This window comes from Chrysemys picta, chromosome 5 (genome assembly GCF_011386835.1).
Source record: "Chrysemys picta bellii isolate R12L10 chromosome 5, ASM1138683v2, whole genome shotgun sequence".
Taxonomy (NCBI): Eukaryota; Metazoa; Chordata; order Testudines; family Emydidae; genus Chrysemys; species Chrysemys picta.
The window spans coordinates 10,069,994-10,326,440 of record NC_088795.1 but is presented as its reverse complement, the minus strand read 5'-3'; the positions used below and the strand labels follow the sequence as shown (position 1 = coordinate 10,326,440).

Sequence of the window (256,447 nt, the reverse complement as noted above, 5' to 3'; positions counted from 1 at the left end):
CCCCTGTTGGTTCTCAGCTCCCAGGCTGGATTCTTGCGCCCCTTGCAAATCTGCCGCCCCAAGCAACTGCTTGCTTTGCTGGTGCCTAGAGCCGGCCCTGCTTCTTAGACATTCCCTAATTTCCTAACATATCTGGGGTTTCAGAGAAGCAATCTCTAGGTATGATCTGATGGTTTTTCATATCTGGCTTAAGCTTCTCACAAAATAACTGCTCCCTGTTCCCCTCTTTCCTGGAGAACCAGAACACACAGAGAAAGGGAAGTCCCCCCCCCCGAATTTTGAAAAGTTCTAGCCCTCCCATTGGCTCTTTTGCCCACTCCTTTCCTTTTACCTGTGGGCTTGTTAACCCTTTACAGGTAAAGCAAGTAGAGAACAACCACCAAGAGGGATTCCATAGCCAACTGGCTGGCTGCATGTCCACAAAAGGGACCCCCCCCCCCGCTCATTTATAACAATCCCTGAGGCTACTCTCACCTGTTCCAAAGTCTGAGCTGGGATCAAAGCCAGGCTAAGAGTCAGGGAAACTATAACTGGCCCCTTGAAGGCCTCTCCTTCTCTGCTGTGCTGAGCACAATTTGGCCACAGCAGATAATCTGGTCTATTGCTTTATAAAGACTCTTTTATGGACAATAAAACTTTACTCCTATAAAGTAACTGCAGATACATTTGCATGTGTGTTGATTCGGATTTCTTCTGCATCATGTAAACACCACTCCAGCTCCTATAGCAACAGCCTCCATGTGGCCAATTTTGCCAGTGCTAAACACCTTGTAGTAATCTGCAACTATTTAAATTATACATGATTGGCTTGTCAGTTTTGTCACATATGTTTATATGCAAACGGCTCTTATGCCTAGCGCTTCCAGCAGCCTCTGGGAATGTGTCAGAGCTGAACATTCAGTACCGTTTACAGGGAAAGAACTACATTTCCCAGCATTCCCTTGTCACCCCCAGCTCCGAGCCCAGCCCCTCTGAGCCGGACACCCCCCCAACCCCATCCCCCCCACAGCCCTGACCCCCAGCGCCGAGCCCAGCCCCTCTGAACTGGGCACCCCCCGACCCCATCCCCCCACAGCCCTGACCCCCAGCACCGAGCCCAGCCCCTCTGAGCCGGGCACCCCCCGACCCCATCTCCCCCCAACCCAGAGCCCAGCTCCCCACCCAGCCCTGGGCAACAGCAGCACCACCCCCAGGCAGCGACAGCCCATTGGCACCAACCATCACCATCACCCAGCGACAGCCCATTATGTAATTGCAAATGTATACATACCATTAAAGCACTGAATGTTTTTAAATAATGTATTTAGTGTATTTTCAAATTATTACAAATTAATTTTTGAATCTATTTCACTAGTTATTTTTTACATTTCCAAATACATGTTACCATAGTATTGCAACTTTTTTTTATGGAAGGTGCCCCCGAAATTGCTTTGCCCCAGGCCCCCTGAATTCTCTGGGCAGCCCTGCCCAGAGTGTGTGAGGAGCCGGGGAGGGAGGGAAGCGGGGTCCCCTGGAGCCGAGCCCGGGCTGCTGTGGCGGTGAGAGGGGCTCTCGGAGTGTGTGAAGAGATGAGCGGCCGGCTGGGCTCATCAGTGCTGAGCAGGTAGCCCCGCAGCCGGAGATCCTCGCCTTCCCGCCTGCCGGGGCTGGGCCAGGGCGCGGTGAGGCCGAAGAGCAGCAGGTCCGGGGGGCTCTCCAGGTCGTCGGCTGCCAGCATGTCAGGGGTGAGGGCGGTGAGCACAAACTGATCCACCTTGGCCACCAGCAGCGTCGCGAAGCCCAGGGAGGGGCCGTGTTCTCCACCCCGCAGCCGCACGCCACCTGGAAGTACTCCCACTCCGTGCCGCCCAGCAGCTCCACCTGCATGGGGACAGAGTCACGGCTGGGCCAGGACTTGGCCGCTGTGTGCTGGTAGCGGATCCCATGTGCTGCTGGCAGAAGTGGTACTGCAGTGCTACATAGCAGCAGCTCCTTGCCTTTGTAAGTTAGCAAAGATGGTTAGCAGCTGTATTGTACCGTCTGCTGCTGTCTCCTGGTTCCTCCTGGCCGGCCTTGGTGAGCTCGGTCGGGAGTGCCTGGACATAAATGGGAGCGACTCCAGGTCATTGCCTTCTTTAAGTTTTGTCTAATAGAGATTCAGTTCTCCTGGAATATCAGGCAAGCCTACCAAAGAACCAGAGAGGCAAACGGCCGCTCCGGGTCAGAGCCCCAGACATTCCGCTTCTATGATGAGCTGCATGCCATTCTAGGGGGTGCCCCTATAACTACCCCACCCTGTGCTTCCCTCCTTCCCCACCCCTCCTGTGCTACCTTGGCAGTTATCCCCCCATTTGTATGATGAATTAATAAAGAATGCATTAATTTGAAACAATGACTTTATTGCCTCTGCAAGCGGAAATCAAAGGGGGGAGGGAAGGGCGGTTGGCTTACAGGGAAGTAGAGTGAACCAAGGGGCAGGTTTTCATCAGGGAGAAACAAACAGAACTTTCACACCGTAGCCTGAAACTGGTTTTCAAACTTTCACACATGAAACTGGTTTTCAAAGCTTCTCTGATGCACAGTGCGCCCTGCTGCGCTCGTCTAACCGCCCTGGTGTCTGGCTGTGCTTAATCATTTTGTCTTTTGGAACAGAGTTCTGATAGCACAGATTCATCTCCCCATACAGCGATCAGATCCAGTACCTCCCGTTCGGTCCATGCTGGAGCTCTTTTGCGATTCTGGGATTCCATGGTCACCTGTGCTGATCGGCTCACCACAGTAGCCAAACAGGAAATGAAATTCAAAAGTTCGCGGGCCTTTTCCTGTCTACCTGGCCAGTGTATCTGAGCTGAGAGCACTGTCCAGAGCAGTCACAATGGAGCACTCTGGGATAGCTCCCGGAGGCCAATACTGTCGAATTGCTTCCACACTAGCCCAAATTCGACCCAGCAGGGTCGATTGCAGCGCAAATCCCCTCACTGGGGAGGAGTACAGAAATCGATTTTAAGAGCTCTTTAAGTCGACAAAAATGGCTTCGTCATGTGGACGGGTGCAGGGTTAATTCGATTTAACACTGCTAAATTCGACCTAAACTCGTAGTGTAGACCAGGGCTAAGCTAGCTAGATTGGAAGCTCTTTGGGGGCAAGGACTCTCTCCCACTGTGTGCTTGTACAGTGCCTAGCACAGTAGAGAGGAAACAAATGTGACTTCCAGATCATGTGCCTGAGTGCAAGGAGGGTGGCACTGTTGTCAAATGGCAAAAAGCAGCATCTAGGGAGAGTATATAAGCAGTTCAGATTGGGATATGTTAAATTTTTGGGGACAGCATCTCCATTGAGGTGTGGGTGTTAGAGAGACACAGAGAGATGTGGGATTGGATTGATAGAGGCAAGCCAGGTAGATTTGCGAGTCATCAGTGTAAGGATGGTAACTGAAGCCACCTGAGTGGAAAAGCTCACCTAGCAGGAGAGTCTAAAACAGAAAGAGGACAGATCCTTTTGAAACTCCCATGGTGAGTGTTAGGATATGTCCAGACTACCCGCCGTACCGGCGGGTAGCGATCGATTTATTGGGAATGGATATATCACGTCTCGTTAATATGCGATATATCGATCCCCGAACGCGTTCCCCGTCGACTCCAGAACTCCACTGGAGCGAGCGGTGGTAGCGGAGTCTACGGGGGAGCTGCGGCCATCGATCCCGCGCCGTGAGCACGGGAGGTAAGTCGGTATAAGATATCTTGACTTCAGCTACGGTATTCCCGTAGCTGAAGTTGCGTATCTTACATCGACACCCCCCCACCCAGTGTAGACCAGGCCTGAGAGAAGATGAGCTACCAAGCAAGATGCTGAGGGGATGACCAGAGAAGAAGGAGGAGAATCGAGAGAGAACAGTTTGGCAAAAGCCAAAGGAGCACAAGACACGAAGGAGGGGAGGATGATTGAGAAAGCAGCAGAATGTTCAAGGAGCATGATGGCAGAGTACAGATCCTGAGAATTTTCCTGGAGGAGGTCATTAGAAACCTTGGCAAAAGCAGCATCAGTGGAGGAAAGTGTGTGGAAGCCCGATGCAAGGAGCTCCTGGAACAGGAGGTGAGATACTTCAGGTCACAGTGGTTAAAGGTTCATTGGATGAGTATAGGGGGGAAGGAGCTGGGGCTGGAGCTAGAGAGGCAGGTAGATGGAGGGATGGCTTCTTGAGGATGGGGCGATTGCATGGGGAAGGAGATAGAAGCAGTGAGGAGATAAGGTGAAAGGAAGTGGGGACAGCAAGGAATAGTCTTACAGACACATTGTTTGCTGGTGGTTCCTTCTTTAGAGTCACTGAGTCACAGCACTGAGAGGAAAGAAAAAAGCATGTCAAATGACCTAATCCTTAATCCTGGCAGAACGGGATTGTTCCTTTCAGTTTATTTCTGAGTGTTTATTCCAGTCCAAGGCCTCAAACTGTGGGGCTCTTCCCACTTTCCTGGAAAGATTATTCCATGGAGAAATAGAGCGGAATGGAATGATGCTGATTTCTGTAAATTGCATTCGATTGCTCAGGTACCAGAGTGGATTGCACTGAAAAATTTCAAATTGGTCTCTTAGTGGATGTGCTTTGAACATATAAAGTGCTATAAAATGTGAAGAACCTGAGCGGTCGGGTCCAAGGAATCTCAAATGAGTTGACATTATTGACCTTAATGTCTCTCGGCCTCAGTTCCTAAACTAAACAACTTGTGCATATGGGTTGGTACAATTGGGACTATAATGGCAGACAGGCCCCACAGTGGCAAGGAGAAGGTTAATGTGAGATGTGGAGCCAACTGGACCTGCCCTGCTCCACGTACAACAGATGTTAGGCATGGAGAGGGGAGTTCAAAGGAGGGGGACTAAGCCCACCCTGAAGAGAACGATGGGGTCCCACTAAAGGATTGTTGACTGACCCTGTTCTGAGCTGTGGCTCCTCCTGACATTTTGGGACCAACATCCTGGAAAGGGCGGGACTGAACTGTGTCTTGCCTGGAGGGCTAACGCACTGCAACAGTGGACCCCATGAGAGACAGTGTCCAGCTAGCAGAGATTTTATGCTGGGTGAGTCATACCCTGGTGGGCAACAGGGGGCGCTGCAGAGGCAAACCTGGTCAGGGACCTATAGAATCAAGGATCTATTTCTCCTGCTTTAGCAGGTACTTGGAAAGAGGTGCAAATAAATATCCTGGTATCAAAATAACTTGTATCCAGTAACAAATTACTGTTGTGTGCTCTCTTTGGGCAATACCACCTGGGAGGTAATGCAACATCCGGGGAAAGGAGGATCGTATGATGTAGGAGAGTAACACATCAACAAAAACAACAAGGAGTCTGGTGCACCTTAAAGACTAACAGATGTATTTCGGATAAGCTTTTGTGGGTAAAAAACCCACTTCTTCAAAGTGAATTGCAGTGAATGCTTAGTCCAAGGATGCCATTGTTCAGGGAAGAAAATATTCAGAAACGAGCTTAACATAGTTATGGGTTAAAGTAAAGCAAAGGATGGGGAGATCACAGCTGTTTTCCTGCGGCCAGAGAGGAGGAGAAGGGGAAGGGAAATATGCACTTTATGCACTGTCAGTTACTCTGAAGTCCACTTTGAAGCACCTCATTGATGGATTGGCATCCCTGGAAGGAAGAAGATCGTCCGAGTGTGTCATTTGCTGGAGCCCAGAAATCTTACTGAGCTCTGGGCTCCCACAGAGCTGCTCAGGGAGATGGAAATGGCCTTTGCTCAATGGTTTATAGCAAAAAGCTGTTTTCATGAGGCGTTCTCTTTCTAAATTAATGGAATGTAGTGTCCGTTAAAGGTGCTGGCTTTATAACCCTGCTCACTCAATTCCTCTGTTTCACCACAAAACAGGTACATTGGCCCTAATTCTGTGCCCTGGCCAGGCTGAGTTCGGTTCAGCCCAGAAGGAAGGACAGGGGAAGACAGAGGTAGCTTTGATATATCTTCATCTCTGGAGAGGACTCAACATAGGCTACAGCAGCCTGGGGCTGGTCTGATCTTCATTCTCCTACTACCGCTCCTTATGACCAGCAAACAGTATCACCCGTCTGCATTTATCCTACAGTGGAATTCCCTAGGGACCATTGTGGCCCCTTTGTGCTTCAGGGGTGACATGAAGGGGGCTCCTTGGATCTGGGCCTGCTGGAGTAAGTAGAGGCCAGTCGCCTGGCACAGCCACAGATGGTGATTAGGGGATGGGTGGAGTTTTATTTCTGACCCCTGGTGGACCAGCTAACACAGCTGAGCCATTCGGAGCCATGCTGCTGGTGTGGGCCTTCCAGCTCTGAGTCACCAGGCGGGCTACTGCAGCTTACATACCGTCCCTTGCTCGAGGTTCTGCCTAATGCCACAATCTAACCCAGCATCTGAATTTGCAACTAGACTTCCTCAGACTTTGGAGATTTGGGATTTAGATTGCTGTTCTGGGCCAGCTCTGGAAAAATGTAGATGACAAAAATGAGAATCTGAGCAAAGCAAGAAATGGGGAAAGAAGGGACTCGTTCAGATGCACCCAGATATCAGGCAAGACAGATGATAAAGAAAGAGGGCTGAATTGAACAACATGCATTTATGAAACCTTATGAGGTGAGGGACCTACTTACCTTGAGGTCAATTTTCAAAAGAGCTCAGCATCGAACTCAGTGGGAGTTGCTGGTTATCAGACTTTTTTTGAAAACATGGTCTCTTCAGTTAGATGCCGATGGAGAAGCTGAGTGCAGCTGAAAATGTACCCCTTCATTTCTGTGGACCTGCACCCCACAATGGATAAATTATGATTTCTAATTTCTCACATGTTCACTTGGATTGTTTCTCTGCAGTTTATACCTCAGATTCCCGTGGTGTTTGTGATTGGCACACTAGGGACTTCTCGAGATAAAAGCATGCACCATTGTAGGTGGAACTAAAGAATCAAGGCTCTGAAGCTGAAGGCTGCAAACACTCCCATCCTCTGTGGATGAGACCAGAGGGGAACCTGTAACATTTACTACCAGTGAGTTACCACTACTCCAAAAACCTACATAGCAAATGAATATTTATGTTAATATTTTAAAGCCCGTGTCAGCCATTCATTGTCACTAACTCAAACCACTCTGCATAAGCATCAGAGCAGAAGACTTGTACTAAATACCATCCAACATATACTGATCAAAGATATCCACTAGCAACCAGAGACAAAAGGGATACACCGTTTATACAGTAAAAATCAAAATGTACAACCGTGATGAGCTATATAATTTAGGTGTGTGATACACTCGTCTCAGAGTGAAATTCACCATTCCTTTCACAATGGTGACAAAACAGTAACGCTGAAGGGAACAATTGCTCACATATGTTCTTGGGTTCTGTAACTGTGCAAGAAAATGGCCTAGGGCCCATTGTGGGTAGTTCAGTGTGCAGCAATAATCAAAAAGGCAAACAATGTAAGATTTACAACTCTCCAATACTAGACAGAGCTGATTGCATGATCTACAATGAAGATCGCCCAACATTTCCCATTAAAAGATCCTGTCTTCAGTTCCTTATAACTTGTCCAAACTTAATTGTTCAGGCTGAAATTTTCCATGCTGGGTGTCTGCCACAGAGTGAATGACAGAGGGGAAGTTTCAGCCAAAACAGTTCAGCCATTTCTAAGAAAGAGGTTAGTAAAAAAATACACTGGTTTGCCCATGTTTTAATTTAAAAAATCGGCAGCCTTTTTCTTTGAGAAGTTCTAATGCCTCCATACTTTGGAGAATAGACTTTAAATATGGCTGGAGAGAGGCAGTGTTACCCTGCTCTCAAAGATGTGTCCTTTCACTGTTTTTGTGGAAAAACCACTCACATTTGGCCAAGTTATAAGGTGTGAAAAATCTCCATTTGCATCTGCTTAGTAGAGACTACAGCTTGCAGATCAATCCTCTGAAGATCCTGTCTGCACTGAGCACGCTCCAGTTGCTCACAGCTCCTATATGCCAGCCAGACTGTGCATATGCAAACCCCCCACAGTGACTGACCACGCTAAAGTCAAGGGCAACGGGGGCGGAGCAGCACTTTCCCTGGGATTGCTTTTCCTGGCTGCTATGGGATGTTGTGGAGCCAAGCACAGGAACCAGGAGCAATGCCCTTTGCTGTGCTTTCAATTATCCTCTTGCTGGCTACCAGACAACATGGAGGAGGAAGATTCCTGACTCCAGTGAAGAAAATACAAGTGCTGCACTTAGTAGATTAGGACAAGGAGTTTGGGGTGGGGGAATAGGTCAGGGAACTGGTGGCAGGGGCAAGTCTAGGGCTTCCTGGACAAGGAGACTGGGATGAAGAACTGTGGGAGGACTTTGGGGCTCAGATGGAAGGCCTGGAGGGGAAGACTGGGGGTAGGTAGGCAAAAAGACTGTGACAAGGAGTTGGAGGGGGAAAGAAACCAAGACAGGTCAGAGGGGATGGAGCAGAATGGGTCAAGCTTGTGGGGAACTGTCAGAAGGGCCCATGCCCCTAGAGCACACTTCTCTCTACAGCGTGGAATGGAACCCATGATTCTCGAATCTCACCATTCCTCTGCAGCCCACTGGCCAAGGGTTTGTCCCATCCCCTTCTAGTTCTGGGCCACATTGAATAGGACAATCGACTAATGCTATCAATTAGACCACTAGCTCAAATGGCAGAGGTCCTTGCAATGGATATAAAGTTTCCACACCAGCTGATGAACCATGTGAGTGTCAATATGATACTACATGATAGAATTCTGGGTTTTCTTTTTCATTTGTTTGTTTTTTATTAACCCTAGACAATTACACACACGCTTTGTTAAAAGAATTTTAAGATTGCTAATTCAAGCACACTCATGTCAAGAAACGCCATAATTAAGTTGCTCCTGAAGTGAAACATGTGAAACTGATATGCTTGGCAGTATTATGTTTGCTAGTCACTGAATGGAACCCTACCTATGTTTCCCCAAAAGTTTTCTCGAATCTGCAATAGATTTGGCAAAACATTTCAGTTCAACTAAGTTTCATCAGAAAATGTCGGAAAAATTCTACTAGACATAATACCTTTATTTGGAAGGTTTTACCTGTAAAAGTGCATCCTCGGGCTTTTTATCTCCTTTCTTCATTCTCACTCCTTTATGGTTAATTTAATAAATTTTTTCCCTATGAGCACTTATTTAGGATCGTTTTTCTTTAGAAATTGGCGACAAAATTATCAGAGCACAGACAATTACCTCAGTTGCCATCAAGCACAAGGAGACACAAGGCTAAATCCTGCTCTCATAAATCTGAAGTAAGTGACTTCATTAAAGTTGTTGCATTTACACCAGCTTAACTGACAATTTGGGGTCGGGAAGGAATTTTCCTCCAGGGTAGATTGGCTGAGGCCCTGGAGGTTTTTCGCCTTCCTCCGCAGCATGGGGCAGGGATCTCTAGCAGGAGGGTTCTCTGTAAATTGAAGTCACTAAGACACAGGATTTGGGGACTTCATCAGCAGAGTCAAGGAAAGGGTAGGGACGGTTTTGTGGCCTGCAGCATGCAGGGGGTCAGACCAGATGATCATAATGGTCCCTTCTGACCTTAAAGTCTATGAGTCTATGAGTCTATGAGACAACACAAGCTGACCCCAGAGTCCCCGATATTAACTTCAGTGGGAAAGTTAGAATTTTCTGGGGCACTGAATTGAGTGATACCCTGAAGGTTTATCCCTGGGTGAACTGTAACTGTTTGCAGTATCTTAGCATTGCCCTCTCCCTTATATATATGTGTGTGTCAGCTGTGTTTGAACTGGGAATTAAGGTGACTTGCATTTAGAGTAATGAGTGAACATGCTAATATTCAGAGTAGGTTCTGAAAATAGCTTTTTCAGTTCGGGGATTTTTCTTTTTACAGATGTTGGGGGTTGTGATGGGGTGTCCCTCCTACACAGGACTGGAAGAGGCTAAGGTAGCCAGGTAGGCATATGGACTCCACAGGCCACACCTGGAGGAAGAGCCAGGGAGCAGGAATCGATTGCAAGTGGGCTGCTGCTGGGAAAGGGCAGTCACTCCCTGGGAAGGAGAAGTGTTTTAGGTGCTGCAGAGATGTATTAGCTGCAGTCACTCCTTGGGAAGAGAGTTGAGGGTTTGGAGCTGGTTCCCACAGACAGAGGAGGGGAACCAGGAGTGGTAAAGCAGTCCAGGGAAAGAGCAATGAGGGCAGAGAGAGGAAAGCCCCCAAATGCTGGGTGGAGGTTCCCTGGAGTGGACCCCAGAGTAGTGGGCAGGCCTGAGCTCTCCCCTATCAGCCACCAAGGGCATGGCTTCGACCAGTGGAGCAGGGAACAGGAAGACTGTCTGGGACCCTCTGGGAGTGACATAGGATTTGAAGGACTGAACCCCAAAAGAGGGGAACACTGAGTGACCTCCCTGGAGGGTGGAGTCACGAAGAGGACGCTGCAGTTCCAGGGCTGAAAGAGGGGCTGCAGACCAGAGAGAGAATCCGAGCGCTGATGTGCAAACCATGGAAGGGGGTGTCTTCCCCAAGACCTAGTCTCCAGAGTGACCAGGAAGTGGTGCCAGACCAGTGGTGAGTGGTACACACTATGACAGTGGTTTTCTGTGGGTTTTTTTTGGCCATTCGTGGGTTTAAAATTTTTTTAAAATATATATTTCTAGGGTGATTCTGGGTATAATTGATTGATACATATTTTGTCCTAATGAGGAGACATTGGATTCAGTGAGCTATGCAGGTGGCACATAGGTGGTGAGAAGTACCTGCATCTTCCCAATTAGCAGTTGGTGCTAACCTGACATAGCCAGTTCTGCCCCACCTGTCCTTTGCAGCCCTAGTGTAGAGGAGTGGTAGAGACATAATCTAGTGAACAGAGCACTTGATTGGGTGTCGGGAGATCAGGGCTCAGGTCCACAAAGGTATTTAGGCCCCCAGCTCTCATTGATTTCAAAGGGAGCTAGGCATCTACATACTTTTGTGGATCTCAGCCCAGAATATTAACCGTGGCTCTGCCACTACCTCACTGGGTGACCTTAATCATGTTACTTTCTATCTGTGTGCCTCTGCTTCCCATTCTACCCTTTGCCTTGTCTATGTAGACTGTGTGCTTTTTGGAGCACTGTCATTGAATATGTGGGTGTGAGTAGAGCCTACTATCTCCGACGGACCCTCTAGGCCCTATCATAATAACGACAATGAGAAACTAGAGTGCAAGGGTGAGAAATGGCCAGAGCGTGTTGTGGCTCTGGCTAGCCCTGCTGATTGATGGTGCTTTAGGGGCTGCTGCAACTGGCATATTTTATAGCAGCTCTCTCAAGGCTGATTCCCCACTCTGGCACGTCACGTGCAGAAGATGGGGGCCCACAAGGATTCTAAACATTGATACTGGCCACTCTAGGCTGCTATTAAACTCCCAAGGTCACAGTTTCTCTCTGACCTTGGAGGGATAGATGCTGCCACCCCTCAAGGGCAAAAACAAACAAACAAAAACCCTTGGGACCCCAGGAAGGCTCACTTGGGAATTCCTTCCTGTGGGGTACCCTCGAGCCCTTTCACCCCTCCTCCTCCCCATCCCCCTTGGGGGAAGAGCTGAGAAAGAAAAAGGAAATTAGTTGTTGCTCTAGCTAATTAAACAACCTGCACAAATCTCTTAGGACACCAAAAATCCAATCCTTTTCTTAAAAAAAGATAAATGTTATTAAAAACAAAAAGAATGAAATACATCTGGAATTTAGGCTTTTGCTAGATTTAGAAAACCCATTTACAAAATTTAAACCTCAAGAAAACCTTCTGAGGTCCAGCTTAAAGGTTACAAGCAAAACAAAAAGCATTTGAGGTTAGCTCAGAGGAGTCCACAAGCCAATAAGAAATAAACAGAAATAAATCTAGTCGCATCTTCTTAGCAGGGGCGGCTCTAGCTTTTTTGCTGCCCCAAGCACGGCAGTCAGGCGGCCTTCGGCAGCACGCCTGCAGGAGGTCCCCGGTCCCGTGGATTTGGCGGCATGCCGAATTACCACCGAAGCTGCGGGACTGGCGGACCTCCCGCAGGCGTGCTGCCGAAGGCTGCCTGACTGCCGCCCTCTCAGGGACCGGCAGGGCGCCCCCCGTGGCTTGCTGCCCCAGGCACAAGCTTGGAGTGCTGGTGCCTGGAGCCGCCGCTGCCCAGAGACGTGACTGGAGCAGAAGCTGCCAAGGCCAAAGCCCTGAGCCCAACGCCGGGCTGATGCAGCGCACTCACTTCTGCATTGCCTCTGCAGGTGCATCTGATATCCCCATGGAGAGGAAGTCCTGTCCCCAGCCTGGCAGACAAACAGCTAGGAGGCCCGTACTGGGTTCTCTGGCTGGGGGGATCCCAGCAGGACAGGGAGATCGGATTTCACGGGGCAGGGCTAATTCGATCTAGCCAAGAAAGGCACAACAAGAACCAAACCCTGTCAGCTGCAGCCAGAGCAATTCAAATAAGAAGCAAGGCACCCATTTTTGACAGCGAGGGAGACTAGCCACTGGAACAAATTCCCCAGGGGAGAGCTGGAGTTTCTGTTTCCTGGTGTCCTACCATCACAACTGGGTGTCATTCTGGAAGGGGCCTTTTAGTGTGTTACAAGCAATTGGGCTTAATAGGGTGCTGAGAGTGTGACATTTCATAGCCCGTGAAATAGAGGCCAGATTAAGAGATTGAATTGTTTCACAACCGATGCCTCTATGAAAACTCAGTGTGGGGTGAGGAACAGACTCTGCTGTTTTACTGGGTGGCCTGGTTGCTCTCCAGAATCAATAATGCGCAAGTGGGGAGATCCGGGGTGCAGCTCAAACATCCAACCGGGCTGCCGGGGGCAGGCATCAGGCCTGCCAGGGAATGGTGAGTGTGGCAATGACTTCACAAAGGCCTCTGGCAGGAACTCAGCCTATTGGGCAAAGATGATGAGGTGGCTGTAACCTCACAGAGCTCCCTTGACAACAGCCAGGCAGGACAGGGATGCGGGGCAGGGGAACCTCGGAGACCCTTGTAGCCTTGCTGCAGCAAGCCTCCATCTCGCGGTCTCTCCCTGAGGACCAAGAGACAGTTGGTGTTGAGATTCTTTTGGATATTTTTCCATTTCTGTGTGGATTCTTTGGAAAGAAATCGTCATCTGTGTAGAAGGTAAGAAAAAATATAGGCTCTATGTACGAGATAGGGAACTCTGTCCTAGCAGATTCTCAGGTTCTGGAAAAGAGGTTTGATATCTCTGTACTGGGCACTGGCGCAACCACTCCTGGAATATTGTGTCCATTTCTGGTGTCCACAATTTGAGACAGATGCTGATAAATCAGAGAGGGGTTCACAGAAGAGCCACAAGAATGATGAAAGGATTAGAAAACCTGCCCTGTGGTGACAGACTACAGGAGCTCAATCTAAGAGAAGGTTAAGCGGTGAGCCTATGGGAACAAATATTTACTAATGGGCTCTTCACTTTACCAGATAAAGGTTATGAGCAGTCAATGGCTGGAATTTGAAGCTAGACCAATACACACTGGAAATAAGGCGAGCATTTTTAACATCAGAGTTTGGAGCAATTCACTCAGGGTTATGCTGGATTTTCCACAACTGGCCTATTTTAAAATCAAGATTGGGTGTTTTACTAAAAAATCTGCTCTAATTCCTATGGGAATTATTTTGAGGGATGTTCTATGACCGATGTGAAACAGAAATTCAGACCAGTGTGGTTCCTTCTGGGCTTGGAATTTATGAATCTGAGACTTGCTGGGGGCATTTGGAATTTGTCCCTTTTTGCTTCCCTCTTCCTCCTTCCCTCTTGACTCTTCTTCTCTTTTCTTTCTTTCATTTCTTTCCTCTGCTCTTCTTCCTGGGGAGGGCGGGGCTGTGCTCCAGCTGTCACTGTAGGAGGCCTCACAAAGAGGTGGGGCTGGAATTGTGCACTGATGGTGATCTCCACCATAGTGATCTCCTGTTGCAACTAATGCTTTTGCCCATGTGTTGAGAATGCTCGGCCTCCAGGACTGAGAGTCTCCACACTGATCGGCCAAGTGTGGGGCTATTGCTGAGTTAATAGGGAGGAGACTCAGGCGATCTTGGCTGAGTGCAGTGAGGCCTAAGACTCAATTCAACGGCATTTGTTTGTCTGTCGCTAAATCGAGATTAAGAGATTGAATTATTTCACAACCGATGCCTCTATGAAAACTCAGTGTGCGGTGAGGAACAGACTCTGCTGTTTTACTGGGTGGCCTGGTTGCTCTCCAGAATCAGTAATGGGCAAGTGGGGAGATCCGGGGTGCAGCTCAAACATCCAACCGGGCTGGCCGGGGGCAGTCATCAGGCCTGCCAGGGAATGGTGAGTGTGGCAATGACTTCACAAAGGCCTCTGGCAGGAACTCAGCCTATTGGGCAAAGATGATGAGGTGGCTGTAACCTCACATAGCTCCCTTGACAACAGCCAGGCAGGACAGGGATGCGGGGCAGGGGGAACCTCGGAGACCCTTGTAGCCTTGCTGCAGCAAGCCTCCATCTCGCGGTCTCTCCGTGAGGACCAAGAGACGGTTGGTGTGGAGTTTCTGTTGGATTTTTTTCATTCTGTGTGGATTTTTTGGAAAGAAATCATCATCTGTGTAGAAGGTAAGAAAAAATATAGGCTCTATGTACGAGATAGGGAACTCTGTCCTAACAGATTCTCAGGTTGTGGTAAAGAGGTTTGATATCTCTGTACTGGGCACAGATTAAGAGATTGAATTGCTTCACAACCGATGCCTCTATGAAAACTCAGTGTGGGGTGAGGAACAGACTCTGTTGTTTTACTGGGTGGCCTGGTTGCTCTCCAGAATCAGTAATGAGCAAGTGGGGAGATCCGGGGTGCAGCTCAAACATCCAACCGGGCTGGCCGGGGGCAGGCATCAGGCCTGCCAGGGAATGGTGAGTGTGGCAATGACTTCACAAAGGCCTCTGGCAGGAACTCAGCCTATTGGGCAAAGATGATGAGGTGGCTGTAACCTCACAGAGCTCCCTTGACAACAGCCAGGCAGGACAGGGATGCGGGGCAGGGAGAACCTCGGAGACCCTTGTAGCCTTGCTGCAGCAAGCCTCCATCTCGTGGTCTCTCCCTGAGGACCAAGAGACAGTTGGTGTTGAGTTTCTGTTGGATTTTTTTCCATTCTGTGTGGATTTTTTGGAAAGAAATCGTCATCTGTGTAGAAGGTAAGAAAAAATATAGGCTCTATGTACGAGATAGAGGACTCTGTCCTAGCAGATTCTCAGGTTGTGGTAGAGAGGTTTGATATCTCTGTACTGGGCACTGGCGCAACCACTCCTGGAATATTCTGTCCTTTTCTGGTGTCCACAATTTGAGACAGATGCTGATAAATCAGAGAGGGGTTCACAGAAGAGCCACAAGAATGATGAAAGGATTAGAAAACCTGCCCTGTGGTGACAGACTACAGGAGGTCAATCTAAGAGAAGGTTAAGCGGTGAGCCTATGGGAACAAATATTTACTAATGGGCTCTTCACTTTACCAGATAAAGGTTATGAGGAGACAATGGCTGGAAGGAGGAGCAATGGAAGGACAGAACAAGGAGCAATGGTCTCAAGTTGCAGTGGGGGAGGTCCAGGTTGGATATCAGGAAAAATTATTTCACTAGGAGGGTGGTGAAACACTGGAATGCGTTACCTAGGGAGGTGGTGGAGTCTCCTTCCTTGGAGGTTTTTAAGGCCCGGCTTGACAAAACCCTGGCTGGGATAATTTAGCTGGGAATTGGTCCTGCTTTGAGCAGGGGGTTGGATTAGATGACCTCTTGAGCTCCCTTCCAACTCTGATATTCTATGATTCTATGATTCTATGAAGTTGAAGCTAGACCAATACACACTGGAAATAAAGCGAGCATTTTTAACATCAGAGTTTGAAGCAATTCACCGAGGGTTGTGCTGGATTTTCCACAACTGGCCTATTTTAAAATCGAGATTGGGTGTTTTACTAAAAAATCTGCTCGAATTCCTATGGGAATTATTTTGAGGGACGTTCCATGACCGATGTGAAACAGAAATTCAGACCAGTGTGGTTCCTTCTGGGCTTGGAATTTATGAATCTGAGACTTGCTGGGGGCATTTGGAATTTGTCCCTTTTTGCTTCCCTCTTCCTCTTTCCCTCTTGACTCTTCTTCTCTTTTCTTTCTTTCATTTCTTTCCTCTGCTCTTCTTCCTGGGGAGGGGAGGGCTGTGCTCCAGCTGTCACTGTAGGAGGCCTCACAAAGAGGTGGGGCTGGAATTGTGCACTGATGGTGATCTCCACCATAGTGATCTCCTGTTGCAACTAATGCTTTTGCCCGTGTGTTGAGAATGCTCCGCCTCCAGGTCTGAGAGTCTCCACACTGATCGGCCAAGTGTGGGGCTATTGCTGAGTTCATAGGGAGGAGACTCAGGCACTCTTGGCTGAATGCAGTGAGGCCTAAGACTCAATTCAATGGGATTTGTTTGTCTGTCGCTAAGGCGATAATTTTTGAAGGCTACATCCAATTGAATCCAAAATTTCAGGGAATTTCTAGGCATCAGTGGGAAGAAGCTTGTTGATTTTGGTGACATTTGGAAAATAACATCACCAGAAAAGCCTGATTTCCACCTGTGCCCCTTACCTTGGTGCTGTGAGCTGAAGGGCATTGTGACTTGAGAGTGAATTCCGCCAGTCAGTGCGAACTCTCCACAGGTGATTTGCATGAGTCAGTAAATGAACCTGCAGGTTTCCATGGAAGCGATGCCCAAGGCAGGCCTCAGGCTTAGGGTTGATGCAAAGGGTTAGTGGAGTGAGTGAGCGACAGGTGGCTGAGTTACCTCTGGTGCCACAGTGGTACTGCTAAGGTTCCTCTGCCTGCTGCACCATCTGGGCAGGGACTGTCCAGGGGACGGTTTTGTAGATTTGAAACGTAGAAACCAGGAAGCGCAGAAGAGGAATGGCTTAGACAATTTGGCAATAAAATGTAGGTTTTGTGGCAATATCCGGTGCAATTGCTACTGGTTCAGGGATGGAGACAATATTCCTGCTCCTCTTACCACTTCTCAGCAGGGGGTTGGACTAGATGACCTCCTGAGGTCCCTTCCAACCCTGATCTTCTAAGATTCTATGATTCTTAGTTTGGCCTCCATAAAAGAGACTAACTAGAGTTCCGGACACCTGTTTGCTTAAGACTGAGCAATAAGGCACAACAAATTACTGATATGAATTTTGCTGCCTCCTCTCCTTTAAGAGAATATGAGCAGTTTATGATTCTCTCGAATGAAGTAGTTCTTCTAAAATCAAGGGGAATACCAATCAATTGCTATTTCAAAACCAAAAAAACCCCAAAGGGATTTTTTTTTATTTATCCTGGATTTTTAAAATGTAAATTTAAAAACAGTTTGTTTCTTTAACAAACCTATCGGGAATCAAATTTAAAACTATGACAAGCTATGTTAAGGCCTAGAGTTGCTCTAGCCTAGTAAACTCATTTAAATAAATACATATATAAAGGAGTCCATGTTTGCTGCCAAGTTTCACAGGAAGTCAAATCACTGAACTGTTGGAAGTCATTGGCTAAGCACCTGGGGGTCCAGAAGTTGTTGAAATAGCCCGATTTTGGTAGCAATAGCTTCTTCTGCAGGTGCAGAAAGAATATTTTCTTCATTTCAGTTGATGCAGCTACTTCATTCCAATTTAAAAAACTGTTTGGGAGTTGAAAAAGGATGAAGGCTTCTATTCTTCTTGTAATATATGAATAAACACTAGAGAGAAGGAGATGTAAACCAGTACTTCGAAAATCTGGTTGGACAATTATGACCAGGAACAATCAGTTCAATGCATTAACTAGAGATACGTCTTTACCTCCGTTTGTTTGAAATGAAAAAAGAAATGTTTCAGTCAACCTTTTTGTTTTTATGTATCCTGCAAAACCAGCAAGTCAACATGTTTTAATGGCTACCTATTCATAGAATCATAGACGACTAGGGCTGGAACAGAGCTTAGGACATCATCTAGTCCACCCCCCTGCTCAAAGCAGGACCAACCACAAGTTAATCATCCCAGCCAGGGGTTTGTCAAGCTGAGCTTTAAAAACTTGTACGGATGGAGATTCCAGCACCTCCCTAGGTAATGCCCCAAACAACAACAATCACTCATTGTCCTTTAGAGCACAAGGGCTCTAACACGCCTGACATGCTCAAATCTCTCTCCTTCTAGGACTTAGAGAATTTTCTCCATCCCCATGATACAGAGGGAAAGAGAAAAGAAGTGACTTCTCTTTGGTCACACACCGAGGTCATGCTAGAGCTAGAAAGAGAAGCACAAGAAAAAAGTTGTATCCAAATGTTTTGCATTTCAAACTAACTGATTTCTTGAACAAAGGAAATTTGATGTGTGGTTAGCAGGGCCGGCTCCAGGCACCAGCTTCTCAAGCAGGTGCTTGGGGCGGCCGCTTGGGAGAGGGGCGGCAGGTCCAGGTATTCGGCGGCAATTCGGCGGACGGTCCCTCACTCCGGCTCGGAGTGAAGAACCTCCCGCCGAATTGCCGCCGCAGATCGTGATCGCGGTCGCGGCTGCGGCTTTTTTTTTTTTTTTTTTTTTGGTGTTGGCTGCTTGGGGCGGCCAAAACCCTGGAGCCGGCCCTGGTGGTTAGTGAACTGAAATGATACATTCTGGTCTCCACGTGTTTCTAGATGTTGTGGATTTGGTTGCCCTGGTAATAGCATCTTGTGTTGCTATGGCAACTGAGTTAGATTATTAGGAAAGTTTTGCCTGGTTTGGTGAGTTCAGTGTGTGTAAATAAATGGTTGCTTTTTAAGGCTTACAGTTCTCTGGTCTCCAGTAATTTCTTCCTAAACCTGCTGCCCCCAAGGATACAACACTAGATTGATGAACTAGTAGATCCATCCCCTCACACCTCGTTTTTATGCATAGATTGATGGAGGAAAACCAGTTTGCCTGTTTTGTGAACTCCCAATGGCTTTCTTGAATGTCAACGAACTAGTCAATTGAACTGAACTATTTGAATAAACTGCACTGAAGAACTGAAGGAAATATTTTCTACCCCTTTCAAGGAAGCTATTGCTGTCCAAAGCTGGGTTAGTTTTTCAGCTAACTTTGCTTCCAGGGCCTTAGCTATCACGTCAGTGGTGTGACTGCCTTAAAAACTTGGCAGTGAACATGTTCCACTTAATGTTATTTTTTCCTCTTCTATTTAAATTATTTAAGAGATTGTCATAAATTTCGCCCTTAATTTAAAATAGATGATTTTTTTCTTGTCAAGCTGGGCCTTACAAATCTCTAAGGATGAAGATTCCACCACCTCCATAGGTCACACTCAGAGCCAGGGAGACTGGGAATAGAGCAAAACCGCCAATGAAAGCCAGGAGTCCAGACTCCCAACCCCCTTCCTCAGTCACACTCAGAGCCAGGGAGACTGGGAATAGAGTCCCGCTGGCACTTCCCAGCTCTGGAAGGGAGTGTTCCTCTAGTGGCTAGTGCGGGAGCCTGGACAAAGGCTCCGTCCCCGACTCTATCCCTGACTCCCTCGGCGACCCTGAGGCAGTGGCTTCTCCTGCCAAGGCCTCTGTTTCCATCAGTGGGGCTGGGGACACTGCCCTAGAGCCCTTAGACCATCACGCTACAGGAATGTGTGTGAGGTACTAGGAGACCTGGAGATGGGAGGTGTGCTGCTGGCTGTAGGTCAGTGTTGTGAACCCCAGTTGCTAGGCTGAATTTATCCATCGCCTGGCAATAAACCATCATCTTGTTTTCACAGCCAGTTTCGATCTCCTGGCTTCTACCCCCTACCCTACTGGCAGGGCATTGGGCAGCACCCTTTCTGCCCACCTGGGTGCAGGAGATTGAGGAAGAGAGCATCTTCCATCCAACTCTTTCCCATCGAGAGCAAGTGAGTGGAGTTCTCCAGAGCCATCCCCAGTGTGGTGGGAATGGCCCAGCAATAGGGCTCCCAGCCCTTCCCTTGCAGGAGATTGTTCCCCACATTGAGAGCCTTTGGGAAGGGCAGAACCTGCCAGGTGCTGAACACCCACAACCGCAATCAGTGAAATCAGTGGGAACTGAGGGCGACTCCTGCCTCCTAGGATTGGCACCTTGTGAACGAACTTTCGTTGGGGACTCTCCGGGTTCTGCTCTTTCTCTAGCCTGGGAGGGAGCGGGGCCTACTGGGGTGGAGGGAGCTGCTTGTCCAAACTAATGGAGAGCCCCATTGCTCTGAAAGGACGAGACTCTCCCAGTATCACAGGGCCCCATTGGTGAGGGGGAACATTGGGAGCTGCCTGTGCTGTGAGTTGCTGCCACTGTGTGTGGACGGCAGCCCCATGCCCTGGGGTGGGGTGTGCGGTGTGGGGGAGTTGCCTCAGCGGAGGGGAGGTGGGCAGGGGAGCAGGCAGGCCCGTTAAGGAGAGGCTGCCTTGAGCCCAGACTCACGGCTGCTCCCCACTCGGTTCCAGAATGAAGCGGCTGAAGCGGATGCTGAGGCGGAAGGCTGGGGAGGTGGCTCCGGAGCCAGCAGGGAGCAGCGTCTGGCTTCTCCGGGAGGAGAGCGGCCCCTCTGTCTCCACGGGCGGGGAAGAGGCTTGTGGACTGGCAAACCAGAGGAGCTCCCTGACCTTCTGGAGGAAGAATAAAACACCAGCTCCCTTAGCAGACCCTGAGGCACCTTCTGGTCCCAAACGGAGGTGGCCCAGGGTCATGCTACGTCGGAGGAACCCAGGAGAGGGCGGGAGCCGGGCAAGGTGGCTCTGCGGCTTCCTTTACAGGAAGCAGAGGAGCCAGGAGTCCAGCCCCAGTGCCCAGCTGGAGGAGATGGAGGAGGAGGAGGAGGCGGAGGAGGAGACGGAGGCGGAGCAGGCGGAAGAGGAGGTGGAGGATGAGGCGGAGGATGAGGAGGAGGATGAGTCCCCTGAACAAGAGATCATGAGGGTCATCCAGGGGCACCTCCAGGGCAGAGCTGAGGTACAAAAATCCCCCAGCTGCGCTGCCCCGGAGTCTGACCTGCCCCTTGTTCCATCCCCACCCACGCAGGGGGGTCTTGTCCCAGAGAATCCCTCACCCCCAGTGGGGGGCACTTCTCCCCTGTTACCTGGCACCCCAAAGTGGGGGCATTTGTCTCACGCAGACCAAGGTGTCCGCTCCCCGCAGACACTGTCCCAGTTACAACCCCAGTCTGCGCAGGGCGACACTGGGTTCGGGAAGCGGGGCGGCTTTCCCTGTCCAACCCCATGGGGTTCCTGAGACCTGGAGCTGCTCTAGGTGGTGTGGGGAGGTCCCTACCTAACCGTCTCTCTCTCTCCCCCACCCCACTCCTAGTTGCTGCAGGACAGGGCCAAACAGCTCTGCTTCCTCAATGCTATCCCACGTCTGTGCTTCTTCGCACAGCAGCAGCGGCGGGACACCCTGGAGCCGCACTTCTCAAAGGCGGCCCTCGTGGAGAGCATTGCGGTGAGTGGAACCCCGTGCCTGGCCCCTGGGGCGAGGGACCCAGATATGGGAGGAAGAGTTAGTGGGGCTGGAGTGGGGAGCAGACGACAGTAGTTTCTGGGGCTGAGGGCTGGGGAGCAGGGAAGGGGGAAATTCTGACACCGATCGGGAGCTGGCAGTGGGGGAATTGTAAGGCCGGAGGGAAGGGGAGGGAGGAATTGGATGGGAGAGGGGGAAGGAAGTTTGATGTATGGGCAGAATGAGGGGCCCAGCTGGTTGGGGGTGGGGGTGACACTGGCTGTTTCTGCAGAGCACTTTGGTCTCCTCCCTGGAAAGCGCCTGTGGGTCTGCGGGGCCTGAGTCTCACATGCGATTTTATCTTCTTGGGGTCTCTCAGGAGCTGATTGAAAATCTGCCCCTGGTGCCAGAGCCAACCTCCGTCATCTCCAGCTCCATGGCCGCGGTTTGCAGCCTCAGGTACCAGGACCCTCCCATCCAGCTGCCCTAACCCTGGTGCTGATCGGGTCCGGAGCCGGGAGTCCCAGATCCTCTCTGTTCTAGATTACCCCCAGCTGTGGCTGTTCGCGTCCCCCAGCAGAGGAGGTGGGAACTTCCCCTCTTTCCTGGCTGGGGGGTGATTTCACTCCCATAACGTTAGAATGGCCGTAGGGAGGGGATCACTGCGGGGGAGGGGGGTCATGTCCCTGTCAGTGCTAGCGCCACTCCGGTGCTGCCAAGTATAACACGGGCTCCTCTCTCCTGCCAGCAAACTGAAGCCGCCGCTTGCCCTGGAGCTGGAGTCACGCCTCCTGCGGGCTCTTATGTATTCCATATTCACCATGACCACTGAGCGGTATAACCCCTACTTCGAGGTAGGTCATGATCCTACTTCTCCCGACCCAGGAGCAGGAGCCACCTCTGGTCCCTGCTCCCTCGGTTTGATGGAGCTGCTGAGAATAGGGGAGGGGTGAGCAGAGCTGGGAACAGGCCCAGGCAGGGCGTAGGGGGGACAACACAAACTCTCAGGGAGGGCCCCTTCCCTCCAGGGGGGATTGTGTTACCCCTCTGTGGCTGAACCCAGCCTTCCCTCTCCTCATTCTCTGCTCTGCTGCCTGGACTCTCCCGGGGATCCTACCTCCCACCCATTGCGGTTTGGCTGTTCCATAGTCTGCTGGGTGCCAGGCCCTGCGCAGAGAACTGCTAAGAGCAAGGATTGAAGAGGCAGCAGGCATCCGGCCCTGAACTCTTGCTAAGTGTCCCTGGAGAGATGGGAATGGCAGAGGCCAGGATGTGCCTTTTGGGTCTGGCCAGGGCTCCCCCGAGAACCCCCCTGGTCCCCTGACTGGTGTAGCCCCATGTCCCATGACTGACGGGTGCTCCCTCTTCTTGCAGGCTCTGCACAACACCTTTTTAGAGGGCCTAGACACCATGCTCGGGTGCCTGCTCACCGAGACCCCCACCACAGACAAATTGCAGCACCTCTTGGAGGTGAGTAGAATGGGAGGGTCTGGGGCGGAATTTCCCCTGAACCCCGTGGGAGGGCTGCAAAGGAGAGACTAGAAGAGTCACCTTTCCATTGTGTCCTCCCAGCTTGGACCCAAGCGGCCACACGTTCCCAGAGCTGTCAGTGCAGTGCCATGTTGGGACCCTTACGCCTCACGGGGCGGGGGCGCGGGGGAGCAGGGGAAGGAGCTGGGAGTGTCAGCCAGAGCTCTGCATGGCAGCATTACGCACTAACAGTGAGCACCAGGCCTGGCTGGGGACTGAGAGACTGAAACCCCTGTGAGATGCAGGACATGGGCCTCTGAGAAAAGTCTCTGGCTCCTTTCTAGGGAGACCCTGAGATACAGGAGGAGCCTCAGGGAATCAGCTCTTCTGTCCTAGGGACACTGCAGTTCCCGGAGGCATTGTCCTCACGGCCGCTCCATCCATCTTACCAAGGCCTTTGCAGCCGGGGTCTGGGGTCCAGGGCATGTGCCTTGATCCTGACGTGCTGTTCATGGATCAGGAGTTCAGAGCAAATAGACCAGCCCCAAGACCGAACATTGTCCCAGCCTGGAGAGATAATGAGCTTGTGCCCAGCAAGACGTGGGCAGTGTCATGAACCCCCACAGGAGGAGTCAGCTATTCCCCCCTGGGCACAATGTCTCAGACCCATGGGAGGGGGAGAGGCTCGTTTGTAGAGCATGTACGCCTGCCCGCTGACCCTCCCCTGCCTCCTTCTCCCGCAGCACGTCTATTTCTGGCTCCAGTCCAAAAACAGACAGGAGAGAGTTAGAGCCATACGGTGCAGCGCTGCCCTGCTCCAATTTGCCACCTCCCTGCCCGGATTTGACGTAAGTGACCTTTGACCCCAGCATCCTGCAGAGTCAGGGCTTGAGTCAAGTTCCTCATCCCCTGGCTAATTGGTCCGCCCTGGGTCCGTGAGGGACTGCGTTCCACAGGCCACGGGCTGGCAGGGTCGTGCCTGGCCTCAAGGCCCTTGTTATTCTGGAGCAGCCTGGCAGCGAGTGCTCATAGAGGGCCCTTCCCTGGTCCCTTTGCTTCAAGCTCCTTTGGGGTCAGAGAGAAAGAGGGCTCTAGTTCCTCTCCCTCAGCGCCTCCTACAGATGGATGGGAGCAGAGCTCTGGCCCGGAGGAGCTGGGGAGCTGAAGGGACACTGTTGATGGATTCCCCTCTTCTCCTCCCACCAGACCTCCTCCGATTTCCCTAAGGCGGGCAACTTTGTATTGCAGCTGGGTCTGTACATCTCGGACCCAGCCAACGACATCAGCCAGCAAGCCAGGAGCGGGCTACATTGGCTGCAGAGGCTCCTGCTGCAGAGGAGGGGTAAGAAACCCAGCTGGGCAATGGGGCCCCATAGAAGTGAGTCCCTTGGCGACTAGCTCCAGCTGGCCATTGGGACACCAATAGAACTAAGGCCTCTTCTGTTAGACCAACTGCAGCAGGGCAGAGGGACCTCAATGGAAACAAGGCCCCTGTTTTGGGCCCCCCACTTGCTGGCCAAGAGACCCTACAGAAAGAAGCCCCCTCCTCTGAGACCGACCGCAGCTTAGATGATGTCTCACACTCATCTCCCTAATTCAGGGAGAGAGGAAGGGGACGAACATGCCAGGGAAATTGGCAGCTTTACCTCAGATCCTGGCTCCGCCCCCCAGCCCAGGGAAATCAGCCCACCCAGGGGGCAGCCAGCTGGTGAGGGGACAGGAACGGAGCTATTGAGACACGTGGAGGGAAAGAGCCCACCATGAAGGCAGGGGCAGGGACCACAGGAGAAGGACCAAAGCTTGTAAGATGTCACCAGTTGGGTAGCTAGGGCCAGATCCTGACTTCAGTGGGTGGGTTCTCAGTATTAGACACCACTGTTAACAGGCGCCCACTCCCAGAGCACCATGGCCATAAGGGTCCATGATTGCTGTGATGAATGAGACAAATCCCCCTTCAGCTACTTAGCCGCCTGGTCCATTGGGTGCCCCGAGGACCCCGGCCAGTGTTCACCCAGCAAAGGGAACAGAAGGAAACAGGCACTAAAACCGGATTCCAACCCTCCCCAATGGGTGTGTCTCTCTTCCCAGGGTTGAACATCCAAGAGGCGAGCCATCTGTGGTGCCAGGACAGGCTCCAGGACACCGAGCGCCTGGCCTACAGAAATATGGCCAGGGTGGGAGAGGTAAGGACTCTCCGCTGGTGCATTGCAGCAGCTCAGGTGTGGAGCTGTCTCCCCCTGCAGTTAGTGTGTTATGGAGAGGGAGGGATAGCTCAGTGGTTTGAGCATTGTCCTGCTAAACCCAGGATTATGAATTCAATCCTAGAGGGGGCCATTTAGGGATCTGGGGCAAAAATCTGTTGGATGATTTAGTTGGTGTTGGGAATGTCAGTGGGGAGAGGAGCGGGAATGGAAGGAGATCTAAAAGGCCCTTTCCTCTAGCGGGTGAGCTGCAGGAGATATCGCTGCTGGGAGCAGTAGGGATCCTTTGTCTGTGTGAGCTGGTTCCAGAGTGCGCAGACACATTCCCAGCATGTCATGGCACCTGCGGTGAATCCTGCTCCAGAAAGAGCTATTCCTCAGTGCCTGCAACCTCTTACTGACGGGGGTTCCTTGGTCCATGGGACCCCAAAGGTTGGCTGCCCCAGGACTCTTCTTCACCTTGTGAGATACTAGAGGGATTTGGAGCCTGGTTCTGGGCAACTAACAAGGGCTGTGGTGCTGTTGGTTTTAGGTCTTTGGACAGATCTTTTCAGAAGGCCAGAGAATATCGTTCATCCAGGCGGCGCTTCTGGCAATACATGACCCCCAGATCCGTATCAGCCAGGCTGCGCTGGTGCTAACATACTCCATCCTGGGGGAAGCCGGCCAACTGATAGGGGATGAGGTAACCAAAGAAGGATCAATTCGGGAGGGAGCCCCAGGGTCTTTCACCTCCAGGCCATTGAAAGTCATTCCCATCCCATCCCCACGCGCTGACCTGGGAGCAAGGAGAGGATGAACCCAGGCAGGTGCCATTGGTCGGTGCCAGCTTGTCCCCTGAGCAGCTCAAAGCAGAGCAGACCCAGCTCTCCAGCAAGGCTATTTCCTAACATTCATCACATCAACACGACACGCTGCCATTGCTCATACTAGGGGCTGCCAATTCCCCATGTGACCACTGTGAGCCTTTCCCACCGCTCAGGGCCTCAAGCCGGTTCCTAGGGCTCTGGGATCGTGTTATCCCAGCCACCCGCTGCTCTGGGAGAACTGGAGGAGTCAGTCAGCAGAGGCTGCTCAAGTGCCCCATGCCCCAGAGCCACTGTCCATGACGTCATCTTAACAACAGGGGCGTCCCTTGGGAAAAGGTGTCCACATCCTCTCACCCCCCGGCACTACTGCCCAGAGCCTCCCAGCCCCTCAGGTGGAGGAGGCGAGGGTGGCTGAGGGGATTCTGGGGAGCGGAGCTGAACCCCCAGCTGGGTTTGGAGGTAGAACAGCTCTCATGGGGGGCCTGAGAGGAATGGGGGCAGGAGTTCATTCCACAATGGTGAGAGAGGGGTTGGAGGTCACTAGAGAGGAGACAAGATTTCGTCTCGGGGATTGGGTGCGGGAATCCGTCCCTCAGACATGGGGAGGGGTGGGATGGAAATTCTGCCGGTTCCCATTGCCGTTAATGCCCTTCGTTGCCATGGGTGTCTAGTCTCTGACTGATTCTTGTTCCCTTTCAGCAGGAGGATGTTAGCGCAACGATCATGGCGCACCTGTTCTACATCCGGTGCTTGCGCCAGGTCCCCAAAGCATTGCTGGGGCTGTGCGCAGTGGGACACCTTTGAAGTCCCCTCTCCCCCCTCGCATGACCAGAAGCTCCCACTCCCTGCCGCAGGTACTGCTCTGTCTCACTGGGCCTGGGGGAGAAGGGCTGCGGGGAGTGGACATAAACCCCACAGCACTGAGAGATACCCAGGCCGAGCACCTCGCTCTCACCACCATGCCCCTCCCCGACCCCTGGAGCTGGGGCCAGGCCAGTTACGGTCCCTGCCCCCATGCCCAGAGGCCAGTTTCGGAAGCATCAGGCTGTCAGGGCCGTGGGGCTGGCCCAGAAATGAGAGCATCCGCAGAGCCAGGGGTTATCCTCAGGAACCATTGCAGTCTGGGAGGGGTGGCCCGATGTGGAGCCCTTCCCCTGCCGTCACTGCTCAGACCTTCCCATGGCCCGTGTCACCCTGCCGCAGTGAATGTCTGACCATCCCCCACCTGGGGCCCAAGCCACCCAGCCGGTATCTGAACCCTTCCCAGCCAGGAATGAAACTCCCCCCTAGCACCTTGGGACAAGGAAAGCTCCTCCCCATCTGGCAGGTGGTGAATGAAACACAGAGGAAGGGCTGTGCTCCTGGTCACACACTCCTGGGGATAGATCTGGGAACTGGACTGGGTCCCAGGCTGGTCCCTTTCCCCCAGGGGCACCTTCGCTTTCTGCCCGTTATTCTCCCCTCCTGCTAGGGGGTCTCTGAGTGTGAAAGGAACCAGGAGGGTGATGGGGTCCTGGCACAATGCCGGGGTGGGAGCTCCCCTGGGCTTGGACCCCAGAGTAAGAGACATCTTTGTCATCTTGCTCTCTTTCTTTTATTCCTAGGAAGGGAGTCCCCCAATGTGGGGGCTCTAGAGCTCCAGCTGGGCAGTGCCTAGGAGAACCTGTAAGTCATCCTTGTTCCCGCCTGCATGCACCACCCTGCCCTGCCCTGCCCTCCCCTCCGGTTCCTCGCTGTTGACTCTGGCTTGACCCTTGGCTCCGGTCTCTGGTTATGACTTCGGCGTGACCCTTCTTGGCTTCAGATGTTGGCTACCCACCCTGGTTCCGTATTCTCCTTGCCCTTCTCTAGTCCTGCTCCAGGCACCCCACCGACCCGCTCCAGCATTGCCTTCTCCTCCTGATCTTCCCCAAGCACTCGGACTTTGACTACCCGGCTTTGACTCTCGGCCTGTATCTGGACTCTGGCTTGACATTGACTTGGCTGATCTTTGGTCTCTGACTACCTGGCTACGACCTCTGGCCTGGACTTGGACACTATCTCTGCTTCTGCTTTGTCGATGGACTCTGATCTCGGTTTTGACCCTGGTGTGTCCCTGGACCATGATTCTAGCACCACTCTTAGCCTAGGCACAATCCTGCACCTCCCTGCGACCTACGCTCCAACCACTGAGCCTAATTACCAGATGCAGCATGTAACATTAGGTGGTGCAACTTTTTGCAGAAAAGCAGGCTCTCCGCAAGTAAGTGGTCCATATACAACAGGGACACAGCAATAGTATAAGGGCCCTACCGTCAATCAAACCCTAACCCCGCCCTTTGGCCCCTTTAATCGTGCCACTGGACCCCTTGGTCCCGCCCACCTGTCACCGGAAGTCCCACCCACGGGGGTATTACTTCCGGGGTCAAGGTGCCACCTGACCGGAAGCAAGGTGGGTCATGTGACCCCTCTAAGAACTCCCCCCATCACCCTCTACCAATCAGGAGGGGTTTTGTCCTGATAGGACCGCCCCGAGAGGAGATTTTGACCAATCAGGGTGACTTCCAGGGCGGGGAATGACCAGTCCAGAAGTGTGTCGTGTGACCCCTCTAAGAACTCCCCCCATCACCCTCTACCAATCAGGAGGGGTTTCGTCCTGATAGGACTGCCCCGAGAGGAGATTTTGACCAATCAGGGTGACTTCCAGGTTGGGGGGTGACCAGTCCAGAAGTGCGTCGTGTGACCCCTCTAAGAACTCCCCCCATCACCCTCTACCAATCAGGAGGGGTTTCGTCCTGATAGGACCACCCCGAGAGGAGATTTTGACCAATCAGGGTGACTTCCAGGATAGGGGGTGACTGGTCCAGAAGTGCGTCGTGTGACCCCTCTAAGAACTCCCTCCCCCCTACCCATCAAGAGGGGTTTCGTCCCGACAGGACCTCCCTGCAAGGAGATTTTGACCAATCAGGGTGACTTCCAGGTTGGGGTGACCCCTCCGGTAGTGAGTCGTGTGACCCCACTAAGAACTCTTCCCAAGGACCTCTGCCAATCAGAGTGCAGCACCATTGCCCCGTAAGTCCCAGGGCCAGATAGAGGAGGCGGCCATCTCTTACCAAGGACACGTGTTTTCGAAATCACGGAAAGGCTGCTGAGAGGAAACATGCACTCCTTCACCACCCCCGGGAGAACTTCGGACTTGTTTTAGCCCCGAGCACCTTTGAACTTGTGTGGAGAAAGCGCTACATCAGCGACAGTTCCAAGGAGGACCTTTTGACCCAGATGTTGATGGATAAGTCGTAACCCGACCCCGCAACCCTCGTGAGGCATCACGATGAGCATGATGGCCTCTCTTTGTCCACCCCCTCAGAGGTGGAAGGCGATCGTAGCTTGGGGGAGGCACCGGCGGACAAAGCGAATGGAAAAGACGGAGCTCAGGTAAAATGAATGATTAAGAAGCAGTGGTCAAGGAGGGGTGGGTTATGGAATAGGAACCGGGGGTTGCGTAAATTAAAAAACAAGCAGTGAGGGTGTTTACACGGTTTCTTTTCTGAAAATCTCTCAACAGGTCGACGATGCCTTTTTAGAGGCCTTTAAGAACTTACACATCGGAAGCCTTGTGGGAGTAAATATATCGTGCGTCAGCTGTTTTTCCTCATGTCTGAGACACAGATCTCAAGGCAAAAAGGACAAAATGGAAGAATGAACCATCTGAGACTCCCTGATGGTAGGGGTCATGGCATCCATTTCTACAGGTGGCTGTAAAAGGTTGTGTTAAACCAGGCGATTAATAAAACTTATTTAAATGTGTCAATATGAATGTGTCCCCTTTCATACTCGTGGTAGTAAAAGACGGTACCAGTAACAGTCACGTCTACACCGATGGCTCCGTTAAAGAAAATATATTACGCCCCCGGGGAAGTTGGGAGCTTCGGTGCGGTCACCATTTTGTTACCAATAATGAAGTCAAAGCAGACCTGTGCAATAGTCCAGGACTAGATCTTTCAAACGGTTGAAGTTGATCTTTTCGCAGTTTGCTACATTTAGGGTAATACCTTTGACTTTCATACAGGCCTTTCCACCCAACAGTTTATACCCATAGGTATTCGGGCCTGCCGACACAAACTTGGTGATGTGTTGATCTGGCGGGATCTGACTCGTGAGGTCCCCTAAATAATCCCCCAAAGGGGGATTCCAGTCACCCTCCCTTTTCACAAATATCACCGAGTCAGTGTCGTGGTACAGGCACCGCTCTTGCAAACCTTCTAGGAGGCTGTATAATTCTAAGCGGGCATAAGCGGGGTGAAACAGGCTATGAAAACATTGGTATTGCCAGAGACAGAGTACCGTTCTTTTGCGTGCTTCCACGCCATGCACGCTGTTTCATCATCGATAAACTCGCAGGATGAAACCTCATAATTGGGGGAGAACAGGTACTGCAAGAGTTCGTCAGGGTCTCTCACGATGCTGGTGTTGGGTAGGTTGGATCTTTGGCCGAATTTACCCCACAGAGAATTTAAAAACAGTTTAGCGATTTGGCGTTTGGCAGGGTTTGATCTGATCTCGTGTTGGCGTAAATGCACGCCTTCTTTCTGGTAGAAATCGCTAACGTACTTATTTTGTTTCTCCTCGTCTGTGCACCAACTGGGATACCCTGAAGCCTCTTGTTTCTGGTGGAGGTGTAATTTTATGTACTCTAAAAAGAGTTTCAGATTTTTCATTAAAATTTCCAGATTTCATAGATCTTAGCCACCGCGTACCCCTTCGCTATGGCCGCGTTCAATTCCACCTTGCTCCACGTCCCCAGGATGGCCCGGTCCTCGTCAGTATGGGTGCATGTCTCCCGCTGCTCGGTTTCCGCACAGGTTCGGCATAGCGAGAACATAAGCTTGCCACCCACGCTGACAGGTAACAATAGGAAAAAGAGGCCTTGTGGGGGGTACACTAACTTTTGCAATTCCAAAATAATTTGCAAGGGGTCCAAATGTGTCAGACTATATCGGGGTGTCCGAGAGGGTATTCTTTGGTTTTGTTTACAAAAGGGTACAGGCTGGTAAAATCATCATAGTGGATTTCTTCCCCGGGGTTAGGCTTGTAATATAGGCGGATAGCGTTTGTCCTTCCCCCAAAAAGAGCATCCTAGGCACGAGAGGCTGGGGTAACTGGGCTCGGTTTAAAAAGTCTGCAAGCTCCCTGTCTGTTTCTTTCATCACCTCCCACTCGTGCTCCCAAAGAGTCCTCACTACAAAACCAAGTCGTTTCAGATAGTCGGTCTTGAGCTGCATCTTGTAATAAAGAAACCGAAAGATGTTCCCGTCATAGGATTTTGTGCTTTTTCACAATAACAAGTGACACAGCCGTGGGAAAAAAACACCCGTTAAACTCACAGGCTGTGTGTATCCCATCAACATCGGCATAACCGTCTAAAAAGTAGGGCCCTACCTGTAGTTCCCCATCCTGTAAAGCATGCCATATTTGTATATTTTCTTTGTGAGAGATATACAACAGCCACTAACTAGATGGGGTTAAATATCTCTTTTTCTGCCTGTGATAGTTGTCCGGAGGGAGAAGAGCTACCGTGTTAGGCTCCAAAAAACAAACCTGTACATAGCCATGCAGACAGATGCCAGTGTTGTGTACCGGAATGGATCTATACAGTTTTATCTCAGTGAATTTACCAGGTTCTTTCTCTACTACATCTCCCTTCTCCGTCATTTTCATAATCTCTTTTCTGTATAGGATACAGGCCTGTCTCAAAATTTTTACATCCTGCTGACAGTAATATATGAGCTCTTTCTGCAAGTCAAACGTCTCAGAGCTATGGTCTCGATACCAGTCGAGAAACTCTGCTTTTTCTCTGGGCATCGTGCTTTCTACACCACAGTGCTCCATACCGGGCATAGGCCCCACGTAATTTTGATTTTCGAACGTGTTAAACACAAGTGTGGAAAATACCCTTTGCACCCTTCAAACCCCCATCGCCTGCGGTAGCTTGCTAAGCTTCATGGGCAAGAAGTTTAAAGAGTCTATAAAACAAATGCCCAGGGCCTTATGTTCCACGCACATTAGTTTACTACCATGAGTGATCAGTTCTAGCCCATCTTTTCCTTGAGTAACTGTCTAACAACGAAGTACGCATCATAACCTTTAGAATTGTGTGCTAGGAATGTGTAGTCCCGAAACTCTTTGCCAATAAAGGTCTTAAACACAGAAAGACACTCATCGCCCTTAAATTCCCAGGATTTTTCCGGCTTTAGGGACATAGCAAAAATGTAATTGGGAGTGTGCAACCCGGTCTCCTGCGTGCATTCGAAATCATAAAAAAGATATACTTTTCTGAAGATTCGGGCTTTCTAAGGCTGTCCATAAAACAGAGGTGACCGTCTACATCACCACCGATCAAGACTGACACTTCTCACACAAAGTTTTAGACAGGCATTCAACTTGTTTTTTTGATGCACAGTCGATATGTCTGTCTAAACACTCTTTGGACCGACAATACAGTCTACAGCTAGGACACCGCTGCTGCACGCCCACGCCGTCTGAGCACGTTACGCTCAAGCAGAGGTGGCAACGATACCTGCAAGAGTGGTCATGGCTGTACACTGTGTGGCAAAACTCACAATTTCTCGCTCTGAACAACTTTTTTACATCCAGAACCCCATAGTAATGCTCATCGTGCAACAGGATAAAATAAGTCTCGGGGTACACTGTGCCCCCCGTTTTAAAAAAGCCCCAGCCGCCTTTCGCCGTATACAGCACCACCTGTATGTTAACTCCTAAATGCTGTTCACACTTTGCTACGTCGCTGAGCATAACCTTTTTTTGATCTGACCACCCCAGTTTCTCATGTAACTTTCTCGCCTCCGCTAAAAATTCCAAGTCCGTAGGTTTACCAACGGACATGACGGCCAAGAGCCCACCCGCAAAACACAAATTGGTACCGGTGTAAGTCAGGTCTACTAAACACGGTCTCTTTTAATGAATAATTTGACTATTAAAGATAGAATTAAAAAAAAACTCTACGAGCGCCCCCACCCCTGTTTTTACAGCTGTCACAATGAGGCGCAATGTCCCATCGATATGCAACTCTCTATTGCTCTGTAGCAGCTTTGAGGTCTGATTTAAGAAATCCTCAGCAGACAGCTCATCCCTAGTTCTTTTGACCGAAAACAGAGTTAGTTAAATTACGGCTCTCGAAACGTAACTGAACATAATCATCAGGGCCTACTCTACCATTAATGTCATCGCGCACTAACTGTATTCCCCGCTGTATGGCTTCAACAACCTGCTGAGCTGAATTTATTTGCTCAAGATTGACAAAACGAAATTCCTCACAATACACCGACCCCCCAAATCTGGATAATTCACATTGCCAACTTCTAACTCTCTCCATATACACCTCGGCATTTTCGGGGTTACTTGGGGGTTCCTCTAAGGGATCATTAGCGGCATCTTCTACATCAGATGCTATTTGAGAGTCAGACTCTGAGGCGCCTCCATGAGGGTCATTGGGAGTAGAATGGGACCCATCTAGAGAGCCCTCTAGGGAATTTGCTAAACCAGAGTCTGATTCCGCCTCCCCATTTTCAGACAAGCCAGTTTGAGAGCCTCCAGTCGGGGGCATCTCTTTTTGTTTTTGTTTTTTTTCCTCATTACCTCTTTAGCCCTTTTTAAAATTTTTACAACAACCCAGGCCTGGAACTTTTTGGCAGCCATCTGTTTATCCCCCAAGCGCTGTCCCCTCTTTTGTTTACACATGAGCTGATGTGTACCCTGGAGGGTGCCCCTTTTAGCCAGGCCCCTTTTCACGACTAGTCATCCCTGCTCAGAGCCACCCTTTCCAGCCCTCATGTTTTTCAGCATGGTTCTGAACAAAGCATCATATTTTTCCCATTTCTTTCTAGAATCCCGTTCTTTTAGACTACCCGAGGATACAGCCTCCATCACTTTTCTGAGGGAAGCATCAAACCCTCCCCAAATACTAGAATATGGGGAAGCTGTGACGAGCTTATGGTTTTGGGAGAATGGTTTGTCAGTTCTTGGTTTTTTAGTCACAACCCCTAGAGCGCATGCTCCGGGTTTGTGAATGTGGGCATTTTCGCTCACAGTTTCCCCAGGGCTTGGTGTGGTGGTGGCCGCTGAGGAACTAGAGTGCTGATTGTGTGATTGCGATACCTCAGCATCGCAGCAGCTTTTAGTCCTTGGTTTTTTAAAGGCAGCCCCTAGAGCGCATGCTCCGGGTTTGCGCACATTCAGAACCCCTAGAGTGCGTGCTCTGGGTTTGTGAATGTGGGTGTTTTTGCTCACAGTTTCCTCAGGGCTTGGTGTGGTAGTGGCCATTGAGGAACTGGAGTTGTGGTGGAATGGTTGTTTTTTACCAGAGTCTTTTGTTTTGTCCTTGGGTTTGACGTATATAAAGTTTGGACCGCCCGGGTGCTTCAGCTGCACTCCTATGCTGGTTTGCGTTGTTAAAGGTCTCAAAGCAGATTCCTGGTTCGTTGGTAATTCTGGAGATGTCCTTGTAGCTCTGACTACTGCATTGTCAGAAGAGTTGCCCAGGCCTATGAGGGGGAAAACAACAACAACAACAACATTTTACAAAACTGAACTTTACCATCTCTCACCCACACCTCTGTATTTACTTAAAATACAAAACCTCATAGAACAACCAAACCAATAAGCAAAATATATTTACCGGGCTTCATCCATCCATCAGTGACTGATGCTGGTGAATTTTCCTTTTCAGCTGTCTTTCCTTTTTCTTTTCACCTTGTTTTCCCTCTGGTCTAAGGATCTCATGTTTTGACTGTACTGTGGAGCAAACAACAACATTATTATAAAACACATGAAACCATCTTGTAAACATACATATACATATTACACACACACACACACACACAACAGCAGCTTTATAAAACACACCAAACCAAGTTTGCAGCCAGACACTTTTCAAAAACCCACATGCATTTAAAAGCCTGTTGCAAAAAAATAAATAAATAAAGTTACCTTCCACTATGGGATCAAGTGTTGCAGGCACATGCTTGTTCTGTTCCCCCTCGTGTCTGTTTGGGCCTTCAGGTTCAAGAACAAGGAAAAATGTTAGTTAGTATTACCCTAATCCCTATACAGCCTGTGGAGTACTTTTTTTTTTTTTTAAATTCAACAATATTAAGCACAACTATAGTTAAAATGGTTTTTACCTTGGCCTGGTGGTGAAATGCAGTTTAAAGTTACTGGTTCCACGCTAAACAGATCACACTGCAATAAACATAGGCACCATTATTTACTAAGACAGCCTGGGCAAAGAGTGGCATTATATAATATATAGTTTCAGAGTTAAAAACAGCAAGTCTTACCTCTTTTTGCAGTCCAGCAGCTATTCAAGAAAGTTTTTTTGTTGAAAAGAACAAGCTCCAGCATACCTGAGGTTTTTATACCATCTTAGCCCATTGTTTCCAACAGACTTCAACACAGTTGCTAACAGGTTAATTTAATCACCCCTCCCATAGCATTCCCTTTTGTGATCTGGGGTAGTGAAACCGTTTTGTCTGCACAACAGGGCTCCCCCCCCGCTTTAAGTTAAAATACATTTGTGTCTTTCTTACAGTATTAAACAGTACCCATTTCCAAGTGGGGGCCCTTTGCAGATATCAATGAATGTCTTGGGGGTTGGTTGTTTTTTAAAACATGTTTCTTTCATGCTTAAAGTTTGGGGTGTGGGGTTGTTGCCTAGAAAGAATGACCCATAGCATTCAACCAAGTCCTGGGCCATATTTAAACTGTCCAATAGCGTTCCACCAACCCCAGGGGTTATATTTAAACTGTCCAATAGCATCTGTGAATTCCTGAGGTTTAATTTAATTTCATATTAAGCAGAACTCACCATCCACCCCCACCCACCCCTTACTATGGGTGAACTCCCATCAAATGTAACCCTATAGCAACGAGGGTAAGTAATTGCAGTCACCCTGGCTATTCAGTGAGGGGGGTGTGTGTGGTTAAACCCATTTAGTTCAACAGACTAAGGATAGCTCTGTGGTTTAAGTATTGGCCAGCTAAGCTCAGGCTTGTGAGTTTAAGTCTTGAGAGGGCTACTTAGGGATCTGGGGCAAAATCAATATTTGGTCCTGCTAGTAAAGGCAGTTCTATGAGATAGGTATATCTCCATATTAACTCTATTGTCTGAACGAGCCTTGTTTGTTTTATTGTAAGCACATTTTTAGGATTTTTCCCCCTCCCACCACAACATACATTTCAGCTTTTTGCTATACACACACAAAAACACAAGAGCTAATTCTCACAAACAATTTATTTTTTTATTTAAAAAACTTACAGCTCCTTGAAAACAAACCAAACTGCTTCATTAAAACCTTTTAGCTCACTTAAAGGCCAAAGGCCTTCTAACAAAACACAGATAGTCACAAACCCCCTTTTCAAAAATTTACAGCTACCAAGTTTTATATCGCCTGTTTGTCCCCTCACCATTCTCTAACTTAATCCTTTTAGATTTCTTACCAATAGTTTTTTTCTTAAGCAGGGTTCTGTAACTCTTTGTGCGGACTAGACGGTCAATATAACGCTGTAAGCAGGCATCTTCCGGTTTGGTCCTATTCTTTAGAACACGGTCAGGGTCTGCACTGAATTGCACAGCATTTATCAAGGTCACCCCTTGCGCTAAATGTTCTTGGGTTAGGCACAGACATTGCATAGCAGAACCTATGGCAATAACAGTGTTTAATAAGCTTTCCAAACACAGCTCAGCACACAGGCCCCGGAGCTTGCAGTTTATATCCACTGAAGTCCAAGTCACACAGTCATGGTGCCTTTGGCCTGGCACATCTATGACACAGCCCTCACAATCTTCAGAAAGCTTTTCCCTAAGGCAGTGTTTAAGGAGAGCATAAACAGCAACGCGTACAATAGTCCGCATGACTTTTTTACGCTCACGACGTGGCACTGGCTCAGTTAGTTCTATGCCAAGCTGCCTCCTAAACTCCTCCTAGCCATCATCCTCAGAGTCCTCTTCAACAACTTGTATCGGCGTTGAGCAAAAACATGGTGGGCCCGATTCATCTTTGCTGCTTGATGCAACGCTGTCCAGGGCCTGCGGGTCCTCTAGAAAGGCATCGTCGAGCTGTTGAGAAATTTTCAAAAAAGAAAACGTGTAAGCACCCCCACTGCTTGATTTTTAAGATACGCAACCCCCGGTTCCTACCCCATTACCCACCCCTCCTCGACTGCCGCTTCTTAATCATTCATTTACCTGAGCGCCGTCTTTTCCGTTTGCCTTGTCCGCCGGTGACCCCCCGAGCTGCAATCGCCTTCCACCTCTGAGGGGGTGGACAAAGAGAGACCGTCACGCTCATCGGGGTGTCTCACGAGGGTTTCGGGGTCAGGTTCCGGCGTATCCAGCAACGGCTGGGCCAAAGGGCTCCCCTCGGTCGCTCCCGCCTCCTCCTCGGAACTGTCGCTGATGTAGCGTTTTCTCCATGGATGGTCAAAGGTGCTCGGGGCTAAAACAGAATCCGAAGTTCTCACGGGGGTGGTGAAGGAGTCCATGTTTCCTCTCAGCAGCCTTTCCGCGATTTCGAAAACACGTGTCCTTGGTAAGAGATGGCCGCCTCCTCTGTCTGGTGCTGGGACTTATGGGGTAATGGTGCTGCAGTCTGATTGGCGGAGGCCCTTGGGAGGAGTTCTTAGTGGGGTCACACGACTCACTTCCGGAGGGGTCACCCCAACCTGAAAGTCACTCTGATTGGTCAAAATCTCCTCTTGGGGAAGTCCTGTCAGGACGAAACCCCTCCTGATTGGTAGAGGCTGGTGGGGGTAGTTCTTAGAGGGATCACACAACCCACCTTGCTTCCGGTCAGGTGGCACGTTGACCCCGGAAGTAATACCCCCATGGGTGGGACTTCCGGCGACAGGTGGGATGGACCAAGGCTCCCTGGATTGCCAAGGGGACTTTGGCATGGGGAATCGGTTGCTGGTGCCTGTGTCCACAACTGGGATGTTGTCATGAGGCTACTCAATGGTCCATGAAGCGCCATGCGAGCACGGGGAGAATGGGCATTAGAGAGCGAGGCTGGGACCTCTGCGGAGCTGCTGCAGTCGAGCATCCACGGCCAGAAAAGAGACGATGGGAAACTCGCTTCGATGGCTGGCTACAGCCGCAGCAGCTGTCTCATAAAGCTCTGCTCACGCTCTAGCCAACAGAGGCAGGACAAAGAGCCACCCAGTGAGAGCCTGCGTTTCTGCTGCCCTGACTGTCTATTTCCTGTAATGTGCACATCCAGCCTCCCTGGCTGACCTCAATGGGAGTTAGGGTCTCCGTGCCCACAGGACAGGGCTGGTCTTACCATGAGGCAAACTGAGGTGGCCGCCTAAGGTGCCAGACTCTGGGGGGGCGCCACTAGGACCCAGAGTGTAGAAAATTGTATCTGCTGCGGGTGCCTATGTATTCTCTCTGCTCGAGATGCACAGAGATGGTGGAGTGCTGTGCTGGAGGAAGGAGGGCACAAGAGACAGAACAGACAGGCAGGCGAAAAGGTGAGAGGGAATAACAGAAAGCAGCAGGAGCTGCGGGGAGAGAGAGGAGGAGGAGCCTCTTGTGTACCTCTCCAGCACCCCCAGGAGCCTGGACTGATTAACACCAGTTTCTCAGGGAGCTTCCTGTTTCCTGCTGCTTCCCTGAACCCACTTGAGGAGAACAGGCAGTCAACTGAAATAGTAGGAGCCAGTTAGGCCCTTAAGACGCTGATATCTTCCCTCACTTAGACTCTGCTACCAGCCTGCTTATTTGTCCCCTTCAATTGAGTGTTGAGAACCACTATAGCTGGCACAGAACAGCCGTCCTAGTGAAAGAAGAAAACGCCCCTCTGGGGCAGCATTCAGAAAAAGAAAGAAAGCAAAGGAAGCTTTTCTATCTAAGCAGGAAGGAGCTCTCCTGAGATACACAGACACAAATGTTCACGATGAACCTTCCAGCCCCAGTGAGGATGTGAGTGGTGAGGAGATGCCTGATCGTCCAGTTAGTCAGAGTGCAGGTGACCTGGCAGCTACTGCAGCATCCATATCGTAACCACGCACATTCCTGAAGAAAAGTGTAGATCAGAGAAGAGTGTGGTGGAGGTGCAAGAAACAGCTGCTGCTGAATTTAGTTCCTTAAGTCTAGATGATCCAGGACTGTGGACCCACTTCAGCAGTAGCCTGAGGGACTTCCTTGTACTGCATGGGCCACAGCAAGTGAAAAACTTCATGTTCCCCAAAGACAATGAAAATAGAAGCTTCTATCCAACACATTACTGGTGTGAAATTTCCAATGGTGACAAAGTGAAGAGGCCTTTGTATGTACTCAAAAACCCAGAATGATGCATACTGTTTTTCTTGAAAACTCTTTCAATCTAATGTTCCAGCAAAAGAAGCTTTTCTATCTAAGCAGGAAGGAGCTCTCCTGAGATACACAGACACAAATGTTCACGGTGAACCTTCCAGCCCCAGTGAGGATGTGTGTGGTGAGGAGATGCCTGATCTTCCAGTTAGTCAGAGTGCAGGTGACCTAGCAGCTACTGCAGCATCCATATCTCCATCTCAAATGGGTGTAACCAGGCACATTCCTGAAGAAAAGTGTAGATCAGAGAAGAGTGTGGTGGAGGTGCAAGAAACAGCTGCTGCTGAGTTTAGTTCCTTAAGTCTAGATGATCCAGGACTGTGGACCCACTTGAGCAGTAGCCTGAGGGACTTCCTTGTACTGCATGGGCCACAGCAAGTGAAAAACTTCATGTTCCTCAAAGACAATGAAAATAGTAGCTTCCATCCAACACATTACTGGCTTGAAATCCCCAATGGTGACAAAGTGAAGAGGCCATGGCTTATGTACTCAAAAACCTAGAATGCTGCCTCCTGTTTTTGTTGCAAACCCTTCCAGTCTAATGTTCCAGCCACATTGGGTTCTACAGGAACAAAGGACTGGAAAAATCGGGCTAGAAATCTGGCATGCCATGAGAAGGCAGCAAATCACCAGAGAGCATTCCATAGTTGGAAAGAGCTTGAGATGAGAATAAGGTTAAAGGCCACCATAGATGATCAGCATCAAGAGAAGATTGCATCAGAGTCTCTTCACTGGCAAAATGTTCTGAAAAGGTTGGTTGCCATTGTGAGAATGCTTGCTACCCAAAACCTAGCACTGTGTGGCACTTCAGATCACCTGCATGTGCCAAACAATGGAAACTTCCTTAAAATTGTGGAGCTGATGGCTAAGGGTGATGCTGTACTCCAGGAGAATCTAAGAAGAGTCACCACCCAAGAAATGGACACACCCCACGACCTCGGAAAAACAATTCAAAATGACATCATACTGTTACTGGCAACAAAAGTCAAACAGAAGATTGTGGCAAATCTGAAGTCAGCAAGTCATTACTCTGTTATTCTGGACTGCACACCTGACATCAGCCATATGGATCAAATGACTTTCATGGTGCATGTTGTAACAACAACAGAACCTAATGAAAATGTCCTGGCAATGGTGACCGTCAGAGAGCATTTTCTAGAATTTATTGACAGGTTTCAGAGTAGCAGCCGTGTTAGTCTGTATCCGCAAAAAGAACAGGAGTACTTGTGGCACCTTAGAGACTAACACATTTATTTGAGCAGAAGCTTTCATGGACTACAGCCCATTTCATCGGATGCATAGAATGGAACACACAGAAAGAAGATATTTATACATACAGACAGGGCCGGCTCTTGGTTTTTTGCTGCCACAAGCAACAAATTTTTGGCTGCCCCCACCCCAGCCCTGGGTTCTCCCCCTCCCCTCCCAACTGCACCCTCCTGCTGCCCCAGCCCTGGGTCACTGGTAACTCGTTCCCAGGGTGGGTCATTCAGCAGGAATTTTGGATGTGCACAGAACACAGACAGGATTGGTTCCCATATGGTTACAGAACTGCAGTAAAGTGGAACAATTTTCAGCTTGTGTGACTGGAGGATATCTGGATGCATATTATAAGACTGTCCTACATAAATGAGAAAAAGTTGAGGTGCCTTTATTATTCTTTTGTTCAATTCTTTGTTTCTATGGGGAATGCACTATCACGGTCTTCCTTTTAAACAAATAAAACTAAAATTAAAAAAAAAAAAAAGCAATGGCTGTTGAAAATAGCAATTCCAGGTCTAATAACCACTGGGAAGCATTTCTTGCTCAATTTATTCTACTTTTTCTACAGCAAGTTACAGTGGATCAGTATATTTGATTTGGGGGAAATGAAGTAACAGCTGCCCAAATTGAGCTTGAGCACTCCTGAATTTTGAGGGTGTTCAAATCTGGAAGGCAGGTGCTAGATTCCCTTTCTGAATATTAGCTACATCTGGAAAGGAAAAGTCAATTTCTGTTTCCATGGCTCAGAAGTGGAAATCCTCCTAAGTGCCTGGTACTGTATCTAAAGCTGCCCAGGTCCAGAGCCTCCCCTCCCTTACTTTTCATTTTAAATTCTACTGGGATCCACATACCTCCCTTGCTAGGCTTCAGATAGAGAGGTGCACTGTCCATTTAGTCCCCCCAATTCCTTCTTTGGGGGAGAGCCCAGGGCTGGGGAGGCAGGAAGTGCGGGAAGAGCCCAGGGCTGGGGCAGCAGGAGGTGCGGGTGGGGGGAGAGCCCAGGGCTGGGAGAGCAGGAGAGTACAGGTGGGGGCCAGAGCTGGGGCGGCAGGGGGTCTGGGTGCGGGTTGGGGGAGAGCCCAGGGCTGGGGCAGCAGGGGAGTGCAGGTGGGGGCCAGAGCTGGGGCGGCAGTGGGTGTGGGCGGGGGAGAGCCCAGGGTTGGGGGGGCAGGAGGTGCAGATGGGGGCCAGAGCTGGGGCGGCTGGGGATGCGGGGGGTGGGGTAAGAGCCCACGGCTGGGGTGGCAGGGGGTGTTGGGGGGAGAGCCAGGACCTGGAGCGGCAGGAGGTGTGGGTGGGGGGAGAGCCCAGGGCTGGGGCAGCAGGGGAGTGCAGGTGGGGGCCAGAGCTGGCGCGGCAGGAGGTGCGGGTGTGTGGGGGGGGGAGAGCCCAGGGTTGGGGGGGCAGGAGGTGTGGATGGGGGCCAGAGCTGGGGCGGCAGGGGTTGTGGGTGAGGGGAGAGCCCAGGGTTGGGGGGGCAGGAGGTGTGGATTGGGGCCAGAGCTGGGGCAGCTGGGGATGCAGGGGTGGGGGGTAAGAGGCCACGGCAGGGGCGGCAGGGGGTGCGGGTGGGGGGAGAGCCCAGGGCTGGGGCAGCAGGGGAGTGCAGGTGGGGGCCGGAGCTGGGGCAGCAGGGGGTGCGGGGGGGGGGCAGAGCTGGGACAGCAGGAGGTGTGAGCGGGGGAGAGTCCAGGGCTGGGGCAATGCAGGGATGAGGCGGGGCAGAAAAATAGGGTTACCAGACGTCCGGATTTTCCTGGACATGTCCGGCTTTTGGGGCCTCAAATCCGAAAAAGCCGAACATGTCCGGGAAAATAGGGAGGTGCTGGGCTGGGGGCCGGGCCGGGGGTGTGGGACGGGGACGGGCCCGGAGGTGCGGGGCCGGCAGTGCTGGGCCGGGGGTGCTGGCCCGGGGCCGGGGGTGCTGGGCCGGGGGTGCTCGGCCGGGGGCTGGCCCGGGGCCCGGGTGTACGGGGCCGGCAGTGCTGGGCCGGGGGTGCTGGCCCTGGGCCGGGGGCCGGGGTGCTGGGCCGGGGGTGCTGGCCCTGGGCCGGGGGTCGGGGCCGGGGCCAGCAGTTTCACTAGCAAATTCTCAGAAAATTCATTCTTTAGTCAGGGTTTAGTGCTGTCAATACGAGGAGGACATGCCTTAAATAGGTCAAGAGGGAACAGCTGGACACAGATTAATAGGGGAGTACAAGGAAACAAGGAGTTAATATGGTCAGCATGAAAGGCAATGACCTCAGCACAGCACAGTGAATCTCTGCTTAAGTGGAGGCAAACTCAGCCTTATCTGTGGCACTACCTCCATACTATACAGTTACGTACATTGTACTTGGAGCCACATGGACATTTTTTTCAGTGTTGCAGAAAAGTGAGTTTGTCATTTAGTTCTGCTTTACTGGTCAGAAGTATATTGATAATTTTCATGTCAGTTGCACATATGTCTATATTTTGCACTAAATGCTGATCTTATTAAAGATAAGTGGCAAAACATCAATTGACTTCAAACTATCTGTATCGGGGGGGCAGGGGGGAGGGAGAGAGGCTTTCCCAGTGCTCCCGTTTCCCCAAAGAAGCCAACAACATAACTACACAGAATACATATGAATGATGATTCCACACATATGATAATTAGTAGCTGAAATTTGATTAAAGTCCCACATGGCATGTTTAGAAACAAGGGTTCCAAAAAAGGAGAAAGACCTTGTAAAACAGAAAATGGTGATGCTCTGGTGTATTTGTGGTTGTGTTAAAATTTAATATTGTGACTTTAAATTTTGGGCAGGGTTCCTGGACCTGCTTGCATGCTAGGGAGCTCAGTAGGGCAGCACACAATCAGGGCTTAGCAGCAGTCAGTCAGGGGGTACCCAGCGAGTTGTGCCTCTCTGTTATAGGCAGTAGCCTACGTTCTCTTCCTCTGGTTTTGGGGTTCTTATGTGCTATTGTTCTGTCTCCTAAGAAACAAATTAACGAGACATTGCGAACTTCCAGCAAGAGTAGTTTGTTTTCTCTAACTTCTCTGCTTGTGTGTCACAAAACATAAAAGACACAATCTCATGAAAAACGAAATAAAATTCTGAAGCCAAATGTCCTTTTGAAACCAAAAACTGGAACCATTTCATTCTGATCAGGTTGCTCTTATTGAAGCACTTCACTTTTCCTTTCCCTGGCACAGGGAGGAGCCTAAATTAGGTTTCCCTAAATCCATGATTGGAATAGCGAAGCAAAGCCTCACTAAAAGCCAAGCAGCTCAGCAGACTGGTGTGAGCACAATACAGTAGAACCCTGTTTATCTGACCCTCTATTACCCGGTTCTCCGTATTAACCCAACCACCAGAGCACACAGGTCCAGAAGTGGGCAATCTCTCCTATGGTCACTAGATGGCGCTGCAGCCTCGTACTTTCCCATTCATCCGATTAGCCGAAGTTTTGGTTAACCAATCTGGCCCTGGTCCCAATTCGATGGGATAAACGGGGTTCTGCTGACCTTGTGAGTGATCATTTGCTGCAGGTGATCTGCTGCTGGTGTTACGCCTCGTGGAAAAGTACAAATTGCAAAACTGATGGGAGGGGCCTGCTGAGGTGGTAGGGAGGGGTCCCGCTGTTACCTGTAACGTACACAGGCCCCGCAGCAGGGATGCACCTCGGGCTGTGCATAGAAACGGGTTAAAAGTGCATCACAACAGGGAAGCCGTTGTCAAGATGATATTCTCTGCAGAGGAGTGTAAGACAGCCCGTTCCGGATCTGCTGCCTAATGCCAGAGGGATATGCCTCTAGAGAGCACTGAGGTGTGTGAAGAGGTCACTGTAACTGAAGAGACAGAGATTATGGCTGTGCTGCAAAGTCACTGGCAGGTATGATCAAGCAGGCCAGGCCCGACTCACAAAAGTTGCCTAAGATTAACACTGTGGGATCACAACCTGCACCCAGCAAAGCACCCCACAGAACTGGTACAGTGCAGCAGCAAGTTTATAAGGAGATGGCATCCCTCCCAATAAGCCCCCTCTATTGTAGGCAGGGCCGGTTCCAGGCACCAGTCCACCAAGCATGTGTGCCCCCATTCCCACTTTCCTCCATTACCCCCTTTCCCAATGGTGGGCTCTGTCTGACCCCTCTTTCCCCCACAAGACAGTGGCACTGTGTGGCCCCCTTCTGCCATCTCCCCCGACCAGGGGCTCCGTGTGACTTCCCACACCATCAGTTCTGTATGCATGCCCATCCCCCCCAATACTCCTTCCCCATGTGCTAGGAGGGGCTCTGCTTGCTCCCCAGTTCTCCCATCCCCCAATCTCCCCTTTACCAGGAGTTGTGTGTCCTGCCTTTCCCCCTCCCATGCCAGGAGATGTGTGTATGGCCCCCTTTTCTGCATGTGCCCCATCGTTGTTTCTTTTCTTTCTGACTGGAAGATAAGTTATTCAGGGTTTCAACATGTTAAACTGTATTGGGAGGCTAGGTAGAGCTGTGGTAGGAGGACTGTAGCAGTGCCGGACTCACCCCTGTGGCACCCCCTGCTGGTTGTCTTGGGAATTAGCTCTGCCAGCCTTGGAGCGCCCTCTTCAGGCCAGTGATCCGCCTTACCACTGGCCCCGTGTCCCTTCCAGGACCCCGGTGCCCATTTATCTGGGGTGCTGCCCCTGGCAGTACCCCCACAGTTCTGGGTCTCCCCACTCCCAGGGGAATCCCCCACCCACTATCCCCACTTCGCCTCAGTCTTGGCTATTGCCCAGTCTCCCTCTAGCCCCCGTTCACTGGGCAGACTGCAGTATATAAGCCACTCATCACAGGCAAAGGGGTTTGGACCTGCTGCCCCTGGCTAGCCTACCCATGGGCTGCCCCCTGCAACCCAAGTGCCCCTTGGGCCTTACCCTAGGCCTGCAGCCTGGGGCTTTCCTAGGCTGGAGCTCCCCGGCTCCCTTGGCCTTTCCCCAGCCCTGCTCCACTCTAGGCACTTAGTTAAGCTCCCGTCAGCCAGGCCCTTCTCTCCCTGAACACGGAGAGAGACTACGCCTGCTTCTGGCTTCCCTGGCCTTTGTAGGGCCAGCTGAGGCCTGACTGGGGCATGGCCCAGCTGATGCCGCTTCCCCAGTCAGCCCAGCTTTTAGAGATGCAGCCCTCCCCAGAGCAGCTTTTATCATTCCAGCTCTTTCCGGGCTGATTTCAAGCCCTTCCGGGCAGGAGTGGGTGTCCACCCCCCTACAAGGACTATTAAACTGGAGAGTGTTAATGGTGCTATCCGCTGGTGATTTGATCCACAGACAACTGCTGAAGTTGTTCTGCTAAAGACATGCCAGGAGCTCCACGTCCCCCATTTCCCTCTTTGGTTTTCTGATTTCCCCCCAAATCAATAGGATTCTGCCTACTGATGCCTAGAACATTGCCTGATATTTTGGGATTGATTGATGTGGCATTCAATAGTAACCGTATTACAGACAGAGAAATGCTGTCAAGTTGAGTGAAAGACCTCGCTAGTTCACCCAATAAACCAAACCACAGATTAGCTCTATGAAACAGAAGCTGTGCTGGTTCTGAGATACTATAATTCCTAAATGTTTGGCAGAATTTGCAGTCATATACAGAATCTGTCTTTATGGCTGAAGTGTCTTACCAAGAACTAAGAGTCCATGGGAACAAGAAAGCTTGAGACAGAAACATCTCTTTAAATCAAGCATATGTTTGAGGTTTCCATCATAACAAATTATATGCTATGTGGGGCTTTTAACAAAAAATGACTTTGTGGTTTTATTCTAATTGAAATACCATATACTTGCAGTAACCACGCGATTTTCAAAAAACATCACTCTGTGTTCTGATGGCTATAACCCAGTATTTATCAGGATGAAATTGTGGGTATATTTACATTACAGTGATGCTTAAAAATGGTTCAGGGTTTCCCACAAGCAGTTTAGCTCCAGGTTACTCAAACTCAAGGCACACAAGGGATCTTTGATATATTGTTCAAATTAAGTGTTTCAGTCTTTTGCCAAGATTTTCAAAAATAAGAGCTTCAAAAGTTAGACTCCAAAGTCCATATTTTGAACACTTAAGTAAAGAGCTGGCTTTTCAAAACTGCAGAGAGCTCAGCTGGTTTGCCGGTATAGCTCATTCCAGTCCGTCAGAGCAAAATATTGGTAAAAGCCCATGTTTGCTGGTATAACTGCGTCTATGCTGTGGGTTTTTGCCGACACAGCTCAGTCACTTGCAGGGCCGGCTCTGGCTTTTTTGCTGCCCCAGGCAAAAAAGCCTCCCGCCGCCACCCCCACTCCCACCCCCCCCCGGCGGGGAGGGCGCCGAGCCCGGCCGCGGGCCTGCTCTCCCCGACTGGCCGGAGCGCCGGAGGGAGAGTGGCGAGCCCGCCGTGACTCCGCTGGCGGCTGGAGCGCCGGGAGGAGGGCGGCGAGCCCGGACGGGGCCCCACTCTTCCCGACCAGCCGGAGCTCTGGGAGGAGGGCGGTGAGCCGGCCGGGGCTCCGCTCTCCCTGGCGGCCGGAGCGCCGGGAGGAGGGCAGAGAGCCCAGCCGGGGCTCCGCTCTCCCCGGCGGCCCGGAGCGCCGGGGGGAGGGCGGCGAGCCTGCTGCGGCTCCACTCTCGGGCCGGAGCACCGCACCGCCCCCCTCCAGGTGCCGCCCCAAGCACATGCTTGGTAGGCTGGTGCCTGGAGCCAGCCCTGGTCACTTGGGGATCACACACCAAGCCAATATAGCTATGCCAGCAAAAGTCTGAAGTGTAGACCTGACCCAACTCTCCCTGAAGTCACCAGCTGCTTATTAATGGGAGTTGACATGGGCTCTGATTTAGGTCCCTAAACCTGGATTTAGGAATCCAATTTTAGGCTCCCATTTTTTAAAATATTGATCATAGAAATGTCGGGCTGGAAGGGACCTTGAGAAGTCACCTAATCCAGCCCCCAACGCTGAAGCAGGGCCAAGGAAACCTCAGCCATCTCTGACAGGGGGTTGTCCAACCTGTTCTTCAAAACCTTCAGTGATGGGGATTCTCCAAGCTCTGTTCCAGAGCTTAACTAGCCTTATAGTTAGGAAGATTTCCCTAATATCCAACCTCAATCTCCCTTGCTGCAACTTAATCCCATTACTTCTCTCTCCCATCAGTTTACAGCATCTTCACCAAAAGCGCTACAGTATTGCAGCTGCATTGGTGCAGCTGTGCTGCTATAGTGTAGACATAGCCTGTGTCCTCACTGGGGCTGCACTCCCCAACATGTGTTAGTAGAACTTGCAGGGGCATATCCCACCGTGCTTTGTGCTACAGTAAACTGAGCTCCTATGATTCTTTCCTAGTGAATTGTGGGAGAACTGGTCCATCCTTCTGGGCACACAGGGGGAATTGTGGGAAGGCACTAGAGGAATATCAGCATTCTCACTGCAAAGTGGACTCATTACCATCCTGAGTGAAAGCAGCACCCAAGCTCTAACCCACCCCCTAGCTGGACCAGTTAGCCCAGGTTGAAAGCACCACCACATGCAGATGAGAGGGTTTTGTGTGTGGATGGTGGGATGGACGACAGCCGAGTAGGAGCCCTGGTTAACTCTGCGGTGAAGACAGGCTCAGTAAGATCTACAGATAGAAAGTGCTATGTAAGAGCGAGGGTGGTTTGTTTTGGTTTTAAATCTGAATTAAATCTGTTCAGCTGGGCCTGTTTCAGAGCTGTGCATGAATGAAAAATGACATCTCCCCCTACTGAAAATGGTTTGGCCTTGCAGCATGGGTGCTGTGCTTCGAGGCAAAATACTGGGTCGTCACATTGTATTTTCCAACAGTCATAACTTTGCACAGTAGAAACGTTTTGTCTTTTTCTGCAAACAAGGTTTTTGAAGTGAGGACATGAAGAATTTGAATCTTATTACTTGTGTGACAGATATGGCAATTTCCTACAATATCCTTAAAAGACCTGCTCGTATTAAGTCTCTGTGTTGTTATGGGCCAGGAATTGTATGCAACCTCTTTAGGGGGAAGATGTGAGACCTGGAAGTTCAAAAGACTAAACCGAAAATGTGCCATACAGGTGTAGACTTTTGGTGCAATAAGCGTTAAGTGGATTTCCTGGGGAATCCCTAGGGTGATCTTAATGCAAATTCCCCAACTCCAATTATGCAAAACCTTAGCCTTTTGAAGTTCTGATGAGAGGGTTATTATTTGCTGATTACTTGTTACAGGAGCCCCAAGCTGTATAAAGAAACAGCTGATCTGCCCAGTCTCTCTTCTGGTCATGGACCTAAGACGGATGAACTTGTAACCACAGGGAAAGCCCAGTTGTGGGTTTTGAAGGACTAAAACCTAGGCTGAAGTTGAGGGTGACCTCTGGTCTGCTTTTTTAGCATGTGTGTAGGTTCTTTTATTGTTCTGTTTTCTCTGTAATAATTTTAGCTTAATAAATATGGTTGCTTAGAAAGGGCTGGGTGGTGATTTATAACTGGTCATAGCCCTTGGAGAGAAAGCAAAGCCCAGGACCTGGCCTTTTTAGGCAGTCTGGCTTGCTGGGGATATCACAGCATAAGGCCACTGACGGGGAGAGCCACAGGAATGTTGATCCATGCCTCCCAAAAGCCTTACTAAAATCAAGGTATATCATATCTACTGCTTCCCCCACCCCCCAATCCACTAGGTCAGTAACCCTATAGAAGGAAATTAAGGTGGTTTGGCATGATTTGTTCTTGACAAATCCATGCTGACTAGTCCTTATAACCGTACTATCCTCCAGCTGCTTATAAACTTGCTCCAGTATCTTTCCAGGTATTAAAGTTAGGCAGACTCGTCAATAATATGGCTAAATTAAATGTATACATCTGGAAACAAAGAATGTAGGCCATACTTACAGGATGGGGGACTCTATCCTGGGAAGCAGTGACTCTAAAAGAGGTTTGAGGGTTATAGTGGTTAATCAGCTGTACGTGAGCTCCCAGTGTGATGCTGTGGCCAAGAGCTAATGCAGTCGTAGGATACCTAAACAGGGGAATCTCAAGTAGGAGTAGATAGATTATTTTACCTCTGTATTTCACACTGGAGTGACTGCTGCTGGAATACTCTTTCCAGTTCTGGTGCCCACAATTCAAGAAGGATGTTCGTAAATTGGAGAGGGTTCAGAGAAGAGCCACGAGAATAATTAAAGAATTAGAAAACATTTCTTATAGCGACAGACTCAAGGAGCTCAATCTATTTATCTTAACAAAGAGAAGGTTAAGGGGTGACTTGATTACTGTCTATAAATATCTACACAGGGAACAAATATTTAATAATGGGCTCTTCACAGTCTAGTAGAGAAAGGTCTAACCAGATCCAATGGCTGGAAGTTGAAGCTAGACAAATTCAGACTGGAAATAAGGGGTACATTTTTAACAGTGACGGTAATTAACCACTGGAACAATTTAGCAATGCCTGTGTTAGATTCTCCCTGACAATTTTTAAATCAAGATTGGATTATTTTTCTAAAAGATGTGGAATTATTTTGTGACAGTTCCATGGCCTGTGTTATACAAGAAGTCAGACTAGATCAGAGGTTCTCACACTGTGGTCCGTGGACCACCAGTGATCCGCAAGCTCTATTCAGGTGGTCTGTGGATAGTTCCCTCTAAGGTGTGCGCCTGGGTGGCCGCACACAAGAGACTGAAGGGCCACCCACATAATTAGATGCCTGGACCCCAGAGAAGATGCACATGTAAGGCGAGGTGATGGCCTTGGGGGGTAGGTGGGAGGAGGCAGTGGGGTGAGAAGAGGGGGTGGGGGGAATTTGGGACGTGCAGGGCTGCGGTGGCCAGAGAAAGAGACAACTTTCCCCAGCTCCAGGGCTGTGGCTGCCAGGGAGAGATGGCCCTCCTTCCCAGCCCCAGCTCAGGGGCTGCTGTGGTGGGGGAGAGAGGGAGAGACCCCCCTCCTTCCCAGCCCCAACCCAGGGGCTGCCACGGCAGGGGAGAGCGGGCACATCCATCACATTAGAAAGGTAAGACTACTGATATTAAAATATGAGTTTAATTAAAATATAAGGTGCATCTGAAGAAGTGAGGTTTTTACCCATGAAAGCTTATGCCTAAATAAATCTGTCAGTCTTTAAGGTGCCACCAGACTCCTTGTTGTTTTTGTAGGTACAGACTAACACGGCTACCCCCTGATACTTAAAATATGAGTTGTGTGCTTTTATTTGTAGAACAAAAAAAGTTAATTACATTTTTTTATATATAGCGCTTTTATCCAAAGCACTTTACAATAGTTAGCTAACGGTACAAACAACATTTGGAAAGATCATTAAGTGGTCCACCGAGACCCTCAGCAATTTTCAAGCAGTTCACGAAAAAAAAGTTTGAGAACCACTGGACTAGGTTATCATAGAAGATTAAGGTTGGAAGTGTCAAAGTTAGACTCAGGACTCATAGTTTGTCAGACCACTCTGTTTTATTAGCACAGCGCTCTGCTAATACATTCAGATAATGTGAGCCTCCATGCAAGATTCAAACAGTCTTATTTATACAGATAAAAGGGTGTAAACTAAACAAAGGGACAGAGAGAGCAAAATTGTAAAATATGCATGGAGCACAATATGCATAACCTGCTTCCTTGTTAACTCTTATGATCTAAGACTAATGCTTCACCAATTGCCCTTAAGTGGCAAGTTAAGCAGTTAATGTCTGCTTTCCTGCCCCCCTGGCTTGCAGCATTTCTCATTTCTACTTAAAGGTACATACAGCATTTTTTAATTCATTCTATTTCTTTAATATAATTCATTTCACTTTCACAATCCCTCCTTTTGGTCAAGCTTACGCAAAGACCAACAATTACTGGGTTCCACATATTAATAGTTCTTTATCTCTTCGTTCATCAGTGATATTTAACACCATCATATTAGCACTCTGTTTTGGGGCAGTCACCTGGGTGGCATACCGTACACAATTCTGGATACAACAGGAGATTAACTGAAAACATACAAAAATCATTAGGATTCCACACAGGATAGTCAGGGCTCCCTGAAACAACCAGTTTCCTATGCCAGAGAAATTGAATAGGTTACTTAGCCACTTCCATAAATAACTTGGCTCTTCATGGGGAAGATATGCAATTTGTTCTAAGTGACTAGCACGATCTATTACCTCATTGGTGTCGTCAGGTATGAACACACAACATCCTTTTCCAATGAGAGCACAGGTCCCTCCTTTGGCTGCCAGCACTATGTCCAATGCCTGACAGTTTTGGAGGGCCATCTGTGGGATCGCCCCTGTTTCTTTGGCCAGGGTCTTTAAACTCTCTCCGGTTTCATTTGCCATTATTTCAACTACTGCTTGTAACCTTAGGAGCCTTTTTGCATGGTGTATTACTCCCCCAAGTGGGATAAGGGAACTGCCAATGGCCTCTTCCCAGGTCAAGGGGCTTATGTTATTTACATACCATTGGGCATCTGAAAAGTCCCTTCTTCTTTGCCTGAAATTACGAAGGCATTCTCGTGGGAAGGACCCAAGCACTCGGAATTGTGGGACGAGTCAGGCAGGATAACAGATACCTGACCAGTTAGCTGGTAACACAGTATAAGCTTTGGTCCCACAAACCCAATGATGGCCTATTAAGGCCGGGAAGGGTTGGTTGCACCCATTTGTCACATAGGTGCCTACAAAGGAGGAGTAATATCCTCCGAAGGGTACAGGGTAATTCTCCTTACGAGGAGTGGTGTTATTTGCATGGCATTGAAAGATTGTATTGTTTTCACTAAGGTTACTGTAGGGGGAACATGAGATTGATTTTTCTGTTTGATCCCAGGTCGAGAAAAAATTCATATCCCCATACCCAGCCCGCCACTCTTTAGTTTTGTTCGAATAATCCCATACACCATTGGCCACAATATGCTGAAGGCAATGACTTTTTCCCAGATCCAGCCCTGTCCCATTACACACCCAACACCAATGACCTTTTCCCTCCACCACTCTTATCCATTTAGATACAATTATTCCCACTGCTTCCCAAGTGTCATTATTGTTCCATGTTTTGTTAAACGGATGAAGTCCTCCAGTGAGGTCTGGGGAATTGAGTGGGATTGCCAGGACAGGAACACCAGCTTGAGAGTGGGCTGGGATGTGGCTGCAGGCCCAGCAATTAGAAATATTGAGAGTCTGAGCTATCCACACTTGCTGCTGGATAAAAGAATTGTCATTGTGGACTCCCCAGACCTTAAGACACCAGCAGCCAAGGAACAGGCGCCACCAGAGGCTCATGTTGGAGGCAAGGCCCTTCGGTTCTGACAACCTCAACTGAGGGAACCGCAGTCACGGTTTTACATCCACCAGGCAGCAGGCGCTAGGCTCACTACTGCTTCTTTTTGGGCCTTGCTTTAGGTCCTCGTCTGTTTCTGGCAACCCTTACGAGAGCGTAGATGGTAAGGTATTGCAGGCTGTTCCTCTACGTCTTCTTCTGGAGTCAAAATTGACTCTGCGTGGTCCTGAGGTGATTGGTTTGCTGGGGGGTGCCTTCTTACACTGCGAAGCATGTATGCACGCTCTGATGCCAGACAGTTTAACAGCCATCTGGATAGTAAGCAGTACCTGATGATTCTTTGATGTCCTTTAAGTCTCTTTACTTCTTCTTCCTTGACTCTGGCTATAACAATGGCCTTCACACCTTATCTTTTCCTGATGCATACATTCCTTATTCACACAGATTGAGAATACAAACAGTAGTATTTTATATGAAGCAAAAAAGGCATTGCAAATTAAACCTTGCTAAGTTTTGCAATCAATAACCAAGACAATTTACATTGAGACGCAGGCCTTCAATGTTCCTCTAATCTACTTAACATAGACACACTAGAGAATCCTGTTTCTTACTTACTAAACCTTAAAACAAAAAAATGTATATTTAACTAGAGGCCTACTCTGTAATACATATAGGAAACCATAGTAGACATTATAACTTATTCTAAAACAAAAGGGTGACCATAATCAGTCATAAGGATTGTTCTGGTCTGTCATTCCTTTCTGCTATTCAAAAAGGGTGGCTGACAGGGATGAAATCAAATCATACATTAATTCTTATGGGACATTATAAAATCCTGCTCCTACATATCCCCCTTTTGACACTAAGATTATTAATCGCCAGTGTCACTTCTTATTTAGTCCACGTAATAGAAAATACTGGGAGGTGATTTGGGCCTGTGGCTCTAGCTTGGCATACATTTGTTTTATCCAACAGCACATTTCAAACGTTACAATTAAACACACACAATTTAAAATCAAAAACAATTAGGGTTAGTAACATTAGTACGCCAGTAGTTGTGGGAGACCATTCAGAAAATATATTATACCAATGGTAAGCTGTTATGTCTTTCTGCAGTGGCAATTCTTAACATGTTGCCATTCGCATGTATAATATGAATGGTTCGGTTTCCCACATTGCCCTTTTGTTTGTTTTAGGAACTATGTTACCTTTTTACCTTTTGTAAACACATTACATTACATTTATCTATTGGAAGGTTGCTAACACTTCCATTCTTTTAAAACACTTTTCTCCCCAAGAATTAACACATGCACATAGCCCATTATACAGTACTTTGGTGTCATTATTCATTTTATCCCACATACAGGATCCTAGGGAGATGTCTTCACTACAGGGCTTTGGAGCAACAGGCATGGATAAGCATACCCACTTTTATTTGTTTCTTATTAGGTTGTCCTGTAGCTGATATTAGCTTTTTCTGAAAGACAAAAATAACATTTTTCTACCCCTTTTGGGGTGGCATTTATTATTGCTTAAAATATTCCTTTCTTTTACAAATACCCTTGCTGATTGCAGGCAAAACAAGAGGAATTACCTCCATATTTTCCTGTGTTTTTGTTCTATAGGCAGGCCAGGTTTTAATGGCTTCTATCTTTTAAGAGTTATGGGGAAATTATCCCACTGTTCAGTCATTAAATCCATGAGGTGATGTACCTCAGTTTTCCCTTTACAGCAGACCAAGGTTACAATATCTTTCCTGCTGTATTAATCTTTAAGTTTGTTCACAGGTTAACAGCTGAAAAGCATCATTACCATAAAGGATTTTTTTTCCCCAAAAATCATACACACTATACATTGTTACAGGGGTACTTATTAACATTAAATTTATTTTAATTAAAGGTATCTTGTTATACTGTGCCTTTTATTTAGGCAATTTGTTTGCTGACCAGGTATGTTCTTTATCTGCAACTTCTTTGTGCTGGCAGTTCTCTCACTTCCTTTATCAGTTAGATAATTTGCATCCACACAGGCTCGGCTTTTGGATTCAAAACCATTAGCAGAGCTCAGAGACTCTGTCTTAAAAGGAACACAATTAACTTTTACCAGAGTTTTGATTACTTTTAACTCTTGCTTCCAAAACACACACAGATCTGAAAAAGAAAACACAGTCTATTGTGGCTCCTTTGGAGCCCTAATAGGATTTTAATTAAGTAGCATGTTTTGTTTGCATTTCTTTTACCCCCTCTATAATATACACTGCACACGTCTGCACATTCCTTCTATACTTTAACTTTTAAAACATTAGCCATATTAATTTTTACATAAGGTGTAACTGTTTCTTTTGTTCTTACAGAGTTTTATTTACCCTTATCAAAGAGACAGTCTGATTACACAGAGCCATTTTAAGGCTCAGTGTTTCTAACATTTCTTCTTTTTGTTTTGTGCACCTCACCCCTGCTGTTGCTTCAGAGGGCCACTGTCTTTATTCTTTTCGTACAGCTTTCATTTGCTATTTTGTTACAAAAACAAACAAACAGAATCCAGAATCTCTCCCTATTTTTCTGATTTTTGACTGTCCTGCTGCAGTCATGACTTGGTCTTTATTTGAAAACATTTAAATTTTGTAAAGAATCAAGTTACCCCTTAAGGGTTAAATACCAAATCTCAAAGTCAACCAACACTGATTACCTGTGTCTGGCAAAAAGGTCTGTCAGTTTTGCAACTTTGAATTAAAGAGTCAAATGGATTTTTAGTGGCATTATAAACAAAACCAAACCAATTTATCTTAAACTTACAAAACAGGAGTTTTACAAACCTCACATATTCCCACAGACAGACAGATACATACACATTTTCTCTCCCTTAACATCCCTCTTACACTGCTTTGTTTTTACATAGCTGTACATAGATTACATTACCTTTATACATTTGGGGCAGTTAAGTTCCAATAGAACCCCCCTATGTTCTTTTAGCAAATTTGACTCAATTGTCCATAGTCAAATGATTTTAATTAGATAGTCTCTTTACCTGGATTATTTACAGACATTCCTCTGGAAAAGGGCCCATTTTTCCTTTAGAATGGCTGCAAAGAAACCAAGAATTCTTTTAACAAGATCCTTTTTAACATTTTCACAAAGTTTAACTGTTTAATTCTCTCCAGCCTCTGTAGAGTTAACTTTTCACTCTTTCCTTAAATCACTTGTTTATTTCCCAAAATGACACCTTTATTAACTCAGATTTCACCCTTTTAAGTATTGTTCCAGGGGTTCATACTTGCACTTACTCCTGACACTATGCCCTTAGGGCTTCCAACCTGTTTTTTTTTTTTTTTTAGTTTCTTTATCTGTTGCTTGCCTGCTTGTCTGGGCCCAATCCTGCTTTTTCCAATGAACCATTTTTGTGAGTGATATTGTGGTCATTTCACAATTTTGAAAGAAATGCTTAAGGAAATGGCCCAGGAAGGGTGGGGGCTAGTTGAGGAGCCCGCCCTCCTTGCTGAATCGGTAATGGAACACTAAAGAATCAGTTTCTGAGGCAGACAACGAAGGGGAACAGAACAAGGGGCATTTTATCCTTTTTACAATGAGAGGGGAGTATGAAGGGAGTTGGGATCGATCCGGGGTTGTTGGTTTTTTTTTGTCAGAGTACAGGGTGAAGGGGAGCGCTCAGACTGGTGGTGGGAGAGGAGGCTTTTAATAAAGCTTTTAATTTATTATTTGAATATTTGAGAGAGGTGAGTTTTGATTTTGTCCACCTACGATTTGCCTCTTCCCACCACTGCATGAAACAATTAACCTCTCCTTTAGCCAATTTAGTTTTAGGCTGGCCGAGTTTTTTTTTTTTTTTTTTTTTAAGATGTCCACTCGGTCCTTGTTCCAAGGTTTTAACAATGGCCACTGAGTTTTGGGATCTCCCTGAGTTAGCCTAGACCATTTTTCCAGAAATTTACAGGAGTCCGGACCCTTCCTAAAACTGAGCCGGCATTCCTTTAGGGAACTGTCCCGACTTAGACGTCTTGTTACCAATACAGGAGGACTTTACACACACCAATCACACAAGAAGGAAATTCGGGTTCGTCAGAGCGATGCCCGGTGCAACACACAAAAGGAGCCCACAGGCTACTGACTCAATCGCCCTTGCTTTCACACCAAGGGTTTTACCCAAGGTGCGATGCGGCTGCGATTGTGCAGATTTCACTCACTCAGACCGCGGGGACAGGAACCCCTTGGTTGGCCGATCCCCGGACGGAGATGGCACCCAGACTCAAACACTCCACAGGAGGACGGATAGACACAGAGACAGGACAGTCCTCAGTCCGGACAAAACACAGAAATAATTACCTGACCAGATTCCTGATGTCAGATCCCGGGATCCCTACCAGAACAGAGTGGGAACCAACAGGTTCGATGGCGTAGACCTCACTGCGGTCGTGCACCCTTCTGTTCAGGAGGAGGACCGCTCGGGCCAAATGCCCAGGTGCCGGCTACCACGGTCATCCTACAAAAACGGTCAGGAATCACACAGCCCCAGTGAAGACGGTTGCCATCTCGGTGGAACCTCCAAATTGTCAAAGTTAGACTCAGGACTCATAGTTTGTCAGACCACTCTGTTTTATTAGCACAGCGCTCTGCTAATACATTCAGATAATGTGAGCCTCCATGCAAGATTCAAACAGTCTTATTTATACAGATAAAAGGGTGTAAACTAAACAAAGGGACAGAGAGAGCAAAATTGTAAAATATGCATGGAGCACAATATGCATAACCTGCTTCCTTGTTAACTCTTATCGATCTAAGACTAATGCTTCACCAATTGCCCTTAAGTGGCAAGTTAAGCAGTTAATGTCTGCTTTCCTGCCCCCCTGGCTTGCAGCATTTCTCATTTCTACTTAAAGGTACATACAGCATTTTTTAATTCATTCTATTTCTTTAATATAATTCATTTCACTTTCACAGAAGAGACCTCAGGAGGTCATCTAGTCTAACCCCCTGCTCAAAGCAGGACCAACCCCAACTAAATCATCCCAGCCAGCGCTTTGTCAAGCCGGGCCTTAAAAACCTCTAAGGATGGAGATTCCACCACCTCCCTAGGTAACCCATTCCAGTGCTTCACCACCCTCCTAGTGAAATAGTGTTTCCTAATATCCAACCTAGACCTCCCTCACTGCAACTTGAGACCATTTCTCCTTGTTCTGTCATCTGTCACCACTGAGAACAGCCTAGCTCCATCGTCTCTGGAACACCCCTTCAGGTAGTTGAAGGCTGCTATCAAATCCCCCCTCACTCTTCTCTTCTGCAGACTAAACAAGCCCAGTTCCCTCAGCCTCTCCTCGTAAGTCATGTACCCCAGCCCTCTAATCATTTTTCTTGCCCTCTACTGGACTCTCTCCAATTTGTCCACATCCCTTCTGTAGTGGGGGGACCAAAACTGGATGCAATACTCCTGTTGTGGCCTCACCAGTGCCGAATAGAGGGGAATAATCACTTCCCTCGATCTGCTGGCAATGCTCCTACTAATGCAGCCCAATATGCCGTTAGCCTTCTTGGCAACAAGGGCACACTGCTGACTCATATTGTTATACCAATAAAAACCAGCAGGATCTTATTAAAGGGGACAAGATAAAGATGCCACATTTATTATGATGATAATTTGATTTATGACCAATAACTAATATCTTAATCCTTATACACACACACACACTCATTATACCTAATACCTATACACACACACATTTACACACCCACACATCCATCAGATGTTCTGCAGCTGCTGCATAGTTACCAGTCCTGCTTGAGTCTGTGGCTTGAGTTGGCAGCTTGGGTTTGTAGCTTGTGGCGGCTAACTGGCCAGGAAAGCCGGGCACAAGGACGAGCTGGGTCTCTGTTGGGCATGCACCGATGCCCTTCCATGTTGGCAGCAGAATGTTACCCTCCTCCAAAGTTTTCCATCTCACCCATCCTTTTTGTAGGCTTTAGTTTGAATCCAGAGTCTATAGGTCTTGCTGTGTCACGCTGCCTTCAGGTTTGGTGATTGATCACCCGTCAATTGCAGACATGACTTTTAGCCTGGGACCAGGCTTTGACCTTCCTTCTATTGTACCTTTTCTTTTTAGGGTGGATTTTTCTTACTTTGTTAGGGCTCTTGTTTGCATTTTCAGCCCTTGGTGTTTGAACTCTATTTAATCAGGACAGGCTGGGGCTGGAGGTTGATTCCATCATCCATACATACCTCATTTACACATCTAAACTAAACTAATAAGATTACAGCAGGGTTTGCAAAAATGAAGGTTGCAGCAAGCCCTTACAAAATGGAGTAAGCGTTTTAAAATGGGGTTTGAATTACAACATGGCAAACAGTGAACAGAAGTTACAATATAGACAAGTATAATGGATGGCAAACAGTGAACAGAAGTTCCACTGTAGGCAAGTGTAATAAATGGTGAACAGAAGTTACAATACTGAAACAGTGCAAGTCTCAGTGATTTAAGCAGGAATTGGATTGATAGTGAAACTTACAAAGGCAGCTGACTGAACAGCTATGGCTCTTAACAAGCATCTTAACGGTTAATTAGCCAGTTATTGGGGTATGAATATTGTTTCATTCATAAAACTTTACATATGAAGTTACATTAATAAAGTAAACAATTAAAAACAATTTTATTCATCAGTCCGACAATATCCAGCTTCTCATCCACTGTAATCACAATAGTTCCTTCTTCTCTTGAATCTATACTGAAGGAATTCCCTGGGCCAGCTAAGTTGGTTTTGTAGTCTCTTCATAGCAGTCGAGCTGCTATAAAGAGGCTGCAGCAGGCCCCAGAGTCAGGGCTTACCCCTCCAAAACCCCTGTGGGGAGAGCCCTGTGGGGGGAAACAGCTCCCATTTGGCAGGTTCCATGTTGTCTCACTGAAGGAGAGTTGTGCCACATGCTGCAGGTCTGGGAAGACGGCTTTCTGAGGATAGGTCTACACCATAAAGAAAAACCCACATGTCTAGGGTCCCAGAGCTCTGGCTCCAGCCTGAGCCCGGAAGTTTACACAGCAATACAACAGCCCCTCAGCCCAAGCCCTGCGAGCTCAAGTTGGCTGAGACGGGCCAGCCGTGGGTTTTTCTTTGCTGTGTAGACAAGAGTTAAGCAAACCACTGATTTTAGATGCCCCTTTCCTGCCACCAAAAGCAACATATAATGCTACTAATCACAAAACTGTGTGTGTGTGAGGGAGAGAGAAGGGGGAGATAGAATCCTGCTTTTTTGGCTGCAGGAGGGGTGTAGAAACAGGCCCTTAAAGATAATCAGTGTTACATGTAATTAATTCAAACCAAAAAACAGTACACTGAGAAGCAGTGTAGACCAGTGGCTAGGGTACAGGACTGGGAGTTGAGACCTGAGTAATATTTCCAGCTCCGCCACAGACCTGTCTAACGTTGTGTCAGTCACTTCACCTCTCTATGCTTGTTTCACCTCCTGCCTTTGTCTTGTCTATTTAGCCTGTAAAGCCCAGATCCTCAGAGGAAATCAATGGGACAGGCACCTAAAACTCTTTGTGACAGGGACTGTCTCTTACCATGTGTTTGTCAATACCTAGCACAATGGAGCCCCGATCTCAATGAGGGCCTATAGGAATTAGTGAAACACAAATGACAACAACAAAATCGAGGGAGCAAAAACTGTTCTTTTTATTCCTTTTATCTCCCTTTACAGATCACAAGAATCTTGTCTTGGCAGGCTATATTAAGCCAGTTAGCAGGAGATTTCAACAAGTTGGTAAAAAGAAAACAAGACCCCCTAGATCACTGCAATTCAGTGAGAAACTGTTTAAATTTCCTGTGAACCGGTGTTTAATTAAGTGTTCTAAATAAAGTTGGCTAGATGATAAACTCCCCTTAGGACTTTACACAGCAGTCTAACTGGATGCTATTTCGCTTTAATGAAATGTAATTATGTCTAACTGGTGTTCTTTAGCTCTTGTTCCCCATGCTATGTGGGGAATATCACTCTTCCCATGAAGCGGATACCAGTCTCTATTTCTTTTGTATAATAGCAAGCGTTGTAATTTTTATTCTGAGATGTGGTAGTTTTAACTTGTCTCAGGTTCAGAGCCTACTGATTCAGTAGAAAGCTTTTGAAACAGGCAGGGGAGGCAGAGGGAGTCTTAACTTTTCACTGAAAAGTAAACATGTGCTTACTTAAGATGAATTTAAGTGCATGCTTAAGTGTTTTCCAAAATGCGGTCCTGGATAGAGATCGTGCCATAATCACCCAAGTCTTTGTCAGCTCCAGGCTGGATTACTGCCACGTATCCTTCTTGGTGCAAAATGCAGCAGCCCACTGATAGCCTGATCTTGTGCCCACTGAAGTCAACAGCAAGGCTTCCATTGAGTTTAATGGAGCAGGCTCAGACAATGGCTTAGTTGTGCTTTATGCCAGGACCATATTACCCCAGTGCTCCCTGTTTTCTAATTCACTTCCAGTTCTAACTGAGGCCTTGGCTACACTCGGGAATTCACAGCGCTGCCGCGACAGCGCTGTGAAGCACGGGTGTAGTTGCGTTCTCTCGCACCTCTCCGAGGGGAGTAGCTTCCAGCGCTGCGAGCGAGCGTGCAGCGCTGCAGGCTCTGATTACACTGGCGCTTTACAATGCTGCACCCGCTGCGCTCGGGGGGGGTGCGTTTTCACACCCCTGAGTGCAGCAAGTTGCAGCGCTGTACAGCGCCAGTGTAGCCAAGGCCTTAGAGAGTGAAAGCATTTAAGTGTTGGAATTTAGGTAGCTTTCTCTCTTAGTGTTTTACTCAGGCAACTGAGATGAGCTGGGATACTCGTACTAGTAAATCTGAGCCGTGTACTCTTGCCTGTTCTTGGCAGAGGCCGTATGGCTCCAGAACCTGCTTGGTCTGATACAGCACAGGTTGGCTGACTTTCCAGGAATGCTAGAGCCTTTCTGGTCAGGCAGGCTTCTTCCAAATGGATGGGTGGAGAGCTCTCTGGCTGTCTTGCTCTGCCATGAATCTGGGCTGCATTTCACATAGTTACTCCTGTATTGCGCTCAAGAGCTTGTATTTAGCTAAACCATATATTTCAGAAAGGCATCAAGTCTTGACTTGAAGATATGGAGAATCTGCTACTTCCAATGGTTAATCACATCTCACCATTAACACTTTCTGCTTTATTTCTAATGTGAATTTGTCTTGCTTCAGCTTCCAGCCATTGTTTCTTGTTCTGCCTTTCTCTACTAGATTAAAGAGCCCCTTTGTACCTGGTATTTTCTCCCTGTGAAGATATTTATACACTGTAATTAAATCATCTGTCAATCTTTTGAATGAGCTAAACTGATTTGGTTCTTTAAGTCTCTTACTGTAAGGTCTGTTCTCTAGCTCTCAAATCATTTGTGGGGCTCTTTTCTGTGCTCTCTCCAATTTTTCAACAGCTTTTTTAAAATGTGCACACCAGAACTGGACGTATTTCAATATCTGGCTCACCCATGCTATATACATAAGTAAAAGCTCCTCCCGACTCCCCATTTATATGTCCATGTATCACATTAGCTGTTTTTGCCACAGCATTGCACTGGGAGCTCATGTTGTTGCTTGTCCAGTATGACCCCTAATTTTTGTAGAATTACTGTTTTCCAGAGTTTATTCCTCCATTTTGTAAGTATGACCTTGTATTTGGTTGTACTAAAATATCCTCATCATATGTTACCATTCCACCAATCTGTGTCATTCTGCAAATATTATTAGCAGTGATTTTATATTTACTTCCAAATAATTGATACAAGTGTTGCATAGTCAGTCCTAGAACCAATACCAATGGAACCATTCTAGAAACACACCCATTCAATGGTGATTCTCCATTGACTACTTTGAGATCTGTCAGTTAGTTCTTAAACCATTTAACATGTGCTTTATTGTTGTTGTATAGTTCTAATTTTTAATGAGAATGCCATGCAGTACTAAGTCAAATGCCTTACAGAAGTTTAAGTAGTTTACATCTATGCATTTACCTTTATCTATGTCAACCAAACTTGTAATCTCATGAAAGAATGAAATCGGGTTTGTTTGACCAGACCTATCTTCTATTTTTTTCCTTGTGAGGCTATAATTTACTGTTTAGATAGTATTTAAAACACTATTTAAAAAACACTTAATAAAATTTAGGTTTCAAAATGCTGTAAAAAGGACACAAAAATTGCAGCGATCAATAACATAAGCTAACAGCATTACACAACGTGTATTTTACACCAGAGCACTGAAGTTAAGAAGGTTTAAATTCCATGTGAACCAATGTTAATTAAATGTTTGCTAAGTGGTAAATCCCCTCCGTGGTTACACAACATCCTAACTGCATGCTATTATGTTTCAATGAAATATAATTATGCCTCACTGCCTGGGGTTCTTTAACTCTTGTTTCCCGTGCTATGTGGTGGAGCTATTCAGTCCCATGCGGCAAAGGCCAAAATGTATGTTTTTTTATTATGATTGGGTTTGTAATTTTTATTCTGATACAGCAAAGTCTGCTATGTGTGATACTCTTCAGGAGCGACATTCCTGCTGACTCACAATTTTTGGAGTTTAAGGCCCCAGGTCCTGGAGGCCTGTGATAATCATAAAAATGTTAGGCAGGAAGGACCACAAGAAACCGTCGAATGCAGCCCCCATGCTGAGGCAGGACGAGCTATACCGTCCCAGCCCGCCCCTAGCAGGGGTTGCTCTGGCAGAACCGGCTCTTCACAACCTCTCCTAGGGACGCCCCTGCCCAGGCCTAGCGCGGTCTGACGGGGGTCCGGGAAAGTCAGGCGCCGAACCCCCCCCCGCAGGAGCTGGGCCCGGGGAGCCCGTTCCGCGGCTGAGCGAGCCCAGGGCTGCTCCCCAGCGCCAACCGCGAGCTCCCCGGCGGCCGGAGCGGGTCTGCCCGCCCCCCAGCCCGGCCTAGGCGGGGCTCACGGGCCTGGGCGGGGCCGCCGTGGACCCCACCTTCCCCGCCCCCGGAAGTGACCTCAGAACCGTGTGACCTCACGTCCGGCGTGCCGTGTGGTGCGTCCCCGGACAGCTTTCCGCCCCGGCGCTTTATGGCCGCGGCGGGCGGGGGCGAGGGCGCGGCGGGGCCCGGCGTCATGAGCGACAGCGACGCCCTCGACTACTCGGTGCACGAGGCCTGGAACGAGGCCACCAACGTCTACCTGCTGGTGGTGCTGGCCAGCCTGGCGCTGCTGGTCTACGCCCGCCGGTGAGGGGCCCCGCGCGGAGCCGCGCCTGGCCTGCCGAGCTGGGCCGCTCCGCCCCCGGGCACCTGGTCCTCCTCGGGGCGGCCTGGGCCAGCCCCCGGGCACCTGGTCCTCCTCGGGGCGGCCTGGGCCAACCCCCGCACATCTGGTCCTCCTCGGGGCGGCCTGGGCCAAAACAACATTTACAATTGTGCCTGATTTATTTGTCAAACAACCCCCCGTAGTCACGCCCCCAGATTTAACGAGTTGGGTCCATGGCTGTCAGAATACGGCCTGCGAGTGTGTTGTGCCACACGACAGACAGCAACAGAGTCAGGACATTGCTTGGCAAAGCGAGTCCTGCCTAGGCATATTAATGCGGCACTGTCAGTAATAATTCATTGAGTCTGCAATAGGGAAATCTATTTCCTGCCCCCCTCAAGCAGGGCAAAGTCTGTGGGGAGCCGGGGTAATGGAGCAGCTCGGGGAGAGGAAAGGAGCCAGGGAGTAAACCTGGAGGGTTGTTGGGTGTGGGTGGGAGAAGCATGGAATAGGTTTTTTTTTAAGAGGGGGAAGGATTGTTGGGGAGCATCCACCATGTAGACCCTGGCTGACCCCTAGCCTCTCCCATTCAGTCATGCATATCTGCCCCTTTCCCCATATGTCCCTGCAGCCCTTCCCCCTCCCTTGCAGCCCCCAGCTCGATGCTGTCACCTCTCTAGCTCCTGTGCCCCAGTCTGTCCCCCCACCCTCCCACTAGCCCTTCTGAACCTACGTGCGCTGTAAACTGCGTGGCTGCGTAGCAGGCTCTCAAGGGCCACACAGGCAGGTGGGGAGAGGTGCCCCTCCCCCAGCCCAGGCCCCCCAGAGCTGCGGGGGAGAAGAACCCCGGCCCAGGCCCGCCAGAGCTGCTGCGGAGAGGAGCCCCTCACCTGGTCCTGAGCTGCTGCGGCAAGAGAGGGCTGGGAGGGAGTACTCTCTCCCCACTGCAGCCCCAGGGCAGTTTGCACCCCAAACCCCTCATCCCTGGCCTCATCCTAGAACCTGCACCCCAACCCTCTGCTCCAGCCCTGAGTCCCCTCCCCCTGCATCCCAACCCTCTGCCCCAGTCCTGAGCCCCATCCCACACTATGAGCCCCTCGGCCCCATTCCCACCACATGAAATTTGTTGTGCTCAAGGTAGTTTTTTAATACTTAGCTTGTAAATAAAGACCTGGGAAGATACTCTTTTTTAAATACTTGGAAATGTTGTGTTGCAGGTTATTTAATATTCCTTTCTATATTTTAGGAATAAAAGGAAGATCATGCGAATATTCACAGTGCCTCCTACAGCAGAGGCACCGTCAGAGCCAAACTTTTACGACAGTATGAAAAAAATCCGCTTACGACAACAATTAGAGATGTATTCTCTCGGTAAGATTGTGCTCTCACCTCTGCGATGTTCAGATTCCTGAACAGTCAAAGAAAGATGCATGTTTTAAAATAGAGCAAATATTTGGACACTGTAGCTCTTTGTATCACAAGTAGAACAAAATTTTACACTGAGGGCGCCCTGAGCTATTTTGTGCAAGGTTCTACGTTGTCGGAAACTAACAATTATGGAAAATCTAAGGGCCTAGTTCTGTCCTCACACGTGCAACTCTCATGTAAGGCTTTGATCCTGAAATATGGTAACTTCAATAGGGCTCTATGCAAATTCACCATGTGCAGCACATTGCAGAATCAGGCCCCTACTGTATGGGGTATTTTAGTTGTCAACAATTAATCTAATATGGCAACTAGAAATAGCTCTTAAGGCCAGAAGGGACCATTATGATCATCTAGTCTGACCTCCAAATACTAACGTGCAGCAGAAGTATTTATAACTGCAAAGAGCTCAAGGTGGGATTTTCATAGGCTCTCAGCATTGGCCTAACTTTGCTTCCATGGAAGTTTTATTATTGTATGTGTGTTATTTATGTGTACCAACAGTTCCCAATTCTTTATCACAATACCAACTGTATCTGGTGTTGGGCAACTCTTCATTGGCATGTAGCTGTCAGAGCTGCACCAGCCACCCCCGCCTTGGCATAGGAGGCAGTGTGGCAGAGCAGAGCTCCAAGGCCCATCTCAGGCATACCCTCAGAATCTCAACAAGCTCCCTGATGGCATCCCCGTACCCCAATGAACAATAACCATACACAGTTGTGGAAGGGTAGATGACCAAGAAAAATCTAGTGTTTTTGAGTCCTGGTGTCTAAAAGGTGGTTTCAATTCTAAAATCAGGCCACCATCTAATCTATGAATGAGCATGGAAGGACAGGATCACATCTCCCATACCCTACTGTCCTTCTGGTGTGGGAATTTTTAGTGTCCCACAAACTAAGAATACAAGAATGGCCATACTAGGTGAGACCAATGGCCCATCTAGCCCAGTATCCTGTGGCCAATACCAGATGCTTCAGAGGAAATGAACAGACCAGGGCAGTTATCGCGTGATCCATCCCTTGTTATTCACTCCCAGCTTCTGGCAGTTAGAGGCTTAGGACACCCAGAGTATGTGTTTGCAAGCCTGATCATCTTGGCTAATGGCCATTGATGGGCCTACGTGATGAGTTACTTTCTTGGCAAGGAACAACAAGATTGCAGACTGGCTTAACTGATCTTTGTGGAGAACTCACTCACTGACAGATGGCTCCTAAACTGAGTGGGTGGGTCAGTATCTGTCATGTTCTCTGGTTAATGGGTTCCTATGCTCCTCTGAGTACTTACCTTTTAGAAGTTTTTGGTTTCTAGAAAACTCTTCAGCACTTTCTGGTGGTGGTATACCTTTACTTACATACTGCAGGGTTGATACTGCTCCCCTTCCTTCCCCCGCTTAGCTGGAGAATGATGGGCTATTTCCACAGCAGATGTGGGATATTTATGAAGATGGTTCTAGGAGTGGTTTATGTACTCCAAATTGGTGCTGGAAAACTGCAATTGGCAGTTTTAACTTTTTTGTTCATTGATCCTTGGGGTGCTATTTTTCTCTTTCTGTGGAGACCTCTTTGAACTTTGTAGCCTCCAAGAGGGGGATTATTTTACAACTGTTGCTATAGGTGGGGTGGGTGGAATTCTTTTCATAAGGTACAAGTTGTAATAGATCCTTGTCACCTTCCAGCTGCTTTCCCTGCAGAGTTGGAGATATGTTTGATATGTTGATACTCCAAACTTCCATGGCAGCTAGAAGCGTCAGGGAGCCCACTACACTGGGAGCTAGCATCCTTCAAAACTCTTCAGGTACGGGAGTTTTCAGCTGGTTTTAGACTGGAAGCACAAAACCCAAATGTGTGCATCTATTACAGTTTATACCTTCTGAAAAGGATTGTTAGAAGAAAGTAAGTTTCTTTTAGGTTCTTCTCACCAGGCCCACAATGGCCATATAGCGCTTATGCATTAATTTATATTTTTAAATACCATCTGTAATAATAAAATATACCATATGTATGCAAGAGTATAGCTAGAGTTGCTGGGGGAGCCATAACTTTGCATTGTTTCCTTACAACTTCTAAGTATATATAAATTAGCAGCATAGGTTTTGCCAGGACTGTCTCAGTGGGTCAATGGCAGTAAGTCTGAGCAATGTCATCACAGGAGGCGGTCCCTGAAAGGCGTATCCATTTGGGGAGAAGTCTTAGGGGAGAAATGTGACTAAAGGTATTGAGCCATTGCGGATCTGCACTCACCTATTGGAGTAGTTCAGAAGCAGCCTTCATTCTGCTGTGTACAGCTGATGCTAACTTCTGCTTTCAAATCACTGCCAAATAATGCGACTTCTGCTCACTGGCAACTGGATACCTCAGCGGAGTGGAATAGATACAGTTTCTTACCACTATGAGTTTTGCTAGTACTTTCATTGCCTTTGAAGATATAGAGGTAATTGTTTAGAAAAATTTAGGGAGATCCTCTCCCCTTTCTGTCCACATTTCTGACTGAAAGATTTCAGGATATATCCCAGATGTTTCCCTTCCCATCTAGGATGACCACTCTCCTTTCCATCTCCCCTGTCTTTCATTAGGATGTCTTAAGTCTACCCTCTGGGTTTCCAGAACATGTGAGCTGGATTGAGTGCCCAACTCTCCCACCCCTTCTGAAGTTATGAGCTGTCTTTATAAATAGTTTATCTCAGGCTGAGGTACTTAGCTTCATGGTCACAATTGGCATATTAGAAGCTGCCTAATGCATTAAGTACTTGGTCCTGCTAGTGAAGGCAGGAGGCTGGACTTGATGACCTTTCAAGGTCCCTTCCAGTTCTAGGAGATAGGATATCTCCATAAATTTAATTTAAATTTTTTTAAATTTAAATCAAGTTTATTACCCAGGTAGTTTCCACTGGGTAATAAACTTGGCTAATCCTTTTTTTCTTAGTAGTCTCTAGAGCTTTTTAGCCAGAGAGAGTGGGACGATATTCTAACTAATTAGAATCTTTTACAAGTTGTAATAGATTCATTCATGCCCACACAACCTTCCCAGCAGTGTTGTGTATATATATTTGCATCCTTTACTGTTGTCTTCAATTAAAAAATAACAAATGGTGGCATTAAGGGTTATTACATCCTGTCAGTTTAAGTAGAACATAACATCTGATTTTTGTTGAGTAGTTACTGCCTCTAAATTTAATGAATTGTACATTTTGTGAAATCAGTGGTTTTTCTTCAATGAAACATTTATTTAAATTACAGACCAAGACTGGTCTCATACCAGAGCTACTCTTCCTATTAAACCCACCTTCCCAGTGATCACCATGCCTTTATGGAGTATAAGGGATTACATAATTTAATTATGTTTTAACTCTTTTCCAGCAAGGAAGTATGACCAGCAGCCGCCACCGAAACAGACTGACAGCGTACAGCTCTCAATGGAATGAAGTCTCAAATTGTGGGAACTCAAGCAATTTTTACAGTGCTGATAATGACAGGAGAGTTGGTATGGAGTCATTTTCAAAGGAACTTTAATGGCGTATGTTTTTTAAAAAAACCTCTCCTATATATTTCTTGGAAACGTTTCTTTGGGGCTGTTTAGGTACTTACTGAACATCTATTGATTCTTTAAAAATGAAAGCACCTAATACATTCCAGTCTTGCTCAAAGAAACACTTGAGGGAAGATGGCTGTAGTCCATACTAAAGAGATGTTCAAAATGTTCCAGTGGTTTCCACTGTTGCCAATACTTTGGTGATCAGCTCCTTTGCTGAACAGAGGTATTTTTGCAACATGGCAATAGAGGACATTGGAGTTATTGGGTAAGTTTCTACTGTCTGTCTCCTCTGAGGATGGTTTCTTAGGGGAACACATGGAAAAGTCATGCAGTGCCTATGTGCCTGAACGTTGCCAAGTTTTATGTCTCATTTGAACATCATTGGTTTCTGCTGTCAGGGACCACAGAACATTTACAATACATGTAATTGTGCTGCTGTAAATTCACAGCTGAAGTGAATAGCTCTTGAGAGCCAGAAATGTATATCATTGGCCTTATTGGAGGAAAAAAATGAAATTTTCATCTGTACAGAGAGAATAATTATAGTACTGTACCTTCCATGCTGAAGCTTTAATGAAAGCTAAGATCAGGAGGGTAGTACATAAGTCTTGTTTGCTAAAGGACTGTATATTGTAATGCTGTAGCAAAGATTATTAAAATTAGAGAGGACTCCAATAAACCAGCCAACTAAGTGAGGTCTCTCCCTGGCTAGCTGGAGCACTTGATTGCCTGTTCTTTTCATTCCCTCTGAAGCACCTGGGATTGGCTACTGTTGGAAGATGGACCATTGGTCTGATCCAGTATGGCCATTCTTATGTCCTCCCCCAGTCCCAGGGGCAATTATCAGCCAGTGCAAACTGGTGAGTCTCTTAGGATCAGATTAGGACAGAAAATCTGACTTGTATCCTTTAAAATGCCACAGTAGAGCTGTGCAGATGGAGAAATAATACATATGGAGCAAGAGAGGAAGTAAATGCTGATTCTGACAGGAAAAATGCAGCCTAATACATCTGTAAAATAATATTCAGTGGGAGGGGAAGTTAAACTTGTAAACATGTTGGATATCAGAGAAATTAGAGATTGAAGAAACCTATTAGGTTATTTATATCTGTCCTGCTAGTGAAGGATTGTATTTATACTAAAGTTTCTACTTGTAAATTTCAAGTGGTGAATCTTCCTTTGGAAGATTAATCAATAGTAGATCTCAAGTTGGGAAGTTGCCCCTGATTTTCAGCCTTAATTTCCCCTTAAAGTGCTCTTGGGTATGTGAAATGCTGTTTTTTTTTGTATTGTATTTTAATGTGTTTAATGGCATTTAATAGTAAAATACATATTGAACTGAGGTTGACTGAAGAGCTTTTCTGAGAAATGATCTTGGCTACAGTGGGCGGGGGGGGGAACACGAGCCTGGCGTTTACAGGCGGCTCCCGAGACACACTGAAGTGAGGGACGCGTACTTGCCCCCGGTGACCAGAGCAGATCTCCACGATCGTGGTGGACGAGTGAGGAAAGAGCTCCAGGCCCTGGCGGATCCACACCTTCCCCGCGGCGGCCGGGAGTGTCGTGCTGGGACGCCGGGCAGCGGGGCTGGGAGCTCGGTACGGGGGGCGAGAGGGGTCAGTCCGGGAAGGGCGAAAAGGAAACGTCCCCGCGGGGGGGGTGGCCTCCCCAGGCCCGCGCGGCGGCCGCGGCATCGCTAGCCGGCGCGCGCACTCCTCGGCCACTGGGCCCCGCCGGTGGCCCCCAGCAGTGACGCTGGGCCCGTGTTCTCACGTCCGTCCGCGCTTCCGTATCCGGGTTGCGCGCGCTGCGGGCGGCTGCTGTCCCTGCGCCGAGCGCGAGGCTGGAAGGCGCCGGCTGGGCGGTAAGTAGGAGCTGCCGCGCGCGCGGCCCGGCCCAGCCCCTCCCCCCCGGTGTGTGTCCGGCCCTGGGCCGAGGAATGCCCCGAGCCAGCGCGTCCCGCGGCCGGGTTGGAGTCCGGCTCCCTGGGCGGAGGTTACCGCCGCTCCTCAGCCGGTGCCCGCTAGGCTCGGGGGAGCGATGGGCTGCCCCAGCCCGGCCCTCACGGGGCGGCGGGGCCCCGCCTGGCGCCACAACCCCCCCTCAGATCCCCCGGCGCCAGGCCCCCGCCCGTGGCGAGAGCAGGAGGCGGGGGGGGGAGCGAAGGAGACCCGCTGTTGGGGGTGGGGGGGTGCGGGGCCCCCCCAGGGACAAGGCCCCAATGCACTAGCTGGGTTATGCGCCAGCTCCCCGGCCAAGACAACGTGCCCCGGGGGCGGCGGGGCCGGGCTGGCCCCGGAGCGGGGCTTTGAAGACGCCCTTACAGCCGAGCAACCCGAGGGCGCGTTTTCCTGTTCAGACCCGCGAGCCCCAGCGAACGCAGCTCGCCGCAGGACTCAGTGCGTGCCCGAGAGCCGAGACACACTCCCACGGGGCGCCCCAAACGCAGACCCCTCTAGAGCTTTGCTTTCTGTAACGTGAAGAATGGAGTTCAAACAATGCATGCCGGCAGGATTAGGGAAACTAAACCTTTTACCCTGAGGATGGAGACGATTCACTTTAGGGCAGGTCTGCGGAACAAAGGTCAGCCCAAGTACATGGCTCAGGGCTGTGAAACACTTCATGCCCTGTGTAAGCCAGTAGGGAGAAGAATTCTTTTGATCTATCGCAGGGGTGGGCACACTTTTTGGCCTGAGGGCCACATCTGGGAATAGAAATTGTAGGGCGGGCTGTGAATGCTGACAAAACGGGTTGGGGGGTGAGGGGTGTGGTTGGGGAAGCGGGCTCTGGAGTGGGGCTGGGGATGAGGAGTTTGGGGTGTAGGGCAGTGCTCTGGGCTGGGACCGAGGGGTTTGGAGGGCCAGAGGGGGATCAGGGCAGGGGGTTGGGGTGCAGGAAGGGGTACACGCTCCAGCTGGGGGTGCGGGCTCTGGCGTGGGGCTGGGGATGAGAGGTTTGGGGTGCAGGAGGGTGCTCTGGGCTGGGATCAAGGGGTTCAGAGGGCAGGAGGGGGATCAGGGCTGGGGCAGAGGGTTGGGGTGTGGGGAGAGGCTCAGGGGTGAAGGCTCCGGGTGGTGCTTATCACAGACAGCTCCAGGAAGCAGCAGCATGTCCTTTCTCCGGCTCCTACGCGGAGGCGCGGCCAGGCAGCTTCCGCACGCTGCCCCATCCACAGGCACCACCTGTGCAGCTCCCATTGGAGCACTGGAGGGGGCCATTGGAGTTCATAGGAGCCAGAGTGGGGCCATGTCACTGCTTCTGGGACCCACGTGGAGCGGTCCCCGACCCTGCTTCCCAGCTGGAGTGCCGGAGCGGGGCTATGCGGCTGCTTCTGGGAGCCGCGTGGAGTGGCCCCGACCCTGCTCCCTGGCTGCAGCGCCAGCAAGCCCCAGACCCCACTCCGCAGCGGGAGCTTGAGGGCAGGCTTAAAACGGCCGTGGGCAATAGTTTACCCACCCCTGATCTATCGCCTCTCCATTGCTATAGTAAATGATCTAACCCCTTCCATTGCTATAGTAAATGTCTATGCTACAGCGGCACAGCTGCAGGGTTTCTTGTGTAGATTTACCCTTAGTCCGTGTGACACCAATAGAAAAGAACAAATGCGAGTAAAATATAAATGGAAATTAGGAGGACTAAGAGGAAGCTTGAAGGGCAAGGATCCAAAGAGATACAAACAAATAAGAAATTATTTAATAAGCAAGAGCTTCTAGAAGCAAGAAGCCTTTGAGAATTATGTTCATGAGCTACCAAAGAGCAAAGGGAGCAATTAAGAGGAAATGGATATTGTGGAAAACTAATGATTATTTGCATGAGGCTTCATCACAGACTTACCCCAGACCTATGATTTTTAGGCATTAAAGTTGAGATACTGTCAGAGACTGACATGTCAAAAGAGGAGATACTGGAAAAATAGCAACAAGTTACTAGTACTGGATGATATATACTCAATAGTTCTGAAGGAATTTAAGAATGAAGTGCTTAGCTATTAACGAAAATGTGCAATCTCATTAAAATCAGTCCCTGTATCAGAAGACTGGAGGGGTAGGAAACGCTGTCTCTCTCTAAAACAAATCTAGGGATGATCACAGGAATTAAAGTTTCTTTAATGGACAGTTCATTCCATAATTTTCCAATTCGGGGATTCTTGCGCCTTCCTTTGCAGTATCTGATACTATGAGGCAGGATATCAATCTGACCCATTATTTACAGTTCTTGTGTTTGTAAAATGGTGGTCAAAGCTATCTGCACTTTATAAGTCTTTGGCTAAGTCAGTGTGTAGTGTGATTGGCTGTGCATAAACCTCGTCTGCCTTCACACTGAATCTGTGTTAGTAAGATCAGGCTATCCACTAGTTCGGGCATTCCCAAACAGATGTGTGTATACCATTGGTGGTATGTGAATTTGATGTTCTATCAGCTCACTTCACAACAATTTTTAAGAAGGTAGTATATGAACCAATAAAGTTTGGGAACAGCTGCTAGTTGATTACCATGGCTTTATAATACAGTTGATGGAAATATGGCAGTCTTGGTATAACTTTTAAAATATAATCTTACTAGAAACTTAAATCTCATCTAAAATATTGTACCTATTAGTATTACTAGTAAAATGTCCATTACCTTAACTGAAATAAATCAGAGGAAAATATTTTTTTCCACTTTGTACACTCTTATTTCCCATGAAGTCTGTCAATTTCTCCTGTTTTGGGTTTTTCCACATAACAGGAGATGCAAGTTTTAAATAATCAAAAACGTTGTTGTTGGGAGGGTTTTTTTCTTGTTTTTTTTTTGGGGGGGGGGGGAGAAGGGTTGCCAGGGAGCATGGGCAGAGCAGAGTTAACCAAAATGATTTTTGCTTTTTGTGAAATTGACTAGTTTCAATGTGTCCCTTTAAAGATGGCTCTTGCAAAGTCCCTAGTTCCAGCATCAGTGTGGACAGGCTAGTAGAGAAGTTGCTTTCTTTCCTAGTTGGGGAAAAGGGACAAAGAGATGCATTGGTCCCTGTGTGGGAAGGGATTGAGAAATGTGGTCTCGCAAAATTAAATGTAGTGGAAACAACCAAAATGACAATCCTTTAGTTGGTAGTAATGTTACATGGGCAGGCAATAGTTAAGTGTCCAACATACTGTGTACAATACAGTAAATGAATCCAAATACTGTATCCACTGGGTCCGTGGATGGTTCTTTTTAATACCCTTCCGGAAGATGACTCAACTTCACACAAGCAGAGAGTTCTGAATATTCCTTTTCTGTACAATACATATCTCACAATAATGGAAATTGGAAAAGGTCCTGATGGTTCATGACTGGATTTCAGAAGTTTCACAGTGTCATCAATGAAAAGAACTGGCTTACAGACTGAGAAATAAGATGTTGAATCCTTGAGTAAATACTTCCATTTTTAGTATTTGTTTAAAATTATAAAAAATACTGTTTGGAAAACTGGTACACACTAGTCTGTAAAATGGAAGTGCGGCTATGTCTTTCAACTATCTCTAATACTCCTTGTTTATTCGTTTTAATAAAACATTTAAAAAAATCTTTCCAATTTATTAATCAAAATTATCTTTCTATGTACAGTAGCTAAGAATTTTCCAGGTTTCTGCTAAACCGAGCTGGAAGCAATTGTGAAATGTTCAGAAATTCTGAAATAGTATGAAGCTGTGTTTGTTTTCATGGAATCAGGGTACAGATATTAAAGGAGATTAGGTTTAGTTCTTATGACCTTTACTTTGAAGAGCCAAGATAGTTTGGTTATTTTAAGATGGAGCAAGAAGAGAGAAATCTTGTTGTCCAGAATACATATATTTTACAGTAAAGAAATCACTACTTGTAGTGGCTTGTGAAGAATGGTGCTTGAACCATGAATGAGAGAGAAGTGGTGTGAGGAAGTGCGAATGTTCCTGATGTGTTCTTTGAATACTGAGTTAGGAGTATTCACCTGGGAAGGTTGCAGAGGAGTTTTGCTGGGACTGTCTGCATGGGGGATGGGAGACTTTCCTTGAGGGAAGTTACCTGAGCATGTAACATGAGAACCCAGGAAAGGGGTTGGGGGCCAGGTGACACCTCTGCCACTGGACAAAGGCTGGGGGAGGAGCTGGGGGAAGGCTGAGTAAGAGGGCTGGAGAGGGTTTGAGTTGGAAGCTGGCTGGGGAAATGGAGAGGAGCCCCGATGGGGCTCTGGTCTCCCAACGGGGTTCTGGCCTCCCTCTGGCCTCCCCCCCAGATGGACCTAACTGAGGGGGTCCTGTTGTCAGTACCTGCAAGACCTGTCTTGGACTGTGGTCCTGTCGTCTAAATAAACCTTCTGTTTTACTGGCTGGCTGAGAGTCGTGGTGAATCGCAGGAAGCCGGGGGTGTAGGGCCTTGTCCTTCCCCCCCACTCCGTGACAAGTGGTTATATTTTTTCCCCTCTGTTGGGTAATACTACATTAAATTTCAGCAAATCATTCACTACATCATTTGGTTCCTGTATGAGCTGAGGGGTGCAAACATTTACTATTTAATGTTGCGTGATAGTTTGGGGTAGATGTGAGGGAGAGTACTGTTGTTCTGAGCTTAACAATGTAGACAAAGTAGCTAGCAAGCAACTTTTAAACATGTACAATTTAGATTGTACGTTTGTAAGATGTCTTTAACGTTTACCAGTTAATTGTCAATATTGACTATGTGAAAAAAGTAGTTACTTTCATGGTAATAAAGACCTATAACAAAGGGACATACGTAAGTTTGTAGCGCTTGGTGTTGAAATGATAAATCAAATTTCCTGCATCAATTCATAATAGCTTGACTAATAAGAACATACAGGATGTCTCATTACTAATTTTCCTGTTGACTTTATTCTTACTAGATTATTGGATCTCATTGGACAGGACATATTTGTGATCGTTTAAAAACGATGTGCCAGGTTTTACGTAAGCTGCATTTGTTTTGGAGAATGTTCCATAGAGATGGATCATTACATTTCCTGTTCGATTGCTCAGCCATATATAAAAAGATGTTATGGAACCTAGATACAAGGTAGTGCTGTATAATCACAGAAAGTCTGTAAAGGAGAGCTTTCATAGTCTGGTTTTGTTCAGCTGTAACATTGATGTTCCAGGATTATGGCTGCAAATGTTTTGAACTTTGCTTTTTGCACACAACTCAAGGGTTTTTTAAGTAGTGATACCGTCAGTCTGAGAATATTGAATTAAATCTAAAAGTAACAGAGCTAAGGTAAATGATGCAATACTTAACAAGTGTAGTGCTTTCCGTCTTCAAAGTACTTTATAAACATTAACTAGATTCTGTAAATTACAGGTTAGATTTTTAAAATGGCTCAGCGTCTGGCAGCTCTCGCTGCTCTCCAGGGGAGTTGTTAGGTGCTGAGGCTCTTGAAAATATGGCCACTTAATTAGATGTCTAAATAGGAGCTGTTAGGTGCCAGGTTTTTTTGAAAATGAGGTCCTATAATCTTAACTAATCTTAACTATCCTAATTTAAGCACTTCTGTTGTTTGGTAAAAAATAATCTTTTGGTCATAACGAAAATATAGGGAGGCTTTGCTTAGTATTGTGCATACCTAAATTCTGCTGGCAGAGCTTATAAATTTAATGAAGCTGCAAATGTGGTTCTTATGAGTCACACATTTGTATTGTTTGTGAGCACAATCATATAGGAGCTCTTAAGTTTTCTAATGAACTCTGCCGGTTACAATAATTGACATATGCCCCCACCGACACACACAGACATATTTCAGGCTTTGCTAAAATTAATAGGGTCACATCCTCAACCTGGTGTAAATTGGCCTATCGCCATTGAAATCAGTGGAGCTATGTCAGTTGACACCTGATGAGAAATGTAGGACTTCAAGGGACTTCAAGAGGTCATTGAGTCTAACCCCCTGTGTTGAGACAGGGCCAAGTAACCTAGAGCACCACTGACAGGAGTTTGTCCAATCTGTTCTTTAAGCCTCCCATCATGGGGATTCCACAACCTCCTTTGGAAGAGCTTAACTACCCTTATAGTTAGAAAGTTTTCCTAATATCCAACCAAAATCTCCCTTCCTGTAGATCAAGCTTTTTACTTCTTGTTCTGCCTTCAGTGGATGTGGAGAACAATTGATCACTATCTTCTTTATAACAGCCCTTAACATATTTGAAGTTTGTGGTAAGGTGACTGGTTCCCCCCTTAGTCATCTTTTCACAAGACTAAACATGCCCAGTTGTTGTTTTTACTTTTCCTCATAGGTGAGATTTTCTAAATCTTGTTGCTCTCCTCTGGACTCTCCAGTTTGTCCACATGTTTGCTGAAGGGTGGTGCCCAGAATTGGAGACAGCTGAAGCCTCACCAGTGCTGAGTAGAGTGGGGCAATTACCTTCCAAGTCTGACGTATGACCTTTGTATTAATACACCCCAGAGCCTTTTTCTCAGCTACCTCACATGGTTGACTCATATTCTATTTGTGATCCACTATGACCCCCAAATCCTTTTCAGCAGAACTACCATTTAGCTGGTTATTCCCCATTTCATAGTTATGCATTTGATTGTTTCCTTCCTAATTGTAGTACTTTGCACATACTGGATTTCATCTTGTTGGTTTCAGATCCACTTTCTAATTTGTTCAATTCAATTGTTTTGAATTCTAATCCTGTTCTCCAAAGTGCTTGCAGTCTCACCCAGGTTGGTGTCATCCACAGATTTTATAACTGTACTCTCCACTCCATTATCCAAGCCAATAGTACCAGACCCACGACTGACCCCTGCAGGACCCCATAGATATGCTTTCCCAGTTTGACAGTGAACCATTCCTAACTATTCCTTGAGTACAGTCTTTCAAGCAGATGCGCACCCACTGTATAATAATTTATACAGACCACGCTTCTTTAGTTTGGTTATGAGAATGTCATGTGGGACTGTGTCAAAAGCCTTACAGAAATCATGGTATGGCCCAGGAGCTCCAGGGCATGGTGCTTATCAGATGTTAAACTCTTGTCAGAACTTGGTTTTAAGGCTCCATGTGATACATTGTAAGAACCACAGAAGAAACCTCTGCATGACTTACACTGCCCAACAACACTAGGAGCTCTGAAAGTGGGAAGACAATCCTGATAAAATCACGGCCTATCATGCTGAATAGTACTGTCTCATGGTTTACTTGTACTCCCCTGTCTGCATCCAGCTATTGTCTCTTGTTTTATACTTGGATTGTAAGCTCTTTGGGACAGGGATTGTTTTTATTCTGTGTTTGTACAGCACCTAGCACAGTGGGGTCCTGGTCCATGAGTAAGGCTCCTAGGCACTAAGAAATACAAATAAATAATATTAGTGATGCTTTCACCCCAGGATGCCTTGCGTGGAAGTCTCTTTTGTAACCTTAAATCATTAGTCATGGTGATTCCTTTTGACACTGTTATGAATCTTTTTGTAACTCGATAATTTTACTTACATGTATATATGAATGGGCAGGATTGACCAGAAGCCTCCAGTGTGCTCCCCTTCTAAAGCAGCCTAATTTTGTGTGATCAGTAGGGAGGCTTGTCATGGTCTCATGATTCGCTGCTTCCTGAAGCATGACCAGGGCCAGCTCCAGGCACCAGCGTAGCAAGCAGGTGCCTGGGGCGGCCAATGAAGAGGGGGGCGGCACGTCCGGCTGTTCGGCGGCAATTCGGTGGTGGGGCTGTCACTCCCTCTCGGAGCGAAGGACCTGCCGCCGTAGAATGAAGTGGCAGTAGAGCTGCCGCCGATCGCGATCGCGGCTTTTCCTTTCTTTTCTTTTCTTTTTTTTTTGCTGCTTGGGGCAGCAAAAATGCTAGAGCCGGCCCTGAGCATGACTCCCTCTTTTAAAATTTCTCTGAGGTCAGGAGTGCTATAGCCATGGGGAAAGATGCAATTGCATGCCCCACTCAGGTGAATATGCTGTTGCTCAACCCCTGTGCAGGGGAGAGTTGAAGAGTTTGCCACTACTTACCTTCCTCATGTGAGAGACAGAAGACTCTATCGCTACATGCCTTTCACGGGGGGGGGGGGGGGGGGAGGAGAAGAAGTAACTTTTGTTGGAGGGAAACACAGCAGTATTAGCTCCCTTCTGTCTTTGGCCCAATGCACTGCAAGAACAGTAGTGTGAGAAGACCTGGCTACAAGATTGACCACTCCAGGTCTCAGTTTGGTCATGCCCATAGTTTGAGGAAATGAGTAAAAGACTATTCTGTCCACATTGCATGATTGGACTGTGTTTTAACCATGGTAGGAGGTGCTCTTATGTTGTAACCTGGTTCACTGACATGGTGGTTCTTTGACTGAAGATGCAGCCTTTGATGTGGACATGAGACAGCTGCTGCTTAGGAAGAGAAGGCTTAGTGCCTCAGACTCATGAGAGTGGAGGTAAGATCATCTGCTTTCCAGTCCTACTCTACAAGTGGTATAAGGGCTGGGGTGGGAGGGAGGAAGGGAGGGGTGTTTCCTGGAGTCACCTTCAGATGCTGAATGCAGCACAAACACTCCTTCCTACCTTCCTGGGGACTCCCTCTCATTTGGGAGGGATGGTGAAGGGGAAGGCACTGAAAGCTTAATGGCACTGCCGGCAGAGTTACTGAAGCCTATGGCAGGTGTCTGATGGAGGTTGTGAAAGGAGGAAGATTTTGCTGCTGTTTCAGCAGAGGGTGTAAGGAAGGCAAAGATCCTGATACCAAGAGCAGAAAAGAATGAAGGGCTTTGGCTGCTGTGAGATGGGGGAATCAAAAATGCTGCTTCCCCCAGTGGGTAGAAAGTGCGGGGAGCATTTAGCCAGCCAGTAGGGAGTGTTACCAATCTATGAAGGGTTTTAGGCAAGGCAAAGGGCTAGGAGCTAGGTATTTTTTAAAGAATGAAAGCTTAGCTCTTCATCTGACCTTTGTGTGGAATGTCTAAAATTGAGGGTGTTACTAAAGCTTAATAAAAATAATTCCAAACTCCAAGACTAACAGACTTGACAAATAGTCAAAGGAACCAATCTTGAATTAGAAAAACAATAGACCAAATTGTACATTTCTGAGCCAAGCCCATTTTATTAATTTAAGATACGCAGTGGCAAAACCTGGTAACCTTTTCATAACTGAAAAATCTCCCCATTTTCCAAATACTTATCCAGCATTCTTGTCAATTACACCCACACTTCCCTTTTAAAAAAAACAACTCCTCCCTGGCAGAGGTCTATGAATGACACATTTTAGGAGGCTTCGTTTAACAGTGGTGAAATCTGAAGAGGATTGATTTAAACTAGGAGGATTTAGTGAAATCGGAGCAGTAGAAGCAAAATCAACTTTGTATATATAACTACAAACTTAGATTCTGCATAAACTTATGCCTAACTATACACATGGGTCGTCTCATTAAGGTGCTGACTAGGGCCCCAGTCCTACACTCACAGATGTGCCTAACTGTACATGTGGGCCTACATTCACGTGTAAAATAAAGCATGTGCATAAGTGTTGGCAAGGTCGGGATCCTAGTCTGCAACTATATAGATTGATTCCCCCTTTCCACAGGTCATTAGTTAGGGTTTTTAAAATACAGCACTCAACCTTTATTATCCTAGAGACATTTTTTTTGGTAATGCAAAATAGAAAGTTACCTTTAGAGAGAACTGAACACTAAGTGGATGTACTGCTTACTAAAATATTGCCTGTATCATCTGGAAAGAATAGCCTGTAATATGCTTTTGACTGACATGGTGGGGTGTGAAGTCTAAATTCCTGGGTAGAAAGATGTACACTGGTTGTGTAAGGGGGCTCCATGTGATCATTTTATTTATGGCATGTTTCTCAGATGGCATGTTCCATGAATAGAGCAGCTGTTATGAACTTTAACCAGCGTGGAGCTGTGAGTGCATTTAACCTACTCCCTTTTACTATATTAAGATATTGCTGTAGGCCAGGATGAGCAATATCAGAATTAGTTTGAGACACTAGTTTTATAAAATCAAGCAATAGCTTAGTAAATACATTTTATTGACAGCAGGTAGAAAACTTAAGCATAAAAAGGGCATATTTTTTGTAGCTCAACTTCAATGGAAAATTTAGATTAGGAATGCAAATTGGAAGCTGATATAAGCCTCCCACATCCACTTCTTTAGTGTTTAAGATGAAGAAAGGACGGGGCTGGAAGAAGAGGAGGGCCTGGAAGAAGAGGAGGGCCTGGATTGTTTTCGGAGGTGGGAAGAGATGGGATGGAGAGAAGGGGTTCTTGACTGTCTTTACCTATCCTCTTTACCCATGTCTATTGTGTTAAACAGCAGTGGGGCCATTAAATGAACTTGCAGAGATTTTCCTTCTTTTTGGTGATGAGCTGTGCATTGATAGAAGTTGGTGCATGGGCAAGACTTGGAAAAATGTATGTCCGTAACTATTCTAATTGATACATTTACATGACCTGTATGTGGAAGATGGATTTTTTTTTCTGGCTTTAGGTAAATATAGAGTGTAAAAAATACAACTTTTTGTCTATTTCTAGCACAACTTATTGAAAATTGTAGCAGCTAAAGCTCTCTCTCCTATGTGTTGTAACAGATTTCCTTATCCTGACTCTGTTTCTGCAGATCTCAAAGCTTTAGCATTCTAAGTCCATTAATGACTTAAAACTGATGAACCAGTGTTGCTCTTACTGCTTCTAAGAGTATCTCTGCCACAGCTGAAGGCGGCAGAGCTCTCCATCAATACTGCTATTGTGCTTGGACAGTAGCAATGTCGTGAGGGCCCAACACTGAACTTCTCTGCTTGAATTTCAGCTATTGTTGATGAGGTTATGGGGTCTGGGAGCAGCACTATGCTACAACATGTGATTTGGACCTTTGTTCCTCTTGGTTCGTGAAGGGCAGTGGGGAAGGGCCAGGACCATTATTGATTATTCCTTGCAATCTGTTGGTCTCCCCTGCAGGAGGGGAAGGAGGACAAGGGGCAAGTGCTTTTAAGGAAAGTATTTTAAGGTCATTTCTCTAGAAATCAACTCTTGATACTGATACACAAAGTGGGGGGAGCAGGAAGGTGAACTTATGAGTGGATCCAGAGGGAAAAGCAATTGGTTGAATAAATGCCAACCTTCTCATAACCTCATCAATTTGGGCATCAGGTTCTTCTGGATTGAGAGTGAGAGGAATTAGATTTCACTTTATCCCAGTTTGAGTTACTAGTCCTTAATAGAGCTTAGTGGTTTAGAATGATTTGTTACTTGGTTAAAGATGTTGGAAAAGAAGGGAAATGGGCCTATGTCCAGTGCCCTCTGTTAAAGTTTGAGTGGGCTGTTTATGTATAAACCAATGGCTCACGCTCACCTGGAAGATGGTTTTCAGTCATGGTCACCCCATCCAAAAATATATACAGCAGAAATATGGGGCTTCAGTGGTGGATGATGGAAAATTATTAGAGGCATGGAGAGACTTTGAATGAAGAATGGAATAGAGAAGGTAAATAGCGTCACTCGTTCTCCCACTACAAGAACAAGAGGACATTCAACTAAATTGAAAAGCAGTACATTAAAAATCTTGATACACAGTGCATACTCATGCCACATGATGTTATTGAAGCCGAAAGCTTAGTGCGTTTCCAAGGAGGATTAGACATTTATATAGATAATGAGAACACTCAGAGTTATATTAAATAGGATTAAAAATAAATTAGGGATATAAACCTTCATACTAACTGATGAGGTTGGGAAGGAATTTCTCCTGTGGGAAAATTACATCATTGTCCACTATAGAATTTCTTGCATCTTCCTCTGAAGCTGGTACTGGTCACCGTAAAAGCCAGGATTATAGACTAGACAGACCACAGACTTGATCTGATATGGCAGTTCTTGTGATCAGCTATGATGTCCTATCTGGATAGAGTTCCCATGAGAAGGATTGAGAGGGTCCTTTGAAGTTTTACAAGGCAAACTACTGCACACTATGGGCTCAGTTTTCTATATTTTTTTAAATGAAAAATGACAACTTTTGTTGAAGTGGTATTAAAAGAAAGGGTCCAGAGGACTATCTACCTTCTTGGTAATACTAACATCTTACATAATTATGGAGCCCAGGATCGGCAACCTTTGGCACGCTGCTCGCCAGGGTAAGCACCCTGGCGGGCCGGGCCGGATTGTTTACCTGCCGCGTCAGCAGGTTCGGCCAATCGCGGCTCCCACTGGCCGCGGCTCGCCGCTCCAGGCCAATGGGGGCTGCGGGAAGCGGCAGTCAGCACATCCCTCGGCCTGCACCACTTTCTGCAGCCCCCATTGGCCTGGAGCGGCGAACCGCAGCTGGTTTCCAATGTCTGAACTTCAAGGTAGTGGACAGAGTTTGATTTTTCTGGTATATTTGGGCTCAGCTATTCCAAGATCCTTAGATACTTCCCACGGGTGTCTTTCCACATATAATGTTCAAAAAATGTACTTAGATATCCTGTACTCTCTATACATGCATGTGTGTGCGTGCACACACAGAGACCTGTGTCCATTGAGATTCTTGGATTCAGACAGACATACCTGTGTCCACTGAGACAGGTGAAGACGGCAATTTAAAACGGAGAGATATCAGTTTCTCCCTTTATGCAAATTATGTAGCGTGGTGGAAGATCCATGTTTTAAGGTATACCCTGATGCAGGAAGACTGGCTGGTGAGGTAGGAACTGAGGAAAGTGTACCTCTCAGTCCAGTGGTGAAAATTCGTAACGTTCTGCTAGGTGGAGGACTTTTGCAGTTTAGTCCACTCTTTGTCTGTCTCACTCCTGAACTCTGTGGTATCCCCCTTCTCTGTCAGCATGTTACTTGTTAGATGGCATGCTGGTCGAGGCACAGAACTTGCGGGCTGGTTGTATCACAGTTCTGTTTGAAGAAAACAACTCTAGAAAGCCTGGGATTCTTGAGAAATTCACAAAAATGATGCAAATATATTTCTACGTGGGTACTTATATGGCCCTCAACGCTGTAATACCCAAGCATTTGGGATTTATTGTGGTTTCCCTCTAGCAGATTCTCAAATGCCCCCTGGAAAGGACACTGAGGACAGATCATAAGGTTTCTTTCTGTATCCATCCAAGCTTTAGTCCCGAGCCACGTCATCTACTGTAATCTACAAGGCTCAAAGCACAAGCCCTCTGGCGATAGAGAGTGAGAACCCATCTGTATGCTCATCCCTTCTTGCTAGAGGTGTAAGAGGAACTGGCATGATTGCTCTGTCATTTGGAGCAGGTTGAGGGATGTTAATTATGCAGTCTATTGTGGGGCAAAGTGTCCCTGTGTGGCTAGAATGCTATCATTAAATAGATTAAAGAGGGAAGGAGGGATTTGTATTTAATCTCAGGAGGTTAAACTCATGGGAATTGGAATTTAAGGAATTTGGGATGGCAGCTGATAAAGAGGAATGTGTTGTGGTTCTCCTGGGAAGGGATTTTGGTGCTGGTGTGTGTTTAAAGATGGCCTTGCCCCTAGTAGGGACGGATGGAATTGCTTTAGTTTCTGTTCTCTGTGAAAGAATTAGAGAGCAGTTTTGGGTAACTGCTCCCCTGTCTAGAGGGGTTTGTGACTGTTGCAGAGTTCCGTTCCGTCTATGTCAGACCGTGAGGCACTTTGGGTTAGGGTGTCTCCAGTCTCTGGGTGACTCTCATTGCTATGATTTCCTCTCATTTGACTTGGAAATGGTTGGTCTCAGGACTCGGATGGGAGTAAACCAGCTGAGGTAAAACTGAGGGTTATGTTGGTAGATTGGGGGAACTACTAGCAAAAAGACCAGAAGCCTGCAACACTTATTTTGGGATGTGGACTTCACCAGAGTAATACAACCCTTTGTAACCTCTCATGGTTAGATTACTCTAAGGTCAGTGGAGCATATGGCAGTTACGTATTTGTTTTGCACCTGTGTTTTACAAGATACAATTATCAGAATGTCTGTGCCCTGGAACTCTTCCCCCCTAGAAGACAGGTGGGGAAACCTAGAGGAAAGATTTGCATTTTGGGGGGGGGTGTAATATGTTTTCCACCATTATTGTGGCATAGAACTCTAGATCTCCTAGGGAGTCCTGCAGATGGAACCTGGATAGAAAGAACTTAAATCTCATTCAGCAGTGGATGAGTCAGCAATTTCGTTTAGCTGAACTGGCTGCTGGAGATTAGATCCAGCGGCTTTGGCAATAGATCCCATCCTCCAGGACATGTAAGGGTAGCATAAGCTTTCCTCCCATTCACCAAATTATCATGGACAGAGGCTCAAATGAAGCCCAATGCTGGCAGTATTGGAACTCGCTGGTCTTGAAATAAAATTCCTTTTTCCTAAAAGGACCTCAAATCAAAGTTAGGGTTTTATTAAAGACACAGAGGAAAGTTGTTGTGCATCCTTCTTTTTTTCACCCCTGTGATGTTTCCTGTTTTGCTTCTTGAGATACAGGTCTCATGATGAGGAGCTTCTTGGAAATGGAAGTCTGTTGGATGAGTCGGAATGAAGAAGAGTCACAAATTTAAGAAGTTGGCTCAAGTTTTCATTGCAGGCATTGGATGTTTGTGAGACCAAGCCCTGTGAGAAGAGCATGGGCAAAGAAGAGGGAAATGTAGATCCAGTCTTTATAGGAGGAAGCAGGGACTGCAGGATCTGAGAGAGGACGTTCCACATACAGCACATAACTTTTTTTTTGTTCTTCTCCTTCATCCATGAACTATAACACTTCCTGTTTCTCTGTTCTGGAAATTTAAAAAAATAGAACTCATATCTGTGTCTTTAATACAATCCTGACTTTCCTTTGAATTCACCCTCAGAAAAAGCATGAGTTCACTGCACTTAAATTTTTCTTGATGATTGGATAGCTGCTTCTTTGTATTTTGGAAACAGATTTTCTTTTTATAGGAACATATTGAGTTCCTAGAGAAGTATTCAGCATGTACCAGTTACAGAACGTGGCATAGCTGGGCTTTGCTTATATTTAACAAAGCAACTTGTAATACAAAATATTATAAATGGGCATTTAAATCTGAGGAAGAACTCCAGTCCCCTCTCATTCTATTTGCCCCATGGTATATGTACTTTATAAAATGTTCCTGTCTTGTACTCTAGGTGCATGTCAATATCAAATAGACTTCGAAAAATCGAACTGGTTATCAATCGTCCCAAAATGTTCAGCCCAAAAGAACTTGGAACTTTTACTTCCCAACTTCTCTTCTCCTCAAATCCCTGCTCCTCTTCAAGCTCCTGGGGAAACAGGATAAGCTTGTTCGTGTTCTGTGTAGGCCAATGGACATTGGCTTTGCGTGACCAAAGGTTGAAGGCACGTTCCAGAGTTGAGTGTAATTCACTGAGCAGAGCTTGTGATCAGCTTCTTCCCGTCTAAGCCAAGGGACTGTTTGCTGAGGCACTCAAACTGATTCCAGTGGCCTCCGTATGAGGCAGGGTGAGAGGTGATCTAAAGTAGCCAGGGCCCAAATCATATAGGGATTTAGAAGTTGAAACCATCACCTTGAATTGCACCTCAAAATGAATTGGGAAGCCCTTGGAGATCATGGTGCACAAGTATGATGTGAAGTAATGCTAAATACTTTGGCCAAGCTGTTCAAAAATCACCTAAAGTTTGGGTCTTGAATAAATAGTGATTTTTCAAAAGTCAGAATGGCCAGCAACTCCCATTGATGTTAGTGGGGAGCTGTTGGGTGTTCAGGACTTCTGAAAGTCGGGTTACTTATTCAGAAGCATAACTTTAGGTTCTTATTTTTTAACATGTTGGCCCCTGTATGAAGCATCTCCAAATAACAGCTAGCCATGTTCTGCACTACCTGAATGATTTTCAAGCTACACATGATATTGCTTAATGCAGTGGTTCTTAAAGCCGGTCCGCCGCTTGTTCAGGGAAAGCCCCTGGTGGGCCGGGCCAGTTTGTTTACCTGCCGCGTCCGCAGGTTCGGCCGATCGCGGCTCCCACTGGTTGCGGTTCGCTGCTCCAGGCCATTGGGGACTGCGGGAAGGGTGGCCAGCACGTCCCTCGACCCGCGCCGTTTCCTGCAGCCCCCATTGGCCTGGAACGGCGAACCGCGGCCAGTGGGAGCCGCGATCGGCTGAACCTGCGGACGCGGCAGGTAAACAAACCGGCCCAGCCTGCCAGGGGCTTTCCCTGAACAAGCGGCGGACCAGCTTTGAGAACCACTGGCCTAATGTGTTATGATCATGTAATTATACCTCATTGTTTATAATCAGTATGTGCAAGGGGGCCTTTAAAGTTTGCCTGACATGTACATTTCAAATCTTAACGTTTAATATAGTTTTCTGTATTTAATAGTGTTTCTGATGAAGGTGGATAAGAAATCTGCTGGTCTTTCTAATCTGAAGAAAACAATGTAACTGTAATGGTGTTCTACCCTTAATAAAATGTTAGTTATTTTTTGCATCATGACTAAATGCTTGGCTTTGGGGGTTGGGATTTTTATATATCGAAAATTTATAAGATTAGTTGTTGATAGGTATAGTTCTTTAACGAATAATTCGTATAATTTCACTTCCAAGTAAATAAATGTAATTAGATGAATTTATTAGTGTGTTGGAAATGGTTTAAAGTTTATGATAAGGGAACAGACATTTTAGACACCATAATGGACAGTATATCCTGACTCACCTCCCTAGCCAACAACTGTACTGTATTCTAAACCAGTATTATTTTGCTAGGTAAAGAAACAATGAAAATCCCCATATAACTGAACTACTAAACTATAATTGGATTCAAAGTGTCTGCTTTTAGAGATTTTATCAGTGATATCCATTTTAAAAAATGCACTGTATTACTGTATATGGCATACTGATCTATTAGTAGCTCCCAAGTAATGTGAGACACTACAGTACTACAGTGATGGGACCATATAAACACGTGGATAGACCGTCCATTCTGAGAAGATATTCCTGATGCAATACTAAAACCTTTTTAGGATTCTTCAGCTGCTGATGCACAAACCAGTACATTTAAAAAAAAAAAACCCAGCTACCATCCATTAGATTGGAACATGAAAACCTGAACGTTTATCGGTGTCTATGTATGGTTCTACCCATTGCTGATGTTTCTCCCAGCTTCACTTGTTTCATGATACTTACCTTGTTCAACTAGGCATTCCTTCGAGGCACTCTTGTTACTGGTGTTCTTTTAAGATCTCTATTAAAGCTTTACTGGTTATAGAGAGCTGTAAAAGTGAGGGACTTTGTGTGATTTTACTTCTCTCCTATCTTGAGATGCAGCTACAGGTATCGGAAGAGAAAATCCCTATGAATATAGGTGAAAACATCCCTCTAGAAACCCAAATATTAGAATCACAGGATTAGCAGATTAGGAGAGGGTGCAGTCAGCAGCTTCTTTCTTATTTTAAATGTTTCTTATTAGTCCATGAAGAGGAGTGTGGCTTGAATTTGATAAAGTTCTCCTCCGTACAGCCCAATGCCCCAGAATTGAGCATGAATTGCAGCAACAGTTTTCACAATTCTGGGTTATTTTGGGATGGTGGAAATATATTTTTGTTGATTTTGAATAAATTACAGGGTAATTTAGATGCCATGGTTTAATCTTGTCTAGAACAAAGAGCTGTTAGAGGAACTTGTAAAAGATGGATTTGATGAAGACTGTACCAAAACCTTTTATATTTCAGTGGGCTAGATATTTGAGTTTTGATGGGAATTAGGTTGGTTTTCCATACTCAAATCTGTTCCTCATAATTTTTTGTTTTTATTCTTTGCTTTACTTGTTTCTTCAGTGGCATGCTATATTACATACTCATATTTTAAATGTGATGGAAAACCTTTCTGGGATTATGAGTTTTCCCATGACTGAGGTCCATGATGTTGATCAAACAGAACAGAAACTTTAAAGATGTTTCCTTTTATTATGTTTACTTTTCTTTGATTTAAAAGTTTAGATATTTTTGTCTATGCAGTTTAAAATGAAGGATAAAATAACCTCTGTGACAGGGCCAACAACCACTTGAAAAACAACCATAGACAACTGCGCTCTTGGGCTTGAGTTACTACATGGGGTTGGAAGTCCTGTTTTTTTGATTAGCAGTAAATATATCTGTTAAACCAGACATAGGAAATTCTTTTAATCTGGGTGCATTCATTCATTTTTACTGAGTGGGAGTTTGTGGGAATTAGGGTTGGGTTTGGGGTTTCGTTCTTGGAAATTCTCACTTCACAGCTGGAACAGAAGAGACGGATAACACTTCAAGATGGATATATATACTGGAGTTTTACCAAGCCAGATGCAAAAGGCCAGCAGTGACAAACAGAAGGAATATATTTTAAATCCACCTCTGTCTTTACATGCTAAAGACTGTTCCAAAAAGTGGATATTTTGCATTCCCTCCCCCCATCAAACCTGGGGCCCAATCCTACAAACATTGATAGTGTATATTCAACCATGAGTAGTCCCTTCATTAGGGCTACTTGAGAGTACCTTTAATCAGATGTGTAAGAATCTGCAGGATTGAACCCTGGTCTGTATTATTAAAACAATGTCACTGAATAGGTATGGAAAGGCCAATAGGAAAGTGCCAGGTGCTTCAGGCTTTCTCACGCCTGAAACTTGTGAGCATAGTCATCAGTTATTCTAGAATCAAAAGGAAAGACTCTACAACCAAACACAGCGATGTGATTTCTTAACTAAATTATCAAGTATAATGCAAGCTTAATAGCATTTTGGATCTTGAACATAATTAAAGGCAATGTTGTCTATGAGGGATTGTTGACTGGAAGAGAGGACTGAATTTTATCTTTGACTTTAGGCAGCTATGCATTGTTGTTTTGTAACTGGAATTTTGCCCTACTGATTCTTTATGTGGAAGACAATGTAGACTTGCTAGAATGTCTGAGACTCCTTGTAAAGAACCGAGTCACCTTTCAGATTCACTAAAAGTTACACGTGGATGACTATGATCCCCAACTTAATTTGGGAACAGACAACTAGTTTAGACATCTCTAAACACTCCTTACTAGGAAAGATACTTTATTCAGTAATTTTAAGGGTGGGATTTTCAGAACTGGCTGCATAGTTAGCCTCCTAAATCCATATGTAGGCACCGAAATCAATGGCCTGATTTTCCCAAATGTTCACCACCCAGCAAGTCCCATTGCTTTCAGCACTTTTTAAAATCAGGCCACTTTTTAGACACCTAAATATGGGCTAGAACTAGGATCATAACTATGCATCAAGTTCTACATGTTTTGGTCAAAATGTTCAATTTAGAACATAATTTATTGGTAAACCCGAAAACTCAAGTTTACTGAAATCTGAAACATTATGATGGAAATTTTACAGTAAATATTTTTTCATATAAATCAGTTTTTCAATTGTATGCTAAACTTAAAATAGTAACGTAAATATCTTTTATAAAGCTAACCCAGGTGCTTTTTTTGGGGGGGGGGATTAAATCTTTGCTAATGTATATTAATAAGAATGTTTTTAATTTGTAGGAAAATGGATCAAGGAATTTTGATTGGGTATTTTAATGTGAAGTTTTATAACAAAGTTTTGTGTGCTTGGGCCTCAGTCCTGTAAACATTCATGCATATGCTTAACTTTATGCACTCTGAGTTGTCCCATAGAAGCCAATGGAAATACTACTCACATAAGCAAAGTTACACACAAGCAAACATCTCTTTAGTACTGTTAATGCAGTTTTCATACTGTGAAATACATAGATACTTGGTCCTGCTTTTGAATAGCAGACTTGTAATTTTTCAAAACTACTTGATCGTGCTAAAAATCCAAGCAGTGACTTCTGAAAATGAGATTTCCCCCCTATCTGTGCCAGTGCTTTGAAAGGGATGGAGGTGGAAGAGAACATTGTTTCTTTTAAGATGAGCTTTATTGGATTGGTTTGTATGGTTAATATAATCATGACGCTATGTTATGTTTGATCAGTGCCCGCCCCCGGCAGAATAACTTGTTAAGAGGAGGCAGATTTTCACATAGTGAATAAATCCCTGGACACACATTGCTTGTCGGTGTTGTCTTGGCTGTCTCATGTATTGGAGTTAACTTTATCCAGGAGCTGCTGTGTAAGTTGTAGAACTGCTTACCCAATGTAAGTTTGTATGTTCAGTTGTGGCTCTGCCGAATGTGATAAGATATCTATTTTAGATTTCAGACTCTGTATACAATCAGGAGGGAAGTCACTTGAAGAATTAATTTAGCTCCTCTTTCTCTTTGAAACAGCCTGTAAATATTAGGTGAATTTTTAAGATTTGTATGTCTTTGCAAAATCTATTTTTGGTATCCTTCAATACTTATTGTTTGGTTTCTAGTCCAGGAACTAAAGTCTGTAGTGTCAAACAATAAAAAGGTTTGATTGATTAGAAAGTTTCTACTCATTTGCTGCAAGACAAAATCTCAGTTCTTCCAGCAACAGTTTTTAATTTAAAACCGAATGAGCAACAAGGACTTGTAGCTGCTTGCATTTGTTTTCCCAGCCTATTTCTTTGATTTCTTTATATGGTGAATTGAACCTCTTTAAATAACTAGTTAAACATAATTGCTGTTTGTATTTTCAGTGACTCTTTTCTGCAAACGTTCTGAATTCATTTCACCAACAGAACAAAATGCCCATGTTTAATATTTTGTATGGGTTGAACAGGAACAGTAAAGAGAAGCTTGATCTTAAAAATATGCGTAAAGGAATTTTTTAGCTGAGATGGGGGCAAGTATTTTTAACCTTTCAGTGGGAGAGAGAGGGAGAATAGGAACTAATAAATGAAAGTATCCTCTGGAAATTTTAGTAGCAGAAGCTGAGACCCTCCCCCACCCATGTTAAACTTGATCTGAGTCCTTAAAAAACTATGAATAGCAGTACTGCCGCCCTGTAAAGTAATTGCTTAAAACCTTCTTAAACTTTAACAGGAGGGCTGTAGCTGAAATAGGAATTGGCTGATATATTGACTGCTTCTATGTGTACAGTGATTTCTTTTCTTTTCTTTTTTTTAAAGAAGTCAGGGCACCTCTGGTGTCCTGGAGCATAAAACTTGTATCATAGTTGGCCCTATGACAAATGCTATGCCTGTAATTTAGAGCCATATAGGGATGTTCTTTGCCTAGAACCACTTGAATTACACCACCTTTCATGTCACGGATGTAATATCTGCAGCTTAAATAGATAATGTGTGAGTGTTGTGGCCTGTGGAGGAGAAGGGAAGATAAGAACTATTAATGTGAATTTTAATTTGCTTGTATCTTCAGTTACAAGATGTATTTGATGGTAATAGGATGAAGTGCAAGATCTGTGGGATGCTGTAAAGTCCATAGATCTATAGATAAGGAAGGAAAACTTGACACTCTTTTTGAATGAAAAACACGATTACATGAGAGTTTGAGGGGTGTGGAATAACCTACCAAGTGCTCCAGTATACTAAGTTTTTAGACAGACTTCTCAATTAGTGGTAACTAGAAGTGAACTTGCTTTTCATTACGATCAAATGTGATTACTTCAAGAGAAATGTCTATTGTTTTGAACCGTGCAGGGGGAAAATCCTGTTGTCTTGTATGTTTTATCATCTAAACTTTTCTAAAGGGTACTGTTTGTTACCTAGAAAATGGTAAATTTACCCTTTAATGTTTGCTAATATTCAAGCAGCAAAAAGGGCCTTTTAAACTGAATCTCCCTGAAAAGAGGAATTGTAATTCACCTTTTCTCTTGCAGAATAGATTAAAACATGTTAGCCTAAATCAATTGTTGTGGGGGGAAGAGGTAATGCACAGCAAGGTTCACGTCAGTTTAATTTTTGCCATTGCCTGAATAGATGGTGTCCTAGTTTTCATCAGAGGGAAGATTAAAAGACACCCTGTGGGTTCTCTCTCTCTGGTTGCTTGTTTCCTTCATGCAGCATATTTGTTTTGTGTCACTGGTTGGTAATGTATTCTAGTTGGACTTGGACTCTGAACTTGGCTTTGTGAGTGTCCCTTTCACCCTTCACCACTGTTGTCTGATGGTTCCTGGCCCTCAGGGATTTCTCTCTTTGATAGCAATTCGTTTGGCCAGAAGAGTAAAAAAAAATATGCTCTAAATTTCTCACTAGTTTTTCACTAAGGGCTTTTCTGTCTATAGTTGAAAATTTACCAAAATAGCTATTTCAGCATAGTTATTTTGGTATAAGCCCCTGTGTAGACACTCTTACTCCCCAACAGGTATTTTGGTAAATTTCCAAATGTAGACAAGCACTAAGATGAAGTATTTGTGTAACATCCCAAGTTCATTCCAAAGGTCCCCTCTGAATTCCACATAAATCGGGTATGCACCTACCTGTTTTCTACTCCAACCCATACACCACTGTAAAAAACAGAAGCTCCATTCCCTGGATATCCATCAAGCTTTCGCTTTCCACCTGCAAAGGGCCAGACCCTTCAGGAAATCTCTGAGACTCTTTGTTACCATTGCTGCGCAGATGAAAGGGGAAGAAATCTCACAGAGACTCTAAATGGATCTCAGATTGCATCCTGCTTTGCTGTGAGCCGGTGGAGACTTTTCACCCAAAATGTAAGGCCACACTCAACCAGAGCCCTGGCTACCTTGGTGGCTTCTCTTTAGGGTCTCCTCCTCCTGAAGATCTGTTGAGTGGCAACATGGGGTTCTGTGCATAACTTTAATAGACATGATGCCCTAATACAACTGTCTTCAGCAGACGCATCCTTCAGTACAGTGGTCCTGTAGTCTGTGGTGTAGCATGGTTCCTCAATGAGACGCCCAGAGCGAATACCTACAGGGACCACAACTTGAAGAAGGAAAGAAGGTGACTTACCTTACGATAATTGGAGTTGTTTAAGATGTTTGGTCCCTATGAATATTCCACTACCCAGCCTACTTCAAATCCCTTACTAGGTATTCGCAATAGAGTAGGAACTGGAGAGGCAGTCAATCCACACCACCCCTTATGCCCTTGCTTCAGAGCATAAGAACTCAGGGTGCAGGAATGGATCAACAGACGACGATAGTAAAAATCTTCCAGTTTCAGGTGCATGAAACGCATGCACACTCCCAATGGAATGCCCATAGGGACCACACATCTCCGAGAGCTCCAGTTATTGGAAGGTAGGTAAGTCATGTTTCTTTTTGCCTGGCTCCCAGTCTTCATCTCCCCTTCACGGTGATCATTCGAGAGGGGAAAAATCTGCTGGGGGCTTACATAGATGATGATCAAGCTTTTTAATTTTTTTCCCCTAAAAATATATATATTGGCTCCTGTTGAGACTATCAAAGTTTAAGGGCTTGAGAGGACTGAGATAAGGTTTGCGTAATTGTGTATGTGAAGAAATAAACCAGGCTTTTTCTCTCTTGAAATCCATTCTTTTCTGTAAATATTTTGTTTGGAAAATCTGAAGAAGTAGCACAAGATAAAACTTTAGCCAAAGGATATCAGAACTCTGTCTGAAAGCTACACAAGAACCATTGAAAAATGTATATTTGAGTATAATAGATCCAGTAGTGCATCATACTGTTCAATGAACTAACTAGTTTTCCCTAGGAGGAAAAGAAGCTTACATTTATTGTTGTTTAACTTTTTCGTTAAAGATCTGTTCTGTGACCTGGATACATATAGATGCATATAGGTACACTGAAATAAACGCTGTGAAAAATCACAGTTTGTTCCAGTGATTGGAAGGCCATAAGGCTAAAAGGCTCTAATATTCCTACTACCCAAAAGCGGCAATAGATAAATATTTGGAGACATCTGGATGCCTTCTCCTGTGATGTTTAATGTTTATGGGGGGAGGGATAGCTCAGTGGTTTGAGCATTGGCCTGCTAAACCCAGGATTGTGAGTTCAGTCTTTGAGGGGGGCCATTTAGGGATCTGGGGCAAAATCGGTACTTGGTCCTGCTAGTGAAGGCAGGGGGCTGGACTCAATGATCTTTCAGGGTCCCTTCCAGCTCTATGAGATAGGTATATCTCCATAGATTAATAAATATGTTTTCAAAATTAAGGGCCAAGTCCTCACCTGCAGCTGATGTAAATTCACATAGTCCCATTGAAGTCAATGGGGAAAGGTCAATTTACATCAGCTGAGGATCCGGTTCTAGTTAAGTCATTCACTTACTGCAAGAAAAAAAAAAAAGTCATCTCGTTTTTCCGCGAGGACCAGTCACATTGTTTGCTTAGAATTTAAAACAAAACAAACTTTAAAAATATATCCTTTCAAAGTGACCCGGTACATTTTTCAGTCACTGATAACGCTAAAAACCTGTATTGCTTTTGAGTTGACCTAATTTTAATCTTGTCTGAATTGCTTTATGGTTGGCACTGTCACGTGCCAAAAATAGATCCCATTAGTGGATTTAAATAATTTATTTACTTCTGAAAGGACACACTGTTACAAGCTTTGCAGACTGTTTCACTTTTTCAATCTTTCTTCTGTTCCAGGACAGGACACTGCAGTTGTACCAGTTTTGAAGCAAAATATGGAATGTGTTTCACTGCTGACTGAACCCAGCCAAATGAACAGTATTGACAGTAGTTTGAAAATCAGCAGTTAGCAGTTTGTTCACTACCCAGCCCTTTCCAGAGAGAACTAATTGTTTGCAAGAAATCTGCTTTACAAATCCGTTACAATAACCCTCCAACTTTGTCTATTTAAATATTTGCAAAGGGGAAGCATTTACCTACAAGCACACTCTGGGAAAAATGGCAATGGATGAGTACCTGTGGATGGTCATTGTGGGTTTTATTGTCGCTTTTGTTTTGGCATTTTCAGTTGGTGCAAATGATGTTGCCAATTCTTTTGGGACTGCTGTGGGCTCTGGTGTGGTCACTTTGCGCCAAGCCTGCATTTTGGCTTCAGTTTTTGAAACCGCTGGCTCAGTATTATTGGGAGCAAAAGTAGGAGAAACGATTCGGAAAGGTATCATTGATGTTAATCTGTACAACAGCACTGTGGATCTGCTGATGGCAGGAGAAGTTAGTGCAATGGTTGGTAAGTAACCATCTTTCATTTTTGAGTAATAATCTAGTTATAATCCCGTTCATCATGCATTTTTCTATGCCATTTAGACATTCCAGCTTTCAGTACTTACATGTCTGGTTTTTCTTTCTCTTTTAAAAGGAGACCTGGACTACTTTTATGAGTCTCTTGGTTTTTTTATTGCTTACATTCTAATCACTGATTTTTCTTTAATGTTCATAACTTTTAATTTTTAAAAAAGAACACTCGTTTTGTAAAATGGATTGAATAAATGGTCTAAAGAGGTACTGAACAAGTGACTTTTAATTTGGAAAAGGTATTAATAGGATAATACACCATTTATGGCCACACAAAAAATCTTGAAGAAATGGCAGTTTATGGTGAATACCTATTCTGAGGATTTAATGAAACTGTTAATTTTACTGGAAGATTAAAATATTCACTTAGACCCTTCACTGACCACATTACTGTATACTTGTTCTAGCACCATAACATTAAAAGGAATAATAGATTAGAGCATGACCAACTTCATGTAATTTTAATCCTTCTGATTCATAGTCCCTCATCAAACTAAAAGATGTGTTTGTTTTTTCTGTCTACTGACATAGCTTTTGTTTGCTTTTAATCTAAGCCTTAGTTAGATCAAATCCTGCATTCAGAGGGAAATGACATTAGTCCCAGACCATGTTCTGGGTTTCTATGCAAGCAGTGCTGTGAACTGTGGAGATGTGTGATAAGAAGGGACAGCAATAAGCACAAATGCAACCACGTTTTAAAAAGGTCAGGGAGAGCCAGAAGGGACAATTTTCAATGTAAAAAACAATTAAAATGAGGCCAGGGTAGTCACCCCAATCTCGCCCTACATGCTCTCTACAACCACTCTACCGTCTTTCCATGTGTTCCTTAAAGGCCCCGCTGCTGGAGTCATCTGATTATGTGGAAATATCTTATTTTTAAAGGAAAGTTTCCACCCCACCCAGCACACGCAAGAGTTCCTCCCTTCAGAATCCCCCCCACCTCTAGCATCCTTCCCTTCTATAGCCACCCATGCATTTCTGTCCAATTCCTCTAATCTCTCTACAGTTTGCATACAGTGCTTGTCAGCAAAGATCTGCTGCACAAAGCCTAACACACACAGCTGTTTTCTCTGTCCTTTCCTCCAGAACACACTGTGTGGGGCTTCAGTCTGAGCATCGAGTGCTGGTTTCTCTAATACTGTTAGGAGGTTGTGTGCTCTGGGGTTGGGAGTCAGGATACCTCTTCAAAAGGGGAGATGGCATTCTGTTAGCAGGGCTCCCAGAAGATCTTTGCTTTCTTTCACTAGCCAAGAGGGATAGGAGTCAGTCATATGGGATGCACCCTCTCCCTCCCCCTTCTCTCTTTCCATGACTACTCTTGTGGAGATAATGCCAAGTTCTGGGAAGAAGAGTATAATAATCATATCTCTGGCCCAGTGCCTGACTTATTGTCTGGTAAATCCTCAGACACCAAGCTCTGGTCTACATTGCCGGGGGGGAGAATCGATCTAAGTTACGCAACTTCAGCTACGTGAATAACTTAGTTGAAGTCGACATACTTAGATCGATTTACCGCGGTGTCTTCACTGCGGTGAGTCGACTGCTGCCGCTCCCCCGTCAACTCTGCTTGCGCCTCTCGCGGTGCTGGAGTACAGGAGTTGACGGGAGAGGGCTCGGGGCCTAGACTAGACACGATAAATTGATCCCCACTGGATCGATCGCTGCCCGCCGATCCGGTGGGTAGTGTAGACATACCCTAGGTCTCTCTAGATCTAGGATAGTGCCTTTTTCTAGGTTTGCTAGTACCACTATACTGTATACTTAGACTTGCCAACACGGGGGTGGGGGGGGCTTTTAGCACAGACATAGCTGCATAAATTTAAACTGCCACTTGCTCTGGTGCAGCATACCCTGCTTTGAAGTTGAAGTGACACATGTCTGCTGACCGTACATGCTTAATAACCATGATCTCTTTTAGCAGGAAGGCTTCATTTTCCTCATTTGTATCTATTTGACACCCCAGTCCTGGAAACCCCCAGTCCAGGCAAAGGTGACCCCATTTGTAAGCATTGAATACTGCCTGCAAAGGCAACTGGCCAGGAGCTCAAAGAACACAGCTCATTTGCAAAGACATTTATATAAGCCAGTCTGAACTTTGTGACCTGTTGCATTCCTGTCCTCCAGTGATGGCTTTAAAAAATAAATTCCACATTTTAAATCTCTGAGTTAATGAAATAAAGTTCACTAACCACAAATGCTCTTTTTCTTTGCCTTGATTCCTTCTCCCAATTTCCTTCCTTTCTTTTTTCCCTTTGTGTTTTTCTCTCTCCCTTTTAATCAGGTTGTTTTTCTCCTTTTCTTTTTCTCCCTTTTCTTTGGGCTTGGGAAACAATTTTTCTCCCCCTCTCTACATGGAATGGACTCTTACCCACCATGATCACACTATTGTGCACAGGGTCTGCTTTAGTAATTTGGGGAGGGCCAACGAAATGATTCTTCAGGGCACACCTAAATGTAACTCTCTTTATATAAAGAGCAGCGGCAGCGGTGGAGCTTCGCTACTTAGTCGGGGGCTGTGCATAGTTCCCAACATTTACAATGTTTCATTGAATTGGTTTCCCAGCAAGCTGGAGGTTTGGGGACCATTAAGATTTGGGGGGCATTTTGGTGAATTTTACCACTTGTAGAGCATCAACCAATCGTCACACTGTCCCGATGCAGTGGGTAACTATTACCCCAGTGTTACTGATAGGAAACTGAGGCAGACAGTTTAGGTGACCTGACTAAGGCAGCAGAGGGAGACAGTGTCACAGCTGGGATTAGAAAGCCTGGAGTCCCTTGCTCTCAGTCCTGTGCTTGGTCCACTCTTCCCAGCTGCCTCTTGCACTACGGCCACGTGCTCAGCACCAGGCGGCGGACTAGGAGGGGGAGCTCGCAGCAGCCACGCTCATAGCATTTACTCACAGTTGCAGATTGGTCTGAGGTCCCCCCAAAATCAAAAACCCTGGACTTCCCAAGTCTCAAAGGCCAGCCCTAGGTGGTCACAGTGGGAGCAGTGCAAAGCCTGTGGTCTTTATAAAATAATGACAAAGATGGAGAATGTTTGTAGTGGTGTTCTAGCCGTGTTGATCCCAGGATCTAAAAGAGACACGGTGAGTGAGGTAATGTCTTTTATTGGACCAACTTCTGTTGGTGAGAGAGATAAGCTTTTGAGCTGCACAGGTCCAGACCATCAGGGGCCTCCGTGACTTTGGGCTTTGCAGGCTCCAAAAGCTAATTCTGCTCTCACCCAAATTGTATTTCCCTCTGGTCCCCAATCTCCAGCCTTAAGTATAGCCAGGTCACCTTTATTCCTTGGGTCTTACCATCTAATAGTGCTCCAATTACTTTCTCTCTAGCACTCCAACCTTCTGCTGGCTGGGGATGATAAAATAAGGGATAGTATCAGACCTTGCATATTCACTAGCAATCTTGTCACAATTCCAGCACGGCTTTGGTTTTGTTGCACATATTTTTGTGACCTATCAGGAACGGAACCAAGTATATTCTATTTATAAAAAAAAAAGATTGCTACAGAATTTACAATTTTATATCTGGTTGACCTATCTGATCTTTTTACAGACTCTACCACGTCTTCTCATTCACAGCACATCCCACGTGCTGGCCTCAAAAGTTTATAAGTTCATCTATGCTTATTTTAGAGTAGGACAACAGAAAGCTATAAATTACAGAGCAGGTGCTCCTTGTTTCAGCTAGGGCTTCCAATAGGGGTAGAAGTGCCAGTTGTTTTGGGACGGAGGCCCGGGAGAGATTAGTTTTACTAGTTGACTTCCATATTGAGCTATATGCAGTGCCAAGATTGAATAGCTCCATCTCTGTCAGAGGGAAATTTGATCATGAAATAGCTGATTTAAAATGATAAATCCTTGTTCAAACCTGTCTAAAGCATTTGCATAAGTGTACCTTGAGTTCTACCATCATGTTCATTGATCGGAGTTCAATGTGTCAGGTTGGACAGTCTCAGCCAGAGTTTCCTAATAAAGGTAGTATTGACCAGCTGGTGCTTACTCAGGTGATAGTTGTCCTAGCAGTGGGCATTGGTATCATAAAATTTCCATCCCCATCCTCAGAAGGGCTTGTATGGTTTAGGTCCCCCATTTGGAGTCATTCCCAGAAATCACATTAGGAGTATTGGGCTTCTCTTCTCCTGCTCCTTTCACTTCCAGCCCCTGCCTTCCTCTTTTTGAGCAACGCTCAGTCGGACTTGTCTCACCTCTCCCATTCTGTTACTATTATCTGCTGCCCACACAGCCCCTCCATCCACCTTCCTTTGTGACTCCTGTCTCTCCCTCTCCTCACAGTCCTTCCACTTGTCTCCCCTTGCCTTCCACTTCCATGTTGATAGCCTTTGCCTGCCACTGGCTGCCCACCTCTTTCCTCTTTCTGCCTTGTTTGATCTTGAACCCTAGATCAACTCGTCTACTTGCCAAAACAGTCTTCACAAAGCACTGCTCCCTCTGGTCTTCCGATTCTGGTCATCACCTTGTCTCCTCAGCATCACCCACCTGTCCCTTATCCGTTGCCGCTCCACCCAGCGTTTCTGTAGTTTTCAATCCCCCAATGTTTTCTCTGCCACATCACGTCTTCCCTCTCTCTCCTCGCTCTCGTCCATTGAGTCACTTGTGGTGCTCCTGAACCTTCTCACAATGCTCTGTTTCAGCACTTCAGGGGCCTCGTCTGGTGCATAATCTTTTCAGCATGTTACCCTGTGAACTCTGAAGGCCCGAGAGCTCTCTTGTGAGGCACCCTAGAGAGGCTCCTGTAAATCCTCAGAGTAGGAAATTTGAATCAGCCAAGACCTCAGAGTGTCAGGACTGGGACGCATCAGTACACGCCCATTGGCCCTCTGTCAAGCCCAGCAGGGCAGCTTCCCCTCCAGAGCATCTGGCACTGTCGCCCTGGAAGCAGAGGACTCCTTCAAGCACTGGCTTCTCTACACAGTTGCAGCCTTGGTGCTGAGCTCCAACGAGAGACTGAGGCAGGAGGCAGCAGCTTCCTGTCTGCTTCTGTCACAGCCCCCAACTCCCAGGAGGCTCCATGCCAAGGCCTCCAGAGTTTCCCTGCTACTAGGAGCAGAGAGGGGACAGGGATTCTGGGTAACAATATATGCTAAGAGACCTTGCTCAGTCATTGAGGGTCTCTGCAAGGCAATCAGTACTGGCTGCAGTGTATTGGGAGAGGTAGGATCTCTCAGGGCAGCAGGGGTGCTGTGACTGGTGATCCCTGGCACAGGAAGGTTTGGTCTGGATGCAGAGTTCCGACCTCTAGTGCAGCCCGTGTCAGAGCCCTATGAACTTCTGTCAATGCACCAACCCTCACCCATCACAGAGACAATTCAAGCCACTTGAAGCCTCTACCTGAGCCAGTCTGTCCTCACTTTGAGCTGAAGGACCTTGCCTGTTAGCGGGAAGGGAAAGCAAAGGACCTCTGCTTTCCACAGGTGACAGAGCATCCATCCTGGGACCAGAAGTTCCTTGATCTGCCAGAAAAAGTCAGGGAACTTCCTGTTTGTCCGTATGGCCTGCCTAAGGGGTTCCCCAGCTCCTGCAAGTGACAAGTAGCAAAGGGCACAGCAAGGCACCCTGGTCTCTATGCTATTGAGCAGTAGGTCTCTTGACCACTTCGACTAGGGTGAGCTGCCTGGTCCAAGAGACAACCACCCACTTAGGAAGATTTATTTCATCCTATAGCCACCAGAGAAAACACAAATTTAGTTCTGGGTGTAAAATCTGTGTCCAGTGCCTGAAAAGCCAAAGTTAGTAGGGACTTGTGAGAAACTGAGCCAAAGGGATTGCAGCCATAAGGAGACTGTTGAGCCCAGCATTTGGAGATATGCCCAGATTGTGACCTCAATTGCCTGCATCAGGCCAATCAATCTGACTCTTTAGCGTCAATAATTATGGTTTTGAGAGAAGTAACCTGCCTGACCCCATGTGTCAAACCCGTGAGATCGGTGTATTTTACAGTCTCACCATTTACCTCCAGGAAGAGTTGACCTTTATTTTCTGCACAGATTGTGGCTTTGCTCTGATTCTGACTCAACAGGGCCTCCTGGAGTGCGCAGCCTAGGCCACCATCGCCTTGTGAAAGAGACAGGATGCTGTGGCAGGACTGAAAAACTGCATTTTGACCCGCTAGTGGCATCCTAGATGCATAAGGAATTCAGTCAGCTGGGGATTTGGGGGGAGGCATCCTGCAAGGTCACTGTCCAGTGGCCCCGCCTAGTATTCTTTCTGCTCTAATCCCACTCTTGAACTCTGGGGTATCTCCTACTGTCACAGTATAACCTGTTGATGTGTCCTCTTGACCCTATTCTAACTCCTTTTCTTATCCCCACCCTCTGTCATCTCTCTTGGCATGCTCTGGTTTTCCAAAACCTAAAAATCCTCTCCCTCAGCCCCATCTGTCTCTTCAACTTCCTTCCTTTTCTCTGGAATATGCATTCTGTTCCCACTGCCTTCCTCCTCTAATTCTCTGTCGCAGGGGTTCTCAACCTTTCCCATACCTGAACTGCCCTCAGACTCTGTGGTAGCCACTCTCTCCGACACCTGTCTGACCCCCACGTTGAGAACCAGTGTCGCCCTTTGCCCCTAGACAGAAGCATTCAGAGAAAACCACTGCTGGTCAGTAAGGTATTCAGCGAGGGCAGAGCCACATTCAGCAAGGAAAATCTTGTGTCTTCTCTGAGCAATATTCAGCGATTCTAAACTTTGCCATGTGAAAGCCAACGAACGTCAGTGTAGAAGAGGAGCAGCCAGTGTTGAATGCCCTTTTCGTCACATAAAGTAGCAGAGAGGGGTGTACTGGTGGGCTTACCTTTGTTAAAGTTCACAACTTTTCCAACCTCAACTACCTTTTTTCAGTTCCGCTGACACTGTCTTTGTTCAATTCACCAGGAAGCTTTGGTGGCAATGTGTCCAAACGAATGGGATGTACTCATTGCCTTTGAATGGAGCAGGCCGAGTTCCCAGTCCAGACAGCAATGGCACTGGAATATTGCCTGGATTTTAAGACCTTGAGCTTGACAAACTAGCATTAGCGTTCTCTTGATGCACTGCTCTAGTTATTTGCTCACACTGTGTCTGTCCCTTAATTGTGAATCTAGTTCTTTCTCTGATTTTTCTTTTCCTTGCCTTACCACTCGTTCCTCAGCAAAAGCATTGCTGTTCCTACCTAGGCTGGGATACTCAGCCCCTTTGGAGCATCTCTGTGTTGCTTCATGCACCCCTGGTAGTCAGAGTTGTTGAAAGGGCATTGCACCATCCAGGAGTCACCTTCGCAAAGCACCCAAAATGCACTACAATGTTCTGCTGTCAAGTAACTGGACTTGCTCCAGCAACATTTGAGACTAAGAACCTCCACAGCTTATTGGTCAAACCTTTCATGTCTCTTTGGGCTTTGCTGGAATATTCATGTCTCATAGGGGTATGGCATGGCTTCCGTATGAGGAGAGATTAGTAAGACTGGGACTTTTCAGCTTGGAAAAGAGGCGACTAAGAGGGGGATATGATAGAGTTTTATAAAATCATGACCGATGTGGAGAAAGTAAATAAGGAGTGTTATTTACTCCTTCTCATAACACAAGAACTAGGGGTCACCAAATGAAATTAATAGACAGCAGGTTTAAAACAAACAAAAGGAAGTATTTTTTCCACACAATGCACAGTCAACCTGTGGAACTCCTTGCCAGAGGATGTTGTGAAGGCCAAGACTATAACAGGGTTCAAAAAAGAACTAGATAAATTCATGGAGGATAGGTCCATCAATGGCTATTAGCTAGGATGGGCAGGGATGGTGTCCCTAGCCTCTGTTTGCCAGAAGCTGGGAATGGGCGGCAGGGGCTGGATCACTTGGTGATTACCTGTTCTGTTCCTTTCCTCTGGGGCACCTAGCATTGGCCACTGTTGGAAGACAGGACACTGGGCTAGATGGACCTTTGGTCTGACCCAGTATGGCCGTTCTTATGTTTGCCCTGTATGCATGAGGGTATCAGCAGTCTTTATCGAAAGTGAGTGTTTTCCCCAGCAGCCACTCTTATGCTTATTAGCTCTGACTCTATGCACAAACTGATTAAATGGGTTATAAGGTTAAAAGCTACACAAAAGCAGCACTTCTGTGCCACCCCAATGTCCCGTTAGCCTGAACTAGACAACAGGAGAGATGTGAACTAAAGATAAACCTGGTCCGTAAATATTGGAGTGATCAGGAAGTGCTGTTTGTAAGACAGAATCTCAAGGAGATTTGAAGTTCACAGCTCGGTTATGTCAATGTGTCCTTCTAGCGGCTGACGGAACATCATAAAGAATGTTTTGTTCTAGTTTCTATTGTGGGTGCAGGGAGTAGGCAGCTCTGGGAGAGGAATGTGAGCATGTGGTTGAGAGAGCCATGCAGTACACTGTTATTGTTGGTGCTATTATCATTGTTTATATCTGATATTTTCCTCCCCTTTCAATTTCTAGGTTCTGCTGTTTGGCAGCTGATTGCCTCTTTCTTGAAACTCCCAGTATCTGGGACCCACTGCATAGTGGGTGCTACCATTGGATTCTCACTTGTTGCGATCGGTACGCAGGGTGTTCAGTGGATGCAGCTTGTCAAGATTGGTAATTGACATTTCCTTTTATGCGTGAGGGTATGTGGAAAATCATGTACTGACTGCAAACGTTTTTACAGAAATACTCTCTCATGATTTTAATGTGCTGCATTTAACTTCCATCCCCCTCAAATCCTGTTGTTCAGAAGGCATGTGTGTGTCATGTTCACTAAGGGCTAGATAGTGGCTTGAGGCACCGCCCCGAGCAAGGGGTGGTGTGCAAACTGCATCACCCCAGGAGTAGCTCTGGGAGACTTTGTTCCTCAGGGCTGACAGATCCTCCCCTGCTCACTCCCAAGGGGTAGTACTTTTGGTGGTGGCTGATACCAGCAGCAAATTATGACATTTCTCTTCTCTTCTCTTCTCTTCTCTTCTCTTCTCTTCTCTTCTCTTCTCTTCTCTTCTCTTCTCTTCTCTTCTCTTCTCTTCTCTTCTCTTCTCTTCTCTTCTCTTCTCTTCTCTTCTCTTCTCTTCTCTCACACACACAGGCTCAGCTGTGCTGGTCAGCTAATGAGGGGTGAAGCCAAGGTGCCCCTCATCCTCCACCCCACACACACACACCCCTGCTCGGAGGAGGGAATAAGCATTCACATAGCACCCACCTACGCTTGAGCACCTGGTCCCAAGATCTAGGGTAGCCCCTGTAGGAGTTTAAGGGGGTTCTTCCCACTCTGCATGGGCACGTAGTCCAAGTCACGCTCTAGCCCTATGTTTGTTTTGATGGAGAAGGTACTAGCGTACCGCAGGGGCATTTGACTAATTGAAACTACAATTTTTTAAAAATTCTGTTCTTATATTTTTGTTGAAGGTAAAATAGCCAGGTAAAATAGCCGAAAGGCAAGCGTAAAATATCAGTGTGTGCAAAACTTTTAAACTGATCAGTCTGTTCTTAAAACCACGCGTCGCAAACCATCAGCACTCTTGGGTGGGATTTTCAGAAGCGTTCAGCGCTGGCTTAGCTCTGCTTCCAGGGAAAGCAGTGTGAGTTTTATCCCTGACTGCAGGGGGAGAAGAGCGAGGTCAGCTCTGAGTACTTTTGTCAATTGTAAAAAGTTATTTGCCTTGTCAAAACTCAGATCACAATAAGAACAGGAGTACTTGTGGCACCTTAGAGACTAACACATTTATTAGAGCATAAGCTTTCGTGGACTTCGGATGCATCCGAAGAAGTGGGCTGTAGTCCACGAAAGCTTATGCTCTAATAAATGTGTTAGTCTCTAAGGTGCCACAAGTACTCCTGTTCTTTTTGCGGATACAGACTAACACGGCTGCTACTCTGAAACAGATCACAATAGTATATTCTGTAACTTGTTGCTATAAATCTTGGCCCTGATCCTGTGAGTTGCCCCTAACAGGCAGATCCCTGTGCCTGCACTGAGTCCCACTGAATTCAGTAGGGCTCTAAACGGGAACGGGTCCGCTCACCCAGAGCAGCTTTCAGGATTCAGGGCCATAAAGATTAACCAAAGATCAGAATTCTTATTCCGATAGCATTCAGCCATGGGAAAATTCTTGTGAGTGGTGCAGTTGCTGTAATTGCAATGTTATTCTGGAAACCTCTTGCGTGAGATTTTCAAAAGTGCTTAACATTAGTGGGAGTTGACGTAAGCCAGTGCTGAATGCTTTTGGAAATCCTAGGAGAGCACCCAAGCTATATAATTGCAATGCCAGCTGTGCGAGAAGAATAAACATTGTCCATTGGTTATTCTCCTATTTGATAAATACAGGAACTTCCTCAATTACATGGGATGTTACCACTTATTGTTTATTATATCTTTTTTTCCTCAGTTGCCTCTTGGTTTATTTCCCCACTGTTATCTGGTCTGATGTCTGGACTGCTGTTTCTGCTGATTAGATTCTTAATTTTAAAGAAGGTAAGGGGCTAGCAACTCTCCACTCCAGTGCATGGAGGTCATGACGGCTGTGCACCATTTGGTTGTTGACATTTCCAAGGAATTAAAAGGGTGCTATGTAAATCTAAAGCATTTATTTTAATATACACTACTTCACTGGGACATGACATATTGGGATGGCTGCTTTATCAGCATATCTCCTTGAAAATGGCTTTGCACAATGATGATAAATGATAATGAATGCTGCTTAACCAGGACAGTGCTAGCGTAACCTTTATTTAATAGGAGTGAATTAGCTAGTGCCAAGTAACAAAACAGAGTTTAACAGGTGTGAAATTCTAAGCTCTGGTTTTCTGGTACACCAGAAGTCAAAAAAAGATTGAGGTGTACGTTATCCTGGATGCTCAGGAAGCCGCAATCGGTGGCGGCTGGGTTTCAGTGGCTTCAGTTGAGGGGAGGGCAGCAGCATCCAGGAAGCAATAAACCAAATAGTTCCACATTGTGGAATTTACAAGCGCTGTCTGCATTTGTTTGCAAACCAGCAGTGCTTGAAGTCAGATGCTCCTTTATTATCATTTTTTGCCTCCCTCAGACCTCCCAATCTGCTGTGGCCCAAATGTGGGATGCAGTGTCACGGAGACCCAAAACAAGGAGAACAAAAAAAGCCATACAGGAAATTTTAAATAGATGCAGTATTAATTCCTTTGGCATAAGTAACTCTTCAGTAACCTCAGCTTCATTCTTTATTTCTAATATAAATAAATGTCAACAATAAAAGTGGAGGGATGCCACATTTGTGTGGGATATGAAGAACTTTGGGATTATAATGCATCATGTCCTACCTTTCATGTGGGACATTTCAGTGAGATGATCTCCCTCACCCCCTCTCTTTTTAAACCTGTGAAATGAAATGCAAAAAACATACATAGAACAACAATCAAGCTATATATCTAAGCACTCAAAACTCAGGAAAAGTCATAGTTTAGGCTGAAAATGCAACTTAAAACTCAGCCCACTTGTGTGTATGAATTACATGATGGCATATTTCACAAAAAACATATACAATTTTTTGTACAATGTTAGATACACATGGGTAGCAACTTGTACAACTGTGTATGTAACACAGTAGTTCTTCGAATGTGTGTCAGTGTGGATCCCACTGTTCGGTGAGAGGTGCCTCATGTGAGACCAGAGTGTTTTTGTATAGCGGTGTCTGTCCGGGCTGTGCATGCCTCCTCCTGCTCCCATATAAGGGGGGTAAAAAGGATGGGATGGTCATGACCCTCCTCTCAGTTCCCTCGCATTTGGCAGTGAGATAGACCCTGATGAGTGTCCAATCCACTAATTCTAAGCTTTGGCTAAACCTTCTACAAACAGTCAGAACTCTTCTGATTCTTCTACATACAACCGCCATGATCTATATCAACTCATCTGGACTGAGTATTATTGGTTAGGCCCCATCCTTCCTGCCCCCACATTACATTCCCGCCCTCTTCCATACAAGGTTACTTAGCATGGTGGACTCAAAACCTGCGGGCTTCAAACCCTGTCCATCCTGGAATGGTCTAATTCCACAGAAAGATGTACACGGTAAGTGTTTCTTCTGCCTAGGAGAGTCACATACACTGGGCAGACGTTTGTGCCTATCCTTCAGTGGTCACCGCCATGGAAAGACCTTCCAGCTTCACCTACAAGGCTCAGCTGCCACCAGCCATGTCTGGGTACTGACCAGTCCAATGCCTGTCCTAAGAGCCAGCCGTATTCATGTGGTATGCTGCCACTGCCCTGTTGGGGTTACTGGGGTCCACCATCCATGTATTGAGAAGGTCAATTGGTGACCAGAGTGGCCTTGAAAACAGTTATGGATGTCTTTGACACCATGGCCAGGTCTGTGGCCACTGTAGTAACAATGTGTGGAACACTGTGGCTCCAGGTACTGGGAATCCCCAGAGAGGTACAGGCCACGATCGAGGACTCACAGAGCTGTTTAGCAAGCAGATAGTACTCTATGCTCATTAAGACTTGTGATGCTGCACAAGATGCCAGCAGACAAGAAGCTACATGCTTTGGATGTGTCCAGAATTTTGCTCTATTTTCTTAATAGGCCCAACCCTTTCTGGCTGTCTCTCTCCTTGTTTGTGGCCAGTTCTGGCACCCATCAGAAGGCCAAGCCATCTAGTGATAGAGAACCTCCAAATGGATCACAATGTGTGTTTCCACCTTCTTTCAGATAGGTGGCGAGTCTCTCCCTCTGAACATCAATGCATACTCCACCAGGGCACAGGCAGCCTCTTCCGCCTGCTACAGGAACATTCCAGTCTCTGAGATCTGCAAGGCTGTAGGCAAGCCACTGACTCCTTTTAAACATTATGCCTTTGACAGGACAGCCAGGTCAAGTGCCAAGCTAAGGAGAGCAGTACTGCTACCACTGTTTGACTGATACAGTTGAAACGCCTCACACCTACCGTCCAGAGTAGATGCTGCTTGCCAGTCACTGTAGTGGGATCTACAATGACACATACTCAAAGAAGAGAGAATGGTTACTTGGCCTAGAGTAACTGTGGATCTTTGAGATGTGGTCCGTGTGGAACCTGTGACTCCTCCTCAGCTGCCAATGGAACCGTGAGGGAACAGAGAATCATAGAATGTCAGGGTTTGAAGTTACCTCAGGAGGTCATCTAGTCCAAGCCCCTGCTCAAAGCAGGACCAACACCAACTAAATCATCCCAGCCAGGGCTTTGTCAAGCCGGGCCTTAAAAACCTCTAAGGATGGAGATTCCACCACCTCCCTAGATAACCCATTCCAGTGCTTCACCACCCTCCTAGTGAAATAGTGTTTCCTAATATCCAACCAAGACCTCCCCCACTGTAACTTGAGACCATTTCTCCTTGTTCTGTCATCACTGAGAACAGCCTAGCTCCATCCTCTTTGGAATCCCCCTTCAGGTAGTTGAAGGCTGTTATCAAATCCCCCCTCATTCTTCTCTTCTGCAGACTAAACAAGCCCAGTTCCCTCAGCCTCTCCTCATAAGGAATGTGCCCCAGCCCTCTAATCATTTTCATTGCCCTCCACTGGACACTCTCCAATTTGTCCACATCCTTTCTGTAGTGGGGGGCCCAAAACTGGACGCAGTACTCCAGTTGTGGCCTCACCAGTACCGAATAGAGGGGAATAATCACTACCCTCGATCTGCTGGCAATGCTCCTACTAATGCAGCCCAATATGCCGTTAGCGTTCTTGGCAACAAGGGCACACTGCTGACTCAATCCAGCTTCTCATCCACTGTAATCCCTAGGTCCTTTTCTGCAGAACTGCTGCTTAGCCAGTCAGTCCCCGGCCTGTAGCAGTGCGTGGGATTCTTCTGTCCTAAGTGCAGGACTCTGCATTTGTCCTTGTTGAACCTCATCAGATTTCTTTTGGCCCAATCCTCCAAATTGTCTAGGTCACTCTGGACCCTATCCCAACCCTCCAGCATATCTACCACTCCTCCCACTTTAGTGTCATCTGCGAACTTGCTGAGGGTGCAATCCACACCATCCTCCAGATCATTAATAATGTTGAACAAAACCAGCCCCAGGACGGACCCCTGGGGCACTCCGCTTGATACTGGCTGCCAACTAGACATCGAGTTGTTGATCACCACCCGTTGAGCCTGACAGTCTAGCCAGCTTTCTATCCACCTTATAGTCCATTCATCCAGCCCATACTTCTTGAACTTGCTCGCAAGAATACTGTGGGAGACCGTATCAGAAGCTTTGCTAAAGGGAGAGGGAGAGTCCTTGCTGACCTACCCGTAGTGCCCTGGCATGAGGAGGCATGGGGTACATGCACAGCCCCAACAGATCCTGCTATTCAAAAAAACTCAGCTCTTGTGCACATGAGGTAGATGCAAAACTACAGTGAGACCCCCATGACTACAACATCTTAAAGACCTGTAACTATTGGGTAATAGCAGTTTTTTACACTTAACAGCCTTACTTGTGAGGCACAAAAGGATTTATGTGAATTTCCACTGTTACACTCATCTGCTACATTTATACATGTGACTGTCAATATGCTACACCGCTTTAATACAATTACCTATTTAGCACATGCAGAAACCTTTGTCAGCAGATGGAAACATTCAGTGTTTTAAACAGAGGCTAGAAATAGGTTTTTAGAAATCACTGACTAGGTCACTGCAGTAATACCTAGAGCCCTAGCAAGATCAGGGCCCCATGGAACTGGGTTCTGTACAAACACACAGTGAGAGAGTCCTTGCCCCAAAGAGCTTAAAGTCTAAATTGACAAGACAGATAAATGGGTGGGTGGGTAAATAGAGACACAGAGAGATGAAGTGACCTGCCCAAGGCCATTCAACAGGTCAGTTGCAGAGCCAGGGACAGAACCTACGTCTCCTGACTGGAGTCCAGCGCCCCATCCACGAGACAATGCTGCCGCCCATATTTTTAAATTACTTGCCATTGAACTGCTATGCTGACCTTCTTCCCCAAGCTGCTATCCTATTTGTGACTGGAGGCACCATTGCTATGAAAGTAGGTTTTATGAATAATCATACAAACCCAAATCTTTTCCTCACCATCTACCCAGGGTAACTGGGTTGGAGAGTAGGGAACACAGTGGTTGGAAGTAGGGGGGGGAAGCCAAAAAATCCATCCACCTGACGGTGGGGATGGGTGGTTTTTTTTCTCAACCTTTGCTAGTCCTGGTTCTTGTGTACACAACAAACCCATGTGACTTTTCCTCTTTTCTCATTATTATGCAGGAAGACCCTGTACCCAATGGTCTTCGTGCACTTCCAGCGTTCTATGCTGCTACAGTAGCCATTAATGTGTTTTCCGTCATGTACGCAGGGGCACCAGGTGAGTGCAAACTCTTGCATGTGAAGTCCAGAAGGAAAGCTTTGTTCTGCCACGCATTAGTATTCATTCATTTTGTATTTGCTAACAGGTCCTGATGTGCACCGTTGAATAATAATAAAAACTTAATGCATGTTAAATTCTTATATTAACAAATAATACAGGCAAAGGATTAGTAGATCTCGCTCCATTAGTCTCCCAGAACCTTAATGGTTGTCTTGATTTTTTTAAATACAAATGTATGACAATCTGAAGATCAAGCAGTCTGTTCAGTGGAGGGTTTGATCTTTTTACTCTTAGCTCCATTGCTGCCCTCTTCTCTGTCACTCATGGCTTCCTAGGAGGCGCAGGACCAGCCCACTTGGATTCTTTCGGGATGTTTTGCCATAGAGGACATAGTGCTGCAGTCCCGCTAGTGCTGCTTGGGTGTTGTGAGAGTGGTCAAGCTTTTTAAAACTGCAGTTAGCAGCCCAGATCCTCAGTGGGTGTAAATTGGCATACCCAATTGAGCTACACTGTTGAGGGCCTAGCCCAGTGTATCTAAATTCATTTCCTTTATTTTCCCCTCATTACAAGAAACTGTCCATAGCCAGTGTAGCATTAAGGCAACGCCTCTGAGGTGATGTGTGTATTACGGAGACACTATTAGCAGCGCTACGTCGCCGTAGCTGTGCTGGCATAAGCCGGAAGCGTAGAGGCAGCTTACTCCGACAGAAGGAGTTTTTCCGTTAGTGTAGGAACAGCACCTCCGTGAACGATGGTAGCTACATATGATGGAAGCGTTTGTCCCTCGACATAGCTGCATCTACATAGGGGGTTAGAGCAGCGTAGTCAGAGGTGTGGTTTTTCACAGCCCTGACCAACGTAGCAATGTTGACTGACTTTTAAGTGTAGACCAAGCCTCATATAGTACCTGGAAGGGACTGAGGATTCTGAGGGGGATGTTGATGGATAGTACTGTAACTATTCCCTTCTCTTAATTGGATTGGTGCACACGCTGTTTAAGGGTAACCAGAAATGTTCCTTTCTAGTTCTGTTCACAGCGTGTTAGCCAGGCATTCTGCAGTGGCTTAATAAATAACATAAACAAAAGAGTAATTTTAACATCCTTCCTTTCTCATCACACTTTCTGAAATATATAAATGAAGAGAGAAGTCTGTTTTAGACACAGCAAAATAAGTGGTCAGACTCTGAGGCCCCTGTTCTGTAAGCTCTTACACAGGTGCTTAAGTTAAGCATGTGAGTATTCCCATGGTTTTCAAGATAAACACAAAGGTAAGTGTTTGCAAAATCAAGGCCCAAGTTCTTTCTTCCTTGAGGGCCTGATCCTGCAACTCCTAAATACATAATCAAATTCAACTTGCACAAGGCGCTCTATTGACTTCAGTGAGGCTACTATGTGAGTATGAGTTACTCACATGATTGAGGATTGCAGATCGAGACACGGTGAGCAAGGCACTCAGGTGGCCTATTAAGCAGATGTTGAGGTGAGCATCAGGGTTTACTGTCCAAAGCAAAGGTTTACCGTAGTGGACAATATGTCTTGATGTATGCTAAAATACTGATGTTCGCACTCATTATGGGACTGGTCCAGCAGCAGTGATGTTGATTAGAATTTTGCACTGACTTCTATGGGAGCAGGAGCAGGGCTTATGTGCATTGTTGCAGAAATCCTGAGGACCAAGTCTTCAAATCTGTGCATGCCATTTTAGCACTTCAAATATCCCATTGTGCAACCACACGAGTCAGGGTTACCTATGGATGTGTGTGTGTGGGAACCTGAGCATCCCTCTCACATGAGTTACCAGTAGGCTGTGAACTGAGGACATTTTGCATGCAGTGCAGATGAGCTGATGATGTCACTTCCTTTGCTGACCGTAACAAAAAGCTGCTGTTCTCTAGTGGACAATCCCCAGAGGGGGAGACAACATCCACTTTGCCAATGTTACCTTAACATGAACTTTCTTCTGCATCTCAGGGTATATTCATGCCTAAATAGTGCACAAGAAAATACTCGTGAAAGTATGGCCCCAAATCTCTAAGTGTTGCGGCTGACAGCAGCTGAGAATCTGTAACACTCAAGCCTATATTTTAAGAGGCTTTTCTTTATTCTTTTAGTCAGTGTAAATAAAGGAGTTGCGCTGAATATTCTCAAGTGAAATTCCTCTTCCAATGCATTTGCTTTCAGTATAGTTTGTAAATCCATTTCAAACGTTAACTTTCTAACCATACATAGTTGGTTCTTGACCTCAGTGTATGGCATTTGCCAAATAAGTGAAATTTCATTTTTGCCATAATTGAGGTCTTAATTGGCCAAACTGACCCTTTTCAAAAGCTTTATCCCTTCGCTTGTACAGGCTTGCTGCATCAAAACAGAACTCCAGCCCTGCTGAAAGAGCTTATTAGCTACCAAGATGTGGGGTTCAGTTTTGTTACGGGTGCAGCAGAAGTAGGCAGTGTGTTATCTTTTGTACTGAGGTTGTAATATTTTAAGGAACTGACATTTTTGCACATTAACCTTTAACTTTCTTCTTCTTTTCTCTTCACAGTGCTAGGACTGGTACTTCCTATATGGATAATAGTCCTAACATCACTTGGTATAGCTATAGTATTTGCTGTTCTAGTGTGGATTTTTGTGTGTCCATGGATGAAGAGAAAAATAGCAAGTAAGTATTTAGTAGACAAAATGCTAGTGGTTTAAAATCCCTTGTGAACTTGAATATATTTATTTTAGGTTTTAAAATATAGGTGTTAAAGGAAAGAAAAAGGACTTGCATAATGACTGTATTTAAACCATTTCTTTTATTTTACTGTAAAGTTAAACTAATCAAGGCTTTTTGTTTTACAATAGGTTTTTAACTTAAAACAAAACTACCTTGCGATGTCCGCTGAACAGGGTTGCACAGTTTAAAAAAATAGAAAGTTTCAGATTGCATTAGTAAATTGGAGGACTTCAATAACATCACCTAGTGAACATGTAGATAGGCACAAGGCATTTTCATGGTTCTCAGAGAGGCTAATGAAGATAAATATGCTAGTAATAAATTCCCATGAAAGAATGTATGTCTAGATTAATTAACAAAACAGAAACCAAACCACTCAAGTTGCTGTATTCAAGTTTATATTTTTAATGATACTGGCATTTTGTTAGGAATACCAGCAGTAGTATAGATAAGTTTGAATAACCGTAACCATCCTATAAAAGATTCGTTTAGAATTATAATCCTGGCATTTCTTTAGGCCGGTTAAAGAAAGAAGCCGCGTTGTCAAGGATATCGGATGAAAGTCTTGATAAAATTCAAGAGGAGGAGACACCTGTTTTTAAAGAGCTTCCTGGAGTCAAAGCAACTGATGAGAGCACAGTTCCCCTCACTGGCCCAATAACAGAAGCTGCTGGAGTGTCAGATAGCAGCATAGCAAATGGAAACCATCCCCGTGTGCCATATGGTAAGGAAACATGAACTGTCTTGTCTTTCCATTATGTTGACGGGGTATCTTTGTCGTGGGCACGTGTTACATCCATCTATATTAAGTATAATTTTCTTTGTAACTTAAAATTTCTTACAAACCCTTCCTCTCATTATGTATCCACTTGTATGTTTTCCTACAGCAGTTCATGTTAGCTATTTTTTTGCTTGCTCACAACTTAGTGAAAATATTCTCTTTTTTTGAGGTAAGTTTTCCAAAGATGATTTAAAAAACAAACAGAGGAAATGTTGTTTGGCAGTATTTGAGTTTTATATACAGCTGAAAAAGGAAATTCTTCTATTCCTAATAATACTTATTTCCTATTCTTAAAACCACATTTTAGAAGGCAGAGAGAACGAAAGTTCAAATTTAGCATGGAAATTCAGAGTATGCTGTTCTAGCTAGTTTGGGAAAATGTTGGGCTTGAGTTTACAAATTTATGACCGTTTGGAGTATATCCACTAGAAGAATCACACGTACAGGTCCACACATACAGAAAGTATCTATGCATGTAATAAAGCTCTCGTTTGAAGCCGATTCTGCAAGCTGGTTTGTGTGGCTGGATCCCTGTGCTCAGACACAGCCACATTGATTTGGATGGGGCTCTACATGGATGCAAGGGTTTGTCCATGCAGTTGGCATGGTTATGGCCTAAGTGTGCCGTGCATATAAGTAAATGCAGTTTTTCACAATTAAGAGGCACATTTGGCTGAGTGGTGCCTATTAGCTAGTCAGCTGGGAGTTTTTCTTTTTCTCATTGACACCGAAGCAGTGTCTATACTGACCTGTATAATTACTATTAATAGAGGACCATTTGATCTTGTGAGAACAAACTAATTGGATATACACCTCTACCTCGTATAACGCTGTCCTCGGGAGCCAAAAAATCTTACCGTGTTATAGGTGAAACTGCGTTATATCGAACTTGCTTTGATCCACCGGAGTGTGCAGCCCCCCTAATCCCCCAGAGCACTGCTTTACCGACTTATATCCGAATTTGTGTTATATCGGGTCGTGTTATATCAGGGTAGAGATGTATTATCTCCATAAATGTATACTACCACTACAGACCTTTTTTAAAATAAAACAACAATATTTTAATGTTGAATAGTTAAAATCCCCAAAGTTCAGAAATGGACAAGTTAAGGTGTCTTCAGCAATGTTAACTTAGCCACTCTGTGAATCCTGTAATCCACATTTAATATAAACATGTGTAGACAAGCATACGATATAGATAAAAATAGCTATGTGTCACTATGTTTATTATGTTAATAGAAGTAAAAAATATTCAATATGTTTATTAAAATTCCTTTAGCAACTTTAACTTTTCCATTTCTAAATTTTAACTGAGCAACATTAACAACTTTATTTGTAATATTTGTAGAGTGCCCACAGTAATATGCTTTTATTCATAAGCTTTGGGGTTCCGTTTATGGAGTTTGTACAGTCAGTGCTCCCAAAATCCGATGACTGACTACCAGTAAAGTCGCATGGCACTGTATTATTTATTTAGTGTAAAATTTTCAAACACACCTAAATCTCCATTTTCAAAAGTGATTTAGGCACTTTTAAAAATGGGAGTTAGGTTTCTAAGTCACCTAGGCACTTTTGAAAATTTCCCCCTTACTCTGAAGAAACCCATAGTCAGAGGATTGTTCCTGTCCAGGAATGCTTACAATCTAAATAGACAAGCCAAACAAAGGCGAGTAGGAAAGAAGTATTTACTACCATTTTAGAAATGGGTAATTCAGACAGAGAGAGATTATGCATTGAATTTTAAAAGTTGCCTTGTGTTATGCACCCAAATTCCAGTCTAAGGCACTTGCCCAAAGTCACACAGCAGATCTGTGGGAGATCTGGGACTTGAGCAAAGATGTACTGAAGCACAGATTAGTGCCTTAACCATAAAACCATCCATACTCCCAACTGTAGACATTCCCTTAAAAGTTAACCATGTTTGGTTTGAAATTGAACAATGCATTCATGTATCCGAGATGAACTTCTGTATTATAGCCTGCAGATGACTGTCCCTTCAGCCATTTACACCTTGTTTTGGTGTCTTGCTAAGCATAGAACTTTCATATTTCATATGATAGAAATAAAATCTCACCATCTGTTTTTACAGGAAGGGCTTTTTCTATGACTCAAACCACCATGAAATCTCCTGTTTCCAATGGCACTTATAATGTTGACAGCAGCCATGTGAGGAGTGATGGCCAGGTGTATCACACTGTGCATAAAGACTCAGGATTGTACAAAGACTTGTTACACAGAATACATCTGGACAGGGCAAACAACGATAGGCCCTCACAAGAAAACAATTACAAGATACTGCGTCGCAACAACAGCTACACTTGTTACACAGCTGCCATCTGTGGAATGCCAGTACATGCATCCTTCAAGGCAGTTGATCCATCAACCCCAGAAGACAGTGAAAAGTTGGTGGGAGACACAGTGGCCTATTCTAAAAAGAGAGTTCGCTATGATAGCTACTCCAGCTACTGCAATGCTGTAGCTGAGGCAGAGATCGAGGCAGACGAAGGTGGTGTGGAAATGAAGTTGGCATCGGACCTAGCAGATCCTAACCAACTCCCAGAAGATTCTGTAGAAGAGGAAAAGGAGGAGAAGGACACATCTCAGGTCCACCTACTTTTTCACTTTCTCCAGATCCTAACGGCCTGCTTTGGATCTTTTGCCCATGGCGGTAACGATGTCAGGTAAGTGTGAGAACTCACAAGCGGAGTGCTTTTTAATTAAACTCAGTGCTTGGAGAATTATTTGGCACCCAGGAGGGTGTATGTAAGCACTGGGACATCATTGCTTTGCTATAGAATCTAACTACATGGAGATAGCCAGTGTTTCTAAAGACTTGGGCTACTCAATTAATAGTTTCTTTCCCTATAGCAGGAACCTCTTTTCTATTCTATGCTAAATAGTTCACGTTTTGGTGAACTGCAGCACATGGAGGCCCCTGTCAGGGCCCTGTTGTGTGGTAGATTCTGTATGAACAAGCAAAACAAAGACAGTCCCTGCCCTCGGGAGCTATTTTTAGTCAGAGATCAGAGCCCATCAGCAAATGAGACGTTTAGACTATTTTTGTCAATGTACTTAGACTGAAGTTAATCTTTCATCATGGTGCCCAATCATTCGGTGTGTTCAAGTCATGTAGAATTTCTCTGTTCTCATTTTACTAACCAAAACAGCGTCACCAGGTCACTGTCTACTTCTTCCAAAGCTTTGGGGGGTGAGGGGAGACTTCCCAAGGTACAAATGGGGCCCACCAGGGCGTTGCTGCCTCTTGTGCCTTTGAAAATATCCCTCTTGGTAAGCAGGCTTAGTAATGCTGGTCCCAGTGCTAAACTGTGGGGCACCCTACTATTAACCTCTCTCCACTCTGAAGAGCAAACATTCTGTTAGAAACTGGCTACAGTTTGTGTTGGGGGATAAAGAGTTGACATGAAAACCAAACTTTGAGCCTGCTTCTGACACCTTTACTCATGGGGAATAGGATTTTACTCCCATTCATTTCAATGAGACCACTAGCATGATCTCCAAAGTCTGCACTTCTGTAGGAGAAAAGACATGGCTCAGACACTCGACAGTCTGACTTGGTGCACTTGATAGTTTAATCCCTTCATATAATTTTTCATTTTGACTAGATTCATACTTTGTTCTGGGATCCACTTTATTGCCCCACTTTGCCCATTTCAGAATATTTTTGTAATGTGGTTATGGGAACTAAACAAACGTTGAAGTGGTTTTAACTGGCTGCATATACCATAGTACATTATTATTATGATTATTTTGAGTCCAAGCTTCCAGAAAGGCTGTTGTTAAGCCCCCCAGCACTGCCTGCCAAGGTTAAAGCTGCTTCAGCCCCCTCAGTTCCCGTGGACAAAGTGGCCCTGTATCTTTGGTGAACTTTAGAAGGATGTGATTCAGATTCCCAGATAAGAGGCAGCCCCCTGAGTACTGAGCTGTGGAGCCACATCTCTTCAGGCTTGCGAGTTAGCCCCACAGAGGTCAGGAATTTCCACTCTAGCAAGGTAGGGGACTCATTTTTCAGGTTGTCCTCTAAAGCAATCCAGAGATTTGGAGAAAATACATCATTTAAGAGACCGTAGTCCCTGTGTCATCTGATGCCTTTTCAAGGTTATAGCCTATACAACATTTCTAAAATCTGCCTATTCCTACCACCAAACCCTTGGGGCAGGCTCTCTCTCACACTGACTTCTGCAGCCTTTTTTCTTCTGTCTTCAGCTTCTCAACTTACCTGTTTTCAGTCCTTTACAAATGCTGCTGCAAAGCTTCTCTTTCACTCTCTCCCCTTGAATCCTGTCAGCTAACTTCCCTTTTCTTCTGGCGTAAGTTTATCTCTTAATCCACATCTTGAAGGCTCTGCACAGTTCATCTCCTCCTGCTCCCTTTCCAGGCTTCTCACTCCTGTCTTGTCCTCCTTCCCCAAGACTCCCCCTATATTGGAACACCCACCCCTCATTTGCCAAGTCTCTTCTGCCAGGCCCTTTACTACGGACCCCTGAAGTGTGGGAGAGGATAAAGAGAGAGAAGAGGGGGGGAAAGTTATAAATTATCAGCTGTATGAAGTTTGATGTTCGCCCTATTTTATATTTTATTTAAGTGCATTATAGTGATGTACAGGCTGGTTGATAATTACATTTAGACTGAACAACTGATGTCTAATGTGGATTGTGTTGTAAGCTTCCTGCAGGTCAGTGTTCTCCCATGCTTCGTACATTGTTGACTGGACTTTTGGTGCACAGTAAATAATAATATGGCTATGTTCCATGTATTCCATCATACAGAAGAGACTAGGGGAAGACTTTTGATTCAGGCCTTGAAGAGGTTAAATTGGTTTATTGCCTCCCAAACCAAGTTAGCATGGACTCACTGACCAGGATAGCTGAGCCAGGAAATCTGGCCTTGACAGTCCTTCATGATGCATATTTCCACATGCTAATATCATACCAAACCGCAAATAGCTCCGATTTTTGCATCAGGATTCAGCATTTGCAGCACTCTGGGCTCCTCTTTGGGCTGACATCAACAGGGATGATAGCAATAGCGGCTGCCTGTTAAAAGAAGCAGAGAGCAATGATGATACCTTATTTGGCTGGTTGTTTGGTTCAGGCCACCTCCCTGCTGTAAGCTTAAACGTGCTGTGGCAACGACACTGGATCTGTTCCAGGCCCTGGGACTAACTGAGCCAATCCAGGAGCCATGTGACAACGTGGTGTGCATGTGCTGAACAAAAGCTAAAGAATTTTAAATCCCAGCTAAATGTGTTAGAACAGAAGCTCTGAAAAAATGTTGTTGTTAAACTTAATTGTGTGGCGTGTGCAGGTTTCACTGGCTCAGGACTCAGGCACACGGGGAGCACACGGGACCACTCAGAGGTCAACACAAGAATGAAAAGGGCAGTTCAGAAAAAAGATGTGGCCCAAGAGTGTGACTGCATGCAGAGTTGCCAGTGTTTGATACGGTTGTCTGGGGCTAATTCTCTGAACAAGTTGGAAGGGCTGGGGCCCTACTCGCCCCCACAGAGGGTTGTATGCGTCTTCCGGAGAACTATGGATTTTAATGATCAGGAGCGCAATACTGTTCCTCTTGCAGTTTTGTAAAAATACCTAACCGTCGGTGATGGGATCCAGCTAGGCATTCAGAAGTCTGAATTGATGGATGTCCCCAAGAAGCCTCTCAGTCCTGTCTCTTCACACAAAGGGGTTCCCCTGCCTGTAGCTGACTTCTGGTGGGGGATCCAGTGACCTAATAATCCACTGGCATGCTGGGCACCTTCCTAATCCTCCGACACCATCAGAGGCACGGCGCACTGCTCACCAAGGGCTTGGTCCAAAGCCCACTGAAGTTAATGGAAAGACTTCCTCCAAATTCAGCAGTCTTTGGATCAGGTCCCTAGGGATGTGATGGATTCTCCATCCCTTGGGGTCTCTAAAAGAGATGCTCTAGTTCCACCACAAATTTCTGGACTTGCTGCAGGAATTCCTGGATGAAATCTAGGGCCTGTGTTCTGCACAGAGTCAGATTACGGGATCACACCTGTGTGTGTGTTGGGAGTGGGGCGGGAGGAGACTCTCTCTTATTAGCTCATTTCCTCAGATTAGATTGGACGTTTTTCTAAAAGAGACATGCTCTGGTTCAAACAGGAATCCTATGGCCTGTGTATTACACACGAGGGCAGACTAGGTGACCAGAATGGTCCCTTCAGGCTTATATTTATGAGATAGATTTTGTTTCTTCCCACCTCATCCACAAGAACTGGGAGTGTTGGAGGGGACAGATTCCTTGCTTCACAATGGGTTTCCTGTGTCAGCTGTTGCATCTCAGTCTTCTTGTGCTTCAGTTCCCATCTGTCCAGTGGGGATAATAGTCTCCCCTATTCAGGACTCATTAGGAATCACCTCCCCTGTCTCTGCTGCTGCGAGATGAAATCAGGTTGTCCTATATCCAGTGCCCTGGTGTGTGAGGCAGAGGGGAACTGTGGGGAGTATCTCTTCCTCTCCTCAAGATACCCTATCAGACTCTGTGGCCAGATGCTGGCACAACAGTCAGATTCCCCTCCTCTCTGCCCCTGCGCAGACTCCTCCAGGGCTAAGCACTGATCAGCAGATTTTGCCTTGACTGTTTGTTGGGTTACCTGCTAGTATCACACTTTCATTGTGGACTGGGCTTGTTCAAGTCAGAGATTCCATTTGCCAGTGAAAAGTGTATAGAATTAAAACTGTATTTTAATACAAAAAAGCATCTTTGCTGTTGCAGTTTATGAAGACTTTTCTATCTTCTGACCAATTACTAGCAGGGCTTTTAAGTGTCAGTGGTGAGTCTCTTACAGATCACTATGAGCCAACAATTTACTTGTTCTAAATTTACCTGCTGTTAATTTCAGTGACACTTTGTTCCCGTATTATGTAACAATATAAAAAGGAGGGATTGATCAGTTTTCACTACATCCTTCAAGTCAGATTTTCTGCCTGGCCGCACCCCCAGTCTGTTTCTGCACCCATAAGATTGCAGGTACCGGTAAGTGCATTTAGACGTCTACTTACCTATTTGGGCCTGCAAATCTGGTACTTAAACACCTAAATAATTTAATTTGTCCCTACAAACTGTGGGCACAGCAATGAAGTCTTGGTTTAAAAATTGTAAGTGATTCAATCAAGTGACTCTTCTTCCTTCCAGGCAGAATTGTTTTTGCAATCCTACACTACAGGGCTTCTAATCATTTCCTTTGTGCTTCTGTTGACTTTATCATTCTTAGCTATATCTCAAGCATTCACAATGACTTCTTAGAAGATCCTCCTTAGAAGATATGTCAGCATATGGGAATCTTAGAATATTTTTGCTAATTGAAATTACCTTATGTTTAGCTAAAATGGATTTAATCTGCAATGGATTTAATCAGTGCAGTGCTTCTAAAAATCAGATTTTTATCTCCATTTTTCAGAGTTTTTACTAATTTGAACCATTTATTGCTGCTAGGGCCTTTCTCCAAATCCCAAAGACTCTTTTGCCCAATTAAAAGTCAAACAATAAAACCACTTTTAAAGTAATACAATTTACCATGCAATTGGAATGTCTCATTTTTTTGTCATGCATTCCTAAAAGAAACTTCCTTCCTAATCACTGCTCCAGGCCAGTTCTTGGAGTTATTTGCTTGGGATGGAAGTATTCACACTGATCTGTAAGCAAAGTCCATTAATGACAGTGTTTCTCACATCATTTTAGAGCTTGGTTTCTCATGAAATAATGAAGTGAGAGTAAGGGCCTCAGTTTAGATGGAAGAAAAGAATATAGTGAAGAGAATGGCAGGCAAGTGGAGGGTACGCAGAGTGTGCATGGAAGAAATTAGGGGAAAGATGGACTTGGGACTCTGAGCGATAGACTGGAGAGTGCACGGTTGAGGTGGGCTGGACACATGGTAAGAATGGGAAAAGAAAGACCATCAAAGAGAGCAAGAGGACTGCCAGAAAGGATGTGAAAGCCCGAGGATACGATGGAAAGACTCTGTCAAAAGAAGTTTGAAGAGAAAAAGACGAACTCCAAGACCTATGAACCCATGCCAAGGACCAGATGGAGTGGCAAACAATCATGAGCACCTCTTTCTTCCCCCATGTAAATGGGAAAAGGAGTTGTGAAGTGAAGTGAAGTGTAAGAGTCACATTTTACTTCAGTGCTTCCTAGGAGGTGCTGAGGACTCTCGACTCCCAGCGACTTGGGCAGGATCAGACACTAATACTTTATTCCAATGAAAGCTCGGACTCCAGTTTTGAAACGATACACATGATTAATTCCTAGCCACGGTGGCTTGCCTTGTACAGTATAAGACCTTAAAGCTGTCCCTTGCTCCAGCTGTGTGTTTTGGTACTGTGCCAGGAGTAAATATAGCCAGTCCGGGACCCAGCACAAGTGTAACTGTCAATCCCTGAATTCTGCGTTCTCAGAATCCCACTCGCTGTTATCAGTTTGTAAAGAGAGTAGCTGCCTATTAGATTTTAAATCTATTGAATTATGTTTGACTTTTTAAAATTATTTATCTTCCGTTTTGTAATCACTTAGATGTGATTAGAATCTGATCATTACAATGCCACCTTCCTTTTGTGCTTTCTTGGGTTGGGGTAAGGGAAGTACCGATTAACGAGTCATATTGCAACATACCATATCAAGGAAAGTCCTGTACAATCAGTAAAGTATATTTGCCTTGGGTAAGAGTTAGTATGCTTTCTTTGGTGATGTTAGCCTTGGCATTGTGACACAGCATTCATAGAACCTCACCTTAGCTGTACAACTGGGGCCAGATTTCCTAAAGCATTCCTTTTACCTTTAGGTACTTAAATGAAGCATGTGTCCTGATTTCTCAGAAATATTGAGTTTCCGCTTGACAATAACAGGAGCTTCTGCTAGATGCTGAGCTCTTTTGAAAATCTGCTGTAGTCTGCTAAAGTGGCTGCAGGTATCGATTAATCCATAGAATCATAGAAAAGTAGGGCTGGAAGGGACCTCAACAAGTCATCAAGTCAAGCCCCCTGCAATAAGGCAGGACCAGGTAAACCTTGACCATCCCTGACAACCTCTCCCAGCTTGATGTTATCTGCAGATTTTAAAGCATATTCTCCACTCCATTGTCCAAGTCATTTAATGAAACTATCAAATAGTACTGGACCCAGGACTGATCCCTGTGGAACTCTACTAGATACGCCCTCCCCGTTTGACAGCAAACCCTTGGTAACTACTCTTTCAGTATGGTCTTTCAACCTGTCGTATATGTGACTTAAAGTAATTTCATCTAGACCACATTTCCAAACACTAAAATCAGGGTGTATCATGTCAACTGCTTCTCTCCTATTTACCAGGCCAGTAACGCTGTTAAAGAAGAAAATTAGGTTGGTTTGTTCTTGACAAATTTGTGCTGGCTATTCCTTATAATCCTGTTCTAATCTAGGTGTTTACAGATTGATTGTTTAGTAATTTATTCTAGTATCTTTCCAGGTATCGAAGTTAGGCTGCCTGGTCTATAATTCCCCAGGTCCTCCTTGTTCTCCTTTGAAAGTTAACTACTGTGTTTGCCCTTCTCCAGTACTCTGAGACCTCACGTGTCCTCCATGAGTTCTCGAAGATCATTGCTACCGGTTCTGAGATTGCTTCAGCTAGTTCCTTAAGGCCTGGTTTACACGGGGGGATCAATCTAAGATATGCAACTTCAGCTACGAGAATAGTGTAGCTGAAGTCAACGTATCTTAGATCGAATTAAAATTACTTACTTTGCGTCCTCGCGGCGCTGGATCAACGACCGCGGCTTCCCTGTCGACTTTGCTTCCGCCTCTCGCACTGCTGGAGTTCAGCAGTCAACGGGAAAGCGATCGAGGATTGATTTATCGCATCTACACTATACACGATAAATCGATCCCCATAGATCAATCGCTACCCGCCAATCCGGCGGGTAGTGTAGACGTACCCTAAGACTAAGTACTTTAGGATGAATTTCATCAGGCCCTGCTGACTTGAGTACATCCAACTTATCTAAATACTCTTTAACCTGTTCTTTTCATATTTTGGCTTGTGTTTGTTTCCCCCTGGTTGTTAATGTTAGTTGTATGGAGTATCTGGTCACCATTTCACTTTTTAGGGAAGACTGAAGCAAAATATGCATTGAACACCCCAGGCTTCTTGATGTCATCAGTGATTGACTTTCCTTTCCCGCTGAGTAGAGAACCTCATGTCCCTTTGGCTTTTTCTTTCTCCTAATGTATTCATAGAACCTCTTCTTATCACCTTTTATGTAACTCATTCTGTGCCTTAGCCCTTTTGATTTTCTTCCTACATGCTTGTGCTATTCTTTGATACTCCTCCTTGGCAATTTGTCCATGTTTCCACTTTCGGAAGAATTTCTTTGTGATTTTCTGGTCACTAAAGAGCTCCCGATGGAGCCATATTGGCCTTTTCCTATTCTTCCGATCTTTCCTTCACATTGGGATAATTTGCTGTTGTGCCTTGAGAAACTGCCATTCTCCTGAACTCCTTTTTCCCTTAGATTTTCTTCCCATTGGCTCTTACCTACCACTTCCCTGTTTAAGTCTGCTCTTTTGAAGTCCATTGTCCTTATTCTGCTGCTCTCAGTCTTTCCTTTCCTCAGAATTATGATAGTCACTCTGATCAGCTTAAGCCATAAAAATGTTAAATATGTTCCCTCTACGTGTATTTGGTAAAGAAATATTTAAAAGTATTTAATGTCAGTTCCTTTATGCCTGCTTCACACATTCCTACATTTATTTTTTTCCTAATGCGAAAATCTGAAACATCAACAGAATAATGCAGATGTTAAATTTGATCCAGCCAACATAGCAGATGTAAACTCTTAACAAGGATCTCTGATGTGTTGCTAGAAACTGCAGATTTTCCCCTGAACGCTGTCACCATATTCTTCCATAATTCTGACTCTTAAGTCACTGAAAGGAATCCCTAAAGACCACAGAGTAACAGCATTGAATTTAGAGTTAGGTCTCTCCCTTTTTATGTCATTCTGACTTGATCAGCTGCAGGGCAAGACTTCTCATCAGCACTAAAGGCAGCATTAAGGTATAAGAACAGATGTTGCACATATCCGTGCTGCTGATACTTTCAGAGTGCAAGTCAGAGGTGTGTGCAAAGTTGGCTTACACGCTCTCTGTTGCCTTTCTCTGACCCTGGCACAACTTCTGTGCAGAGCTGGGTCCACTGTGTCATGTCAGAGCAGCCTGACAATTGCTTTACCTTGTAATAGCTGTAACTGGCCACAAAAGGTTGATATTGCAGCCAGAGTTTAACATGGTGCAGAGACACACCAGCCATGTCCCAGTATTGCCACCCCTGAGCATTCAAAAATGAGATTTAAAAAAAACCCAGTCACCTTCTTGTAACTGTATCAGAGGGGTAGCTGTGTTAGTCTGGATCTGTAAAAAGTGACTAAGAGTCCGGTGGCACCTTATAGATTAATAGACGTATTGGAGCATAATCTTTCGTGGGTGAATACCCACTTCGTCAGACGCATGGCATTCTTGTAACAGTTCCTCTTCGAGTGCTTGTTCACGTCCATTCCAATCAGGTGTGTGCGTGCACATGGGCACGGTAGCCGGAAGATTTTTCCCACAGCAGCATCCGTCAGGTCAGTACGGGTGCCCCCTGGAGTCGCGCCTTCATGGCGCCCAATATGGAGCCAAGACATCTGTAAGGTACCAATTTCTGGAAAATTATTTGCATAATAGAAACTTCAGTCAATTTCTGCCATAATGATCAACAGTGAAATGTAGGCAACAAGGGGCTCCCGAATTTGGATCTGATCCCATTTGTCACACACTGCAGTCTTCTTACAAATGACATTGTACAAAGTTTTAATCTATTTCATGTGGTGGGATTAGAATAATGCCACACCCAGTTTTGGAGAAAAATGAATACAACAAATGTGACTTGTTGAAAAGCACTTGCCTCTGTTTTTATAACCCCGATATATTTTATTTTCTCAGCAATGCAATTGGTCCTCTGGTAGCTCTGTGGCTTATATATGAACAAGGAGGTGTAATGCAAGAAGCTGCGACTCCAGTCTGGCTGCTGTTTTATGGAGGTGTTGGGATCTGTGTAGGTCTCTGGGTCTGGGGGAGAAGAGTTATCCAGACTATGGGTAAAGACCTCACTCCAATCACACCTTCGAGGTAGGTACAAGATGACTAATTTGATTGCCTGAATTTCTAATAGGATCTAGTTTGAGAAATTGCTGCTGTAGTTTTGCTTTTAATTGTGTGGACTGCTGGGTTTGCTTTTGATTTGATTCTAATGGTAACTTTTTTGACCCGCTACCTTGTTAAAATATCCCTGTAAATTAATGTGGTATGAGTCTGAATTGTAGAGGTCTAGTTGACCAATGTATTCTACTGCTGTCCTAATTAGCATGTGAAACTATGACATTTGGAAATCACAAAATTAGCTTTCTCCATGTGCTTCATAACATTACAAATATGAATCTGACTCTTAGTTTTGCTTTAATGCATACTAGACCTCTGCTGCCACTAACCTAATGACTAATTAAGCATGATTCACTGGACTGTAGAGTAGTAAAACAGCCTGAAGCGCTGAGCTGTGCAACCAGTTTAATGCAAATAACTAGTGTGTATTGTTTCCATTATTCAGTAGTCCATTGTTTTCCTAATGTAATTTTATGGCCAAATCAGTTGGAGATAAACAGTTGAAGAAGATACTGGTAAGACTTTGGCACACTGCATGGTGTCAGTCCAAACTGATACAAAGAGTGACTGTGAAGTGTTTTCTTATGCTTCCTGCAGTGGATTCACTATTGAGTTGGCTTCGGCGTTCACAGTTGTGGTAGCTTCCAATGTTGGACTTCCTGTCAGTACTACACACTGCAAGGTATGCTTTTGCCATGTGACTGCAGTCATGGCAGTCTGGACTGTACATCTTTAAGTTTGCTGCTCAGGTCGCTGTACAATGGCATGATTCAATGCAGGAAAAAGCTGAAATAGTTCTCTTCTGCAAGGCAAAATCCAATTGATGTTGAGGCATGGCCCAGTTCTGGTCTTTCAAAAACAAACAAACAAACGAACAAAGAGATTTACATCAATGTAGAACTGGAAATGTTCACTGTAAAAAATACATTTTTGATTTTCAGATTGATTTTCAGTAACTGGGGCATAGGAGCATACAGGGTTTGAACTCAATAGGCTCTGCCCAGAGTAACCCTTCCCAAATATGGCATCCACAGCTCTAAAGAGAGAATGATCACAAGCAAAATTAAACAGTTCCACAGTATGTTGGGAGTAGAAGCAGATGATTTGCTTTTCTTTGATTATGCCATTTGAACCTAGATCTGTAGCATTCCTCAGTGTTCAGAGGCTATGACACCTTCCATCATTCATACTTCACTGTCTTGATAAGTGCATGGCATGGGATTTCCTTCATGTAACTCTTATACTACAACATTTCCATCTATCTTTTTTTTATTTCTTCACAGTGGATTTTGCATTGAAGTAATGTGTGCGCTAACGGTACTTGTAGCCTCAAATGTGGGTATTCCAATAAGCTCCACTCATTGCAAGGTATTGGAGTTTGCAGTGATAATCTCAATCTATTACAGTCAAATTCTGAGAAATGCTGATCGTTGCAGTTTGCCTTCATTATGTTTTGCGCCAAATAGATTTTGATGACCACAAACAAACAAACAAAATTACATTCAAAAGAACTACACAGATGCAAAGTTAAGACTGAGCAATTGCACAAAAGGGTGGAAAGTTTAAGGTTCTTACCATAATGTTAATTTGGCCAGTGTGAATCTGACTAGTGTAGTTTACTGTTCACAATGTTATTGTAGACTTAGGTGGTCACGTTAACATATGTTTAGCGGTCTTATGTTGAGCATCCTCAATAAAGCATGGTGCACATGCAACATGTAGTGTTCAGACAATTAGCTTAAATTGCTAACTATGGCTAGTAGAAATGCAACATTCCTATGCCGTGAGAAGCTCTGAAATGTAAAAGGAAAAAATCTTTATTTTTGCAACAGCCAGAGCCCTGTCCCTGTGGAGAGGAGGGCACAGAGTCCCTGTGGGTTTAGTCACTAACCCCAAAACGTTCGGTATCTTTCAGCTGTTGCAAGGTATAATGTTTGTGAGCCAAGCAGGGTCCATCCACAAGGAGCCAGTTGTAGCAACAGAGCCTGGAACTTTCGGTTTTGGCCATTGGTTCACATGCCAGTTACTCTGGAACGAGGCTTTTAGTAGAGTTAGCCTGTATTTATTCTAATCCATGAAGCCTACGATTTAACACACAGGGGCTTCTGAATAGCTTGTACTGCATGTGACAAGCAGATTTGATTAGCTTGTCTATGCACTGAAATAACAATGGAAAATGGATGTTATAAACATCCTCTCTACAGAAGTGTGTATTTTAGCAGGCACCACTGTTGAATGCAGAACTACTTGTTCTATACATCTGTCGTTAAACAGAGCATATGAAGGCAAATTGCACTGGTTTGAAACCAATCTGAAGGTAGCTGTCATCGAATATCTACAAATCATTTTTGTTTTTCTCTTTTGAAGTTTTAACTGCTTTCCTAATCTTTAATTCATCAAAATCATTATTAATAAACTAAACTTTCATAGTGTTTAGAGCTGGATTTACCAATGCCGTCATTGCTGATATCTTTTTAAATTCCAAGAAAAACCAAAAATTACATCTTGCTTACACACTAAACCAGACTGAAATTTGATAGAGTAACCTTGCACAATAGATGGGAAATACAAGCTGATACAAAAATTGTGTGAAATGTATAATATACGTAGGACTTCTGATTGTCTGTTTTTGATATCGGGGTGTATTATCAGTTAAAACTTACAAACAAAACACCTGGTTTTTATCCAGTAAACACCAGACATGTTTATTTGTATCTAAGGGCTTGTTTACATAGCGCAGTAATGCATACTGTGGTGATGTGATTTCTAAAGTGCACTAATATGTTGCACATTAATTGGTCCATGCAGGCCCTGCTGGTGCGCACTAAAGGTTCACTAGAGTGCTTTAACATAGTGCTGTTTGAGAGAGTTCTACATTAAAGTGTACTAGGGAACATTACAAATATTACTCATTACGATATTTACAAAGAGAGCCTTGAAAGACCCTGATTTTTGGACACAGAAGTGTAGGACTGGAAGGGACTTCAATAGATCAACTAGTCCAGTCCTGTGCACTCCAGACAGGAATAAGTAATAACTAGACCTTTCCTGGCAGATGTTTGTCTAACCTGTTCTTAAAAACCTCCAATCATGGAGATTCCACAACCTCCCTAGGCAATTTATTCCAGTGCTTAACCATTCTGACAGTTAGGAAGTTTTTCCTAATGTCCAACCTAAACCTCCCTTGCTGCAATTTAAGCCCATTGCTTCTTGTCCTGTCCTCACAGGTTAAGGAGAACAATTTTTCTCCCTCTTCCTTGTAACAACCTTTTATGTATTTAAGTGTCATCATGTCCCCTCTCAGTCTTCTCTTCTCAATACTAAACAAACCCAATTTTTTCAATCTTCCCTCATAGGTCATGTTTTCTAGACCTTTAAATCATTTTTGTTGCTCTTCTCTGGACTTTCTCCAGTTTGTCCACATCTTTCCTGAAATGTGGATGCCCAGAACTGGACACAATACTCCAGCTGAGGACGTATCAGCGCGGAGTAGAGCAGAAGAATTACTTCTGGTGTCTTGCTTACAACACTGCTGCTAATACATCCCAGAATGACGTTCGCTTTTTTTGCAACAGTGATATATTCTTGATTCATATTTAGCTTGTGGTCCACTATAACCCACAAATCTCTTTCTGCAGTACTCCTTCCTAGGCAGTCATTTCCCATTTTGTATGGGTGCAATTGATTGTTCCTACCTAAGTGGAGTACTTTACATTTGTCCTTATTGAATTTCATCCTATTAACTTCAGACAATTTCTCCAGTTTGTCCAGATCACTTTGAATTTTAATGCTATCCTTCAAAACTCTTTGCTATCCCCTCCCAACTTGGTATCGTCCGCAAACTTTATAAATATACTCGCTATACCATTATCTACATCATTTATAAAGATATTGAACAGAACCAGGACTGATCCCTGTAGGACCCCATTCAATATGCCCTTCCAGCTTGACAATGAATCACTGATAACTACTCCCTGGAAATGGATTCCCAAGCAGTTATGCACCCACCTTATAGTATTCCATCTAGATTGTATTTCCCTAGTTTGTTTCTGAGACAGTCATGAGAGACAATATCAAAAGCCTAACTAAAGTCAAGATATACACACATCTGCCACTTCCCCCCTATCCACAAGGCTTGTTACCCTGTCAAAGAAAGCAATTAGGTTGGTTTGACATGATTTGTTCTCGACAAATCCATGCTGACTGTTACTTATCACCTTGTTACTTTTTAGGGGTTTGCAAATTGATGTGCGTGGTTATTTGTGTCATTATATTTCTGAGTACTGAAGTTAACCTGGGGGATTATACACCAGTCATTTTATCCTTATTCCCCTTTTTATAGATGGGCATTATTTGCCCTCTTCCAGTCCTCTGGAATCTCTCCCGTCTTCCATGTGTTTTCAAAGATAATTGCTAATGGGTCAGATATCTCCTCAGTCAGCTCCTTGAGTATTCTAGGATGTATTTCATCTGGCCTGCTGAACTGAAGACATCTAACTTGTCAAGCTGCCTTCCACTTTCAAATTCTCAACCAGTTCCTCCCTAGTTGTCAAAATCACATCTAGAACAGCCTCTCCCCTAGTTGTTTTCTTCACCTTCTGAAATAAAAAATTGTCTCCAATACGGTACCATTTACTGCTAGATCCCAAAAAGTCACTTTCTAACAGAGAAGAGTTTTCTGTTTCCAGTTCCCAGCTAATAAGAGCTGTGCTGCTACTAATAAATGTTTTATGTCCTCAAGTAGCCACATCGTTAATTGCGTTACTTCTCGGGCCAGAGGAACTCTATGTCCCAGTTATTAATTTGTAATCCTGCCGTAATCCTCTGGGCGATATTTCCTGATATGAATAAAACCTTCCTCTAGTCCATTGCTGCCCATAGGTGGTGGTATAGTTTGCAGGAATAAGCCACCATTGCTACAATACTTTTAAAACTCTCTCTCGTACAGTAGTACATACATAGAAGTTGATCTGCCAAACCCTTCTGCTAACTATTCCTCAAAGTGTATTTCTCTGTTAACACCTTCTTGCCTTGATGTCCACACTGATTGAATTCCCCACATCATCAGGCTGGTCTAGTCATTTTTAGGAAGGGCTATGAACATTTGATACAAGGAGAGTTGCTGTGATGAGTGGTTGGCACAGAAGCACAGGTTTTACACTAGAAAACACACTTGGCAGACTGCATAAATTTTTATTCTTTAGATTTCAGTAGCACCCAAAATGTGCAAGACGTTTGGCAAACACTAAAGACAACTCAGTCCTTGCACCAAAGAGCTCTCAGTCTAAGGCAGGGGTGGGCAAACTTTTTGGCTCTCGGGCCACATCAGGGTTGCGCAACTGTATGGAGGGCCAGGTAGGGAAGGCTGTGCCTCCCCAAACAGCCTGGCTCCCGCCCCCTCAGAACCCTCAACCCATCCAACACCCCCCCGTTCCTTGTCCTCTGACCGCCCCCTCCTGGGACCCCTGCCCCATATCCAATCCCCCTGCTCCCTGTCCCCTGGCTGCCCCCTGACAGCCCCCTGGGACTCCCATTCCCTATCCAACCGCCCTCTGCTCCTCCTCCCCTAACCATCTCCTCCCAGGACCTCCCGCCCCTAACTGCCCCCCAGGATCCCCCCTGCTCCCTGTCCCCTGACTGCCCTCCTGACCCCTATCCATATCCCCACCCCTGGGACTCCCACTCCCAACCCTCCCTGTCCCCATCCCCTGACCGCCCTCCCAGAACCTCCACCCCATCCAACCGCCCCCTCCTCACTGACTGGACCCCGCCCCCTTACCAGCAGCAGGAGCTCGCAGCCACAACACCCGGCCAGAGCCAGCTGCGCTCCCCACACTGCCCAGCGGGAGCGGCGGGCCAGAGCACGGCCCGGCTGTGGGGGAGGGGCCAGGGACTAGGCTCCCCGGCCGGGAGCTCAGGGGCCGGATGTGGCCTGTGGGCCGTAGTTTGCCCACGTCTGGGCTAAGGCTTCAATTCTGCAATGAGCCCCACACAGTATGATCCTTGTGTCCATGCAGGGCCTATTGACGTCAACAGGCTCGGGGTGGGTGCAGTGCTCTGCCTATGGAGAGCTCATTGCAGGATTGGGGCCTAAAAAGGCAGAGCACATAGACCTGCATTGACACTAGCAGAGTTAATTGCCATTTGACTGAGATACCAGAATCTAATTAAGCTGCTTGAAGTTGAGGCATATACTAGGAAAGGCATTGAAGAGTCAGCTGCTGAGGGGTTTTCTTCTTCATTTTTTAAAACCCCAGCAACCTGCAAGTGCTAAATTCCAGCCATCCTTTAACAAAGCCTCACTCTTCACTGAAGTCTGCATTACTTTAAGATCTTGGCTACTTACATGGCTGGGTATCAGCTGATTGGCATCGGGTTGGTCGTAGAAGTCTCTTAGAGGCTTGTAGATGTTAACCTTGTATCTCCTAACCCTCTTCTCAAACTCCTAAGGTTGGGTCAGTGGTGGCAGTCGGCTGGATACGTTCAAAGAAGGCTGTTGACTGGCGTCTGTTCCGCAACATCTTTCTGGCCTGGTTTGTGACGGTTCCTGTCGCTGGCTTGTTCAGTGCTGGAGTCATGGCGATCTTGATGTACGGGATTCTGCCCTATGTCTGAATTGCCACTTCCCCGCGAAACAGGCCGAGTAGCCCAAGCTACTCTCCCATGGCGGGGGAGGAGAAGAGCCCTGCTAACCTGGCCAATGGAAGTGCTAGTCGACAAGGATTCATCTTCCATATCTAACTTCATATCTACTGTATATAACAATGTGTCATATTGGTGACATGGTGATATAATGTGGTGCCGTTCTTATATATTAAAGAAATATATGCATATAGTAGGGAATAGTACCTAAGTTATAATATAAGTGGGGTGAAAATATTGCCTAGAATTGAATATTTAGTAAAGTTTGTACATAATGTAACATTTCAGTGGCGATTTTTTTAATCTTTTAAAGAAGAGTATGGATTGGGAAATATTTCTTGTCTATTTGATATAAGATAAAGCGAGGTACAGGATTGCATAACATGAATTTTTTTAAAGTTCAAAGATACTGGAACAAAACATGTGCATAAGTGCTTTTCGTAAGATAACTTTGTTCATATCAGATTGATCTTTGTGTACAATACTATATGGCAACTGCTTTTGTAAATACTGACAAACAGTAACTTTTTAATGGTGCATTTCCCGTATATATTTTGGATAAGAAAGTTTAGAAAGTACCAAAGAAGCAGGGAAATAGCTTGCTAGAGTTATGTTGTCGTCTACCCGTGTGTGTACCTGTGTGTTCCCACTGCTAATTAAAGATTGTGTTCACTAAGCTATCCCCAGCAAAGCTGGGATAGTACTGTTCATGTTTGATTGTAACTAGCAAAAAAAAGTATTTTACAGTTATGCCTGTTCTCGTTATTCTGTATGCTTAACACTACTGTTTGTGTGATTAGTCAACTAACTTAATTATATTTTGAATCTGAAATACACTAAATATTCATCTTCCATATTCCCCCACTCCTATCAAATCTGAACCCAGTCCTGCCATCAACCTGAACAGGAGCAAGATGAAGCCTTAAATATCTTCTCCTTCCCCAGTAGTTCTCCACCACAGAATCTCAGAGAAATGGGTGGGCGATTACATGGCCTGTACTCTAAAGTCACGCATAGAAATTGAGGAAGGTAGATAGGTAATAAGCGTGCCTGGCACTTGGGGATTAGAAAGTAATGAATAATAATGGGCCCTGCCCCGTGAATGAATTGCTTTCGGGAGTACAGTTGTGTCATTGAGGCTGTCGGATCAGCCTGTGTTATGGATACTAACAAACACTCTAGGGCCGGGTTTGCATGTTGAGTAGTACCCTCCTCCCTCCCTGTGTTCTTCAGTGGAATAAGATGCTGCTCGTGGTGACTAAGGGCAGGTCTACACTGCAATCTGAGGTGTGACTGCAGCACAGGGAGACATGCCTGAACCAGCATGGCTACAACTCGCAGTGCAGATGTGGTGGCACAGGCCTCAGTGCAGGCTGGGTACAAACTTGCATTCCTAGCCTACCCTGCTGTTTTTAGCCAGACCGCAATCACCCTGTAGACTGTGGTGTAGACATGACCTGTGTGGGAATGAGAGTCTGGCCATAGAGGAACTGTGGATACATATTTGGGTTGAGATTGTCACTAGCAGTGCAGGATTACATGGAACAAGCGTGGCTTAAATCTCAGCCTAGAAGTCTCGATGCCATTCATGCTGAGGTGACTGTTGTGAGGGCGGAAGACAGTGTTTGGATGGAGATGGAAACCTAGTACTGTTTAAATGCTGCTAAAATTTTGATAGACGAACATTCTTGGTACTCTGTTATGACTTTTTCCATTGATCATTCATACTAAATTTATAATAAAAAGATAAATAGCCCCTATCGTTTGTTTGCCTTGTGAATTTTTTGAATGTTATTCATCTGCCTCAGACATGAGTGGAAAAGGCACAAGTGCTAAAGATTTCTTACTGTGGGCAGCTAGAACTTACACTTTGCATTTGTTTAGATCCTGGTTGTTTTTTGTCCATTTGAGACCTTGGATAGATTTTGACAATTGCAGAATAGTAGCTCAAACAAAAGAACTCTGTGACCAGCAAACATGATTTCTGTTGGTCCGGCAATCCCAGCACACACCCACCTCTCTCCTGAATCACCCCAGCCTGGTCCAGTGATGGCTCCTGTCGCAAGTGTCATGGGCGGATGCATATTAAAGTGTCCCCTCGATACTGCCGTGTATTCAGCAACGCCTGCCCTGCTGGCTGGTTCAAACAGACAGGGCACTTTAGGGAAACTCCCCTTCAGTGGAAGCCACAAACATTTCCATCATGATGGTGTCATGCTTCAAGAGAACTGCTCCTCTAATCCTGCTCTGTGGTCCAGCAACGGCACCCACTCTGGGCTTCAGGCTCACTGGGCTCTCGAATAGAGACCTGCATCTCAATCCCTTCTGGCCTGGGTATTTCCAGGCTGCACATCCCCTGACTATCCCAAGCAAGAGACACTGCCTAAGCAGGCCTGCTTACTTTGTATTCAGAGACCAAAAGTGCAATTGCCCACCATGATAAGGTACCACACAGCACTTCCTATGCAAGCCTATCTTATTTAAAAGGTAAAAGCGCTACAGAGAAAACATTAACAATAAAAGAACCTACATGCATGCTAATAAGCTTGCCAAAGCTCACCGCAGATCTCAGGCAGGAACAGGCCTTAAAAACCCCATCCAACGGGTCTCCTTGTGGTTTCAAGTTCACCACAGCTTCAGCTCAGAACTAGCATGGTCTTTATCAGGCCTCAGTAGGCCCAGTCCTTCCAGCCACACCTTAGGATTCGGCTACTCCATGCACCAGGTGTCCTGTCCATTTGCTGGATCAGGAAGAAGGCCCTGAGCTATTTATCCCCAAACCCTTTTTATCTGTTGGTCCCTGGCGAATCCAGTGTGAACCAATCCATGCCCACCTCTCCAGGAGTGGCTTCAAAGGGCTGATCACCGGAGGAATGACATTAGCCTCCCCCGCCTCCCAGAGGAGTTACATACAATAACACATACACAATGACATGTTTAATGCAATGGACCCCAAAGGGATTAAACCTGATTCAGGAAGGGTTATGTTAATTCCACCAGGTTTGTCCAGTGACAGACAGAACAGTGGTTTTTAATTGTCAAACACTCTGAATTGATATAAAAGCTGTAGAGTTTTGGTCTTGAGGGGTGGGATTTATGGTAGGTGACTGAGTGACAAAACCGTGTAACAGCCCCATGCTAAGAGTGTGAGACTCAGGGAGCCTGCCGAAAGCTTTCTCAAAGGAGCGGGGCGGAGTGAGCACTCTTTTGGCTGTCCTGAACGAGATGTGCTTTCAGAGGGTGTGGCTGTGGTTCTGAATATACATCCACAGCAGACCTTACATTGACAGGAGCCTCTTCCCCTCCGGATGAGCACACAAGGGGCACCATTCTCAGAAAGGGCAGCCTGGAACCCAGGGGGTATCTAGACACAGAAGGCCAAGACACCAGGGTAAGATGGGAGAAGAGCATCCCAGGGGTGGGTAGGTGGGTGGGACACACACACCCCCCTCCAAGAGCCTGCAATAGGGCACAGAGACAGGTCTCAGCCCAGCTGTGCGGGAGGGGGCAGTGTGTGACACACAGCGGTTTGCTGATCCTGGATAGGCACCCACTACTCTGCTTCCCGCACTGATCAGAAACATGGGGCAAGCATAGTGCTCAGGGTTACCATACGTCCGGGTTTCCCCGGACATGTCCGGTTTTGGGGTCTTTAAATAGCCGTCCGGGGGGAAATCCCGGACATTTTTAGCTTTTTACAAATTCCCGCTCACTTGGGGCCTCTCCAGCAGCAAAAGCTCCTCCCCCCCTCCCCTGCAGCTTCAGCACGCCGGCAGCGCTGCGTGGGGCATAGGCACCCCCTGCTCCCGGCTCCACCCCGTCCCCATTCCAATCTCTTCCCCAAATCCCAGGCCCCGCCTCCTCCCCCAGGCGTGCCACTTTTCCCCTCCACCCCCCTCCCTCCCAGACTTTTGCACAGCAAAAGGGAGGGAGGAGAAGCAGAGCGCTCAGGTGAGCTGGGGGAGGGGGGCGCGGGGAGGGTCTGCCCACAGCAGGTAACCCCGGGGGGGGGCACAGGGGAACTGCTCCCCACCCCAGCTCACTTCCGCTCTGCCTCTGCCTGCTGTCTTGAGTGCACAGCCGCACCACTCCGCTTCTCGCCCCCTCCCTCCCAGGCTTGCCGCGCGGACATCTGATTCGAGGCAAGCCGGGGGGTGGGGGGGCGGAGAAGTGGGGCAGCTGCGCACTCAGGGGAGCAGGCAGAGCCCGAGCAGAAGTGAGCTGGGGTGGGGTGGGGCGGGGCAGGGAGCGCGGCGAGTCAAGAGACAGGGAGCAGGGGGGTTGGATGGGGCAGGGGTTCTGGGGGGGCCTGTGTGTGGAGAGGGGTTGGAGCAGTCAAGGGACAGGGAGCAGGGGGAGGGTTGGATGGGTTGGGGGTTCTGGGGGGGGGGCGCCTGTCACGGGGTGGGGGTGTGGAGAGGGATCAGGGCAGCCAGGGGACAGGGAGCAGGGGGAGGGTTGGATGGGTCAGGGGTTCTGGGTGGGGGCCTGTCAGGGGGCAGGGGTGTGGAGAGGGATTGTGGCAGTCAAGGGACAGGGAGGGTTAGATGAGTTGGGGGTTCGGGGGGCAGTCAGGGGACAGGCAGCGGTTGGATAGGCGTGGGAGTCCCGGGGGTGTGGATAGGAGTCAGAACAGTCAGGGGACAGGTAGGGAGTGGGGTCCTAGGGGGACAGTTAGGGTGGGGGGGGTCTCAGGAGGGGGCAGTCGGGGACAAGGATAAGGGAGGCTTAGATAGGGTGTGGGATCCCAGGGGGTGGTTAGGGGCAGGGGTCCTGGGAGGGAGCGATCAGGGGACAAGGAGCAGGGGGGGTTGGATGGGTTGGGGGTTCTGTGGGGGGCAGTCAGGGGGCGGGAAGTGGGAGGGAGTGGCTAGGGGGCGGGGCTACCCCTCCCCCCTCCCCCCACGGAGTGTCCTCTTTTTTGAAAGTTCAAATATGGTAACCCTAATAGTGTTACACACCACAGAGCAAACACTGCTCCTTTCCCAATGGCCAGAAGTGGTGACCGAATAGCTAGTACAATCAAGTCAGATGCAAAGCTGAACCAAGCACGTGGCATGTCCTGTGCGAGTCACGTCCTACTCCATCTCTGGGCAAAACTGAGATGGTGCATTGCTTCTGGGAAGGCACATGACAATCCATTTGGGCTGACAGACACACACATGGATCCATGTCAGGGACAATGAGCCCGGAACACTCCAGGAGTGGTGGCACCATCCACACCAACAAAGCAAATGACAGAAGCCTCCGTCTTCTGTATAACATGGGGTTTGCTTGACTGTTTGAGGCCCCACTGAGTGTGTATAACTCATTATCCCACACCCCAGTGCCCACAAGTGCAGTCTGTTAGACAAAGCAGGTGAGCGGCAGCACCTGCTGAGTGCTTGCAGGAAGCCACGCCATGAGCCAGGCTTATCAGTTTTAATCCCCGCGACGAAGGGCTCATCACTGAAAGCCGACACCCACGGAGTAAAAATCGGCAGAGCTGCTCTCTTTCCTAGGAGGCCTTCCCAATACAGCCAAGCCAGAGGCACAGAAATGAACAAGGACGCCCGTTTCAGTCTAATACGATATACTCTTCTTCCCAAAGGCAGAACTTCCACAGAAATGAGCCTTACCCTCATCAGCGGCGTTCTCGCTAAACCAGGATTATTTACCAGGGACTCTACATCCCATTAATACCCAAAGCGCCCATAGGATGATGCTGTATTGAACAGCATGAATGTCACCAAGGCACAGGGACATCTGCAACCACTGGGACACCATGGCTGTGTCTTGGCTGCACGGCATAACCACTTAGCAGCAACACCAAGTAAAGGGCTCCGCTTCCCCCACGCAAGCTAAAGGGGAATTCCCCTTTGGTATGACCAGTACAGGGCCTGTGGAACACAGCTGGTAAGTTCTCATTCCATCCCCAGAGAGCAGTGGTGCACACCCTCGCAAATCTGTTCTGGTACGTTCAACGCTGGCATTACAATGGATGCCCATAGCTAATGTTCTGGTTCGGGCTGCCTGCCAGGCTGCTGATGTCTGCTGCAGTTCTGCACCGAAGCCATGTGGTTAAACACTGGGGGAACAAGAACTGTGTGCTCCATACCCAATCAGCAAGAGGCTAGTTCAAAGCCAAACAGGCACCTTTGAAAGTCCTTCCTTCTCCCTGTTTGATCAGTAAAGTCGCACATCTTTGGCAATGGGCAAGTAGTTTCAAAGAAAGCCCAGTCAATGTTATGTTAAATCGGGTGGGCAAACTTTTTGGCCCGAGGGCCACATCTGGGTGGGGAAATTGCATGCAGGGCCGGGTCAGGGGTGTGGGAGGGGGTGCGGTGTGCAGGAGTGGGCTCGGCGGGGGGTTGGGATGCAGGAGGGGTGCGGTGTGCAGGAGGGGGCTCAGGGCAGGGGGTTGGGATGCAGGAGGGGGCTCGGCAGGGGGGTTGGGATGCAGGAGGGGTGCGGAGTGCAGGAGGGGGCTCAGGGCAGGGGGTTGGGATGCAGGAGGGGGCTCGGCAGGGGGGTTGGGATGCAGGAGGGGTGCGGTGTGCAGGAGGGGGCTCAGGGCAGGGGGTTGGGATGCAGGAGGGGGCTCGGCAGGGGGGTTGGGATGCAGGAGGGGTGCGGAGTGCAGGAGGGGGCTCAGGGCAGGGGGTTGGGATGCAGGAGGGGGCTCGGCAGGGGGGTTGGGATGCAGGAGGGGTGCGGAGTGCAGGAGGGGGCTCAGGGCAGGGGGTTGGGATGCAGGAGGGGGCTCGGCAGGGGGGTTGGGATGCAGGAGGGGTGCGGAGTGCAGGAGGGGGTTCAGGGCAGGGGGTTGGGATGCAGGAGGGGGCTCGGCAGGGGGGTTGGGATGCAGGAGGGGTGCGGAGTGCAGGAGGGGGCTCAGGGCAGGGGGTTGGGATGCAGGAGGGGGCTCGGCGGGGGGGTTGGTATGCAGGAGGGGGCTCGGCAGGGGGGTTGGGATGCAGGAGGGGGCTCGGCAGGGGGGTTGGGATGCAGGAGGGGGCTCAGGGCAGGGGGTTGGGATGCAGGAGGGGGTGCGGTGTGCAGGAGTGGGCTCAGGGCAGGGGGTTGGGATGCAGAGGGGTTTGGGCTCTGGGCTCCAGCCTGGCGCCACTTACCTAGAGGGGCTCCAGGGTGGCAGCGGCGTGCACTGGGGCCAGGGCAGGCTCCCTGCCTGCCTGCCCTGGCCCCGCACTGCTCCAGTCCCTGAGGCCCATGGGGGAGGAGGAGCACAGGGCTCCACGCACTGCCCGTGCCTCCAGGTACCTCCCTCAAAGCTCCCATTAGCCGCGGTTCCCCATTCCCAGCCAATGGGAGCTGCAGGGGGCGGTGCCTTGAAGCGAGGGCAACGCATGGAGCCCTCTGCTCCCCTCTCCCCTCCACCAGGGGCTGCAGGGACGTGGTGTCGGCCACTTTTGAGAGCGGTGCGGGGCCCGTGGCACCACGGGGGTGGCAATTCTGCGGGCTGGATCCAAAGCCCTGAAGGGCTGGATCCGGCCCGCGGGCCATAGTTTGCCCACCCCTGTGTTAAATCAAAGTAAATTTACATCTGAACTTCCCAATGGCAGACAGCTAGCTGGCATGGCACAGCCACTCTGAACAGCCCCATTTGTGACACTCCCCAAGGCACCCGGGCGTGAGGCCAAGCCTCACCACCACCTGCCCTTAGCACGCAGCAGTCTTCGCTGTGTCTGCTGCAGGTCAGCTCCCTGAAACCACCAGCCTCTAGCAACGCAAGCACGGCCTTCCAGGCTCCCACTGGCCTCAGACCCTCAGTACAGCTAGTGATAGGCACACATTGATCCCTGAATACTCAGAGCATTCCCTTATCCACTGAACATTACAGAATTACCAGGTCTGCTCTTCCCAAAGGAAGAGAACACATCTGCTTGTAAAAGTCAGTTCAGGACCAGGGGGGACTTTGCTTAGCACCGCAGTACTTAGATATATTGATAGTGAAAACAAGGAGAAGTTTATCATCAAAGATTAGTATCAGAGGGGTAGCCGTGTTAGTCTGAATCTGTAAAAAGCAACAGAGGGTCCTGTGGCACCTTTAAGACTAACAGAAGTATTGGAGCATAAGTTTTCGTGGGTGAATGCCCACTTCATCAGACGCAAGTAATGGAAATTTCCAGAGGCAGGTATAAATAAGTATGGAGATAACGAGGTTAGTTCAATCAGGGAGGGTGAGGTGCTCTGCTAGCAGTTGAGGTGTGAACACCAAGGGAGGAGAAACTGCTTCTGTAGTTGGATGGCCATTCACAGTCTTCGTTTAATCCCGATCTGATGGTGTCAAATTTGCAAATGAACTGGAGCTCAGCAGTTTCTCTTTGGAGTCTGGTCCTGAAGTTTTTTTGCTGTAAGATGGCTACCTTAACATCTGCTATTGTGTGGCCAGGGAGGTTGAAGTGGTCTCCTACAGGTTTTTGTAGATTGCCATTCCTGCCATCAAAGATTAGAGATTCAATTATATGAGTAAGAATATTGGAAACAGATGGTTACATAGAAAACCAACCCATAGCACCCTTCCTAGAGACTAAACTAACAGGTAAACTCCTGCCTAAAGAAGTTTGTTGCACACAAAGTTCTCTCCACCTTTTTCACCCAAGCCCACGTGAGACTGCTCTTTCATGACGCAAACACACTGTCCATTTACTTCCTAGGGGAAGGGTGCCAGGGTGTCTTCTTTGTCCCCCAAATATAAGGAAGCAACCCTTTGGTGCGCATCTCAAGATAGGGATCCCTCTTCTGCCCAGCAGTTTATTTCTTGCTGTTACTTCTCTTTCTTTGACTCCTCACAATCCTTCATTTGTATTTCAGTCAGACTGGTGAGTGGTGACCCACTGAGAATTATACAATACTTAATTTACATTTTAACAGCCAGAGAGATAAACCGTACTTTTCTAAAAGAAAACCTGTTTGTCACCTTGCCGGTGGCCAGTCCTTAGACATAGACTTCCAGAACATATTTCCAGTGTAGACACAGCTTCGTACACAGTATCTGTACGTACATTTCACTGTGATATTGATGAGTACAGTTACACAGGCTTTTACTACAGCCCTTGCATGACAGCGGTTCTCAACCTTTCCAGACGCCTGTGCCCCTTTCAGGAGTCGGATTTGTCTTGCATACCCCATGCTTCCCTTCACTTTAAAACGACTTGCTCACAGAATCAGACATAAAAATACAAAAGTGTCACAGCGCACTATTACTGGAAAATTGCTGACTTTCACATTTTTACCACAATTATAAAATAAATACATTGGACTATAAATATTGTACTTACATTTCAGTGACTAGTATTTAGAGCTGTATAAACAAGTCATTGTCTTTATGAAATTTTATTGTGTACTGACTTCACTAGTGCTTTTTATGTAGCTGTTGTAAAACTAGGCAACTATCTAGATGAGTTGACGTACCCCCTAGAAGACCTCTGTGTACCCCTGGTTGAGAACCACCGAGCTAGAATGGAAATAACAGCCTCGGGAGATTCCTGTAACTCCTAGTACGCCCTCTGTGCCCTTTGACAGTTGGTACTAAAAGGTTCTGGAGTCACACCATTAAGCTGGTTTGGGTCAGTTTTTCTAAAGAGATTTCAGAAACAAATGGGATTTGTTTTTTAATTGTATCAATTTCTAAACCTGGCAAAGAATCCTGGGCCAGACTCTCAGCTGGTGCCGATCGGCCATAGCTCCACAGAAGCCAATGGGCCACCATGACACCCTATATAAACTCAAACAGTAGATTGTTTAAACAGGTCACCCTTTGTTCCTGGCCATTCCCAGGAGATTAAGGCCAGGATTCCCAGATGGACTCAGCACATGCAATTGGGCGCAGATTTTCTGAATTGCTCAGCACGTTGGGTGCTCTTTTAAAAATCCCCTTATGTAGGCACCTAAATGGGTGCCGAGTCCTTTTGAAGCTCGGGCCTCGATTATGGGGGCAGAGCACATGAAAACCTCATCCCATGTATCCAAACTAAGCCCAATCTGCTATTACGCCTGTCTGCATTGCCATCGAAATACAATCAATGAACCCAGGATGCCAGCAACTGTATAAATAGACAATGCTCCTATCACAACAGCTGAAGCCAGGGTCACACCGAAATAAACAGTGTTGCGAGCCAAAAGGGAGCGGTCTGTTTGCTTTTTATTTACTTGTCCCTCTAACACACCTAATCCTGCCACAGGCTTTTTTCCAATACAGTGAGGTTTTTCATAGGCTATTGTGACACTCACCCAAACTACCCCCCAAAGATCACGTTTTCTGAGGCTCTCAGTAACGATCAGGCAATAGTACAAGTGTCCTATCACAGCTTCTAACAGATGGACCAAAATGGCTGGGTCAGAGTCCATGGCGCTACAGGAGAAATTTTCCAAAGTTCCTCAGAGATTTAGGAGCATACGACCCGTTGAAAGTCAATCAGATTCATCCTCCTAAATCCCACTGACATTCTGGAAATCTTCCTCTTTATTCATTTAAATCATATATTTTTAAGCAGATTATTTTCTATATCAGGAAGGAAGAAGCTAGGTCCTTACTGCAACATTATAAGCTCCCTTAAACACTCCTGGACTCTCATTTTTCTGTGCTGAATATAAAAGAATTTGTTTTTCACATGTTCCCCATGTTCGTCCCTTCTTCCTTACAAATGGGACATGACACTTTTCATCAGTACCTCTCAAAGCACTTTACCAAGGAGGGCACTATCATGATCCCCATCTTACAGAGGGGGAAACTGAGGCACAGAGCAGTGAAGAGACTTGCTTTGCTCAAGGTCATCCAGCAGGCCAGTAACAGAAGCTAATAATTCACCTAAGGGAGGCATGCTAAGTCTCTACCGAGAGCCAGTAGCCCACTGGTCATCATAATCACTGTGCAATGTACGTACGGGCAATATTTAAGGAGTTGTGTATCAATACTAGAAATGACGTTCTCAAAACCTAAGAGCCGAGACAGGGCACCAGGCGGTGACATGCCTCAGACAGATTCCGTTCAGGCAGGGGGAACAGATATTTACATCTCTGTCTGGTCACTGGGTGCCTCACAGTACAGGCCTGTTTGCAGCCTGAGTCAGATGCTGAGTGAAGAGATGGCGAAGTCTACACAAAAAGGAATATACAGGAAAAACAGCCAGCAGGGGGCGTCCTGTTTATGAATAAGGACAGATAGGGCTAGGGGTGCAGACACCATAAATCTTGCCTGAGGCAGCAAACTGACAGTGCGACTTCGCTCATGAACAGACGCTCAGAACCACGCCGGGCTGTAAAAGACTGCAAGTACTTGGGTGAACAGTGCTCTGTAAGACATGACAGTATCTACTCTAGGGTGACCAGATGTCCCGATTTTCAGGGCCGGCTCCAGGGGCGGCAGATTGTTGGAGGCGGCATTCTGCCCAATCCTAGGGCGGCACGGACGCTTTTTTTTTTTCCCCGCTCCGGCCGCCCTGTAGGGGGCGGCGGTGCGGAGAACCAGAGCGCCCTGCAGGGCAGTCCTTTTCCTTCCCTCCCCGCCGACCGGAGCGGAGCCCTCGCGGCAGGCGGCAGGAGGTGGCGCAGCAGGAGGGGCCGCGTGGCAGCACCCCTGCTGTAGCCCTGGCCGCCCCCTTCTCTCTCTCTCCCGCCCACTCCCCCTTCTCCCCCCGCCAGCCGGTCCCCCTGCACCCGCACTCCAGCTGCGCCACAGGTTTTTTGTTTTTTTTTTGCTTGGGGCGGCCAAAAAGCCAGAGCCGGCCCTGCCGATTTTATAGGGACAGACCCAATATTTGAGCCTTCATCTTTTATAGGCGCCTATTACCCCCCCACCCCCTGTCCCGATATTTCACACTTGCTGTCTGGTCACCCTAATCTACTCAATTCAGTCTAGGGTCTAGAATGCCTGTTACGATTTTATTTTATATGTGCCCATTTGTTTCCAATACTACTACTTGCTATCACGTGAATCTCTGTTCTTTGGTACATAAACATGTCCTGTTTGCACTATAGTCACATCCCAGTGCTGGCTGTTAAGCAGAGTGGGGACCTGAGGTGGAACTGGTAAGCTGGGGGCACCACTTCCTCGAAAGCAGCCAATCTGTGAATACTGCGAATGTTCAGTGGACAAGGGGCTACACACTCCAGGGAGGTGCTGGAAGGGCTCAGGGCTTGGGTGTGCCTATCGCTAATCTGTCGAGACAGAACAGGGCCTGTGAGCCTGAAGGGGAGTGCTTGTGTTGCCCGTGGCTGATGGAGTCAGGGAACTGACCCCTGGCAGGCCCAGGCAAGGATCCTAACACTAAGGGCAGGTGGTAGTGAGGTGCCTCCCAGCCCTGGGTATCTGCGGGAAGCCTCACAAGAGGTGCAGTGATTTACCCAAGGTCACACAGTGAATCAACAGCAGCACTGGCACTAGAAGCCACCTCTCCTCCCACCCAAGTCTATGCTTTGAGCAACTAGCTGTCTCTGCTGCCATTTCCTGACCTCAACCCAGAAACCCGCAGGTCACATCAAGAGCTCAGGGAGGGAAGTGGCATGAACCTGGAGGTGGGAAAGAGTTGGAAGACAGTCCAGAAGCTGAGCTAAGACAAGCAGAGATTGTGTTGGGATCTCTATGTGCTTTGGGTTGCTCTCCTTTGCATGAGATTATGGGATGAGTAGCTAGGTCTCAGCTGTTCTTTGCTGATGATGAATGAGAAGGGATTGGAGCCGCTTGTGGGGGAATTCCTGTGCCAGGCATGGAAGGCAAACATGCTATTTCTCCCTGTCCTGAGGTTCCACATGTTCTCTCAACAATGTGTATGGTGCTGCTCTGGCAGCAAGGTCCAGGGCCCTTGCCTTGGTATGCAGATTTCAAAAATGGCTGTACAGAACTGCAAGTAGTTGCTGCAGCTGTGTGCACAAATGGGTTATTTGCTTAGCCAGCCCCTCGCAAAGACTTGATTTGCACACACACTCACAGACGTTGCACATTCATTAATATTAGGCATGCAATTGCCGATGTCCTGGGGGGAAAAAAAAATCAGAAGAAGTCTTTCAGTAGAAGTATTGCTATTAAATAAATTGTTACAGGGAGTGCGGAGATCCTGATGTTCTATTCATTCGCAGGGTTCCTCTTGGTGTAGTTCGGCAACGAAACCTGCCCTGAGAACCGTAGGAAACTGAAGGTACGTCTACACTACCAGCCGGAACAGTGGGTAGCGATCGATCTATCGGGGATTGATTTATCGCGTCTAGTGTAGACACAATCAGTCGATCCCCGATCGCTCTCCCGTCGACTGCGGAAGTCCAGCTCGGCAAGAGGCGGAAGCAAAGTCGATGGGGGAGCAGCGGCCGTTGATCCCGCGCCGCGAGGACACAAAGTAAGTGATTCTAAATCGATCTAAGATACGTCGACTTCAGCTACGCTATTCTCGTAGCTGAAGTTGCGTATCTTAGATTGATCCCCCCCAGTGTAGACCAGGCCTCAGAAACAGAACACGGGAAGGAGGTTTGGTCAATTAACACATATCCCCTGCGATCTCCGGAGAGCCACAGTATGAGATACGGGTCAAGCTTTGAGGCCCAGTGTTAGGCTCCTAAATACATCTTTGGGCACCTATATTTACTGTGACTTGATCTTCAACAAGGCTAAGCACCCAGCAGCTCCCAGTGATTTCTCCAGCACCTGTAGCCCTTATGTTCCATAGCCATGTTCCGGATCCCGTCCCCCTCTGCAAACATTGATGCACAGGAAGAGTCCCATTGATTGCCATCAGAATATTCACGTGTGTAAGTGCTTGCAGGACTGGGGTCTGGGTCAGGAGCAGCAGGGGAGAGGACACTGCTTACTGCAGGAAGTATATGGAGGAAAATAATTTTAGATTGGGGTAAAATTTGCAAAAGCGCCCAGCTCCTATTGACTTTCCCTGACACGTAGGCACCTAGTGCTCCAGTCATGTCTAAAAATGGGCCTTGGCTCTTTTGAAAATGTTCCCTCCAGCATTTTTTCTACCACATTTGGCCCCAATCCTGCGTGGTCAGACACTCTACTTCAATGGGCCTCCCCTGTAAGCACACACAGAGAACACTTGCAGGAGGAGGCCCGTAAAGACTTTTCAAGAGTCCCTCACGACCTTCCTTAATAACCATGGCGCTGTCATCCACTGACAGGAGAGTCCTGCGAGGAGACAGGACCCTGCAGAACGTCACCTGGGCAGATTTTTAAAAAATGGGAGAGGATTTCTAAAGAGTCTGCCCTACTTTTGCTGTATTAGAAACCAGCAAACCTGCTTTCCTGCTGGATGGTCTATCAAGAACCATGTTAGTATGCAGAAAATGACAAACAAAATCCCAGCAGTTCGCGCCTGTCAAGTTTAGCCTGGCAGACGTGCTTGCTAAAAACAACACACGCTGTTTCACGATCTAAACTAATATTCCAGAGCTCACTGGCTGTTCCGAGAGCTCTCCGCTCTCACCATAGTTGGGTTGCTGGTTTCCAAATGTAGGTTCCCCAGAGCCTTCAGTGATTTCAATACGGTCTGCCAGCTTCTGTTTGGATTCTTTGAATTGCTGAGAGAACTCGCTAGATAAATTATTTAAGCAGATTAGCTATGGGCTGTTTTATACCTAACTCAATTAAGGATCACGTAGTTTACATTCTTAAAGTTTACATATTCAGTTATACTAATGGGCCAAATTCTCTGCTGGTTTTGCTTCACTGACTTCAGTGGAGTGACGGCAGCAGGGAATTTGGCCCTATGCATTTATAGACAGATTTTCAAGAGGGCTCAGGACCCAGCAGCTCCCACGGAGGACAGTGGAGAATCCCCCTTTCCTCCCTCACTGAGAACAACGGGAGCCGCTGAGTCATTGTCAAAGCGGGGCTCAGGATTCCCCGACTGCTGCGTGGCCATGGGTGAGTCCCGTCCCTTCTGTCTCCCCTTCCACTCTTTGGCTATGAGCTCTTTGGAGAGAGAGAGACAGAGAGAGAGTGTGTGCGCACGCGTACAGTGCCTAGCACAATGAGGAGGCGATCTCAGTTCAAGACTCGGTGCTACTGCAATACACATAATAATCAAAACATGTATATAGTGAGCTAAATCCCATGCTCTCTGCAGGTGTTAAGCTAACAGTAAGCATTATGTTGGACTTGAACTAATCTGTCCACTACAAACAATGGACAGATTAGTTCAAGAGAATTAAGCAAATGATGGTTCAATGGAAACTTGCTTAACCAGACCCACCGTGCTGACAAAATACTCCTTGACCAGTTTCATAGCATGTAACAGAGAGACTGAAACCATGGCCTGGATTCCAGAACTTGGCTTGGTAGGAAAAGTTGATGCAGGTACGAACTGGTACCTTGCACCTGGTTCTGCCCTAGGAGTAGGGTTACCATTCGTCCGGATTCCCTCGGACATGTCCGGCTTTTTGAGCTAAAAATAGCGTCCGGGGGGAATTTGTAAATGTCCGGACTTCCCCTCACCCCCCCCATGCAGAGCGCGCGCGGCTAACAGGGCAGCCGGCCGGATGGTGCCACTTACATGGGGCTCTGACAGCCAGAGAGAGCCCCTCCTCCACTTCCCCCTCCTCCCCCCTGCAGCAGAGCTCACTCCCTCCTTCCCTCCCTCCCTGCATTCGCAGATCGCCTCCAGCAGTCTGGAGCTCCTCCCCTGCTCCCCCTCCCCTGCTGCCCAGCGTGCCGGGATGAACGGCTCCGGCCGTTCCTGAGCAAGCTCACAGAGACGTTAGGCGAAGGCCAACAACAAGGGGGGCCAGGGGGTCGGAGAAGGGGCAGGGAGGTTCTGGAGGGGGCAGTCAAGAGACGGGGGGGGGGGTCGGGAGCTCAGGGGGGGGGCTTTCTGGGGTGTGTGGATAAGGTTTTGGGCAGTCAGGATACAGGTAGGGTCCTGGGGGGCAGTTAGGGTGGGGGGTCTTAGGATGGGGCAGTTAGGGGACAAGGAACAGGGAGGCTTAGGTAGGGGGGGTGGGGTTCTGGAGGGCAGTTAGAAGCAGGGGTCACAGGTGGGGGCAGTCAAGGGACAAGGAGCGGGGGGGGTTGGGAGTTCTGGGGGGGGCTGTCAGGTGGCAGGGGTGGGGAGAGGGATCGGAACAGTCAGGGGACAGGGAGCAGAGGGGTTTAGATGGGTTGGGAGTTCTGGGGGGGGGCTGTCAGGGGGTGAGGAGTGGTTGGATGGGGCGTGGGAGTCCCAGGGGTCTGTCTGGGGGTGGGGGTGTGGATAAGGGTTGGGGCAGTCAGGGTACAGGTAGGGGATAGGATCCTAGGGGGCCAGTTAGGATGGGGGGAGGGTCTCAGGAGGGGGCAGTCAGGGGACAAGAGGCAGGGAGGCTTAGGTAGGGGGTGGAGTCCTGGGGGGCAGTTAGGGGCAGGGGTCCCAGGAGGGGGCAGTCAGGGGACAAGGAGCGGGGGGAGGGTTGGAGGTTCTGAAGGTGGGAAGTGGGGGGCAGGGGCGGGGCTAGGGCAGGATGGGGCGGGGCTCCTCCCGTCCTCTTTTTTGCTTGCTGAAATATGGTAACCCTACCTAGGAGAGCAAACAGCTGCTCTGCTCTGGCATATGGACTGGGAGATACACTGGCGTGTTCATACCGCCCAAAACATTCCTCTGTCCTGACATTATATTCCAGTACTTGGAACGTCTGCCCTTCCTTGGAACACTGGCCCATATAGCCAAACACAGACGAAACGGCCAGACCCGAGGGGTTAGGGAGCTGCTGCTTGTCTGGTGGCAGCACAACTGGGGAGGTGCATGGGGGATAGTACAGTCCAGGGAAGGGGCGGGGACTTGTGCCAATGCATGAGGCCACATCTGTCAATTTCACAATAATGGTGGGGAACGACACGGCCAGGACAAAACGCTCCCTAGCGCCTGCAAAACCAGCCCTGATTGGTACAAACAGTAAAAAGCCACATGACCCTGGGCAAAAGGCCCTTCAGTTCCTGAGTGCAGGAAAAAACGGACATGGGAGGTCTCTACCCTAGGTTATCACACACGCCCTTAGGATAGATTTGGTGAGCTGCTAACTAGCGCCATGAGGTCCTTCTGTTGGATTTGGGGCCTCTAGGGGGCAGGAAGAAAGGTCATCTGAGGTCACCAGTTCTATTTGTGAGGGTTATTCACAGGGCTTTAGCCGTGAGAATAGAAGATGAACCTGCATGCTGCAGCCACTGGCAAGCTGCCTGTTGTCATCTAATATGTCTATGCAGTGTCCTACCCAGTCACACACACCCTCCGGGCACCAGCGCCTGACCTGCTTGCCAAGGGGTCTGCCTACACTTCGAGCTGGAGCTCCAAGGGACATACCCGTGCTAGCTCTGATCGAGTTAGTGTGCCAACAATAGAGTGTAGCCAGGCACCCCAAGTATGAGCCTCGCGTCTCGGACCGGTATGTACCTGGGGCAACTCCCTCCCCCCACCCTGGATAAGCTGTTATTTTTAGCGCACTAGCTCGACCCAAGCTAGTGTGGATAGGTCTACTCAAGCTGGGAATGACAGCTCCAGCTCGAAGCATAGATAAACCCGGTGTCTCTAGTCGAGGGCTTAGGGCATCACGTCATCGTTGCCTCCTCCCTGTAGCCCAGTGGCAGCGTTTGCGACTCAAACTCTGGTCGGTTCCTGTCCTGGGAGCAGCTGGCTGCAGTGATTTCTTTGAGGGGACTTTTAAGCAGACACCAGACAGCGTTTCACCTGAGCTTGCCTAGTAGAGGGGCAGTGGCTGCCACACACGTTGACATTTGCAAAGCTGCAAGCGAAGTTTCCTTTAACCCTGAAGAGAAAGGCCAGTCCAGTCATCTGCCAGCTTCACCCCATTTAGCTCAGTGCAGCATTTGGGCTGTTCCTAGATGATGGAGTTAAAAAAGCCAAACCAAACCGCGCACACACGGGAGCGGGAGGTCCTCCCTGCAAGCACTTGGCTGTTTACATTGCAGCCTCTCTCCAGAGCCCCCAGGAAGCTCCCCATATTTACAAACAGCGGTCCCGGTGCCGCCAGCTGGTGAGTGACTACTCACGTGGAGAGCCCCAGTAGCTTCACCAGGGCGTCTCCCACGAGTCAGGTTCTCACTTGCTAAAGTGCGGCAGCATGGGGCCCGCTGTCCGTCACGCGGGAAGCACAGTTGCTGGGTAGGTATTTCTGAAGCATTCCAAACTAGATTAGCCTGTTGGCACGTATCCCTGCTCTCCGATTACACGGAGAAGCTCCTGCTTTCTCCTCCACTCTGCCTTGAGTAACTACATTCTTTCCATGCACGGTGGCAATGACCTGATACCCTCTTTAGCCCTGCTGCTGGTTTTAAATATATCAGAGTACTCCATGCTCCCCAACTCAGACTTCTGGAAAGGGTCATGTCTCAGCTCTGACCCTGCCGTAGCCTTTTCTTGCTGGCTAGGGCATATCAGAGAGCCACCAACTTCCCAGTTCCAGGTGATTGCATGTAGACTTTAATGTCACAGCATTCTACAAACCCCATGGTCTCCTTTAACAGTGTAATGGGGAGAGAGAGAAAGAGAGAATGTGTGCGGTGGGGGGGGGGGGGGTCTACACACCACTGCCCTTTACCGGATGCAACAACAGCTGCTCAATTGTGCCATAAAGTCTATCCCAGAAGCAACACAAAGATTTTCTTTTGGCTCAAGCGGTAGGTGTCTGCTAGGAAAGAGAGTCGCGTGGATACAGCACTGGAGTGAGACTCAGGAAATCCGGGTTCAATGCATGGCCCTGCGATAGACTCACTGTGCTGCGTGAGCCTGGGTAATTCAATTAAAATGAGATTTTCAAAAATATCTTAGGGAGTTAGATTCACAGAGTTTAAGGCCAGAAGGGACCATTCAATCATCAAGTCTGACCCCCTGAATATCGCAGGCTATTGCATTTCACCGAGTTACCCCTGTAGTGAGCCCAAGAACTTGTCTTTTGGCTACAGCATCTCTTCCAGAAAGGTATCCAGTCCTTTATCCACCACTGCCCTTGAGACTGGGTCCCAATGGTTAATTGCCCTCTGTATTAAAAAGTTGTGACATTTCCAACTTGAATTTGTCTGGCTTGTGCTTCCAGCCATTGGTTCTTTTCTGCCTTTCTCCGCTAGATTAAAGAGCCCTTTAGTACCCGGTATTTTCTCCCCAGGAAGGTACTTCTACACTCATCAAGTCACCTCTCAATTTTCTTTTGGATACGATAAATAGAGTTTTTTAAGTCTCTCACTGTACTTTAATAGGAATCGGATGCCTGACTCCTGAAGGTGAGGCATCATCACCTTTCCTCTCGCTGTGCCTTAGGTCCCCATATATAACCTGGGGACAACAATAACCCGTTCTCCTGCATTGCATCTGTCTGGTCTGTGTAGATTGTAAGCTCTACAGGGCAAGTGGAGTCTTAAAGGTGCCACAGGACCCTCTGTTCCTTTTCTCTAACTATGTGTGCAGACAGCACCTGGCACAATGGGGCCTCTAGATGCTACTACACTACCATACAAAAATAGGTCTCTGCATCTTTCAAAAGTCCAAATGATGGGATCCGGTATAAGTATAAAGGAAACCTTCATTAAAAGGAAATACAACACTCTGAAATTCAGGACACCGTTACAGTGAGGTCTGCACACTGCCAGTCTTTGGTCAGATTTGCTGATTAACAAGTGAGCATGCTGCTCACATCCAATTTCAGAACTGCCCAGCCCTACAACCGTGTGGCAAAGCGGCTTCCAGTCCTGCTTACTGGGTTTATTGCTGGAGGTTAGCTCCATTAAAGAATGAATGCCCTTCCTTAAGACATAGAAGTGCTTCACTTCATTTTGTTATCCCTGCACTGAATCCTATACAAAGGAAGGTCACCGAGGAATAAAAATGGTTAGCCAGGTGCAGGTGACTGCTCTGTTTAATGACCAGTTATAAGTTGTTTCTGTTTTTCTCTGTGTGTCACTGAAAACTCTCCCAACTCACGGGTGAGATTTAGGTCCCAATCCTTCAATCAGATTTTTCTACCTACCCATGCACAGTTCTACTGAACTCAGTGGGGGGCTCCTTAGGCCAATCAATTTGTAAGGTCAAGGCCTGAAATCTCCCCCATACATTTCCTCATCGGTACAGTATTAAGGCCATCACATCACACCAGCTGAGGACAGAGTCTGCGAGGATGACTGCAGAGTTGGGGTGGCCAACACCTATGGATCCTGTTGTGACAGCGTACCCCATAAGGCTTTATGGGGGGGTGCTTATAAATGTATGTATGACATAACTGGAATATGTTTTGTGCTGCCTGTACCATGTAACATATCTCCGTAAAGGTTCCGGTCTACTATATCTAGTCATCCTATTTGTACATATATATCATTTGCTACTCGAGGTTAAGAATATGGGCTGTATGCTTGCTTGGTTTCTAAGTAAGCTTTGGGAGGCATTTGGTCAGCTTCTTAAGGAAGGAATTCGCCAGGTTAAGTACCTGATCAGGAAACACTTGGGGAACAATGACAGGTTTCAGAGTAGCAGCCGTGTTAGTCTGTATCCGCAAAAAGTGGGCTGTAGTCCACGAAAGCTTATGCTCTAATAAATTTGTTAGTCTCTAAGGTGCCACAAGTACTCCTGTTCTTCTTTTTTTGGGGAACAATGAATCTTGGAATGCTCCAATCCACATAAGAAGTCTTCCTGGAGACATGCAAGATACCATGTGGACAATGGCTTCGGCCTGTAAAGACTGAGTCATGCAGGGGCATGTGACTTGCCCAGGTTGACTCCAGAACTCCATCTTGGAGCTGGACTTTGCATAGGAGGGAGGAGGGGGGTCTCCACCCACAGGAGAGAGTCTATTTAAACCCGTGGGAGACCCCTCCATTTTGTCTTCAGCTGGCTAAAGGAGGAGCCTCTCCACCCCCGCAGGATACTTGAAGGAAACTGAAACAAAGGACAGTAAGTACAGAGTGATTGCTGGACCCAGGCTAAAAGGAGATTAGCCTGTAAAAGGAGCATTCTGGAACTGGTGAGGAACTTATCTGTATTTAGTTTGATTAGACATAGATTTGCGCATTTTATTTTATTTTACTTGGTGACTTACTTTGTTCTGTCTGTTACTACTTGGAACCACTTAAATCCTATTGTCTGTATTTAATAAAATCACTTTTTATTTAGTAATTTACTCAGAGTATGTATTAATACCTGGGGGAGCAAACAACTATGCATATCTCTCTATCAGTGTTATAGAGGGCAAACAATTTATGAGTTTGCCCTGCATAAGCTTTATGCAGGGTAAAACGGATTTATCTGGGTTTAGACCCCATTGGGAGTTGGGCATCTGAGTGCTAAAGACAAGCACGCTTCTGTGAGCTGTTTTCGGGTAAACTTGCAGCTCTGGGACAAGTGATTCAGACCCTGGGTCTGTGTTGGAGCAGACGGGAGTGTCTGGCTCGGCAAGACAGGGTGCTGGAGTCCTGAGCTGGCAGGGAAAACAGGAACAGAGGTAGTCTTTGCACATCAGGTGGCAGGACCCAAGGGGGTTTCTGTGATCCAACCTGTCACACCCGTCTGAAGCTGTTCTGTCTAGACAGTCTTGTTTTAGGACATGCTTTCTTTCCTGCATGCTCTTGGAGACTAATATGGCTCATACCTTCCAAAAATTTTACACAACATGACTGCAGATGCACAGCTACCTATCAGACCCTAGTATCTGTGCATTAAAAAAAGACTTTAAAGTGACCTGTGAATGGGGGGAAAATAGGGGTCATTTCCCTTATCTGATTCATTTTGATGCGTGAAAGAGGCCTTTTTCTCCTGCTTGTTTTTTACTTTAAACACGTATGCCTTGGAGAGCAGAGGGTGAGCTGAGTTACCACATGGCTGGACTGGAGAATGAAAGCTGGACATTTGGGAGGAGAAGGGATTTTTTGTCTGATTGTTCCGCTTAGCTATTTATTTAACTAGAGGAAATGCCTGACCCACACCTGGGAGGAAAGAGGTCTTTGCTGAAGATTCAACATCCCCCTCTCTTCCATAAAGGATAAAAAATATCTCATCAAGAGAAACCTTCCACCATACTCTCAGACCTCCAAGGAGTCTGCCAGCAAAATCAGGGCACATGCAGTTAACAAGAAAGAAGAAGTAGTAGAAAAGAAAACACACAGAACCCAACCAACCAGTTAGGAAGGATGGTCATATGGTCAAGGCTCTGCCACAGACTTCCTGTGACCTGGGGCAAGTCTCTTAAGCCTTGTCTACAGTAGGAGAACTTTCTAAACATTTTCCCCTGTTGCTCTCACCAACAATGGGAGCCATAGTATAGACAAAGCAAAGCCTAGACAAGCCTCTTGCAGCCACAGTAGCTTTGAACACTGGTTAGAGTTGCCCTATAATTTTTTAGAAACTGTCCCCAGTATATAGACAAGACCTTAGACTCTCTGAGCCTCAGTGACTCATCTGTAAAAATGAGGTCATAATCCTTCTTTCTTCCCCCCTTTGTCTACCTAGATTATAAACTCTCAGGAGAGGGATGTGTGTCTTCCAGTGTGTTTGTACAGCACCTAGCGCAATGGGGCCTGGAGGTGTCACAGACAAAACTAATAAATCTGTTAGGGCTTCTCTAAAGATCACAAAGGAGCCAAAGAGACCATTACAATATCATACTGGTCACCTTTTATAAACCTGTTTCCTTTGTTTATAGGCATGTCACTGTCAGTTTACAGACAGCATTTAGGGGTGAGATTTTCAAAGGCCCAAAGAGGAGTGAGGCACTTTGAGAGTCTCCCTCTTAAAGCCCCTGGGTCCAATTTTCCAAAGAGCTCAGCTCCCATTGGCCATCTACTGGAAGTGGCCAGATGTTCCAAGGGCCCAGCAGCTCCCACTGTGGCCCTAGATAGCCGCAAGGGCAGAGGCTCTGTTTTGGAATGGGAGAGCTGGCTAAAACAAGGAACCATTCCCAGCAGGCGCTCTCTTTAGTAAGAGTGCCCCTATTAAAACAAAACCAAGTCGCGAATGCGGACGGCCCCTTTCCAGAGCCCAACAATTTGTGAAGCGCGAGACACACTTAGTCTTGCCAGCTTTCCCTCATTCAGCGCAAGCCCCAGGACTTTGGCTCAGGTCTAAAAAGGTCACAGTGCTACGAGCCGCTTCAGGCAGCTAAGGAATTTCTTCCTACTGCTGGCACCCACCTCCTTTCTCCACCAGAGCTCGCTGCTGTCCCAGCTGAGCTGTACATCTCGACTCTCCTGGCCATTGAAAGGAACAGCTCCAGGGCAGATATTTTGATCGTGTCCTTTATGCACAAGTCCAGAGCATGCCATGCTGCCACCTGGCAGGACTGAGAAGCTTGTGCAGTCTAGGCAGAGAGAGCCAGGGCAAGGAGCTGGTGGGCTCACGTATCTTCTCCTGTCATTATGCCCTGAAGGGGAAGGAAACAAGGCAGGAGTCCCCGGGGGGCGAGGAGTCAAACAGTGATCCCGGGAGCACGGGCACCTCACCTCCATCTTTGTCCCACAGCAAAGCAAACTGCTACAGTGCCCCTGCCCAGGCCTTGCCATGTGCAGTCTAGACAGGGAGGGGAACTGTTCTTAGATGCTGTTCATTCACAGCTAGCTAGCAATGGGAACTAGGGGACCCCAGGGGAGATTAAGAGCTCCCCTTTGTGGGCTACCCATGCATTTCCAGAGGCCAGTCCAGGATGGCTGAGACTAGCCTGCCATCTGCAAGAAGAATCACAGAGACACACTTCCAACCCCGACAATGGTATCAATGTCCCGCTTTCAGGGCTAGCAGGAGGCAGAAAAGGGCTGGAATCTGTGCCTCTCTCTCAAGGAGATGAGATCAGCCTTTGCGTTGAGAAGTGCCCAGAAATGGGGTGTGTATGTGTGGATGGTGAGATCCCCAGCCAGCCCCAAAGGTAAGGGTGTTGTGCTCTGTGGAAAGGGAGGTTTCCAGGGAGTGGGAGACAGGGCCATGACGATGCGACTCCTGTCTGTGGTAAATCGTGATTTGGGCAAAACTTCCTCCCTTGTTGGGAGCCTTTCCCAGCCTGCTTTCTCATGTCACAGCACCCAGAGTCAGTCTGCATTAGCCAGCAGGCATCTAACCAAGGAACACAACTACAGACACAGTCAGTCAGGCAGCCTGTCCCTAGCTTTGCCTCCTGGTACCAGTCACCCAGACAGCCCCCCAACCTGAAGCAAATACTCACCAGCAACTACACACCACACAACAAAAACACTAACCCAGGAACCAAACCCTGCAACAAACCCCGGTCCTGACTCAGTCCGCATATCTATTCAAGGGACATCATAGGACCCAATCACATCAGCCACACCATTAGGGGCTTGTTCACCTGCACATCTACTAATGTGATATATGCCACCATGTACCAGCAATGCCCCTCTGCCATGTACATTGGCCAAACTGGACAGTTTCTACGCAAAAGAATAAATGGACACAAATCAGACATCAAGAATTATAACATTCAAAAAGCAGTAGGAGAACACTTCAATCTCCCTGGACCAGCGGCGGCTCAAGGCACCAGCGCAGCAAGCACGTGCCTGGGGCAGCAAGCCGCATGGGGCGCCCTGCCGGTCCCTGCGAGGGCAGTAGTTAGGCACCCTTCTGGGGCAGGTCCGCTGGTCTCGTGGATTTGGCAGCAATTCGGCGGCAGGTACGCCGAAGCCGCAGGCCCGGCGGATCTCCCTCAGGCATGCCGCCGAATCCGCGAGACCGGGGACCTCCCGCAGACATGCCACCGAATCCGCGAGACCGGGGACCTCCCGCAGGCATGCCACCGAAGGCAGCCTGCCTTCCGTGCTTGGGGCAGCAAAAAAGCTAGAGCCGCCCCTGCCCTGGACACTCTTAATAACAGACTTAAAAGTGGCAATACGACAACAAAAAAACCTTCAAAAACAGACTCCAATGAGAAACTGCAGAACTGGAATTAATTTGCAAACCGGACACCATCAAATTAGGCCTGAATAAAGACTGTGAGTGGCTGAGTCACTACAAAAACTAATTCCCTCCCGCCCCCCACCCCGGTTGATACTCACACCTTCTTGTCAACTGTTTGAAATGGGCCACCTTGATTACATTGGCCTCATTAGCACTACAAAAGTGACTTCCACCCCTTCTTGTCAACTGTTGAGAATAACCCACTTCCACCTTAATTGAATTGGCTCGTTAGCACTGACACCCCCTCCCCCCTTGGTAAAGCAACTCCCATCTTTTCATATGCTGTGTATTTATACCTCCCTACTGTATTTTCCACTCCAGGCATCAGATGAAGTGGGCTGTAGCCCACGAAAGTTTATGCCCAAATACATTTGTTACTCTCTAAGGTGCCACAAGGACTCCTTGTTGTTCCCACCATCTGGAGCTCTACTCAGCTTGCAGAGACATCTAGTGGAAATAAACAGACCATTGCGTTCTCGGGGACCTCTCTCCCCATGTTATGGGGCCCTGTTTGGGACCTCAGCAGCAGCCCGGTGCAAAGTGTTCCTGGTACAGAGTGTCCCTATAAAGGGTTTCCCTGCTCAGTGGGAACAGGCTCTTCCTACGTTCAAGAGACACTGTGGGAGGGAAGAGCTGCAGGAGGCACTCACGCCAGGTAGTGCACACCCTCTGCCTGGGTGCAATTCACCCTGGTGGAGAGGACTAGCACAAGCCACTGGAAACAAGCCTAAGGGCCAAGAGGAGTGGAGGAGAAGCTTCAGCCTTACCACACGTGTATTAAACACAATCCATTCAGTCTCTTCACCTTCCTGCTGGGAGGAGCTGTCCGGTCCCCTCACTTTGTATGGCGGGGGACAGAGACTATGGGGGCTCATGAGGGATGCACTCATTCTCTCAAAGGAGGCGTTTAATCACCAGGGAGATTCATGCCATTTCATGGCCATCTGGGTGTGTGGAGTTTACACGAGTCACTGATGGTGTCCGCGAGTATCCTTCCAGCAGAGTCACTCTCCATCCCACAGTCATAGATTTTAAAGCCAGAAGGGACTATATTCCGTTCATCTAGTCTGACCCTCCTGTAGAATTCTATCCAGTCACTCCTGCATTAGGGCTGCAATTTCTGGTTGGACTACAACCGATCTTTTGGAAACACCACCCTCTTTAGGCCCTACTGCTGTCTCCTTCACTCAAATTCTGTCCCTTCTTGTTTCCTGCTGGGCCAGGATTGTGTGCAACACAAAGGACACGAGAAAACATCCCGGACAAGACTGAGTGAAAGAGATACACATATGCTGCACAGTGCCACGCTAGACCTCTACAGGTACTACATGGGAGCTGAGAGCCCAAGGACAAGTGGGAACATGACGAGACCAGCTTGTTTTATCTAGTGATAAGCCCTTTAAACATAGTCCAGAGTGGAACCAGGAAGTAAAAAGTCGATAAATAGTGTGTTAACTTGTTGAGGCCAGAAGGGGGAAAAACTGAGATTTGGGACTGAAGAAACTCAGAGCTCTCTCAGGAGAAGGATCAACTCTAAGACATACTTCCCTTGAAGTAAAACCTGTGGAAGCCCCCTGATATCCAGGTATTATACTGCACAGAGCGAGAGAGGGTGGGATACATTTGCATTCAGATTGTTTACTTTTGCTTCTCTGAAAGATGCCCTTGGTCACCTAAGGAACCTGGGGAGAAGAGGGAGTGTGTCTGGTCCATTTTGTGTGCTCTGCGCAAGCCTTTGAAAATTGTGATCTGCTCAGCTGCACACAGGCTCAGCTGTTACTCAGGCTTAGGGTGACCAGTCGTCCTGTTTTTAAAGGGGCAGTCCCATATTTAAGCCCTCCTGCAGGTGTCCCGACTTTTTCTTAAATATGGGCAAATTGTTCCATATTTTCTGTCTCCCCCACATCAATACTTGTGGGTCCTGCCTCTGGCCGGATTCCTGCTCGCCAGCCAGCCGCCCACCAGTGGTGAACGGGGGGTCCAGTGGCTGACGATGGGAGTGGGTGTGCAAGGCTGGTGATGGGGCAAAGTTGCAGCGCACGGGGTGGCCGCTGCCCATGCTGGTCCATCAGTGCAGCCCCTGCTGCGGCTGGCTCTCGGCAGGGCCCCGCATCCCCATTCCCAGCCGGCCTGGGCTGCGTGCTGCAGTGGCTGCTGAGTGTCGGCAGGCTCCTGGCAGTGTCCGGTTACATGTCGCCTCTGCTGCCCACCTATTGGCCCTTTACCTGCGCCCCCTCTCGCTGTCCTCTCCCTGCTTTGCCCCTTCACCGCCCCCTCAGCCCCACTGCTCCTCCACATCCCCCCCGGCAGGGCGCATCCTGCTCCCTGTGCTGTGCAGAGAACCAGCCCCTGGTCGGAGCGCTCAGCTCATCGACAGCGTGGCCGGCAGCTCCTTCCTTCCCGCACTGCCTCTGGCTGGGCCGGTGCCCCAGGAAAGCCCAAGACCCTCTGGCCAGGAGGAGCCGAGCCCTGCGTGTGCCAAAGCCCCGCACACCGGGGAAGCCTCTCCGCCCCTCAGTAAAGCTCTGGAGTGGCAGGGGGAAGCGATATCCAGCCTGTTCACACCCCGAACTTGCAGGCTCCACAGCAGCCCCCCGAGCCGGGACTTAGCTTAGCACCCATTTTACCCTCTCCCCCCCATGCCTTGGGTCCTGCCTCCAGGGAGCATAAGGCTGCTCCGTCCCCTAGGCCAGTGGTCTCCAAAGTGGGGTGCGCAAGATGATCCATTGGGGGGCACGGCAAGCGGAGCGCTGCCGGAGGGGTGGGGGAAAGGGTGGCCGGAGGAGGGAGGGAGCAAGCGAGCGGGGAAGCTGCCCCCCGGCAGGCAGGGGCACCCGGAACGCAGGGGCTTTAGGGGCTGCAGGGCCCTGGGCTAAGGGGGCCCCGGGGCCCTGGCCTGCCCCTTTCGGAATGCGGCCCCGAGTCCTCCGGCCCGTGGAGGAGCAGGGGCAGCCGCGCAGCCAGCGGCCGGAAAGAAGTGGCGCTTTCCCCTTCAAAGCTGGCTGGAGAGAAGCAGCACTTTGAAGGGGAAAGCGTCGCTTCTCTCCGGCCGCTGGCTGTGCGCTGCCCCTGCTCCTCCTGAGTCCTCCGGCCCGTGCTCGCAGGGCCGCATTCTGACAGGGGCTTTAGAGCTGCAGGCCAGGGCCACAGGGCTCCCTTAGCCCAGGGCCCTGCAGCCCCTAAAGCCCCTGCGTTCCTGGTGGCCGTGCCTGCCGGGGGGAGGGGGCGGACAGCTCGTGGCCATGGGAGCAGTGCTGCGTTGCGCAGAGCCACCTGCACACTCCCTGCACCAAACGGGAGCTGCCCCAGGTAAGTGCTCTGCCCCTCCTGCCTGCCCCAGCCATGAGCTTCCTCCTGCACCCCCACCCTGAGCACCCTAACTCCCACCCAGACCCCGCACTCCACCCTGAGCGCCCTCCCGCACCATAACTCCCTCCCATACCCTGCACCCCACCCTGAGCCCCCTCCCGCACCCTAACTCCCTCCCAGACCCCGTACCCCACCCTGAGCGCCCTCCCGCATCCTAACTCCCTCCCAGACCCCACACCCCCACCCTGAGCACCCTCCCGCACCCTAACTCCCTCCCAGACCCCGTACCCCACCCTGAGCACCCTCCCGCATCCTAACTCCCTCCCAGACCCCGTACCCCACCCTGAGCGCCCTCCCGCAGCATAACTCCCTCCCAGACCCTGCACTCCACCCTGAGCGCCCTCCCGCACCCTAACTCCCTCCCATACCCTGCACCCCACCCTGAGCGCCCTCCCGCACCCTAACTCCCTCCCAGACCTCGCACCCGACCCTGAGTGCCCTCCCGCACCCTAACTCCCTCCCAGACCCCGTACCCCACCCTGAGCGCCCTCCCGCATCCTAACTCCCTCCCAGACCCCGCACTCCACCCTGAGTGCCCTCCCGCACTCTAACTCCCTCCCAGACCCCGCACCCCACCCTGAGCCCCCTCCTGCACCCTGACTCCCTCCCAGACCCCACACCCCACCCTGAGCGCCCTCCTGCACCCTAACTCCCACCAAGACCCCACACCCCACCCTGAGCCCCCTCCCGCACCCTAACTCCCTCCCAGACCCCGCACTCCACCCTGAGCGCCCTCCCGCACCATAACTCCCTCCCAGACCCCGCACTCCACCCTGAGCCCCCTCCCGCATCCTAACTCCCTCCCAGACCCCGTATCCCACCCTGAGCCCCCTCCCGCATCCTAACTCCCTCCCAGACCCCGTACCCCACCCTGAGCGCCCTCCCGCACCCTAACTCCCTCCCAGACCCCACACCCCACCCTGAGCACCCTCCTCCACCCTAACTCCCTCCCAGACCCCGCACTCCACCCTGAGCGCCCTCCCACACCCTAACTCCCTCCCAGACCCCGCATCCCACCCTGAGCCCCCTCCCGCACCCTAACTCCCTCCCAGACCCCGCACTCCACCCTGAGCGCCCTCCCGCACCCTAACTCCCTCCCAGACCCCGCATCCCACCCTGAGCCCCCTCCCGCACCCTAACTCCCTCCCAGACTCCGCACCCCACCCTGAGCCCCCTCCCGCACCCTAACTCCCTCCCAGACCCCGCACCCCACCCTGAGCGCCCTCCCGCATCCTAACTCCCTCCAAGACCTCGCACCCCCACCCTGAGCGCCCTCCCGCACCATAACTCCCTCCCAGACTCCGCACCCCACCCTGAGCCCCCTCCCGCACCCTAACTCCCTCCCAGACCCCGCACTCCACCCTGAGCGCCCTCCCGCACCCTAACTCCCTCCCAGACCCCGCATCCCACCCTGAGCCCCCTCCCGCACCCTAACTCCCTCCCAGACTCCGCACCCCACCCTGAGCCCCCTCCCGCACCCTAACTCCCTCCCAGACCCCGCACCCCACCCTGAGCGCCCTCCCGCATCCTAACTCCCTCCCAGACCCCGCACCCCACCCTGAAAGCCCTCCCGCACCCTAACTCCCTCCCAGACCCCGCACCCCACCCTGAGCGCCCTCCTCCACCCTAACTCCCTCCCAGACCCCGCACCCCATCCTGAGCGCCTTCCCGCATCCTAACTCCCTCCCAGACCTCGCACCCCCATCCTGAGCGCCCTCCCGCACCCTAACTCCCTCCCAGACCTTCGAATCGCTGTATCAGTGTTAAACCAAGATTTTCAGAAATAATGAAGCATATTCAATCACATTGCTCTCACTAAAAATTATTATCAATATTTTTTGTGAGCGCAAAGGTTTTTTTGTACTGTTAATAAATAAAATTAATTTTTTTAAATATTGTTTATTTCATCTTTTTATCTCATCCTTTTAAAATTTCTATTTTTTGTGTATGTTTTATAATGTACATAATATATTAGTATAGTAGCACATGTATATAATGTATACATAAATATACAGATATTGGGGGTGCGTGCTCAAAAATTTTTACTGATAGGGGTGCGCGATCAAAAAAGTTTGGAGACCACTGCCCTAGGCACCCTCCCCTGCTGAGCCACCTCTCTAGTCGGGTTCTGTGAAGCCCCTGCAGTCTGGTTCCCTGGGCCCGGGTGCACAAAGCATCCTTAGGGTTTAACCCCTTCCTGCCCATGCTGTAGCCAGGAGACAGGAGGCGGTTGGATTATGTTGGTGGCCAGCAGCAGCTTGGAGGTGTTAGCTGCCTTTCGACACTGTGAGGGCAGGAAGGGACAAGCTGCTTCCAGCCACAGGGGAGAGGGCGAGGGAAGAGATGACCTCTGCAAAGACATGGGCCAGGTCATCCCTCCCCCGTGGCCGGAAGCAGCTCCCCTACCTTCCCTCCCACACAGTGCTAGGGTGACCAGATGTCCCGATTTTATAGGGACAGTCCTGATTTTGGGGTCTTTTTCTTATATAGGCTCCTATTACCACCTACCCCCGTCCCGATTTTTCACACTTGCTGTCTGGTCACTCTACACAGTGCTGAAAGGCTGCTGCTGGCCACATTCTGGTATGAATCCCGGCAGAAATCTGTGGGGGAGGGGTCATGTGACTTTGCATGCCCCCCACCACCTGCTGCCTTGGGAAGACATGGCACCAGATACTAGGAGAGGAGGGTCCATCCTGGGGGCACAGCCAGCCATGGAGGATAGAGAGCACTGGGCAGGGAGGGTTGGGTCAGTCAGTCACCCTCCCTGTGAGAGAGAGATGTACAGGAGTGTGTGTGTCACCTCTCCCCATGTGAGGTAGCTCCTAGTCCGAGAATCTGCTCTTAGCTTTCCTTAGATCCCTCTCTTGGCCGTACCTGCAGCTGTTACTGAATATCACACTAGTTTTGATATTACAATACATAATGTGTGGCCCGGCCTCTCTTTTTGCAGGGGCAAAAATTGCATTTGCATTGGGGAAACACCCTTTTACACGTGTTTGGGACAACAGTGTTGTCAGCTCTTGTATATTTTATCATGAGTTGTGTGATATTTGATGTTTCCAGGAGTTATGTACTCTCAGTTTTCATTTAAAAATTTTTTTTCTAGCCTTCATGATTGTAGGGAAAAGCTTGAAGACATTTTCTGAGTGGACCCAAAATGTTAAAAGAAAAAACAGAAGGCACATAGAAAGATTCCAATTTTCTTCAAACATGATTTTTAAGCCAGTCTGATTATTCTGGGGGCCTGACTCAGGATTTTTGAATGCCGGGGGTTGATAACACTGCACAAAGGTCAAAAATGAACAATGCAAGGAGAACAGTCAAGCAGGAAGACTGAGATTACTCTGGGTTAATTCCTTCGATGTCATCAGAGAGGTTCTCTGCTGTACTAACCGAGGTTGCACAATTCAGCATTTCTTAGGTTGATAGTTAGCAATAATAAAACTGCAATGACTTGGGTTTATGTGAGGCAGTGTTTACATTGACCATCTGCAGGCATGACCAGTGGCCGCGGTTCACCGTTCCCGGCCAATGGGAGCTGTGGGAAGCGGCAGCCAGCACGTCCCTGCAGCCTACGCCGCTTTCCGCAGCTCCCACTGGCCAGGAACGGCGAACCGCGGCCACCGGGAGCTGCGGGCGGCTGTGCCTGTGGATGGCCAGTGGATTACCCTGACAGGCCTGGTGCGGTCAATGGGCCGCAGGTTGCTCACCACTGCCCCAGAGACTCTAAATCTAAAGCAAGTAGCATAGGTGACTTTCACTGTTAAGCCTGAAACTGTAGCCGCCAGAGCTGAACCCACGGTGATGTAATACCACCATGCAAAATTTAAATAAAATAAAAGGCTACACTGGGCTCCAGTGGAACAGTTCCAATCGTAACGCTTCTTTAACAACGTTTTTTTTGTTAGAAGTTGCAGAGTATATTGATTCATGTAAGAGAGACTACAGAAATCAAAACAACAGAATTCTACTTCTTCCACCCCCACCTCTTGGGAACCAATGTTAGTTCCATGATGCATAGGGATGTCTTCCATACAGTTATCATGCAAATAATGAGAGCCATTTAACCCCTTTTTTCCTCACCTTAACTCAGCTCTCCCAAGATGGAACATTCGTCAAGGCAGGAATTAGAGGTTATCCATGAAATTCCCCTCTACCGGCCTTTTGTGGAGAAGTGGGCCCAGGTGGAATCATTCCAGGCCAGGCCAGACGACCTTCTCATTTCCACCTACCCGAAATCAGGCAAGTAAAAATAAGAGTGTATGTAAATGTATGTGTGTGTGGAGGGGGGGGGAGGGGCTAACTTTGTATCCATCCACCAGTAGGAGACAGAATATGCTTAACTTTGAAATGCTGCCTTTCAATCTACGTTTCAGGCACAACCTGGATTAGTGAAATCGTGGACATGATTTACAACAACGGGGACGAGGAGAAATGTAAACGGGATGCAATTTTCAATCGAGTCCCTTTCATGGAAATGAGCTGCCCTGGACTCCTAAGTGGTAAGGGTTGTGCAGGAGATCAGACAAATGCAAGAGTCCCCTTCCACAGGAGCCATGAAAGGAGAAGTAGGAATGCTGTCTCTGGACTGATTCTAATGCTGTATGTAATTCAACCTCTACAACAATGCAACTGGTTTTATAGTGTCTTGGTACAAACTGTACACCAACGTGCTTTACAGGGTTAAACACGCAATGACAGAGCCAGGAACCCCTTCCCTGACCCGGTCAACATCACATCAGCCCATTTCTCCCCCAAAGCTGGCCTTCAAACTCATTTGTTTCCTGCTGATTAATCCTGCTCCTCACCACAGAAAAACAAAGTCCGTAGAAAAATGTTGTGGCACTAGTGTGCGATATGTGTTCTGCTTCTTTGAATCTGTAGCCGGAAGCCAGAAACTCTAGAGTGAAACAGAGCAGCATTAGGGACAAAGCCTGAGGTTTATCTTATTCTGGTGGAGTTCCTTGTTCCGTGTCAGAAGAAAGCAGCTCTCTCGCTGTGGCTAGGTCTACACTATGGGGGGTGGAGGGGTCGACCTAAGATACGCAACTTCAGCTACGTGAATAGTGTAGCTGAAGTTGCGTATTTTAGGTCGACTTACCTGGCTGTGAGGACGGTGGCGAGTCGACCGCTGCCACGCCGCCGTCGACTCCGCTTCCGCCTCTTGCCGCGGTGGATTTCCGGAGTCGACGGCAGAGCCATCGGGGATCGATTTTATCGCGTCATCACTAGACGCGATAAGTCGATCCCCAATAGATCGATTGCTACCCGCCGATCCGGCGGGTAGTGAAGATGTGCCCTGTGATTCTTATGTGAAAAGTTTAAATGGAGTAAGGGACAATCACGCTGCTTTTGTTCCCACCCTAGCCCAAGTCCCTACCCGTGTTTAGACTGTAAACTCTTAGGCTCAGAGACCCTGTCATGTCTGTAAAGCACTGGCAGTGCTATATAAATAATCATAATTTATTTTTCCTTTTGCTGCTACTAATCATAGAAATGTTGGGCTGGAAGGCACTTTGAGAGGCCTTCTAGTCCACCTCCCTGTGCAGAGGCAGGACCAAGTATACCTAAATCATCCTTGATAGGTCTTTGTCTAACCTGTTCTTAAAACCTCCAAAGGTGAGGATTCGACAACCTCCCTTGGTTCCTGTTCCAGTGCTTAACTAAAGAGTTATTGGCGAGGATGAGATCTGAAATGAGAGAGGCCCTCTTGAATGAGGCGGAGAGATGCAGGAAAGTCATTCTAGCCAGCAGCAGTTGCCAAGCGGATGAATCTGCACCACCAGTTGCAGGATTGTTTGGCGGGTCACATAGGAAACCAGAGCTAAATGAGCAGAGGGGCAGGGGAGGGCAGCAGAGGGACAGGCAGGGTCCAAGAGACAAGCTGAAGTGGGCCCATGGGGGGGTTTAAAGAGAGAAGGTAAATTTGGACTGGTGGCTGCAATGAACAAATCAGTGGAGCTGATCAAAGATTCAGGTGCAGCAGTTATGCGTGAGAAGGTAGCCAGCAGCAGGAGAGTTAGGATGGGGAGGGCATTTAGCCACACTTCCCTCTTTCTAGGTATCATGAAAGGAAGAGGCGGGAAGTGCTGCTGATTCATTCATTCAGGATGTGCCAGGTGCTCCAGACGATTCCTTTAACCTCCGTGTGTGTTTTCCAGGCACAGAGCAGCTGGATACGGTGCCATCGCCTCGGCTAGTGAAGACCCATCTCCCAGTTCAGCTCCTCCCTGTCTCCTTCTGGGAGCAGGACTGCAAGGTAACAGCTCCAGAGAGACACGGCGATGTAGGAATCGTCATCTGTCAGCCCACCTACGCCTGCCTCCTGGTTCCAGCAGCATCCAGTGCCTGGCACCTCAGAAAAGCAACCTCCCCGTAATTTATATGCCAGTTGTGCAGTGATGGTGTTTGTACTGGAGCAGGGGAAATCTCTTCCAGACCTATGCAGGGGGTCAGGTCAAAGTCCCTGCAGCCCCTGCTAATTCAGACTGCACTATGTTCCCTTTTCTGTCCTGCAGATGATCTACCTTGCCCGAAATGCCAAGGATGTGGCTGTCTCTTATTACCATTTCTACCAGATGGCAAAGATGCATCCAGACCCTGGCACCTGGGATGAGTTCCTGGGGAAGTTTATGGCTGGGAAAGGTAGGCGTAACCTCTCAGAAACCACAGTAACAGGTGTGGCATAAGATCGTAAACAACAGAAAAGAGATTCTCCCTTCACCCCCTGGGCAGGAATCCAGGGATACGTTATTCAGTTAGGCTATAAAGGGTCCAATGTCAGTGACTTCCCCTGGCTCCTCAGAGCCTGACAGGACGGTGAGTTCCTTAGGGCAGGATGGGAACATTAAGCCATGGCAACATGGATAGGGCACAGGACTAGGACTGAGATGACCTGGGGGGGGGTCTATTCTCAGCTCTGCCACTGACTTGCTGGGTGACCTTGGGCAAGTCACTTCACCCCCCAGTGTGACCTTGGGCAAGTCACGTCTCTGTGACTTCATTTGCCCTCCCACCTTGTCTTATCTATTCAGATTGTGAGCTCTCGGGGGTAGGGGCTGTCTCTCACTATGGGTGTACGGTACCTAACATGAGGGAATCCCACAGGGCTACTGTAATAGAAATAATTCTTACTATACTCGGTGCCCTCACTATCCTCCCCTTCAGGAGCAGAGCCCGAACATTTCAATTTCTGGTCTGGGGCCAAGAATCCAAACCCACCAGAATGTTTACACACTACTTAGAAGAGGAGTTTGCAAAGCCTTGTTAAGGCCAAAATAATGATGAGTATTTAATGTTGGCATTGCAGTGGGGCCCAACAGCTCCACGCAGGCACCGTGCACACACAGAGAACGACATGGCCCCTCCCCAGACGGCACAGTCTAACTAGACAAAACCCCCGGCCAGACAACGTAGAACAAGCATGTAACGTATCTGGTTAGTTACCTTTTTAATTCCGCCCCCCAGCCCCTCCAAACCGTTCTCAGCCACCTTATCCCTCTGTCCAGAGGCATTGACCAGGACTGGGGACTCAACGTGCCCATCTTCTCCTGCCTGCCCCACAGAAACAGGTTCAACTCAGTGTGGGTGCAGGGGCTGGGAGGAGAAAGCAGCCGATCAGATGGTGCCTCTGGGTACGTCGACACTGCAATAAAAAACCTCTAGCCCTGAGTCTCAGAGCCCGGCTCAATTCACTCAGGATCACGGGGCCTGGGCTACGGGTCTATACAATTGCAGTGTAGATGTTTGGGCTTGCACTGGAGCTAGGCTTGCCACCTCTCCAGGATTGTCCTGGAGTCTCCAGGAATTAAAGATTAATCTTGAATTAAAGATTATGTCCTGTGATGAAACCTCCAGGAATACACCCAACCCAAACTGGCAACCCCAGCTGGGCCGAGGGTCTCAGAGCCAGGGCTCCAGGCTGAGCCTGAATGTCTTCACTGCTCATTTGAACCCTGCTTCCTCAGCCCCATGAACCTGAGGCCGCTGATCCAGGCTCTGAGATTCAGTGCCCCAGATTTTTAATCACCGTGTAGACGTACTCTTAGATGCCTTTAAAAATTCCAGCTGGTTATTGAAGAAAAAGGACTAGCAGTTCATCCCATCCACCCCTGCCCCGCCCCCGTGCAGGATTAGTGCACATGGCACACAGTCCACTGTTCTGTCCAGCCTGGTTTTAAAAGTCCCAAGCAATGGGGCTCCCAGCCTCCTGCTGGGAGACTGGTCTAATAACCTAACAGCTCACGTCCCCTGTGACACTCTTAGAACCAGTACTAGCTGTGATCTCTCTCTCCTCCTTTTCTTTGTTGCTTGTTTCAATCTGGATGTAGTGGCTTATGGATCCTGGTACGATCATGTCAAAGGCTGGTGGGAGAAGAAAAAGGCCTATCGAATTCTGTACATGTTCTATGAGGACATGAAAAAGGTGAGGAAGGGGAAGCGATGAGCAGATGCCAGGGGATCCTGCTTTAAATGCCCCCTTTCCATAAGGAAGGAAGGTGATTTTAACATCTATCTAGGTATGTGTAGAGCTCCCCGCACTGTCCTATCTGAGCATGTCCCAATCATTAATGAGTGTAGCCTCACAACACTCCCATGGGAGAGTAGCTGTGTTACTCCTGTTGAACTGAGGCTAGGTCTACACTGGGGGAGGGGGGCGACCTAAGATACGCAACTTCAGCTACACGAATAACGTAGCTGAAGTCAGCGTATCTTAGGTCGATTTACCTGGCTCTGAGGACGGCAGCAAGTCGACCGCTTCCGCCTCTCGCCATGGTGGAGTTCCAGAGTCGACGGCAGAGCTATCGGGGATCAATTTTATCGCGTCTACACTAGACATGATAAATCGATCCCCGATAGATCGATCGCCACCCACCGATCCGGCGGGTAGTGTAGACATACCCTTAGATACTGCCAGATTAAGTGATTTGCCTAGAAGGAATCTGTGACAGACCCGGGAGTTGAACCCACATCTTCTGAGTGCCAGTTCAGAAATTCATCCTTCCTCTCCTGCATGTCCATTTGCAACACTGGCATCGTTAGGAGTAGAGGGGTGGTTCTGCAGTCGCCTATTTTACTACACCCAGTGGGAAAATACTTTGCATTTGGCTCTGAGGTACATTGACATGTATCTGGAATATTAACAAAACAATGCCGGAACCAGCCACGTTCAGTGACGAACTAAGACAGCGAGTCCACAGCCCCAAACTTCCTGCCTACAGCCGCCACCCATAGGTATGACAGTGGATTCAGTTGATCCAAGCCATGATTCATTTTAATCTGCCCCTTAGCTTCTTATAATAATATGGTCAACAATCCCTAAACTGCTAGATGGCTCATGTCCCATTGGTTCAGAAAGCAATGACCCCTGACTTTTCCCCAGACCTGATTTTAGTTTTGTCCATAAACACTCCCTTTTGTGCCCCTGTCAATCCCAAGAGAAGGTAGAACTAATAGGGGATGGAGGGACCAGGACCCTCCTCTCATCATCTAGGTAACACAATAAGCCCCCTGCCAACACACACATCCTCCCCTCTTAGTGAGTTCCCACCAGCTGGCCCTCACCACCACCAGGCAAATCAATTAACAGGGTTATTCTTCCCCAGCCTGTTGTCTTTTGCACCCAGAGCACTAACAAAGATGGAGGAGGTACCAGGCTTAGCCGGAGTCAGTGACATATTAGAAGTCTAATGGATCTTTAATTCATATTTGAGCCATCCTTAAACATTCTCATGTCTCGCATCTTTGCATTCAGTCAAACAGCAATATAACGAACACACATAGATTTTACACACTGAAGTTCTGAGGGTGAACACAAGGTAGTTTGGTGACTAAGTACAGGAAGGGAGTCAGGGGAGCTTTAGGTCTGTTCCATTCTGCATCAGAGTCACTTAAGGCAAGAGTTTCAAACGTGCACCCATAACAGCGACTAGATTTCCAGAAAAACCCAGCTCCTATTTACACACCTAAATAAGGAGTGCTAGATCAGTGGTTTTCAACCTTTCCAGACTACTGGACTCACTTTCAGGAGTCGGATTTGTCTTGCGTACCGCAAGTTTCACCTCACTGAAAAACTACTTGCTTGCAAAATGAGACATAAAAATATAAAAGTGTCACCGCGCACCATTACTGAAGAATTGCTGACTTTCTCATTTTGTCTGTATGAAATTTTAGTGCCTTTAATTTGCTAGTGCTTTTTATGTAGCCTGTTGTAAAACTAGGCAAATACCTAGATGAGTTGACGTGCCGCCTGAAGATCTCTGTGTACACACACTGAGCTCGATTGCTGGCGGTTGTACAATTACATCCATAATGTTCCGTGCAGAGGTGAATGCCGCTGAAATCTATTTGGCAGCTGAAGCCGGTTGTGACTCAGCAAACCGCCAGAGAGGATTGGGACATCTAAGGGGTAGATCTGTTAAGGGGTATTAAAGCCCTTGAGTTGGAGATAACTTTGAAAGAAAGAAAACAAACCACTCCACTGCAGGCTGCAAACTGCAGAGCTGGCTTCATTAGCTCTCAAAAGTAGACACTTAGGGCTTATCTTGGGGAAAGTCTGGGATGGGAGTGTGTATACAGGGAGTTTTACCTGCATAGCTACGCTGATAACTTCTTTTGTATACAGAAGCTTTTAGCTATTCTTACCTTAAGGCAAGGGGGCTGGGTTGAGTTCTCACTGGAACCAGAAGCAGCTACGATACAAGCCATGGGCTGCTAGACTCCACTTAAGGTCATATGAGGCAGGGGGTTTCCAAGAGCTGCTATTTATACCTTTCCACAGCACCCTCTGGTGCTAGGACTGCAGCATTTCAGGGAAGGCCACACGGCAGCGTCTCATTGAAGAGCAGGAAACTGATTAATATGACCTGGTTGGTTTGTTCTAACTTTGGTTGTTTTGGATTTGGGGTGGTTTGTTGGTGAGGGGCCCCTTTTTCCTCCTGGCTACAGAAAGCAAGATGGAAAGGTGTTTTAAAAGGGGGAATACAGGCACACTCAAAAGAATAACAAAGTATGTAGAGGTGGCTGATTGTCTAAAACCAGCAAGGGTTGGATCCATGAGATTGTACAGCTGAGCTACAGTTTGGCTGACGTTAGAGTTTAGGGCTGGTGAGAATTTTGTTTAAAGGTTTCAGCTAGCTTCTGTCTCTGCCTTTAAAAGGGGAGGCTAGTTCATATGACTATCAGTGCTAGCACTTTAGAAGCTTAATTCATGCCCTTTTTGTGAGATCTCAAATTAAAGCAATTTACTTTTAATATTTACAATGGGCTCCTGACTTTTTTCCCCTGCCCCTCCTCTCTTCAGTGATTCTATGAACTTATACCCCCTGCTTCTAGAATGCTAGTGTGGCATTAGTACCGTATGTAGCAGCCGGGGCCGGCTCCAGACACCAGCCGACCACGCACGTGCTTGGGGCGGCACCTTGTAAGGGGCGGCGGCGCTCAGGGTTTTTTTTTTGTTTGTTTTTTGTTCGGTGAAGTGGCGCTCGGGAGGGTTGTTTTTGGTTCGGCGGGGCGGCGCTCGGGAGGGTGGTTGTCTTTGGTTCGGTGAAGCGGCGCTCGGGAGGGTTGTTTTTGGTTCGGTGGGGCGGCGCTCGGGGGGGTTGTTTTTGGTTTGGTGGGGCGGCGCTCAGGAGGGTTGTTTTTGGTTCGGTGGGGTGGCGCTCGGGGGGGTTGTCTTTGGTTCGGTGAAGCGGCGCTCGGGAGGGTTGTTTTTGGTTCGGTGGGGCGGCGCTCGGGAGGGTTGTTTTTGGTTCGGCGGGGCGGCGCTCGGGAGGGTGGTTGTCTTTGGTTCGGCGGGGCAGTGCTCGGGGGGGTTGTCTTTGGTTCGGCGGGGCAGTGCTCGGGGGGGTTGTCTTTGGTTCGGTGAAGCGGCACTCGGTAGGGTTGTTTTTGGTTCGGCGGGGCGGCGCTCGGGAGGGTGGTTGTCTTTGGTTCGGTGGGGCGGTGCTCGGGGGGGTTGTCTTTGGTTCGGTGAAGCGGCGCTCGGGAGGGTTGTTTTTGGTTCGGTGAAGCGGCGCTCGGGAGGGTTGTTTTTGGTTCGGCGGGGCGGCGCTCGGGAGGGTTGTTTTTGGTTCGGCGGGGCGGCGCTTGGGAGGGTGGTTGTCTTTGGTTCAGCGGGGCGGCGCTCGGGAGGGTTGTTTTTGGTTCGGTGGGGCGGCGCTCGGGAGGGGGGTTGTCTTTGGTTCGGTGGGGCGGCGCTCGGGAGGGTTGTTTTTGGTTTGGCGGGGCGGCGCTTTTTTTTTTTTTGCTTGGGGCAGCAAAGAAGTTAGAGCCGGCCCTGGTAGCAGCCCACTTGGTAAATGGAGTGTTTAAAGTTAGTTGTACAGGATAGCAACCCTTTGCTGATCCTTTTTTTCAAAAGTTTTTCTGGGCTCTAGATATCATTGGTTATTATGATGCATCACTCATTAAAAGAGCTGCTCTTTGCTCATCAGAGGCCTGCTTCACAACCCACTGGTCTCTGCATTAAGTCCCAAATGAATACAAGAAAGATGTGTCACATTCTACCAACACGTCCAGGAGTGGCTAGGAAAACTTCTCCTCAGTAGCATATTATCCTTCATCATGTCTCACCACCTGAGAGTCTGTCTGCCTGTCTCTCTGCAGGATCCAAAGCGCGAAATAGAGAAGGTGCTCCAGTTTCTGGGAAAGGACCTGAAGGAGGAAGTGGTGAATAAAATCCTCCACCATACCTCCTTCCAGGAGATGAAGAAGAATCCTACTGCTAACTATGAAATGATGCCAACCTGGGCTATGGACCACAGTGTGTCTCCATTCATGAGGAAAGGTAAGAGGCTTACAGGAAAGGCCAGTAAGATAACAGCAAGAACAGTTTTTCTACAATTCTTACTAGCTCCTGATTCCACTTTCACAGAAAGGGAAATTCCCAGGGTCAGTGTTTTTCTCTGTGAGCCAAGCTCCGTTAATGATGGAGCTGCATATGGAAGGCCCAGCTCAGATAAATTACCATAAGGAAGGTTCTCCTGTTTAGTTTCTAGCATGCAGATCCTGGTGTAGCACTCTGGAGAGCATGACTGATCTTGTGGTTTTGGCACTAACTGGGGCTTCAGGAAATTTGGGTTCTGTTTCCTGCTCTGATATTGACTCGCTATGTGGCATTGGGCAAGTCGCTGAAATCAATGGATATTAGGAGCCTAAATATCTTTGAGGAGGTGGGCCTTGATTTCCATGTGCCTCACTTTTGCCATCTGCAAAATGGGGATATCCAGAAGGACGTGCCCTTGTTCGTTTACACCAGGGGTCAGCAACCTTTCAGAAGTGGTGCGCCGAATCTTCATGTATTCACTCTAATTTAAGGTTTCGCGTGCCAGTAATACATGTTAACGTTTTCAGAAGGTCTCTTTCTATAAGTCTATAATATATAACTAAACTATTGTTGTATGGAAAGTAAAGAACATTTTAAAAATTTTTAAGAAGCTTCATTTAAAATTAAATTAAAATGCAGAGCCCCCTGGACTGGTGGCTAGGACCCGGGCAGTGTGAGTGCCACTGAAAAATCAGCTCATATGCCACCTTTGGCACGCATGCCATAGGTTGCCTACCCCTGGTTTACACTATAAACTCCTCCGGGCACAGTATGTCTCATACTATGTCAGTGTACAGTACGTACCCCAGTGGGACTTCAGGTGCAATCCAAATAATATTAATGATTTGCCATTCCTGGACCTTAGTTAATATGTGACTGTGGCCTGCAGGAAGAGATCACAGATGTCAGTGTCCTCAATTTGGGAGTGCACACAATATCCATTGACCGTTCAACAGTGCTAATTACTGTTGGTGTTTCTTGCATGCATCTTAAAAACAATTGTTTGGATACAAAGATCCTCTTCTCTCTTGAGCAGGAAAAATAGACACTGGCCTAGGTTTTCCAAAGTTCCTGGTACTTTTGGGTGACCAGCCTGAGACCCCTTTTAAGGGTTTGAGTTTTCGAAGGCGGGTACTGAGCATTTTCTGAAAATTGGGGACCCTTAAAGGTGTCTCAAGTTGAGCATCCAAGTTCACTCGGGAGTTTGGAAAATGTACGTGCATTAATCATACCTCCTGAGATGCATGACTGGTGTGAAGAGATGTTCCGTAGGACCCCTCTGCTCACGACACACACACAGTCCCCAGCAGTGAGGACAATGTAAAGTTTGTGTGACCCCCATCAACCTCAAAGGACTGGCCCCTCAAATAAATGTTTCCCGCTGCTTCTAACCTTAACTTGCTTAACTTGAAAGTCTCATGCAGCCTTTTGATCTGCTACATTTTCTCCTTTGTTCCTGTTAAGCATCTAGGCAAAGAGAACACCAAAAACCTGACTTAGAATTCTGTCTGAATAGCACTAGGACCACAGTGCTATGCTAGGGCGTTTTGGAGTATCTTTGGGAAAGAAGATAACAGAAACAGAACCTCAGAAGTGGGGCAGGAGCCCAGAAGGGGAGAATAAACTAGTCCTTCTTTTGTTTTCTTCCCATCAGGGATGTCAGGAGACTGGAAGAATTACTTCACCGTGGCTCAGAATGAGATATTTGATGCACATTATAAAGAGCAGATGAAAGGCTCGACATTCAAATGCCAAATGGAGATATGAAGAAAAGGCTTCCCTATGATTCATCAGACAAATGCTAGCTGTCTAAATACTAGAATGGGTGAACTAGAGTGCCTGGCCTTAAATGAGGATATTGATATAATAGGCATCATGAAAACTTGGTGTAATGAGGATAATCAGTGGATTTGCGATAATACGAGGGTACAAAATATATAGGAATGACGGAGCTGGTGGGGGAGTGGCACTATATGTGAAAGACAGCATAGTCAAGTAAAGTAAAAATCTAAAATGAATTAAACTGAACCATAGAATCGCTATGGATAGAAATTTCATTTTGAATAATCAGAGTATAGCAGTAGGAATATGATACCGACCACCTGACCAGGATGGTGATGGTGACTTTGAAGGAGTTTAGAGAGGCTATGAAGACAGAAAACCCAATAATAATGGGGGATTTCAATTGTCCTCATATTGACTGGGTACATGTCCTCTCAAAAACGGATGCAGAGGTAAAATTTCTAGACACATTAAATGACTGCGTCTTGGTTCAGCTTGTCCTGGAACCCTCAAGGGGAGAGGTAATTCTTGATTTTAATCCTAAGTGGAGCACAGAATATGGCCAAGAGGTAAATATAGCTGAACATCTCAGTAATAGCGACAATGATGTAATTAAATTTAACATTCTTGGAGGGGGAGAAATGCCAAAGAAACCCACCACAATAGCATTTAACTTCAAAACAGGTAACTACACAACAATGAGGAAGCTAGTTAGACGGCAGTTAAAAGGAACCGTTACAAGAGTGAAATGCCTGCAAACTGCATGGAGACTATGTAAAAGCACCATAACTGAGGCAGTAAAAGGACCCAAAAAATTCCACCATGTGTAAGCAGCTGAATAAAAGAGATGATTAGAGGCTAAAAGGTATCCTTTAAAAATGGGAAGTTAAGTCCTAGTGAGGAAACTAGAAAGAAGCATAAACTCAGGCAAGTCAAGTGTAAATGTATGATATAACAGGCCAAGAAAGAATTTGAAGAGCAACTAGCTAAGTACACAAAAACTAACAGCAAAAAAAGTACATCAGAAGCAGAAATCCTGCCAAACAGTCAGTGGATCCACTGGATGATTGTGTTGCTAAAGGAGCACTCAGAGATGACAAGGCTCTGGCAAAGAAGCTAAATTAATTTTTGAATTGGTTTTCACTGAAGAGGATGAGGGGGAGATCCCCACATCTGAGCCGTTCTTTTTAGGTGACAAATCTGAGGAACTGTTGATTGAGGTGTCAGTAGAAGAGGTTTCAGAACAAATTGATAAATTAAACAGTAATAAATCACCAGGACCAGAGGGCATTCACCCAGGAGTTCTGAAGGAACTCAAATAAATTGCAGAACTACTAACTATGGTTTACTTAAATCAGCCTGTGTACCAGATGATTGCAGGATAGCTAATGTGATGCTGATTTTTAAAAAAGGCTCCGCACAATGTAGTAAAATGGTTAATAATTAGAAGAACATGCGTGGCAGCAGTGAGGTCCAGTGGCTAGAGCACTGGACTGGGAGTAAAGTGACCTCCACTCTGACAATGACCTGCTGTGTAACCTTAGCCAAGTCTCATAACTGTTCTGTTGATGAGATTTTTGTGCTGCTGCCATAAATTAGAGCTACTCTGACTTACGCCAGGGGCCACTATGGCTCCTGAAACAGTTTTAAGCTACCTTGGCACCTCCCCATCCCAGCTGCAAAATCCCACCTTTTGTCTCAGTTTTTCCCTGCTGTACCATGGGGATGGTGATGCTTAATGCACTACTGCAAGGTGCTCAGATACCTATATACAAATAGAATAGAGTGCTGGAGCTTATCATTAAAAGCACTGAAGTGACTTAGGAGCACGTCCCGCTGAACGTCAATATGACGTGTACTTCTTAGGCACTTTTGAAAATCCCACCCACTCACCCTCTTTTGTAAGGCACTTTGAGACCTGTGGATGCACTTAGTAAAAGCTAAATATTAATCTAATTCCTCATTGCCCTCTCAATGCAAGCATTAACAAAGTACAGTAACTCCACTTTGAAAATAGATATTCATCATGTCTCTTGGTTATACGAACTTATACAATTGCCAAGTGCCTTTGGAAACCACTTTTGTATGCAGTGTTGTTGTAGCCATGTTGGTCCCGGGGTATTAGAGATGCACGGTCGGTGAGATAACATCTTCTACTGGACCAACTTCTATTGGTGAGAGAGATGAGCTTTTGAGCTTACAGAAAGGTGAGATCCGAAGAAGAGCTCTATATAATCTCGAAAGCTTGTCTCTCTCACTAACAGAAGAAGTTGGTCCAATAAAATATATTACCTCCCCCACCTTGTCTCTCTTTTTGAACTATTGTCCATTTCGATCCTATTCTTGAGACTTTCCTTCTTATTCTATGGTATAATGATCACCTTCAAAATTATCCCTTTAATAGAGAACAAAGTTTGTTACTAACTGCCAGTCACTGAGTTAATGTTCAGAATCCCCATTGTATTGCGAAGCTGAAGAACTGAGGAGCAGTTTAGTTGTAGGCTTTTAATAAGTTGATGGGAGGCTGGGATCCCTTTCTGAGCAGTAGATTTTGCACTCAGGTAGCTTTTGCCTTCAGCAGGGCCGGCTCCAGGCACCAGCTTGTCAAGCAGGTGCTTGGGGTGGTCACTCTGGGGAGGGGCGGCACATCCAGCTATTCGGCGGCAATTCGGCAGTCGGTCCCTCACTCCGGCTCGGAGCGAAGGACCTTCCGCCGAATTGCCGCCGCAGATCGCGATTGCGATCACGGCTTTTTTTTTTTTTTTTGGCTGCTTGGGGCGGCCAAAACCCTGGAGCCGGCCCTGGCCTTCAGGCTTCCAAGTTGATCACACATCCAGCTTTGTACTCTGAATTCTAACCTTGTTTTTGAAAAAATCTTTTGATCTCCACTAAAAAATCCACTTCCTGGAAAGAAAATCCAGGAAGCCAGACTCCGCCTCTCAAAAGGCAAATCCTGTAACATAACACTGGGGAAGAGAAAGGAGCGCAGCTGATCTTAGAAAACAGCAACTGAAGGACGAAAACTGCTAGAGCCCAGAAGGGATCCTAGCCTCTGATCAACGAAAAAGCCTACAACAACCAAACTGAATACACAGTAAGTTCCCCAGCTTTACGGCACAAGGGGTCCTTAACTTTGGATCAGTGAGTAGGGTTTATAGTGATGTAGATTTGTTATCAGTTAATGGGCAGTTCCAATGAGCTGATAAGTTTTAATAAAAGCCAGTCAAAAGCAGCCTTTAGAGGAATTATTGTGTTGTGTTTAGTTTATGATACAGTCAATGGATCTGAAATGAGGATTTTGAATGAAGAGACTTGTGACCCAGAGACCTCTGTATGCCAGCTGGCAGAGGGCACAGGAGTGCATAGGTTTTTTTTACAGGAATTCCTGGGTCAGATGTAGGCAAAATAGTTCACCAAAGAGGCCATGTGAGGTCTCTACCGAGAGCCACTAGCCCACTGGTTAACACAATCACTGCAAAATGTGTGTACAGATCATATTTAAGCAGTTAAGTATCTATACTGAAAATTATGTTCCTACGGTCTTAAAGTTAAAGCAGGTCACCAGGAGGTGACATAACTCAGACATGTTCCTTTCAGGCAAGTGGTACCAGATGCCTATTTCCCTGACTGGTCATATGTGTGTCAGGCCTGCAATTCATGGTAATGTTGGGTCTGTTTTCATACTGAGCCCCAGGCAGAAGAAAAGATTATGAAAACTACCAGAGAGGAAATTCACAGGATACAACAAACAGCAGGGGGTGTCCTGTTTCTGACTAGAGACAGAGGATTGTTGGGGTATATAAGGAAACCCAGAGACTCCTTCATCAAGGAAGCAAGCTAACTGTGTTTGTCTTATGAAAGGGTCACAGCCAGCCTGGCTGTGAAATTCTGTAAAGATTGTGGGTGAGCGATACTCTACAAGACATCAGAGTATTTTGTTAATTAAGTCTAGAATGCATGTTATGGACATAACCATCTGTTTCCAATATTTCTACTTGCTATCACTTATATGAAATATACCTATCTCATAGAACTGGAAGGGTCCTTGAGTTGAGTCTAGTCCAGTCCAGTCCCCTGCCTTCACAGCAGGACCAAGTACCCCCTGACAGATTTTTTTTTGCCCCAGATCTCTAAATGGCCCCCTTAAGGATTGAAATCACCACCCTGGGTTTAGCAGGCTAATGCTCAAACCACTGAGCTATCCCCCCCCCCCTTTGTATCTCGAGGCTCTGTTAAATAAACGTTTACTTTATTTGACTATAAACATGTGTCAGTGCTGGGTAGGGTTACCATACGTCCGGACTCGGGGACTCCGGCGGGGGCTCGGGGACTCCGGCGGGGCCGGGCCGGGGGCTCGGGGGCTCGGGCAGTGCCAGGCCGGGCCGGGGGCTCGGGGGCCGGGCCGGCGGGGCCGGGGGCCGGGGGCCTCGGGGCCGGGCCGGGGACCGCAGTGCTGGGCGGGCCGGGGGTGGTGGGCCGGGGGCCGGGCCCGGGGCAGGCACCCCAGGGCCGGGGCCAGCCTGGACCGCGCCTCCTCCCCCCACACTCCCCCTTACCTGCTTCAGGCTTCCCGCCACTCAAATGTTCGCGGGAAGCAGGGGAGGGGGCGGAGACTTTGGGGAGGGGGCGGAGTTGGGGCGGGCCTGTGGAGTGTCCTCCTTTGGGAGGCACAAAATATGGTAACCCTAGTGCTGGGTGTTAAGTGGAGTGGGGATCTGAGGTGAAACTGATAAGCTGGGGGTACTGTTCCTTTGGAAGCAGCAAATCTGTGGATACTACTAGTGTCCTGTGGACCAGAGGTGGACACTCAGGAAGAGGTTCAGAGGGTTGAAGAGCTGGAGTGTGCTGATTGCTAACTTGTAGGGAGACAGCAGGGCCTGCAAGGCCTACCTACCAGGGAGGGCTTGTGTTGCCCATGGTCAATGTGGTTGGGGAGCTGACCCCAGTAAGCACAGACAATGCTTCCTCACACCAAGGGCAGGCGGCAGCGAGGGGCCTCACAACTCTGGGCATCCTTGGAAAGCGTCACAGGGATGTTATTTGTTCAACTTCTTATTGAGTACCTGTTTCCCCCCTCTTCATCCATCATGTGATTAGTGGTCAAAAATTCCCTCTCCTTCATCATGCCTTGTTCTTGGCTGTTGGAGCCCTCCTGCTCCTCCCTCTTCTCCCAGGGGATTGCACTACTGCCATCATCTTCTCTGTCAGAAAAAACATGATGTGCACATTCCTCTGCAGATCAACACGCTCTTCCAGATACTCCAATCTCACTGCATAAAGCTGCACCTCATTCTCTTGACACACTGGGAGTCGCTCTGCCTTCCTGCTTTTCCCACTCATTTTGGCACTAAAAAACTCTCTCCGGACAGCAGTTTACTGTGATCTGCCCCCCACTAGCAAAAGAACATAGGTATGAGGGCAAAGCTTTGATGGCAGAGGCTGCTGTTAGGCCTGCTGACTGCATTGGACCAGTCACACGGGGATGACTGAGAACAGTGAACGTACGTAACAAACCTAGTTTGCAAATTGCCTCTAGTCCAAGAGATGTTCACACAAAGTGTTCCACAAACACATACATTTGAGAAGCAGCATGTTCTTGTGGATAAGGTACTGGACTGAAACTCAGGAGACCCGGCTTCATGTCCCAGATCTGCAACAGCTTTCCATCAGCAGATTTCAAAGCACTTTACAAAAGAGGTCAGCATTTTTATCCCTATTACACAGATGGGGAAACTGAGGCACGGAGCGGTAAAGTGATTTGCCCAAGGTCAGCCCATCACTTACTCTCTCCGTGTCTCAGTTCACCATCCTTTCTCCATCCGCTGTCTGTTTAGACTGTCAGCTCTCACAGCAGAGGCTGTTTGTTGGTACAGTACCTACAACCAGAGGGCCCCAGTCTCAGTTGAGGCTCATAGGAAGAACTGTAATAATGATAATAAATACATTTGTAAAAACCAAAGTCTTCTCATGACTCACTTCCAAACAGAAAAAGGCCAGCTCGGGCTGAAAACCAATTCACGGCCAAGAGTTCACCCTGCTCTGTTTAAGAATTAACTAAATAAAATGCCATTACTAAGGCCCTACTTGAATTGTGGGATGATTGTCAAAAAATTGCAGCTCACTTGCAGACAAGCCTTGGAAAATTGTGGAAAAGTAATTACCTTATTATTTGCAATAATAAAGTCCATTATTACTTTTCCGCCATTTTCCACTATCGGCCACCCGGGGCTGAGAGCAGGGGCCTGGGGCTGAGAGCGGGAACATGGGGCTGACAGCGGGGGCTCCCACTGTCAAAATTGTGGTGGAAGCCTAATATTGCGGAATCTCCAATTTCTGCAAAATCGCAAGTTAAGTAGGGCCTTGGCCAATACGCATTATAAAAGAGCTAAGCCCTAAGGGGGACACAATCATGACAGGATGGCAGCTGCAGATTGGCTGTTTTCCCAATCAAGGCTAACATAGGCACCTGTGATTTCCAAACAACCGTAAGCTCAGTTAACCCTTCCACTGCCTAACACATCCAGTAGGACTAGTGTAAGAATCACCCCTGCTGAGCTGCATGGAGATCCGGTGTGTGCATCTCCCCTCCTCCACATGTAACTGGAGCTTCAGATCCTCTCTGGCACCATCCCCCTGCACTTCCTAGACTCTGCAGAGGGCTCACTGCAGGCTCTAAGATCCACACTGCAGGAGGAGAGGGCTGGAGTAGAATCAGGGAGATGCATATCGTCCACCCTCCAACCCCACAGAAGATGCCTGAAAAAATGAATACAGTTCCAGGCCATATTGACTTATGTTGGCTGCCCTTGTCCCAGGAACCTGGGAACTTCCACAGCCACAGGGGGAATCCAACGGCACTGGCAGGGGGTTCGGGTGTCCAACAAACAAGAGAAGGTGGAGCCTTTGTACAGATGGCCGTGGTGTCTTGCAGATCCACCCAGGATCAAGGTGAATCTTGTGGAATCCAAAGGTCTGGGAGGTGGCAACCCTGCTCCCTCAATGGGGCAATTTGGGTTCATCTTCATGAGGATTTTCAGTAAACATTCTCCTGTCGTGGCTATTAATGCCAGAGGGGACAATCTATGTCAGTGCAATGTTAAGTCTGAGATTTTAAAGCAAAACCAGAGAGAAAACTATTCAATTCTCATGGCAGCATAAGCTCATGTGCAAGGGAATGATGGTAGGGCCTTTCCTTACATGGTTTATTTACAGGCATAATCATCAGTATAGGATGACCGCATAACAGTGGGTGATGTGATAGGTTATTGGGCAAATATGGCACAAATATGGGTTAATGAAAACTTGCAGCAGCAACAATCTTTTCAGAGCTATTAACGTCAGTGTCTGGAGTTTGCTAGTCTCGCATGACCTCCTATACCACAAAGTAAACAACAGTGTTATCAAGGAAACTAGAAACCCCTCGAATTACTGAAACATCTTAAGCCACTGCTAAGTATTACTGGGCTGAATAGACAGTCAATAAACTCAGGTGCAGTACTTTTTCAATGCTCTTTGTATTATGTGTTATGATTTTCTGTATGCAGGGTGCTGCCACAGTGGCTCACTAGGTCTTTTGTACAGTGCTGAGAGAGGCTCCCAAAATCAGTTATTGGGATGGATGAGGAATCGCTGGGTGAAATTCTCAGGCCTGTGTAATGCAGCTAGTCAGATTAGATGATCATAATGATCCCTGCTGGCTTTAAAACCTCCGACGCAGAAAGTAACTTTTTATTTTCAAAAGCCAGGCAGATGAAATTTGTATAAAATCTATAGTTGCTTATTCCCATGTCATAACTATAAAGAGAAGGGTAACAGCTCTCCTGTGTACAGTACTATAAAATCCCTCCTGGCTAGAGATTCCAAAATCCTTTTACCTGTAAAGGGTTAAGAAGCTCAGGTAATCTGGCTGACACCTGACCCAAAGGACCAATAAGGGGACAAGATACTTTCAAATCTTGGGTGGGGAGAGAAGGGAAGGCTTTTATTTGTGCTCTTTGTTTGGGAAGTTGTTTCCTCTTGGGACTGAAAGGGACCAGACATCAATCCAGGTTCTCCAAATCTTTCTGAACAAGTCTCTCATATTTCAAACTTGTAAGTAAACAGCCACGCAAGACGTGTTAGTTTATCTTTGTTTTCTCAACTTGTAAATGTACCTTTTGCTAGAGTGTTTATCTCTGTTTGCTGTACTTTGAACCTAAGACTAGAGGGGAGTCCTCTGAGCTCTTTAAGTTTGATTACCTGTAAAGTTATTTTCCATCCTGATTTTACAGAGATGATTTTTTACCTTTTTCTTTAATTAAAAGCCTTCTTTTTAAGAACCTGATTGATTTTTCCTTGTTTTTAGATCCAAGGGAGTTGGATCTATATTCACCAGGGCATTGGTGAAGAGTCTCTCAAGGCTACCCAGGGAAGGGAATTAGCTTTGGGAGTGGTGGCAGCGACCAGATCTAAGCTGGTAGTTAAGCTTAGAAGTTTTCATGCAGGCCCCCACATTTGTACCCTAAAGTTCAAAGTGGGGAAGCAGCCTTGACATGGTGCAGAGCGGTGGGATCATTTTAAACCAAAAGCCAGTAAGATTTTTTTTTCTCCTTTCTAGCTGCTTGGAAAGCAGAGCTGAAGGTAGATGCATATCTTATCTCTTCTTGCCTGAAGGCAGAGGTGTTAAGTTTTTTTTAACGAGGGTCTTTGTTAAGAGAAGGGTTCAATCAGTGAGCAAACAACTGGTAAAAGGAATTTACAAGCTGAATTGTTTTTTTTCTTTCTACCTCTCGGGGATAGCTAGTTAGAAAGTCTCTGTTACCTCAGCAGCAGCCTGAGCTGAGTGCATCCCAGTTTCAGTCAACTGCAGAGCGGTGTGGCCCAGCACAAGAAAACAGGAAAATGACCACCAAAGAAGTAGCTAACAAAATAGAACTGGCCAGACTAGAAGCAGAAGAAAATGAAAAAAACATCAGAGACTGTTTCAATTAAAAAAAACTTGAGCAAGAAGCTGAAAAGAAAGCCAAAGAGGAGGCCCATGAAAGAGAAGAGAAAGCCAAAGATTAGGCCCACAAGAGAGCTATGGAGCTGAAAGAAAAAGAGATGGAGCAGAGAGAAAGAGAAGAGAAAGCCAAAGAGGAGGCCCACAAGAGAGCTATGGAGCTGAGAGAAAAAGAGATGAAGCATGAACTGGAATTAGCACGGGCTAGGCCGGTTATACCAGCCAATCCTAACAACCCCTCTCCAGGTACCCCTTCCCATGCCAGAAAATTCCCCACCTACAAGGCAGGCGATGATACTGAGGCCTTCTTAGAAAATTTTGAAAGGGCCTGCCTTGGATACAGCATCACTACAGACCAGTACATGGTAGAGCTGAGGCCGCAGCTCAGTGGACCCTTAGCAGAGGTGGCGGCTGAAATGCCTAAGGAACACAAGAACAGTTATGAACTTTTTAAAAACAAGGCCAGAATCAGAATGGGGCTAACACCTGAGCATGCCAGTCGGCGGTTCAGAGCCCTAAGGTGGAAACCCGATGTGTCATTTACCCGACATGCCTACCACATTGGGAAAAATTGGGATGCCTGGATATCAGGAGCAAATGTTAAATCTACGGAAGAGTTGCCCTTCCTAATGCAAATGGAGCAGTTTTTAGAGGGTGTTCCTGAGGAAATAGAAAGGTACATCCTAGATGGGAAGCCCAAAACTGTAACCGAGGCGGGGGAGATTGGAGCCAAATGGGTGGAGGTGGCAGAAAAGAAAAAAACTAGTAGCAGTTGGAGCAAAAAAAGGGGCAACCCGAAACCAAACCTTACCACCGGGGACAACCCAAGGCCCCACCCACATCCCAAGGGAAACCCCAGACGCCTTCTCACCCCACCACACCAGTCTCCACCAACCAACATCGCCTCGGTGATACCTTAGCAGGGCGATGTTTTAAATGTAATGAACTGGGACATATAAAGGCTTATTGCCCCAAGAACCCCAACCGATTACAGTTCATTACACCACAATCACACCAAAGATCCCCAGACCCAGATGCCTCTCTCATACTCTCGGAGCGAAGGGAAACCTTGAGAGTGGGCGGAAAGAAGGTTATCGCTTGGAGGGACACTGGGGCACAAGTGTCGACTATCCACCAATCCCTAGTGGACCCCAAACTCATCAACCCGGAGGTTCCAGTGACAATTCAACCCTTCATGTCACAGTCTATAACCTTGCCTACAGCCAAGTTGCATGTCCAGTACAAGGGCTGGTCAGGAATGTGGACTTTTGCAGTCTATGACAATTATCCCATCCCCATGCTGCTGGGGTAAGACTTGGCCAACCATGTGAAGCTAGCCAAGAGGGTGGGAATAGTCACCCGCAGCCAGGCTAAGCAAGCTTTCACCCCCATCCCTGTTCCTGAGCCGTCCACCAGGGCCCCGTCTGTGTTACCGGAGACCCAGACAAAGGTGGTGGAACTGGATCCCCTGCCAACGACTGCAACAGCCGTAGTGGATCCAATCCCAGAGACCCAGCCAAAGCCAGTCCCAGAACCGGAACTGGCAACGCAACCAGCACCAGAACCATTGCCAGCCCTGAGTCCAGCGCTTGCAAACCCGTCTACAACTCCAACGCCAGAGGGCACCAGCGAGCCTGAACTGGCAGAAGCAGCAGATAACCCTACCCAAGAGGCTCAGCCAGAGCCTGAAATACCACATAGTGCACCAGCGGACAGCGGTTCACAGTCAATGGAAACAGCCCCAGCACCTGCATCGCTTCCAGAGGGACCAAGCCCCAGTCCACAGACCAAGGAGGAACGGATGTCTCCAGCATCAAGGGAACAGTTCCAGGCCGAGCAGGAAGCAGATGACAGCCTTCAGAAAGCTTGGGCGGCGGCGCGGAGCACCCCACCGCCTCTCAGCTCTTCGAACCGATCCCGGTTTGTTGTAGAACAAGGACTTTTATACAAGGAGACTCTTTCTGGTGGGCACCAGGAAGACTGGCATCCTCAAAGACAGTTGGTAGTTCCCACTAAGTATCGGGTAAAGCTCTTGAGCTTAGCCCATGATCATCCCAGTGGCCATTCTGGGGTGAACAGAACCAAAGACCGGTTGGGGAAGTCCTTCCACTGGGAGGGAATGGGCAAGGATGTTGCTAATTATGTCCGGTCTTGTGAGGTGTGCCAACGAGTGGGAAAGCCCCACGATCAGGTTAAAGCCCCTCTCCAGCCACTACCCATAATTGAGGTCCCATTTCAGCGAGTAGCTCTGGATATTCTGGGTCCTTTCCCAAAGAAGACCCCCAGAGGGAAGCAGTACATACTCACTGTCATAACTATAAAGGGAAGGGTAACAGCTGTCCTGTGTACAGTACTATAAAACCCCTCCTGGCCAGAGACTCCAAAATCCTTTTCCCTGTAAAGGGTTAAGAAGCTCAGGTAACCTGGATGGCATCTGACCTAAAGGACCAATAAGGGGACAAGATACTTTCAAATCTTGGCGGGGGGAAGGCTTTTGTTTGTGTTCTTTGTTTGTGTGTGTGTTCGTTCTCGGGACTGAGAGGGACCAGACATCAATCCAGGTTCTCCACATCTTTCTAAGCAAGTCTCTCCTATTTCAAACTTGTAAGTAAATAGCCAGGCAAGGCGTGTTAGTTTTCCTTTGTTTTTCTCAACTTGTAAATGTACCTTTTACTAGAGTGTTTATCTTTGTTTGCTGTACTTTGAACCTGAGACTAGAGGGGAGTCCTCTGAGCTCTTTAAGTTTGATTACCCTGTAAGGTTAATTTCCATACTGATTTTACAGAGATGATTTTTACCTTTTTCTTTAATTAAAAGCCTTCTTTTTAAGAACCTGATTGATTTTTCCTTGTTTTAAGATCCAAGGGTTTTGGATCTTGATTTACCAGGAGTTGGTGGGAGGAAGGAGGGGGGATGGTTAATTTCTCCCTCTTGTAGATCCCAGGGGGGTTGGAACTGATTCACCAGGAGTTGGTGGGAGGAAGGAGGGGAATGGTTAATTTCCCCTTGTTTTAAGATCCAAGGGGTTTGGATTTGTTTTCACCAGGGATTTGGTGAAGGTTTTTCAAGGCTTCCCAGGGAGGGAATCTATTGAAATGGTGCCAGCCGAACCAGAGCTAAGCTGGTAGTTAAGCTTAGAAGTTTTTCATGCAGGCCCCTACATTTGTACCCTAAAGTTCAAAGTGGGGATCCAGCCCTGACACTCACTTTCATGGATTTTGCTACCTGATGGCTGGAAGCAGTACCCTTAAGCAACACCAGGGCTAAAAGTGTGTGCCAGGCATTAGCAGACATTTTTGCTAGGGTAGGTTGGCACTCCGACATCCTTACCGATTCGGGAACTAATTTCCTGGCAGGGACCATGAAAAACCTGTGGGAAGCTCATGGGGTGAATCATTTGGTTGCCACCCCTTACCACCATCAAACCAATGGCCTGGTGGAGAGGTTTAATGGAACTTTGGGGGCCATGATACGTAAATTCGTAAATGAACACTCCAATGATTGGGACCTAGTGTTGCAGCAGTTGCTTTTTGCCTACAGGGCTGTATCGCATCCCAGTTTAGGGTTTTCACCATTTGAACTTGTATATGGCCGCGAGGTTAAGGGGCCATTACAGTTGGTGAAGCAGCAATGGGAGGGGTTTACGCCTTCTCCAGGAACTAACATTCTAGACTTTGTAAGCAACCTACAAAGCACCCTCCGACACTCTTTAGCCCTTGCTAAAGAAAACCTAAAGGATGCTCAGGAAGAGCAAAAGGCCTGGTATGATAAACATTTTAGAGAACGGTCCTTCAAAGTAGGAGACCAAGTCATGGTCTTAAAGGCGCTCCAGGCCCATAAAATGGAAGCGTCGTGGGAAGGACCATTCACGGTTCAGGAGCGCCTAGGAGCTGTTAACTATCTCATAGCCTCCCCCACCTCCAACATAAAGCCTAAGGTATACCATGTTAATTCTCTTAAGCCCTTTTATTCCAGAGAATTAAACGTTTGCCAGTTTACAGCCCAGGAAACGGATGACGCGGAGTGTTCTGAAGGTGTCTACTACGAAGGAAAAAGGGATGGTGGCGTGGAAGAGGTGAACCTCTCCGCGACCCTTGGATGTCTGCAGCGACAGCAGATCAAGGAGCTGTGCACAAGCTTTGCACCAATTTTCTCAGCCACTCCAGGACGGACCGAACGGGCATACCACTCCATTGACACAGGTAATGCTCACCCAATTAGAACCCCACCCTACCAGGAGTCACCTCATGCCCAAACTGCTATACAAAGGGAGATCCAGGACATGCTACAGATGGGTATAATCCGCCCCTCTAATAGTGCATGGGCATCTCCAGTGGTTCTAGTTCCCAAACCAGATGGGGAAATACGCTTTTGCGTGGACTACCGTAAGCTAAATGCTGTAACTCGTCCTGACAACTATCCAATGCCACGCACAGATGAGCTATTGGAGAAATTGGGACATGCCCAATTCATCTCTGCTTTAGACTTAACCAAAGGGTACTGGCAAGTACCGCTAGATGAACCCGCTAAGGAAAGGTCAGCCTTCGTCACCCAGGCAGGGGTGTATGAATTCAATGTACTCCCTTTCGGGTTGCGAAATGCACCCGCCACCTTCCAAAGACTTGTAGATGGTCTCCTAGTGGGATTGGGAGAATCTGCAGTTGCCTACCTCGATGATGTGGCCATTTTTTCTGATTCATGGACAGAACACCTGGAGCACCTGGAAAACGTCTTCGAGCGCATCCAGCAGGCAGGACTAACTGTTAAGGCTAAAAAGTGTCAAATAGGCCAAAACAGAGTGACTTACCTGGGGCACCAGGTGGGTCAAGGAACTATAAATCCCCTACAGGCCAAAGTGGATGCTATCCAAAAGTGGCCGGTTCCAAAGTCAAAGAAACAGGTCCAATCCTTCTTAGTCCTGGCCGGATATTATAGGCGATTTGTACCACACTACAGCCAAATCGCCGTCCTGCTGACAGACCTAACCAGAAAGAAACAGCCAAATGCAGTTCAGTAGACTGATGAGTGTCAAAAGGCCTTTAACCAGCTTAAGGCGACACTCATGTCTGACCCTGTGCTAAGGGCCCCAGACTTTGACAAACCGTTCCTAGTAACCACAGATGCGTCCGAGCGGGGCATGGGAGCAGTTTTAATGCAGGAAGGACCGGATCAAGAATTCCATCCTGTCGTGTTTCTCAGCAAGATACTGACTGAGAGGGAAAGCCACTGGTCAATCAGCGAAAAGGAATGCTACGCCATTGTGTACGCGCTGGAAAAGCTACGCCCATATATTTGGGGACGGCATTTCCAACTACAAACAGAGCATGCTGCGCTACAGTGGCTTCATACTGCCAAGGGGAATAACAAAAAACTTCTTTGGTGGAATTTAGCTCTCCAAGATTTTGATTTTGAAATACAACACATTTCAGGGGTTTCTAACAAAGTGGCTGATGCACTCTCCCGGGAAAGTTTCCCAGAATCAACTGGTTAAAAATTGTTCTTGGAATGTGGAACATATTGTTAGTTTTTATATAATCAGTAGTATGTCTAAAGATGCATGTGTCTTATTAACTCTGTTTACTCCTAGAGCTCCAGGAAGAAATCACAGCCAGTGTGGAACCAGCTGTCCAACACTATCTGTGATTTGGGGGAGCGTGTCATAACTATAAAGGGAAGGGTAACAGCTCTCCTGTGTACAGTACTATAAAATCCCTCCTGGCCAGAGACTCCAAAATCCTTTTACCTGTAAAGGGTTAAGTAGCTCAGGTAACCTGGCTGACACCTGACCCAAAGGACCAATAAGGGGACAAGATACTTTCAAATCTTGGGAGGGTGGGGGGAAGGCTTTTGTTTGTGCTCTTTGTTTGGGAAGTTGTTCGCTCTTGGGACTGAGAGGGACCAGACATCAATCCAGGTTCTCCAAATCTTTCTGAACAAGTCTCTCATATTTCAAACTTGTAAGTAAACAGCCAGGCGAGGCGTGTTAGTTTATCTTTGTTTTCTCAACTTGTAAATGTACCTTTTGCTAGAGTGTTTATCTCTGTTTGCTGTACTTTGAACCTAAGGCTAGAGGGGGGGTCATCTGAGCTCTTTAAGTTTGATTACCTGTAAAGTTATTTTCCATCCTGATTTTACAGAGATGATTTTTACCTTTTTCTTTAATTAAAAGCCTTCTTTTTAAGAACCTGATTGATTTTTCCTTGTTTTAAGATCCAAGGGGTTTGGATCTGTATTCACCAGGGCATTGGTGAAGAGTGTCTCAAGGCTACCCAGGGAAGGGAATTAGCTTTGGGAGTGGTGGCAGCGACCAGATCTAAGCTGGTAGTTAAGCTTAGAAGTTTTCATGCAGGCCCCCACATTTGTACCCTAAAGTTCAAAGTGAGGAAGCAGCCTTGACACCAGTATTGGCTGCAGAGTGCAGCTCTAAATGGAAGAATAAATGTTGATATGTGCCAACTTCTCCCACCCCTTTTAAAATGTCTTTTCTTATTGGCATCACAGACGTGTGGGCATAACAGAACCACCTATCCCCTCAATTTGTGCTTTGTTTTGGGTGGTTAATCAGTTAGCTAGAGTGAAAGGGATAAAATACAGGTACCTAGAGGCAGGGCCGGCTCCAGGCACTAGCATAACAAGCAGGTGCTTGGGGCGGCCAAGACAGAGGGGTGGCACCTGTGGCAATTCGGGGGTGACAGGTCCCTCACTCCCTCTAGGAGCGAAGGACCTGCCACTGAACTGCCACCGCCAATCGCGGCTTTTTTTTTTTCCCCCAATTGCCGCCCCTGATCGCGACTTTTTTTTTTTTTTTTTTTTGCTTGGGGCGGTAGAAATGCGGGAGCCGGCCCTGCATAGAGGGCACATCTCCGCATGGTATTTTGCTCTTATGTAACCTAATCAATTTACACCAATGCAAACTTTTAATATACATGCAGTTAAACTGGTTTAAATCATCTTTAAAGCAGTTTAGCTTGATCTGATTATTTTACTGAATTCAGAGAACCAGTATAAATATGGTTTAAAGTAGTTTAAATGTGTTTGCACTAGGAGTTTGCACTGATGTAATAAAATAATTTAAAATTGATTCCCATATACTGGTGATGTTTGCTAATATAGATAAGCCCTCATATTCGGTGAAAGGTCTGCTTTAGAACTACAGAAACTAGAACATTCTCATGCTCTGGTGGTTAGAGATTGTAGCCCATTATTTTGAGAGAGAGCTAGTCTCTTGCATGCAAGACACCGCCCAGGTTTAATGACCTCTCATAAAATGATTTATTCCAGAATGAGGCAAGTTGGATTCACCTGGCAACAACAATTTTAAAATCTACATGAAACGTCCACTAAAAAAGAAGTGGTTTCCACAGAAATGTCTATGCATATTCAGTTTAAGAACATAAGAGTGGCCATATTGGGTCAGACCAAAGGTCCATCTAGCCCAGTATCCTGTCTTCCGACAGTGGCCAATGCCAGGTGCCCCAAAGGGAATGAACAGAACAGGGAATCATCAAATGATCCATCCCATCGTCCATTCCCAGCTCCTGGCAAACGGAGGCTAAGGATGCCATCCCTGCCCATCCTGGCTAATAGCCATTGATGGACCTATCCTCCACAAACTTACCTAGTTCTTTTTTGAACCCTTGGCCTTCACAACATCCTCTGGCAAGGAGTTCCACAGGTTGACTGTGCATTGTGTGAAAAAATACTTCCTTTTGTGTTTTAAACCTGCTGCCTATTAATTTCATTTGGTGACCCCTAATTCTTGTATTATGAGAAGGAGTAAATAACACTCCTTATTTACTTTCTCCACACCAGCCATGATTTTATAGACCTCCATCATATCCCTCCTTAGTTGTCTCTTTTCCATGCTAAGAAGTCCCAGTCTTTTTAATCTCTTCTCATACGGAAGCCATTCCATACCCCTAATACAGCTGGGGATGAAGGCTCTGGGGTGGGGCCGAGGATGCGGGGTTTGGGGTGCAAGCTGCCCCAGGGCTGCGGTGGGGAGAAAGGACCCCTTAGTTTTCTCTCACTGCAGCAGCTTGGGCTGGGGGAGGGGCTTCTCCCTGGCCACGGCAGCTCCGGTAGGGCTGGGCTGGGGTGCCTCTCTGTGCAGGGCTGGGGAAATAGCACCGCTGTCCCAGCCCACGGTCCCAAGCAGCTCCGCTCTCCGCAGCCCCTCCAGCCCGGCAAAGTTCAGGGTAAGGGGCTGCCCGTGGGGCACCCCCCGACACAGACTCCTCACACCACTGTGGGCACCTCCAGCTTCACAGGGTGCTGGCCAAGTGGGCAACTTTGCATGGGGTGGGGTGGGGCTCTGCCTTCCTGCCCCCCTGTGCCCCCTGGGTGAGGTGCTCGTGGGTGGGTTCAAGCTTCCCAGCTCCCACAGGAGGGGTAAAACCACCCTTGGCAGCATCAGCCACTGGAATTGCACACATGGCCGAGCCCACGCGTGGTTACAGGCGCCCTATGGGCCACACACGGGATCAGCCTTTGCCTCCCTGATCCCACTGGCTAGCTCGCAAGGCTGGGGAGCAGGCCCGACAGGCTGGGGGGCAGAGGCCACGGGGGGGCCCAGGGCAGCGTGGCACTCCATCCCAAGATGTGCAGCTGGGTTTCGGGGCGGCAGCTCGGGCACCTCCCGCTAACTCACAGCTGCTCATTAAACCCATCAGATGAGTTGGCTGAAGCACAATGGGCAGGGGTCGCCGCTGCTTGTCTTGGGGTTTTAATTCCTCTCCACTCCATGTGACCCGGACCCGGCCATGGCAGCTTCAGCTAGGCTGGGCCAGGGGAGGGACGCTTCTCCCCGGCTGCAGCAGCTCTGGCTGAGCGAGGCTGGGCAGGGCAAGGCTTGGCTGGGCCAGGGGAGGGGCACCTCTCCCCACCTGTGCGGCTCTTGGTAGCCTGCTGCGTGGCCACGCAGCTTAGAGAGAACTTAGGAGAGGACCTTCCCTTTTATCCCATGACATCTTACTTTGCTTAAGAGCCTTTGGTGAGGGACCTTGTCAAAGGCTTTCTGAAAATCTAAGTACACTATATCCACTGGATCCCCCTTGTCCACATGCTTGTTGACCCCCTCAAAGAATTCTAGTAGATTGGTGAGGCATGATTTCCCTTTACAAAAACCATGTTGACTCTTCCCCCAACAAGTTATGTTCATCTATGTGTCTGACAATTTTGTTCTTTACTATATATTTCTGCGGTGATAATCTTTCTATTTACGTAATGGATGCCTCTTCCAATACACCTTAAGTAAAACCATTGTCATATAGTGCAGCATGACCTGCAGCTAGCTTAATGGCACACACCCAGCTGTTCATCTCTGAGGCAGGGGGTTGATTTTTGCATTATTTTTTATCTAGGAAAAAGAGTACAAGGCCCACATCCTCAGCTGGTTTAAATCAGCACTTACACTAACTAACACCAGCTGAAGATCTAATCTTAAAAATAAGCATTTCTATCACGGTTCATGAAGTTTTGTGAAGATTTCAAATATCCAATCTACATGTCTATTTATCTGTCAATCAGACTTATATGCCCCACAACATTTCCATAGGATCTGAGTGCCTGAAAGTCTTTAATGTATTTGTATTGTATGTGGGAATAATTGGCCAGTATCATAGCTCTCATAATACAAAATTTGTTCTGAAAATTAGATACAATCAAGCTGTGTTTTTAAAAAAGTGCAAATGTACAAGTCTGGGCTATATGTAGTAACTTAGGCTATTTTATAGGATCTAAACAGAGACAATTCATTCAAATAAAGATTTAGGTATATATTGCTAAGGATAAGGGATCACCATCTGACCCTCTAACTCATGTTGAGTAGGTGGCAGAATCTGGCCTTTTATAAATGAAAATGTTAGGTATTGTTATTGTTGTTTTTCTTCTTGGAGCATGCAGAAATTCCCATTAATGTTCTGGCTAGAATCAAAATGTTGGTTCCCATTATAGTCATTTGCTGTAGTGCTCTGAATGCTGTCCTTCCTGCCTTCTCAATAATGTTTGCCATCGGTTCAAAATTCTACGCCTTGCTTCATTTTTTCCTCCTGTCCCCACTACTCTCATCTTGTTTCTTCCTTCAACTGAGAGCATGGCTATTTCTGCTGCTGAGAATTAGGATAGAACTCTTTTAACATTCAGGACTTTATGGACCAGCTCTTCAGTAGCGTACAGTAGAGCCCCATTGACTTTATGCCAAATTAAACCAGCTGGGGATCTGGCCCAATGAATATGTAAATAGTGCTGCCCTCTTCCAGCGGATAGGCTCAAGTCTATTTTGCCATGTCACCCTCTAGTGGCTACATTCAACATTGCACACAAGCCCTAAAACTATTACACAAGCATGAATGTTGCTCTGGTTATCACTAGCAATTTAATATTGACAAGTCTCCCAAACTCCACTGTGCAAAATAAATGCTAAGTAGAAGAGAGGGTCTCCCAGCACTTTTTAATGGAAGCAAATCACTTCCATTTACATGCTTTTCTCTTCCTTTAGCCCAGCGTTTCCAGAATGGAAAATAATGAAAGTGTCTTAAGGAGGAAATTAGAAATGGTCTGTGGTGTTCCCCTATTCTGGAGTATTGTTGAAGAATGGGCCCAGGTGGAATCATTCCAGGCGAGGCCAGATGACCTTCTCATTTCCACCTACCCGAAATCAGGTGAGTGCCACTGATCTATTAGGAGATTCATCTTATGCAGCTAAAAGGCACAAACCCAGGGCAGAAATGGAGGCTATTGCCCAACTCTTATGCCACATGTATGCCACATTCAGACCATAACCCCTTTATCAATTCCTCCATTAGGTATAGAAATCTCTTACTCAAAGCCTCCTCCATCTGTACCTTCGTGATCCCTTTTTATTGAAGAACCCTATTCAAAACACTGCAGTCTACATGGGTTTTACTTGACCTTGTCATATAGGGAAGAAGCTAAGAAGCCTTCCAGGCCAAAACTATAATGAGATTCAAAAAAGAACGAGATAAGTTCATGGAGGATGGGTCCATCAATGGTTATTAGCCAAGATGGTCAGGGATGCAACCCCATGCTCTGGGTCCCTGTGAGCAGAACTGGGCCCAGCTCTCCTGCATCAGAGCACGTGAACTCAATCCAGCCAATTAAAGGGGGCTGGGCTACACCTGGGCCTATAAAGGGCTGCCAGAGAGCAGTAAATAAGAGGTGAAAGAAGTGGATGGGATAGGTTGTGCCTGGGGAAGGGAAGCCATGGTGGAGTAGAGCTAACTCCTGCAGTGGGTCTCTGGAGCAAGGCGCTGAGGAAAGCAGCACTGAGCCTACTGCTCCAGGAAGGGAACAGAGCTGATTAGACCTCAGTGGGGAACTACCAGAAGGAGGAGTGCCAGACTGTTTTCTGTTGCTCTTCTTGCCTGTGTTATGCAAATAAACCTTCTCAAAGGTGACTGGGCCGGGAGTGTTTGGAAGCTGGGGAGAAGCCATGCCCTGTGACAATGCTGTGCATAGAAAGAGAATAAGACCACGAACTCCTTTGTCCTAACAGGGATGTGTTCAAAAAGTGGCAAAATATTCCTTCCGTGTTGCTCTCGTACCATCATTTAGCCATAGACTGTCCTGTTGCTGAACGCTATAGACTTTGTGGTCTGACACTGGAGTGCCTTCACTCAGTGTTCGGGAATGGAAATTGTCAACTTGATACTGACCAACATGAGCCGGAGGTGAGTTCTTCTTTCCCAGGATGGATGAAGCGGCTTTTTGCCCTCAATACAGGCTCAGCGCTGAAGGGTGGCAGGATTCTATCAATTCACACCTCCATTTGTGAGTAGTTTATTTCCCACAAGCCTAGTGGGAAATTTGCATTGGGTCTTCAGGCAGTAGCAGAAACATTGTGATGTTATATCAAGTTTGGTGATATTGGACTTCCATGATGATAGTCACTTTGTTACTGACATCACATATTCAAGCACAGGCCAAGAAACCCCAGGAGCACTGATTTCACCACCCTCAAAGTCTATTGCTAAAGGCCATAGGCTAGAAGGGATCGTCATCTGGTGTAAATTGGCATAACTCCATTGTCTTCAATTTACACCAAGTGAGGATCTGACTCCATGCTTATGACCTGCCTACTGTATGCTAGAAGAGTATTTAGCGAGTTTGCTTTATATTTCCAGGCACAACCTGGATCAGTGAAATTGTGGACATGATCTATAACAACGGTGATACAGAGAAGTGTAAACGGGATGCGATTTACGTTCGGGTCCCTTTCATGGAGCTGATCATCCCTGGAATTTCAAATGGTAAAGCTTCACACACTCCAGGCAGGCTCCCGGAGAGATTGGAGCTGCGGCTTTGACAACCCTCCCTTTAGGAATTGTGTTGCCCAAAACTGAATATGAGGATATATACTTACCTCCCTGGGCTGTTGGGAGGGTTGGTTAACTGGCGCCAAATTCTGTCCTCAGATATATACAAGCAAATCTCCCTGACTGTGTTGGGAGTGCATGTATAGATCTGAGAATAGAATTTAGCCTCTACTGTTTCTAAAGCACTCTGAGTTCTTTGGAATAAAAGGCACTCTGAGGCTAGGTCTACACTACCCGCCTGAATCAGCGGGTAGAAATCGATCTCTCGGGGATCGAATTATCGCGTCTCATCGGGACGCGACAATCGATCCCCGAATCAATGCGCTTACTCCACCAGCGGAGGTGGGAGTAAGCGCCGTCGACGGGGAGCTGCGGAGGTCGATTTTGCCGCCGTCCTCACAGCGGGGTAAGTCGGCTCGATACGTCTAATTCAGCTACGCTATTCGCGTAGCTGAATTTGCGTATCTTAAATCGACCCCCCCCTGTAGTGAAGACCTGCCCTGAGTCTGATCTGTAGTGCTCTGAAGTCAATGGAAAGATTCCCACTGGATCTGGCCATATATAAGTGCAAACTGTCAATGGTATTAGGATCTTGTGCACAAGGAACTTAAATATGAACTGAAATGTTTTAAAAATAACAATACAAAAATGGATTAAGGTGGGATTTTCAAAAGAGTTTATAGGAATTAGGTGCTGAATTCCTAGTAATGGTCAACAGAGGTTGAGCACCTAACTCTTATATTTTCTTTTGAAAATCCCACCCTAAAGCTGAGATTTCCACTGTTCGCAAGGGGAGTTGTTAGGTGCTGAGCTCTTTTGAAAATCTGGCCCTAAAAGGGGTATAGAATATTATATGTTCACATCCTGACATTTTTAAGATGTGCTACTATGTTTTTACAGAGCTATATTCACACCTCATTAAAAGACGGGGGTGGGAGAGAGAAGATTTCTCATACAGCTTCACATAAGTACATTTCACTAGAATCAGAAAAGTTAGAGATGGACAAGGCTGATTAGATGATCTAGTCTGACTTCCTGAAAACTACCCCCTGTGGAAACTCTGCCAGATGTGCACACAACATGCCTACCCAGCAGTGAGGGAGATTTCACCAGCTCCACTTTCAGAACCAACGTATGGTTCTTTAGTTGCTTAAATCTACTTCTACCCTTATCCACATCTGTCTGGACTTCATCCAGTAGAGAGAGACAGAATGGCAGCTCAGGATTATTAAAGGCTGCGGGCCCAATTCCTCTCTTCATAACAGTGGCCCTCTGAGTATAAATAGTTTACGATCAAAGCTGTAATAATCCTGTTTTTTCCTTTAATCCCTTTTGTATTTTGTAGGTGTTGCACAGCTGGCTAAAATGCCCTCTCCCCGGTTAGTAAAGACCCATCTTCCTGTTCAACTCCTTCCTGACTCTTTCTGGGAAAACAACTGCAAGGTTATTATTATTTCTTTGCATTCCAGTAGCACAGGCTCCAACCAAGATGGACATCCCATTGCGCTACACTCTGTGAATACACATAGCGAGAGAAAATTCCTGCCCTGCAGAGTTTGCAATATAAATAGACAAAGGAAGCACTACTATCCCCATTTTACAGATGGGGGACTAAGGAATGGAGAGATTAAATGACTTGCCCAAGATCACATAATGAATCTGTAAGAGATCCGGCAGCTGAACCTAGATCTCAGGCAGTGCCTTATCCATACGAGCAGCCTTCTATCTGAGATTTTCCACTGGAAATTAATACACTCATGGATTAAGCTGGAGTTTCCATACGATTCTAGTCCTGCTGTGTGTTTAGTTTTTTTTTTTTAACACACACAAAGATTCTCAGTGACTAAATCCAACTACCTTTGTAAGTACTGATGGTCAAACAATGCATCACTCAAATATCATCCCTGAATTTCTACAATCCATGCACTTTGCAGACATATTTGATACTAGGGTTACCATATTTCAGCAAGCAAAAAAGAGGACGGGAGGAGCCCCGCCCTAGCCCCGCCCCTGCCCCTCCCACTTCCCGCCCCCCCAGAACCCCCAACCCTCCCCCCGTTCCTTGTCCCCTGACTGCCCCCTCCTGGGACCCCTGCCCCTAACTGCCCCCCAGGACTCCACCCCCTATCTAAGCCTCCCTGCCTCTTGTCCCCTGACTGCCCCAACCCTTATCCACACCCCCACCCCCAGACAGACCCCTGGGACTCCCACGCCCCATCCAACCACTCCCCACCCCCTGACAGCCCCCCCCAGAACTCCCAACCCATCTAAACCCCTCTGCTTCCTGTCCCCTGACTGCTCCGATCCCTCTCCACACTCCTGCCCCCTGACAGCCCCCCCAGAACTCCCAACCCATCTAAACCCCTCTGCTCCCTGTCCCCTGACTGCTCCGATCCCTCTCCCCACTCCTGCCCCCTGACAGCTCCCCCCCCAGAACTCCCAAACCCCCACCCCCACCCCGCTCCTTGTCCCCTGACTGCCCCCTCCTGGGACCCCTGCTCCTAACTGCCCTCCAGAACCCCACCCCCTACCTAAGACTCCCTGTGCATTGTCCCCTAACTGCCCCCTCCTAAGACCCCCCCCCAACTGCCCCCCAGGACCCTACCCCCTACCTGTACCCTGACTGCCCAAAACTTTCTCCAATCCCCCCAAAAAGCCCCCCATGAACTCCCGACCCCCCCCGTTTCTTGACTGCCCCCTCCAGAACCTCCCTGCCCCTTCTCCTGCCCCCTGGCCCCCTTACCCTGCTGCTCAGAACAGGGTGTTGGGCTCTGTGCGAGCCGGACACGTGGCTGCGCTCCCTAGCACAACAAAACCCGGTCCCTGGCCCTGCACAGTGCTGCCGGAGCCGGGCTGCAGGGGAGAGCTGCCGGCTCAGAATGCAGGGCGGAGCTCCTCTACAGCTGCTCCGGAGTCCAGCCCGTGACTTCCCTGCAGCCCTCCCAGCCGCTCGCTCTGCTCTGCCGGGGAGGGGGGAAATCCCGGACATTTTGAGTGCTTTACAAATTCCCCCCGGACGGTATTTTTAGCACAAAAAGGAGGACATGTCCGGGTAAATCCGGACGAATGGTAACCCTATTTGATACCCTCAGCAGTGCTGGAGAGGAGGATTCCAGGGCCAAGTTATAACAGCGACTAAGGCTATGTCTACACTGCAACCAAAGGGGTGATTTGAAGCACAGGTTGGCCTACCCACTCTAGCTTTAATCTAGCTAGCATGGCTAAGAATAGCAGTGAGGACATGGTGGTGCAGGCTAGAAATGCGAGTACATCCCCAGGATCCCCGGCATGCCTGTACAGGCCATGCTGAAGCCCATGTCCCTGTGTCTGCCCTACTATTCTTAGCTGTGTTAGCTAGATTAAAGCTAGAACGGGTATATTGTCTGTGGGCTGCAATCACACCTCCAGTTGCATTGTAGACATACCCTGAGGGTGAAATCCTGGCCCCGTTGACTTCTGTGGGGCCAGGATTTCTCCCCTAAGAGCAGGGTGCTCTTTTCTAGGCAACTGTGAAGGAAATGCTGATTGTTGGACTCAATCTCTTTCTCTCTCCCCTCCAGCTTGATTCTTTGCAAGGATGGGGGAGGCAGTACTAATGGTTAAAGAACAAGAGTAGCCATTAGGCCTACTGGGTACTATTCACAATTCTGCCACTCCTGCTCAGTGTACCTCCCTGTACCTCAGTTTCCCCATATGCAAAACACTACATTACTCAGGGCTGTAAAGTGCTGTGACTTCCCTGGGTGAAAGATTATATAGCTGAGGAACAGTAGTGTTGCCTACTCTGCCAGTCCCCGTCAGTTGACTGTGACCTTGTGAATTTCTGCCACGCCCCTTTGGTTCTGAGCAGTTCATTTTTTTCAAAATTCGGAGGGATTTTCCTTTTAATGCCATGACTAAGCCTGGAAGGGATCGCTCTTAGAGTGATTTATCCAATGAGACTTATAGTGACTCTGGAGAGAGACCTACAAACAGCTGAAGTGCCTTAAACACTTGCTCATTCAATAGAACTGGTCACATTTTTTTTTGGAAGTTTGGTTGCAAAATTGGTGGAAAAATAGACACAGTATTCATAAATCTCCCCACCCCTCTCTTTTTTGGCCAATGTCAGAGCTAACTGAAATGTTTAGAATTGAAAATATGTCAGATTTCAATGAAAATATGGGTGGGGAGAAATCTGAAAATATTTTTGCAAATTTATTTTCTTGTTTTTCAATCAGATTTGTTACTCTAACATAGACTCGATTTATCATGGTAAACATCCTTCTCTTCTCCACAGATCATCTACGTTGCCCGAAATGCTAAGGATGTGGCAGTCTCTTATTACCATTTCTACCAAATGGCAAAGATGCATCCAGAGCCTGGCACCTGGGATGAATTCCTGGAGAAGTTTGTAACTGGGGAAGGTAAAACTTGAAGCTAGATTCTCCCTACAACACTGAGCTCACAGGCTGGGACAGTGCTAAACCAAGAACTATGGAGCAGATTATCAGCTGCTCTAAAGATACTTTATTATACCACATGAGAATCTTTTCCCATAAGTGTATCCAAATTTCAGTTAGACAGAAGCCCCTACAGGGCAAGATAAAAGAACATGAACACATCTCCCATCAACCTCCACTTCTTGGTTTCTGGTCCAGAAACAAGAACCGGATCCAGCTAGAACATCCCTAAGAGTATGTCTACACTACGAAATTAGGTCGATTTTTAGAAATCCATTTTATACAGTTGATTGCGTATGTCCACACTAAGCGCATTAAGTTGGCGGAGTGCATCCTCACTACCGGGGCTAGCATCGACGTATGGAGCGGTGTACTGTGGGTACCTATCCCACAGTTCCCGCAGTCTCCGCCGCCCATTGGAATTCTGGGTTAAGTTCCCAATGCCTGATGGGGCAAAAACATTGTCGCGGGTGGTTTTGGGTACATGTAGTCAGTCGCCCCTCCCTCCGTAAAAGCAACAACAGACAGTCGTTTCGCGCCAGACACCAGGGTGATTAGAAGAGCACAGATAGGCATGCTGCGCATCAGAGAGGCTTTGAAAACCAGTTTCATGACTGGCCAGGCTTCGGTGTGACAGTTGTGTGTGTTTCTCCTTGATGCAAACCCATCCCCTTTGTTGATTTTAATTTCCCTGTAAGCCAACCACCCTCCCCACTTCGAAATAAAGTAACTATTGTTTTGAAGCCATGCGTTCTTTCTTTATAAATTAAAAAAAAATGAGATAATGGACAAGGTAGCCTGGGTGGGCTGGGGGAGGAGGAAAGTCCAAGGCCATATTGCTTATTGTAGCCACACTAAAAAACAAACTGTTTGAATGACAGCCTTCTGTTGCTTGGGCCATCCTCTGCAGTGGAGTAGCTGGGTGCCCAGAGCCTCCCCGCCCTGCGTTCTTGGGTGTCTGGGTGAAGAGGCTGTGGAACATGGGGAGGAGAGTAGGCGGTTATAGAGTGGATGCAGCGGGGGTCTGTGCTCTTGTTGGCTTTCCTGCAGCTTCAACAGATGCTTCATCATGTCCGTTTGCTCCCCCCACAGCTGCTTTATCATGTCCGTTTGCTTCCCCATTAGCCTCAGCATCACGTCCTGCCTCCACTCTTCGTGCTCACTTAATTCTATCCTGGCCTCTGCCACTGAATGCCTCCATGCATTAAGCTGTGCCCTATCAGTGCGGGAGGACTGCATGAGCTCGGAAAACATGTCATCGCGAGTGCGTTTTATTCACCTTCTAATCTGCGATAACCTCAGGGACGGAGATGATGGGGGGGGACTGCATCGTCCCTGTGCTGCTGAGCTCGCCACGCTGACCAAACAGGAAATGAAATTCAAAAGTTCCCAGGGCTTTTCCTGTGTGCCTGGCTAGTGCATTGGAGTTCAAAATGCTGTCCAGAGCAGTCACAATGAAGCACTCTGGGATAGCTCCCGGAGGCCAATACCATCGATTTGCGTCCACACTACGCCAAATTCGACCCAGCAAAATCGATTTTAGTGCTATTCCCCTTGCTGGGGAGGAGTACAGAAGTTGATTTTAAGAGCCCTTTAGGTCAACAAAACAGAGTTGATTGTGTGGACACATTCATTTTTAAATTGACCTAACGCGACTAAATTCGACCTAACTCCGTAGTGTAGACCAGGCCTTAGATGCTCAGGCAGTCTGCTTGCCTAGCTAAAGTCTCAAGTTATCCGTTCCTGGAGGGGGGACGGGAATTAGTTGTGTTAAAAGGGGTGTCTCAAGACATCCAGCACCCCCTTATTTCCCTATCAACCCATTATCCTGGTATGATTGTGCCATTATGGGGTTTTTTTGAGTCAGCCAAAATATTCACTATTTAATCTGACTTCTTTGCTGATATCACAGTGAATCCATATTAAATGTGAATGTTTCCCTTCTCTTATACTCCTCTCTCTTTGATTTAGTTGCGTTTGGACCTTGGTATGATCATGTGAAAGGCTGGTGGGAGAAGAGAAAGGACAAGCCAATTCTGTACCTGTTCTATGAGGACATGAAAGAGGTGAGGGAGGGAAAGAATATAAACTCATGTAATGTTTTGGCCCCACATGCATTGTTTGTTTGCATGAGTATAACAAGTAGGAAGCAGCTATGCCTATCAACAATACTTATTCAGAGAGCAAAAGAATCAGGCAGAGGGATCAGGCTTCACAGGTAATATGCTCAACTTCTGAAAAGAACTACATCACAGCTGACAATAGGCATGTCTCCACGATCCAATTCCTATACATTCAAATAAACAGAACTAGCCAATATAATTTGCAATAGTGCTATCTGGTGATTCCCAATAATATTACACACACACAGATTTGGAAGATTAGGGATCTCCCTTTAAAAGGAAATGCCAAACCCCTCCATTCTCACTGTCCCCAATCCCACCACCCGGGCTGAAAAAGTGACGTTGTACCAGCACCTTTTAATAGTTTCCACATCATTCTGTGTGGCATCTGACAAACTGTCTTTCTTTCTAGGATCCTAAACGTGAAATACAAAAGGTGTTACAGTTTCTGGGAAAGGACTTGAAGGAGGATGTGGTGAATAAAATCCTTCATCACACCTCATTCCAGGAGATGCAGAAGAACCCCACTGCCAATTATAAGATGGTATCAAAAGATCATATGGATCACAGTGTGTCTCCCTTTATGAGAAAAGGTGAGAGCCCAATCACAAGAATTATAGGAGGGTTTACAGGAAAGAGGAATGGCTGGTAACATAGAAGCAGGGCCAATAACAGCTATAATCTGAGGAAAAGCCAGCCACTAGTTCTGCTTCCATAGGTGGGGAAAATCTCAGGATCCAAGTTTTATTCTTTACCAGACAAACCTGGCTAACGATGGAGCTGCCTAGGAAAAACACTGTTCAAGGAGAAATGGAACTAATGGGGAATTAGGGTGAAAAACTGTCACCATTTAACCAAGCCCTAGTGAGATCTCTGAAAGAGGCAAGAGACAGAAGGGAGAAAGTAGACTATAGATTGAATCATTCCTTTGTTTTCACAGATTTATAGGCCAGAAGGGACCATTATGGTGACCATCTAGTCTGGACTCCTGCATAACACAGGCCACAGAATTTCACTCAGTGATTCCTGGTTTTCTCCTCCAGGTATTGCGGGCGACTGGAAGAATCACTTCACCGTGGCCCAGAATGAGGCATTTGACTCAGATTATAAAGAGAAGATGAAGGGATCGACACTGCAGTTCCGAACGGAGATCTGAAGCAGCAGTAGCTTCCTTCCCCCTGGCTTAGGTGTTTAGTTGGCTTAGACAAGAGAGAAATTGAAATTAAATGGTGGCACCAAAGCAAACAGCAACTGTTAACTACTTTAGATATGATTTTTTCCATATGTTTCTATTTTTGTGGGGTCTTCAGTTCCATAACTGCCATTTGGATAATGCAGATAGGACTTCAAGCCCCACCCCTCTGGACTGTCACTAGACTCAGTGATGGTTTCAGCTGTTGTGCGCTGAGATTCCCACATAACCACATGACTCCAGGGGCTGTGGCTTGAAGAAAACCCACCAAATATCATGTGTCTTGTGGTAAAATCACAAGAGATGGCAACACTGAGGTTACTCCACCAGAATGATTATGCAGCCACTATCATTAGCAAACTACAGCAAGCTATCGTTGGGAATCTTGGCCTCAGTTTTTAAGGTCTCATCTACAAGGCCCGACACAGTAAACTACATGGTACTGAGTTTATCTACTACACCTGAAAAGCTAAGCTGAGCCTGCTGTGACTCAAACCAGCAGGTTCCAGAAAGTCTAGATATGCCAAAAGTAAAGTGTAGACCATTAGGTGCTTTGAGATGAAAAGCACTGTAAGTGCTAGATATTAAGTGATGCCCTGCAAAAGAGTCTTTCATTCAAATTGCATATGCATGTCAAACAGGGCCGGCTTTAGGCCAATTCCCCCGAATCGGGCCCCGCGCCTAAGAGGGCCCCACACCCTAAAGAAAAGCGCCTAACTTAGGTGCCTTTTTAATTTTTGTACTCACCTGGCACGGTCCGGGTCTTCGGAGGCACGGCAGCGGCGAGTCCTTCAGTGCCATGGAAGACCCGGAGCGAGTGAAGGACCCGCTGCTGAAGTGCCGCCGAAGACCCGGACAGCCGCTGGGTATTCGAATCGGGCCCCGCACTTACTAAAGCCGGCCCTGATGTCAAATGTGCCTGCCTATGAGCACACACACAGATTAAAGGCTGTAAATCTGAGTTGGCTTTCCACTACATTTGTCAATGCCAGTGAACCCCCATAATGTCTGGACAGGGGCGGCAGGTTATATGGACTCGTGGTGCCTGAGCACCAGGAATATTCAAGGTTGGGGGCTGTGCTTCACCAATATCTGGAGCTGGGTTTCTCCCCTGGACCTGCCTGGAGCGGGCACACACCCCCCCCGCCCCGGAGCATCCCTCCCCCACCTAGTAGCGTAGCTGGAGGGGAGCGGCTGCTCCCCTCTGTGCACATTTTCCAAAAGCGGCGCCTTTCCAGTTTCCAGGCAGCCAGCACTGGGCTCCGGACTCGGAGTCTGCAGCCGGGCACTGCCCCCCTGCATTCCCAGCCCTGCTCGCTAGCTCCGGGGCTGCAGGCAGTGTAGGCTGGTTGCCCGGCTCCCTGGGGATGAGGAGGAGGAGGCTCCCAAGCTGGGGTGGGCTCTGCCGGGAGGGGAAGGGGTGGCAGCACAGCGGGGGGGCTGAGGAGCAGCAGCCCGCGGTCCCCGGCAGCTCCATGCAGAGCGAGGCAGCTGCGCGGCAGGGAAGGGGGCTCTGAAGCCCAGCTGGTGCCGGTGGAGAAGAAAGGAAAAGGGGGGGGAATGTTTTTTCCTCGTGGTCTCCCTTCAGCAGAGGGGGCTGAGGGAGCGGCAGGACCAGGAGGCAAAGGAGCGACTTTGGGTTATTGCCCCCCACCCCGTACTTACCCCCCCAGTGCTGCGCCCCAGGCTGTGAAACTGTACTCAGTGCAGCTTGTGAAGGAAGGAGGGGTAAAGGTGCTTGGTCAGTTTGGATATCATTGTGTTTAGCACAATACTTGATTATTTTACACCCTTTAAAGTATATAACTAGTCGTATACAGGTGTTACGAAGTGGGAATGTTCTTAATGTCTTCTCTGAATACTGTGTGGGTGCCTCAGTTTCTCCTATGCATTTCTTAAGGATCTAGATGGTGGGATAAGGGGATGTGATTGTTGTAGAACCCTAGAGGGCCAGTGTGATGGTGTCTGCACAGAGAATGGCCGAAACCCTGTCTCCGGACAACTAATGGCCTGGGCCGCTCTCCTGCAAGGTGCCAACTGAAGGTGCTGGAGAACAGAGAGATCAGGTGGCCTCCTAATGCCTGGAAAAGAGACAAAGGCCAGAGGAGGGAGTGTTAGTGCCTGTGCGGACTTCCGGGAAGCGCATGGTGTGGAAGGGGATGCTGGGATGCTCTGGAATCACTCCTTCAAAGCCAGTCAGGACTCTGGGGGAGCCTCCTCTCTCTGAGCATACTGTCTCCAGGGCAAGAAGCTTACACCTTCCTGGGTCTGACCTCGGAGCATTCAGCATGCCCTTCCACACGGTGCGCTTCCCGCAGCGAGTCCGCCCAGGCAGAGTCCTGGGGCAGCCAGAGGTCCCTGCACCCCAACTCTGCAGTCAGACATGACTCTCAGCCAGCCGGGAAAACAGAAGGTTTATTAGACGACAGGAACACAGTCTAAAACAGAGCTTGTAGGTACAGAAACAGGGACCCCTCAGTCAGGTCCATCTTGGGGGGGGGTGGGGAGCCCAGACCCAAGTTCTGGGCCTCTCCCCATTTCCCGAGCCTGCTGCAAACTGACACTCCCTCCTCTGGCCTTTGTGTCTCTTCCAGACAAGGAGGCCACCTGATCTCTTTGTCCCCAACACCTTCAGTTGGCACCTTGCAGGGGAAACTGAGGCACCCACACAGTATTCAGAGAAAACATTAAGAACATTCCCACTTCGTCACAACAGGTGCAACAAAATATAATACTGTATATTGAAGCAGGCAAATGCTGCTTCTGTTTTTCCACTTTTAATTGACCCTTGTAATCTTGTGGCACCGATGCGCTGTAGCTTCATTTTATCCCAGCAACAAATTCTTGATTTGTAGGACCACTAATAATCAACAATGGATTTTTCTGATAGTGATATTGTGCAATAAAGAGAAACATTGCACTTAAATGCTTACGGCTTCCAGTCCATGTTTACACTATTTAATAAAATATATATATCGGCTTACAGGGCGGGAGCGGTGGGGGGGGGTACCACCATTTTGGGCACCACCAAAAATTATACAAACCTGCCGCCTATGGGTCTGGAGGCAGGTAGCCTGGGTGATGTGACTGCCCCATGGTTTTGTAACATGACCTGCAACACAGCCATGGGTGTGGCCCAGAACAGGGCCGGCCCTAGACCATATGGCGCTCCAGGTGAGGAGTGTCTTCAGCGTCCCCCACTCCATTTGTTAAACTTTTGAATACCTTATTTTTTATTGCTTTTGTAGCCGATTTCATTACTTTGATGCATGATTTGCATGCATGATTTATCCCTGTCATATAGGATGACAAATTTGCATGCTAGGATCTGTACATCAGTATTTATTCATGCCATATATAAGCAATTTAAAAAAAATGGTTTCCTCTAAGCTTATAGAAACTTTTTAATTTCAAGAATAACTGAAATGTACTAACATCAAATAATTGAACTGTGCACCAACATTGGGTGGACCAGTATTAAATAGTGTTACAATAGGGGACAGACTTAGGCCTGGTCTACACTAGGCGTTTATGTCGAAGTTAGCGCCGTTACATCGAATTAACCCTGCACCCGTCCACACTGCGATGCTATTTAGTTCGACATAGAGGTCTCTTTAATTCGACTTCTGTACTCCTCCCCGACGAGGGGAGTAGCGCTAAATTCGACATGGCCATGTCGAATTAGGCTAGGTGTGGATGGAAATCGACGCTAATAGCTCCGGGAGCTATCCCACAGTGCACCACTCTGTTGACGCTCTGGACAGCAGTGCGAGCTCGGATGCTCTGACCAGCCACACAGGAAAAGCCCCGGGAAAATTTGAATTGGAATTCCTTTTCCTGTCTGGCCAGTTTGAATCTCATTTCCTGTCTGGACATCGTGGCGAGCACAGCAGCACTGGCAACGATGCAGAGCTCTCCAGCAGTGATGGCCGTGCAGTCTGTGAATAGAAAGAGAGCCCCAGCATGGACTGATCGTGAAGTCTTGGATCTCATCGCTGTGTGGGGCGATGAGTCCGTGCTTTCTGAGCTGCGATCCAAAAGAAGGAATGCAAAGATCTACGAGAAGATCTCTAAAGACATGGCAGAGAGAGGATACAGCCGGGATGCAACGCAGTGCCGCGTGAAAATCAAGGAGCTGAGACAAGGCTACCAGAAGACCAAAGAGGCAAACGGACGCTCCGGATCCCATCCCCAGACATCCCGTTTCTACGAGGCACTGCATTCCATCCTCGGTGCGGCCGCCACCACTACCCCACCAGTGACCGTGGACTCTGAGGATGGGATACTGTCCACGGCCGGTTCCTCGGACATGTTAGGGGACGGGGAAGATGAGGAAGGAGATGAGGAGGGCGAGGCAGTCGGCAGCTCTCACAACGCTGATTTCCCCGACAGCCAGGATCTCTTCATCACCCTTACAGAGATCCCCTACGAAGCGTCCCGAGCCGTTACCCCGGACACAGAATCTGGTGAAGGATCAGCCAGTAAGTGTTGTAAACATCTAAACATTTATTTTAAACAAAACAGGAATATTAACAATTAAAAGAATGGGTTGTTCATGATTAGTGTGCCCTAGGCGCTTAACGGTTTAGTAAGGGGCAGTGCAAGTTTTGAAAAGAAATCTAGCAATGTCCGGTTTTCAGTGATTGTCCTGCACAAGCCGCTCTACTGTTTATTCCCTGCTACTGCAGCTACAGTAAAATGCGGTCTATGTGTCCGGGGATAGAGCAGTAATCCTCCTGGGACATCTCGATGAAGCTCTCCTGGAGGTAACTTGAAAGCCGTTGCATGAGGTTCTTGGGGAGAGCGGCCTTATTGGGTCCTCCGAAGTACGACACGTTGCCGCGCCACGAGATTATCAAGTACTCCGGGATCATTGCTCTGCACAGCAGGGCGGCATACGGCCCTGGTCTTTGGAGGCTTTCCCGGAGCATTCTCTCTTTGTCGCTCTCGGAGATCCTCATCAGGGTGATGTCGGCCATGGTGACCTGCTTTTAATTAGGTAGGGGAATGTTAGTGTTGGGACTGCTTTCCCATTCCTTGACAGAACTGTAACCGCTGGTTTGCAGCCACGCGGTGGAGGCGGGAGAGGGGCAGCCGAAAGGGATCGTTCCCGGGGACAGCCGCGAGGGGGTGGGACAGGGGCAGAGTTCCCGCTTGCCGGATTGCTGGCAGCAGGGACTGACATTGATTTAAATGTGAAATGAGGCCAGTGGTAATATAAAAGTTTTAAACTGCCACAAGTGTACGGCTTACCATGTCTGCCTGCAACAGAAATTCCGTTGTGCTGCCTCGCTTCTCAAATGTGCTGTTCAAGACCCCAGGCACTGAATGCGAAGGCCGAGAATTCGACCTTGTGCTGAGTGCGCATGTGAAAGGTGCTGTGCATGGTCTTGTTCACAGAGAAAGACTATGTTCTTTGTTCACAACTACATTTATCTTTCTTAGGAATTCACTCCCTTTTTCCCATTTCCACAGCCCCGTCTGCGACTGTCTCACAACCTAGCCTGGAATCACACTCCCAGAGGCTAGCGCGGATTAGGCGTAGGAAGAAGAGGACACGGGAGGACATGTTCTCTGAGCTTATGGCCTGTTCCCAAGCCCAGGCAGCACAGCAGACCCAGTGGCGGGAGAACTTGACCCGAATGCACCAAGCCAACATGGATCGGGAGGAGAGGTGGCGGCAGGAAGACCAGCAGGCGACTCAAACGCTGCTTGGACTACTGAGGGAGCAAACGGACACACTCCGGCGCCTTGTGGATGTTCTGCAGGAACGGAGGCAGGAGGACAGAGCCCCGCTGCAGTCCATCTGTAACCGCCATCCCCCGCCACCAAGTCCCATACCCACCTCACCCAAAGTGCAAAGAAGGAGAGGCGGCAGAGTCCCTGCTAACTCTCACTCCACCCCTGCAGAGAGCTCTAGTAGCAGAAGGCTCTCATTTCCCAAAATTTGAAAAGTTCTTTCCTTCCCGCCTGACAGAAGCCCACGTCCAAGTTTCACCTCCCAATGCCATGTGTAGTTGATAATAAAAAATTCGTTTCTGTTAACTACTGTTTCAATCATGTTCTTTTGGAGGAGGAGGGGAAAGGGGGTTGGTAATTGGACAGGACAGTCTCCTTTGGCAGGGTACATAGTCGGGGGCAGGCACAGCAGCAGGGCACATACACAGTGCAGTGATGCAGTGACTAGTTACCCCGGTTAGTCTGGGAGGTTGTTTTCATGTTATGTTGGGGGGGGGGTTGCTCTGTGACTTTGTGGCGGGGGAGGGCAGTTACAGATCTTGAGCGCCGGTCCTTAGGCAGGATCACAGAGCCACACAGCAGGGGATCTGTAACCGTCCTCCCCCTGCCACAAAGTCAAATAGACCCCCCATACACACAGTCCCGATCAGGAGGGGTGACAGGCTCCGTTGAAACAAGCATCCCACCGCAGCGGAGCCTGTCAATCCTTGAGTTTAGAAGCTGCATTCGCGTCACAACACTACACCCGCTCCGCACCACAGTCTGCGTCCCAGTTTTAAAAAATTCCCGCGAAAACAGTATTAAAGAAAACGGTGTGCTTTAACAAAGTAGAACTATTTTTATTTCGACACGTGTGTTGGAGGGGGGGTGAAGGGGGTATGTAACTGGATAGGATAGTCAACATTACCTGGGTAAAGAAACGGGGGCAGGTTTAGCTTCTCAGTACACAAACTATAAAGTCACAGGTTACCCTGCTCACTCAGGAACTTTGCTTTCAAAGCCTCCCGGATGCACAGCGCTTCCCGCTGGTCTCTTCTAATCGCCCGGCTGTCTGGCTGTGAGTAATCACCAGCCAGGCTATTTTCCTCAACCTCCCACCCCGCCATAAAGGTCTCCCCCTTGCTCTCACAGAGATTGTGGAGCACACAGCAAGCTGCTATAACAATGGGGATATTGGTTTCGCTGAGATCACAGCGAGTCAGTAAGCTTCTCCATCTCCCCTTGAGACGGCCAAAAGCACACTCCACCACCATTCTGCACTTGCTCAGCCGGTAGTTGAAGAGTTCTTTTTCAGTGTCCAGGGCGCCAGTATAGGGCTTCATGAGCCAGGGCATTAGCGGGTAGGCTGGGTCCCCGAGGATGACTATAGGCATCTCCACATCCCCAACAGTTATTTTGTGGTCCGGGAAGTAAATACCTTGTTGCAGCCGTCTAAACAGACCAGAGTTCCTGAAAACACGAGCGTCATGAACCTTGCCTGGCCATCCCACGTAGATGTTGGTAAAACGTCCCCTGTGGTCCACCAGTGCTTGCAGCACCATGGAAAAGTAGCCCTTTCGGTTAATGTACTGGGTGGCCTGGTGGTCCGGTGCCAGGATAGGGATGTGAGTTCCATCTATGGCCCCACCGCAGTTTGGGAATCCCATCGCTGCGAAACCATCTATGATCGCCTCCACGTTTCCCAGGGTCACTACCTTTGGCAGCAGTACATCAACGATTGCCTTCGCTACTTGCATCACAACAACCCCCACGGTAGATTTGCCCACCCCAAACTGGTTCGCGACTGACCGGTAGCTGTCTGGCGTTGCAAGCTTCCAGAGGGCTATGGCCACTCGCTTCTGTACACTCAGTGCAGCTCGCAACCGGGTGTCACTGCGCTTCAGGGCAGGGGACAGCAACTCACAAAGTTCCAGGAAAGTTCCCTTCCGCATGCGAAAGTTTCGCAGCCACTGGGATTCATCCCAGACCTGCAGCACTATGCGGTCCCACCACTCAGTGCTTGTCTCCCGTGCCCAGAATCGCCGTTCCACGGCATCAACATGACCCATTGCCACTGTGATGTCCTCGGCGCTGGGTCGCCTGCTTTCTGACAGGTCTGTGCTACTCTCAGACTTCAGGACATCACCGCGGTGCCGTAGCCTCCTCGCCTGACTTTTCTGCATCTGCCTCAGGGAAACCTTTATGATAAGCTGCGAGACGTTGAGAGCGGCCACAACTGCAGCGATGGTCGCAGCGGGCTCCATGCTCGGAGTACAGTGGCGTCCGCGCTGTCAATGACTGGAAAAGCGCGCGAACTGTTTTCCCGCCGGCGCTTTCAGGGAGGGAGGGCGGGAGTGATGGACGGATGACGACAGTTTCCCAAAAGCACCCTCGACTCATTTTGTTACCCAGAAGGCATTGCCGGCTACACCCAGAATTCCAATGGGCAGAGGGGACTGCGGGAACTGTGGGATAGCTGACCACAGTGCACCGCTTCGAATGTCGACGCTTTCTCCGTTAGTGTGGACGCACAAAGTCGAATTACTGTCCTTAGTGTGGACACACACGTTCGACTTTGCAATATCGATTACAAAAATTCGATGCAAGTAAAATTGAACTACTCTCGTAGTGTAGACAAGGCCTTAGAGTATTAACCCTAGTCCTTTAGTTCAAAAGGGCGCTTTGCTCGCCTTTGCCCTCGCACTGATAGTCTTTGCCCATGGGATGATCACTACTGCCTAAAGCCTGGTCTATGTTGTTCTGTTTCAGATATTTTCCCATCCATAGGTGCCGACTTCCCCTCTGCCTGGTGGGTGCTCGACCTCCCCACCAGCCCCTGGCCCCGCCTCTTCCCACCCATGCACCACCCTCGCCCCACCCCAATTCCACCCCTTCCCCAAAGTCCCGGCCCCACCCTGCCTTTTCCCACCCCAACCCTGCCCCCTTCCCGTCCCCATTCCACCCCCTTCCCCCAAGTCTCCGCCCTGCCTCTTCTCCACCTCCTCCCCTGAGCGCACCGCATCCCGGCTCCTCCCTCTCCCTCCCGGAAAGTCATAAGCACTGCCAAACAGCTGTTAGGTGGCGTGGGGGAACACGGCATGCTCGGGGGGGGGGGAGAGAAGGAGGCGAGGAGGTGGGAGCTTGGCTGCAGGTGGGTGCGGAGCACCCGATAATTTTTCCCAATGGGTGCTCCAGCCCTGGAGCACCATGGCGTCGGCGCCTATGTTCCCATCACATTTGCACCTTGCTACAACACTGAGCCCAATACTGAGCTCCTGAAGGCTTTTTTGGGGACATTTTTTATTTTCTAGGGGGGAAAAGAGACAGCATTAGGGACAGCAAAAGTCATAAAAAGTCATCAAACATTACATATTATGCATGGCAAGAGAAGTAACAGCATTTCTTTTATATTGTTGCATAGATAGGGGTTCGATAGATATTTTTGGTGTCTCATTAAATATGCCCTTTATTAGTCGCTACTTCCACTCTTCAACTCTTAAAACACAAACACACTTTCACAATATTGCAGCTGGGCTCTCACTTCACTTCACTTCGGTCTCATATCTCACAGACTGACTGGCGACGCCCCACCCCTTATATACCCATGGCTGGGGCATGGCTGACAACACTCTAGGAGGTTCAAGGAAAATGTGGTTCTGAGAGTCTGGAAGATTCCAAGAAATTCTACAAAGGTCCAGAACATTCTAGGAGGTTAGTTAAAAATGAATCCACAACATTTCACTTCAAACGTTCTATTTTCCCAGCACCCTGACCCCAGCGCCCCTCAAGCCTGGCGACCCAGGCAGTCGCGTGCATCGCCTGCTCCTGAATACGACCTTGACCCAGAAGAAACACTTGCATTCCTCCCTGTCCCTGCTCTTGGAATAGCCTAGGGTACATGGTGACCCTGGCCTCCTGCCTTTTCCAATTGGCCTCATTTCGGGGCCTCTCAGCAAGTTGAACGTATTCCTCCCTGGCCTTCCGCCGAGCTTGTCTTACTCCCAAGCCCCTCCCTCTCAGAGACACTGTTCATAGAACTTGGAGGTTGTGCTTCCCTTGGCTGCCTTCCTGAGGGATTTGAGCCCGCCCCAATACTTTCACAATCTCCTTGTAAAGATCATGCAAATTTACATGCAGCCTTTCCTTCTTCCTACAGGAGCAGCACCGCCAGAGGAGAAAGGTAAACTCAGACTTCAATTCTTTGGCCTGTTACTGTTAGGAGTTTGTCTGTCTGTTCTGTTGTCTGCGCGAACAGGCAGAGCAGCCTGTCTAGGACTGGTGGGATACACATCCAGGAAGAAACCTGGGCATTTTAAGACCGGGGAAGAGGAGCTGTGTGCATTGGGGAAGAGTATGACTGGATGCACAGTTATAAAATGGGTCTATAATGTTATTGGGGCTTCAACACTTGACTCATTTTAGTCTGGGACTGCAGAAATGGTCAGTGTTGCAGACTCCAAGCTTAGGTTTTGTAAAAGGAGAGGGGGCAGGATTATGAATTGTCTGGTGATTTACATATGAATTTAAGACTCTCAATGGTAAATTATTTGCTAGTTTACAGCATCTTTATTTGCCTTTCTCTAAAATTCCTTTGCTCAGCAGCTTCTAAAATGTGACTAGTTCTGGGCAGCAACTAAAATATTCTTCATTTGCTCTTTTCAGAGGAAAATGAGGTCTGAAGAGACAAAACTAAACTTTCCTCTCCTGCCTTGTGTGTTGGCAGGAATGAAGAGGGTTCGTGAAGGGTAATTAGAGTTGACGCTGTCTGTCATTTGGGAGTGCTTCAAAGCCTGCTGATTTCAGGCTGAAGAACACGTGATTCCCCATACACAGACATACACGCGAGTAGTATCAAAGTCTGCCGTTGTCACTAACTTGAACTAATGAGATTTCCTTACTGCTTAAAGTTTGTTGTTCGATCAGTGAATGAGAGTACTGTGTGTTCCTTCTGGTCATGGTGCTTACAGCCCTGCTGCCCTGCTGGGCTGAAAGTTTTATTATTAACTAGTTATGGGGTCACAGAACGTGGTTACTTGACTTGCTGCAGATAAGTTATCTCTTTTTAGGACTTAATAGTTTTGAACTCCAGATTTCACAAAATGCATGTCGTGACATTTTCAAAAGTGCTTGGTGTTGGCCTAACTTGGGCCCTGAAAGTGCCTGCACCCAGGTCCCATGCTTTCCTGGAGTCCTTCTTCTTTCCTTGGGATATGGCTACACAGCAGTTAAACACGCACAGCTGGCCCATGTCAGCTGACTTGGGCTCATGGGACTCCGGCCGCAGGGCTGTAAAACTGCAGTGTAGTCATTTAGACTTGGGCTGGAGCCCGTGCTCTGGTAGCCCATGATGGGGAGGGCTCCAGCCCAGGCCCAAACAGCTACACTGCAGTTTTACAGCCCAAGCCTGCAAGCTTGACTCAGGTGACACAGGCCAGCCGCGGGTGTTTAACTGCTGTGCAGGTGTACCCTTGAGTCTGGAGCAATAACTCACTCCAGGCCCTGCATTCCTAGGGTGTAACACTACATCCCTGGTGGCTGAAGTTATTGTCACTGGGCCTGGGCTTTAGAATGTGCCCAGCGTGTGTAAGTAATAAGTCTGGAGCATTGGACTCTCCACATATTTGCTTGATGAAAGCACTAGGAAGCAGCCTGAATGAATCCATTAGTCTCGCCTGAGAAAGGGCTGTTACAAGAAGTGATTAGTATTATTTTTATTATGGTAGCAGTTAGAGACTTGATTAAATTCAGGGCTCCATTGCGTTAGGAGCTGTACAAACATGTAGAAAGTCAGCCTCTGCCCCAAAGAATCTTGTAGTGAGGTGGTGTGGGACCCCGCCACCCAGGAGACAGACAAGCCCCTCTGGCCACCAGAGTGGGAGGAGCCAGGGAGCTCTGAGCCCACCTCCCAGAGGGTCAGGAGTGGCACAGGAAGTATAAAGGCCTGACCGCAGAGCTCACTGGAAGAGCAGCCGCCGGGGAGACCAGATGCTTCTGGCCTACCTCCTGGTTGGGAAGCCCCAGTGACCTGCAGTGGACCCAAGGGCTGGCCAGGCCTGCTCCAGGCCAGCTACCTGGAGGAGTTGCCAAGCCTGCCCTGCACCAGCAATCCCCAGGAACCCATGGTGCTGGACCCCCATGAAGACACCACCCTGACCCAGGTACTTCAAGAGGGGGAGTCTGGAAGTAGCCCGGGAGCAGCTGCTCCTAGTCTAGCTGCAGCGCTGCCAGAGCCCATGTAGCGTGTTGCGGCCAGGATCCCCACTGACTCAGCAGCGAGTCTTCTGCTGCTGCTAGGGCCCTGGGCTGGGACGCAGTGGAGTGGGAGGGCGTGCGTCCCCCCTGCCACCCAACTTGTGGGTGGCCGTCTCCCCCTCTCCCAGGCCTTCACACCCAGGGCCTGGGCTCACTGTTGATAAACTGTTGTTGCTTAGCCCCTGCCTGAGGGCCTGAACACCTGACTCACCAATGTCATGCCCAGACCTAGGGCCTGGGCTGATGCCTAACTGTGTTTCTCCCCTCACAAGGGCCATGGAGGAAGACTCCTGCGGCCAGACTAATTCCCTGCTAGACCTCGTCCCAAAATTAGTGAGGCGGTGTGGGTCCCCGCCGCCCCAGAGAGAGGTGAGCCCTGGCCAACCTCTCTACAAGTCTAAATGGAGCAAGCATGTAAGAAAGGGACTATCATCATCTCCACTTTGCAGAGAGGGAACTGAGGCATAGAGAGATTGTGTGCCTTATCCAAGGACAAGGTACAGCTGAGATCAGACTGCAGGTCTCCTGAGTCCCCCACCCATCATGTACAGCAGGAGAACAATGCATGCGTCTGGCCTACTACAAATGTTTGTTCTTTTGCTTCTCTCCAGTCTTTAAAGCAATTATCTTGACCTTGAGGATCAAGGCCCTTTGTTCTTTCAGGTAATAAAAAAGACTGTTTGCTTTTGCTGGGTGAGATCTGAGAGAGCTTGCATGCACATCAGACGTCTGCAGACCCCCCACCTCCACCCCCCGTACACCTTTGTTGTGACAAAGGAGTCAGTAGGTTAGAAAGCTGAGCAACAAACTCTTTTGAAGCATGCTGCTGTCTGTTATCTAATGTGGTACAGTGTGCGCTCATCAGAAATTCCGTCGCTGCTTCAGTTTTTAACGGAAACATAGCCAAGGGCACGCACTATTAAACAGTTGGAAAGGGACTGGCCTGCTGCTGCAAAAAAAGAAATATCCCACCACACTCAGCTGAGTGTCTGAGCGCACTGGGAACATAACTGATCTTCCTGTCCAGCTGCTCTCCCATCTTCTCCCCTGCCAGTTGTACTCTGTTGAACTCTTCCCCTCCCCGAGCATGACTTCACCAGAAGATTACCGTCGACAGGACTGGAGGATGGTCCATGACATTCCAATGGTCTGTGCATTTTCATACCACTGGGAAAGGATTGACAACTTCCAGAGCAGGCCAGATGACCTTGTGATAGCCACGTACCCCAAATCTGGTGAGTTTTCATGGCTTTCAGGATTAGGAGCCACAATGAGTCCTGCCCTATGGTCCTGGAAATGTAGGGGAGTCCCTTCAAGCCCCATCATGCTCCCCTTGTGAAAGCGAAGCAGCTCCACTTATTCACAGTTGTTGCTAACAATAATGAGCAAGAATGCCAAGGAGACTTTCCAGTATTTCACAGCTCCCAGCCTACATTTCGCTCATTGGAAATGATCCCATCAAATTTAATGCCAAACCCATCTGGACTGGGATTTGTTCCTTCCTGAAATTATCTTTCTATGGCCTCCAGCATCTGAAACGGGAATACCCCGGCACCATGCAGTCACAGGGAGATGGATGGGCATTTCCCCTCCCCCACAATGTAAAGGGACAAACTTAACATAGTACACCTCTACCTTGATATAATGCTGTCCTCAGGAGCCAAAAAAAATCTTACTGCGTTATAGGTGAAACCGGGTTATATCGAACTTGCTTTGATCCACCAGAGTGCGCAGCCCCCCCCGCCCACGGAGCACTGCTTTACCGCGTTATATCCAAATTCGTGTTATATCAGGTCGTGTGATATCGGGGTAGAGGTGTATTTTCTTGGGCTGTCCTAGTGTTTGGTGATGTGCCTGGCTAGGCTGGAGACACAGGCCTGGTCTACACTACAAAGTTAGGTTGACATAAGCTGCGTTAGGTCGATTTATTAATATATGTTTCCAGTAGAACACTATCCGGGTTGCAAGGGGCTGGAGACTTTGTGGAGTCACTAAGGTCAGGTCCCGGGATACTTTGAGTTGTTCTGATTGATTAAGGAGGGAGACCGATGCACAAACTGTGATCACTGCAGTGCAGTGCCTTAGAGCCCAGGTACTATAAAAGAAGAGGGAAATTGAGGCACACATGAATCATTTGACAAGTAAAAGGTCTTTGGTTCCAGGGACAGGTGAATTCTGAGCAATCTAGGGCAGTTCATTTGCCAGCTGACCAATAATGTCGTTTTTTATTATTATTATTATTATTTATTATTTTATTTTTACTTGTTTTTGCAGCAGTTTCTGTCACCTTCACTCATGCTGATTAGCACTTTAATGCCGGGGATAGCTCCCAGAGTGAAATAATATTAAATGTGAGCAAGCCAGCAGAATCTGGCCCTTGAATTGATAGGTTGATTTTGAGTGGTTCATATATTTTACTTTAACCATAAACAAAGCAACAGGCTCAGAAGAGATGGAATTCAAGGTCTGGATTTTCTCCATTATGGTGTGGATGGTTTAAATCAGGGCTTCTCAAAGCCGGTCTGCCGCTTGTTCAGGGAAAGCCCCTGGCGGTCCAGGCCGGTTTGTTTACCTGCCGCGTCCGCAGGTTTGGCCGATCGCGGCTCCCACTGGCCGCAGTTCGCCGCTCCAGGCCAATGGGGGCTGCGGGAAGGGCGGCCAGCACAACCCTCGGCCCGCGCCGCTTCCCGCAGCCCCCATTGGCCTGGAGTGGCAAACCGTGGCCAGTGGGAGCCGCGATCAGCCGAACCTGCGGATGCGGCAGGTAAACAAACCGGCCCGGCCCACCAGGGGCTTTCCCTGAACAAGCAGCGGACCGGCTTTGAGAAGCACTGGTTTAAATGGTTGAGCCAGAAGGGCTCAGAGTTCAAAATACTGATTCATCTTTCCAAACAAAGATCACCTGCCATTCCAGCAAGGAACCAGTCAAGCCTTGCTGTGACTCTATGGCATAGCTTGGAGGGCTGTAGCACAAGCAGCTCTGTTGCACTGGCTCATAGGGAAGTCGGCAGGGGTTAGAAGAGGGGAAACTAAGGTGTTGGGATGGGAGAAGGGGCATCATCCTCTCTCTTGTCCCACATTAGCTGGGATAGGCCAGTGTGATGCATTATATAAATGGTAAACTCTCCTTGGGGCTGCAACCATGTCTTCTCCTGTGTCATGTAGGCAGCTGCTGAGTACAGTGATGATGCTCATCAAAAACATAACAATGGAAAATCAACTCGCAATTGTGTTGGCCTAGGAGAGGCCTCCCACCAGCCCTGAAAATGGGTGTGGTTGCAGAGCTTCCACAAAAAGAGCTGTGAAGTGGGCCGCTTGCCATCAGTAACTGTATTTGACAATGCTGGCAAACTATTATGTTTGGCTACAGATTAATGATATCACATTGCTACTTAGCCTCGGGCGAGTAGAAGAGATGTAGCTAGAACAGGGGTTCTCAAACGTCATTCCACTGCAGTCCCCCCCTTCTGGCAACAAAAATTGCTATGTGACTCCAGGAGGGAGGACCGAAGCCTGAGCCCTGCTGCCCCGGGTCGGGGGGCCAAAGCCAAAGCCCCACTGCCTCGGGTGGGGGAGGGGCCCAAAGCCCAAGGGCTTCAGCCCCAGGCAGAGGCTCAGATGGTGGGGGTCCCAGCAAGTCTAAGCCAGTCCTGGCAACTCCATTAAAATGGGGTCGTGACCCACTTTAGGGTCCCGACCCACTGTGGAGAACCGCTGAGCTAGAATATTGAAGATCCTAAATGAATAGGCTGAATACCGTAAGTGCTGTTGTCTTGGCTGGAAGAACAATGGATGGGGTTCCTGCTTGACTGTTCCTTGTGGGATAAACTTGGTTCTTGACTGGATTTTTGTTCTCTCGTCTTCTTTCCAGGCACTACATGGATAAGTGAAATTGTGGACATGATTCTGAACGACGGAGATCCTGACAAATGCAAGCGGGATGCAATTTTCAACAAAGTGCCCATGTTGGAATTTGCTGTCCCTGGAAAGATGTCACCAGGTAAACGTAGCACTAGTGTTGAGTGACTACAGACAAAAAGGTCAATGATTCAGTGTGGCTGGCTTGAAGCTCAGGAGAGGAAAGAAAGGATTATGGATAGAGCACTGGCCTAAGATTCAGAAGATCTGGGTTCAGTTCCTGACTTTCAGTGAGACTTGGGTGCTTTTGGAAATGTTACCTTTAATGACTTCTCTATCGGCATCAATGATCCCTTTGAACCTCTTCTTACCAGGTACAGAGAAACTGGCCAAGACGTCATCTCCTCGTTTAGTGAAAACCCACCTCCCAGTCCAGCTCCTTCCAATGTCCTTCTGGGAAAATGGCTGCAAGGTAACCAGTTGCTGGGATCTCAGACCTTCTGGATAATAGGCTGATAGGGGAAGTACCGTGTGTCTTGAGCGCACAGAATACTCCTGCTAGTCCCACCCTCCGCCAGGTTCCTCTCCCTCATTTTTACCCACTGATTCTTTTCTCCAGTGGGAAGAGGTTTAATTGTGAGTTTCCATGGTGATATCTACCTATAGCAGCATTTTTGCAGCTTTACCTTTACAACATTGGGATGCAAGTTTGTATTCACAGTTAGGCTGAGATTTTTCCAAGATCCCTAAGGGATCAGGACGTCCACTTCCCATTAAAATTGGCCTCATGGGATTCCAGTGCCTTTAGATAACATTCACTCGGTGTTGAGTTAGATGTTTTTCCAGCCGTCAGCTTTGCAGGCTCACCCTGGGATCTGACAGTCAGGCTGGGTTCTTTCTGGCTCATACATCATCATCAGTAACAAAGATCCTGGAAAGCAAATTCTGCCAACATCTGTGCAACACCCATTGTCTTAAAATACTGCTTCCTGGGCAATCCCCATTGTCTTCAATGGGGTTACCCACGCATAACTGAGGGGTAAATGTGGTCTTGCAATTGCAACTCAACTAACCGTTCCGCCTGATGGTATGAGAGCCAGAAGACAATCCAGTTCACTCCTCTGTAGCCATGTTGGCCCTGCAGGGCATGATGTATTTTGCCACTGTATGAATGGCTATGTCTGAATACACATGGGAGCAGACCCACTGACTGCTACACCCAGGGGAGTAGGACGATGCGCCCTGAGGGCAGGGCACTTCGGAATTGGATTGTTTCCATCCTTCAGAGGTAGGCTGGTTTAACCTGCGACTCGGGCTCTATAGGAGATCCCTAGGGAGATGCACTGAATTAACTAATCCCCCAGACATCCTGGTCACAATCCCTCCTTGGCAAACACCACTCCCTTTGGCAGTTGTGCTGACTGCCTGTTGTTCCCCTAGTGGAGTACTAGTACCGCCAGTTTCCATCCCTGCGGGGCCTGTGCACTAGGTTACACTGGCAGAAATGTGTGTTTGTTTTCCCCATTTTTACAGATAGGGAAGCTGAGAAACAGAGAGATCGACTCAAGAGCACAGAGTCAGTGGAAAAGCTAGTGTCAGAGCCAGGATTAGAGCTCCTGTAGCTTCCATTCCCATGCCCAGTCCATGGTGCTCTACTCTCAGACCACAGTGTCCAGGGGCGCTTTCAATCCCTGCAGCTTGAATTTGGCCCTTGAGCCACAGTTTCAATCCCCTGCAGTAGGGCTGGGATTTTGAAAGGAGCCTAAGGAAATTAAGCACCCAACTCCCTTAGGCACCTCTGAAAATCCAAGTCTAGAGCCACTCAGAACTCAAGGTCACCGAGGCAACGTGGATTCTTCTCTTCTTCTTGCCACAGATGATCTATGTTGCCCGAAATGCCAAAGATGTAGCTGTCTCCTTCTACCATTTTGACCTGATGAACCAGATGCATCCAGAGCCCGGCACGTGGGAGCAGTACGTTGAGAAATACATGGCAGGCCGAGGTGAGACTGACATCTGTTAGCAATTCACGGTCCTGAGGTTTTAAATTGAGGCTGCTTGAAGGAAAAGAGACTTGTAACTGCAGGTGAATTTCTCCAGGCCAGGTTCTGCCTCTTGGTGGAAAAATTGGATGCTGTGCCTTTCAATGTACTCTCCGTATACTAGGAAATACAGTGAGAACGGAGGGAGGGAATTTTCCGACTAGACCAGAGAGTTTGAGTAGCCTCCACTGCATCTGTGCTCCCCTTCAGAGGGAGCAGTGGTTGGGGAATCTGCGTAACAGTGCGTCCACGGGCCCAGACCTTGTATAACTATAACGTAGGGCCAGATCCTCAGCAGCTGTAAATCAGCGTAGATACATGGACTTGAAGGGAGCAATGGCTAATTTACACTAGCTAAGGATCTGGCCCATTTACTTTAATGAAGCTACGCTGACTTACACCAGCTGGGGATCTGGCCGTTGACTTTCATTGAAAGTATGCCAATACCAGCTGGGATCTGGCCCTAAGTTGTATTTATATAAGAGTTAGTTAATATCTAGTTTCTGCTCCAGTCACATAAAATAATAGATGAGGATTCTAACCTGACAGTGGAACCAAAGGGACAAAGAATTTGACTTAGTGTAGGCAAATAGCCGCAACTGATGGCTTGTGCCCAGTTACCCAATTTACACAAGTTGTCATAGGAATTGCACACACAATGCATTTCAGTGGCGTTAAGCCAAAAGAGAACATGACCCCCAGTGACCTGACACGCTCGTGTTACTAAGAGTATTTGTGTACCTTTTTCTCTAAGTTTAGTTGCGTATGGTTCCTGGTATGACCATGTGAAAGGCTGGTGGGAGAAGAGAAAGGACCATCCCATTTTATACCTGCTCTATGAGGACATGAAAGAGGTGAGAGGGCAACAGGTACCCACTTGAGGGGCCACTCCACACACACCAGGATGGCGGCAACAAATCTGACACCTGTTCAATGCCTTACCCTACTGTGCAATGTCCATCTGAAGAGCCGTCTGGCTGTCCTGAAGAGAATTTGTCTCTCTAGGGTAGTGCGGTCCACCATGAGTAAAAGGGCCAGACTGTGACTCTTTAAATGCGTTGGCTGGCGCTAATACGACCCCTGAGCTGTGAGCCTCCCTCCTTCCCCATTTATTCTCCCTTATCTAGAACTGTGTCTAGATTTATCATGAGGCTCATGATATCAAATGGATTTATTCTCATAACACCCCTGTGAGGGAGGTCAGTGCTGCTATTCCCCATTTTTACAGAACTGGGGCATAAAGAGGTTAAGTGACTTGCCCAGGGTCACACAGGAAGTGTGTGGCACAAGGAACTGAATTCAGGTGTCCTGAGTCCCAACCTAGTGCCCTAACCACTGGGCCATTTTGCTTTCCCAAAGCCTCTTGCCTATGTTGGAGTTCAGGCTTGTGGGAGGGCATCTCTTGAAGAGCAAGCACCAAAAGAGAGCTCCTTTCTTTAAAGAGACTTTTAACCCTCTCATTTCAAAATACTGATGTAGCACATTTATTAAGAGGCAGGAAGGGGGGCGGGGGAGTTAGGGAAGCATATAACTAAAGATGGGGGAGCTAGTCTAGAAGTGACTTAACTTCTTGCTCAGACCCAAACTGAACGTTAGATGGCAAGTATCAGAGGGGTAGCCGTGTTAGTCTGAATCTGTAAAAAGCAACAGAGGGTCCTGTGGCACCTTTAAGACTAACAGAAGTATTGGGAGCATAAGCTTTTGTAGGTAAGAACCTCACTTCTTCAGATGCATCTGAAGAAGTGAGGTTCTTACCCACGAAAGCTTATGCTCCCAATACTTCTGTTAGTCTTAAAGGTGCCACAGGACCCTCTGTTGCTTTGAACCTTGGATGGGGATTTGAAAAAACAGTTGCTCCTGTTCCCTTTAATTACACTCTGGAATTCCTGGTTTTAGCTGGGAGAAGAATTGGGTATTTCCAATCCAGCACTACCAGAAATCTCATGAGAGCCTGATCTTGGATGATTTCCATACCAGAGAGATTTGGATAAACATCCCAACTATAGCTTTGAACTACATGAAATGGAATTAATCACTACCTTCCCAATTAACAGTAATAGAGGGCTAGTATTTGGAGCTGGGTTATTCTGAAGTTTAGCATCCACGTATTGCTGAAGAACAGGAAGTGAAGTTTGAGAGTAAGGGCCAGCTCCTCAAATCAGCATAGTTCCACTAGTGTAGTCATTAGGGCTGCAGCAGCTGCGGATCTGGCCCTAAGAATTCTGTGCCTGGCTGGGGAAGATGTGGCTGGAATTAGGGCCCCTCTGGAGTGGCTGTCTGCATCACTTTCTAAATAAAGTGATGGGACTGGTGAGTTACAGCCCAGTCTTGGTCTCTCTCTTTCTCTCTCTCTCTCTCTCTCTCTCCACATCTTGCACCCCCCTCCCCCCAAAAAAATATGTTTAAAATAACATTATTTGGGTTGCAAAGTCAAGTACTCAAAAGTTCGGGAGAGCCAGAATTAAGCTTGCCTGTGCAGTGTGCTAATGCTAGAGAGGGAGACAAAGAAGGGTTGTTTTTTTGTGTGTGGCTATTTATCTCCTTTCTATTTTGGGAAAGGGTGTAAGAATTGGGTGCAAGGTTGATGAAATGTATTGATGGATTGCTGGATATTAGTTTTGATCCAGTGGAACAACTAAGGTTGCTGGCACCTCATACAAGTTCTAGACTTTCACTATTTTACATGGTGGTCACCTGACTAGTTGAGCCACTGGGTCCCACCACCTGAAGTGCCACTTGTTTTTGCTGTAGGATCCGAAGCGTGAAATTCGCAAGGTGATGCATTTCCTGGGGAAGGATCTGAAGGAAGAGGTTCTAGACAGGATTGTCTATCACACTTCATTTGAAATGATGAAAGAGAATCCCACCACAAATTATACAATGGTCCCAAATGATGTTATGGATCAAAGCATCTCCCCTTTCATGCGTAAAGGTAAGGATTCGCACAGGCACTAGCAACTCTTTTTCTTCTCCTCAGTTGTAACAGGAAGATACTTTTTCATCCAGTTTTCCTTTGTAAGCTACCCAGAAAGGTGGCCATGTTTATATCTGATGGCTTTTCAGTGGCTTGTGTAAAACAGGTGGTGGTACCGTTTCTAGTGGATAGGTGTCTATATCTCACAGATGCCTTGACATAAGACACTAATTAGCAACCCCAGTCTCCTGAAAGAGGCCAGGGACTGAGTGGGCATGGAGACTGAACTACACTCTCACCCCTAGAAGTAGTCCCAGAAGAACAGAACGGAGTGGCATTGCGGAAGCCTGCACTCTGCTGCTGCTGCTGCTACCTGTTTAGAACTTGATCTTTGACTAAATGGGGGCAATAGAGCCAGATTTTCAAGAGTTCAGCTCCAGCTAAACATCAAAACGAAGTGACTGGATTTTTCAGAAGTGCCGTGCCTCCAGCGGCTCCCACTGAGAACAACGGGAGTTGCGGTGTGTTAAACCCTTCTGAAAATCTGGCCACATTTTTTCGGTGCCTAAATGGGAGTTACACGCTTTCAAAATTTGACCCTAAATCCCCACATTTCCATATATTTGTCACACCTCACATTCACTGGAAAAAGAAAAGCAAAGAAGCATGTTGGCCATAGGAGACAACTGGTTCTATTTTTATTTTTCTCAAAGGGTGAAGTGCAGACTGTGACAGACCCAGAATGGTTGGGTGCAGGAGTCTGGTAGAAGGAAAACATATTGGACACTGGATGAATAGTATTCTGTTCCCTGAGTGACCAGGGCAGGGTCAACCCGAGAGCAGTCAGGAAGGTGCTAGAAGCAGTTAAGTCAGGCAGACTCCATAAAACACCTGGAACCAATTAAGAACGGATTCAAAGCAATCAAGGGAAACAGGCTAATCAGATCACCTGAAGCCCATTTAGAACCGGCTTGGATTAGTTTAAAAGGAAGCCCCCTCAGTGAGGCTAGCTGGTAGGAGCAAGAAGGTGTGTTGTGGGAAGACTGGGAGAAAGAAGGTATGCAGTAAAAGACCCTGGAGAACAAGTGTGGTCAGGTACCAAGGGGGGTGCTAGGAGGGGCCATTTGGGGAAGTAGCCCAGGGAAGGCCTATAGCAGTGGTAGTGTAGGAAAACTACCTGTTGCTGGTGCCATTAGGGTCCCTGGGCTGGAACCTGCAGAAAAGGGTGGGCCTGGGTCTCCCCCCCCCCCCCCCCCCAACTCTCTCCACACCTCTACAAAAATGCTCCCTGAGTAGGAAGACCGGGACTAAAGAGGGCTCTTACACCAAACCTGTTGACTGACCGATGATGAAGGTGGATCAGTAAGCTGTAACCTTTGCCTCTAGGAGGGGAGAGAGGCTAAACTGAGGGTCACAGCAAACCTCTGAGGCCAGCCCTGACTGCCTAGATGCGCAGGACCCCCTGAGGCAAAGCCAGAGCTCTGCCACAAGACCGAATGATACAGTGTGAGCCATTTGGGACTAAGCCTGTTTATTTCTGTGTGTACAGTGCCTAGCACAATGGGGACGCAGTTTTGCTGTTCCCTGGACACTACTGTAATAAACATGTTTACTAATAATAATATAGGTGAGTGGCAATAGTTTCCACACTAAAACTGTTTAAAACAGTCAATATGGAATGCAGGATCTGGTTAGCTGGTTTGCTTTCTCTGGCATCCACCCAGCACTTCCACAAACAATTAGAAAATTGATCAGTATAATATTTCAGTTCACCAATTTTCCAGTGACTAAATTCCAGTTAAAAGCTAATTGCTACAGAAACATATTTTTTTCAAAGTGTGCTATTTTTATCAATCCACTGTCCTGGACACCAGCATTTTTCTTGATGCCTTTTGTGCTCAGTATATGGAAAAGATGCTCAAAGTGTTAATCTGTTAGGCGTTTTTATCTAATAAACACTCCGTTTAATGAATACATTTTTCATGCACCACAAACAAAAATGTAGTTAATTTAATAGATTGAGGTTCAAATTCTGGCCTCAGTTAAACCCTCACAAATCTATTGGTGCTTGATGCAGTGGTTCTCAAACTTTTGTGTTGGTGACCCCTTTCACACAGCAAGCCTCTGAGTGTGACACCACCCCTCCCCCCATTATAAATTAAAAACACATTTTAAATATCTAACACTATTATAAATGATGAAGGTGAAGTGGGGTTTGGGGTGGAGGCTGGCAGCTCATGCCCCCCATGTAATAACCTTGTGACCCCCTGAGGGTCCTGACCCCCAGTTTGAGAACCCCTGAGCTAGAGAAGAATGTAACAGAGTAGAATTTAGACCATTAATGTTTTCTTGATACTCTTTTCTATTGCATTTTCCACCATTGGGAGTTCTTTTGCTTCACCAAGGGCTCTGCAGTTTCATTCACTGTCTCTTTTTATTTTTTTTGTTTTTTTGTTTCAGGGATTGCTGGGGACTGGAAGAATCACTTCACTGTGGCCCAGAATGAGACATTCAATGAAGATTACGAGAGGAAAATGGCTGGGACCACACTGCAGTTCCGAACAGAGATCTGAAGGAGCCTGGCATCTTAGTGCTGTAGTTCTAATAGACGGGTGACGGGTCTTTGTTTCTGTTGAGAATAGCTCCGCCCCCACCTCCTTTCTTCAACTAGAAGTAGTATGCTGAGAAGTGTCTCTGCCCCAGTGATAGTCAGACACTGGAACCTGGAGTCTTGGGCCATGTAGACCATGGTGCAGGGTCACACACTCCAGAGCAGAGGGATTGTTCCAAGAGTCTGGGATTCCCTATAGGGTCTGAGTAGTAGGGAAGGCTCCTTGCTCTATGGCTAGAGACACACACACACACCACACACCCTTCTTTTATGTTACACTTTGAGTACTGGCCAGGTTCAACTGAGGCAAAGGACTCAGGCCCACATCCTCAAAGCTATATAGGTACCTAGCTCCCAGTCCCTTGAAATGAAAGGGAATTAAGTACCTACCTACTTTTGAAGATCTAGACCTGAATGATTCAGACACATGAAGATACCACCATTTGGGCATCTCTAGCTGACTTGTTGACCACTGTTTATTCAGCCAATGCTGTAATGCAACAGTTTGCAAACTCTAGTCCATAGATAGAGCACTTGGTAGGTCCTTCTCTACATCTGGCTCGCCCTGTAAAAACAGCTGGGACAATGGAAGGGCAAACCTTACAGCCTTCACAAGAAGCTTCTAAAACTCTAAGGGAAGAGGAGCCTATAGTCATTACTGGGAGAAGAGCAACACGTCACCAAGATGACCAAAGCCACCAGTGAGACTGAAGCCAGGCAATTGCTCAATAAGACTCTTTAACAAGGGAGTGGGGCAAACAGGAGGGGAGGGATAGCTTGGTGGGGAGGGAGGTGCTGGGGAGATTCAATGAAGAGAAAAATGAAATAGTGGAATGTGGTTTGGGAAAGGATGCTTTCTTGATTTTGAAGAGTATTAATTGTAGATTAATTCATCAAGTATTGTAATTTCTCTAGAGAATGGGGGCTCATAGAGGGGATAGTGCCAGGGAGGTGGGCAACCAGTTCTCTCAAGAAGTGGTCCACAGTCTGACTAAATATGAGAAGTCCTGTATAAAATTACTTCTCCTTCATCTAGTTTATGCTGACACAAAGTCAAATTCTACAAATCTGAATTAAACTGAAAAGTGCTTGGTCACCTGTGTACCTTAGTCTAGTCAGGTTCTTGTAGCCGACCTGTCACCCTAGTAGCTGTGCACCTTCCATTCACCAATGCAACAAGCAGCTTGTGCCTTCTTCTTCAACCCTCTTCCCCAAGGGGAACACTTGCAAGTGTGGACTCGTGCGTGGGTGCACAATGGGATCTCGTCTGCAAATAAGTGATGCTTAACATGAGGAAAGGCTGCCCCCTGGTTTTGTTAATGAGCAGGGCAGTGAGCAAAAATACCAGCAGGGTTCATATGAGTGGAAAATAAACTGTCTTTCTGATGAAGTATTACTTTAAAAAAATGGTTCTCTTCAACTGCACATTTTCACACTTAGCTACTGGTCATGTTTGACTTGTGCTGCTCTGAAAACCACGCTGATGAATCAACATAGTACCTGGATTACACTGGACATAGAGTGTATTCCTGGCTCCACATCGATTACAACGCCAGCTCGACCCTGGCTGCAGTGAGTGATACAATCCGTGAGCAATGTAGATTGAGCAGCCGTATGATCATGTGGACGCAGTGGGACCATGCACACGGGTTAGCCTGCTCGATCCACGTTGCGCACAGACCGGATCGCTGACTCCGGAGCGCAGCGGGGCGTGCCGGCAGCCTGCACCCCAAGCAGGGCGAGCGCTGCAGCCCGCTCCCCTAAAGGCGCCCGGCTGTACTGCGTTGTGGGTATTTGCCCACGTGACGTCAGAAAAGCCCCTCGGGACGTCACGGGACCCCCGAGTTTCCCACGGGGCGGGAAGGGTGGAGGGGGTTTAGTGAGCGGGGCGGAGAAGGCAGCCAGCCAGCGCCCCCCACCGGCTGCCCAGCCCCACTGCATGGGGCTGAGAGGGGCAGAGGCAGCTGATGCTATGGGGGAGAAGAAAGGTGAGAGGGACAGCTGGCCACCCGAAGAGGGAGGGGGCTGTGCCCTGTGGGGCTTCCCTGCACAGAGACCGGGCTGCCCCTGTTTGCCCCAGCGGGGGGCAGGGCAGGCTCCCAGCTCTCCCTGTGTACCCAGCCTCACTTTCGCACTGGTGTCCCAGCCCACACTCAGCTGGCAGCTCCCCTAGGCCCCAGGCTGGAAATGCTGCCAGCTCCCTCTGCTCCCCAAGATTTATTTTAAATAACACCCATTGCGCTAGCATCCAGGGAGCATGGCGGCAATTATAGCCCGACTCTGCCCTCAGGAGTCGCGGTCCAAGTCAGCTGTCCCTAAATACTAACGAGCAGATTTACCAGTATGATGATTCCCGAAAGGCCTGCCAGAACAAATATACCTTGCACTGTGTGATAAACGCTGCCACACCCCAGAAAGGGGGAAATTTGGATCCTGACCTGGAAATGCCCTGCCCAGACAATAAAGTCCTAGGACTTGTCAGCAAGAGCAGCCCTGGTGATCTTAGAAGGAAAAGCCCCTCCATCCAGGCAAGTCCGTTTGACTAAAACTCAGGCAAGCTTTAGTCAGCCATGGATCCCCAGGAGGTGTGTTTACACTTCTGTTTCATGTCCTTCTCCCTAGGTTATTTAAAACATATTCTGCGCTGGGGTTCGTACCAGTTCAGGGAGTCTATGTATTTCTCTTGGTGTATGGTAATAGTGCTTGAAAAGTCACTAGCATCTTTAGGTTGCCGATGTGTGAGCCTATTGTCATTGTGTCTCAGTCCTCTGATGTCTCCTGAGCGGCTCAACGAATCCATGAATTTTGCATCATGCTCTGAAGTCTTTACTGCGTTATATCAAGTCAGAGCTGAGATACCTAAAACTTATTTCACAAAGTACCACTTCATTATTATAGTATAGCGCTACATCACGTATGAGAAATGTTGGGGTCCCTCTATGGTGCTTCCAAATCACCTAATTGTCACAAGGATTCTTGCATGGCATTTTTGAGGAATAACTGGTATACCATGCAACTTAATTTTGTATCTCTTTCATTCAAATTGTATCCCAGATTGCCTTGCTGAGTTAAACAATACAATAACAGCAGAGAGAAAGAAAAACTAAGCAGAGAGAAAAGTTATGTTTCCACCAGCTGTTTGAAATGAGATGGATAATTGGAGAGGCAGAGAGATACAATCAGGATGTTTCAGATGGCAATAACGGTGAAGGAGAAGCTTCCTTCATAGGCAGCACCCAGTTGCACGGAGGGAAGGAGAGAAGGCCAAATTAAAACAAGAGATGTGAAAAGTGAAAGGAGAGGGGATAGACAAAATCTGTGAGATTGGCATCCATTAAAGTGGTCAGTTTAGAACTGGATTTTGCAATGCATAGGGAGGCAGTAGAGTTGTTTGATGATGGAACTAATTTGGTCATGTCTTCCCACTCCAAAAAAATGCTCACTTAACAGAAACAGGAGACCCCAGTGACTTTAAGATTTTTCTTTTCTGAATGGCCTTGTCTAGAAGAGTATCAGAGGGGTAGCCGTGTTAGTCTGAATCTGTAAAAAGCAACAGAGGGTCCTGTGGCACCTTTGAGACTAACAGAAGTATTGGGAGCATAAGCTTTCGTGGGTAAGAACCTCACTTCTTCAGATGAGGTTCTTACCCACGAAAGCTTATGCTCCCAATACTTCTGTTAGTCTCAAAGGTGCCACAGGATCCTCTGTTGCTTGTCTAGAAGAGTTTCCACTGTTGCTAATATTGCTGTGTTAGCCATGTGAGGAAGTGTGTCAGCACTGTCAACTAGGCTCGCTACCTACACTAGGGCTCCGAACATTGCAATGGTAGCAATCTTTTGTAAACATTTCCTAGTATAGACCTAGCCTATGCATATAATCAGCACCAGTTGCTCAGTTTGTGTTTAGGTTCAGGGAGTTCAGCCAGAGTCAGGGTTCATTTTAATAAGGTGCACATTTTTAATGGTGAGTATAATCAATCATTGAAACAATTTACCGTAGTAAAGTCTCCCTCACTGACCATTTTTAAATCAAGATTGGATGTTTTTCTAAAATATATGCTCTAGGAATTATGTTGGGGACATTCTATCGCCTATATTATACAGGAGATCAAACCAGATGTCCCTTCTGACCTTGGGAAGCTATCAATCAATCGTTTTCCAGGTTTAGGGGTACATGGGATGAATACACTGGAAGGCAAAAGCCCTACTGTCCTTCTGTCTTTTGCTGTTCTGCTCACAGGGAGCTGGAAATTATGTTTTTGCTGTGCTGGCCCTCCGCAAACAAAATCTTCAATAAGGTAAGCCACATCTCTGTTTCTAAGGAATTGACTAACTTGAAAGTTTTATTAGCTTATCTATGTTGGTAGGTAGTGTGGAAAAATTGCCCCCTACCTGATATAGTAGCTGCGCCAGCAAAAACCCTCATGTAAATGTACTTATACTAACAAAAACATCCTTTTGCTGGTATAGCTTATTTTGTTAAGCAGTAAGAATTCTTTTGCCAGTTGTGGTAAACCCAGGACAAACAGCTATAAGGGGGAGGGGAAGTAATTAGTCCCAGGGGGTTAAAAGGCCTCTCCCTATCCACTGAGGAGAGAGAACCATGGGGAAATAAGGTTCAGCTGGAAAAGGGGTTACCAGGGAACTAATTAGGTTCAGCTGGCTCCAACAGTGTGAGACCTTTTTAAACCCTTCCCGGCTGCGTAGAAGAAGAAGAAGAAGAAGAAGAAGAAGAAGGAGAAGGAGTAGTGAGAGGGGGGGAGGGAAGGAAGGCAGGGTGCAGCAAGACACTGAACTCTTCCAGGAAGGAAGGCTGCACTCCCTCCCTACAAGGGAAGGAAAACAAGCACAAGGGACTGACTGAGGAAAGGAATAGCCGGACCCTGTGTTACCTATAAGGATTTGACTTGCCCAAGCCTCTGTCTATAAGGCTAAAAAGGACTGAGCCTGTTGAGGAGAAGGTACTTTGCCAGACAGTATAAACTGTATCTCCCCTAAAAGTGTTTTTTCCAATATAGCTAAATAGGCACCCCATCTAGTGTAGACAAGGCCTTAGTTGTAAGTCTGGCATGAGACAACACATATGGCCCTGGGGAAGGTAGGGGAGAGATGGGGCCCTTTAATAGGGAGATGTTGGTATCTCCAGAACAGTTCTGCTTTCCACGGCTTTGTTCATCCCTTTGATGGAGGACCGAGTGGTGTTGGACAGTTTAACAATACATTGCACATATAATCTTGTAAAGCACTTTGGGAAACCTTGGGATGAAAGGTGCTAAACAAAGTTGCTGTAGGTGTTTTGTAAAAGCAATGCAGTTTGTGATTGTCAGAAGGTACTAAATGTGTGACTGGTTATGGGCACAGTTATGCATAACAGCATGTAGGGGTCACTTCATCCTTCACTGAAATGCAGCCACCTTTGTGGTAGAACACGGCAGCTGTTTAATTGCTCACAAGAACACTACACAATGCTTTAAGAAAGGAAATGAGGAAGATGCTGTGATTATGGCATGTTGTTTATTCCCTTTTCCTCATAGCTCTACTGTAGTCCCTTACCTTTTGCATTTGTTATGCTCCCTTTCAATTCTTGCATAAGAAAATGTACTATCAGCCATTTATTTTTGTCTTTAACAAAAAGTTGGTAACCAAAATACAATACAGTAATACTGGGTGTTCATCTCTATCAAATGCACTTTTCCAGTGCTCCCAAGTCATGTACAATGCCATCAATTACATGCAAAAGTTCAAACTGACTCAGTTCAACCATCATGATTCTTCCCAATCCATAAAATCCAGAGCCTTTCCCCTTAGCCCTTCTCTCCCATTCACCCATCTTCTCGGAAATAGCATGGGAAATAATAGTTCCTTGCAACACACTGTGAAAGTCAGCAAATGCTGGACCAGCGGGTCCCAAACTCTTTACCATCGGACCCTGTTCAAAGCAGACAAAGCTTGGGCCCAACCTTCCTGCATGCTAGGGACCATTTTCGCAGCCATCAGCTACTAATGCAGTACTAGGATACTAAGGTCTGTATGGTTATCCCAGCCCTGGCTATGGCATGTTTCAGGGACACGGTGCAGGTGGTTTGAGTGCACAGAGCTTATCCAGATGGGACAGAGTGACCCAGACAGGGACTGACCTGCCAATCTCCCCCGGGGACACGGGCTTCATGGAAGGGCAGAATGGAGGTAGAAGGGCTCAAGGGGAACCCCCATGTTCCTTCTTGGAGCCGCCGTCCCTCCACCTTGTTCCCTTTTAAGTCCTATTCCCTCCCCCCAGCCAGGCCCCTGAGCAATCTGCCCCTCATCGTGTCCTTCTTACCTGGCAGCTGGCAAGGTCCTGCAGCATCCGGCTGTGCCCTCTCCATGGCTCCACCGGCAGGGTGCCCGCAGGGAACAGAGGCCATCTTGCTGCCCTCGGTGCTGGCACCCTGGCTGTCCCCGGTGGCCAAGAGGGCTCAGTGCAGAGCCAGGCCTGTCCAGGCGCGGCTGGGCTGGGTGTGTGGGAGGGAGGGTGCGGTCTGAGCTGAGAGGAGTCACCGGGGGTCTCTCAGGGCAGCCAGCCAGCCACCGGCATGGCCTTGTGGAGAGCGTGAGTGAGCCCAGAGCGGGGCGCCCTGCCCCCAGCGGACACAACGAGGGGCCGTCAGCTCAAGCTCCAACAGCTGAGGTAAAATCATGAGGAGAGAGCCCAGCGCCAGTCTGAGCTCTCTGCCCGACGCCCGGGTGGAGGGGCTCGAGGCCGGCTTTGTTCTCCCTGTCCACTGGGCCCTGCCTGACCCCCTTCTGACAACACCATTTCTACATGACCCCTGGGGAGGTGGGAGGCAGGGCCTGGGCCTGGGCCTCTCACCTAGGGTTACCATTCGTCCAGATTCCCCCGAACATGTCCGGCTTTTAGAGTTAAAAATAGCGCCCGGGGGGAATTTGTAAATGTCCGGACTCCCGCCCCGCCCACATGCAGAGCGCGCACGGCTAACAGGGCAGCCGGCCAGATGGTGCCATTTACATGGGGCTCCGACAGCCAGAGCCCCTCCTCTGCTTCCCCCTCCTCTCCCCTGCAGCTGAGAGCACTCCCTCCCTCCTTCCCCGCATTCGCAGATCACCAGCCGGCCGTTTGCACCGGCAGTCTGGAGCTCCACTCCCTGCTCCTCCTCCCCGGCACGCTGGTCTGAGCGGCAGGGTAAGGGGGCCAGGGGGTCGGAGAAGGGGCAGGGAGGTTCTGGAGGGGGCAGTCAAGAGACAGGGAGGGGGGGGTCGGGAGTTCAGGGGGGGCTTTCTGGGGAGGGTGGATAAGGTTTTGGGCAGTCAGGGTACAGGTAGGGGGTAGGGTCCTAGGGGGCCAGTTAGGATGGGGGGAGGGTCTCAGGAGGGGGCAGTCAGGGGACAAGGAGCAGGGGGAGGGCTGGGGATTCTGAGGGGGGCGGGAAGTGGCAGGGGCGGGGCTAGGGCAGGACAGGGGCGGAGCTAGGGCGGAGCTCCTCCCGTCCTCTTTTTTGCTTGCTGAAATATGGTAACCCTAGAGACTCTCACCGTCCTGAGTGGGGGGAGAGGGGGCCGGAGCCCAGGCCTCTTGCCACCCCAGGTGGAGGTGGAGCGCAGATTTCAGCTTCAGCCCTGGGTCACTGGCCCTGGCGACCTCAATAAAATGGGGTCACAACCCACCTTGGGGTCCTGACCCACAATTTGAGAACCGCTGCCAGTCCACACTCCGTTTCCCGTAGCCCTCAAGGGCCCAGCCAAGCAGAGAATAGCTGGAACACAGTATGCTCTGGCTCCAGCCCCTTCGTGCCCCTTTCCCTGACATGAACGCTGCACCTGGGGTTGGTGACTGGCTTAGTGCTCCTCCAGCAGCTCTCCACCAGTGGGAGATGGCATGGCTAGACAAAAAGGGGTGCGGGACTGTAGGCAGCCAAGTGTGAAGTAGAACAGCCTTGAGGTTGCTCTACTTTACGCAGAGGGCCAGACTGACAGCCAGCTGGCCCCATGATTGAAGATTTCGCTGCAAAGAAGGCTTAAAACCACCTTTGCCATCACCTCTGGCCCTCCATCCAGAAAGCATGTTCAGCACTGGATTATTAAAGATGGAAATTCAGAAAGGACAGTTTTGTATTTTGCTGTTCGTAGGTATAGGGTCGTGTAGCAAAATCTCCAGTCCCTGGCCTAGAGCGTGTATAATCTAGGGGTGAAATCTTGGCCCCACTGAAGTTAATGGCAAAACTCTCATTGACGTCACTGGGACCAGGATTTCACATATGACAGGATGTGCTAGGTGGACAAAACCAATGTGGATTGCAGAGAGGGTGTTGGGTTCAAGTTTGGAAGATGAAATAACAATAAAATGAAGGTTTAGCAGGAAAGCTGAAGTCTCAGCTTGCTGGTTGCCTGCCGAAACACCAGACAGGAGGGATTTATAGGTGTTTTGGCAGAGGCGAGTTTTAAGGAGGGACTGAGAATATAGGGTCGCAACTTTATGAATTTGTATGAGGAGGTTTTCCTACACATAAGGGGTGGCAAGAGAGAAAGCACAGCACCTCTACAAGTATCATTCCTTCCTGTGCCAAATGTGAGGGAAAGACATTTTGCTTTAAGTCACCCCAAAACTGTTAGAATCTGTTGGGGTCATGTCCTTCCTATTTTACAGATTTTCTGTGTTGTGTATTATGATAGCTACGCATTATTTTATTGTATTAATTAAATGCACCATTGTTGAGAGATTAACAGGCTCTGAATCTCTCTGTCCCATCCCGTGTTGCAGTATAAATATAAACGACGTTGAGCCGGAGGAACGTGCTGAGGAGGCGGCAGAAATAAAACTGGTAAATATTTGCATGAGCAGAAGGACTTGTGGGGAGTGGTAGCTTTAATTACATGTGCTCTTTTAAGTAAATAATGCACGACATGGCATGTGTTGTTACATATAATCACATGGGTTGAATGCACTTTGAGTTGCATCTTTCCTACAGCCCATCTGTTAAATTCACTATGATAAACATAGACATGATCTGGAGTGCCTTTGGGTTATAATATCTTAGAAATCATAGACATATAGGCCTGGAAAGGATCTTGAGAGGGTATCAAGTCCACCCCTTTATGCTGAGGCAGAACCAAGTAAACCTAGACCATCCCTGACAGGTGTTTGTCCAGCCTGTTCTTAAAAACCTTCAGTGGTGGGATTCCACAACCACCCTTGGAAGACTATTCCAGAGCCTAACTACCCTTATAGTTAGGAAGTTTTTCCTAATATCCAACCTAAATCTCCCTTGCTTCAGATTAAGCTCATTACTTCTAGTCCTACCTTCAGTGAACATGGAGAACAATTGATCACCATCCTCCTTTGTAGTAGCGTTTAGCATATTTGAAGACTATCAGCTCTCCCCTCAGTCTTCTTTTTCTCACTATTAAACATGCCCATTTTTTTTAACCTTTCCTCACAGGTCAGGTTTTTTAAACCTCATTTTTGTTGCTTTGCTCTGGACTCTTTCCAGTTTGTCTGCATCTTTCCTAAAGTGTGGCACCCTGAACTGGACAAGTACTCCAGCTGAGGCCTCACCAGTGCCGTGGGACAATTACTTTCTGTGTCTTTCAAATAACACTCCTGTTAGTACATCCCAGAAAGATACTAGCCTTTTCGATATGTTCTACCCTATTTGTGTGTGTGCGTGGATTTTAATGGGATTTGGGCATCTACCTCTCTTAGGCTCTTTTGAAAATCATAATATATATCGTGTAAGGCTAGACCCTGATACCCTTACTGCACACTGAATGCTCGTTTACTTCGTAAGTAGTCCCGTTTATTCATACAGGTGCTACTTGTGGAGTAAGGACCTATTCTTTGGGAGTAACTGGATTAGAATTTAGCTCTTCAATAGCTTGCAATTTATTATTATTATGCTACAGAGAATGAGTCCTTTTAAAATTTAAAGAAACACTGTCACGGGGTATAAAAATAATTTTATTCTTCCATTGATTTCAAGAATAAAATCTCTTTCTGTTTTTATCTTTTTCCACTGTGCACATAATGAAATCCTACAGCTTCTCCCACGCTCCTGTTTCTAATAGGATTTGAAATGTATTTATCCTTTGATTTGTTTCATGTGTTTCCCCCACCATCCAATAATCTTTGACGATGATAGGTTTCACCCCAAGGAGCTGTTACTATTTTTTTGTTCCTTGTTGTGCAGTGCCAATCACAATGGGGTCTTGATCCATGACAGGGATTTTTCCGGACTACTGCAATACAAATAATAACATTACTCTTCATTGCTCTGGAAATAGGGTTTGTTGGTCAGCTGAACAGCTGCAACACAGCCAGTAAGGGGAATACAAAATACTGTTTTTGTATAGGTAATACATAAATATGGGCTATGTACTTTTTAAATCTCAGAAACAGAATGGTAGATTTCCCTAATAATAATAACCCCAGAGAAGATCTATTGAATGTGAAGGGTATGTTCAAAACCAGATTCTAACGAGTTTTAAATAATTGAGATTTTGGTCTTAAGCTACTTTTAAGGCTAGATTTTTCAAAAGGAACTCAGTTCCCATTTAGGCACCTAAACAAAATGGTCAAATTTTCACAGGGGCTCAGCTAGGGTGACCAGACATCCCAATTTTATCGGGACTGTCCTGATATTTGCTTATTTGTCCTGCGTCCCGACCTACCTTCGGTTGGGACGTGAATTGTCCCGATATTTTGTCTCCGTTCACAGGCGGAGCGGAGCCTGGAGGGGGCTCGCGCCCCCCTCCGCCCCAACTCCACCCCCTCCTTCCCACATTGGATCCCTCCCCAAATCCCTGCTCTGGCCCCACCTCTAGCCCCGCCCCTCACTGCCCCATTGGATCCCTCCCCAAATCCCCACCCTGGCCCCGCCTCTTCCCCAAGCACGCTGCATTCCTCCTCCTCCCCCCCCCCCCCAGGCTTGCGCTGATCAGCTGTATGGCGGCACAAGCGCTGGAGGGAGGGAGGGAGGTGGAGACGGAGTGGAGGCCAGCCGTGGTTTTTTTTGCTTCCTCTGCCGGCTTTTTTTTTTTTTTGCTTCCCCCTGCACCCTCACCCCCCGCGTCCCCTGATATTTCACCTGTGTGATCTGGTCACCCTAGGCTCAGCTGCCATTGGGAAGGATTTTGAAAAGTTCTCAGCATGTGCCTAATGCAGCTGTCACTGATGTCAGTGGTAAAACTGTCATGTAATGGAGATCTCCCATGTTCTTAATAGTTACTGATGAACAATTTTGGAAACCTTGCCACTTTATTTAGGTACTTAACTGGGAGCTGTTGGGTACTGAGCTTGTTTGAAAAATCTGTCCCTTAACATTTTTATTTGTTGATAAAATCAAGTTAAGTATTGAAGGTTTTCCTGAACCCCCAAGCAACAGAGAAATTAAACGTTGCAGCCCTGACTTTTGTATCCTTTTTGTGAGGGATGCTCTTGGATAACATATCAAATTGTAAAACTGGCAAGCCATGCATTTTTTTCTCCCCATTTTAAAACTGCACAGTACTCATGCAAATGCTGTACAATAATCACATGGCCAATGACTTGCCATCGCTCCATTTCCCAGCACCCTTCTAAGTAGGGTGACCAGACCGCAAGTGTGAAAAATCGGGACAGGGATGGGGGGTAATAGGAGTCTATATAAGAAAAAGACCCAAAAATCGGGACTGTCCCTATAAAATTGGGACATCTGGTCATCCTACTTCTAGGACATCTCTTGCTGAAATGCAAGCATGCAGGCTGAGTGGTTGCAAATGGGACACATGCACAAAGCATACTGCCTGCTTCTGTTTCCTTTACTGCCATCACAGTTCTTCATTGTCCACAAGATGAGCCGCTTGGATGCTGATGTCTATCTTTTGGCGCAGATAATGACCACAGCCTCCACCTCGTTGCTCAGTCAACAGACAGGGGCACTACCTTGTGCCATGCTGCTGTCCACTAAAAGCAGCAGCAAGTAAACTACTGGTCTGAGAACAATGTCCTGTAGGTCTCTTTGGCTGTTCTTTATTTTGTTGGCTTGTGTGGGTTGCTATGCCAAGCCAGCAGGGGTGGAGGACTTTCTAGCTGTGGAGCTGTGACAGGTTCGGTCACAGAGTCCCCCTTGGGACTGTCACCTGACATGCTGGAATTACCTCTGAGCCTGCTTTCCCTGCTAGCTTGGGACTCGAGAACCCTCCCTGGTGGACTCACCCTTCACTGGGCTCACCCCCCTTTCACTCAGCTTGGGGCTACAGAGCCCTCGGGGTTGTTCCTACCGCAGCGGTCATCAGGATCCCAACTTCCACCTCTGGGATTCATGTTTATGTGCACCCCTGGGCCTGTCCCCTGCTGACCTGCAACTTCCTGGCAGTCAGCTGGGAAGGCCTCCCTGTTACAAGGTGGAACATCCCCCTCCCCCAAGGAGATGATCACAGGACAGAAGCTGGCTCTATCCAGCCCTTCCCGCAGGGACCTGCCTTGAGCCCCAGAACTACATGGCCCATTTTCCGCCGCTACCAAGGAATTAGACACTCTCCTACCTTTGAACTTGCTCTCCCTGCCAGCTTGGGACTCCAGAACCCCGCCTTGTTGAGCCAGACATGCTAGCCTGCTGCAACACAGACCCAGGTCTGGTCCACACCCCCAAAGCTGCAGACTTTAACCAAAAACTGCTCAGCAAGTCACCTATCTCCAGCACCCAGACACTCCGTTTCCAGTGGGATCCAACCCCCCAAGTAAATTCGTTTTACTCTGTATAAAGATTATACAGGGTAAACTCATAAATTGTCTGCCCCCTGAAACACTGATAGAGAGATATGCACATCTGTTTGCTCCCCCAGATATTAATCACTTACTCTGGGTTTACTAATAAATAAAAATGATTTTATTAAGTATCAAAAATAGGATTTAAATGGTTTCAAGTAATAACAGACAGAACAAAGTAAGTCACCAAGCAAAAACACGCAAGTCTAAGCTTAATACATTAAGAAACTGTTTACAGGTAAAATTTCACCCTCTGAGATATTCCAATAAGCTTCTTTAACAGACTAGATTCCTTCCTAGTCTGGGCCCAATCCTTTCCCCTGGTACAGTCCTTGTTAGTTCCAGCTCACGTGGTAACTAGGGGATTTCTCATGACTGGCAGCCCCCTTTGTTCTGTTCTACCCCCCTTTTATAGCTTTGGCCCAAGTCAGGTATATTTTGTCTCTCTGGGTCCCCACCCTCCTCCTAAATGAAAAAGTACCAGATTTAAGATGGATTTTAGCATCATGTGACATGGTCACATGTCCTGTGAGATCCCCCAGCCTCCATTCTTCCTGGGCTGGCTTACACAAACACAGGAAGGCTTGCAAGTAAACAGAGCCATTTACAACCAATTGTCCTAGTCAATGGGAGCCATCAAGATTCCAAACCATCATCAATGGCCAACACTTTACATAATTACAATAGGACCCCAGAGTTATACTTTATATTTTTCTAGCTTCAGATACAAGAATGATACATGCATACAAATAGGAGGAATATGTTCAGTAGGTTATAACCGTTGTTATGATACCTTACAAGAGACCTTTTGCATAAAGCATATTCCAATTGCATCATATTTACACTCATAAGCATATTTCCATAAAACATATGGAGTGCATCATCACAGGAGCTTCACTTTTGCTTTGAAAAGTAGATGGACATATTTATGGGGGGGTTTGTTTTTTGTCGTTTACAGCAAATTGCAGAAGACTCAGTCTGTGCCGATGTCCAAGTGCAAACTTCCTATGTCGAAATACCACCAGGAAATAGGTGGCGTTGGTCGCGATTACAAACAGAAGCTCAGGTGCAAACCTCAAATCTCGAACTACCAGACGAAGAGACTTTCCTCCCATTTGAAAGTGAGGCCCAGGTACAAACCTCAGATCTTGAAATATCAGAGGAGGAGACTTCATTGCCATCGCAAATGGAGGCCCAGGTGCAAACATCACATATTGAAGTACTAGATGTAGAGACTTTATTCCCCATAGAAAGTGAGCCCCTGGAGCAGACCCCAGATCTTGACTTTCAAGACATGCAGGTGAAGAATTTATTCCCATTATTTGCTGAAGTTGAAGTGCAAACCTCAAATCATGAATTATTAAAGACACTTTCTTCCCTCTCACAAAAGGAAGCCCAGGTACAAACCTCCAAACTTTCAATAACAGGAACAGAGGAAATGCCTCTTTTCCCATCACAAACTGAGGCCCAGGTGCAAACTTCAACACTTGCATTAACAGAAACGGAGGAGGAGGTGGCCCCATTCCCAGTAGAAGAAAAGCCTGTCCCCACAACCCAAAGTGATGCTGCTGTGCAAACCTCATATGTGGACATACCAGCAGGGAATAAATGGCGTTCGTCACGGCTACAAGCTGAGGCCCAGGTGCAAACGTCAAGAATTGAGTTACTGAAGAAGCTTTCTTCCCCATTGCTAACCGAGGCCCAGGTGCAAACCTCCAAACTTGCAGTAATGGAAGCAGAGGAGGAGGAGGCCCCATTCCCAATAGAAGAAAAGCCTCTCACCAAAACCATAGCTGACGCTGCTGTGCAAACCTCATATGTGGACATACCAGCAGGGAATAAATGGCGTTCATCACGGCTACAAGCTGAGGCCCAAGTGCAAACCTCAAGTATCGAGTTACTGAAAAAGCTTTCTTCCCTCTTAGTAAACAAGGCTCAGGTGCAAACGTCAAGTATTGAGTTACTAAAGAAGCTTTCTTTCCCATCATTAACTGAGGCCCAGGTGCAAACCTCCAAACTTGCAATAACAGAAACAGAGGAAGTGCCTCTTTCCCCCTCACTAACCGAGGCCCAGGTGCAAACCTCCAAACTTGCAGTAACGGAAGCAGAGGAGGAGGAGGCCCCATTCCCAATAGAAGAAAAGCCTCTCACCAAAACCATAGCTGACGCTGCTGTGCAAACCTCATATGTGGACATACCAGTAGGGAATAAATGGCGTTCATCACGGCTACAAGCTGAGGCCCAAGTGCAAACCTCAAGTATTGAGTTACTGAAAAAGCTTTCTTCCCTCTTAGTAAACAAGGCTCAGGTGCAAACATCAAGTATTGAGTTACTGAAGAAGATTTCTTCCCCATCATTAACTGAGGCCCAGGTGCAAACCTCCAAACTTGCAATAACAGAAACAGAGGAAGTGCCTCTTTCCCCCTCACTAACCGAGGCCCAGGTGCAAACTTCCAAACTTGCAGTAATGGAAGCAGAGGAAGAGGAGGAGGCCCCATTCCCAATAGAAGAAAAGCTTCTTACCAAAACCATAGCTGACGCTGCTGTGCAAACCTCATATGTGGACATACCAGTAGGGAATAAATGGCGTTCATCACGGCTACAAGCTAAGGTCCAGGTGCAAACGTCAAGTATTGAGTTACTGAAGAAGATTTCTTCCCCGTCATTAACCGAGGCCCAGGTGCAAACCTCCAAACTTGCAGTAACAGAAGCAGAGGAGGTGCCTCTTTCCCCGTCATTAACCGAGGCCCAGGTGCAAACCTCCAAACTTGCAGTAACGGAAGCAGAGGAGGAGGAGGAGGCCCCATTCCCAATAGAAGAAAAGCCTCTCACCAAAACCGTAGCTGAAGCTGCTGTGCAAACCTCATTTGTAGACATACCAGTAGGGAATAAATGGCGTTCGTCACGGCTACAAGCTGAGGTCCAGGTGCAAACGTCAAGTATTGAGTTACTGAAGAAGATTTCTTCCCCGTCATTAACCGAGGCCCAGGTGCAAACCTCCAAACTTGCAGTAACAGAAGCAGAGGAGGTGCCTCTTTCCCCGTCATTAACCGAGGCCCAGGTGCAAACCTCCAAACTTGCAGTAACAGAAGCAGAGGAGGTGCCTCTTTCCCTGTCATTAACCGAGGCCCAGGTGCAAACCTCCAAACTTACAGTAACAGAAGCAGAGGAAGTGCCTCTTTCCCCCTCACAAATCAAGGCCCAGGTGCAAACCTCCAAACTTGCAGAAACAGAAGCAAAGACTGCCTTTCCTTCCCCATCACAAACTGAGGTTCATATCCAGTCTTCTTATTTTGAAGTACCAGAGTTGGAGGATGAGATGCCTGCTACCCCAATTAAAGAGAAGCCCCTCCCACTAACATTGACAGAGGCCCAGGTGCAAACTTCGTATGTAGACATACCAGCAGGGAATAAGTGGCGTTCATCACGACTACAAGTTGAGGCCCGGGTGCAAACCTCCAGGCTTGAATTGCTAGAGGCAAAAGAAAAGGCTCCTTCCCTATCCCAAACACAGGCTGAGATGCAAACCACCAGGGTTGAAATAACCGAAGAAAGACAAGCGCCTCCGACTCCCCCAGATGTTAAAATATTAGAAGAGGAGACGCTGAAGGAGGAGGTAGAGCTGAAGCTTCCACGCCCTGAATATGCCGAGGCCCAGGTGCAGACCTCGCTTGTTGAAATACCTGTGGGGAAGAAGTGGCGTTCGTCCCGTTTATGTACCGAGGCCCAGGTACAAACTTCATATCAAGAACTCCCAGTTGTGAAGAGCAAGACTTTGCCCCCCCAAGGTACTGGGGTGGTAAAGAAGGTCACTGAGCGTGCAGCATCAAAGAAGTAAGTAGAAAAGGCTAGTTCTGCCATACTTTCCCTGCTGCAGGGCTGAGCAGCCAATCTTTTCTTCTAGATCAGCATTGTAGAAAGCTAATACAGTGTCCGGTTTTGTGTCGATTTGAAAGGATTGGGTTGAAAATTACCTGTGAAGTCATTTACCGTTTACTCATCTATTCAGAAAAACCTGTAGCTCTTGTACCACCAGTACATTCTTTGTATCCATAGATTCAGCGGATTTGAGACCAAAAGGAGCCATTCGATCATCTAATCTGACCTTCTGTATAGCACAGGCCATTACATTTCACCCAGTTACTCCTGTACTGAGCCCAGTAACTTGTGTTTGGCTAAAGCATCTCTTCCAGAAATTAGGGCTGTCAAGTGATTAAAAAAATTAATCATGATTAATCACACGATTAAAAAAAATGAATCGCGATTAATCGCATTGTTAAACAAATACCATTTATTTAAATATTTTGGATGCTTTCTACATTTTCAAATATATTGATTCAATTACAACACAGAATACAAAGTGTATAGTTCTCACTTTATATTTTTTTGATTACAAATATTTGCACTGTAGTGTAATCTCTTTATCATGAAAGTTGAACTTACAAATGTAGAATTATGTACAAAAAATAACTGCATTGTTTTATTTTTCAGTGTAAAACTTTAGAACTTACAAGTCCACTCAGTCCTACTTCAGCCAATCTCTCAGACAAACAAACTTGGTTACAATTTGCAGGAGATAATGCTGCCCGCTTCTTGTTTACAAATATCACCTGAAAGCGAGAACAGGCATTTGCATGGCACTTTTGTAGCTGGTGTCGCAATATATTTATGTGCCAGATGCGCTAGAGATTCATATGTCCCTTCATGCTTCAACCACCCTTCCATAAGACATGCGTCTATACTGATGATGGGTTCTGCTTGATAACGATCCAAAGCAAAGAGGACCGATGCATGTTCATTTTCATCATCTAAGTCAGATGCCACCAGCAGAAGGTTGATTTTCTTTTTTGATGGTTCGGGTTCTGTAGTTTCCGCATCTGAGTGTTGCTCTTTTAAGACTTCTGAAAGCATGCTCCACACCTTGTTCCTCTCAGATTTTGGAAGGCACTTCAGAGTCTTAAACCTTGGGTCTAGTGCTGTAGCTATTTTTAGAAATCTCACATTGGTATCTTCTTTGCGTTTTGTCAAATCTGCAGTGAAAATATTTTTAATACAAACGTGCTGGGTCATCATCCGAGACTCCTATAATATGAAATATATGGCAGAACGTGGGTAAAACCTAGCTGAAGACATAGTTTTCCCCCAAGGAGTTCAGTCACAAATTTAATTAACACATTATTTTTTAATGAGCATCATCAGCATGGAAGCATGTCCTCTGGAATGGTGGCTGAAGCATGAAGGGACATAAGAATGTTTAGCATATCTGGCACAAATACCTTGCAACGCCGACTACAAAAGTGCCATGTGAATGCCTGTTCTCACTTTCAGGTGACAACGTAAATAAGAAGCAGACAGCAGCATCTCCTGTAAATGTAAACAAACTTGTTTTTCTTAGCGATTAGCTGAACAAGAAGTAGGACTGAGTGGACTTGTAGGCTCTAAAGTTTTACATTGTTTTGTTTTTGAGTGCAGTTATGTAACAAAAAAGATCTACATTTGTAAGTTGTACTTTCATGATAAAGAGATTACACTAGCAGTGGTTCTCAAACTTTTTTTTCCCGTGGACCACTTGAAAATTTCTGAGGGGTCTCTACAGACCACTTAATGATCTTTCCAAATATTGTTTGTAGGATTAGCTAACTATTGTAAAGTGCTTTGGATAAAAGTGCTATACTGTGGTTTTTTAAAAAAAGTAATATTTAATGTTTTTTTGTTCTACAAATAAAAGCACACAACTCATATTTTAATATCAGTAGTGTTAACTTTCTAATGGATGTGCCCTCTCTCCGTCACCACAGCAACCCCTGAGCTGGAGGTGGGAAGGGGGGGGAATCTCTCCCCTGCCACAACAGCCACAGAGCTGAGGCTGGGAAGGAGGGCCATCTTTCCCCAGCAGCCACAGCCCTGGAGCTGGAGAAAGTCGCCTCTTTCTCTGGCTGCCGCAGCCCTGCATGTCCCAAGTTCCCCCCACCCCCTCTTCTCACCCCACTGCCCCCTCCCACCTATGCCCTATTCCCCCCAAGGCCACCAACTCACCTTACATGTGCATCTTCTCCAGGGTCCAGGCACCTAATTAGTGGAGCCACACCTGTGTGGCTCCACTAATTTGGTGGGTGGCTCTTCATTCTCTCATGTGTGGCCACCCAGGCAGGCACCTTAGAGAGAACTATCCATGGACCACCTGAATGGAGCTCGTGGACCACTGGTGGTCCGTGGACCACAGTTTGAGAACCTCTGCACTACAGTATTTGTACGAGGTGAATTGAAAAATACTATTTCTTATGTTTATCACTTTTACAGTGCAAATATTTGTAATAAAAATAATGTAAAGTGAGCACTGTACACTTTGTACTCTGTTGTAATAGAAATCAATATATTTGAAAATGTAGAAAAACATCCAAAAATATTTTATAAATTTCAATTGGTATTCTATTGTTTAACAGTGCAATTAATCGCAATAAATTTTTTAAATTGTGATTAAATTTTTGAGCTAATCGCTTGAATTAACTGTGATTAATTGACAGCCCTACCAGAAAGGCATTCCGTGTTGATCTGAAGACATCAAGAGATGGAGAATCCACCACTTCCCTTTTTAAAATATGGGCATCGGTGTGGATGCAGTATTCTGATATCTGTATTCAGAGGCAAAAACAGAATGCTGTATTCAGAGGCAAAATCACCTCCCCTGTTACACACTCAAGGGTCTAGATGTCTGGAGACTGGTAATGGGGTGGCTTTTTTGGGGTTTCTCAATTGTCTGAAAGAGTTGGTTATAACATTCAGTGCATAGCTCTTTTGTATGTTCAGAAAGACTGAATTTTTAACTGAAGAGTAGGTTGCATTCCCTTAAATGCAGCCAAAATGTTGGATTGTTATTCATGTGCGCATCCTCTTTAGGCAATGGGTGTATTTTTATTTTTTTATGATAAAAATAAAATAAATACATATATCTGATTGGTTAACATTACGTGTTTTCAAGATGAAAAGCACTCTCTCTCTCTCTCTCTCTATATATATATATATATAGATAATATGTATGTATAATCTACTAAAGCATTCTTATTCTTATTATGATTTATTTATATTTGGAGAGTAATTTCTTTTCTCCTTTGGAATGACTCCAGTTGCTCCAAATAACCAGCATTTCCTGCCAGAGAATGGACCTACCAATGCCTTATCTCGCCCTCATCCCTAAACAAATTATTCGGTTTGAACCCTGATTGGCAGCTTGAGATGTTTGTCAGCTAGAGATGCGTCAGAGCCAGAAGCATTTATCTATTATGCCCTGAAACTGTGGGGATGTGGATGTAAGGGTCCCATATCCAAATCACCCCAGATTTGGGTTTTGTTTTCCTAGAGCAAAATCCTGAGGAGCAAGTTTTGCAGAAGCGCAATAAATAAATTAGAATTTGCCCAATGCTATTGTCAACCTTTGCAGATGTGTTGATCACACCAAGTGAGGTTTTCAAAGCAACCTAGGGGATTTGGATGCTCAAAATCCATTAATTTTGGCAAGAACTGGTTGTCCTGATCTTTTAAGCAGCTCTGAATAATCTCAGTTACCATATTTTATAGTAGTCCCAGCCAAAAAACGAGGTGGCACCACCTAAGGATTGAAAATGAGTATATATCACAAGGCAAGGATAGTTAAACCCCTTTCCTTTATTGTTTGTCTTTTTGTTGCAGACTAACAAAAACCTCGACACGAGCAACACCAATATCTGTGCACTTACATGTAAAGATGACTCCACGACGCCGGAATGGGAATAAAAAGAACTAGTAAAAACTTGAATTTAAACAAATAAAACCTTGTAAAATAACAAACTTAACCTGTGAGATTTTTCTGGAGATGGTGTCTCACAGTTTGAATGCACAGGGCCATGTCCCCAGCTAGTGTTTATTGGCATAGCTTCACTGAAGTAATCGGAGTTGTGCAGATATACACCAGCTGCAGATCTGACCTGTAATTTCTTACTTTGTCATTTCATAATCTCTGTTATAGTTAGTTGTTTGGCATGGTAAACTCCAGTTTTGGTCCTGTCCCCATCCTTGCTAATTTGCTAGATTGCACACTGCGTAATTCACGCACAAACCTGTGTTGCTACACCACATTCTAGTAAAATTTGGGACATAGTGCTCAAGTGAGGTCTCATGCTGTAAACCAGGCAAAGCTCGGTCAGTACAAATCATAGCTTTCCTTGTCTACACTACGAGTTTGTACCAGTTCAGCTACATCATTGGGACAAATTTCCAATGGATACTACTTCTGCCATAATAAAAGGATAAGCCTGTGCTTTACTGAACAGTTACACTTGTGACACTGCAGATATTTCAATTTGATGTTAAGTCTGTATGGTTGCACTGTCACTAGCATCTCTAGTTAGGAATGAATTGGGATTTAAATTATAGACCTCTTCTTTTAGCAGTCTGATCATTTTCCCAAATAAAATGAGCTTTTGGGCTTAGATTCCTAATGGTAGCCTTCAGGTCAGAAGTTGCTTTTTTCAGAATAATTAACGGAAAACTGCAGAGTCATTTGGAGTGATCCCGATATGAAGAAAAATTGTTTTTCTGTTCAGAATCTTCTTGGCTTTGGATGGCTCAAAAATGATTTGGAAATAAAATAGAAATGTCATATACACCTAGACCACGATTCATCAAAATACTTAATTTGTACATGTACTTAAATTTTAGCATGTGCTTAAGTCCCATAGGTCACCGTGGGAACCATAACTCTGAATTTCATAACTTTTGTGTGACTAAATCTCAACCTTGAAGAACCAGTGGACACTAAAGCAGTGTCAATTACTATGATATTTGGGATTTGTAATACTAGAACTGTGAAACAGGTGTGAAACACGACACCTGCAATTTTCCAACCTACTTTTCTCATTTGTTTGCCACACAAACCTTAAAAAAATTCTTTGTCAGTTAATCCTCTCAAAAGGCTTTTCTTCTACTTTGATTATCAGCTTTGAAAAGTAACCACTGAGAATACTGGAACTTGAAACCATTTTGCTTCCATTAGAAGTGGCTCTAATTTCCCATGGAGCTATTTATTAAGAAGGAGGTCTTCAAAAGCACCTAAAAGATTTAGAAGTACTGCTTCCATTGACTTTCACAGGGACTTTTGCTTCTATGGGTTTGTCTACACCACAAATAAAGGTATAATTGCAACATGAGCAGGAATACCTGCCACTAGCTTTAATCTACCTAACTTCAGGTAACAACAGCAGTGAAGATATAGCAGCAAGGACCCCGGCGCAGGTCAGCAACTCAAGTACATACCCAGAGTCCCTGGAGGGCTTGTACCACCGCATTTTCACTGCTGTTGTTACAAGCAATAACTAGATTAAAGCTAGCACTGTATGCCTACCTGTGTTACAATCACACCTTAATTTGTGGTGTGGGCGTACCCTTAATCTCTTACCAGTTGTGTCAGTAGAGTTATACAGATATAATCCCTTGTGTTGACACTTCTTATGGTATAGGAATGCCTTATCTAGATTTAACAAAATCCTTTCCAACGCAACATAAACAAAACCAAAAAAAGACATTGTTATATCAGAATAAGTGTTTACATGGGGTTATAGTGGTATGATAATGTTGGGTTTAAAGTCACACCATAGGTTATACTTTCCCATGTAGACAAGGCCATAGGTACTGTTGAAAATCTCGCCTCACGTTCACCTTTCTGGCCTGATTTTAGTGGTAGAATGTGCCCAACATTCTGAAGGTTTTTTCTGAAAGGTTGAAATTGAAATGTGATACTAAGGTCAAAATTTTCTAAAATGGGGGCTCCTAAGTCTGTATGACGTGCATAAGTAAGCGTCCTGATTTTCAAAAGTGCTGCAGACCTAGCAGCTCCTGCTGAAGTCAATGGGAGCTGTGAGCCACTGAGCATTTCTGAAAATCGTCAATACGAACCGTAAGCAATAGTTTCTCTCGGGACTTCGGTGGGGAACTACGGAGTGCTCAGCACCTTTGAAAATCAGGCTTTTATGAAAGGGCCAAATTTTCAGACAAACACAGCTCCTGTTTAGGCACTTAAATGAAGTGACCAGGTTTTTAAAAAGGTTCAGCACTCCGAAGTTCCCATGTTTTTCAGTGGAGCTGCTGGGGGCTGAGTATTTTTGAGAATTTGGCCTTGATTTAGATGCCTAAACTGTATTGATCTCTTCTGAAAATCTGGCCCTAGAAGTAGATACTTAGCACTTGAAAATCTGGCCCTATTTGGCTATTGGAGGTTGCCAATTACGATGTTCCCACCCATACTAGATCTGTGGAAATATTATTTAGTAACTGGAGCATAAAAAAGTGATAAATGACTCCAAAAAACATTTCCTGGTGCAGATGAGGTTGGCTCCTTATCATATTACTTTCTTCCTATTTAAAAGCTCTATTCGGGGTAAACATATTTAAGCTCCTTTTATTTTTGCCAGAGCACAAGGGCTGCCAGAGCTTCTAAGGGAAAGATCAGGTAAGTAGCAATGGGACAGTGTGTGCAGTTGGTAATATATTAGGTTGACATAAACTGTACTTAATTATGAAGAAAAAGAAGTAATTAGTTTAAATATATATATATCAGGATGTTCCGTTAGGTAAGAGATTTTTGCATGATTTTTTTTCTGCAATTTTCTGTGGGGAAGTTCCATATTTTGTGTGATTGGTGATATAATTTTATATCGATTTCTTACAGGATCATCTTATTGAGATAATGATAGGCAAACCAAAGCCCAGGTCTTGCAACTGCATCTGTGCTTTCAGGCCCCAAAGCAGGAATCTGCCTAAGAGGATTAGGGCCCAAGAAGACTGCCTTCTGGTACATGTGTATGCATCATCTCTTAGGGCTTGTTTACATGGGGAAATTGACCAGAATAGCTCCCAGTTTGGGCAGTCTATTCCAGACTAAAAGTCACTTTATTCTGGAATTATTAGTGGACTTTGTGAGTGCACAGATTATTCTAGAATACAGTGACTTTTATTCTGGAATAGTCTGTCCACAGTGGGGGCTATTCCAGAATAGCCACTGCATAACGGTAAAATTGGTTAGTGGAAAATCAGGTACTGGCAGAATAGTTAATGTTACGAGGTTAGTGGTGAACTGTGTTGGGGTATATAAGTGAACCCCACTTGTCTACTTAATTCATAGAATTAGTTGCAATTGAAAAACTACCTGTTGATTATAAGAATTAGGTATGAATGATTATTGTGATGATAAATTATTTTGATTTGGGATATACTGTACTGTTCCAGGACACTGCCTTAATTTGCTTTAGACTCATGGATTTGGGGAACTTTGTCAATTTAAAAAGTCTGAATATGAAGAAGGCCAAAAATTTCAAAATTGGGGATGTAAAGTTAGACTCCTACATCCACATTTAGGCATCTAAATAACGGGTCTGATTTTCAGAGGGTTTGAGCACCCACAACTTCTATTAGAGTCAGAGAAAGCTTCATAGGATACTTATTTAGGTACCTAAGTAGGAACTATGGGGTTGAATTTGCGGTGCCTGTGTTTTAAATGTTATGTGTGAATTACTAGTTATGCTGGATGGTATCGGGAGTGACCAATATTCGCGGGTGTTGACGGAGGCTCAGAAGGGCATGGCAGTCAGAAAACATTGTTAAATCAGCATCTGTACTAGATGATTGGAGGAGAGCTAATGTAAGGCCTACTTTTAAAAAAGACTGCAGAGACGATGTTGGCAATTCCAGGCCAGTAAGTCTAACTTCAGTACTAGGCAATCTGGTAGAAACAGTAGTAAGGAACAGAATTATTAGACACATAGATGAACACAATATGTTGGGGAAGGGTCAAGATGGCTTTTGTTAAGGGAAATCATGCCTCGCCAATCTATTTCTTTGAGGGTGTGGACAAGGGTGATCCAGTTGATGTAGTATACGTGGACTTTCAGAAAGCCTTTGACAAGATCCCACACAAAAGGCTCTTAAAGTAAGGAGTCGTGATAAGAGGGAAGGTCCTCTCATGGATCAGTAACTCATTAAAAGACAGGAAACAAAGGGTAGGAATAAATGTTCACTTTTCAGAATGGAGAAAGATAAATAGAAGGTCCCCTAAGGATCTGTACTGGGACATAGAATCATAGAATATCAGGGTTGGAAGGGACCTCAGGAGGTCATCTAGTCCAACCCCCTGCTCAAAGCAGGACCAATCCCCAACTAAATTATCCCAGCCAGGGCTTTGTCAGGCCTGACAGTAAAAACCTCCAAGGAAGGAGATTCCACGACCTCCTTTGGTAACCCATTCCAGTGCTTCACCACCCTCCTAGTGAAAAGTTTTTCCTAATATCCAACCTAAACCTCCCCCACTGCAACTTGAGACCGTTACTCCTTGTTCTGTCATCTGGTACCACTGAGAATAGTCTAGATCCATCCTCTTTGGAACCCTCTTTCAGATAGTTGAAAGCAGCTATCAAATCCCCCCTCATTCTTCTCTTCTGCAGACTAAATAATCCCAGTTCCCTCAGCTTCTCCTCATAAGTCATGTGCTCCAGACCCTTAATCATTTTTGTTGCCCTCCGCTGGACTCTTTCCAATTTTTCCACATCCTTCTTGTAGTGTGGAGCCCAAAACTGGACACAGTACTCCAGATGAGGCCTCACCAATGCCAAATATAGGGAAATGATCACGGCCCTCGATTTTCTGGCAGTGCTCCTACTTATACAGTCCAAAATGCCATTAGCCTTGGCAACAGGGGCACACTGTTGATTCGTATCCAGCTTCTCGTCCACTGTAACCCCTAGGTCCTTTTCTGCAGAACTGCTGCCTAGCCACTCGGTTCCCAGTCTGTAGCAGTGCGTGGGATTCTTCCTTCCTAAGTGCAGGACTCTGCATTTGTCCTTGTTGAACCTCATCAGAACGTATGCTGTTCAACGTATTCATAAATTATCTGAAAAAGGGGACAAACAGTGAAGTGGCAAAATTTACAGATGTTACAAAATTCAGTGTTGATAAGTGCAAAGTAATGCACATTGGAAAACAATCTCTACTCTACTCTACTATACTAAATATATGGGGGGTGGAGAGGGATAGCTCAGTGATTTGAGTATTGGCCTGCTAAACCCAGGGTTGTGAGTTCAGTCCTTGAGGGAGGGATTTGGGGCAAAAATCTACCTGGGGATTGGTCCTGCTTTGGACAGGGGGTTGGACTAGATGACCTCCTGAGGTCCCTTCCAACCCTGATATTCTATGATTCTATACATAGAAAATGATGGGGTCTAAATTAGCTGTTGTCACTCAAGAAAGATCTTGGAGTCATCTTAGATAGTTCTCTGAAAACATCCACTAAGTGTGCAGTGGCCATAAAATGTGCAGCAGCAGTCAAAAAAGCTATTGTTATTTAAGGAACCATTAGGAAACGGCTAGATAATAAGACAGAAAATATCATAGTGTCACTATATAAACCCCTGGTACGCCACTACCTTGAATACTGGAACTGGAAAAGGTCTAGAGAAGGCCAACAAAAATGATGAACAGCTTCCATATAAGGAGAGCTTAAAAAGACTGGGACTGTTCAGCTTAGAAAAGAGATGACAAAGGGGGGATATGATAGAGGTCTATAACATCATGACTGGTGTGGAAAGGGAATAGGGGAGAGTTCTTTACTCATTCACATAACACAAGAACCAGGGGTCACTCCATGAGATGTATAGGCAGCAGGTCTCAAACATACAAAAGGAAGTACTTCTTCACACAACACACAGTCAACCTGTGGAACTCACTGCCAGGGGATGTTGTGAAGGCCAAAAGTGAAAGTGGGTTCAAAAAAGAATTAGATAAGTTATGGAGTATAGGTCCATCAATGGCTAAACCTTTGAGTGACAGAAGGTGGGACTGGATGACCAAAGGTGGATCACCTGATAATTGCCCTGTTCTGTTCATTCCCTTCAAAGCACCTGGCATTGGCCACTGTCAGAGACAGGCTACTGGGCTAAATGGAACATGGGTATGACCAGTATGGCCATTCTTATGTCTTTACGTACACAGTCATGTGAGTTGGTAGATAGCTAAGCTATCAGTGAGTAAGGTTAAGATCAGGGCTGGCTCCAGGCACCAGCGCAGAAAGGAGGTGCTTGGAGCAGCCACTGGAAAGGAGTGGCACGTCCGGGTCTTCGGCGGCGGGTCCCTCAGTCCCTCTTGGAGGGAAGGATTGGCTGCCGAAGAATGAAGTGGCGCGGTAGAGCTGCCACCGAAGTGCCGCCAATCGTGGCTTTATCTTTTTTTTTTTTCCCCGCCGCTTGGGGTGGCAAAAACGCTGGAGCCGGCCCTGGTTAAAATGGATCTTAGTGTGTTTCTGCTCCTCGGGCAGCTAATCGGGATGAGAGGTTGGGGCCCAGGTTACTGTGGGAGCAGGGGAGCCTTTGACTGCTGCTGCTGGCTCTCCTTAGGGAGGAGGAAGCCCTCCAGCCTCCACCACTGGTCCTTCAGTGAGCAGGCAAAACTCACGCCTCCCTAACCCACCACAGCTGGTGCTGCCACTCATGAGACTTTGAGGAGAGGGGGCTACCCTGGCCCAGTATTCCTGTTCTATGGGTCACCCATCCTCAGGGCAGAGGGCCAGGAAAGTGGTGCTCTCCCCACCAGCCTTGGAGCAGATGGCTATGGGAAGTGCCAGCCCCTCCTCGTTGCAGAGAGCCCTATGGGGGATTCAGCACCTCTGGCCCCTGCTATAGCGGCCTCTCCCCAAGCAAGGCTCAGTGCTGTGGTGGCAGGTTGCCTCTCCATCGCCAATAAGCATTTCTTGAATAGACTTTATCACACTGCTTATAACAGCGTCACCTGCTGGCTTCCACTAGTGTCACCACATCTTTTTTTTTTTAAAGGGGGGAA

At 47.2% G+C, this 256,447-nt stretch overlaps 7 protein-coding genes and 2 long non-coding RNA genes across 33 annotated transcripts; 7 read left to right on the top strand and 2 right to left on the bottom strand.

Annotated features, from left to right (window-relative positions):
- Window positions 1-33,482: 33,482 nt before the first annotated feature.
- On the bottom strand, window positions 33,483-34,937 carry LOC135983520 (uncharacterized). Its single transcript, XR_010601197.1, has 3 exons — window positions 34,862-34,937; window positions 34,551-34,666; window positions 33,483-34,416 (listed from the first exon to the last, which is right to left on the bottom strand). It is a non-coding gene; the product is annotated as an uncharacterized LOC135983520 (long non-coding RNA).
- Window positions 34,938-63,705: 28,768 nt separating this feature from the next.
- SMIM19 (small integral membrane protein 19) lies at window positions 63,706-70,253 on the top strand. The gene is made up of 3 exons (XM_005283953.5): window positions 63,706-63,936; window positions 65,202-65,326; window positions 68,737-70,253. The coding sequence occupies exons 1-3, from the start codon at window positions 63,779-63,781 to the stop codon at window positions 68,799-68,801; spliced, it is 348 nt and encodes a 115-aa protein (XP_005284010.2). The 5' UTR covers window positions 63,706-63,778; the 3' UTR covers window positions 68,802-70,253.
- Window positions 70,254-70,384: 131 nt separating this feature from the next.
- SLC20A2 (solute carrier family 20 member 2) lies at window positions 70,385-135,300 on the top strand. 13 transcript variants are annotated; one of them, XM_065595881.1, is made up of 12 exons: window positions 70,618-70,775; window positions 79,200-79,278; window positions 95,265-95,814; window positions 104,339-104,479; window positions 106,258-106,343; window positions 111,089-111,185; window positions 113,732-113,848; window positions 114,423-114,629; window positions 116,776-117,367; window positions 126,683-126,868; window positions 127,496-127,580; window positions 133,349-135,300. In XM_065595881.1, exons 3-12 carry the CDS (start codon window positions 95,526-95,528, stop codon window positions 133,511-133,513), a joined length of 1,965 nt encoding a protein of 654 aa, XP_065451953.1. In that variant the 5' UTR covers window positions 70,618-70,775; window positions 79,200-79,278; window positions 95,265-95,525; the 3' UTR covers window positions 133,514-135,300. The 13 variants fall into 13 exon arrangements, with proteins under 13 accessions (XP_065451954.1, XP_065451959.1, XP_005284006.2 ...); XM_065595882.1 differs by lacking the exons at window positions 70,618-70,775; window positions 79,200-79,278 and adding an exon at window positions 70,385-70,509; XM_005283949.5 differs by lacking the exon at window positions 79,200-79,278 and having other exon boundaries at window positions 70,609-70,775.
- On the bottom strand, window positions 119,171-172,580 carry LOC135983523 (uncharacterized). The gene is made up of 2 exons (XR_010601199.1): window positions 172,426-172,580; window positions 119,171-119,740 (listed from the first exon to the last, which is right to left on the bottom strand). It is a non-coding gene; the product is annotated as an uncharacterized LOC135983523 (long non-coding RNA).
- On the top strand, window positions 159,742-180,653 carry LOC101947629 (sulfotransferase 1 family member D1-like). Its single transcript, XM_042856295.2, has 8 exons — window positions 159,742-159,994; window positions 165,875-166,023; window positions 166,158-166,283; window positions 167,943-168,040; window positions 168,300-168,426; window positions 170,112-170,206; window positions 174,388-174,568; window positions 176,262-180,653. The coding sequence occupies exons 2-8, from the start codon at window positions 165,885-165,887 to the stop codon at window positions 176,372-176,374; spliced, it is 879 nt and encodes a 292-aa protein (XP_042712229.1). The 5' UTR covers window positions 159,742-159,994; window positions 165,875-165,884; the 3' UTR covers window positions 176,375-180,653.
- On the top strand, window positions 179,343-205,527 carry LOC101945345 (sulfotransferase 1 family member D1-like). Of its 8 annotated transcripts, XM_065595896.1 has the most exons (10): window positions 179,343-179,483; window positions 189,345-189,571; window positions 195,868-196,030; window positions 196,885-197,059; window positions 197,513-197,638; window positions 199,050-199,147; window positions 201,984-202,110; window positions 204,118-204,212; window positions 204,682-204,862; window positions 205,313-205,527. In XM_065595896.1, the coding sequence occupies exons 5-10, from the start codon at window positions 197,542-197,544 to the stop codon at window positions 205,423-205,425; spliced, it is 711 nt and encodes a 236-aa protein (XP_065451968.1). In that variant the 5' UTR covers window positions 179,343-179,483; window positions 189,345-189,571; window positions 195,868-196,030; window positions 196,885-197,059; window positions 197,513-197,541; the 3' UTR covers window positions 205,426-205,527. The 8 variants fall into 8 exon arrangements, with proteins under 8 accessions (XP_065451968.1, XP_065451967.1, XP_065451963.1 ...); XM_065595895.1 differs by lacking the exon at window positions 189,345-189,571; XM_065595891.1 differs by lacking the exon at window positions 196,885-197,059.
- A 3,435-nt stretch (window positions 205,528-208,962) lies between these two features.
- LOC135983522 (uncharacterized) lies at window positions 208,963-211,955 on the top strand. The gene is made up of 2 exons (XM_065595880.1): window positions 208,963-209,942; window positions 210,937-211,955. The coding sequence occupies exons 1-2, from the start codon at window positions 209,366-209,368 to the stop codon at window positions 211,410-211,412; spliced, it is 1,053 nt and encodes a 350-aa protein (XP_065451952.1). The 5' UTR covers window positions 208,963-209,365; the 3' UTR covers window positions 211,413-211,955.
- A 3,245-nt stretch (window positions 211,956-215,200) lies between these two features.
- LOC101945061 (sulfotransferase 1B1) lies at window positions 215,201-229,958 on the top strand. Of its 6 annotated transcripts, none has more exons than XM_008173267.4 (8): window positions 215,201-215,359; window positions 218,518-218,666; window positions 221,303-221,431; window positions 221,664-221,761; window positions 223,166-223,292; window positions 224,091-224,185; window positions 226,083-226,263; window positions 228,706-229,958. In XM_008173267.4, the coding sequence occupies exons 2-8, from the start codon at window positions 218,519-218,521 to the stop codon at window positions 228,816-228,818; spliced, it is 891 nt and encodes a 296-aa protein (XP_008171489.1). In that variant the 5' UTR covers window positions 215,201-215,359; window position 218,518; the 3' UTR covers window positions 228,819-229,958. The 6 variants fall into 6 exon arrangements, with proteins under 6 accessions (XP_008171489.1, XP_008171490.1, XP_042712226.1 ...); XM_008173268.4 differs by having other exon boundaries at window positions 215,203-215,359; window positions 218,486-218,666; XM_065595875.1 differs by lacking the exon at window positions 215,201-215,359 and adding an exon at window positions 215,904-215,924.
- A 2,696-nt stretch (window positions 229,959-232,654) lies between these two features.
- On the top strand, window positions 232,655-249,754 carry LOC122174288 (uncharacterized). Its single transcript, XM_065595874.1, has 4 exons — window positions 232,655-233,153; window positions 237,611-237,671; window positions 242,553-245,428; window positions 249,281-249,754. Exons 1-4 carry the CDS (start codon window positions 233,035-233,037, stop codon window positions 249,372-249,374), a joined length of 3,150 nt encoding a protein of 1,049 aa, XP_065451946.1. The 5' UTR covers window positions 232,655-233,034; the 3' UTR covers window positions 249,375-249,754.
- The last annotated feature ends 6,693 nt before the right edge of the window (window positions 249,755-256,447 follow it).

Bases quoted from the DNA above. Each gene is read 5' to 3' on its own strand.
- SMIM19 (XM_005283953.5), top strand. From the start codon at position 63,779: ATGGCCGCGGCGGGCGGGGGCGAGGGCGCGGCGGGGCCCGGCGTCATG. The intron at 63,937-65,201 runs GTGAGGGGCCCC...TCTATATTTTAG, and splicing joins CTGCTGGTCTACGCCCGCCG to GAATAAAAGGAAGATCATGC. The intron at 65,327-68,736 runs GTAAGATTGTGC...ACTCTTTTCCAG, and splicing joins ATTAGAGATGTATTCTCTCG to CAAGGAAGTATGACCAGCAG.
- SLC20A2 (XM_065595882.1), top strand. From the start codon at position 95,526: ATGGCAATGGATGAGTACCTGTGGATGGTCATTGTGGGTTTTATTGTC. The intron at 111,186-113,731 runs GTGAGTGCAAAC...TTCTCTTCACAG, and splicing joins CATGTACGCAGGGGCACCAG to TGCTAGGACTGGTACTTCCT. The intron at 127,581-133,348 runs GTATGCTTTTGC...CAAACTCCTAAG, and splicing joins TCAGTACTACACACTGCAAG to GTTGGGTCAGTGGTGGCAGT.
- LOC101947629 (XM_042856295.2), top strand. From the start codon at position 165,885: ATGGAACATTCGTCAAGGCAGGAATTAGAGGTTATCCATGAAATTCCC. The intron at 166,284-167,942 runs GTAAGGGTTGTG...TGTGTTTTCCAG, and splicing joins CTGCCCTGGACTCCTAAGTG to GCACAGAGCAGCTGGATACG. The intron at 168,427-170,111 runs GTAGGCGTAACC...ATCTGGATGTAG, and splicing joins GAAGTTTATGGCTGGGAAAG to TGGCTTATGGATCCTGGTAC.
- LOC101945345 (XM_042856293.2), top strand. From the start codon at position 195,883: ATGGAAAATAATGAAAGTGTCTTAAGGAGGAAATTAGAAATGGTCTGT. The intron at 196,031-197,512 runs GTGAGTGCCACT...TTATATTTCCAG, and splicing joins TTCCACCTACCCGAAATCAG to GCACAACCTGGATCAGTGAA. The intron at 199,148-201,983 runs GTTATTATTATT...TCTTCTCCACAG, and splicing joins TCTGGGAAAACAACTGCAAG to ATCATCTACGTTGCCCGAAA.
- LOC135983522 (XM_065595880.1), top strand. From the start codon at position 209,366: ATGCAGAGCTCTCCAGCAGTGATGGCCGTGCAGTCTGTGAATAGAAAG. The intron at 209,943-210,936 runs GTAAGTGTTGTA...CCATTTCCACAG, and splicing joins ATCTGGTGAAGGATCAGCCA to CCCCGTCTGCGACTGTCTCA.
- LOC101945061 (XM_065595875.1), top strand. From the start codon at position 215,905: ATGAAGAGGGTTCGTGAAGG. The intron at 218,667-221,302 runs GTGAGTTTTCAT...TCTTCTTTCCAG, and splicing joins AGCCACGTACCCCAAATCTG to GCACTACATGGATAAGTGAA. The intron at 223,293-224,090 runs GTGAGACTGACA...CTCTAAGTTTAG, and splicing joins GAAATACATGGCAGGCCGAG to TTGCGTATGGTTCCTGGTAT.
- LOC122174288 (XM_065595874.1), top strand. From the start codon at position 233,035: ATGAATACACTGGAAGGCAAAAGCCCTACTGTCCTTCTGTCTTTTGCT. The intron at 233,154-237,610 runs GTAAGCCACATC...CCCGTGTTGCAG, and splicing joins CAAACAAAATCTTCAATAAG to TATAAATATAAACGACGTTG. The intron at 237,672-242,552 runs GTAAATATTTGC...TGTCGTTTACAG, and splicing joins AGGCGGCAGAAATAAAACTG to CAAATTGCAGAAGACTCAGT.